Below are 288,358 nucleotides of genomic sequence, written 5' to 3'. Positions count from 1 at the left end.
AAAATCAGTGAAGGGAACAATTTTGGTCTCTCCTGCTCTTATGTCGCGATATAGATTGACGTGATGGCATCGATTGTTCATTAAAAATTGTACTATGAAGGCGTTTGAAACGACATCATTGAGATCAAAAAAAGGAAAGTATAACATCAAGCAGTTAACATTCGTCTCACTTAACCACGTTTGAATTGAATGTACCATTTTAACAAAGAGAGTTTATGCATATTGTAAAGTTTTTTTGTAAGTTGCTGAAATTTTGGGCATACATATAAAAGCAAAAAATAATTAAAATGAAATAAATAAATCTATAATAGAAGCTTAAAAAACGATATTTATAGTTATTGTAATAATACAAAAATACTGTTACGAACCTGTGATGCTGCTTCCCAGCATAGTTAGTTCCATAGGAGGTCCCAGAGCTTGGCGACAAACTTGGCCACCATTTCGCGACGAATTTGGAGACTTTGGTGCCAAAATAGATGATACCCGAAACATCGAGAATTTTCCCGATCCGTCCAGTAGGAACGGAGATACGCCTCGAACGTTCCTGATTGGTTGAGAGGCTTCTAGCCCTGCCTCCTAAGACCTATAAAAGGAGCTGCATCTGCAGGGGAATGGTGGTGAATTGAGTAGTCGAAGAGTAGTCTTAAGCGACAGAAAAGGGCCGTCGTGGACCAGTGGAGGCGAATAGTAGTCGAAATCGACGGAGTGAAGAGTAGTCGGAATCGACGATAAAGAACTGGCCTTCAAGAGATAAGCGTAGCAGCGACAGTCTGAAATAGAGTCCTGTATGCTGCACGTCTCGGCTGAAGATAATCGTCTTCTGTGCTGTATATAGTTGTCGTCTTTGTGCTGTCCTCTTTCTTTCCCCACAGAATATCTCCGAACTTGGAATCTCTAGGATTCCCTGTCGGTTGAAAGGATATACGTGGGAGTATTTATTAAGATAAAAGAAATACACATAAAAAGACAAAAAAATCAATATACACAAAAAAAGACATAAAATATCAATATACACATAAAAAGACATAAAATATCATCAATACACATAAGAAGTAACTATATACAATATTATAATGATGAGGGAGGTGTTCGGTGGGGAGTAGGAGTAGATGAAATCTATTGAAGGTAATATATTCTGGAGAAGACCTTGGCTGAGAAATGAAACGAAAATTTATACTGGGCTTGGATCTGGAGAAATCAATTCCTCGTTCTCTTGAAGGAACCGCACAAGATTTCTAATTTTAACCTTGGACATCTTGTTTCTCATAACGTTGGTCCACCAGATATTTTCTAGGTCGTGGATGGGTTTTTTGAGATGAAAAGACGTGGTGAGAGGGCAACTAGTGGCATAATGAAGGGGATCGCCTACTTCGCCGCAGCCACATTGATCAGATCCTTTAATATGGAATCTCTTGAAATATGAAGGGAAAGGGCCATGGCCAGTTGCAAAGATAATGTCAAGCCTATTCCAAGATGATGGGTTAAAGGACACCTTCGAGATGATTTGATGGATGTTTCTGCCAGTTGAGCCATTATCCCATTCTTCTTGCCATCGCTGTAGGCTCAATTCATTTACAATACTTTTCAGATGGCTTCTAGGAGCTGGGTATTGAACGGGCTCTTTGTGCTGTCCTGTGTGTCTTCGTGTAAATAAACTTCGTTGTTTCATTTTCTAGTGCCGCCTGCTGATTGAGTGTTCTCCACACCATATAACTCCCATCCAAACGAACCCCGGAATATTCGTAACAGTACTATAAAAGATTGTAACCATACCTCATCTGATAATAAAGAAAAATGTTTGTGTTATTGCACGGGGTGAGATGGCGCTGTAACGTTTGATATAAAACTATCGTATTTGACTAGAATGTATTTTCTAATATATGAATACGCCTTTCTTTTTTTAAAAATTATTTATAATTTTCATGAACAATTAAAATTATATAAATTGAATTACAATTTTCTAATTAAAAATTAAGTGGGAATGTGACATTTTTTCCGCAATGATTCCCGATAATTAATGAACAAATTTTACAAAATTTTTAAAATTCTCTCTTTGGCACTTCCAGTTTAATTAACATGCATTTTTTTCTAAAAAAATTGGAATTTATGAAAATTATTTTCTTTTTGCATAATTTTTAGCAGTATATTTCATTATTGTAATGAAATTATGTTTTCTGCGTTACATCAAATATTTAATATTGAAAATTTCTTATATTGATAAAAGTAAAACAAGATATAATCTGTTTAGTATTTAGTGAAATGCACTTGAGCAATTAGAAAGTAACGAAACGGAATCGCGAAATTAAAAAACAGCTCAACCGGACAGTTTCGTTATTAATACTTTTTTGCTATCATGAGACATGACTCTACTAAAATGTCTTAGTTATGGTGTAGAATTATTAAAATGGTGTTTCTTTAATATCTGCAACAACTTAAAAATATTTTATAGAAATATGAACTTCAAGTTACCTTTAAGGTATATGTACACACTTGAAACTTCGAAAATCGTTCAAAATATCGAATATTTTTTTAATGCTTAATAATGTTCTTTGATTCTTTAGCTTTCAAACGATACGAAGATGTTGTCAATATTCGAAATATTTCTCGAGTTATAATTATTTTTCTTGAGGTGCTTTCATTAAAAACTCTAGTTACGGTTTTTTTAAACTCATTTTATGAAGAATGATATTTTTCCACTATGTTGCTTCATTCAAACAGTCATAACTCGACAAGAAATGAACCAAATAAAGTTATTTATATATCAAAATAATCTCTATGAAATAGCGGATGTTTTGTGCTCCAATCAAAGTTATATTTATAGGAATAAATTTTTACTAGCTATTTAAACGTTAAAATGACAGAAAAAATCTCGCTTTTTCTATTCATCGTTGATGAAAAAATTGTTTAAAAAAAACTATATATTTTTATAACTTGATTGAGGCAGACAACGTGAAGACTCATATTAGGCATCATTCCCAACTAGAAATGTGTGTCTGTACAAATTAGAATTTAAGATATCATGTTTCAAAAAATAGGCTCATTAGCTCATTAAATATTATTTAATTAATTAATAAGGAGTGTAATATGTTTTTTTCTCACTGAAATGAGGTTAAACATATATTAATGACCTACTGTGAAAAAACTGGATTTTTAAAATTAAAATTTAAAAAAAATCTTCTAGTGTGTAAGTACACCTTAGAATGTTCAATATTGTAACAATATCCTTTACTATTTTCAATTGTCTATAGAGCCAAAATAAATGAAAGGGATTCAAAAATATTTCCATTCGGGTTTTTTTCTCTTTATTTCAAGACAGCAATTTCTGCAATTTATTTAAAAAAATTATATTGATGAAAATGTAGGTAACTGAGAAAATGATTGTCCTTCAAACCTTCTGCAGTGTCACACACTTCAGAAAAAATTTCTTATTTCAGCATATGGGATTTAACCCTTAATCGGGGACGTGCGGTCTGTTAGACCGCTAGCGATGAATTTTCGGTCACCCCTATTCTATTTTTAGCTCCATTGAATGGATTGACCCTGTAGCTTCCTGTTTTGTGACCTTCAATACATGTGCACTTTTTCAACTGATTTTAGCGGAGACTTTTTAAAATAATTCAGTTATTTCTTCGAGCGCGGTCTCTAAGACCGCACCTCCCTGTAAGTGTCCCAGTGATAAACAAGGCTTAACAGATGGCTCTAAAACTTGGATCCCTAAATATCATCCAGTTTACTGATCATATTATGAAGCAATGCTCCAGACACTTTTAAATGAAGCCAAAAGTCATTTTAGTGATAACGATAATTGTAAAGAAGAGTTTTTCGATAAAAGTTCGCATTCAACTGATTCTGATATGTATGTTCAAACATAATTAATTTTTCTAGTGATAATGTGTTTTGAAAAATTTATAAAATATATTAATATACCAAGAGATACATATATACAGAATTTATAGGTTGATTTTTATACTATTTCTAAACCTGTATATTTAAAATGCCCTAGAAAACCGTTCTCTGAATGTCACACAAGCTTATAAAAAAGAGCCATTTTTACCTATTGTCAATTTTTTTATTTTTCATATAATTGTTGATTTTTACATTATATTGTCTTCTATATACCTTCATATACTGCAAAAATAAAAATGATTTAAAAAGTAAAAAGCAATATGTTTTTTCAAGAATATTATTTATTGTAACATGTCATTTGAGAAGAAAATGTATGTTCCAAACGCATTTATTTCTTTCAAGGATAATATATTTTGAAAATTTCTGAAACATATCCATATATCCAGAAAAATATCTGCAAAATATATATTGGCAGCTTTTCTTTGTAATACATTCATTAGAAAATTAAATTTGAGTGTAAATGAAATGCGGTCTCGTAGACTGCACCTCCCCAGTTAAGTCCTAAAATTTCACCTCCCCAGTTAAGGGTTAAGGAGTAAAAAGATCATTACGTGCCTAAACCTAATACTCTTCGAATAGATAAATAAGTCTTCACAGATATTTAGAGTAAATAAAGTTTGTTTAGACATTTGCTAAAATTAAAACGAATCCATATAAAAAATATTTAAATATAAATATTACAATTAATTTTTTTTTGTTTCTGACATAGTGGTAATGTGAAATGTCGGTATAGTTTGAAAAAGATGATTACTTTCGGAATATCGTGTAGAGATGCCTAATCCACGGTTTTTTGAATAACAAATAATATTGCTATTGTTATTTTTAAATATGCGTTCCAAATATCTGTTATTTCAATCATATTATTAATTAAAAATCATTACTTAATATAAAATTTATTAATTGTAATTAATATTTAATTTACTAATTTAAGTAAGTGATTAAGTAAGTGATTGAATTAATTTATCTGTTTCAGCTTACTTCTTAAATTTGATTTTTTTATCTCAAAACTATTTATTTAATTTATTTATTAGAGTGAGCCATTTTCTGGAAAAGATGAGTTAAAAATATATGTCATTTCTTTAAAATGTTTACTTAAGTCCTATATTCTACCAATAGATGGCGCCAGCAGTAAACAGAGTACATGTAATCAAAGTCAATCATGTCACGAGCAATTAAAAAGGATCTGTATGGAATAGTTCATCATCAAATACGAATATCGGTCCCTCCCGTAAAATGATAGAGTGACTTCGCACTTTCCAGTGAAGCCTCGCACTTTCCGGGGAAATCACCGCTCCAACAAATTTCAGTGATATGCAATTCAATGATACGATACGATAATTCCAATAACCGGTCCCTTCACTTTTCAATCCAATCACAGATTTCTTTCGAGAGCTTCCATTGGACAGATCATATCAATTGTTACTTTCCAGTGAAGTCACCGCTCCGGCAAATTTCAGTGATATCGTATCGATTGTTACTTTCTATCGTGATCTAAAAAGTGTAATCGAAATATCATCAGTTAGATCGTATCAAGGATTTGAATCACACCCCTCTTTGAAAAGTATTGATCACTTGTATTTGTGACTTCTTGATATTGGTTACGTAATAACCGCTCTTAAAATATTCGTCATCCCTAATATCGTGTTGCTTTTTATCCTATCGTGTGATTGCTAATAATGATGTGTTTCTGAAGTTACACTAAACCGTGAACAGTATGCTTTACTTTGAAACTCTAATTACAAAAAAAAAAAAAATAAATAAATAAATAAACATGGTATCATATGCATTAAATTAAAAAAAAAACATTGACTATTGTTTATAAGAAAGAAATCAAGTAATGCTTTATTCTTTGCAATTCAAAGAAATTTAATTTAATTATAACAAGAAACACAACTCTCCGTGTTTATCGGGTAATTGTTTTTATTAGGTTTAAATGAAGATTAAAAAGAAACAGGTAAACAGCCTTTTCGAATTTCATTTGCATTTCTTTTCAGATAATCCTATTGATTTGTTTATTACTAATTAGTTTACAATTGTTTCGTTTTAATTATAATTTGGTTGTACAAATATTAAAATTTATTTATTGTGAGAATAGATGTTGACAGAAGATTAGTCTTTATTTTCAATTTTAATTACAATCTCTGTTTTAGTTCCGTTACTAAACAAACTAAATTTTCAAAAACTGTAAAAAGTAGAGCTCTATTCAAGTTTCAGATGCTTGTTTCTTGACAATACAAGGAAAAATCTCTTAATAAAGACCAAATAAACAATAAAAGTGAATGAACGGTGCTTAGGTTGTTGATATGATTAGTATCGCTTTTTATTATTTATTTCCATCAAACTCTTAAGTATTTTTGTTCCTTCATAATCGAAGTGTACTTAGAGAAGGTATCTTTATCATCAAAATATTTACCCTGAGATTATTGAGATTATTTACCCTGAATTTATTAGAATGTACCAGACAAAATGAAATAAAAAATAAAACATGTTACTAATCACCAATATAAAAATATAATTATAGTCTTTTTAATTAAAATTTAGATATTAATTGAGTAATACTCGATTCTTGGAAAGGATTTGAAAAATTTCTTTGCCGTTATATTCTGCAGGTAGATCCCATAGATTAGCGTTATAAATAATGATATGGCATTTCCGGGGTTCGTTTGGATAGTGGGAGTTATATGGTGTGGAGAACACTCAAACAGCAGGCGGCAGTAGAAAATGAAACAACGACGTTTATTTACACGAAGACACACAGGACAGCACAAAGACGACAACTATATACAGCACAGAAGACGATTATCTTCAGCCGAGGCGTGTAGCATACAACAGCAGCATACAACAGTATACACAGCAGGTCTACTCCGTTGCTGCTCCGCTAGTCCCTGGAAGACGAGTTCTTCGCCGACGCTTCCGACTCCAATGGTCCACGACCACTCTTCCCTGTCGCTTAAGACTACTCAATTCACCACTTGACTCACCACTGTCGCTTAAAACAACTCTTCGACTACCCCCTGGTTCACCACTGTTGGGTCACGACTACTCGGCAGCTGCGGTCCACTCCTTTTATAGGTCTCAGGAGCCGGGGCTAGAAGCCTCTCAACCAATCAGGAACGTTCGAGGCTTATCTCCGTTCCTACTGGACGGCTCAGGAAGATTCTCGATGTTTCGGGTATAATCTGTTTTGGCGCCAAAGTCGCCAAATTCGCCGCCAAGTCACCAAATGGTCGCCAAGTTTGTCACCAAGTTCTGGGACCTCCTATGGAACCGACTATGCTGGAAAGCCGCATCACAGATTCGTAACAATAATCATAGTATTGACAAGGGATTTTAAAACTCTGTCATGAAAAGATCTAGAATGCATACCTGTTTTTCCACAGTTTTCTAAAATATAATACCAACTTAAAATCGTTATTAAGCTACGTATAAGAAATATTCTTTGCAGAATTATATTTAATAATAAAGGTATCTTTTCTTCACAAAATTTCGCTTTTTGTCTATAAAATGTCTTTTAAAAAGCAAGTGTTGCTTGCCTCTGAAAAAAAAAAAAATTCGATTCGCCAAAAATGAAAAAAGAACCGCTATGGATTCGGTTTTCTAAAAAGTTGGCCACAATGTTTAAAATTTTGGGAATCGAAGGTGCAGATTTTATATGAGAAACAATATGGAATTGATTGACTGATCAGAAAAAGTTTACTCGTCAGCTTTCATTCTCTTCTCTTATCTCATCATTTGTTAACCCTTAACTGGGGACGTGTGGTCTGTGAGACCGCTAGCGATGAATTTTCTATCACCCCTATTCTATTTTTAGCTCCATTGAATGGAGTGACCCTGTAGCTTCCTGTTTTGTGACCTTCAATACAAGTGCACTTTTTCAACCGATTCCATCAGATGCTTTTTAAAATAATTCAGTTATTTCTTCGAGCGCTGTCTCTAAGACCGCATCTGCCTGTTAGTGTCCCAGTGATAAACAAGGCTTAGCAGATGGCGCTAAAACTTAGGTTCCGAAATATCATCCAGTTTACTTATCCTATTATGAAGCAGTGCTCCAGACACTTTTAAATGAAGCAAAAAGTCATTTTAGTGATAAGGATAACTGTACAAAAGTTTTTTTCGATGAAAGTTCGCATTCAACTGATTCTGATATACATGTTCAAACATAATCAATTTTTCTAGTGATAATGTATTTTGAAAAATTTATAAAATATATTAATATACCAAGAGATATATATACGGAATTTATAGGTTGATTTTTATACTATTTCTTAACCTGTATGTTTAAAATGCCCTAGAAAACCGTGCTATGAAAGTCACACAAGCCGATTAAAAAAGGGCCCATTTTACCCATTGTCATTTTTTTAGTTTTCATATAATTGTTGAATTTTTCATTATATTGTCTTCTATATACCTTCATATACTGTAAAAATAAATATGATTTAAAAAGTAAAAAGTAATATGCTTTTTCAAGAATGCTATTTATTGTAACATGTAATTTGGGAAGAAAACGTATTTTTCCAACGTATTTACTTTTTTCAATGACAATATATTTTGAAAAATTTCTAAAACATATCTATATATCAAGAAAAATATCTGCAAAATATATTGGCAGCTCTTCATACTAATACATTCATTAGAAAATTTAATTTGAGTGCAAATGAAATGTGGTCTCGTAGACCGCACCTCCCCAGTTAAGTCCTAAAATTTCACCTCCCCAGTTAAGGGTTAATAATTTCAATCGTTCATTCAGCTTTTAATATTTTCTTTTTGTTCTTCTCGTATGATCATCGAGTTTATGAAAAATATGCCTAATTATTTGTTAAATTTTGTATATCTTCAAATGAAATTATATTAGATAAATGAAAGTAAAACTTGATGTCATGTGATACCGAGAATGTAAACATTATTGAAAATAATCCCACAATACTTATCTTCTAATACCCTTTCCTCTATAATCCACTTATCCCAAAGGAGAAACCATCCAAACAAGATCAGACACAAGCCGCAAACAAGAAACGCACTAAGATAAATGATCCGAGATCCGGAGAAAAGCCTTTCGATCGTTAAACCTAATTTTGCCACTGTCTATGGATTGCTGGGTTTGAGAGAGATGGTAATATTCATCACTGGAATCGGAACAATTAAGGTGAAAGAGTTTCCTAATATAATTGATTTCTGGGTTGGATGCGGAAGAAAGAAATGGGAACAGGGGACGGAAGGACAACCAGCGAATGATCGACACTTGCTCATCTAATTCAATTAGATGTCTCAAACGGAGATGGATTCATGAATGAAAGGTTTAACTGTATGAGTAGTAAATAAATTTCGAACATGCAACTCGAATTAAAAGCAGAGGAAATCTGGCGCTAAAAGTGTGATAAGTAAGCATAAATGATCAGATATCCGGTCCATAAATTCTGTTTATGGAGATGAATATAATGTTCGCTGTATTTTCTTCTTTTTTTTACTGTTTAATAACATTTGATCTTTTTTATATTAAAAATTAGTTTATCTGTGGAAAGCAAATTTGTTTAGTTAAAATTAGTTTATATGGGTAGAACAAATTAGTTTAGTTAAAAATCAATTTATCTGTATTGAGAAAATTAGTTAAGTTAAAAATTAGTTTCTCTGTGTAGAACAAATTAGTTTAGTTAAAAATTAGTTTATCTGAGGTAGGTAAAGAATAAAGATCAGGTGCTCGGGTGATAAAGTTTGTTTAAGAAGTTAGATATTGCTACGAATCTGTAGTGTTGCTTCCCAGCATAGTTAGTTCCATCATAGGAAGGGCAATTTTACGGTCAGCTCTATTGGATGCTTTCCAAATGCCGGATCAGTGGAGATTCGTATTGGAGCAGCATCGAGTCGTGTATTGAGTGGCCAAACGTATAGTAGTGAGTCTGTTGTTGTGTACAGATAAAGCGAAAAGACAGTGGAGAATAGCAGACGTTTGGTGAGACTTTAATGAAAAGTGAATTCTCTCTTCCTGCTGACTTCTGCCTGCTATTGTGGTTGTTTAACTACCTATTAATTAATAATATGCTGCTGTTTATTGTAAGAGTTAATCTTGTATAAGCTCGGTTGTGTTTTGACCGTTTATCCGCCTTGAATAAACGTCATTATTTATGACAGAGCCTATTGACTCACTGTACACACATTGCAGCGAACCCTTTGATTTTACGGAATATTGTGGAGATTCTTCTGTAAAAGTACATACTTATTGATTTGCATTCTAAATAATTCTATAAAAATTCTATTTCACTTAAATTAATATCAATGTTTTCAGTTAATTCAGAACTAATTTAAAACGAACTCGTTGATTTCTTTTAATTAAAATTAAGACAAGTATTATAGCTGAGTAAACAAAGATAGTTTAAAATTTTCACACAACGCTGCCCCGAAATTGCCCCGAAAAACTAAGCCTGTATTAGGCTCACGAATATGACAGTTTTGTTATCTAATCGGGTTTTAACTCGTGTTTCTTCCATCTCAAAACTGAAAATTTTTTACAAAGTTTAGGCAGTTTTGATCCGAAATTAATACACAATAGAACAAATTGAAAACAGCTAGCTCAACAGATTTGAAATTTGGTCGCGATTTCCTTTAAAATAAAACAATTTCCACTTTTGTTACTATTAACTTTTTTTTCGAAATCGTGAAAAAGTATCCAAAAGAAGAAAAAAATAGTTTTCCTTTTGACTTTTTAACTTTTAGAAGCAAGATGATAAATTTAATATCCACCCCAAACTTGGCTTCATTTTCGGAAATTTAGAAAATATAATCTCAAATAAATATCATGACAGCAATCGATCGAATTCCTGTCAAACCACCCAATCTGATGAATTTATTATCGAAAAAAATGCATTAATTATATTAACATGAAGTTAAATATCAAAATTAAGGGACCACACAAATTAAAACGTACATACCTGAGATGCCAATGTTACAACAAAAAAATTACTTTTAATAAAGCGAAAATCTGAAAGTAAGTAATTAAAAAAGATAAGGAAAAAATTAAGTGATTAAAAGTCGAATATGTTGCTAATGAGCGGTGTTATTAGAAGGATCTTACCAAAGATAATGAAGGGTCCATCTGATGTTAACAAGTGTTTTAACTTAACGATGAAATTAAAAATATAAAGAATGGAATGGATAATTGGGGGGGGGAGAGAAGTGAGCTTGCCCTGCTGAGTAACAAAAGATTCTAATCAGCATTAATGAAGTTCAGCATGAAAAATTGTGTCATTCTTGGACTTCTAGAAAGAAAGATTTTAGAAGAAACCAAACAAAAGATTAAAAAACCAATAGAGAATACACATGTAAAATAAATTATTTGCTAAAACTTTTATTTCAGAATGCAGAACTTAGAAGAATTAAAAGGCCGAGACTTCTCAGAAGATTATAATTGTTATAAAACATTCATAGAACAGAAATCAATACTTATTTTTATCTGTAATAAACATAATTTCTCAGATGATTATAATTATTATGAAACATTTATAGAACCGAAACTAATATTTATTCTTATCTGTAATTACAGAACTTCTCAGAGGATTATAATTATTATGAAACATCCATAGAACCGAAATTGATACCTATTTTTATCTGTAATAAATAGAACTTCTCAGATGATTATAATAGTTATGAAACTTTCATAGAACGGAAACTAATACTTACTCTTATCTGTAATAAACCGAACTTCTCAGATGATTATAATTGTTATGAAACATTCATAGAACCGAAATCAATACCTATTCTAACTGTGGTAAACAGTGGATTCCGATATAATAATAAACTTCGTTTTTTCTTGAAATTTCTAGTTAGCTGCCCTATTTTCTTATAACAAAAATCATAGCTTTCTTGTTTTTTACTATGAAAGGATATTTTTAATAAATGAAATTTGTAATCTTCCTTTTAAAAGCGGAGTATTTCAATTATCAGCCACTAGAAACCCAAAATGTAAAAACTTGTTTCTCAGCGCTCAACAAATATCTTTTTAAGAAATTAAAGACCCACATAGATCTAACAGTAAACTCTCTATGCATGCATTTGTCAAATAATTTTAAAGTCTAGTTTAAGTTGAAATAATTTTAAATGAACTTTGTGAAACTATTTCAATCCTTTCATATTAACATCTCAAACATCAAAGCGCCATCTATAAATACAGCAGAAGATTAAATTCATTTCGAAGTTTAAAAGCAGATAAATCTTTGAACGGATTGCATGTGATGGTTAAATGTGGCCAAAGTTATATGAATGCCGGTTATTTCCGGGAATGCCGAGTATTTTCCTAAACAGCAACTTTTCTCATCTCCGATATCTGACAACTGGTCCGAGAATGTGTCAGCAGATGGATCTTGTAGCATTTGTTTATTTTTAGCTGGACTTTTTCAACTTTATACCACAGTGGCGATGATTTCAAGCAAGAGTTGATCTCATCAGCGTACGTTGAACGTGGAATGACGGCATAGGGATACCCTAATTACCTAGCTCTATGAAATATACTTTGCGACCTATTCTCACACCTACCAAATACACATATCAAATTTCATAAAAAATCTTTCGAGCTATTTCGGAGGAGAACGAACACAAACAGCGTGACACGAGAATTTTATATGTTAGATAATAAGACTTAAATAAATAATTCTTTCAAATTTTTATGCATTGGAAGAATTTATTAAAATGAAAGAAATCCATTCCATTTTTTAGGAGATAATATAACTCTAAAAATTTTTTCAGATAACAGATCAATATTGAGAATGCCGGCAGCCTGGCATAGGGGTAGTTCGCCTTCCCCGTGATCTGGGCGTCGAGTCCTAGTTTGGGTATGGTTGTTCTTCCATTGTTCTATCCATGAGGTATGTGAATGTGCCCTCCTGTAAAAAGGGGTTGTTCAAGCGAATGAGTGATGATACGTGAGTAGCAAAGTCGTACCCTTGGCAGTAGTTGGCGCTATTATAAAAACAAGAGACACTCCCCTCCGGCTTAAATCGCCGTCTTCGTAACAATGCAGGGTCGATGTTAGGCGTGTCTTGATGCATTTGACAAAAACTTGGAGCATCTGCTGCATTAGTATTGGTCGTACATTTGTAGCATGGAGACTAATATTAATATAATGATTTGATGAAGAAATCCTTGATGAAATTTTAAAAAATTGATGAAGTTATCGTTGACACCCAAATCCAATTTTCTGTTACACCTAGTATCCTTGAGAAGGTACGGCGTTCAATGCAGCGTCGATGTTAGGCGTGTCTTGATGCATTTGACAAAAACTTGGAGCATCTGCTGCATTAGTATTGGTCGTACATTTGTAGCATGGAGACTAATATTAATATAATGATTTGATGAAGAAATCCTTGATGAAATTTTAAAAAATTGATGAAGTTATCGTTGACACCCAAATCCAATTTTCTGTTACACCTAGTATCCTTGAGAAGGTACGGCGTTCAATGCAGCGTCGATGTTAGGCGTGTCTCGATGCATCTGACAAAAACTTGGAGCATCTACTGCATTAGTATTGGCCGTACATTTGTAGCATGGCGACTAATATTAATATAATGATTTGATGAAGAAATCCTTGATGAAATTTTAAAAAATTGATGAAGATATCGTTGACACAAAAATCCAATTTTCTGTTACACCTAGTATCCTTGAGAAGGTACGGCGTTCAATGCAGCGTCGATGTTAGGCGTGTCTCGATGCATCTGACAAAAACTTGGAGCATCTACTGCATTAGTATTGGCCGTACATTTGTAGCATGGCGACTAATATTAATATAATGATTTGATGAAGAAATCCTTGATGAAATTTTAAAAAATTGATGAAGATATCGTTGACACCCAAATCCAATTTTCTGTTACATCTGGTATCCTTGAGAATGTACGGCATTCAATGCAGCGTCGATGTTAGTCGTGTCTCAATGCAATGAGAAATGTACAAAGAAAGTACATGAAAATTTGCGAAAATTTTTAAGCTTACAAGAAATTGTTCGAAATTTTCTCTAGTTTTATTTTTATAGAAGGAGGGATAATTTATTATTTTTAAAACAAAATACTTAATTAATGTTTAAATTATATATTTTACATAGAAATTGCAACTAATGTGAAGATTAAATGTTAATGGATTGGTGAATAAATATAATGAATTCTTGACAAAGCAAGGGAAAAAAATGAAGAAGGAAAAGAAGTAGAATGGAACAAATGTAATTAAGCGCCAAGAAAGTGATATGTATGAAAGTGATCTCATGCAATAAGATAATAATAAAGTGTTAAGAAAGAAATATTAACGTAAATTCTTTTCATACTCAATTAATTTTTTAGCTCTCGATCAACATTCATATCGCTTTTTAGCTCTCGATCAACATTCATATCGCTTTTTAGCTCTCGATCAACATTCATATCGCTTTTTAAATTTCGATCAACCTTCATATCGCTTTTTAGCTCTCGATCAACATTCATATCGCTTTTTAGATCTCGATCACCATTCATGTCGCTTTTCAGCTCTCGATCAACATTCATATCGCTTTTTAGCTCTCGATCAACATTCATATCGCTTTTTAGCTCCCGATCAACATTCATATCGCTTTTTAGATCTCGATCATCGCTTTTAGTAGGAAACAGCTAACAGAAAATCCTCAATTGCTCTTTGTGCAAATTTTCGTTTCCTAAGGAAAAAAAAAAGAACTCACCAATTAAAATTAACTCACAAAGGACTTCCCACTCCAGCCATTGTAATCTTTCAATTAACGATTACGTCCAGAAACTATGGTTACGGTCAGTTTCTCTGTCCCTCTCTTTGTTCTTTGCCTAATTTACGGCTCACCCGGCCTTTGCAAAAAGGAACAACATTAAAAACATTCCCCGTCCCCTAGTTCGATCCACAGCCTCGAAAGTTTACGATATCAGCGGCGGCTTTACGAGTTTCGGCTTGTTTTATGATTCTTTGTTCGTTTAATTCACTGCGCACTTTACGATGCTTCAGGGACCCTTGGTCCACTTCGGTGGAACGGTCAAGAAGACCGTTCGGTGGAACGGTCAATAGAGTAGATTGCATGCAAATTCAAGATTAAAAGCTTCCTTTTGGAATCAAACGAAATTATCTATTATCATTTCCAGTACTTAAAATATAAAACAAACAATTCATTAAACGTGTGCAAATTTCGTAACTAAATATAATAAATTTAAAATATTTAAGAAAATGTAAGGCTATGTACCCAAATTTCTGTACCAATGTCATTTTTTTCATATGAAAAATTATGAATTAAGTCAGTGGTCAAATGTTCTCCCTAACATCCCTGCCGCCTCCAAATTTCGAGAGAAATCTGGAAAATATTGTTCCACTGTGTATTCGCTATGAGAAATAACCAAGACAAAATCCCACAGTCCAAAACATCGCACTGATTTTATCACTTTCTGTTTCATATGTAAACTGCCTACCTCAGCAGACATCTGTTTTGAGGTTTTCGGCTTTGAACTAGCGGAAATGGTCTCACGGAAACTTTCTCACATATTCTTTAATAATCTTCTCATGCCAGAGGACTCCTTGCACGACAATGGCGTACAAAAATTAGGAAATATTAACTTTTGATGAGAATTTAACCTTTTTTTAGCCAATGTCAGAGGACTCCTTGTACAACAATGGCGTACAAAAATGAGGAAATTTTAACTTTTGATGTGAATTTAGCCTTTTTTTGCCAATGTCAATGGATTCCTTGTACAACAATGGCGTACAAAAATTAGGAAATATTAACTTTTGATGTGAATTTAGCCTTTTTTTAGCCAATGTCAGAGGACTCCTTGTACAACAATGGCGTACAAAAATGAGGAAATTTTAACTTTTGATGTGAATTTAGCCTTTTTTTGCCAATGTCAATGGATTCCTTGTACAACAATGGCGTACAAAAATTAGGAAATATTAACTTTTGATGAGAATTTAACCTTTTTTTAGCCAATGTCAGAGGACTCCTTGTACAACAATGGCGTACAAAAATGAGGAAATTTTAACTTTTGATGTGAATTTAGCCTTTTTTTGCCAATGTCAATGGATTCCTTGTACAACAATGGCGTACAAAAATTAGGAAATATTAACTTTTGATGTGAATTTAGCCTTTTTTTAGCCAATGTCAGAGGACTCCTTGTACAACAATGGCGTACAAAAATGAGGAAATTTTAACTTTTGATGTGAATTTAGCCTTTTTTTGCCAATGTCAATGGATTCCTTGTACAACAATGGCGTACAAAAATTAGGAAATATTAACTTTTGATGAGAATTTAACCTTTTTTTAGCCAATGTCAGAGGACTCCTTGTACAACAATGGCGTACAAAAATGAGGAAATTTTAACTTTTGATGTGAATTTAGCCTTTTTTTGCCAATGTCAATGGATTCCTTGTACAACAATGGCGTACAAAAATTAGGAAATATTAACTTTTGATGTGAATTTAGCCTTTTTTTAGCCAATGTCAGAGGACTCCTTGTACAACAATGGCGTACAAAAATTAGTAAATATTAACTTTTGATGTGAATTTAACTTTTTTTCCTGAATCTATCGGCAACCCTTCACGAGTATTTTGGCGATTAATACCTGACCTGGGATTAATAGGTTCCGAAAATCGAATTTGCACTTCACATGCCTTTTTCTAAATCGTTTGGAGCGCAGATTGGTCACATGACTACACATGTAATCATAAAATTCCATACCTAATTTGATATATTTAAGCCATTAAGTTTTTGTGTTATCGCGTTTACATGTTTCTGAAAGTACAGAACCGACAGACAGTCAACCCGTTGTTGCTTTTGTCACAAAGGGGTCTCAATATAGATTGTTAAATCTATGCACCGAATTTTATCTAACTAACTCTCATAGTTATCGTATTAACTTATATACGAATACCTGGACAGACGGACTTCTTCATAACAGATTTTACTCAAAATTTGATAGAAATCTGAAAATTTGGTGTAAAGGCGTTTTTGAATTATCTTTGTCACAGGCAGATGGAAATTTTTGAAAAAAAGGAGATTTTGGAATTCAAGGAAGTCTAAAACGTGGGGATTCGTCAAAATATTGAGTCTGAATTTTTTGATGATTACTACACTTTCTCTGTATTAGGTATACAAGAAAGTGAAAAAAAAAACAACTCTAAAACTGTTGAATCACTGAGTATTTTCTTTGGGAAAAGAAACTCGATAATTTCCATAATCGACTTTTACTGCCTCTTCCTTCCATTTTCGATTGATGCTGTGATATAAAACCATAACACAGACCCACTACCTCAACAACTAAATCTATTTTATCAATTTTATTCGCCATTTTTCGTGTAAGGCGTATTGATAAGAATGCTAAATATTTGTTGTACAGGTATCATTTAAAACAGTATTTTTACTTGATGTGATTAAATTAGTGCTAAATATGGTTGGAGACCTGTTGTTTGTAACTATTATAGTGAATTTATAACTATAGTTACGCTATTAATATGGCTGGAGAACTGCTAGCTGCGGAATTCGGCTGGTTAATCCATCAAATATACTAAAGCTATTAATATGGCTGGCGATCTGTTGGCTGCCAAATCTATAAACTATACTAACGCTATTAATATGGTTGGCGACCTGCTGTTTGTAACTATTATAGTGAATTTATAACTATAGTTACGCTATTAGTATGGCTGGAGAACTGCTAGCTGCGGAATTCGGCTGGTTAATCCATCAACTATACTAACGCTATTAATATGGCTGGCGATCTGTTGGCTGCCAAATCTATGAACTATACTAACGCTATTAATATGGTTGGCTGCCAAATCTATGAACTATACTAACGCTATTAATATGGTTGGCGACCTGTTGGCTGTGGAATTCGGCTGGTTAATCTATCAACTATACTAACACTATTAATATGGTTGGCGACCTGTTGGCTGCCAAATCTATCAACTATACTAATGCTATTGTGGTGGTAACATTATAAGCCAGATAACAATTTCCGGAGAAGAGTGTACACTTTTGTCTAGTGGCTATGTTACTCGGCTATGAACCCTAAAGTTGCAAGTTTGAACCTCAACCTGCACATTGGTGACCTTGGTTCTGAACAACCGCATCCTTCATTCAGCTGTCGTGGCTCCATTTACCGGCAGCAACCACTCACACACACTCGCCGTCGCACGCCATAACACTTGGCGCGATATCAACGTTCGTCGCTCGCCATAACTGGCGCGATAAACTCTACCGACTCACTGTTGGGGGACTATTGTGGTGGTAACATTATAAGCCAGATAACAACTTCCGGAGAAGAGTGTACATTTTTGTCTAGTGGCTATGTTACTCGGCTATGAACCCTAACGTTGCGAGTTCGAACCTCAACCTGCACACTATTAATATGGGTGGCGACCTGTTGGCTACTAAATCTATAAACTATACTAACGCTATTAATATGGTTGGCGACCTGTTACTTGTCGATTACGGCTGGTTATTCTATCAATTATACTAAAGCTATTTATATTGTTGGCGACCGGTTAGTTGCCGACTGAAACTGGTTATTCCATCAATTGTACCAGAAGAGTGTGCTGCCTCATTGGAATTTAGTGAGCCGATGATCGAGATCAAATGTTACGTTGAATTTTCTACATTCTCGCCAGAATTCCCATATGTAAATTTTCGTGTTAGGGAGATAGATAAATGATAACGTTTATAGTTTAACCCCTAATGCAGTAAGAAATATTAACATTCTCAGCAAAATATTCCTACTTTACTTTTTTATTTTATTTGTCATCTAAATACAAATATACAGTTAAATGATTGCAAAGAACAAACGGGAGTTTTAAATGGCTGACAAATTAGAACAGCTGAAACCACTGAACAATAAAACTCAGAATTTTTAGAGATAATTCTTATTATTATAGTTAGTTGGAAAACATTGCTTTTGAGCGATTGTTTTCTGAATGAATATCAGAGAGGTAGTAATAGATTATCGCAGTAATGCTTCAGCATTCAACTTCACAGTGCATCAGTGATAATGACAATCATCGGAAATGATAATGAATTAATGAGTGAAAAGATGAGGAGACGATTTTTTCACTTATAATTCCAAATGGATTCTCTGCTAAAGAATATCTCAAACTAAATTTTACTTACCGATTCAAAATCTATTTTTCCAATTTAATACTTTAAAAAATAAAGTTTTTTCTCGCACATAAAACAAAAGGAAATTAATAACGAGCTATGAAGTAAAACTTGAATATTTTAGAAATTATTAATAACAGAAAAATGGAGCACAAATGTAATTGAAATCTGATGATATTAACATTGTAATTTCACAGATGTATGATAACCCAAAAAGTCATTTCATAGATATATTGATACAAATATGTCAATTTCTTGAGTTTATAAAAAATTATCTAGTGCTTTTACCCTAAAATAAAACACAAATCTTTTTGGAAAAAAAAGTCAGAAATATAAATGAGTGAGATTCGTAATGTAGTTTTATTTTACTTATATTTTTCCTACTTTTTTCTACATTTATTCCTACTTTTTTTTTTAATTTCTACATCGTTGTTTTTTGATTTTTTTGTTAAACAGTAATTTACTTTATAATTTTCGACTAATTAAAGAAATTTTAGAATGCTACGTCAGAACTTGAACGACGCTTAAAACTGAAGCAATGTGAGTTGCATAGACATGATATATGACATTCATAATACTAAAAGAAAACTTCATTCTGTGAGAAAGGAAACTGCAAATTCTTGCTTTACTTTAAGTGAAATTTAAATAACTGTCAATAATTTCAAACCAAATTTAAATTCCTATAAATAGAGGCCAATAAATACTTTTTTAAAATTTCGCTGATATCTTTCATATGCTTGAGCAGAACTAATAGAAAATAGTAAAAACAAGTACAATTTATATAAAGAAATCATATTTCCTAAATGCAATGAAAGGAGGGATATCTGAAATTTGAGATCTCTACAATATTTCTTAAAACTGTCCAAAAAAAAGTTGATATGAAAATTTCCAATCTCTAATTACAGTTGTAACAACTGTGAGAACACAAGTTGATTCTTCTGAAAAATTCAAAGTACTTCTTATAAAAAACAACCGTACTTTTATGTAAAATGTTTCCAAAGAAATCACGATATAAAAAATAAAATCACAACAACTAATGAAAGTTGTACCACTAGACTTTTATCAAGGCTGTGTTTCTCGAAACCTCTTTAACTAGAAAACCCATTTGAATTTATTTCCATTCAGCTCCAAGTTCATAAACTTCGTCTTCCATTTCAGACACAGCAGGGTTAGTATTCATTGAAGATTGATTTTTTCCCTCCTTGATGGGTGCCATTACTTCAGTCGTACTCCAGAACTCGAAAACGAGGGCGCCCCTAAAAAATTCTCTCTCTCTAATATTCATATCCAAATAGGTTCATAAAAGAAGTATTTTCGAACTGACCGAAATGATGGCAGAAAGCACTGAAGTCGAGGTTTTTACTACTCTGTGGTTTTATCCTTTCTCATTGGGGGATGTTTAAAAAGTTTTCAACTATTCTGAGAGTCGTTTGGGGTTTTGACGATGCTGTTCGAATTTGAATGACGTATCATTTCGAGAAACCTAAATGAGGAAAGTTTGCCGACGACATTATACGAGTTTTACTCTTTAGTTTATACATTGTGAGTTGAAAAAAAAAATCACAAGAAAAATGTGCAATATTGATATTAAAATATCGTTTTTAATCTTGCAATCTGGGTTCCATTTCAATAATGTATGTTACTGAAGTTACTTTGTTCTTTTACGGTGACAGTGGACTCTTTTAGACACTTTTGAGAAATATTCAGTTAGGGTTATGAAATTTTTTTTTGCATATGTATTAAATTATAAATACGTCAGATTTCTTTAAAAAGCATTTTAAAATAAAATATAATATTTTGTAAAAATTTAAAATATATATAATTTTAAAAAATTTAAAAAATTCCGGGCGACTAAATTTTAAATTTTTTTCTATTATTTCTTTCTTATTACCCAATATAAATTTATTTGGAACAAAACTACATGTTATTTTGTAATTCCAATTAAATGCTAATTTTTTAGAAATGTTTTTATGCACATTTGCTGACTTTACTAGGAATTTTGTTTTCTTGAACTAAAATTGACTTTCAACTAGCTAAAAAAAACTCCAAACATAAAATGCATACTTTATTTTCTTTTAATATTTAACCGGAATCTTTATTGTCAATTTCATTTAATGTCTTCAAAAATTAAGATACCTGGAACATTTCAAGTATATTTAAATGTAATTACAATATCATTTTGCGAAAAGTTATTAAGATGTACTTTTTCCCTCTTAACCCACCAAAATAGTTATTTCATTGAATAATGCATTTTATAACACGATTTTAGTTGAATATAAACATATGTTTTGGTGATGAAACGATAAAAATACAATTGCTTGTTTTCATCCATTTTTGCTTTTTTTCAAAGTCCACTGTCCCCTTAATTTTGCAAAATCTTGACTAAGCTTTATTTACTATAGCGATATATCCTGCTTTTGAAATCATGTTCGAGTTTATAGAATAACTTTTAAATTCAAGGAACTAAAAAAGAATATATGCTCCTTTACCGAGTATTGAAGTTTTAGAACTTATTTTATTGCTGTATAAAAATTCATAATAATAAATAACAATGTATAAGGCAAATTATTTGCTTAAAATGCCTCAATTTATTATTATTATCTATTTTTATTCATAATCCTAAGTTTTTAACGCTCTGGGCTACTGATTTTTTTGTTATTATTTCTCTGAAATTAATAGCGGTATTTAGTTGTATATATCATGTCTATGCAACTGGCATTGCTCAGTTTTAAACGCCGTTCAACTTTGATCACTAGTTTTTCCAATTTTTACATTTTAAACATTTGAATGCTGTAAATAACGTATTCTATACTTTCGAAACGCCCATTTTTTCGTTATTTTTTCTCAATTTATGCGAAAAATACTTAATCAAAGTAATGAACTCTTTTTAATGAAGAGATTTTTTAATGTTATAATTACTCTAAGCTTAAAATAAATGACATTTCAAAATGCCGAGGGAATTTTTACATAACAGAACGATCTACTGAACACAAAGAATATGTGGAATTAATCATTTCAAAATATATTTTGTTTGATTATGTGTATTATAACTTGTTCTCAATCTATTGGAAAGATATTTAATAAAAGTAACAAAATACGAAGCATTTTTAATGGAGGGATTTTTTAAAAGAATGATCTAAATGCACTAAGCCTAAAATAAATAACATTTCAAAACGTCGAAGAAGCTTTCTTATAGTATAACGATCTACTAAGCACAAAGAATATTTTGAATTAACAGTTTCAAAATATGTTTGGATTTGTATCTGTGTATTATAACTTGTTTTCAATCTATACGAAGGATACTTAATCAAAATAAAAAAAAATACAAAACCTTTTTAATGAAGGGATTTTTTTTTAAAAATTTCTGAATACACTAAGCCTAAAATAAATGATATTTCAAAACGCCGAAGAAGCTTTCTTGTAATATAATGATCTACTAACCACAAAGAATATTTTGAATTAACAGTTCCAAAATATGCTTGGCTTTGAATATGTGTATTATAACTTGTTCTCAATCTACGCGAAGGATATTTATTCAAAATAACAAAATACGAAACTTCTTTCAATGATAAAATTAAAAAAAAAAAAGAATGTTATGATACACTAAGCCTAAAATAAATGACACTTCAAAACGCCGAAGAAAACTTCACATAATAGAAACATCGACTAGGTACAAAAAATATGACGAATTTACAGTTTCAAAATATGTTTGGCTTTGAATATGAATATTATTTTATTATTATGAAACAAGCATTTTTAAAGATACCTAAAGGATAAGACAGAAAACAACTCAAGATAAATGTCAGGCGCATAAATAACAAATTGTTCCAAAGGTGCAAATCAGGCAACAATACCATCTGCTTTATTTCTAAAGATGAATAGGGATATTTTTCTCATTTACTATGTTTTGTCGCTTCGAATCTGCATTTATTTAATCACAGAATCTCAGAAAAGAGATAAAGAAAGGAAACTTAAGAAGAAACAGAAACAAAGCGGAAGAGATTCAGAAAGAATAACACTGGAAACCAAATATCTTTGTATTTTCGTCTTCAGAGAATTTTTTTGAAATAAAAATGTAATGAATACTTTTCACGCGTTTTCTGGTCCTATATTTTCCAGTGCTTTTTTTTTCTATTACTTTGTTTCTCTCTCTCTCTCTCTTTCGAACAGACGTCTGACATTTTGCTTACATCTGTTTCTACATCTTCTCGATTTGTTTTCTTTTAAAAATTGGAGTATTGCTAAAAGAAAAAAATTTTGTAATCAATTTGGCGCTATACCAACAAGGCGGATCACTAAAACTTGAAGCTACTGCATTCAGATTTCGATTGCTTCCTTTTTTGAAAAGGTTAGGCGCATATTTACTCTTTTGATTGGTGTTTTGAGAATGAAGTAGGTTTTTTACATCACGCGATATTCTTTTCAATGTAAATTGTATACCAAGTTTCAAACATTCTTCTAGGATATATGTTCTCTCAGAAACTGCTTTACCTTTCCACTTATAGTCCTGATCTTTCTCCCTACGATTACTATTTGTTATCGTCTATATTTGTACAACGATCATAACTATACTCCTAAATGACTATTTCTCCAGTTGTATGCATACCATTGTATTTTCCACTTTCCTCAGCTATCGGATTTCTTTGACACTGATATGCAAAAATTGATCTCATGTCTTGACACGTGTTTTATTTTCTGTGGTTCTAATTATGAGAAGCAACAAAAAAAAAATGCATTGTATCTGTTTCTATGAATGTTTCTAGACATTTATGTTCTGAGTCTCTTCTCCTCGATTTTTTTTTCTGGGTAAGTCAAATATTATTTCTTCAATTAAAGCATGAATACGTAAAATTATTGATATTACGTATCTAACAAGCATTACCACTTTACAAATAATTCAGATTTTTAAATTGCATTATTGCAGACTGGAAAATAGAGCTTAGATCATTTTTGTTTTTAAAGGTATTAATATCTTACTCGTTTTAAAATTTAGTTTTGTGGTGGCGGGAAACTTTTCTTGTGATGGTTGGGACGACGTCACTTTCGTTTCCTCACAAATTCTTTTCCGTTGGGCGCCAATGTGGTGGTATTTAGATTATTATGATCCATGCAGGAAGCAACAGGACGAATGTTTTTAGGAACATTTCTTTTAATAATCACATTCACACACTAAACAAGCACAAACACAAAGACAAGACATTCACGCGCGCGGCTTCACCGTTCAGCATCACAACTCATTCTCATTACAATCGCAATGCACTATGGGGTGACATATGGGAGGGCCTAATCAGGCATCGCCATCTAGTATCCAAAAGAGAAGATAAGAGTAATGCAACTGCTACAGTTTAGATAATAAAGCAAAACTAATTGAGAGAAATTCAAGGAATAATGATATGTAGCCTATTATTTATTTGAAAAGGATATTCTTTCAATGAACGAACTCCACGAATTATTTCCCCGTTTCTTTAAAACACGGAGCAAAAACTCATTTTTTAAATTAATCGATAATCTCATAACCGTTGCCTAGCGTTCCAAATGCAATAAATTTAACGAAAGTCATGATTGCTTACAGGTGAGAAAAGTATAATCAAATTTATTAATATCTTTCATGAATAAATTTTTATTCACAAATACATCGTCGCAGAAGACAATATTATTCCAATTTAATTATACCCAAGCGATTGTCACAAAAAAGTATAGAAAATGAATATTAACACCAGCAGTTGGCTGGAATTATGTTTTATTTATTTTTGCAGTCTTCTAGTTTTTATTATTTGGTATTAAATTTAAATATGAAAGTCCTATTTTGTCATGGACTGAACTTTTAAGTTAAATATCACTGAATTAAAGGAAATACCTTTAAAAGGACTACAGTACACTCCCGATTATCCGCGGAATTGGGTGGCGCGGCCGCCGCGGATAACAAAAATCGTGGATAATCCGAAAAAAGCTAAAAACGGGTATATCAAAAGAGAAAACAGTCATTCCAACTTTGAAAAATCGTTTTATGTACAATAAAACGTAAAATAAACAGCAGGAAATGGTTAACTAACGCTTACTATTTTAGTATATCACTCAAAACTAACATAAAATGCATTTTGTTAATGAAAACAGAAAAGTACTTAGTATTTACGAGAGGCGTCAAGGATACACAGAAAAATGAATACATATGTGCTGTTTTAATACTGTAATGTATTATGTAATTACAAAAGCATAACTGTAAAACTGCACCTTTTTGAAAAAATCAGTCAAAAAAAAAAAAAAAAAAAACTTTGTGCGGCAGGCGCGGATAATCGGGAGTCTACTGTACTTCTCTTATATAAATGTATTTCTAAATTAATCCAAATATATATTGGTGCTGTAAAAATATGCTGTGGAAAGTGAAGATCATTTCTTCCAAAACTATTATTTCATAAAAAAATTTTATATTATGTTTAAAATTCAAAAATAGTGAATACCTTTTTAATAATATCTTCTCTGGATATTTTTTTCTGGATATTTTTAATAAATTTTTTAATTTTATGCCCAATTTGTAACAATTAATTTATAATGTTATGGCGAAATTTAAACTTATCCAACAAAATATTCAATTACCAGCATTTTCCATGTTAAATTTTTTAATGAAGGCTTTCTTCGGACTTTAATATTGAAATAAGATTTTTTACTTCCGTATTTATATATGTTTTTTAATTTGCATGCCTTATAACTTGCTCAGATTTATTGAATTGAACACGTTTATACGTTTTATGAAAACAAAAGGTGAATTTATATATATGTATATATATATTCCACATTAATATTCAACAGCTTAAAAAATCAATAATCTGGCCAATCAAGCAGGTTGCCAAGGTAGTTCGTAACATAAAGCTTCTGCTTGGTTAGCTATGTAAAACAGCGAAGTTAACTTACGAATATAATCGGCGAAATTGAAACAGTTGTTGAAGTTGCGAGTTTTGTCAAAGTTCCATTTTGTGATAGCTCTTGAAACTCATACATAGAGACCAGTGTACGATATTTCATGAAGTCTCTAAACGTCATGAGCTTTCAGAGGAAATAAAAATTGGCAAAATAGGTGCAGAGATTGGAGCTGTAAGTCAGGTGGTGTCATTGTTCCCATATGGAATGCACAGCTAGGCAGTGTTTTGAGATTTTTTTTCGTAAAACAAAGGAATGACGGATCACAGGTGACTTTGATGAAGCTTCTTTATCAGGAGCTTTCAAATGAAATAAAAACATCGGACTAATAATTGGATTGAGAGACAGGTTTTCTTATTTCCCCAATTACTTTTATTACATGGATATATTCGAAAACTAATGTTATCATGTTCTAACGTTACATTTGTGATAGTCAATCGCTTTTTTAAAATCGATATTTAAGAAATTACTTTAAGAAAGATATCTGCTGAGATTATATAAATGTATATCCGACATGAAAATAAATAATCACTGAAATAAAATATAAATCATTTAATAATATGTAAAGGAAATAATCAATAAATAAAACTCAAATAAACATAATTATTTTCATACATACATACACATAAAATAACAGTTATTTTATAATTTTTCGCTAGCTGGTTTCTAATGAAATATGATGCGGTTTTTAAGGATCAAAAATCTCAAGAAAAAAAAAAAGAATAAACATTTCGGAAATCCTAAAAAGTCGGTTAAATATATAATTTTGGACACATTCTTGTCTTATCTAATGTTTTAGCTTTTAAAAGAGACAAAATAAAAGCAAATTTTCTTCCATGTCGACATGTACTTGCAGAAAATATTTATATTGCATATATTTATTTTATGAATGTACGGAAAATGCTCTTTTTAATAAACACAAAATTAGATACGTAATTTAATTTCTTACAATTCTGAACCAGTAATTTCATTTTCCAAATAGTTTAAGCTCCATATGATTAAATTTGAATCGAATCTGTCTTAATATTGGTCAAAACAACTCGGTCCTTTATATTACAGCTTCCTTTTTAAACAATAAGTTTCAGTTTTTGACATTCTTAATTTCATTTTATATGTGCTCATTTTATCGCATTTTGATAACCATTAATGCTCATAAAGTATTTTGGTTAATCTTAAATAGTAAGACTGCTAAATAAAATTTATTTTGTAACTTGACTTTAGCAATTAAACTAAAAGCGCCAAATGGACAAAATGATGACATTTTTATATAAGACATACAGTGCTACAGTTTTGAGAAAAGGAAGCATTATGAGTTTAAAACCACCATAAACTAACTCAAAAAGAATGCATACACTCAAAGAATTGTCCAATTCCTTGTCAAATTATTTCTAAATTCTATAAATATATGAAGCCATCTGCATAATTTTTCTATATAACTGCATTTTGGGCACCAAAAAAAGTTTCATATCTCTTTGGAGTATCTAAAGAGTATAAATTTCAATGAGAGTATTTACTTTTTCAATGAATATTTTCCTTTCCCATATTTATTAACTCAGAATCTGCATTCATTAAGTGACGGAATCCCGGAATAATAGAAAATATGAAAATTGCGGCAGCAAGAATAATAAAGTACAGCACCCAAAATAGAAAACAGAAAACTCAATGTTCAAAGGGCAATTGACAGAAAAATAACCGCCTTCACCCCCGTTATTCATTGGTTGATATTTTCCTGAAGATTCTTTTATCCGACTTTTCATTTTTTTTCTCTCTTTTCTTTTTTGCATGTAATTGCACACCATTTCTTTATCAGTTAGCAAGTTCCGGGCATAAACTCCATGCAACTTAAGAACCTGAGGGAAAATAAATAAATAATATAGAAAAACAGGGTCATTCATTTTAGATGTATGCATATATTTTGAGTATACGACCCACAGTTCTATGTTTTGGCGCAGTGTTTTAAAAATAAGTGATATTTTTCAATTCCGGGAATATCGTTTATCCAGAATATAAAAACAATATATTGTTACGAAATTTCCGGGGTTCGTTTGGATAGTGGAAGTTATATGGTGTGAAGAACGCTCAATCACCAGGCGGCAGTAGAAAATGAAACAACGACGTTTATTTACACGAAGACACACAGGACAGCACAAAGGCGACAACTATATACAGCACAGAAGACGATTATCTTCAACCGAGACGTGCAGCATACACAGCAGCATACAAGACAGCATAAACAGCAACATACAACAGATTCTACTGCAGACAGTAGAACACAGCTTAGTTCAGCACTCGCTTCACTCCGTCGCTGCTCCGCTTATCTCTGGAAAGCCAGTTCTTTACCGTCGGTTCCGACTACGACGACCCTGGCAGAAGCCTCTCAACCAATCACGAACGTTCGAGGCGTAACTCGGTTCCTACTGGCCGGATCGGAAAAATTCTTGATGTTTCGGGTATAATCTATTTTTCGCCAAAGTCGCCAAATTCGTCGCCAAGTCGCTAAATGGTCGCAAAGCTCCGGGACCTCCGACGCGACACACGGACTCCCTCCAGTATAGATGACTATAAAACATTCTTTCCGATGGTGGAACCAACTATGTTGGGAAGCAGCATTACAGATTCGTAACAATATTTAAGCATTGATTTTTCCTTAATAGTGTGGAAAAATATGAATCACAGATACCATGACAAGTTAATGACATATTTTATTTAAAAATTTATCAATAATCTGCATTTAAGCCTTTAGAAAATATTATAAAAAGTGAAATATAAGCACTACAATGAGATGAACGACTGGATGCTTTTTGACTTTGGTTATTTTTTATTTAATCATAAAAATACAGAGAATTTTTTTTAATATGAAAAAGCTGTTTTTTTAATGAAAAATAGTAATTTCTTTTGCAGTGAAATAAATAAAATTTCAAAAATTTGCCTGCTTGATTGTGAAAGCTATGCCATGAACTTTCTCATAGCAGCAATTTAAAACAGTCGAATTTGAAAAGAATTTTTAAAAATATTTCTAAAAAAAAGGAAACAAATGGAAAACTTTTCTTGCGTAGGATAAGTACATTTTATTTATATCAACCTTTATATCAAATAATCCTTATTTTATTTTGATTCATCCTCACTATTAGAGATAAAATGAAAAACTGATATCGTCAAATAAATAAGGAAACAAAACTAACGATGAATGCAGACTCACATTAAAAATACAAAGGGGTAAATTCACTACTGAAAAAAGCGAGAAACTTTCTTTTATGAAGAATATTTCCCTGTGTTGTAATATTTGTGCATTCCGAGAATTTGCTTTTGTTTATGATATAATTCCTAGTGGAATCAGAATAAAGAAAAATCTTCAGTGACAAGAAAAATAAGATGTAAGGGGAAAAAGGATAGGGAAAAAATAATACACGGAACAAAAATTCCTAAAAAATCATGTTTGCACCAATGCAAAAAAAAGCTATTTTCAAAGAACTCTTGATAAGACCAATAAGAGGATAGTTTTTTTGTGTTCTTTTTGGCAACATTTTTTACCATCTTAGGGCTTCTTTTATTACTTTCATCGTATGCATATTCTTCAGACTTGCTGTTTATAACTTTATCTTTTTCTCGTATCTTTCTCTTGGTATATTTCCTAGTGGAGGCTTTATATTACTACTAAAGTACTGGATGAGTTATGTGCTAGAAAAGCTACGCAAAATAAAAAAGGAAACTCGTTGCTGTTGTTTTCAGGATCCATGCGTTTCTTTTTTTTTATGACTTGATTAATGTTCATTTTTTGATGGAGTATTTCTTGCAATAAATCTCTGTTTTTATTCTTCTTTTTTCCTCTAAGATTATGGAACTTGAGTGTTGCGAAACTTGATGGAAAAAATATGCTTTTCACATTTTGAAATGGATTCCTATGATATTATTATTAATACCTTCTAATTATTATATAAGTTGTTCTTAGTTTTAAATGTTTCTATAAAGGAATATCTCGATTTAACCCTTAACTTTGGAGGTGAAATTTTAGGACTTAACTGGGGAGGTGCGGTCTACGAGACCGCATTTCATTTACACTCAAATTAAAATTTCTAATGAATGCATTAGTATGAAAAACTGCCAATATATTTTGCAGATATTTTTCTTGATATATAGATATGTTATAGAAATTTTCCAAAATATATTATCATTGAAAAAATTAAATGGGTTGGAACATACATTCTCTTCTCAAATTACATGTTACAATAAATTCTTGAAAAAGCATATTACTTTTTACTTTTTAAATCATATTTATTTTTGCAGTATGTGAAGGTATATAGAAGAAAATATAATGTAAAATTCAACAATTATATGAAAAATAAAAAATAATAATGGGTAAAATTGGCCCTTTTTTATCGGCATGTGTGACTTTCATAGCACGGTTTTCTAGGGCATTTTAAATATACATTTTAAGAACTAGTATAAAAATCAACCTGTAAATTCTGTATATATATATATCTTGGTATATTACTTTATTTTATAAATTTTACAAAATACATTATCGCTAGAAAAATTAATTATGTCTGAATATACATATCAAAAGCAGTTGAATGCGAACTTTCATCGAAAAACTCTTCTGTACAATGATCCTTACCACTAAAATCACTTTCTGCTTCATTTAAAAGTGTCTGGAGCATTGCTTCATAATAGGATCAGTAAACTGGATGATTTTCGGAGCCCACGTTTTAGCGCCATTTGCTAAACCTTGTTTGACACTAACAAGGAGTTGCGGTCTTCGATACCGCGCTCGAAGAAATAACTGAATTATTTTTTAAAACATCCGCTGAAATCGGTTGAAATAGTGCATGTGTATTGAAGGTCATAAAACAGGAAATTACAGGGGCAATCCATTCAAGTGAGCTAAAAATAGAATAGGAATGACCAAAAATCCATTGCTAGCGGTACCACAGACCGCACGTCCCCAGTTAAGGGTTAAATTATATGTATTATTGTAATCAATAAATGTAATTTTCTTTGAGAACTTGTGAAGTATTTTCCCCAGCCATTTATTTTTGTGTAAAAGTTTGAAGTCGAATGTTGCATTTTTTAAGATAAAAACAGAATAAATAGCTATTGTTTTCAAAAGATAATAAATGGCTATATCAAGCAATGCCTGGTGCTCATGTTTTGGAATCAAGTATGAATTGTTCAATCAAAAAATAGCTAATTATAATATCAAGCTTCAGCATTTAAGCAGGTATGAATGGATAATCAAGAAATGGATATGGATTGTAAACATTGGATATGGATTGTATGGATTCAAGTAAACATTGCCAATTGTGTGCAATAAAAATATCACCATTTTTTTATTGCGCACAACATTTAAAATCATTGATAATCTTAATATATATAAATTACGTGTCACGTTGTTTGTCCGCGATGGACTCTTAAACTACTTAACCGATTTTAATGAAATTTGCACACCGTGTGCAGTTTGATCTAACTTAAAAGATAGGATAGCCCTTTTTTTGAATTTTTAATTAGAATTTTAATTATTAATTAAAAACTAACATTCCCGTCAAAAAAATCTTTTCATTTTCCCCACCGCCAAATGAGTACGGCTTCAGTTTTTTTCCCAACAGTCATTAGGCTAGGCTTAAGATTTTTCGGCTGATTATTTGAAACGATTCTATTTATTTTCTTAATGTTTGATGCATTTAAAATGAAACATTGTTAATGAATCGATCTTTCAGATTCATTCTTAAGTACTTTTGAATTAAAATAAAACAGAATAAAGGAAATTAAAAATGTCTAATCTCCATAGCTTTACCCCAACTGGCGTAGCAAAAGTCACGCATTTGCGTTACTGTAATTGGCGATGAAAATTCACGCATGCGCATTGTGTTTTCTGATTGTTGACAACGGATTTTCAATGGATTTGGACTTAATTTAAATTATTTTTAGGTTAGTTGCGTGCTTTTTTAATTAAATTGTATTTATGTTAGTTATATATTTTTTGTACATGCTTATAGTTTTAAGTATATCGTTTTTTAAGTAATTTATTTTAACCTGTTTTCTACCGATTATTTTAAACGATTCGTTTTATTGTCTTAGTGTTTGATGCATTTAAATTTAAACGTAAGGCCCGGATAGCCTGGTTGGTAGAGCGTCGGATTCGCGTCCCTTTGGTTGCGAGTTCGAACCCCGCCGGCCAGAAGATTCCCCGCGTGCTTGGTGGCTGACGCGTGTTAAGTCTGTCGTGGTCACAAAGTCCTCCATGTCGAGAGTAATACCACTTTGGGTACTGGATCAGGGGTGATCGTTCTCTGATTCAGGTCTAAATTACGATCTGTGGTTGAGTGAATGAAATGCGTGAATGAAGTCAGCCCCGTAAGAAGGGTTGTGACATGTGTGTAGCTAAGTCGTTCTCTTGGCCCTAGATGGAGCTATCATAGAAACAAGATGCGCTCCCCCTCAGGCTTATCTCGGCTGTCTTCGAACAGCTGGCTTGTCTATGGCAAGTGCCATAAGAAACAACAACAAATTTAAAAATTTTTAATTAATCGTTCTGGTCATAATGAATCTGAGAATATTTTGTTGACAAATTCTTGAAATATTACATAAATTAGGAAAGATATTCTTTAGTGTCCATAAAGTTTAAACGCTCAGCGACTGTTTTCAGTAATCATATTACGAAAAAATACTTTGTTTCAGTAAAAAATATTATTATATTAATTTCAGATTAATCCTTTCCAATTTAATTTATAGTATAAATTCTACGGGAACTAACAGAAAATGAGAGAGATACATATCACGTTATGACTGAAGGCGTTTATAATATTATGAGAGAATTATATGATAATCAAAATTTGAAGTTTTAAAATATTTTGATGAAGAAGCTATTAAAGTAGAAATTGCATAAAATATTTAATTATTAAAATTTTAACGAACATTAAGATTGGCGAACCGGCTGGTCGCCAAAGGCAGCTAGTTGTTTTATAAGGAATATTTAAAGGACTTTCTGTTCTCGTATTTAGATCAAATATTTGATTAAAATTTTATAAAATGAAAGTACCATGATCTGCATTCATTATGCACATCTCTATACAAACACACATACGTAATATCGATATGTGCTTCGAAGTATTTCCGATGTAAAGGAAACGCAGTACGAAATTTCGCTCAAATCAAACATAACTTTGGAGTCTTCTTCTACACTTTACAAGCTGTTCAATAGTTCCAAGATAGTAAATGTTTTAATTTCCGGAAGTTCTGGAAAATACAAGAAATGTAAAATTACGAGAATATATTGTATTTTAACTAACATACATTCTGACTTCTACTGTTACTTCCGAACAAAACTGCTGTTAACATTTATAAAATTGTATCTTTATAAAAACACAAAAGCAAATTAAACTTTTTATGCAATTTTATTCCATTTTTTGGGTATTTTAATTCTTTCAAATTCAGATCTCTTCAAAATAAGCCTATAGTGTTTATAAGTATAGTTTGCCTAAAGTATAGTAATTATAAATGGAAATATATGTCTAAATATAAAATGGATCTAATAAAGTGCCCCCTCTGCAATTTATTACAATCTCGGTTTGCTGTAACTTTATCATTTAGCAATAAATTCAACTGTTAAAGGAACTTGGGAATAGAAGAAAAAAGTCAATATCACATGGGAAAGAAAGATTGAAGGCTTCCAGTGAAGATCTTGAAACGTTTTGTTTACCTGCGCAATCGTTGGATGTCAGCTCTTTTCATTTAGCTTTCTTCTGGACCATACTTTTTGCATGCTGTCTAGAAAACAACCTGTTTTCCTAAGATTCAAACTATAGCTTGCACAGCATCTGAAATTCTTAAAAACTAAAGTAACACTCCAAGCATTTTAGAATTCCATCGGCTTCTTTATTCTTTCAGCTTTACAACATATATTACATATATTGCCAGATTCCAAAAGGTTTACAATTAATCATCAGCTATTATGCAAAAAATAAACGAAATAATATTAATAAAATACGTTTATCAAAGAAAAAATCGTTTGCTTTTGCCTTTTAATAATATTTTAACTGAAATAAAACTAGTAGTAGTTATAAAATGTCTGAAAAGAAATCGTCTGTTAAATGTCTGTTAACAGATTTAGATTATGCTATTTACCGAACAATATTTATTTTATTCGGATAAAAATGCCGAATAATTTCATCATGCAGAATTTTAAAAAAATTCTTGATTATTTCACTTTTGGGGCTCCTTTTTAAGCATATATTATTCATAACATCACTTCACATAATATACCAAACTACCATTCTCTATATTATATTCTGTTTTCATATAAATTTCACAAAAGAGTATCATATGGGGAAATATATTAAAATACTTTTAAATGCATTTAGTAAATATTAATTTATAAGATAAACGAGATATGGCGATATGCTGGCTAGTGCAAAGAATTCGGCACTTCGGCGGTTCTTAAACCTCCGAACGTACCAATATTAATTTGATAACATGATAAGCTTCATTACATAAAAAAATGCTATATACAAAAAATTGTCCATTCCGATTCAATCTAACGTCTTTATAAAACATTTTTTCTCAGATGCTTTGTGTCTTTTAGATTGCCATCTGAGTTCATTTTCATTACTATGTTTGTTTTTTACAAATAGTGAAACCAACTTTTCACAGATTTATTCCGGTTTTTCTCCTTTAATTTTCCTAAAAGGACATTTGGGGATTGTTAGCTGAAGATTACGAAAATTTGAAAAATGATGATTAAAGAAATATCACGATTGAAGTTTAAGATAATTTGATGTAGCACATGTTTGTTTTCATGTTTCCACAAGAAAACAATTGTTTGCCATTCTAATAAAAGATGAAACATTGGGAAATAACATTTTTATTGCATTATATTTTGTTTTCATTTCTCAATTTAATTTTGGAATTGAATCATCATTTGATACAATTAATAGGTCAACTATTTCCTCTTTTGTCGGAATCTTTCTTACTCTATGAGTAAGAACAAGTCACTGAACCGAACTCTATGGGTGAACAGAAACAAGTTTCACCATTCTGTAACATTATACAATCATATGTATTGTTTTCCAATTTAATCATTAAAATGAAAAATAAATTTCCATCTATCTGAAAAAGTCTCTTCAAAAAATTATATCAGTATTATTAATTTAATACTGTTACATAAATTATATCTTATAAAATATTTTTAATTACTTTTAGATTAAATTAGATTAAAATTTAGATTAAAATTAAAATCTTGGAATTATTGTTGCATATCATGCAATACTTTTGGAATGGTATTTAGAAAATTTTAAAGTATCATGCAAATATTATGTAATATTCAGTAATTAATATTATGTAGTATTCACCAGCTCAGGAATATTATGTAATATTCCTGAACTGGTGAATTCTAGATATGAATTCACCAGCTGATGAATTCATATCTAGAATTCATATGGTGAACTAAATATGAATTCTAAGTTAAGGATTCATATCTAGCTCCTGAATGATATTTCATTATTTTTGCTTTTCAGATGAATTTATTTTTTGTTTTTATGATGGATTTTAGTTTTTCATATCCATAATATCATTTCATTCCTTTTATTCAATGTGTAAACCTGCAGTAATTATTAATATTTTCCTGTAATTTCTCTGTTTTATGCGTATCACAAAAATAACTAAAAAATCTTTAATATTATTTTTCTGGCATTGATTTTTTGAAATAAAAAATCATTTCGTCAAATGGTTAAATGTAATATCAAAGCAAAGACGCAAACAATAACTCTTCGAAACAGAAGTGTTAAACACGACCTGTAATAAAATAGGAGCTATAAATTAATGGAATGCTATAAAAGATTTTCTGTTTTACAAAAAATACGAAGTAACGTCTCAATTTCGCGGGGTCTCTTACAGAAAGCTATTAACCTTTTTTCGGTAATCTAGTCTGGAATTACTCTTATTCATCAGAAAAAGGCATTTCTTGCCGTTCTAAATAGAATAAAAGGCAATGAACCAAAGTCTACAATAGAGATCCTTAAATGATCAAATGTTGCAGAGGAATGGAAGATGTTGCGTTGTAACGAAGAGCTTTGAAGAAAAGACCAGACTAAAATTTATAGTAATCTTTTTTTTTCTTTTATCGTTTCCAATCGTATTTTCAGTCGCCCGCTGGACAAAATGGCTATAAATCTGGTAATTGAGTTTCTTCTGCGGACTTTTTAACTGTTTTTTTTTCATTGCCAGTAGAGTTAGTCTTGGCTATTGTCTCTAGAAACAAATTTCGCTTTCTTGACAGTTCTCTTAAGCAAATACAATAGAAAAAAAAGGATATTTTTTCCGCTGAACATCTCAGCAGTTATTTCATATTAATTAATGAATGTATACTGTAACATTCCCCGTTTCCCAGTACTGATAAGATATTTAAAGCCAGCTGCGTCATCGCTGTTACTTACTAAAGTCCTAAAGATAGCCAGATGGTGGATCTTTTCACCTGGGTTGTCTCGCATCTGTTCATTAGCGACTACAATGAAAGACCACATGTGGAATTCCTCGTCCAAGAGGTATTGATAGTACCCCAAAGAGAAAGGGGTGTCCAAATATCTGGATGCTAGATGTTTCTCTTTGTGAAAGGACCTTTCCACGACCCATTGACGCCACTGAGAGAACATATTGCCGAACCCCGATTGGCCGAAAGAGAGCACAAATGACCAATGTAAATTAAGAAGCGGAGATTGTTGCCGAAATAAATTGCATGTTTTTAGAGGAGAAAAGAAAGGAATTGCAGGAGACGGTTGGACTACGTCACGAGTTCGGAGTCTAAGAAATTACCCCTGAAGTGGTCGTGTTGACGTGATGGAGAACTGAGTTTCAAGAAAAACCTTCGACTTGGACTGTTGTATCTCCTACTACAGATGTAAATAACTATTTATTTAACCAAGGTTAGAACAAGTTGTTCTTTGTATATATAGGGCTGTAAAATAAAAAAATGTCTGGAAATTCTGCTTCGTTATTTGATCAGTCTAGATCAAAACATTACAATACAAACGATAATAGTAGTGCAAAACCATTCACTAATGCGATAAATCATATGATTTTTCAGTCATAACGATAGTGGTAGAAATGCTTTGCTGCCATAAATTCATAGTTAATTTCATGAATACTTTGGAACTGTTAGGAACCATGTAGAATAACTACCTTAAATAGTGTAAAATCTTTATTTAAAATATATATTGTGTTTCCTTATGTAGCTATATTTTCAAAAGTTAAGAAGAAGCACTACTTTTTGGTCCCTTTTAAGAAATTTAACAAGTGTCTATTAATGAAAATCTAAGTCGAAATTTAAAAGTAAAAATGATATACAATAATACATTACTAAAAAGATATATTGTCAATTATAACAAAAAAAGTCACTGTATATCTGATTTCATTAAATCTTCTTCTGCAATATGACAAAACAAAAAGAACATTCGCATAACAAAATTTTACTCTCATACGAATAAAAGAAACTTTTACAACTCTTATTGAAGTCTCTGTCTTTAAAATTAACAAGGATAGATATTCGATCTCTGATAGTACAACTTTTTTTAGCAGAAAAAGTTCAGAAATGTCATTTGGTATTCAAGAGACGTTGCACGCTTTATGTAAATATACTGCAACTGAGAGATATTAAGAGTCCATTGATGCCCAAAACATTTTTTTTATCTATGCCATAATTGCCAGATGATGTGTTTCTTTGCCTTTATTATTTTTGACATCTTTTATATTGCTCATATAGTTTCTGGTTTTTATATCGACCTGGAGTGTCTTTTACTTATTTTCCCTTACTAGAACAACAATGAATTTCTCCTTACTTATCAGAGGGAAGCTCACGTGTTGATCTTCTACTCGCCCGCCAAGCTAAAGATGAAATGTTCAAATATTTATGCAATACAACAATGTGCTTTTGGTGTACAATACGCACTATTGCTTGATTTCTTAAAGTGAGAAGCAAATAGTTTTAGTAATTTACTATATCGTTTGGATTTGTTATTCCAACTTTGCAAAATAACTTCTGCAAAGCATCAATTTATTTGTAAGTTTATTAAGCTTGTGCTTTTTAAACTTCAAAAAAGAGGCTTTAACAAAAGATTTATTCTTTCAATCTAAAAGTAGTAAGGAACCATTATTCGCGCCTGTGAAGTAATAAGATTTGAATTAAATTGATTGTTTATCATATTGAATAATACTACCTTTTTTTATGCATACCCTTACAGGGTAGGACCCCTTTGGTCTTACCCTGTAAAAGCATGCTCAATGCTTTTATAGGGTAAAAGCATTGAATAAGTTAATTACTTAAGCGCAGAATGGCATAGAAACTTTTAAACTTATAAGTAAGTCTGACATAATCACAATGGAAACTGACTATTCCGACTCTCCGGAACTCAAACAGAAAAATTTGAATGACCTCACCGCCGCAACAATAACACTGGCTGGCACTGTGGCTGAGTTCTAAGGGCCATTACCGGCCACGGTATAACCCTTCCCTAGGATAGTACTTCCCGCCATTTATGTGATGTGCCATCCTCACCTTTTCGTATACCCACAAGAGTGGCGAGAACCAACCACTATGCCGGAAGCTTTTCAGCCTCAATTGCAAGGCGCCCACTCTCGTGGGACCCTGACATAAGGTAGATTTAGAACTGAAATCGATTTTATTCTATGTTTATTTCGAAGTGTGGGTTTAGATTTAATAGATCAATGAAAAGTGAAAAACGATTGATGGCTCGCATTTGACGTATTAGCTTGTGATTCCATGCATAGTATTTAAAGTACTGAGAATTTATAATTTATTGATAAACTAAATTTCCTTGTCCCAAAATGAATTGACATTCAGATTCCTCATTTAAAAAAAACATTAATTAAATTTTTGTGTGAAAGTGATGTTGACTATAATTCAAAAGGGGACTTAAATTTTCAACAGATCATATTTTTAATTTTAAAACGTGACACAAAATAATTCTCATAATGATTTTAATATATGCCTTTGTAAAGTATCAAATCTGCTTTTTGTTTAAAAAGATTAATGCTAAAAGTGGCATCCTAACCGTAGTTCTTAATATCATTTTATTTTTTATTATCATTGAATTTTCTCCCTTAATTTAACAACCTTTAGAGAAGATTTGAGAATTTCTCATACCAGATCATTTATCTTAATTATAAATTTCAACTTATGTATATTATGTTAGCTATTCAGAGTATGATAATATTTAGACTTAATACATTGCATCGCTAATTCGGAAAAACATCTTCCATAATAAGCAAAAAAAAAACCTGTATTGCCCTTTTTGCAATTTTTCATTTCTTTGATGAAACATGAGATATTTTTCTCACCCGTTTCTTAAGTCCAAATAGGTATATTCATATCATGTGGGAAAATAAATCCCAGTTGTATTAACTTTAGAGACATCTCTCTCAAAACTGTACTTTGAATTCTTCTTGATCCAGGATAAAGCATGCGATGAAAGTTTCGGCAACAGGATTTATCTAAAGAGGACATTTCGAATCCTTTCGGATGTCTTTGAGATACCAATGATCATGTCGGATTCGATGATTCATTGCGTCACGTCGTTTGGAACAAAATCATTTTTTGAAATATAAATTCCTTTTCCTCCTTGAAATTTTTCGGCTGGGAAATGTGAGGGATGTTAACCTAAAGGTGAAGTAAATTTTTTGCATTGTTCGCTGCTTTTAAATAAAAGTTTTTGCTACAAAATTTTGAAATAAGTAGGAGGCATTAAAAAAAGTCTGAATTAATTGTTATAATAGATTTTTCAATAATTTATAACCTGACACTCAATAGTATTACCTAACAGGACGATTTGCCGGGGCCAGGATAGCCTGGTTGATAGAGCGTTGGACTCGCAACACTTGGGCTGTGATTTCCAACTACGCCAATCGAAGACTCTCCGTGTGTGTGTGTGGCGGCTAGTGTACGTATAAAATTGTCGGGGTCACTCCTCCATGTCGAGAGCAATACCACGGGAGGGAGTATTGGTTTAGAAGTAATCTTTCTCTGATTCAGGTCTAAATTACGATTTGTGAATGAGTGAATGTAGTTCATCCCGTAAAAAGAGTTGTAACGCTTGAATAGCTAAGTGTATTGTTGGCGCTACTGTAAAAACAAGAGACGCTCACTTGGCTTAAACAGATAACTTCCCACAGGCTGGTAAAGTGCCATAAGTCACAATACTTGATTTACCACATCCAGAATGAAATAAATGTGGAATTTCTTTTTATGTACTGAACATACCTGTTACAATGTGCATCTATTGATCTTTATCAAATAATAGGAATGAAAATAAACTGATTTCTTTGAAAAAGAGAGGAAAATATCTGCTGCATCGAAAGACTACTGTTTTTCCCCCCCAAGAATAGCCAGTCGTCTCATTCATCAAATGTGCATATCTTTAGTTCTCAATATCCACTAAAATTATCGCATCTCCTGTAAAGTAGATGCCGCTGAGAAAACTTCTTTTCCTCTTCAAAGCAATATCCATTCATTTGAGCTATCAATTGTGTTTCTCTTTAATTCCTTATAAGCATCAATATCACAACACATAATACAATTTTAATAACGAACTGTATTCTTTCTCTTGTTTCTGATACAAATCTTTTCACTGCAAGAATTTTAAGCATACGAATATAAAATATATTTCTTTACTTTGCAAATAACTTTACTTACACCTTCACTGCACACACAAGTATTATTCATCAGTGTATCTCATCTGGCTCCACCTCTCTAATTATAAAAGATCAATGAAACTTCATCTACCTAAAACAACTCTTTTCCTTAAAAGAAATATTTATAATTTGGGATAAAATGCTTTATATTTTGTTCCTTGTATCTATATAATTTCCGGGCTATTGCCAGATTTTCTCTCTTACAATTGATTTCATTCTTCCTTCCAGTTCATTCTAATGAGGTGGTCAATCATGTCCATTCGTAATGGACTTGGTGAAAAGTGACCACAATGGATGATAGATTGTACCATTTGGGCGGAGGAATACCTGGCTGGGTTCTCACTTCCATTCGTTGTGTACCTGGAATGTTTGCTAATTTTTTCTCCCAAATTTTATGATTTAACTGTCTGTGTATTTGAAGAACGGAGAGTAATACATCTTTTAAATTGGTTTGAAAATAATTGGTGAATTCGTGTCCATCTGATGGGCGTAATTAAAAGAATAGGCGAAAACACATAAAAATACGTTGGCTGATTAACAATAATTTAATCTGTTATTTCTTTTACATAGGTGCCAAGTAATATTAAATGCGTCTTGATTATTATCTCCATGTTTGTAAGCCTTAGAGAAAGGTTTCCTCAATTATTTTCACAGATTTTCCCAAAATTAGTTTTGAATGAATATTTAAAAAAAAGAGGGGGGGATGCATATTTTTACATGTAGACTGCTGCTACATAAATAAGATTTTATTGTTTCTTCAAACAATATTTTTCCTAGACCTTTCAAATGCCAATGTTTGGTTCTAAGAAACAGCCGTTAAATTTATTAATCAACATAGTAACATTTAATTATGATGATACTTTTACATTTTTAAACCCATTAGGTTTAATTCTATTTAGAGTATAAACAGATTAAAAATAAAGTTTATTTCTTCATCTGCATTTAAATTTCATTTTGCTATCTTTTTTGTCACATCATTCTAACTTTCAATCCAACTTGCCATCTTTATGGCAAACGAAACTGTTAACCTTTTCATAATCTTTAACCGATGTTAAAAAATGATAAAATTTAATGACATGAAAAAGATTACAGCATTTGTGGTCCAAATGGTATTTTTAAAGTTATTTATATTTTATAAGATATAATATTCTTCCATGAAATAATATAGAAATTGTGATGCGGGAATCGATTAAAAAATCTTACTTTGAATTATATTATGTCATATATACTTATTATCAAATCATAAATTACAGACATATTCTAAAATAAGCCACATTAAGCATCAAAACTAAACATTAATCAAATTAAATCGAGTTCAAAACGATCATCCATAAGAAGAAACTTTAAAATTAATATGCTATTTAAGTATACTATTCAGAAACCTTCCATTTTATAAAGAATGAATTTAAAAATATTGTTGCCTATCTGTAACACAGCCTTTCAGCCAAGTTGGTGTCGGGGTTTTTAGTTCTTTTGTTGGTAGAATTCTTCTTCATCCAATCTTCTTAAATTTTGATAAGATTTTTTTTTATTTGCTTATTTATTTATTTCGCTTAAAAAGCTCTTACTATCGATTTCCGAGTTATTTTTTTCATTTCTCTCTTACATTAAACTGCAAATTCACACAGAAATCAAAGGTGAAAGAACAGGAAAGAAAATGCCAAGATCCATTTCCAATTGTAACGAGTATCATCAATAAGATAACTCTCAAGCCTCAACTTCACGTTGACTCCCCCCCCTCCCCCGAGCAAAGTCACCGCTACGAAGGGGAATACGACGACCCGTACATTCCACCTTTCATTTCTCCTTCATATGCATCATGAAGACCGTGGCAGCTTGAAAATGTATTGGTTGTGAACTTCATACTCTTTTTTCCTAACCAGAAACCGTAATCTCTGGGGTGTGACGAAGTTAATGTGTCTGTGGTGGTGGGGTTCCGTCTATTCATTGAAAATCGAATTCCGTCTATTCATTGCCTTTCTTTATAAATTTTTTCTTTGGCTATATTGTTTTCCAGTAGATCCATGGTATACTTTTGTGGATAAAGAAAAGTATTTTCCGATCTTGACATCTTTCAATATAATGCTTCAAAAGTGTGAAAATGGATGCCTCGTAGAATGCCATAGGGGGTTCACTAGTTTTTTTTTAATAACTGCTGCCTATAGATTCATAAAAAATTGAGAAGATAATAACTTACAAATTTTAATTAAAAATTCATTTTTTTCCTGTCAAATGTAACTTGTCACTCACGCACTTTGAGTATTACAGACATAGAGAAACGTTGCTCAATATGAATCAGGAATGAATCAAAAATGAATCAGGAATGAATCAAAAATTACATAAAAAGAAACAGTGTACTAACATCATGCCAAGTTTTATAGTTTCCAAAACAGGAAAATAATCTTCTAGAAAGATCATCATAAATGACGTCTTAATGGACTTAACGCCAAAATATCTATTGCTTCTAAAATTTTCAATTTTGGCGCGAAATTCTAGTAATTTGTCGCCAAGATCGAGGCTTATACATTTGATATTCTTACAGCCATCCATCACAGTTAACTATAAAACTGTCTTCCTAACGATCCATATTACAACACCTGCAATTAACCTCTTTTTTTATGATAACTGTATTAATACTTGGAAACATTGCAAGACAATTTTACTCGTAGAGTGATTATATTTATTAAGAGTCATAACATAGAACATTTTTAATTTCGGTAAATTTGGTTATTACACAGTTGTCGCCTTCGCCATCCTAGCTTGGTGTGGAGAGGAGGGTGCCAGCTCAGGTGTCATCCTCGTCATCTGACCGCGGTTCAAAATGACGAGGTCTGTCCCAAAATAGCCCTATTGTTGCTTTAAACGGGACGTTAATATAACTAAACTAAACTAATCGTCATCCTAGCTGACACAACCAATTCATTTTCAATGCCGATGGTGGACCGGTGAACCATAGAAATCATCGATCTCATTGCATTTTGCTAATGTGTTTTGTCTGATAAAATTCCGATTTTAAGTTATTAATTTTGTGCGAGATAACCAAAATCTGCTTAAGGAATAAAAATTATCAAATTTGTAATATTTCTTTCAAATTTTGATGTAAAATCTTAAAACGAACGTCTTTATTTGTACGTCAGTGGGAGCATCGGTACTCAAACAGGGAATAGTCTAAATGGATAAAATCCATTGCGTGATTTCATTAAAAGGATAGGAAATTTGTTACCAAATTTCAACCGAATCTTTCAAAGAATTGACTGTCTATAGTCAGAGGAGGCCCCTCTGTGATGACATTTCAAAACGGAGCGAGCTAAAAGAATAAAATATCGCAAGTGGAATTTGACACAAATTTGCAGATTTCTATCTTATCTAGAAATGCAATAGTCAGAGAAAGTCTATCAGTTTGCCTGCCCCTGAAAATATTAACACGAACACTTAGATGCATCAAGCGAGATAAATGAAATTTGGTGCATATATTCATTCAAAGAAAAGCATTATTGAAACCCACTTTGAGCTTCACTATCAATCAAAGTACTGATCGTCTGTTGGTTCGCTACAAACATGACAGCCTAAAAAGAGAGTGGATTAGATTATTGAAACTGGTACGTGGTTTTAACATCAAATTTGCAAATTTTATCATTACTTTAAGGGAAAGGTTTGTAGAGAATCAGTTTACCTGCACCTGTGCTTCTGAAAAACTGAAATCGAAAGAGCTGTATGAACTAAATTTGGTTTTTATTTAGATCAATCTATAGAACAAATAGGAAAGTAAATTCGAAGGTTTAAAGACAGTTGCACTTTATATTTTCAGTTAACCAGTGTATAAATACGAAAATTTCAGAAGCAGCTCATTTTGAAATTTAATAGGTGGTCCTTGCACAAAAATTATCAAATTTTCAACTCACTTCAAACATTAAATCGAAGCATAAATTTGTATAAAGTTGTACCGAGATGGAAGAAATGACATCAATAACGAAATCAAATACTCTTCGCTTTACAGATTCGATACCAGTCAGGAATTTATAGTAAAAATACTGAAAATGAGAAAACTTTCTAATATATCCCTCTACGCTTCTTTTTGTGAAGAAGATATTCAAAGAAAAGGCATGTGTAATCTACAACCTATTTCGGCGGACTCAGGTCATTATTTTCAGAATGAAATGGATGTTTCTAAGGCGATATTCACAAAAAGGATTGTAAATAAAATAACTGCCAAGATGTAGACTGTTGTTTGAATTGCCATATTTAAAAAATTTCGAAATTAATTATTTTAAAAAGCAAAATAGTAAACAAATCCCGTCAGCGTTTTGCTATAACTGGCATAACTGTTAGAAATGTTGATTAGAAAAATAAAATTAAGAAGCTATTTAAGAAGGTTTTCCGTGATTAAAAAAAAATGTAAAATAAATATATTTCTAAACATTTTCTGGATATGCGCACATTATAATGAAATTATGCATTTCCTTTTATTGCAAACAAAGATTATTCATAACAGCAAAGCTTTAAAAAAAATATTATATTATTGTGCATCTAACAACATAAACAAAAGCAAACGATTACGGTGATGACGTCACACATGACGTATTTTGATCTAGAAGCTTCTTTTTCACTATTCAGTCAGCCATCTTGAATTTTTTAGCTTTCTGTGCTGATCAACTTTACGAGAGCTACATTTGCCTTGATAACACTTGTTGAAAAGTGACATTTTAACAATTTTTCATTCATATTATTGTATTATATCTTTTAACTGTTGATATTTCCTTTAAATATACTTTTTTTCAGATAGAAATTGAGATGGCGTTGAACTGGCTCCGTACGAAGCTGTAAGTTCGTTATTTCAAAATTCTTTAGCTTTTCTTATGAAATGTATATTGAATTCCTGAAATAAATTATGATTTTTCATTAATAAACACGTTTAGATTTTACTAGTTATTTCTATTCTTTTTTTATCATTTTATATTTTTATGTTCAATTCTGGCTTAAGATATATATTATTTTTGATTATTAATACAGAATATGCGTTAAACCGAATAAATAAAGCTTCTTTTAATAAGCTATATTTATGCATGAAAAGTCCTTTTACTCCCTAAAAATCTGAAATAAAACCGTTTAATGAAAATTTTGTGATAACGGTTAGATCCATGTTTCTTTTCAATCTGAACTCGCCAGATTAAACGTCGCCAAGGGAAAATGATATCATGTTTCACTGAGCAAAAGATGCCAAGTCGCCAATGCAAAACAACGAAATGATCAGCGATTTGGCATTTGTTGGCAATATAAAGATTTTTCCAAATAATTTATTTCAACTGAAACTTATTTTTGGTGTACGGCATTTTACTCCGTATGTGACGATATTCTTATATTTAATGTTTGGTTTTAATTTTTATTTCCGAGTTATTTTTATATTTAGTGCAAAGTAGTAGATTGAGATAAAAATTATATGTGCATTAATTCTACCAAAAATACAACGACTAAAAACAAAATTGCTATTAATGTTATTCAGTTGATGATAGGTGCGGTAAATCGTGTCAGCTGCAGAAAAAGCCCTCTCTCTTTGTTGAATGCAAGAAATGTTAAACTAACATTATTTTAGTGAAATCTAGTGAAATTCGACTATTGAATTTTGTTGTAAAAAAATGTATTGAAAGGAAAAGATAAAATTACTGTATAATATTCGACGGTACTTTTCCGTTAGCCGGGCGCAAACGAAAACTCGCCAAATAATGTAGAAATTCGCCAAATTTCTTACGCCAAGTTCGCGTTTGGTTCACAGTTGACGACTTTTACGCCAGGCTAACGGAAAAGTACCAATTCGAGATTTCAACTAAATAATTTCATGCTATTTTGTTTATGACCATTTGGAGTGCGAATTCACTCTGCTTATCTTAAATTTTCTAACCATAATTTAAATTAAAATGTGAACTCTAGTTTTATGTGATAAAACATATCTTCATTGCCTTGCAATAAACCTTTAAAATCTCAATAGACCATTTACGCATCCAAATTATATTTTAAGGAAAGAAAATAAAAGATGAAAAAATTACAATAAAATTAACAATAAGTGATAAAAATTGATAAAATTCAATGTAAGATATTTGGTTAAACTTGAAAACAATCTACTTCCGAGGTTAGGGCTTGAATTCTTTCAAGCATAAGTCTATAAAATTTGATATTATATGTAAGAAAAACCGTTAATATGTTCCCCATTATGGCTGTTGGTGAGGCAACCGTCAATTTGGCAAAAATTGCAAAGCTTGGCCATTCTAGAACAATTCCGATAGATCATGTTCATGAGAAAATAACCAAATTTAAAGTTTAATGTGGTTTAATGTTATTTGCTGTTGCAAAAGAAAAAAGTTATTACTTTTTAAATTCAATTATTGACTTTTATTGATGATTATAAGACTATTCAGCCTACAACTTCCACTTACTAGTCTAAATGGCAAAGTTGGGCCATTCCAAGAAGAATATCGATACTTTATGTTCATGAGAAAATAACCAAATTTTGATGATGATTATAAGACTAATCAGCCTACAGCTTTCTTTTTATGCCAAAATGATTTAGAGTAGGCCATCAACTAAAACACGGCAGATATTTGAAAATCAAGCAGAAATTAAAATTATTGATACTCGTGCTGCATAAATTTCTAGTCAGAGATTCATCGCCAAAAGAACCCCGCCAATCTTCTCATGTTAATAGTCTTTTTGGTAAATAATGTTTACCAATGGCATACGGTTAATAACACAAGTATACCAAAATACAATATTAATGTATCCTCCATTAATAATCCTACAAAATGTAAATACAGCAAATTATTTTTTGTTAGAATTAAAAACGACGTACGGCCGCCAAATTTGAATTTCTTCAAGTAATAATTCTTAATTTTTTTTTATTTACATTTATAAAAGTTAAGATTTAACGATGGTTCATTTTACCTGACGCTTTTATAAATTTGTCGACAAAACAGTACCGCGCTTGTAAAACTAATTTCAGTTTCAAATTTTGTTTCATATACACTATCTTTTTCTTTTGATCTTTTCAAAGTTAAGTTATTACTTGAAGCTTAAGCAATTTCATGCAATTAAGTTTTGAAGCAAAACTTAATTGCATGAAAACGGCATTTTTTTGGCACTTATTAATTAACGGTGAAAGATTGGCGATTTGTTGGCGATAATTTAGTTTGCGAAAGCAAATATCAAACAACCAATCAAACAATAATCCATTCCCCTGTTTTGTAATCCATTAATCCACTGAACTTTACTTAAATATACTGTTTCTTTCTTAGTAGACCCGATTTAGCCTTTTTTCTCCCTATTTATGTTTATTTTGATATTTGCTGAGTTGCAGGTAAGTAAAATTTCATTTTTCATCAACAAAAATCATGACAATATGAATTCTTAAAATACATATGAAATACATAATTTTAATGAGTAGCTGGAATCTTTATTTACAGTTTTAAAGTTATTCAGAATTTTCATTGATTTCTGTAGCTAAAATATTGAAGAAAATTTCAAGACAATCATCTAAAGACGGTACAATTAAAACACACATTTTTACAGTCTTTTCAATACAATAGTCTACCAATCCATGCTTCACAGAAGAAAAAAAAATCTTTATACAAAGAATTGGTTAAAATGGAATTTAACCCCCTTTTTCGCCAAATAACGTGCCAAAGTTTGCAATCTTTATCATACACTATGATTGGACATCTGCTCCCTTGCTTTTGAACATTTCGAAAGACTGTTGTTGACGATTTTTGAAAATTGCGCCAAGTAGGGGGTTAAACTCCGGTCGCACCCAAAGTATTTTTCATAAGTACACTGCATATTAATGATTGGTGTGTCTTCAAGCAATTCAGAATCTTGCCAACAATTAGAAACCTCGCCAAAAGGTGACATCTTAGGTATATTCAAGATACGGTAACAAATATTTTTCAGATTATCAATTTAAAATTGTTAGAATTATATTTGGGTAAACATCGATCCAAATATTCAGCCCTGGGTTTTAGTGTAGATTTGGGTGCCCCTTCGGTTGGCGACCAATTTCAGGGATGAAGCACTACTTCTGGTTTCCATAATGTTTTGTTTTCATTGATGTTACTGTTGGGTTATCGACCGAAAATCCCCTTGGCGTCAAAAAAATCGCCGAAAAATCAAGCGGCACCACGCAATTGTAAACTTTTACCCATCTCTGGCTAACAGACATTAATATTAAGGTATTTTTTTACACATTTTGTAATAACTGCAGACTGTAAGCTTTGAGAGAGATTTTGGAGAAATAATTTTATTACAATTTTTTCATTCTTGGCGAGAAACCGGACTCTAATCTAAAATCTGACCTAGCATCGTTTTCTCAGTTTTGAATTTCAATAGTCCATCTTACCAAATCCTTAATCTTCACAAAGGATTCAAGACGAATGCAATCTATTTCCCCTGAAACGACCTAAGTTAACGATTAATTGCCTTTAACAAACTTTAAATATCTTGAATTAAATCTTTGATTTCAACGTTACATATCACATACTTATTACAATCTAATACAAGATTAGTCGTTGAATTTAAAAGTAAATGCAAGTTTTACTACCTTGCTTGATTCCGTGGGTTGCTATATTGGCAAATAGATTCAGAAAAGAGAAAATGATAGATCTAGTTTCTCCCTATACTTACTTTAACTCTTATTCGCATAACTCTCTTTCATGGAGAAAGAATTTAATTTTTCTATTCCTTACCCATTTCTTGCTTTTAAATTATTTCTCGCCATGATCAATATCGTGTAAGTTATGATGTACGCTCAAACTAATTTTTTTATAAAGTTAGAAATCTTAAAAACAAATAAAAAGGTATAAATAAACGTGTAGAAATAGTTAAATTTAAAACAAACTGATATTAATTCAACAGAGATAATTAATGAAATTTCAGTAATATGCTTCAAATCATAATCTTTTTTTAAAGCAGCATCTGCTTTTCATATTTTGAAAACATAAGGCACTCGCGCTATCCGTGATTTTAAATTCCCAAAATGTGTCTTCATAATTTTGTAAACAAAGAAACGCTCATGAGAAAAATCAAGAGATATTTTACACCATTTGTCATGAAGAAATCGAATAGCTCTTTCAATATTTAAAAATAATGCATGTCATTCTTCTCGCCCCCCCCCTTTCAAAAGATTCAAAGGAAAAATAAATGTTGAACGATAAAAGGCATGACAAACTCAAAAAGAGTCAATCGATCAATCCTTTTTAAAATAATAAAGCTTTTATCACAGATAAATTTTAAGAGGTAGGAAAAAAATAACTACAAAAAGTAATTGCTGTCATAATAATAATATAAATTCAAGTCATTTGAAACAGCATAAAGACGTTGCAATGAATTCTACTTTCTCTAGAAATAAAAATGACATTTCGTAGCAACTATATATGTTTAAATTTAATTTTTTTTTGTCGCTTGAAATATGGAGTATCTCAGATTTCAGAATGTATAAAATGTTTTAAAAATAAAATATTCAAATCTATTGTTAAATTGTTTTATATTAGATGAGCTAAAAAACAATTTTCTGGTTCTCGCAAAGCCAGCAAAAACCGTGCCAGTTTTTTCAAAAAAGTCATAGATATCTTTGCGAGTTCGCAAATTGTACAGACTAAGTCTATGACAAAGGATACCGACGAGCTGTGATTGGTTTAAGCCTTGGCAATGTTTTGCACTCATAATAGTCTAGTTTTCGTTTATTTGGCTCAAACCTTCTACCTTTCATTAGTTTTATGAAAAATACGAGTGAATATCTACACGATCTAATTTTTATTAATATAATTGTTTTCTCTAAATATTACTAGTAATACTACTAATACTAATTATTATTAATAATAATAAATATTACTAATAATACTAGTAATTCAAGTAACTAATGTTGTTTATGCGCAGATGTATAAAAACTATATGAAAGCAATTACTAAATATATGATGCAGCAATTAAATGATTCTTAATTTTCATGATTTTCGTGCCTTTATTAGATAATTTATGCAGTCATTGAAGCTTGTTGCTGAACGTTTTTACTTTCCCATCAACTACATATGGGGAGATGATTACTTAATGCCCAAAACGTATAAATATGTAAGCTTTAATGGAATATGTGATTTCGTAACTAATTTTTTTAGTTATATCAAAATAATATTAAGAAGAAACACATACAAAAAATATTTTTAATAAATTGTAACATTGCCAAAAAGATGCCAAGGCTTAAACCAATCAGAGCACTTCGGTATCCTTTGCCATAGACTTAGTCTGTGCAATTTGTGAATTCGCGATATCTTTAACTTTGCTTGGCCACAAAGTTACAACAAACGATTTAAGTTTGGGAAGAAAGCAAAAATACCATTACCATATTTGGCAAACAGTTAGGACAAACGGGACATTATTCTAACTTCGGACCTTATGCTGTAGTTTTAAATTTAAAAAAAAATACGAAGGTATTATTTTATTTTATACAAGTATTTATTAAAAGATTCATAACCAATTTGCAATTTACGATATTATTGTATCCGACAATAGCACAAAATCTACGAAAAAAATTAGCAAACATCTCGTTTCAAAATTCTGAGTTGGTTTGCTTTTCTTTTATCTTTTCATAGATAAAAATACTGATATTGTCTCTTTCGAATGTTTTGCAGGTGCGGCTACCGATGCTTGCGGGAGCAAGCTGAAGAGGAGGGCGTCTACGTCCAGCCGTCGTTCGCGGACTTCGACAACAACCAGCACAAGTTTCGGATGGTAAGTAATATATATAACAGTTCATGATTTTAGAGTGTTGTATTCTATCTGGGCATTTGTCTTTTGTCACGTCTTTCTCTAATAGAAAGGAAAAGAATTCTGTCAGCATAAATGAATAGAAAGTAAATAAAACTTCAATATTCAATACTTTAAAGTCAAACAAATTCTATATTCATCTTTAAGATTAAAAAGAACTTGTATAAAAAGAGTCGCTTTTTCATTATGTGGTGACTTATTGCATAGTAGTTATTTTTGCTTAAATGAAGTTAAAATAAATATTACATATAAAATTCAAAAAAAAATTTTTGTTTCATGACGTGAAAGATAAAATTTCGTAATTGAAAAAGATTCTGAATTAAAGTAGCAGGTATAAAGTATAAAAATAAAAATTAAATAAAGAGCACAAGAGAAAGTATCAAATAAATCAAGCAAATGCTACGAAACCGTCGTTAATTTATTTGAAAATGTGTTAAAGGGCACGTTACAAAACAGTGAATCAGATCATATTAAAAACATCAATAAGATATTACAAAAGTATGAAATAATGTATGAAATCATTAAAAACTTCTTCACCAACTCTATTTATAAAAACAGATTCTATTAAAACAGGAGAAGCTTTCTGAAAAATGTTAACGCATTGGTGAGTTGACCTTCCGCATAAGTAATGAAGGTTTACGTTCTAAATTGAGCATGCAAAATTGTTTTGGAAGCAGGATTTTCGTTTAATGGCTCAAAATGAAATTGTATTCAAGACTAGGAGGATACTTGGTGCTGCTTGTTCTTTTAGTATCAAAGCAATAGGTGAGACTGGAGATTAAAAAGTGCTTTAGGAAAACGGTATTAATTAATGTTATTTCATAAAAACATGACAATCTTTCAAATGATTATGAAAAATAAAAAAGCGGCAGCGATGGTATTGCGTTTAGAAAAAAAAACGTTTTATATTAAGTTTAATTTTGATAAAAGCACCTGAACGGATTTGATGATTGAATAGATTGAACTTCTACGTAAGGATGAATATATTTTACGAAATGTCTATAAAATTAAATTTAAAAGAATTATTACTGAAAAATTGTATGAAAAAGGAATAGACAATATTATTGAGGGATTTTTTTTTTTTTAATTTCATGTCAGTGTTAAAATTATATTCGAGAGGTAATAGTTTGAAATACCTAGTCGAAAAAAACTAATAGCTTCCTAAATTTTCATGCATATTTCCATTTATTTTTGATTTCTGAATTATTAATGATTTATTAATTACTTTCTGAAAAGTAAAAACAGTGACACATTACACTCAAACTCATACTTCAAAGAAATGGGTCATATTAATCACGAGTTAGACATCGCAATAAAAGGTTTAGAATTGCTTTCTATTAAAACTATTACAAGATTCTTAAGCTTTTAACGGTTTTGGTCGAGACCCAATTCAGAATTGATTCTTTTCAGAATTGTCAGATTTTTGTTCGCAATCAATAAAGGGAACAGAATATTCTAGAAGTTATAGAACAAAATTAAATTTGCGCAATCATACGCACAGTGATATCAGTTGAGGATTTTCGTAAGAACCATGCTTGGTCCTAAAAAATATCGTGAATTTTGTAACCATTTCGATTTTTCTCTACATAGAACAGAGAACGTCAACAAGACATTGTACGTTTTTCAAAATAGTTAGTTTAAAAAACAGTTCAACACAAGAATTTCAACCTTAAAGCAAATATAATGGCTTGGTTATCTGAATCCTGATAAGAAAAAAAAAGCACACCATTCGTTTATAAAATTATATAACAGTAAAATATGTGGAAATAGATTAATAGGACTCCAATAAATTTTAATGTTGTAAAATTTCTGCAAATGTTTTTTTTAAAGTCCTTTTTCCAGATTCCTCTTGAGCAGTTTTCAGATGCATACTGATTGATCCAATAAATTTTATGTGCAATTTACCTCTATTTTAGTGAAATAATTATTACAATTTATATTATATTTTCTAGTAAAGATTCTACAGGTAAGTGGTTTTTTTTCTTTTAAATGTCTTCCGGTTAAAACTCAAAAAGGCAGTTAATTGATTAAATATTATTTTGCAGAACGGTAATACTATTGTTTAAACCTAAAATCTCCGGATACTCAGACTAATTGAAAAAAGTCTTTTTTTTCAAATTTTAATTTAAAAACTAAACAGGATATATAAAAACTATTTATCTTCGGATATGCGAATATTATTTTGATTCGACCATTGATTAAAGACTTTTTTTCTGATAAACCTTTTAGAGAATCTTTATTCTTAGGTTCATTTTCTTAATTATTTCAGTTAATTAGTTTTTCAAAATTTTCTAAAATTTAATAAAGAATGCAGAGAATTAGATATAAATTATTATGTTTTAATATTTGATTATTTTGAGAAAAGGAAACACATTTTTAGACGATGTTTCAAACAGTAATCAACTCTACAGAAAAGTAAAATCAATATGAACGATGAGTCCTATTTTTGAATTCTTTAAAATCCGAAATAAATTTACTATTGCTTATTTGCAAATTCTGAGAATAGATTTTTTTCAGTTTTTATGAATTTATTAAATGTTCTATACGGTATAAAACATTTGTTTGAGAATCGGTTTGCAAGTTAATGTAATGCTTTGTTTTATATCGTGTTTCTCTTATGTGAAAAAAGACAAGTTGCCAAATTGATAGTTTTTTTATAAGCTAAATTTTGTGTTGCCTTATATTGTAACAAATCAAAGGTTAAGAAGAGTTCGTATTAACCAAATTGAGAGACTAGACTCATTGTTTATGTTAAAGTGATATCTTATATAACGGCTGGGAATTCAGGCGTTTGATATATCGAGTACTGCAGTGGAAATGATGACAAATAAAAAGTCTCCAAAGATTGGGTCTGACAAAAGGAAAGGTATAATGCAAACACAATTTATTAAGAGGAAATAAAATTAAACACATGATGAAATATTTACAGATATGACGGGGAAAAACTATAAATACATAGACGGTCATTACAGGCCTGAGACCAGAACCGAACCACATTACAAACATAATGACACATATTTATATCATGTCTTAATTCTTATATTTGCATATTAGCTACCGTTATCTGGTTAAATAAATGTCAGATATGATACCGATTAGATAGTTATATGTTTAATGTCAAGTGAAGTGATTTACCCAAACTAATAAAGCACAACAGCAGGTTCAAAATACATTGCATCATTTTTCAGTAAAGTACGGGAGACAAAATTTGGAATCTAGAACCTTAATGCGGAAATTTCTTAACAGTTTACTATACGACATAAAGAAAAAAGAGCCATATCTCTACTTTTCAAGAACTCTCAGAACAGAAAAATGTAATACAATTAACATTAATTGGTTTGATGAGGCTATTTATGGAATTTGTCTTTAATATAAAAGTGTTTTATACTATTCATATACATAAATTGCACAAATGTTTTCAGTACTTTCATTTCTATTAATCATTTTGGTTATAAAGAAAATAAGATTATTACCACGTTGATTCAGATCTTAACATATTATTAAAATGTATCTAATTTTTCTGTAGATTCCGGAGCTGTACCCTGCGAAGGAGTTCCGCGTCTTCGATGCCGCCGAGGGTCGGTGGGTGAGGCACGTTCTCATTTAAAAAAATGTAAGCGCAGACGATTTATTCACCCTATATGTTTATGAGATAATTTTTAAATATAAACTTCGAGAAGGTTAGACCACATTTAATCCATCACCGACAAGAAAAACTGCATGTTAGCCGTTGTCACTGAAAAAATTTCATGTCATGAATCGTCATTTTCATTAGATTAGGAATAAAGTACTGCCGCCGCACTTGAATTACTAAATCAAATGACAGCCACATTTTGAAACACTGGCAATATCTATTGCATTTTTTGTTTGTTTGTTTAGAACGTTTTAAGATGTCTACCGTTCTCTATTGGTTGGCGAAAAGTTTGTGAATATAGCGACAGAAAATGTTTTGAAGTCGTATTCTTATTTCATATTGGAAAGGAATTTGAAATATTTTAAACACATATTTTATTGTTTGACAATGGACTCTAAAATCATCCGCAATTTCACGCATGCGTTAATAGGGGTTTAATTCGTCAAAATAAGGGCTAGAAGAAAGATGAAAGGAGAGGATGTTTGTATTTAACAATAAAATAAATTCGGATTACCCGCAGACTGAATTAAAATAATACGGTCAGAAACGAAAACGATATTCACATGAATATTAAAAAAAAAAGTGTTTAATAGGGCGAAATTCAAGGTCAAAGAATGACGAAGAATACCGGAAATGCGATTTATCTTTAAGCGGCTCTCCCCTTTATGAGATAGAATTGTCGAAAAGTGGTCGTCTTGTTATACTGAAACAAACACTGAAGACTGATCAGAAAATACATGGGAGATTGCTCAAGTGAATTCGGGACCAATAAATCATTAATATCTTGATATTTTCAGTGCTAATAAATCTAACCAGATTGTCATTAGAAAAAAAAATATGTTAATTAATACTATTTCAGAAATTTAATAACTTTCATTCTTGCGAATTTTATACTCCTCGGAAATAAAATTGTAATTCATTATTTAGAAAATCTAGTATTTATATTCTTTTAACCTAATTCCTGCATTTAAGTGTTAATGTAATTAGACTCGTGCAAGTTAAGAAATAATCATTTTTTTTTCTTCTTTAGGAGAAGTGTTAACCCCCGACGGGCAGCTTCATGCAAGAAACAACGATCAACAGGCCATAATTTTCACTTTGACTAATTTTAGAACATTTAAGCTAATTATATAGGACTTGTGTAGATATTAAGATTTTAGTTTGTAAGATTCTAAATTTTAATGCTGCAATCTTATTTGGCAATTTATATTAATATATATATAAATGTAGACATGCGATTGCTGCAATTCATTGGGCAATGGAAATCAAAATTTTAAAATATTCATTCTGTAGATTTAAGATTCCTAGATTTTTAAGTGTTAATAATTGTGTGTAACCTTAAGATTTTAATTTTATATACTTATTTCTACACTTTATTTAATTGTTATAAATGTGTTATTTTTTTAATGCTATAATTTCAAATTTTCTGACTTTATTTCTCATCTGCAGGCATTGTCTCCTCGCTCCACCCACTTCAGTCGCTTTATTTCACTTTTTCCACTTTCCGACAACAATGCATCTTCGCGTTTCCAGAATCCATTTTTCAATTCCATCTTTTTTTCGCTTTTCCAATTCATCCTCTTTTTAGTGTAGAATCCATTGTTGTCCTCTCCAGTTGAATTCTTTACTTTTCTCCTGGCCTCGTCTCCTTTGCTTCTTTTCTCCATTTTTGTATTGCTTCACTATGTTTCTCAGTCCATTCTGTTGTTTTTCTTTCAAATTCCTTCTTCATTTTCTTCTCTATATTTTTTCAGCATCTTTATCTCTGCTTTGCTGCTTCTTTCAATTCCTATTTCCCTAGTTTCGTTTCAAATTTGTTTTCCACCGACCAGCCCATCTTTCAGTCATATGAGCACCAATGACTGCACCGACTAACTATGTCTCATGATAGCTGCACCATTTGATCAATTTACCTTCAATGCACCAGCATATGAATGACCATCAATGATTGCACCATCTGATACAATTCCTCGTCCAGGAACCAGCATTAGCATTACCATCCATTATTGCACCAATTGAACGAGCATTTATTCAGCATATTCTTATAATACAGTCATGTCCATAAGTTAAGGATAGATTGACCTCTTGTAGCTGCGCCATCTGACCTATCTATCATGTACGAGCATTATGATTGACCACGCATGATTGTACCATCTGACCAGCCCATCTTCGAGCCATCAGCAAATGAGCACCAATGAATGACTGCACCAAATTACTATGTCCCAAGACTGACCTCTTGTACATGCGCTATTTAACCAACCCATTGCCCATGCACCAGATTATGAACCATCTGACCAATCCATCATCCCGGCACTAGCATTATAATTACCATCCAACTGAACAAGCTTGGAATCAGCTTAGTGTTATAATAATACAACTCAGAAATAAACCCACTACTCAAAAAAAAAAAAATACTCTGGAGAGAGAAGTAATTAAACTTTTATTATTATATCAGCGCGTATTCATTGCCCTTTTGATGATTTTGTAATTCTAAAATACGAAATCAGTTTTAGAATGGCATTATCACAGATTTAAAAAAAAATCGCTGTTTTGCAGTGGAGGCTTGGTATCTAAAACAGTATTCTTCCCTCTAATTGCTGAAATTAACTGAAAAAAAATTCATAATGAAAGAATAATAAGTAAGTTTAAAATGGAAACAACAATAATAAACAATCTGAAAAACAGTAACCAATTTACGAATAATTAAGCACTTAGATTCATTATGTTTTGTTATGAACTTTCTCAACATATGCTTATTCCATTATTATTTGGCAAGTAACCGCACTAAGAGACATGTAAGCAAAATGTATTTAAAATCAGAAGCATTTTGATCATAATTATTTTTTTTATAAAAACTCGGGTAAATACAAATTCTGTAATTTCATAAATCTATCCATAAAAAGATGTTATTTCTCCAAAATATTTAATCTATCAGCAAAGAAAGTAATAAGAAGCATTAATTACGATTGCAACATTCACTGAGCATCGAATCGTGTTGCTTTAATAAGATGAAATTTTAATTTAACGAATTTCTTTTCCACTTAATTCTCGGTAAATGTATACGACATTGTTTTCAATAACATTTTGAAAAATAATCAATAATAATAATATATAAAAAAAAACCAAGATGAGGTCTTAAATTTGATTCATTCAAAATCTTTGTTTTTCTTCTTTGAAGAGAAATAATTTTTTTCATGAATAGTTTTAGACTCACGAATTCGGGTTTCAATCTTTCGGAAATTTTTTGCTTTGAATAAAAATAAAGTTTTATAATGAATTTGTTCAAGAAAATAAAACTACAAAATAGCTTGGACAAAAAAATCAGAGAATGTATTAGATATTTCAAATAAATTATTTTCTTAAAATTGCCCTTTAATCGCAGGAATATAATCATCTAATTCCTGATACTTGCTTTTACAGTAATTTAAATTGCCTTTGTTTTCGATGATTTTAGCTAAGGAAATCGTAGGCCAATTTTAAGGCTTTAGGCATTAACTTTTTTTTGAAGAAATAATTTTGAGTAAGACATCAGAAAAAATCATCTTATCTTCCTTTTCTATAATATGAATTCGTTTTTCGAACACTGAGTGTAATCTGTTCAAAATCTTTTTAACCTAATAGATGTGAAGACCAGAAAACTGCATGTCAAATATATTAACGAAAGCTGGTTACAGTCTTCAGTTCAGTATTAGAGAACGCCAACTGACTGCTGTGATACCAAAATCGTCTTTCCTTTTGAAAACCCCTATATCTGAACTAAAAAAACCTTCATACATAAGAAAAAATTAATTTTCATATCATTCAATAGTCTTGTACCAACCAACCGCAAGCATACCAAGTCTCCTCTGCAGGGGTCAGGGAAGGGGGGACGAGGAACGACGGTAGCCCACCTCCACGCGGTGTTCCTCGGGCAACGTTCTGCCAGAGGGCAGTAACGGCGAAGAGGCTACTGATACAAAACGTCTTACACATATTCTTCTTTTCAATAATCTGAGCAGAAAAAGTTCACCAAATGACAGCAGAATTTCAGGAAAGAGGGGGCTTTAAACATTTATACAATATTCACTAAAAATTGTGAATGAGAATTTTATGTAGCGAAGCATTTCCTCTTTCCATGAAATTACATCGATTTTACACAATAAAACATCCCTTAAAATATATATAACTTATCAAAAAGACCCAAAATTAAAATCTTAAGAACGTGAGGCTACTACAACACTGTATTAATTTCAATGTGATGAAATAGACCGAATTTTCACAGTGGCGATTGATGCATCGAATCTACCCAATTAAATTCATTAACTGCGTGATTAGAAACAAATGCGCGTTTATTCAATCAATATTTCTAATGCAAAATAATGTTTGTTCGTTTTTTTTTATCCTTTTAAGGACATAAAATCATAAAATTATCAGCTACTGTATTATTAGCAACGTTTTTGGATGTATGTATGGGAGATATGGATTGCATTTAGAGAGAAAGAGAGAGAGAGAAAAGTGAGATGTCCAAATGCGGAAATAAGGGGGAAGGTTATGATTTTACCATAGCCATAAAATCTATTTTGAAATTGGGAACAATGATTGTTTAATGTTTCAGACTATGATTCTTTGATTAAAAAACTTTGATCGAAATTCATTAGATGCAAGAATTTATTTCATGATCTGTCTTTTTATGGTCTTATAAATCCTACCTTCTCCTTTAAAAGTCCAAATGCTTCACTGACGAGCAGTCAATTCGCCTTTGAGGATTCTTCTAATAAAGTCACTGTTATTCCCACTAGACATCATACATCCTATATAGTTGAAACAAGATGCATGTCTGAAAGAGCATTATTAAATATATATTTAAAAAAAGGAATTTATGTTATATTTCTATATATAGTATTACATATTCGGTATAAATTTAATGTAGATGATCAACAAATTATCAAAAAAGTAATGATTTGCGCAAATACTTTCTTTTATTTGATACTATGTTAATTCATTAAAGTTTGAAGATGTCAGCTATAAGTTTTTCCATTCTAAATAAAGTCATATGGGGTATAATATAAAATCTTAGTCTCAAACGTCTTATTCCAAGCCTTTTTGGTATTTTCTATTGTCCCCTAAATCTCACCAGAAAATTTACGTAATCATTTCCAAAGTCATATTCTAGAGCATTTCCTCCTCCTCTCCAATGACATTCAGCTTCCGTTCTCTGTTGAAATGAATTTCTCAAGCACATTGTGGTTTGCAAAAGTTGTTCAAAAGTGTTTCGTCTTCAATTACATAAAATCATCGAATTAGTAGTGGAAAAATGTGTTAAAAATATATATAATTTTGAAACTATTCTCGATGGTTTTATAGCTTTGTTATGTCAGTGAAAGACCCTTAATTATTTGATTGGTTATTTGGTGAGTAATTCAATTTGAACTGATTCCTGGGACTCGGCTTTATTAAGGAACACGGACATTTTAATACCTAATGATGGTCATTTGAATTAGTTTGATTTGGCGATGAATGCATGCTGGAGATGGAGAAATTAAGTACCATTATATTTATTAGTAAACATTTTAAACTATAAAAATTGTTAATGTATTGAAACGACCAGTTAAGTTTAGGTATCTAAAATTTCCAATTATATGTGTACCCTAAAGGTGAAGTAAATCTTTTACAATGTTCGCTGTTTTTAAATAAAAGTTTTTGCTACAAAATTTTGATATAAGCAGTAGGCACTAAAAAAGTCTGAATTTTTCAATAATTTATAACCTGAGACTCAATAGTATGATATTCAATAGTACTCAATAGCCTAATAGGACTGTTTGCCGGGATAAGGATAGCCTGGTTGATAGAGCGTTGGTCTCGTATCCCTTAGGTTGTGAGTTCGAACTACGCCAGCCGAAGACTCTCCGTATGTGTGTGGCGGATGGCGTACGTATAAATCCGTCTGGGACACAAAGAGGTGATTTTTCTCCGTTTCAGGTCTAATTTACGATCTGTGAATGAAGTTCACCCTGTGAAAAGGGTTGTGATGCGTGAATAGCTAATCGTATTCTTGGCCATAATTGGCTCTACCGTAAAACAAGAGATACTCCTCTATCTTAAACAGATAACTTTCCGCTGTCTTGTAAAGTACCATAAGTCACAACACATAATTTACCCCATCCAGAAATAAATAAATGTGAAATTTCTTTTTATGTATTGCATTGCAACTACCTGTTACAATGTGCATCTATTGATCTTTATCAAAGAATAGGCATGAAAATAAATCGATTTCTTTGATAAAGAGAGGAATATATCTGCTGCACCGAAAGAATACCCCCCCCCCCCAAGAATAGCCAGTCGCCTCATTCATCAAATGTGCATATCTTTAGTTCTCAATATCCACTAAAATCATCGCATCTCTTGTAAAGTAGATGCCACTGTGAAAAATTCTTTTCGTTTTCAAAGCAATATCCATTCATTTGAGCTATCAATTGGGTTTCTCTTTAATTCCTTATAAATATTAATATCACAACACATAATACACTTTTAATAATGAACTGTATTCTTTCTCTTGTTTCTGATACAAATCTTTTCACTGCAAGAATTTTACGTATACGAATATAAAATATATTTCTTTACTTTACAAATAACTTTACTTACACCTTCACTGCACACACAAGTCTTGCCTATAAGTGTATCTCATCTGGCTTCACCTCTCTATTAATATAAAATCGATGAAACTTCATCTACCTAAAACAACTCTTTTCCTTAAAAGAAATATTTATAATTTGGGATAAAATGTTTTATATTTTGTTCCTTGTATCTATATAATTTCCGGGCTATTGCCAAATTTTCTCTCTTGCAATTGATTTCATTCTTCCTTCCAGTTCATTCTAATGAGGTGGTCAATCATGTCCATTCGTAATGGACTTGGTGAAAATTGACCACAATGGATGATAGAATGTGCCATTTGGGCGGAGGAATACCTGGCTGGGTTCTCACTTCCATTTGTTGTGTCCCTGGAATGTTTGCTAATTTTTTTCTCTGAAATTTTGTGATTATTGGTTGGCGTATTTGAAGAACGGTGAATAATAAATTTTTTAAATGGGTTTGAAAATAATTGGTGAATTCGTGTCCATCTGCTGCGCGTCATTTGAGTTATCTCTGAAAACCTCTAAAAATACGTAGGAATCTGGCAGAATAACAATAATTTAATCTGTTATTTCTTTTACACAGGTGCCAAGTAATATTAAATGTGTCTTGATTATTATCTACAGTTTGTAAGAACAAGTCTCAGAGAAAAGTTTCTTCAATTATTTTCAGAGATTTTCCCAAAATTAGTTTTGAATGAATATTTAAAAAAAAGGGGGGGGATGCATATTTTTACAAGTAGACTGCTGCTACATAAATAAGATTTTATTGTTTTTTCAAACAATATTTTTCCTAGACCTTTCAAACGCCAATGTTTGCTTCTAAGAAACAGCCGTTAAATTCATTATGCAACAGAATAACATGAAATTAATAATTTTACATTTTTAAATCTATTAGGTTTAAAATCATTTAGAGTATAAACAGATTAAAAATAAAATTTATTTCTTCGTCTACATTTAAATTTCATTTTTTAAAGTCTGTCACATCATTGCAACCTTAAATCCAACTTGCCATCTTTATGGCAAACGAAACTGTTAACCTTTTCATAATCTTTAACCGATGTTAAAAAATGATAAAATTTAATGACATGAAAAAGATTAGAGCATTTGTGTTCCAAATAGTATTTTTAAATTTATTTATATTTTATATGATTATATTATTCCATGAAATAATATAGAAATTGTGATGCGGGAATCGATTAAAAAATCTTACTTTTAATTATATCATGTCATATATTCTTATTATCAAATCATAAATTACAGACATATTCTAAAATAAGCCACATAAAGCATCAAAACTAAACATTAATCAAATTAAATCGAGTTGAAAACGATCATCCATAAGAAGAAACTGTAAAATTAATATGCTATTTAAATATAATATGCAGAAACCTTACCAAATTATAAAGAATGAATTGAAAAATATTGTTGCCTAGCTGTAAACCAGCTTTTCATCCGAGTCGGTGTCGGGGTTCACAGTTCTTTTGTTGATAGAATTATGCTTCATCCAATCTTCCTAAATTTTGATAAGATTTTTTTTTTATTTGCTTATTTATTTATTTTGCTTAAAAAGCTCTTACTATCGATTTCAAATTTATTTTTTTCATTTCTCTCTTACATTAAACTGCCAATTCACAGAAAAATCAAAGGTGAAACAATAGGAAAGAAAATGTCAAGATCCATTTCCAATTGTAACGTTTATCATCAATAAGATAACTCTCAAGCTTCAACTTCACGTTGACCGCCTTTCCCCTTGCCCCAAGCAAAGTCACCGCTACGAAGGGGAATACGACGACGACCCGCACATTCCACCTGCATTTCTCCTTCTTATACATCATGAAGCCCGTGACAGCTTGAAAATGTATTATTTGTGAATTTTTATGCTCTTTTTTTCCTAACCAGAAACCGTAATCTCTGGGGTGCGACGAAGTTAATGCATCAGTGGTGGTGGGGTTTCGGCTCTTCATTGAAAATCGATGAAGGTCGCCTTTATTTATAAATTTTTCTTTGGCTATATTGTTTTCCAGTAGATCCATGGTATACTTTTGTGGATAAAAAAAGTATTTTCCGATCTTGACATCTTTCAATATAATGCTTCAAAAGTGTGAAAATGGAAGCCTCGTAGAATGCCAAAGGAGGTTCATTATATTTTTTTTATAACTGCTGCCTGTAGGTTCATAAAAAGTTGAGAAGATAATAACTTACAAATTTTAATTAAAAATACATTTTTTTTCCTGTCAAATGCTCCTTGTCATACACGCAATTTGAGTATTACAGATGTAGGGAAACGTTGCTCAAGATAAATCAGGAATGAATCAAAAATGAATCAGGTATGAATAAAAAATGAATCAAAATGAATCAGATATGAATAAAAAATGAAACATAATGAATCAGGTATGAATAAAAAAAGAATCAAAATGAATCAGATATGAATAAAAAAAGAATCAAAATGAATCAGGTATGAATAAAAAATGAATCAAAATGAATCAGGTATGAATAAAAAATGAATCAGATATGAATTAAAAAGGAATCAAAATGAATCAGGTATGAAGAAAAAAAGAATCAAAATGAATCAGATATGAAGAAAAAATGAATCAAAATGAATCAGGTATGAATAAAAAAAGAATCAAAATGAATCAGATATGAATAAAAAATGAATCAAAATGAATCAGGTATGAATAAAAAATGAATCAAAATGAATCAGGTATGAATAAAAAATTACATAAAAAGAAACAGTGTACTAACATCATGCCAAGTTTTATAGTTTCCAAAACAGGACAATAATCTTCTAGAAAGATCATCATAAATGACGTCTTAATGGACTTATCGCCAAATTACCTATTGATTCTAGAATTTTCAATTTTGGTGCGAAATTCTAGTAATTTGTCGCCAAGATCGAGGCTTATTCATTTGATATTCTTACAGCCATCCATCACAGTTAACTATAAAGCTGTCTTCCTAAAGATCCATATTACAACACTGTAATTAACCTCTTTTTTATGAAATTCTATTAATATCTGGAAACATTGCGGGATAATTTTACTTGTTGAATGACTGTATTTATTAAGAGTCAGAACATAGAGCCTTTTTAATTTTGGAAAATTTGGTTATTACACCGTCGTCGCCTTCGCCCTCCTAGCCTGGTGTGGCGTGTAGGGATTGCAATACCGGACCAAAATTTCAATACCGGTATTCTGTATTTTTTCGATCTTAATACCGGGATACCGGTTTTAATACCGGTATTAGAAATTTTAGAAAAACAGAAAAGAAAAGAAACAAGACACAGGTGTTTCTTTGTTTTATTTGCCAGTTTTATAAGAGAGTGTAAATATCACAAAAAATAATATGTCACTTATAAATTATAACAGTATATAAAGAATCATAAAAAAGTAAAGGAACAACTTATTTATTTCAATCACAAAAAAATTGTAAATATCACTATTCAGTCTGTGATACTGATACAAATTTTTGAAATGTGATCTTAAAAAACATAATGCATCCTTTGTACTGTCATTAAGCCTGAAAAGTAATTTTGTGCAAAAATTACTAGCTGTCGAAAACGCTCTTTTGGCATCTATGATAGTTAGTGGTAAATGCACGATATACTATTTCCAAGTATTTACCTCTAAATCCCTCATCTTCAAATAAATCGATTTCTTATCGGATGGTTTTGGATATAGCTGATTTCTGTATTGTATTTTGGTTCGTTAAAATTTTCTTATTTATTGCTAATTCTAATTTTTGTTCAAGAGACAATTCCTTTTCACTATCGGCATTAGTGTCATCATAATCTTCGATAACTGAACCGAATTCTTCTGAATGTGGATAGGTTTGTGGGTAAAAAACTTTTTTAGAAAATTTACTCTAAACTTGATCAGATTTGAATTGGTTAGTCTCTTTTCTTTTTTTTTCATTTTTAAAATCATTATAATTATCTAAATACCCTAAGACATTTTCTATTTCGGTATGCCTTTCTTCTGTGCGATTTTTCAATGTAATATATAATTCTTCAGATAGTAATGTGTGCTGTTCTTTCATGACTGCAACATGAAATTTATTGTTGCATTAGCTGTTAATAAATTAAAATCTCTCCGACATAATGCCTCTATAGTCAGTTTTATTGGAAGTAGATCTGATATAGTTCTGGATATTAAGTCGAATTCACTATCTGAAAAATTAATTTACAAGTTTAAGTCGATTATTACTTTTTGGATTGGATTTCTAAATTTCAAAAATCGTTCCATCATTAGGAGTAAACTGTTCCAATGTGTCCAAGAATCTATTATTAACATATATTCTGTTTTATTTTCAGTTAGTATATATTTTTGTAATATGGCATTTTTTGTAGGGGAAGGTTTAAATATCTAAACAATTTTTCGAACTTTATAAATTATAGGAAACAATTCTTGATGGGTTAATATTTAATCCACATTAGCAATATCTTCTTCAACAATTACATTGTCATTATCTTCATTGTCAATATCACTCTCACTCTTACTCTCTTCAAAATTCGAATCCGAAGTTTCTATATCCACAGTGTTTGTATTCTTCTGTTCTTTATTTTTTTGGTATAATACATCTATTACTCCTAACTGAATTCCATGAGCATAGCACAATTGCTGATTTCCACCAATACACTTTCCAACTTTTTTCATAACTGCTGCTCCAATAGTCGTTATGGATATAATATCTTCTTTCAGGGATAGTCCATGTTTCGCTAATTTAGATTTAAGCATTTAATTAAGCCGTTAATAAGCTAATTATATTCACCCGTTAGGAAGACATAAAAACAAAAACGTATACTATTTTGCTATGTTAGCGACCCTGAACATATAATGGAGACAATTTTAAAAATTTTTAGTAAATACCGAAAAACCGGTATTTAAACTTGTGAATACCGGTATTACAAAATTGTACAAATGCCTCAAAATACCGGTATTCGGTATCCCGGTATACCGGTATTGCAATCCCTAGTGGCGTGGTGTGGAGAGGAGGGTGCCAGCTCAGGTGTTGTCCACGTCATCTGACCGCGGTTCAAAATTATGAGGTCTGTCCCAAAATAGCCCTAGTGTTGCTTTAAACGGGACGTTAATATAACTAAACTAAACTAATCGTCATCCTAGCTGACACAACCGATTCATTTTCAATGCCGATGGTGGACCGGTGAACCATAGCTATTATCGATCTCATTGCATTTTGCAAATGTGTTTTGTCTGATAAAATTCCGATTTCAAGTTATTAATTTTGTGCGAGATAATCAAAATATGACTAACGGATAGCAATCATCAAGCTCAAAATTTTACTAAATTTGTAAAATTTCTTTCAAATTTTGATGTAAAATCTTAAAAAGAACGTCTTTATTTGTACGTCAGTGGGAGCATCGGTACTCAAACAGGGAACACTCTAAATGGATGAAATCTATTGCGTGATTTCATTAAAAGAAAAGGAAATTTGTTACCAAATTTCAACCGAATCTTTCAAAGAATTGACTGTCTATGGTCAAAGGAAGCCCCTCTGTGATGAAGACGTTTCAAAACGGAGCGAGCTAAAAGAAGGAAATGTGGTAAGTGGAATTTCACCTAAATTTGTAGATTTCTATCTTATCTAGAAATGCTATAGTCAGAGAAAGTCTGTCTGTTTGTCTGCCCCTGAAAATATAAACATGGCTACTCTTAGACGCATGAAGCCAGATGAATGAAATTTGGTGCATGGATTCATTCAAAGAATAGCATTATTGAAACCCACTTTGAGCTTCACTATCAATCAAAGTACTGATCGTCTGTTGGTTCGCTACAAACATGACAGCCTAAAAAAAGAGTGGATTAGATGATTGAAACTAGTGCGTGGTTTTAAAAACAAATTTGTAATTTTTATCATTACTTTAAGGGAAAGGTTTGTAAAGAATCAGTTTACCTGCACCTGTGCTTCAAAAAAACTGAAATTGGAAGAGCCGGATGGACTAAATTTGGTTTATAGTTAGATCAATCTATAGAGCAAATAGGAAAGTTAATTTGGAGATTTAAAAACAGTTGCACTTTATATTTTCAGTAAACCAGTCTATAAATGCGAAAATTTAAGAAACTGCTCATTTTGAAATTTAATAGGTGGTCCTTGCACAAAAATTATCAAATTTTCAACTCACTTCAAACATTAAATCGAAGCAAAAATTTGTATAAAGTAGTACCGAGACGGAAGAAATGATATCAATAACGAAATCAAATACTCTTCTCATTACAGATTCAAAACTTGTCAGGAATTTATAGTAAAAATACTGAAAATGAGAAAACTTTCTAATATATCCCTCTACGCTTCTTTTTGTGAAGAAGATATTCAAAGAAAAGGCATGTGTAATCTACAAACTATTTCGGCGGATTCAGGACAATATTTTCAGAATGAAATGGATGTTTCTACGGCGATAAACAAAATAAAAGTATGGTAAATAATATAATTGCCAAGATGTAGACTGTTGTTTGAACTGCCATATTTAAAAGATTTCGAAATCAATTATTTTAAACAACAACAAAAAATAGTAAAAAAATCCGGTCAACGTTTTGCTATAATTGGCATAACTGTTAGAAATGTTGATTAGAAAAATAAAATTAAGAAGATATTTACGTAGGTTTTCCGTGTTTAAAAAAAAAAAAAAATTAAAATAAATATATTTTAAGAATATTTTCTGGATATGCTCACATTAAAATAAAATTATGCGTTTCCTTTTATTACAAACAGAGATTGTTCATAACAGCAAAGCTTAAAAAAAAATATTATATTATTGTGCATCTAACAATATAAACAAAAGCAAATAATGACGGTGATGACGTCACACATGACGTAGTTTGATCTAGAAGCTTCTTTTTCACTATTCAGTCAGCCATCTTGAATTTTTTAGCTTTCTGTGCTGACCAACTTTACGAGAGCTACATTTGCATTGCTAAAACTTGTTGAAAAGTGACATTTTAACAATTTTCCATTCATATTATTGTATTATATCTGTGAACTGTTGATATTTCCTTTAAATATACTTTTTTTCAGATAGAAATTGAGATGGCGTTGAACTGGTTCCGTACGAAGCTGTAAGTTCGTTATTTCAAAATTCTTTAGCTTTTCTTATGAAATGTATATTGAATTCCTCAAATAAATTATGATTTTTCATTAATAAAACACGTTTAGATTTTACTAGTTATTTCTATTCTTCTTTTTTTTTTATCATTTTATATTTGTAAGTTCAATTCAGACTAAGGATATGTATCGTTTTTGATTATTAATACAGATTATGCGTTAAGACAAATAAACAAAAATTCTTTTATTAAGCCATATTTATGCATGAAAAGTCCTTTTACTCCCTAAAAATCTGAAATAAAACCGTTTAATGAAAATTTTGTGATAACGGTTAGATCTATGTTTCTTTTCAATCTGAACTCTCCAGATTAAACGTCGCCAAGGGAAAATGATATCATGTTTCACTGAGCAAAAGATGCCAAGTCGCCAATGCCAAACAACGAAATGATCAGCGATTTGGCATTTGTTGGCAATATAAAGATTTTTCCAAATAATTTATTTCAACTGAAACTTATTTTTGGTGTACGGCATTTTACTCCGCATATGACGATATTCTTATATTTAATGTTTGATTTTAATTTTTATTTCCGAGTTATTTTTATATTTAGTGCGAAGTAGTAGATTGAGATACAAATTATATGTGCATTAATTCTACCAAAAATACAACGACTAAAAACAAAATTGCTATTAATGTTAATCAGTTGATGATAGGTTGCGTTAAATCGTGTCAGCTGCAGAAAAAGCCCTCTCTCTTTGTTGAATGCAAGAAATGATAAACTAACATTATTTTAGTGAAATCTAGTGAAATTCGACTATTGAATTTTGTTGTAAAAAATGTATTGAAAAGAAAAGATAAAATTACTGTATAATATTCGACGGTACTTTTCCGTTAGCCGGGCGCAAAGGAAAACTCGCCAAATAATGTAGAAATGCGCCAAATTTCTTACGCCAAGTTCGCGTTTGGTTCACAGTTGACGACTTTTGCGCCAGGCTAACGGAAAAGTACCAATTCGAGATTTCAATTAAATAATTTCATGCTATTTTGTTTATGACCATTTGGAGTACGAATTCACTCTGCTTATCTTAAATTTTCTAACCATAATTTGATTTAAAATGTGAACTCTAGTTTTATGTGATAAAACATATCTTTATTGCCTTGCATTAAACCTCCAACAGACCATTTACGCATCCAAATTACATTTTAAGGAAAGAAAATGAAAGATGAAAAAATTACAGTAACAATAAATGATAAAAATTGATAAAATTCAATTTAAAATATTTAGTTAAACTTGGAAACAATCTACTTCCGAGATTAGGGCTTGAATTCTTTCAAGCATAAGTCTATAAAATTTGATATTAGATTTAAGAAAAACCGTTAATATGTTCATCATTATGGCTATTGGCGAAGCAACCGTCAATTTGGCAAAAACTGTAAAGTTTGGCCATTCAAAGAAGAATTTCGATACTTTATGTTCATGAGAAAATAACCAAATTTAAAGTTTAATGTGGTGTAATTTTCTTTGTTGTTGCAAAAGGAAAAAGTTATTACTTTTCAAATTGAATTATTGACTTTTATTGATAACTAGCCGCCTTTGGCGACCAGCCGGTTCGCCAATCTTAATGTTCCTTAAAATTTTAATAATTAAATATTTTATGCAATTCCAAATTTAATAGATTCTTCAGCAAAATATTTTAAAACTTCAAATTTTGATAGTCATATACTTCACTCATAATATTATAAAGGCATTCAGTCATAACGTGATATGTATCTCTCTCATTTTCTGTTACCCCTCGTAGAATGTATGCTTTAAATTAAAGTGTAAATGATTAATCTGCAATTAATATAATAATATTTTTTACTGAAACAAAGCATTTTTTTTAATAATATGATTACTGATAATAGATTCACTGAACGTTTAAACTTTATGGGCACTAAAGAATATCTTTCTTAATTTATTTAATATCTCAAGAATTTGTCAACAAAATTTTCTCAGATTCATCATGAACAGATCGATTCCTTAACAATGTTTCATTTTAAATGCATCAAACACTAAGAAAATAAAATGAATCGTTTAAAATAATCGGTCTAAAACAGGTTTAAAAAAACTACTTAAAAAACGATGTACTTAAAACTATAAGCATATACAAAAAAATATATAACTAACATAAATACAATTTAATTACAAAAGCATGCAACTAACCTAAAAATAATTTAAATCATTGAAAACAGGTTTAAAAAAAACTACTTAAAAAACGATGCACTTAAAACTATAAGCATATACAAAAAATATATAACTAACATAAATACAATTTACTTACAAAAGCATGTAACTAACCTAAAAATAATTTAAATCATCTGTTGAAAGTGGTTGTCTTGACAACAATCAGAACAATGCGCATGCGTGAATTTTCTTCGGAAACTTCTTTTCCCTTTCCAGCTGTGTTGCCATAGAAACCGGCGCACAGCTGTTTACACGTTTATGTTTATCTATTCAGATTTTATAACATCTAATCAGAGTAATGGTGAATATCAGTGTGTTCGTGTTCGTCAATAAATGTTAATTTTTTTAATAACATGATTAACGAAAACAGAGTCACTGAGCATTTAAACCTTATGGGAACTAAAAAATATCTTTCTTAATTTATGTAATATCTCAAGAATTTGTCGACCAACCGGTTCGCCAATCTTAATGTTCGTTAAAATTTTTATATTTAAATATTTTATGCAATTCCTACTTTAATAGCTTCTTCATCAAAATATTTTAAAACTTCAAATTTTGATAGTCTTATAATTCACTAATAATATTATAAAGGCCTTCAGTCATAACGTAATATGTATCTGTCTAATTTTCTGTTAGCACCCGTAGAATTTACGTTTTAAATTAAAGTGGAAAGAATTAATCTGCAATTAATATAATAATATTTTTTACTGAAAAAAGAATTTTTTTATAATCTGATTAATGAAAATAGAGTCACTCAGCGTTTAAACTTTATGGGCACTAAAGAATATCTTTTTCAATTTACGTATTATCTAAAGAATTTGTCAACAAAATTTTCTTAGATTCATCATGAGCAGATCGATTCATTAACAATGTTTACTTTTAAATGCATCAAACACTAAGAAAATGAAACGAATCGTTTAAAATAGACGATTTAAAACAGGTTTTAAAAAAACTACTTAAAAAACGATGCACTTAAAACTATAAGCATATAAAAAAATATATAACTAACATAAATGCATTTTAATTACAAAAACATGCAACGAACCTAAAAAAAATTTAAATCCAGTCTGCATCCGTTGATAATAATTCGTCAACACAATGCGGAATTCAGAACACAAAGCGCATGCGTGAATTTTCAACGCTAGTTACGTAACGCAAATACGTGATTTTTTTTCTACGCCAGTTGGGGTAACGCTATGCGGATTAGAAATTTTTAATTTCCTTTATTCTGTTTTATTTTAATTCAAAAGTACTTCAGAATGAATCTGAAGGATCGATTAATTAACAATGTTTAATTTTAAATGTATCAAACATTAAGAAAATAAACAGAATCGTTTGAAATAATCCGCCGAAAAATACTAACCCTAGCCTCATTACTGTTGGGAGAAAAATAAACCGGAAGCCTTACTCATTTGGCGGTGGCGAAAATGGAAGATTTTTTTGGCGGGAAAGTTAGTTTTTAATTAATAATTAAAATTCTAATTAAAATTTCAGAAAAAGGGACCCCAGGTGCACATTCCCGACCTCTAAGGTATACATGTACCAAATTTGATAGCTGTATGTCAAATGACCTGGCCTGTAGAGCGCCAACACACACACACACACATTGAGCTTTATTATAAGTATAGATTATAAGACTATTCAGCCTACAACTTCCTTTTAATAGCCTAAATGGATAAGAGTAGACCATCAAGTAAAACAAGGCAGATATTTAAAAATCAAGCAGAAATTAAAATTATTGATACTCGTGCTGCATAAATTTCTAGCCAGAGATTAATCGCCAAAAGAACCCCGCCAATCTTCGCATGTTTATAGTCTTTTTGGTAAATAATGTTTGCCAATGGCATACGGTTAATAACACAAGCATACCAAACTACAATAATAATGTATCCTGCAATAATAATCCTACAAAATGTAAATATAGCAAATTATTTTTTGTTAGAATTAAAAACGACGTACGGCCGCCAAATTTGAATTTCTTCAAGTAATAATTCTTAATTTTTTCTTATTTCACATTTATAAAAGTTAAGATTTAAAGATGAGTCATTTTAGCTGAAGCTTTTATAAATTTCTCGACAAAAAAATACAGGTGCCTGTAAAACTAATTTCAGTTTCAAATTTTGTTCCATATACAATATTCTTTTCTTTTAATCGCTACAAAATTAAGTTATTGATAATGAATAAGCAAAACTTAATTGCACGAAAACGGTATTTTTTGGCACTTATTAATTAACGGTGAAAGATTGGCGATTTGTTGGCGATAATTTAGTTTGCGAAAACAAATAACAAACAACCAACCAAACAACAATCCATTCCTCTGTTTTGTAATCCATTAATCCACTGAACTTTATTGACATATACTGTTTCTTTATTAGTAGATACGATTTAGCCTTTTTTCTTCCTATTTATGTTTATTTTGCTATTTGCAGAGATGCAGGTAAGTAAAATTTCATTTTTCATCAACAAAAATCCTGACAAGATGATTTCTTAAATTACATTTTAAATGCATAATTTTAATAGATAGCTGGAATCTTTATTTACAGTTTTAAAGCTATTCAGAATTTTCATCGATTTCTATAGCTAAAATATTGAAGAGAATTTCAAAACAATCATCTAAAGACGGTGTAATTCAAATATAAACTTTACATTCTTCTCAATAAAATAGTATACCAATCCATGCTTCACAGAAAAAAAAAATCTTCAAACAAAGTATTTTTTATAAGTACACTGCAGATTAATGATCGGTACATCTTCAAGCAAAATCTAGCCAACAATTCGAAAACTTACCATAAATTTACAGCTTGGGTATCTTCAAGATATGGTTACAAATATTCTTCAGATTTTCAATTTAAAATTGTTAGTATTATATTTGGATAAACATCGATCCAAATATTCAGCCCTGGGTTCAAGTGTAGATTTGGGTGCCCCTTCGATTGGCGACACATTTCAGTGATGAAGCACTACTTCTGGTTTCCATAATGTTTTGTTTTCATTGGTGTTACTGTTGGGTTATCGACCAAAAATCCCCTTCGCGTCAAAAAAATCGCCAAAAAAATCAAGGGGCACCACCCAATTGTAAACTTTTACCCACCTCTGGCCAACAGACATTAATATTAAGGTATTTTTTTACACATTTTGTAATAATTGCCGACTGTAAGCTTTGAGAGAGATTTTGGCGAATTAATTTTATTACAATTTTTTCATTCTTGGCGAGAAACCAGACTCTAATCTAAAATCTGACCTAGTATCGTTTTCTTAGTTTTGAATTTCAATAGTCTATCTTACCAAATCCTTAATCTTACCAAAGGATTCAAGACGAATGCAATCTATTTCCACTGAAACGACCTAATTTAACGATTAATTGCATTTAGCAAACTTTAAATATATTGAATTAAATTTTTAATTTCAACTTTACATATCACATACTTATTACAATCCAATACAAGATTAGTCGTTGAATTTAAAAGTAAATGCAAGTTTTACTACCTTGCTTGATTCCTTGGGTTGCTATATTGGCAAATAGATTTAGAAAAGAGAAAATTTTAGATCTAGCTTCTCCCTATACTTACTTTAACTCTTATTCGCATAACTGTCTTTCATGGAGAAAGAATTTGTTTTCCTATTCCTAACCCATTTCATGACTTTAAATTACTTCTCGCCATGATCAATATCGTGTAAGTTATGATGTATGCTTAATCTTATTTTTTTATAAAGTTAGAATTCTTAAAACTCAAATAAAAAGACCTAAATAAACGTGTAGAAATAGTTAAATTTAAAACAAACTAATATTAATTCAACAGAGGTAATTGGTGAAATTTCAGTAATATACTTCAAATCATAATCTTTTTTAAAAATAGCAGCTGATTTTCAGTCTTTGAAAACAGAAGGTGCTCGCGCTATCCGTGAATTTAAATTCTCCAAATGGGTCTTCATAATTTCGTAAACAAAGAAACGCTCATGAGAAAAATCAAGAGATATTTTACACTATTTTTCATGAAGAAATCGAATACCTCTTTCAATATTTAAAATTAATGCATGTCATTATTCCCCCCCCCCCCCTTTCGACAGACTCAAAGGAAAAATAAATGTTGAACGATAAAAGGCATGCCAAACTCAAAAAGAGTCAATCGATCAATACTTTTTAAAATAATAAAGCTTTTATCACAGATAAATTTTAAGAGGTAGGAGAAAAATAACTACAAAAAGTTAGTGCTGTCATAATAATAATGTAAATTCAAGTAATTTGAAACAGCATAAAGACGTTGCAATGAATTCTACTTTCTCTAAAAATAAAAATGACATTTCGTAGCAACTATATATGTTTAAATTTAATTTTTTTCTTGTCGCTTGAAATATGGAGTATCTCAGATTTCAGAATGTATAAAATGTTTCAAAAATAAAATATGTCAAACTATTCTATTATTTTGTTAAATTGTTTTATACTAGATAAGCTAAAGAACAACGTTTTTGTTCTCGCAAAGCCAGCAAAAACCGTGCCAATTTTTCCCAAAAAGTCATAGATATCCTTAATCTTGCTTGGCCACAAAGTTGCAGCAAACGATTTAAGTTTGGAAAGAAAACAGAAATGCCATTACCATATTTGGCAAACAGGACAAACGGGACATTATTCTAACGTCGGGTCTTATGCTATAGTTTTTAATTTAAAAAAATAACGAAGGTATTATTTTATTTTATATAAGAAATTAGTAAAAGATTCATAACCAATTTGCAACTTACGATATTATTGTATACGACAATAGCGCAAAATCTACGAAAACAAACAGGAAACATTTTATTTCAAAATTATCAGTTGATTTGCTTTTCTTTTATCTTTTCATAGATATCAGTACTGATATTGTCTTGTTCACATGTTTTGCAGGTGCGGCTACCGATGCTTGCGGGGGCAAGCCGATGAGGAGGGCGTCTACGTCCAGCCGTCGTTCGCGGACTTCGACAACAACCAGCACAAGTTTCGGGTGGTAAGTAATTACATATAATAGTTCATGATTTTAAGTGTTGTATTCTATCTGTGCATATGTCTTTAGTCACGTCTTTCTCTAATAGAAAGGAAAAGAATTCTGTCAGCATAAATGCATGGAAAATAAATAAAACTTCAGTATTCAATATTTTAAAGTCAAACAAATTGTATATTCATATTTAAGATATTAAAAAAAAAACTTTTATAAAAAGAATGGCTTTTTCATTATATGGTGATTTATTGTATAATATTATTTTTGGTTAAATTAAGTTAAAATAAATGATATTACATATAAAATTTGAAACAATTGTTTGTTTCATGACGTGAAAGATAAAATTTCGTAATTGAAAAAGATTCTGAATTAAAGTAGCAGGAATAAAGTAGAAAAATGAAAATAAATAGAGAGCACAAGAGAAAATATCAAATAAATCCCTCAAATGCAGCGAAACCTGTCGTTAATTTAATCAATAATGTGTTAAATGATATGGTACAAAACAGCAAATCAGATCATATTAAAAACATCAATAAGATATTACAAAAGTTTGAAATAATGCATGGAATCATTAAAAACTTCTTCACCAACTCTATTTATATAAAAAAAGATTCAATTCAAACAGGAGGAGCTTTCTGAAAAACGTGTAACACATTGTTGAGTTGACCTTCCGCATAAGTAATGAAGGTTTACGTTCTATATTGAGCATGCGAAATTGTTTTGGAAGCAGGATTTTTGTTTAATGGATCAAAATGAAATTGTATTCACGACTAGGAGGATACTTGGTGTTGCTTGTTCTTTTAGTATCAAAGCAATAGGTGAGACTGGAGATTAAAAAGTGCTTTAGGAAAACGGTATTAATTAATGTTATTTCATAAAAGCATGATAATCTTTCAAATGATTATGAAAAATAAAAAAGCGACAGCGATGGTATTGCGTTTAGAAAAAAAAACGTTTTATATTAAGTTTAAGTTTTATAAAAGCACGTGAACGGATTTGATGATTCAATAGTTTGAACTCCTACATAAGGATGAAAATATTTTACAAAATGTCTATAAAATTAAATTTAAAAGAATTATTACTGAAAAATTGTATGAAAATGGAATAGACAATATTATTGAGGGATTTCTTTTTTAAATTTCATGTCAGTGTTAAAATTATATTCGAGGGGTAATAGTTTGAAATACCTAGTCGAAAAAAACTAATAGCTTCATAAATTTTCATGCATATTTCCATTTATTTTTGATTTCGGAATTATTAATTATTTATTAATTACTTTCTGAAAAGTAAAAACAGTGACACATTACACTCAAACTCATACTTGAAAGAAATGGCTCATATTAATCACGAATTAGACATCGCAATAAAAGGTTTAGAATTGCTTTTTGCTAAAACTATTATAAGATTCTGGAGCTTTTAACGGTTTTGGTCGAGACCCAATTCAGAATTGATTCTTTTCACAATTGTCAGGTTTTTGTTCACAATCAATAAAGGGAACAGAATATTCTAGAAGTTATACTATAGAACAAAATGAATGTTGGTAACCAGATCGATTTTTCTCTACATAGAACAGAGAAAGTCAAAATTACTTGTTCGTTTTTCAGAAAAGTCAGTTGAGAAAACAGTTCAACACAAGAATTTCAACATTAAAACAAATATAATGGCTGGTTGTCTGAATCCTGATGAGAAAAAAAGCACACAATTCAGTTATGAAATTATATAACAGTAAAATATGTGCAAATATTAATACGACTCCAATAAATTTTAATGTTTTAAAATTTCTGCACATGTTTTCTTTTTAAAGTGTTTTTTCCAGATTCCTCTGGAGCAGATTTCAGATGCCGACTGATTTATCCATAAAATTTTATGTACAATTTAACTCTAGTTTAGTGAAATAATTATTACAATTTATATTATATTTTCTAGTAAAGATTCTACAGGTAAGTGTCTTTTTCTTTTAAATGTCTCCAAGTGCCATAAGAAACAACATATCCAATAATTGTATTATTAAATGAAAAAGCGGTTTTTTTTTGTTCAAATTTTTATTTCAAAAGAAAACTTAACGAGGTCTATAAAAAACTATTTATCTTCGGGATATGCGAATATTATTTTGATTCGACCATTGATTAAAGAATTTTTTCTGATGAAACTTTTAGAGAATCTTTATTCTTAGGTTCATTTCCTTAATTATTTCAGTTAATTAATTTTTCAAAATTTTCTAAAATCTAATAAAGATTGCAGAGAATGAGATATAAATTACTATCTTTTAATATTTAATTATCTTTAGAAAAGGAAAAAATTTTTAGACGATGTTTCAAACAGTTATCACCTCTACAGAGAGATAAAATCGTATATGAAAGATAAGTCCTATTTTTGCGTTCTTTAAAATCAAAAATAAATTTACTATTGATTATTTACAAATTCTGTGAATAGATTTTTTTTAGTTTCTATGAATGTATTAAGTCTTCTATACAATATAAAACATTTGTTTGAGAATCAGTTTGCAAGTTAATGTAATGCTTTGTTTTATATCGTGTTTCTCTTATGTGAAAAAAGACAAGTTGCCAAATTGATAGTTTTTTTAGAAGCTAAATTTTGTGTTGCCTTATATTGTAACAAATCAAAGGTTAAGAAGAGTTCGTATTAACCAAATTGGGAGACTAGACTCTTTGTTTACTATACGACATAAGGAAAAAAGAGCCATATCTCTACTTTTCACGAACTCTCATAACAGAAAAATGTAGTATAATTGACAGTAATTGGTTTGATGAAGCTATTTATGGAATTTGTCTTTAGCCCCTTAACTATTTTCTTTTCTTTACTATTTAATAAGATGACATCTTCTATTTTTGAAATATTTTCTTATTTTGATTCAAATGGAAATCCCTTGAATACTTGACTTTTCTATGTATTCGAAGTAATTTTAATATTGAATTATAATCGTTATGAAGAGTATATTTTTTGGTTACAACTATCGAAATTCGATAAATCGATGCACGTATGGCATTTGGGCAAAACATTTAAGCGGTTAATATAATAGTCTTTTATACTGTTCTTATATATAAATGTTTTCAGTATTTTTTTCTATTAATTATTTTGGTTATAAAGAAAGTAAGGTTATTGTTTCCTTGATTCAGAATTAAACATTTATTAAAATGTTTCTAATTTTTCTGTAGATTCCGGAGCTGTACCCTGCGAAGGAGTTCCGCGTCTTCGATGCCGCCGAGGGTCGGTGGGTGAGGCACGTTCTCATTTAAAAAAATGTAAGTGCACGCAATTTATTCACCTTATATGTTTATGAGATAATTATGAAGTATAAACTTTGAGAAGGTTAGACCACATTTAATCTATCACCGAACAAAGAAACTGCATGTTAGCCGTTGGCACGGAAAAAAATTCATGTCATGAATCGTCATTTTCGTTAGATTAGGAAGAAAATATTGCCGCCGCACTTGAATTATTGAATCAAATGACAGCCACATTTTGAAACACTGGTAATATTTGTTTAATTTTTTGTCAGTTTATTTAGAGCGTTTCAAGATGTCTGCCGTTCTCTAATGATTGGCGGCGACAGGAAGTACCATAACTCTGAACTCGTACTTTTATTTCACAACAGAACGGAATTTGAAATATTTTAAACAAATATTTTATTGTTTGACAATGGAATCTAAAATCCTCCACGGTTTTACGCATGCGTGAAGATGGGTTTAATTCGTCAAAATAAGGGTGTGAGAAAAGATGAAAGGAGGGTATGTTTGCATTTAACCATAAAATAAATTCGGATTACTCGCAGACTGAATTAAAATAATATGGTTAGAAACGAACACGATATTCACATGAATGTTAAAAAAAAAGTGTTTAATAGGGCGAAATTCAAGGTCAAAGAATGACGAAGAATACCGGAAATACGATTATCTTTCAGCGTCTCTCCCCTTAATGAGATAGAATCGTCGAAAAGTGGTCGTCTTATTATACTGAAACAAACACTGAAGTTGATTTTTTTTTTTTTTTTTGCTTAGATCAGAAAATACATGGGAGATTGCTCAAGTGAATTCGGGACCAATAAATCATTAATATCTTGATATTTTCAGTGTTAATAAAACCAACCAAGATCGTTATTAGACAAAAATATGTTAATTAATCCTATTTGAGAAATTTAATAACTTTCATTCTTGGGAATTTTATACTCCTCGGAAATAAAATTGTAATTCATTATTTAGAAAATCTAGTATTTATATTCTTTTAACCTAATTTTAGCATTTAAGTGTTAATGTAATTAGACTCGTGCAAGTTAAGAAATAATAATTTTTTTTCTTCTTTAGGAGAGGTGTTAACCCCCGATGGACAGCTTCATGCAAGAAACAACGATCAACAGGCCATAATTTTCACTTTGACTAATTTTAGAATATTTAAGCTAATTATATAGGACTTAAGTGTAGATATTAAGATTTTAGTTTGTAAGATTCTAAATTTTAGTGCTGCAATCTTATTTGGCAATTTATATTAATATATATATAAATGTAGACATGTAATTGCAGCAATTCATTTGGCAATGGAAATCAAAATTTTAAAATATTCATTCTGTAGATTTAAGATTCCTAGATTTTTAAGTGTTAATAATTATGTGTTACCTTAAGATTTTAATTTTATATACTTATTACTTCACTTTATTTAATTGCTATAAAAGTATTATTATTTTTCTTTTTAAAGCTATAATTTCAAATTTTCTGACCTTTTTTTTTCACCTACAGGCTTTGTCTCCTCCCTCCATCCATTTCAGTCGCTTCATTTGACTTTTTCCACTTTACGCCAACATGCCATCTTCGCGTTTCCAGAATCCATTTTTCCTTTCCATCTTGTTTCGTTTTTCCAATTCATCCTCTTTTTAGTGTAGAATCCATTGTTGTCCTCTCCAGTTGCACTCTTTATTTTTCTCCTGGCCTCGTCTCCTTTGCTTCTTGCCTCCATTTTTGTATTGCTTCACTCTGTTTCTCAGTACATTCTATTGTTTTCCTTGAAATTCCTTCTTCATTTTCTTCTCTATATTTTTTCAGCATCTGTCTGTCTCTGCTTTGCTGCTTCTTTCAATTCATATTTCCCTAGTTTCATTTCAAATTTGCTTTCCATCGACCAGCCCATCTTCCAGGCATATGAATACCACTGACTGCACCGACTAACTATGTCTCATGATAGCTGCACCATTTGATCAATTTACCTTCAATGCACCAGCATATGAATGACCATCAATGATTGCACCATCCGATACAATTCCTCATCCAGGAACCAGCATTAGCATTACCATCCATCATTGCACCATTTGAACGAGCATTTATTCAGCATATTCTTATAATACACTCATGTCCATAAGTTAAGGATAGATTGACCTCTTGTAGCTGCGCCATCTGACCTATCTATCATGTACGAGCATTATGATTGACCACGCATGATTGTACCATCTGACCAGCCCATCTTCGAGCCATCAGCAAATGAGCACTAATGACTGACTGCACCAGATTACTATGTCCCATGATTGACCTCTTGTACATGCGCTATCTAACCAACCTATTGTCCAGGCAACAGATTATGATCAGCGAAGCATGATTGTACCATCTGACCAATCCATCATCCCGGAACCAGCATTAGAATCACCATCCAGGATTGCACCAACTGAACGAGCTTCAATTCAGCTTAATGTTATAATATAATACAACCCGGAAATAAACCCACTACTCAAAAAAAAAAAAAAACTGGGGATAGAGGAGTAATTAAATTTTTATTTTTATTGCAACGCGTATTCACGACCATTTTGATGATTTTGTAATTCTAAAGTACGAAATCAGTTTCAGAATGGCATTATCACAGATTAAAAAAAATCGCTGTTTTGCAGAGGAGGCTTGGTATCTGAAACAGTATTCTTCTCATTAATTGCTGAAATTAACTAAAAATAAAATCATAATGAAAGAATAATAATAAGTAAGTGTAAAATAGAAACAACAATAATAAACAGTCTGAAAAACAGTAACCATTTACAAGTAATCAAGCACTTAGATTCATTATGTTTTGTTATGAACTTTATCTACATATTTTTTTTCCATTATTATTTTGCAAGTAACCGCACTAACAGACACGTTATCAAAATGTATTTAAAATCAGAAGCATTCTGATCATAATTATTTTTTTAATAAAAAAACCGAGTAAATACAAATTATGTAATTTCATAGACCTATACATAAAAATATGTTATTTCTCGAAAATATTTGAATCTATCTGCAAAGAAAGTAATAGGAAGCATTAATTACGATTAGAACATTCACTGAGCGTCGAATTGTGCTGCTTTATCAAGATAAAATTTTGGTTTAAAGAGTGTCTTTTCCTCTTAACTTTCTGTAGATGTATACGACATCGTTTTCAATAAAGTTTTGAAAAAGAATCAATAATAATAATAATAATAATAAACACAAGATGAGATCTTAAATTTGATTCATTCAAAATCTTTGTTTTTATTCTTTGAAGATAAATAATTTTTTTCAAGAATAATTTTAGACTCGCTAATTTCGGTTTCAAACCTTCGGACATTATTTGCTTTGAATAAAAATAAATTTTTATAATGAATTTGTTCAAGAAAATAAAACTACAAAGTAGCTTGGACAAGAAAACGCAGCATAGACTAGATATTTAGAATAAATGATTTTCTTATGGTTGCCCATTAAACGCAAGAATGTATTCATCTTTATTCTGATACTTGCTTTCACAATTATTAAAATTAACTTTGTTTTTCGATGATTTCAGCTGATGAAATCATATGCCGATTTTATTTTTGTAGACATAAGCTTTTCTAAAAAGAAAGAACTATGAATGAGACATCTAATAAATTATTAATAAATCTTACTTTACTGCACCATCGATTCGCCTTTTGAAAAGCGAGCATGATATACTTAAAAAATAATTTAAACAAATAGGTATGGAGACCAGACGACTGCATGAAAATATATTCTACAGTCAAATATATTAAACGAAATCTATTTACAATTTTGTGTTAGAGAACGCCATCTGTTGTGCGCCGTGACAATAAGTTTTTCTTTCCTTTTGAAAACATTTATATCTAAACGAAAAAAAAATCCTTAATACAGGAGATTATTTAAATGATCGCATCATTTAATATATTATATATGTATTAAACGAATGTATAATATGTATTAAACGAAATCTATTTACAATTTTGTGTTTTCAATTATCGCATCATTTAATATATTATATATGTATTAAACGAATGTATAATATGTATTAAACGAAATCTATTTACAATTTTGTGTTTTCAATTATCGCATCATTTAATACCCTTGTACCAACCAGCAACAAGCACACCATGTCTCCTCTGCAGGGGTCAGGGAAGGGGGGACGAGGAACGACGGTAGCCCACCTCCACGCGGTGTTCCTCGGGCAACGTTCTGCCAGAGGGCAGTAACGGCGAAGAGGCTACTCAGGTGCAAGATGTCTTACACATATTCTTCTTTTCAATAATATGAGTAGGAAAAAAATTCACCAAATGACAGCAGAATTTCAGGAAAGAAGGGGCTTTAAACATTTATCAAAGTCTTCAATATTCACTAAAAATTATGAATGAGAATTTTATGTACAGAAACATTTTCTCTTTCCATGAAATTACATCGATTTTATACAATAAAACCTCTCTTAAAATATATATAACTTATAAAAAAGACCTAAAATGAAAATCTTAAGAACGTAAGACTACTACAACATTGCTTCAATTTCAATGTGATAAAATAGACCGAATTTTCACAGTGGCGATTGATGCATCGAATCTACCCAATTATATTCATTAACTGAGTGTTTAGAATCAAATGCGCGTTTATTCAATCAGTATTTCTTATGTAAAATAAAGTTTGTTCGTTTTCTCATCCTTTTAAGGACATACAATCATAAAAATTATCAGCTACTGTATTATTAGCAACGTTTTTAGATGTATGTATGTGAGATTTTTCCCCATAGATTGTGGTTAGAGAGAAAGAGAGAGAGAAAAGAGAAAAGAGCGATGTCCAAATGCGGAAATAAGGGGGACGGTCATGATTTTACCATAGCCATAAAATCTATTTTGAAATTGGGAGTTTGGGAATTGGGAGAATTGGGAGTTTTAAAAGTCCAAAATACTTCATTGACAAGCAGTAAATTTTCCTTTGAGGATTCTTCTAATAAATTCACTGTTATTCCCACTAGACATCATACATCCTATATAGTTGAAACAAGATGCATGTGTAAAAGAGCATTATTTAATATATATTTTAAAAAAAGGAATTTATGTTATATTTCTATATAGAGTATTACATATTCGGTATAAATTTAATGTAGATGATCAACAAATTATCAAAAAAGTAATGATTTGCGCAAATACTTTCTTTTATTTGATACGATGTTAATTCATTAAAGTTTGAAGATATCAGCTATAATTTTTCCATTTTAAATAAAGTCATATGGGGTATAATATAAAATCTTAGTCTCAAACGTCTTATTCCAAGCCTTTTTGGTATTTTCTATTGTCCCCTAAATCCCACCAGAAAATTTACATAACCATTTCTAAAGTCATATTCTAGAGCATTCCCTCCTCCACCCCAATGATAGTCATCTTTCGTTCTCTATTGAAATGAATTGCTCAAGTACATTGTGGTTTGCGAAAGTTATTCAAAAGATTTTCGTCTTACATTCCATAAAATCATCGAATTAATGGTGGAAAAATGTGTTAAAAATATAAATAATTTTGAAACTATTCTCGATGGCTTTATAGCTTTGTTATGTCAGTGAAAGACCCTTAATTATTTGATTGGTTATTTGGTGAGTAATTCAATTTGAACTGATTCCTGGGACTCGGCTTCATTAAGGAATACGGAAAATTTGAAATACCTCATGATGGTCATTTGAATTAGTTTGATTTGGCGATGAATGTATGCTGGAGACAGAGAAATTAAGTACCATTATATTTATTAGTAAACATTTTAAACTATAAAAATTGTTAATGTATTGAAACGACCAGTTAAGTTTAGGTATCTAACATTTCCAATTATGTGTGTAACCTAAAGGTGAAGTAAATCTTTTACAATGTTCGCTGTTTTTAAATAAAAGTTTTTGCTAAAAAATTTTGATATAAGCAGTAGGCACTAAAAAAGTCTGAATTAATTGTTATGATAGATTTTTCAATAATTTATAACCCGAGACTCAATAGTATGATATTTAATAGTACTCAATAGCCTAATAGGACTGTTTGACGGGATAAGGATAGCCTGGTTGATAGAGCGTTGGTCTCGTATCCTTTAGGTTGTGAGTTCGAACTACGCCAGCCGAAGATTCTCCGTATGTGTGTGGCGGCTGGCGTGCGTATAAATCCGTCTGGGACACAAAGAGGTGATTTTTCTCCGATTCAGGTCTAAATTACGATCTGTGAATGAAGTTCACCCTGTGGAAAGGGTTGTGATGCGTGAATAGCTAATCGTATTCTTGGAAATAATTGACGCTACTGTAAAACAAGAGACACTCCTCTATCTTAAACAGATAACTTTCCGCAGGCTTGTAAAGTAACATAAGTCACAACACATAATTTACCCATCCAGAAAGAAATAAATGTGAAATTTCCTTTTATGTATTGCATTGCACCTACCTGTTACAATGTGTATCTATTGATCTTTATCAAAGAATAGGCATGAAAATAAATCGATTTCTTTGACAAAGAGAGGAAAATATCTGCTGCACCGAAAGAATACTCCCCCCCCCCAAGAATAGCCAGTCGTTTCATTCATCAAATGTGCATATCTTTAGTTCTAAATATCCACTAAAATCATCACATCTCCTGTAAAGTAGATGCCACTGTGAAAAATTCTTTTCGTTTTCAAAGCAATACACATTCATTTGAGCTATCAATTGTGTTTCTCTTTAATTCCTTATAAACATTAATATCACAACACATAATACACTTTTAATAATGAACTGTATTCTTTCTCTTGTTTCTGACACAAATCTTTTCACTGCAAGAATTTTACGTATACGAATATAAAATATATTTCTTTACTTTGCAAATAACTTTACTTACACCTTCACTGCACACACAAGTATTATTCATCAGTGTATCTCTTCTGGCTCCACCTCTCTATTAATATAAAATCGATGAAACTTTATCTACCTAAAACAACTCTTTTCCTTAAAAGAAATATTTATAATTTGGTATAAAATGTTTTATATTTTGTTCCTTCTATCTATATAATTTCCGGGCTATTGCCAAATTTTCTCTCTTGCAATTGGTTTCATTCTTCCTTCCAGTTCATTCTAATGAGGTGGTGAAAAATGTCCATTCGTAATGGACTTGGTGAAAATTGACCACAATGGATGATAGAATGTGACATTTGGGCGGAGGAATACCTGGCTGGGTTCTCACTTCCATTTGTTGTGTCCCTGGAATGTTTGCTAATTTTTTTCTCTGAAATTTTGTGATTATTGGTTGGCGTATTTGAAGAACGGTGAATAATAAATTTTTTAAATGGGTTTGAAAATAATTGGTGAATTCGTGTCCATCTGCTGGGCGTAATTAAAAGAATCGGTGGAAACATTTAAAAATACGCAGGATTCTGGCTGATTAACAATAATTGAATCTGTTATTTCTTTTACATAGGTGCCAAGTAATATTAAATGCTTCTTGATTATTATCTCCAGGTTTATAAGCACAAGTCTCAGAGAAAAGTTTCCTCCATTTTTTACATAAGTTTTCCAGCATTAGTTTTGAATGAATATTTTAAAAAAAAGGGGGTGGGATGCATATTTTTACAAGTAGACTGCTACTACATAAATAAGATTTTATTGTTTCTTCAAACAATATTTTTCCTAGACCTTTCAAATGCCAATGTTTGGTTCTAAGAAACAGCCATTAAATTTCCTAATCAACAAAGTAACATTTAATTATGATGATACTTTTACATTTTTAAATCCATTAGGTTTAAATCTATTTAGAGTATAAACAGATTAAAATTAAAGTTTATTTCTTCATCTGCATTTAAATTTCATTTTGCTATCTTTTTTGTCACATCATTCTAACTTTAAATCCAACTTACTATCTTTATGGCAAACGAAACATAATTTTTAACCGATGATAAAAGTGATGCAATTTAAGGAATCATGGAAAGGATAAGAGCATTTGTGTTTCAAATAGTATTTTTAAAGTTATTTGTATTTTATAAGATATAATATTCTTCCATGAAATAATATAGAAATTGTGATGCGGGAATCGATTAAAAAATCTTACTTTTAATTATATCATGTCATATATTCTTATTATCAAATCATAAATTACAGACATACTCTAAAATAAGCCACATTAAGCATCAAAACTAAACATTAATCAAATTAAATCAAGTTCAAAACGATCATTCATAAGAAGAAACTGTAAAATTAATATGCTATTTAAATATAATATGCAGAACCTTACCAAATTATAAAGAATGAATTGAAAAATATTGTTGCCTAGCTGTAATACAGCTTTTCATCCGAGTCGGTGTCGGGGTTCACAGTTCTTTTGTTGATAGAATTCTGCTTCATCCAATTTTGATAAGATTTTTTTTTATTTTCTTATTTATTTATTTTGTTTAAAAAGCTCTTACTATCGATTTCCGAATTATTTTTTTCATTTCTCTCTTCCATTAAACTGCCAATTCACAGAAAAATCAAAGGTGAAATAATAGGAAAGAAAATGCCAAGATCCATTTCCAATTGTAACGTATATCACCAATAAGATAACTCTCAAGCCTCACCTTCACGTTGACTCCCCCCCCCTTCCCCCGAGCAAAGTCACCACCGGGAATACGACGCCCCGCACATTCCACCTTTTATTTCTCCTTCTTATACATCATGAAGACCGTGACAGCTTAAAGATGTATTGGTTCTGAATTTCATACGCTTTTTTCTAACCAGAAACCGTAATATCTGGGGTGTGACGAAGTTAATGTATCTGTGGTGGTGGGGTTCCGTCTATTCATTGAAAATCGATGGAGGTTGCCTTTCTTTATAAATTTTTTCGTTGTCTATATTGTTTCCCAGTAGATCCATTCCATACTTTTGTGGATAAATAAAAGTATTTTCCGATCTTTGCACCTATCATTATAATGCTTCAGAAGTGTGAAAATTAATGCCTCGTAGAATGGCAAAGGAGGTTCAATAATTTTCTTTTTATAACTGCTGCCTGTAGGTTCATAAAAAGTTGAGAAGGTAATAACTTACAAATTTTAATTAAAAATACTTTTTTTCTGTCAAATGCTCCTTGTCACTCAAGCAATTTGAGTATTACAGACGTAGGGAAACGTTGCTCAAGATGAATCAGGAATGAATCAAAAATGAATCAAAATGAATCAGGTATGAATTAAAAATGAATCCAAATGAATCAGGTATGAATAAAAATTGAATCAAAATGAATCAGGTATGATTAAAAAATCAATGAGGTATGAATAAAAAATGAATGAGGTATGAATCAAAAATGAATCAGGTATGAATCAAAAATGAATCGGGTATGAATCAAAAATTACATAAAAAGAAACAGTGTGCTAACATCGTGCCATGTTTTATAATTTCCAAAACAGGACAATAATCTTCTAGAAAGATCATCATAAATGACGTCTTAATGGACTTATCGCCAAAATACCTATTGCTTCTAGAAATTTCAATTTTGGCGCAAAATTCTAGTAATTTGTCGCCAAGATTGTGGCTTATTCATTTGATATTCTTACAGCCATCCATCACAGTTAACTATAAAGCTGTCTTCCTAACGATCCATATTACAACACCTGTAATAAACCTCTTTTTTTATGAAGATTTTATTAATACTTGGAATCATTTCGAGATAATTTTACTTGTAGAAGGACCATATTTATTAAGAGTCATTTTTAAGAAGCGAACATTTTTAAGTTCGGAAAATTTGTTTATTGCACAGTTGTCGAATTCGCCATCCTAGCTTGGTGTGGAGAGGAGGGTGCCAGCTCTAGTGTCATCCTCGTCATCTGACCGCGGTTCAAAATTACGAAGTCTGTCCCAAAATAGCCCTATTGTTGCTTTAAACGGGACGTTAATATAACTAAACTAAACTAACCGTCATCCTAGCTGACACAACCGATTCATTTTCAATGCCGATGGTGGACCGGTGAACCATAGAAATTATCGATCTCATTGGATTTTGCAAATGTGTTTTGTCTGATAAAATTTCGATTTCAAGATGTTACTTTTGTGCGAGATAACCAAAATCTGACTAACGGATAAAAAATATCAAGCGTAATTTTTACTAAATTTGTAAAATTTCTTTCAAATTTTGATGTAAAATCTTAAAACGAACGTCTTTATTTGTACGTCTATGTCAGTGGCAGCATCGTTACTCAAAAAGGGAATAGTCTAAATGGATGAAATCTATTGCGTGATTTCATTAAAAGGATAGGAAATTTGTTACCAAATTTCAACCGAATCTTTCAAAGAATTGACTGTCTATAGTCAGAGGAGGATCCTCTGTGATGACATTTCAAAACGGAGCGAGCTAAAAGAATGAAATATGGTAAGTGGAATTTGACCCAAATATGTAGATTTCTATCTTATCTAGAAATGCAATAGTCAGAGAAAGTTTGTCTGTTTGTCTGCCCCTGAAAATATAAACATGGCTACTCTTAGACGCATGAAGCCAGATGAATGAAATTTGGAGCATGGATTCATTCAAAGAATAGCATTATTGAAACCCACTTTGAGCTTCACTATCAATCAAAGTACTGATCTCTGTTGGTTTGCTAGAAACATGACAGCCTAAAAAAATAGTGGATTAGATGATTGAAACTAGCGCGTGGTTTTAAAAACAAATTTGCAATTTTTATCATTACTTTAAGGGAAAGGTTTGTAGAGAATCAGTTTACCTGCACCTGTGCTTCTGAAAAACTGAAATCGGAAGAGCCGGATGGACTAAATTTGGTTTATAGTTAGATCAATCTATAGAGCAAATAGGAAAGTTAATTTGGATATTTAAAAACAGTTGCACTTTATATTTTCAGTAAACCAGTCTATAAATACGAAAATTTAAGAAACTGCACATTTTGAAATTTAATAGGTGGTCCTTGCACAAAAATTATCAAATTTTCAACTCACTTCAAACATTAAATCCAAGCAAAAATTTGTATAAAGTAGTACCGAGATGGAAGAAATGATATCAATAACGAAATCAAATACTCTTCTCTTTACAGATTCAAAACTTGTCAGGAATTTATAGTAAAAATACTGAAAATGAAAAAAGTTTCTAATATATTCCTCTACGCTTCTTTTTGTGAAGAAGATATTTAAAAAAAAAGCAGGTATAATCTACAACCTATTTCAGCGGATTCAGGACAATATTTACAGAATGAAATGGATGTTTCTATTGCGATATTCACAAAAAGTATTGTAAATAATATAACTGCCAAGATGTAGACTGTTGTTTGAACTGCAATATTTAAAAGATTTCGAAATTAATTATTTTAAACAACAAAATAGTAAACAAAGCCCGTCAGCTTTTTGATATAACTGGCATAACTGTTAGAAATATTGATTACAAAAATAAAATTAAGAAGCTATTTAAAAAGGTTTTCCGTGATTAAAAAAAAATGTAAAATAAATATATTTCTAAACATTTTCTGGATATACGCACATTATAATCAAATTATGCGTTTCCTTTTATTGCAAACAAAGATTATTTATAACAGCAAAGCTTTTAAAAAAATATAATATTATTGTGCATGTAACAACATTAACAAAAGCAAACAATTACGGTGATGACGTCACACATGACGTATTTTGATCTAGAAGCTTCTTTTTCACTTTTCAGTCAGCCATATTGAATTTTTTGGCTTTCTGTGCTGATCAACTTTACGAGAGCCACATTTGCTTTGATATAACTTGTTGAAAAGTGACATTTTAACAATTTTTCATTCATATTATTGTATTATATCTTTTAACTGTTGATATTTCCTTTAAATATACTTTTTTTCAGATAGAAATTGAGATGGCGTTGAACTGGTTGCGTACGAAGCTGTAAGTTCGTTATTTCAAAATTCTTTAGCTTTTCTTATGGAATGTATATTGAATTCCTCAAATAAATTACGATTTTTATTTAATAAAACTTACGTTTAGATTCTACTAGAAATTTTTAGTCTTCTTTTTTTTATCATTTTATATTTGTAAGTTCAATTCAGGCTTAAGATATGTATCGTTTTTGATTATTAATACAGATTATGCGTTAAGACAAATAAATAAAAATTCTTTTATTAAGCCATATTTATGCATGAAAAGTCTTTTTACTGCCTAAAAATCTGAAATAAAACCGTTTAATGAAAATTTTGTGATAACGGTTAGATCTATGTTTCTTTTAAATCTGAACTCGCCAGATTAAACGTCGCCAAGGGAAAAGGATATCATGTTTCACTGAGCAAAAGAAGCCAAGTCGCCAATGTCAAACAACGAAATGATCAGTGATTTGGCATTTGTTGGCAATATAAAAATTTTTCCAAATAATTTATTTCAACTGAATCTTAATTTTGGTGTACGGCATTTTACTCCGTATGTGACGATATTCTTATATTTAATGTTTGGTTTTAATTTTTATTTCCGAGTTATTTTTATATTTAGTTCAAAGTAGTAGATTGAGATAAAAATTATATGTGCATTAATTCTACCAAAAATACAACGACTAAAAAAAAAATTGCTATTAATGTTATTCAGTTAACCATAGATGCGATAAGTCGTGTCAGCTGCACAAAAAGCCATCTATCTTTGTTGAATAAAAGAAATGCTAAACTAACATTTTTTTAGTGAAATTCGACTATTGAATTTTGTTGTAAAAAAATGTATTGAAAGGAAAAAGATAAAATTACTGTATAAAATTCGACAGTACTTTTCTGTTAGTTGGGCGCAAGTGAAAAATCGTCAAATAATATAGAATTGCGCCAAATTTCTTACGCCAAGTTCGCGTTTGGTTCACAATTGACGACTTTTGCGCCCAATACCAATTCGATATTTCAACTAAATAATTTCATGCTATTTTGTTTATGACCATTTGGAGTACGAATTCACTCTGCTTATCTTAAATTTTCTAACCATAATTTGATTTAGAATTTGAACTCTACTTTTATGTGATAAAACATATCTTCTTTGCCTTGCAATAAACCTTTAAAATCTGCAATAGGCCATTTACGCATCCAAATTATATTTTAAGGAAAGAAAATAAAAGATGAAAAAATTACATTAACAATAAGTGATAAAAATTGATAACATTCAATGTAAGATATTTGGTTAAAATTGAAAACAATCTACTTTCGAGGTTAGGGCTTGAATTCTTTCAAGCATAAGTCTATAAAATTTGATATTATATGTAAGAAACACCGTTAATATGTTCCCCATTATGGCTGTTGGTGAGGCAACCGTCAATTTGGCAAAAATTGCAAAGCTTGGCCATTCCAAGAACAATTCCGATAGATCCTGTTCATGAGAAAATAACCAAATTTAAAGTTTAATGTGGTTTAATGTTATTTGCTGTTGCAAAAGAAAAATGTTATTACTTTTTAAATTCAATTATTGACTTTTATTGATAATTATAAGACTATACAGCCTACAACTTCCTTTTAATAGCCTAAATGGCTTAGAGTAGGTTATCAAGTAAAACACACGGCAAATATTTAAAAATCAAGCAGAAATTAAAATTATTGATACTCGTGCTGCATAAATTTCTAGCCAGAGATTCATCGCCAAAAGAACCCCGCCAATCTTTGCATGTTTATAGTCTTTTTGGTAAATAATGTTTACCAATGGCATACGGTTAATAATACAAGTATACCAAACTACAATATTAATGTATCCTCCATTAATAATCCTACAAAATGTAAATACAGCAATTCATTTAAACACAGTACGGCCGAAAAATTTGAATTTCTTCAAGTAATAACTCTTAATTTTTTCTTAATTCACATTTACAAAAGTTAAGATTTAATGATGGGTCATTTTAGTTGGCGCTTTTATTAATTTGTCGACAAGAAATTGCCGTGCCTGTTAAACTAATTTCAGTTTAAATTTTTTTTTTCATATAATATATCTTTTTCTTTTAATCGCTACAAAATTAAGTTATTGATAATGAATAAGCAAAACTTAATTGCATGAAAACGGTATTTTTTGGCACTTATTAATTCACGGTAAAAGATTGGCGATTTGTTGGCGATAATTTAGTTTGCGAAAACAAATAACAAACAGCCAACCAAACAACAATCCATTCCTCTGTTTTGTAATCCATTAATCCACTGAACTTTATTGACATATACTGTTTCTTTCTTAGAAGATCCAATATAGGTTTTTTTTCTTCCTATTTATGTTTATTTTGATATTTGCAGAGATGCAGGTAAGTAAAATTTCATTTTTCATCAACAAAAATCATGACAAGATGAATTCTTAAAATACATTTTAAATGCATTATTTTAATGAGTAGCTGGAATCTTTATTTACAGTTTTAATGTTATTCAGAATTTTCATTGATTTCTGTAGCTAAAATATTGAAGAAAATTTCAAGACAATCATCTAAATATGGTACAATTAAAATATATATTTTACAGTGTTCTCAATAAAATAGTCTACCAATCCATGCTTCACAGAAAAAAAAAATCATACAAACTATTGGTTAAACCGGAATTTAACTGCCTTTTTCGCCAAATAACGCGCCAAAGTTATCAATCTTTATCATGAACTATGATTGAACATCTGCTCCCTTGAGTTTGAACATTTCTCAAGACTGTTGTTGATGATTTTTGAAAATTGCTCCAAGTAGGGGGTTAAACTCCGGTCGCATCCAAAGTATTTTTTATAAGTACATTGCATATTAATGATTGGTGTGTCTTCAAGCAATTCAGAATCTTGCCAACAATTAGAAAACTCGCCAAATGGTGACATCTTGGGTATATTCAAGATACGATAACAAATATTTTTCAGATTATCAATTTAAAATTGTTAGCATTATATTTGGGTAAACACGGATCCAAATATTCAGCCCTGGGTTCTAGTGTAGATTTGGGTGCCCCTTCGGTTGGCGACCAATTTCAGGGATGAAGCACTACTTCTGGTGTCCATAATGTTTTGTTTTCATTGATGTTACTGTTGGGTTACCGACTAAAAATCCCCTTGGCGTCAAAAAAATCGCCAAAAAATCAAGGGGCACCCAATGGTAAACTTTTATCCAGCCCTGGCCTACAGACATTAATAATAAGACATTTTTTACACATTTTATAATAATTTTAGATTGTGATCTTTGAGAGAGATTTTCCCGAAATAATTTTATTACAATTTTTTCATTCTTGGCGAGAAACCGGACTCAAATCTAATATCTGAATTAGCATTTTTTTCTTAGTTTTGAATTTCAATAGTCTATCTTACCAAATCCTTAATCTTACCAAAGGATTCAAGACGAATGCAATCTATTTCCCCTGAAACGACCTAAGTTAACGTTTAATGGACTTTAACAAACTTTAAATATCTTGAATTAAATCTTTTATTTCAACGTTACATATCATATACTTATTACATTCCAATACAAAATTAGTCTTTGAATTTAAAAGTAAATGCAAGTTTTACTACCTTGCTTGATTCCTTGGGTTGCTATATTGGCAAATAGATTCAGAAAAGAGAAAATGATAGATCTAGTTTCTCCCTATACTTACTTTAACTCTTATTCGCATAACTCTCTTTCATGGAGAAAGAATTTAATTTTTCTATTCCTTACCCATTTCTTGCTTTTAAATTATTTCTCGCCATGATCAATATCGTGTAAGTTATGATGTATTTCAAACTAATTTTTTTATAAAGTTAGAAATCTTAAAAACAAATAAAAAGGTATAAATAAACTTGTAGAAATAGTTAAATTTAAAACAAACTGATATTAATTCAACAGAGATAATTGATGAAATTTCAGTAATATGCTTCAAATCATAATCTTTTTTTTTAAAGCAGCATCTGCTTTTCATACTTTGAAAACATAAGGCACTCGCGCTATCCATGATTTTAAATTCTCCAAATGGGTCTTCATAATTTCGTAAACAAAGAAACGCTCATGAGAAAAATCAAGAGATATTTTACACCATTTATCATGAAGAAATTGAATACCTCTTTCAATATTTAAAATTAATGCATGTCATTCTTCTCCCCCCCCTTTCGACAGACTCAAAGAAAAAATAAATGTTAAATAATAAAAGGCATGCCAAACTCAAAAAGAGTCAATCAATTAATCCTTTTTAAAATAATAAAGCTTTTATCACAGATAAATTTTAAGAGGTAGGAGAAAAATAACTATAAAAAGTTTTTGCTCTCATAATAATAATCTAAATTCAAGTAATTTGAAACATTATAAAGACGTTGCAATGAATTCTACTATCTCTAGAAATAAAAATGACATTTCGTAGCAACTAAATATGTTTAAATTTAATTTTTTTCTTGTCGCTTGAAATATGGAGTATCTCAGATTTCAGAATGCATAAAATGTTTCAAAAATAAAATATGTCAAACTATTCTATTAAATTGTTAAATTCTTTTATTCTAGATAAGCTAAAGAACAACGTTTTTGTTCTCGCAAAGCCAGCAAAAACTGTGCCAATTTTTCCCAAAAAGTCATAGATATCCTTAATCATGCTTGGCAACAAAGTTGCAGCAAACGATTTAAGTTTAGAAAGAAAACAGAAATGCCATTACCATATTTGGCAAACAGGACAAACGGGACATTATTCTAACGTCGGGTCTTATGCTATAGTTTTTAATTAAAAAAAATAACGAAGGTATTATTTTATTTTATACAAGTATTTATTAAAAGATTCATAACCAATTTGCAACTTACGATATTATTGTATACGACAATAGCGCAAAATCTACGAAAACAATCAGGAACCATTTTATTTCAAAATTATCAGTTGATTTGTTTTTCTTTTATCTTTTCATAGATATCAGTACTGATATTGTCTTGTTCACATGTTTTGCAGGTGCGGCTACCGATGCTTGCGGGAGCAAGCCGAGGAGGAGGGCGTCTACGTCCAGCCGTCGTTCGCGGACTTCGACAACAACCAGCACAAGTTTCGGGTGGTAAGTAATTACATATAATAGTTCATGATTTTAAGTGTTGTATTCTATCTGTGCATATCTCTTTAGTCACGTCTTTCACTAATAGAAAGGAAAAGAATTCTGTCAGCATAAATGCATGGAAAATAAATAAAACTTCAGTATTCAATATTTTAAAGTCAAACAAATTGTATATTCATATTTAAGATATTAAAAAAAAAACTTTTATAAAAAGAATGGCTTTTTCATTATATGGTGATTTATTGTATAATATTATTTTTGGTTAAATTAAGTTAAAATTAATGATATTACATATAAAATTCGAAACAATTGTTTGTTTCATGACGTGAAAGATAAAATTTCGTAATTGAAAAAACTTCTGAATTAAAGTAGCAGGAATAAAGTAGAAAAAGGAAAATAAATAGAGAGCACAAGAGAAAATATCAAATAAATCCCTCAAATGCAGCGAAACCTGTCGTTAATTTAATCAATAATGTGTTAAATGATATGGTACAAAACAGCAAATCAGATCATATTAAAAACATCAATAAGATATTACAAAAGTTTGAAATAATGCATGGAATCATTAAAAACTTCTTCACCAACTCTATTTATAAAAAAAAAGATTCAATTCAAACAGGAGGAGCTTTCTGAAAAACGTGTAACACATTGTTGAGCTGACCTTCCGCATAAGTAATGAAGGTTTACGTTCTATATTGAGCATGCGAAATTGTTTTGGAAGCAGGATTTTTGTTTAATGGATCAAAATGAAATTGTATTCACGACTAGGAGGATACTTGGTGTTGCTTGTTCTTTTAGTATCAAAGCAATAGGTGAGACTGGAGATTAAAAAGTGCTTTAGGAAAACGGTATTAATTAATGTTATTTCATAAAAACATGACAATCTTTCAAACGATTATGAAAAATAAAAAAGCGCCAGCGAAGGTATTGCGCTGAGAAAAAAAAACGTTTTATATTAATATTAATTTTGATAAAAGCACCTGAACGGATTTGATGATTGAATAGTTTGAATTCCTACATAAGGATGAAAATATTTTACAAATTGTCTATAAAAATATATTTAAAAGAATTATTACTGAAAAATTGGTTGAAAATGAAATAGGCAATATTATTGAGTGGATTTTTTTTAAATTTCATGTTAATATTAAATTTATATTCGAGAGATAATAGTTTCGAAATATGTAGTCGAAAAAAAACTAACAGTTTCCTAAATTTTCATGCATATTTCCATTTATTTTTGATTTCGGAATTATTAATTTTTTATTAATTACTTTCCGAAAAGTAGAAACAGTGACACATTACACTCAAACTCATACTTCAAAGAAATGGCTCATATTAGTCACGAGTTAGACATCGCAATAAAAGGTTTAGAATTGCTTTTTGCTAAAACTATTATAAGATTCTGGAGCTTTTAAGGGTTTTGGTCGAGACCCAATTCAGAATTGATTCTTTTCACAATTGCCAGGTTTTTGTTCACAATCAATAAAGGGAACAGAATATTCTAGAAGTTATACTATAGAACAAAATGAATGTTGGTAACCAGATCGATTTTTCTCTACATAGAACAGAGAAAGTCAAAATTCATTGACCGTTTTTCAAAATAGTTAGTTGAAAAAACAGTTCAACACAAGAATTTCAACATTAAAACAAATATAATGGCTTGGTTATCTGAATCCTGATGAGAAAAAAAGCGCACAATTCGTTTATAACATTATATAACAATAAAATGTGTGCAAATATTAATACGACTCCAATAAATTTTAATGTTGTAAAATTTCTGCACATGTTTCCTTTTTAAAGTCTTTTTTCCAGATTCCTCTGGAGCAGTTTTCAGATGCCGACTGATTGATCCATAAAATTTTATGTACAATCTACCTCTAGTTTCGTGAAATAATTATTACAATTTATATTATATTTTCTAGTAGAAATTCTACAGGTAAGTTTTATTTCCTTTTAATTGTCTCCCGGTTAAAACTCAAAAAGTCAGTTAATTGTTTAAATATTATTTTGCAGAACGGTAATAAACCTAACGGTTTAAACCTAAAATCTCCGGTTATTCAGACTAATTGAAAAAGGCTTTTTTTTTAAATTTTAATTTAAAAAGAAAACTAAACTATCTATAAAATCTATTATCTTCGGGATCTATAAAAACTATTTATCTTCGGGATATGCGAATGGTATTTTGATTCGAGCATTGATTAGACTTTTTTACTGATAAAACTTTTAGAGAATCTTTATTCTTAGGTTCATTTCCTTGATTATTTTATTTAATTGGTATTTCAAATTTTTCTAAAAATTTATAAAGAATGCAGAGAATGAGATATAAATTACTATCTTTTAATATTTAATTATCTTGAGAAAAGGAAACATTTTTAGACGATGTTTCAAATAGTAATCAACTCTACAGAAAAGTAAAATCAATATGAACGATGAGTCCTATTTTTGATTTCTTTAAAATCCAAAATAAATTTACTATTGATCATTTGCAAATTCTGTGAATAGAGTTTTTTTCAGTTTTTATGAATTTATTAAATGTTCTATACAATATAAAACATTTGTGAAGAATAGGTTTGTAAATTGATCTAATGCCTTGTTTTATAACGAGTTTCTCTTATGTGAAAAACGACAAGTTGGCCTGATGATGCCAAGTTGGCAGTTTTTTTAGAAGCTCAATTTTGTGTTGCCTTATATTGTAGCAAATCGCCGATTAAGAAGAGTTCGTATTAACCAAATTGAGAGACTAGACTCATTGTTTATGTTAAAGTGATATCTTATATAACGGCTGGGAATTCAGCCGTTTGATATATCGAGTACTGCAGTGGAAATGATGACAAATAAAAAGTCTCCAAAGATTGGGTCCGACAAAAGGAAAGATTGAATGTAAACACAATTTATTAAGAGGAAATATAATTAAACACATGATGAACTATTTACAGATATGATGGAGAAACTATAAATACATAGACGGTCATTACAGGCCTGAGAGCAGCATCAAACCACATTACAAATATAATGACACTTATTTATATCATGTCTTAATTCTTATATTTGCATATTAGCTACGGTTATCGGGTTAAATAAATGTCAGATACGATACCGATTAAATAGTTATATGTTTAATGTCAAGTGAAGTGATTTACTCAAACTAATGAAGAACAACAGCAGGTTCAAAATGCATTCCATTCTATTTCAATAAAGTACGGGAGACAAAAGAATTTGGAATTTAGAACCTTAATGCCGAAATTTCCTAACAGTTTACTATACGACATAAGGAAAAAAGAGCCATATCTCTACTTTTCCCGAACTCTCAGAACAGACAAATGTAGTATAATTAACATTAATTGGTTTGATGAAGCTATTTATGGAATTTATAATATTCATATACATAAATTGCACAGATTTTTTCCTTATTTTCTTTTTTATTAATGATTTTGTTTCTAAAGAAAGTAAGGTTATTGTTTGCTTGATTCAGGTCTAAACATTTAATAAAATGTTTCTAATTTTTGTAGATTCCGGAGCTGTACCCTGCGAAGGAGTTCCGCGTCTTCGATGCCGACGAGGGTCGGTGGGTGAGGCACGTTCTCATTTAAAAAAATGTAAGTGCACACGATTTTTTCACCCTATATGTTTATGAGATAATTTTTAAATAAAAACTTCAAGAGGGTTAGACCACATTTTAGTCTATCACCAGAAAGAGAAACTGCATGTTAGCCGTTTTCACGGAAATAATTTCGTGACATGAATCGTCATATTCATTAGATTAGGAAGAAAATATTGCCGCCGCACTTGAATTATTGAATCAAATGACAGCCACATTTTGAAACACTGGTAATATCTATTTCATTTTTTGTCAGTTTATTTAGAGCGTTTCAAGATGCCTGCCGTTCTCTAATGATTGGCGGCGACAGGAAGTACCATAACTCTGAAGGCGTACTTTTATTTCGCAACAGAATGGAATTTGAAATATTTTAAACACATATTTTATTGTTTGACAATGGACTCTAAAATCCTCCACGGTTTTATGCATGCGTTAGGATGGGCTTAATTCGTCAAAATAAGGGCTAGAAGAAAGATGAAAGGAGAGGATGTTTGTATTTAACAATAAAATAAATTCGGATTACCCGCAGACTGAATTAAAATAATACTGTCAAAAACGAACACGATATTCACATGAATATTAAAAAAAAAGTCTTTAATAGGGCGAAATTCAAGGTCAAAGAATGACGAGGAATACCGGAAATGCGATTTATCTTTAAGCGGCTCTCCCCTTAATGAGATAAAATTGTCGAAAAGTGGTCGTCTTATTACACTGAAACAAAGACTGAAGACTGATCAGAAAATACATGGGAGATTGCTCAAGTGAATTCGGGGCCAATAAATCATTAATATCCTGATATTTTCAGTGTTAATAAAACCAACCAAGATCGTTATTAGAAGAAAAAAATGTGTTAATTAATCCTATTTGAGAAATTTAATAACTTTCATTCTTGCGAATTTTATACTCTTCGGAAATAAAATTGTAATACATTATTTAGAAAATCTAGTATTTATATTCTTTTAACCTAATTCTTGCATTTAAGTACTAATGTAATTATACTCGTGCAAGTTAAAAAAATATCATTTTTTCTTCTTTAGGAGAGGTGTTAACCCCCGACGGACAGCTTCATGCAAGAAACAACGATCAACAGGCCATAATTTTCACTTTGACTAATTTTAGAATATTTAAGCTAATTATATAGGACTTAAGTGTAGATATTAGGATTTTAGTTTGTAAGATTCTAAATTTTAGTGCTGCAATCTTTTTTGGCAATTTATATTAATATATATATAAATGTACACATGTGATTGCAGCAATTCATTGGGCAATGGAAATCAAAATTTTAAAATATTCATTCTGTAGATTTAAGATTCCTAGATTTTTAAGTGTTAATAATTATGTGTAATCTTAAGATTTTAATTTTATATACTTATTTCTGCACTTTATTTAATTGTTATAAATGTGTTATTTTTTTAATGTTATAATTTCAAATTTTCTGACTTTATTTCTCACCTACAGGCATTGTCTCCTCGCTCCATCCATTTCAGTCGCTTCATTTTACTTTTTCCACTTTCCGCCAACAAGCCATCTTCGCTTTTCCAGAATCCATTTTTCCTTTCCATCTTGTTTCGTTTTTCCAATTCATCCTCTTTTTAGTGTAGAATCCATTGTTGTCCTCTCCAGTTGAATTCTTTATTTTTCTCCTGGCCTCGTTTCCTTTGCTTCTTTCCTCCATTTTTGTATTGCTTCACTCCATTTCTCAGTCCATTCTGTTGTTTTGTTTGAAATTCCTTCTTCATTTTATTCTCTATATTTTTTCAGCATCTTTCTCTCTGCTTTGCTGCTTCTTTCAATTCCTATTTCCCTAGTTTCGTTTCAAATTTGTTTTCCATCGACCAGCCCATCTTCCAGGCATATGAGCACCAATGACTGCACCGACTAACTATGTCTCATGATAGCTGCACCATTTGATCAATTTACCTTCAATGCACCAGCATATTAATGACTATCAATGATTGCACCATCTGATACAATTCCTCGTCCAGGAACCAGCATTAGCATTACCATCCATTATTGCACCAATTGAACGAGCATTTATTCAGCATATTCTTATAATACAGTCATGTCCATAAGTTAAGGATAGATTGACCTCTTGTAGCTGCGCCATCTGACCTATCTATCATGTACGAGCATTATGATTGACCACGCATGATTGTACCATCTGACCAGCCCATCTTCGAGCCATCAGCAAATGAGCACCAATGACTGACTGCACCAAATTACTATGTCCCAAGACTGACCTCTTGTACATGCGCTATTTTACCAACCCATTGTCCATGCACCAGATTATGAACCATCTGACCAATCCATCATCCCGACACTAGCATTATAATTACCATCCAACTGAACAAGCTTGAAATCAGCTTAGTGTTATAATAATACAACTCAGAAATAAACCCACTACTCAAAAAAAAAAAATACTGGGGATAGAGAAGTAATTAAACTTTTATTATTATATCAATGCGTATGCATTGCGATTTTGTTGATTTTGTAATTCTAAAATACGAAATCAGTTTTAGAATGGTATTATCACAGATTAAAAAAATATCGCTGTTTTGCAGAGGAGGCTTGGTATCCAAAACAGTATTCTTCACTTTAATTGCTGAAATTAACTAAAAATAAATTCATAATGAAAAATAATAAGTAAGTTTAAAATAGAAACAATAATAATAAACAATCTGAAAAATAGTAACCAATTTACGAATAATCAAGAACTTAGATTCATTATGTTTTGATATGAACTTTCTCAACATATGCTTATTCCATTATTATTTGGCAAGTAACCGCACTAAGAAACATGTAAGCAAAATGTATTTAAAATCAGAAGTTTTTTAATCATAATAATTTTTTTTAAATAAAACCAGGTAAATACAATTCTGTAATTTCATAGATCTATTCATAAAACATTGTTATTTCTCGAAAGTATTTGAATCTATCTGCAAAGAAAGTATTATGAAACATTAATTAAAAGTAAAACATTCACAGAGTAGCGAATTGTGTTGCTTTATCAAGATAAAATTTTGGTTGAAAGAATTTCTTTTCTTCTTTCTTTCTTTAGACATAATATTTTCTTAAAACATAGAACTTTGAATGAGACATCTGATAAATTATTAACAAATCTTCCTTTTCTGCACCATCGATTCGCCTTTTGAACAACTAGCATAATATACTTAAAAAATAATTTAAACAAATAGGTATGGTGACCAGACGACTGCATAAAAATATATTCTATAGTTAAATGTATTAAACGAAATCTATTTACAATTTTGTGTTTTCAACTATCGCATCATTTAATACCCTTGTGCCAACCAACAACAAGCACACCAAGTCTCCTCTGCAGGGGTCAGGGAAGGGGGGACGAGGAACGAAGGGTAGCCCACCTCCACGCGGTGTTCCTCGGGCAACGTTCTGCCAGAAAGCAGTAACGGCGAAGAGGCTACTCGGATGCAACAAGTCTTACACATATTCTTCTTTTCAATAATATGAGCTGAAAAAATTCACCAAATGACAGGAGACTTTCAGGAACGAAGGGGCTAACCTTATGTACCATTACCACATTACCACATGTGGACTTGATAAATGGCGATTGCAGTTTTTTTGTAAATTCAATTTAAACGAATGAAAGATTGGAAGATAGAAAAAGTTTTCCATATCCATTAAAATTTACACTTAATATTCAACTTTCAATGACAGGAAATTCCAAAATTTTCCTAAGAAAGCTTTCAAATCATTTTTTCCTAATCTACCATCTTTATCTAGGCCATTTCTGTTATTGGAAGTTGAATTCGAAAAGCAAAGGATTGAAAGGGTTGAGAGTGAGCGGCAATGAAAAAAAAAATCCTGTTTTTATGTTTCTGTCCTCTATCTGCAAGTGGCAAGGTTGCCAGACAGTTGTCTCATTTGATTAGGATAAACGAAAGTGCCATTAAAAAAATAAAATGAATTTGCTTTTGCAGCTGATCACTGTGGTTTGCTCAATCATGTGTCTATCAACTGTGATATCTAACCTGAAGATTGAAAGGAATGCATTTGCAGGTAGTCTAATATACCAACACTGTGCCATTTAGAAATGAGGCTTTGCAATATAAATTTAGGATAAATGGATTTCGTTAATGTCTCATTAAAAGTTAAAAATATGAATAACAGTCGTTTATGAATCGCGATAGGCGTATTCGATCAAGTTTTTTTTTGGATTTCCTTGTTCGATAACAATAATTGTTTTAAGATTTATAAACTTCTATAAGGTTTACTTTTATCGTTGTATTGTGATTGTAATAATCACGATTTTAAATTATTTCTGACTCAAACTGAGTTTTATTACTGATATACCTATTATTAAGTCTTCTTAAGATTCTTATTCAAATCACTTAACGAGTATTATTTGTGATATTTAAATTAAATACATCCTTAGAAATACCTAAGAAATATTCTAGAATAGGATTAAAATTAATTCAATGTGTGGATTTACTCTTTTGGATTAAATAAGTGGAATAAAATGAGGAGTATTAGCATTTTAAATCCAGGGAAGATGCAGATAATTATTATTTGCTTGAAGACTATTTCAATATGAAGAATAAGCTGTTTAAATATGCTTATATTCTTAAATAACAATTTTTATAGAATTTGCTTGTTAATGTAAATAAATAGGTGTAGGATAATATAGTTGAATGGGAAAAATTGTTTACAATTGACGTGCAATCTTCAAATGGTATAACTTCAAATAAAGCAAATTATTTATATGATCTCAATTAACTTTTAAAACAATAAAGTTGGGTATTATTTTAATGACTTTACACCCTTCCAATTTGCATTGAAATATTTTGTTTGCAAAATGTCCCATTCTTCACTTTAATGGAGCTTTTGCATGAGACTTAATTTTAATGAAATTGTAAAACTGGGATAAAATGCATTAAAATATGTTTAAATATAAATTTGCATTTAAATTCTTTACATAATGGTTCTGAAACAAGCAATTTTCTTTTAGAATTGAACGATTTCTATAAGGCGTTAAATTTAAAATAAATATTCTACTAGATATTACAAGACTGCTTCTTAGCTTTTCTAATTGCATATTTATAGCTTATTTATATAACAAATAAAATTCGTCGTTATAAAAGTTCTAAGTCAAATGTAAGCAGTAATAAGTATAATTTATAGCAGAAATAGTTCATATTTGTAGATCAAAATAAAATATCAAATATTCGAATAATGGAAATTAGCATTATTTTTAAGTCTATTAATACATTTTTCCCTCAAATAAATTTAGGTTAAACTTTTTGAAAAGTGTGAAATAAATTATCGTTTGAAGAATGGATATACTCTATATTATTCTTTTAAAGTTAAAAAATAAATAAATATATTATTCCTTCAAATATGAAGAATTTTATTTAAGGAAAAATATACTAATTAAAAATGTTTTGAAATTAAATTGCAAATAAGTTTAATGATTTTAAACAAGAGAAATGCAAAATGCTCTTGAAGTTTTAGTCTTAAAGCAAAGAATTATTCACACATTTCCAGGTAATTTATTCAAAGCAAAGAATCCTTCACGTAGAAATAATTTCACACATTTTTTGTTAAAACTGCAGCAAATTTGAGAACTTGTTGGAGAAAAATTTTATCTTTTTAAGCGTTACCGCATTTAAATCCCTCATGAAATGAGTTTTCTCTTATATAATGTATAATGTGCAAACTCTTCTACAGTGAATTTGTAATGTAATATGCATTTTTTCGTCTTTTAAACATGGCCCGTACCTTTGTGTTTCAGTGAAAATGAATTCAACTAAAATTCTACAAAAAGCGTTTCTCCGACATTCCGAAAGAAATTTCATTTATATGAACACTTGCTAATGGACAGAGTCAACCACCAACTCACATTTAACCTAAGAGTTAAAAAAAATAATAAAATAGGTTTTGAGAACTCTAGTTTTTCTTTACTATTTTGCACTTATGTTCAAGGAAAAATCATTAATGATTGGTGATTTTATTATGCTTACAGTTCTACAGTAATTACAGTTCAGCCATTAGCCTTTACAAAGAATTCCATAATCGATATTTACTAGACAGTCATACATACGACCAATTTCTTGAATACATTAGTTCTATTTAAAAGATTAAATTGACAATTTCTAATACGGGGCCCATGGGTTCATACACTTAAATTAAACAATCTTAGTTTTAAAAATGTAACAAGTATTACAAATTTACGCCATGAGCAATTCTAAAGAATTCCAGCACAAATAATATTTGCTAAGTAACTTTGATTATATTATATTATAATTTATTAAAATACTTGTTGGATTGATGAGTGACAAAGATACATCTTGCTACAAAGATGATAACTGAAAGTACAGTTCTACGAAGTGTAAATTTTGTTAAAAATGTTATTTGCAATATTTAAGATATTCTGTTCCATGGAATATATTCTAAAAACTATACAGTATTAGATTTGAAAGTAAAAAAAAAAAAAAATCAGCAATTAACATTGTTACTGAAATTGTCAGGTGAATGCATGATGAATGTAGAGCAACAAGTTGGATAATAGAAAACGGAATTTTATTTCTCGAATATTCCGGAAAATATGAAACATAAATAATCAGGTTGTTCAAAGACATAATCAGTTTGTTCAAAAAGCACATTAGAAACGAAAATCATATATACACAGCTAATCGTAATATTTCTAAGATTCTTCAAGTTACTAGTATGCTTTGAATACACATTTCCAGATTCTAAAGCTTGAACTACTTTTCGTATTTATATAGCATCTTCTTGAAGAATCCACTACGTTTCTTGATCCTTTTGTTTTCTAAGAGAAGGAAAGCCATAATTCTTGTATTTACCAGGACCTTCATTTCTTTCGTCAAATTCAGTGGCTCATTGTAAGGGAATCAATTAAGAATCCCTGTAATTCTATGTTTCTTACTATATGATTTATAAAGTGATGCATAAAGTTGGGAGCGTATCTTTTCCCTCTTCTAGTCCCCCACAGCTGGAGGGGACTATCGGACCCCCTCCAGCTGTGGGATAAATACAAAGGCGCTTTATCAGAAGATATCGTGAATAGGCTGGATGGCACTCAGATGTCTTAATCATTAACGAAGCTTTGGTATTGATTGGAGATAAAATGATTTCCATATCTGGAAAATGTCCCGCTAATTTCGGTCTACTCCACCCCCGCAGTGAAGAGGGGAATTATCAGTCGAAGTTGTGAAGGAGCTAAACTACGACACCGCGGTTTTAGAAGTGCAGGTCAAGCGTCAAGTCTACGAAACGATTCTGAACGGAGTAAATAGTGGGGAGGAGGTATTATTCTTTCTTCTTGTGCTGAATCTCCTGCCAGCCCAACTCCACAAGGATCGCAATATAGCTCTGACTGTAGCTTCCTCGGGAATGCTGCAACTTTGCTTAACAGTGGCGGGACTGCACATTCCGTTTTCAAATTGCCGCTTAATCTTGCAAGTGTTGATACCCCAACATGCAATGTCACCAAAAACAGCGGCCGGGGTGTCCTTTTAGTATAGTATCCTTTTAACAGTATGGGACGAGTGCACAATGGCGCACAAGCAGGTGTTAAACCGCAGCCTGCAGGACATCCGCAGCAACCAGGCGGTGATGGGCGGCATTGTCGTTTTGCTCGCAGGCGATTTTAGACTGACACTACCGACTGCTGATCAGACCGTCAGTTCTCATGCATACACATCAAAATTTCCACGATAACGAAGTCGCGGGTAATAACTAGCATTATATATAATAATATAATATATTAATAATATAAATATTTTATAAAGTAATAAATATATATATATATATAATACATTATACGTATATTGATATTATACATATAAAATAAATGCATATATATATATATGAAATAATAACTATCCATATCTTCCCATATGGAATGCACAGCAAGCCAGTGTTTTGAGATTTTTTTTTTTCATAAAACGAAGGAATGACGGATCACAGGTGACTTTGATGAAGCTTCTTTATCAGGAGCTTTCAAATGAAATAAAAACATCGGACTAATAATTGGATTGAGAGACAGGTTTTCTTATTTCCCCAATTACTTTTATTACATGGATATATTCGAAAACTAATGTTAGCATTTTCTAATGTTACATTTGTGATAGTTCATCGCTTTTTTAAAATCGATATTTAAGAAATTACTTTAAGAAAGATATCTGCTGAGATTATATAAATGTATATCCGACATGAAGATAAATAATCACTGAAATAAAATATAAATCATTTAATAATATGTAAAGGAAATAATAAATAAATAAAACTCAAATAAACATAATTACTTTCATACATACATACACAGAAAATAACAGTCATTTTATAATTTTTCGCTAGCTGGTTTCTAATGAAATATGATGCGGTTCTTAAGAATCCAAAATCTCAAGAAAAGAAAAAAAAGAATAAACATTTCGGAAATCTTAAAATGTCGGTTAAATATATAATTTTGGACACATTCTTGTCTTATCTAATGTTTTAGCTTTTAAAAGAGAAAAAATAAAAGCATATTTTCTTCCATGTCGACATATATTTGCAGAAAATATTTATACTGCATATATTTATTTTGTGAATGTACGGAAAATGCTTATTTTAATAAACACAAAACTAGATACGTAGTTTAATTTCTTACAATTCTGAGCCACTAATTTCATTTTCCAAATAGTTTAAGCTCCATGATTCAATTTGAATTGAAACTCTCTTAATATTGGTCAAAACAACTCGGTCCTTTATATTACAGCTTCCTTTTTAAACAATAAGTTTCAGTTTTTGACAGTCTTAATTTCATTTTATATGTACTCATTTTATCGCGTTTTGATAACCATTAATGCTAATAAAGTATTTTGGTTAATCTTAAATAGTAAGACTGCTAAATAAAATTTATTTTGTAACTTGACTTTAGCAATTAAACTAAAAGCGCCAAATGGACAAAATGATGACATTTTTATATAAGACATACAGTGCTACAGTTTTGAGAAAAAGAAGCATTATGAGTTTAAAACCACAATAAACTAGCTCAAAAAGAATATATACGCTCAAAGAATTGTCCAATTCCTTGTCAAATTATTTCTAAATTCTATAAATATATGAAGCCATCTGCTTAATTATTCTATATAACCGCATTTTGGGCACCAAAAAAAGTTTCATATCTCTTTGGAGTATCTAAAGAGTATAAATTTCAACTAGAGTATTTACTTTTTCAGTGAATATTTTCTTTTCCCATATTTCTTTACTCAGAATCTGCATTCATTAAGTGACGGAATCCTGGAATAATAGAAAATATGAAAATTGCGTCAGCAAGAATAATAAAGTACAACACTGGAAATAGAAAACGGAAAACTCAATGATCAAATGGTAATTGACAGAAAAAAAACCGCCTTCACCCCCGTTATTTATTAGCTGATATTTTCCTCAAGATTCTTTTATCCGACTTTTCATTTTTTTTCTTTCTTTTCTTTTTTGCATTCAATTGCACACCATTTCTTTATCAGTTAGCAAGTTCCGGGCATAAACTCCATGCAACTTAAGAACCTGAGGCAAAATAAATAAATAATATAGAAAAACAGGGTCATTCATTTTAGATGTATGCATATATTTTGAGTATACGACCCGCAGTTCTATTTTTTGGCGCAGTGTTTTAAAAATAAGTGATATTTTTCAATTCCGGGAATATCGTTTGTCTAGAATATAAAAACAATATATTGTTACGAAATTTTCTGGGTTCGTTTGGATAGTGTAAGTTATATGGTGTGGAAAACGCTCAATCAGCAGGCGGCAGTAGAAAATAAAACAACGACGTTTATTTACACGAAGACACACAGGGCAGCACAAAGGCGACAACTATATACAGCACAGAAGACGAATATCTTCAGCCGAGACGTGCAGCATACAAAACAGCATAAACAGCAGCATACAACAGATTCTACTGCAGACCGTAGCACACAGCTTAGTTCAGCACTAGCTTCACTCCGTCGCTGCTCCGCTTAGCTCTGGAAAGCCAGTTCTTTACCGTCAGGTCCGACTACGACGACCCTGGCAGAAGCCTCTCAACCAATCATGAACGTTCGAGGCGTAACTCGGTTCCTACTGGACGGATCGGGAAAGCTCTTGATGTTTCGGGTATAATCTATTTTGGCGCCAAAGTCACCAAAGTCGTCGCCAAGTCGACAAAGGGTCGCCAACTTTGTCGCCAAGCTTCGGGACCTCCGACGCGACACACGGACTCCGTCCAGTATAGATGACTATAAAACATTCTTTCCGATGGTGGAAGCAACATTACAGATTCGTAACAATATTTTAGCATTGATTTTTCCTTAATAGTGTGGAAAAATATGAATCTCAGACACCATGACAAGTTAATGCCATATTTGATTTAAAAATATATAGATAATCTGCATTTAAGCTGTAGTATTCTTTAGAAAATAATGTAAAAAGTGAAATATAAGCACTACAATGAGATGAACGACTGGATGCTTTTTGACTTTGGTTATTTTTTATTTGATCATAAAAACACAGAGAATTTTTTGTTAATATGAAAAGCTTTTTTTTTAATGAAAAATCGTAATTTCTTTTGCAGTGAAATAAATAAAATTTCACAAATTTGCCTGCTTGAATGTGAAAGCTATGCCATGAAGTTTCTCATAGCAGCAATTTAAAACAGTCGAATTTGAAAAGAATTTTTTGAAATATTTCTAAAAAAAGGAAACAAACGGAAAATGTTTCTTGCGTAGGATAAGTACATTATATTTATAAACCTTTATATCAAATAATCCTTATTTTATTTTAATTCATCCCCACTGTTAGAGATAAAATTAAAAACTGATAAGGAAACAAAATCAAAGATGAATGCAGACTGACATTAACAAAACAATGGGTAAATTCACTACTGAAAAAAAAAAGCGAGAAACTTTCTATTATGAAGAATATTTCCCTGTGTTGTAATATTTGTTCATTCCGAGAATTTGCATTTATTTATGATAGAATTCCTAGTGGAATCAGAATAAAAAATAATTTTCAGAGACAAGAAAAATAAGATGTAAGAGGAAAATGGACCGGGAAAAATAATACCCGGAACAAAAATTCCTAAAAAATCATGTTTGTACCAATGTAAAAAAAAAAGCTATTGTCAAAGAACTCTTGATAAGACCAATAAAATGATAGTTTTTTTGTGTTCTTTTTGGCAACATTTTTTACCATCTTAGGGTTTCTTTTATTACTTTCATCGTATGCATATTCTTCAGACTTGCTGTTTATAACTTTATCTTTTCTGGTATCTCTCTCTTGGTATATTTCCTAGTGGAGGCTTTATATTACTACTAAAGTACTGGATGAGTTATGTGCTAGAAAAGCTACGCAAAGTAAAAAAGGAAATTCGTGGCTGTTGTTTTCAGGATCCATGCGTTTCTTTTTTTTATGACTTGATTAATGTTCATTTTTTGATGGAGTATTTCTTGCAATAAATCTCTGTTTTTATTCTTCTTTTTTCCTCTAAGATTATGGAACTTGAGTGTTCCGAAACTTGATGAAAAAAATATGCTTTTCACATGTTGAAATGGATTCCTATGATATTATTATTATTACCTTCAAATTATTATATAAGTTGTTTTTAGTTTTAAATGTTTCTACAAAAGAATAACTCGATTTAACCCTTAACTGGGGAGGTGCGGTCTACGAGACCGCATTTCATTTACACTCAAATTAAAATTTCTAATGAATGCATTAGTATGAAAAACTGCCAATATATTTTGCAGATATTTTTCTTGATATATAGATATGTTATAGAAATTTTCCAAAATATATTATCATTGAAACAATTAAATGGGTTGGAACATACATTCTCTTCTGAAATGACATGTTACAATAAATTCTTGAAAAAGCATATTACTTTTTACTTTTTAAATCATATTTATTTTTGCAGTATGTGAAGGTATATAGAAGAAAATATAATGTAAAATTCAACAATTATATGAAAAATAAAAAATAAAAAATAATGGGTAAAATTGGCCCTTTTTTATCGGCTTGTGTGACTTTCATAGCACGGTTTTCTAGGGCATTTTAAATATACAGGTTAAGAACTAGTATAAAAATCAACCTGTAAATTCTGTATATATATATCTTGGTATATTACTTTATTTTATAAATTTTTCAAAATACATTATCGCTAGAAAAATTAATTATGTTTGAATATACATATCAAAATCAGTTGAATGCGAATTTTCATCGAAAAACTCTTCTGTACAATGATCCTTATCACTAAAATCACTTTCTGTTTCATTTAAAAGTGTCTGGAGCACTGCTTCATAATAGGATCAGTAAACTGGATGATTTTCGGAGCCCAGATTTTAGCGCCATATGCTAAGCCTTGTTTAACACTGGGACACTAACAAGGAGATGCGGTCTTAGAGACCGCGCTCGAAGAAATAACTGAATTATTTTCTAAAACATCTGCTGCAATCGGTTGAAATAGTGCACGTGTATTCAAGGTCATAAAACAGGAAGCTACAGGCTCAATGTATTCAATTGAACTAACAATAGAATAGGGGTGACAGAAAATCCATCGCTAGCGATCTCACAGACCGCACGTCCCCAGTTAAGGGTTAAATTATATGTATTATTGTAATCAATAAATGTAATTTTCTTTGAGAACTTGTGAAGTATTTTCCCCAGCCATTTATTTTTGTGTAAAAGTTTAAAGTCGAATGTTGCATTTTTTAAGATAAAAACAGAATAAATAGCTATTGTTTTCAAAACATAATAAATGGTTACATCAAGCAATGCCTGGTGCTCATGTTTTTGAAACAAGTAAGAATTGTTCAATCAAAAAATAGTTAATTATAATATCAAGCTTCAGCATTTAAGCAGGTATGAATGGATAATCAAGAAATGGATATGGATTGTAAACATTGGATATGGATTGTATGGATTCAAGTAAACATTGCAAATTGTGTGCAATAAAAATATCACCATTTTTTTATTGCTCACAACATTTAAAATCATTGATAATCTTAATATATATAAATTACGTGTCACGTGGTTTGTCCGCAATGGACTCCTAAACTACTTAACCGATTTTAATGAAATTTGCACACCGTGTGCAGTTTGATCTAACTTAAAAGATAGGATAGCCCTTTTTTTGAATTTTTAATTAGAATTTTAATTATTAATTAAAAACTAACTTTTCCGCCAAAAAAATCTTTTCATTTTCCCCACCGCCAAATGAGTACGGCTTCAGTTTTTTTTCTCAACCGTCATTAGGCTAGGCTTAAGATTTTTCGGCTGATTATTTGAAACGATTCTGTTTATTTTCGTAATGTTTGATGCATTTAAAATTAAACATTGTTAGTGAATCGATCTTTCAGATTCATTCTTAAGTACTTTTGAATTAAAATAAAACAGAATAAAGGAAGTTAAAAATGTCTAATCTCCATAGCTTTACCCCAACTGGCGTAGCAAAAGTCACGCATTTGAGTTAGTGTAATTGGCGATGAAAATTCACGCATGCGCATTGTGTTTTCTGATTGTTGACAACGGATTTTCAATGGATTCGGACTTAATTTAAATTATTTTTAGGTTAGTTGTGTGCTTTTTTAATTAAATTGTATTTATGTTAGTTATATATTTTTTGTATATGCTTATAGTTTTAAGTATATCGTTTTTTAAGTAATTTATTTTAACCTGTTTTCTACCGATTATTTTAAACGATTCGTTTTATTTTCTTAGTGTTTGATGCATTTAAATTTAAACATAAGGCCGGGATAGCCTGGTTGGTAGAGCGTCGGATTCGCCTCCCTTTGGCTGCGAGTTCGAACCCCGCCGGCCGAAGATTCCCCGCGTGCTTGGTGGCTGACGCGCGTTAAGTCTGTCGTGGTCACAAAGTCCTCCATGTCGAGAGTAATACCACTGGGGGTACTGGATCAGGGGTGATCGTTCTCTGATTCAGGTCTAAATTACGATCTGTGGTTGATTGAAGTCCGCCCCGTAAAAAGGGTTGTGACGTGTGTGTAGCTAAGTCGTTCTCTTGACCCTAGATGGAGCTACTATAGAAACAAGAGGCGCTCCCCCTCAGGCGTAACTCGGCTGTTTTCGAACAGCGGGCTTGTCCATGGCAAGTGCCATAAGAAACAACAACAAATTTAAAAATTGTTAATTAAGCGTTCTGGTCATAATGAATCTGAGAATATTTTGTTGACAAATTCTTGAAATATTACATAAATTAGGAAAGATATTCTTTAGTGCCCATAAAGTTTAAACGCTCAGTGACTGTTTTCAGTAATCATATTACAAAAAAATACTTTGTTTCAGTAAAAAATATTATTATATTAATTGCAGATTCATCCTTTCCACTTTAATTTATAGTATAAATTCTACGGAAACTAACAGAAAATGAGAGAGATACATATTACGTTATGACTGAAGGCGTTTATAATATTATGAGAGAATTATATGACTATCAAAATTTGAAGTTTTAAAATATTTTGATGAAGAAGCTATTAAAGTAGAAATTGCATAAAATATTTAATTATTAAAATTTTAACGAACATTAAGATTGGCGAACCGGCTGGTCGCCAAAGGCAGCTAGTTGTTTTATAAGGAATATTTAAAGGACTTTCTGTGCTCGTATTTAGATCAAATATTTGAATAAAATTTTATAAAATCAAAGTACCATCATCTGCATTCTTTATGCACATCTCTATGCAAACACACATACGTAATATCGATATGTGCTTCGAAGTATTTCCGATGTAAAGGAAACGCAGTACGAAATTTCGCTCAAATCAAACATAACTTTGGAGTCTTCTTCAACACTTTACAAGCTGTTCAATAGCCCCAAGATAGTAAATGTTTTAATTTCCGGAAGTTCTGGAAAATACAAGAAATGTAAAATTACGAGAATATATTGTATTTTAACTGACATACATTCTTACGTCTGCTGTCATTTCCGAACAGAACTGCTGTTAAAATTTATAAAATTGTATCTTTATAAAAACACAAAAGCAAATTAAACTTTTTATGCAATTTTATTCCATTTTTTGGGTATTTTATTTCTTTCAAATTCAAATCTCTTCAAACTAAGCCTAAAGTATAGTGTTTGGTGTAATTCTAAATATATTTTATATCAAAATGGAATATATATCTAAATATAAAATTGATCTAATAAAGTTCCCCCTCTGCAATTTATTACAATCTCGGTTTGCTGTAACTTTATCATTTAGCAATAAATTCAAATGTTAAAGGAACTTGGGAATAGAAGAAAAAAGTCAATATCACAGGGGAAAGAAAGATTGAAGGCTTCAAGTGAAGGTCTTGAAGGTTTTGTTTATCTGAGCAATCGTTGGATGTCAGCGCTTTTCATTTAGCTCTCTTCTGAATTATACTTTTTGCATGCTGTCTAGAAAACAACCTGTTTTCCTATGATTCAAACAATAGCTTGCACAGCATCTGAAATTCTTAAAAACTAAAGTAACACTCCAAGCATTTTAGAATTCCATCGGCTTCTTTATTCTTTCAGCTTTACAACATATATTACAAACCATTGCCAGATTCCAAAAGGTTTATAATGGATCATCAGCTATTATACAAAATAAAAACAAATAATATTATTAAAATACGTTTATCAAAGAAATAATCGTTTGCTTTTACATTTTAATAATATTTTAACCGAAATGAAAATAGCAGTAGTTATAAAATGTCTGAAAAGAAATCGTCTGTTAAATGTCTGTTAACAGATTTAGATTATGCTATTTACCGAACAATATTTATTTTATTCGGATAAAAATGCCGAATAATTTCATAATGCCGAATTTTAAAAAATTCTTGTAGGATTTTTATTTAATTATTTCACTTTTGGGGCTCCTTTTTATGCATATATTATTCATAACATCACTTCACATAATATACCAAACTATTATTCTCTATATTATATTCTGTTTTCATATAAATTTCACAAAAGAGTATCATATGGGGGAAATATATTACAATACTTTTTAATGCATTTAGTAAATATTAATTTATAAGATAAACGAGATATGGCGATATGCTGGCTAGTGCAAAGAATTCGGCACTTCGGCGGTTCTTAAACCTCCGAACGTACCAATATTAATTTGATAACATGATAAGCTTCATTACATAAAAAAATGCTATATACAAAAAACTGTCCATTCCGATTCAATCTAACGTCTTTATAAAACATTTTTTCTCAGATGCTTTGTGTCTTTTAGATTGCCATCTGAGTTCCTTTTCATTACTATGTTTGTTTTTTACAAATAGTGAAACCAACTTTTCACAGATTTATTCCGGTTTTTCTCCTTTAATTTTCCTAAAAGGAAATTTGGGGATTGTTAGCTGAAGACTACGAAAATTTGAAAAATGATGATTAAGAAAATATCACGATTGAAGTTTAAGATAATTTGATGTAGCACATGTTTGTTTTTATGTTTCCACAAGAAAACAATTGTTTGCCATTCTAATAAAAGATGAAACATTGGGAAATAACATTTTTATTGCATTATATTTTGTTTTCATTTCTCAATTTAATTTTGGAATTGAATCATCATTTGATACAATTAATAGGTCAACTATTTCCTCTTTTGTCGGAATCTTTCTTACTCTATGAGTAAGAACAAGTCACTGAACCGAACTCTATGGGTGAACAGAAACAAGTTTCACCATTCCGTGACATTATACAATCATATGTATTGTTTTCCAATTTAATCATAAAAATGAGAAATAATTTTCCATCTATCTGAAAATATCTCTTCAAAAAATTATATCAGTATTATTAAATTTAATACTGTTATATAAAGTATATCTTATAAAATATTTTAATTATTTTTAGATTAAACTTTGAAAAGCTAAAATCTTGGAATTTTTGTTGCATATTATGCAATACTTTTGGAATGGTATTTTGAAAATTTTAGAGTATCATGCAAATATTATGCAATATTCATTAATTAATATTATTTAGTATTCACCAACTCAGGAATATTATGTAATATTCTAAGTAAAGGATTCATATCTAGCTCCTGAATGACATTTCATTATTTTTGCTTTTCAGATGAATTTATTTTTTGTTTTTATGATGGATTTTAATTTTTCATATCCATAATATCATTTCATTCCTTTTATTCAATGTGTAAACCTGCAGTAATTATTAATATTTTCCTGTAATTTCTCTGTTTTATGCGTATCACAGAAATAACTAAAAAATCTTTAATATTATTTTTCGGACATTGATTTTTTGAAATAAAAAATCATTTCGTCAAATGGTTAAATGTAATATCAAAGCAACGACGCAAAAAATAACTCTTCGAAACAGAAGTGTTAAACACGACCTGTAATAAAATAGGAGCTATGAATTAATGGAAGGCTGTAAAAGATTTCCTGTTTTACAAAAAATACTAAGTAACGTCTCAATTTCGCGGGGTCTCTTACAGAAAGCTATTAACCTTTTTTCGGTAATCTAGTCTGGAATTACTCTTATTCATCAGAAAAAGGCATTTCTTGCCGTTCTAAATGGAATAAAAGGCAATGAGCCAAAGTCTACAATAGAGATCTTTAAATGATCAAATGTTGTAGAGGAATGGAAGATGTTGCGTTGTAACGAAGAGCTTTGAAGAGAAGACCAGACTGAAATTTATAGTAATCTTTTTTTTTTCGTTTCCAATCGTATTTTCAGTCGCCCGCTGGACAAAATGGCTATAAATCTGGTAATTGAGTTTCTTCTGCGAACTTTTTAACTGTTTTTTTTTCATTGCCAGTAGAGTTAGTCTTGGCTATTGTCTCTAGAAACAAATTTTGTTTTCTTGACATTTCTCTTAAGCAAATACAATAGAAAAAAAAGGATCTTTTTTCAGCTGAACATCTCGCGAGTTATTTCATATTAATTAATGAATGTATACTGTAACATTCCCCGTTTCCCAGTACTGAAAAGACATTTAAAGCCAGCTTTGTTGTCGCTGTTACTTACTAAAGTCCTAAAGATATCTAGATGGTGGATCTTTTCACCTGGGTGGTCTCGCTTCTGTTCATTAGCGACTACAATGAAAGACCACATGTGGAATTCCTCGTCCAAGAGGTATTGATAGTACCTCCAAAGAGAAAGGGGTGTCCAAACATCTGGATGCTGGATGTTTCTCTTTGGGAAAGGACCTTACCACGACCCACTGACGCCACTGAGAGAACATATTGCTGAACCCCGTTTGGCCGAAAGAGAGCTCAAATAATCAATGTAAATTAAGAGGCGGAGATTGTCGCCGAAATAAATTGCATGTTTTTAGAGGAGAGAAGAAACGTATTGCAGTGGACGGTTGGACTACGTCACGAGTTCGGAGTCTAAGAAACTACCCCTGGAGTGGTCGTATTGACGTGATGGAGAACTGAGTTTCAAGAAAAACCTTCGACTTGGACTGTTGTATCTCCTACTACTGATGTAAATAACTATTTATTTAACCAAGATTGGAACAAGTTGTTTTTTGTATATATAGGGCTGTAAAATAAAAAAAAAAATGTCTGGAAATTCTGCTTCGTTATTTGATCAGTCTAGATCAAAACATTACAATACAAACGAAAATAGTAGTGCAAAACCATTCACTAATGCGATAAATCATATGATTTTTCAGTAATAAAGATGGTGGAAGAAATGCTTTGCTGCCATAAATTCATAGTTAATTTCGTGAATACTTTGGAACTGTTAGGAACCATGCAGAATAACATCCATCCTTAAATAGTGTAAAATCTTTATTTAAAATATATATTTTGTTTTCTTATGTAGTTCTATTTTCAAAAATTAAGAAGAAATTGTGCTACTTTTTGGTCCCTTTTAAGAAATTTATAACAAGTGTCCATTAATGAAAATCTAAGTCGACTTTTAAAAGTAAAAATGACATACAATAATAAATCACTAAAAAGATATATTGTCAATTATAGCAAAAAAGTCACTGTATATCTTATTTCATTAAATTTTCGTCTGCAACATGACAAAACAAAAAGAACAAAATTTTACTCTCATACGGATAAAAGTAACTTTTACAACAGTTATTGAAGTCTCTGTCTTTAAAATTAACAAGGATAGATGTTCGATCTCTGATAGAACAACTTTTTTTAGCAGAAAAATTTCCGAAATGTCATTTGGTATTCAAGAGACGTTGCACGCTTTATGTAAATATACTGCAACTGAGAGATATTAAGAGTCCACTGATGCCAAAAACATTTTTTTTTATCTATGCCATAAGTGCCAGATGATGTGTTTCTTTTCCTTTATTATTTTTGACATCTTTTATTTTGCTCATATAGTTTCTGGTTTTTATCTCGGCCTGTAGTTTCTTTTACTTATTTTCCATTACTAGAACAACAATGGATTTCTCCTTACTTTTCACTGGAAAGCTCACGTGTTGATCTTCTACTCGCCACCAAGCTAAAGATGAAATGTTCAAATATTTATGCAATACAACAATGTGCTTTTGGTGTACAATACGCACTAGTGCTTGATTTCTTAAAATGAGAAGCAAATAGTTTTAGGAATTTACTATATCGTTTGGAGTTGTCTTTCCAACTTTGCAAAATAACTTCTGGAAAGCATCGATTGATTTGTAAGTTTATTAAACCTGTGCTTTTTAACTTCAAAAAAGAGGCTTTAACAAAAGATTTATTCTTTCAATCAAAAAGTAGTAAGGAACCATTAGTCGCGATTGTGAAGAAGTAAGATTTGATTGTTTTTCCTATTGAATAAGATTACCTTTTTTTGGTGCATATGTATGGTTACAGGGTAAAAGCATAGAGCATAACTTAATTACTTAAGCGCAGGATAGCATAGAAACTTTTAAACTTATAAGTAAGTGTGACATAATCACAATCCAAACTGGCTGGCGTACGTATAAACCTGTCGGGGTCACAAAATACTCTATGTCAAGAGCAATACCACGTGAGGGGCTATTGGCTTAGAAGTGATCTTTCTCTGATTCAGGTCAAAATTGCGATCTGTGTATGAGTGAATGTAGTTCACCTCGTAAAACGGATTGTAACACTTGAATAGCTAAGTGTATTCTTGGACCTAGTTGGCGTTACTGTATAAACAAGAGTCGCTCACTTGGCTTAAGCAGATAACTTCCCCAGGCTTGTAAAATGCCATAAGTCACAACATATAGTTTACCGCATCCAGAATGAAATAAATGTGGAATTTCTTTTTATGTATCACACCTACCTGTTACAATGTGCATCTATTGATCTTTATCAAAGAATAGGCATGAAAATAAACCGATTTCTTTGACAAAGAGAGGAAAATATCTGCTGCACCGAAAGAATACTCCCCCCCCCCCAAGAATAGCCAGTCGTTTCATTCATCAAATGTGCATATCTTTAGTTCTAAATATCCACTAAAATCATCACATCTCCTGTAAAGTAGATGCCACTGTGAAAAATTCTTTTCGTTTTCAAAGCAATACACATTCATTTGAGCTATCAATTGTGTTTCTCTTTAATTCCTTATAAACATTAATATCACAACACATAATACACTTTTAATAATGAACTGTATTCTTTCTCTTGTTTCTGACACAAATCTTTTCACTGCAAGAATTTTACGTATACGAATATAAAATATATTTCTTTACTTTGCAAATAACTTTACTTACACCTTCACTGCACACACAAGTATTATTCATCAGTGTATCTCTTCTGGCTCCACCTCTCTATTAATATAAAATCGATGAAACTTTATCTACCTAAAACAACTCTTTTCCTTAAAAGAAATATTTATAATTTGGTATAAAATGTTTTATATTTTGTTCCTTCTATCTATATAATTTCCGGGCTATTGCCAAATTTTCTCTCTTGCAATTGGTTTCATTCTTCCTTCCAGTTCATTCTAATGAGGTGGTCAACCATGACCACTCGTAATGAATTTGGAGAAGAATCACCACAATGGATGATAGAATGTGCCATTTGGGTGGAGGAATACCTGGCTGGGTTCTCACTTCCATTTGTTGTGTCCCTGGAATGTTTGCTAATTTCTTCTCCGAAATTTTATGATTTAGTGGTTGGTGTATTTGAAGAACGGAAAGTAAAATATCTTTTTAATTGGTTTGAAAATAATTGGTGGGCTCGTGTCCATCTGCTGGGCGTAATTTGAGGAATCGATGGAAACATCTAAAAATACCCAGGAATCTGGCTGATTAACAATAATTGAATCTGTTATTTCTTTTGTATATGTGCCAAGTAATATTAAGTGGGTATTAATTATTATCTCCTGTTTCTAAGAACAAGCCTCATAGAAAAGTTTCCTGGATAATTTTCACAGATTTTCCCCAACATAAGTTTTGAATAAATATTTTTTTTAAAAAAGGGAAAAAATGCATATCTTTACAAGTAGAGTATTGCTACATAAATAAGTTTGTATTGTTTCTTCAAACAATATTTTTCCTAGATCTTTCATATGGCAATGTTTGGTTCTAAGAAACAGCCGTCAAATTTACTAAGCAACAAAGTAACCTGTAATTCTGATGATAATTTTACATTTTTTAAATCTATTAGGTTTAAAGTCATTTAGAGTATAAATAGATTAAAAATAAACTTTATTTCTTCATCTGCATGTAAATTTCATTTTTTAAATCTTTTTGACACATCATTGTAACCTTAAATCCAACTTGCCATCTTTATGGCAAAAGAAACTGTTAACCTTTTCACAATCTTTCACCGATGTTAAAAATTGATAAAATTTAATGACTCATGAAAAAGATTAGAGCATTTGTGTTAAAATAGTATTTTTAAATTTATTTATATTTTATATGATATAATATTCTTCCATGAAATAATATAGAAATTGTGATGCGGGAATCGATTAAAAAATCTTGCTTTTAATTATACCATAACAGATATTCTTATTATCAAATCATAAATTACAGGCATACTCTAAAATAAACCACATAAAGCATCAAAACGGAACATTAATCAAATTAAATCGAGTTGAAAACGACCAATCATAAGAAGAAACTGTAAAATTAATATGTTATTTAAATATAATATGCAGGAACCTTACCAAATTATAAAGAATGAATTGAAAAATATTGTTGCCTAGCTGTAATACAGCTTTTCATCCGAGTTGGTGTCGGGGTTCACAGTTCTTCTGTTGATAGAATTCTGCTTCATCCAATCTTCTTAAATTTTGATAAGACCTTTTTTCATTTGCTTATTTATTTATTTTGCTTAAAAAGCTCTTACTATCGATTTCCGATTTCTTTTTTGCATTTCTCTCTTACATTAAACTGCAAATTCACACAAAAATCCAAGCTGAAACAATACGAAAGAAAATGTCAAGATTCATTTCCTATTGTAACGTGCATCATCAATTAGATAACTCTCAAGCCTCAACTTCACGTTGACTCCCCCCCCCCTTACCCCGAGAAAAGTCACCGCTACGAAGGGGAATACGATGACCTGCACATTCCACCTTTCATTTCTCCTTCTTATACATCATGAAGCCCGTGACAGCTTGAAAATGTATTGGTTGTGAATTTTCATACTCTTTTTTTCCTAACCAGAAACCGTAATCTCTGGGGTGTGACAAAGTTAATGCATCTGTGGTGGTGGGGTTTCGGCTCTTCATTGAAAATCGATGAAAGTCGCCTTTATTTATAAATTTTTTCGTTGGCTATATTGTTTCCCAGTAGATCCATGGTATACTTTTGTGGATAAAAAAAGTATTTTCCGATCTTGACATCTTTCAATATAATGCTTCGAAAGTGGAAAATGGATGCCTCGTAGAATGCCAAATGGGGTTCAATAATTTATTTTTTATAACTGCTGCCTGTAGGTTCATAAAAAGTTGAGAAGGTAATAACTTACAAATTTTAGTTAAAAATACTTTTTTTTCTCTATCAAATGCACCTTGTCACTCTGGGTATTACAGACGTAGGGAAATGTTGCTCAAGATGAATCAAAATGAATCAGGCATGAATCAAAAATGAATCAGGTATGAATCAAAAATTAATCAGGTATGAATTAAAAATGAATAAAAAATTAATCAGGTATGAATTAAAAATGAATCAAAATGAATCAGGTATGAATCAAAAATGAATCAAAATGAATCAGGTATGAATCAAAAATTACATAAAAAGAAACAGTGTGCAAACATCATGCCATGTTTTATAGTTTCCAAAGCAGGACAATAATCTTCTAGAAAGATCATCATAAATGACGTCTTAATGGACTTATCGCTAAAATACCTATTGCTTCTAGAATTTCCAATTTTGGCTCGAAATTCTAGTAATTTGTCGCTAAGATCGAGGCTTATTCATTCGATATTCTTACAGCGAGCCATCACAGTTAACTATAAAGCTGTCTTCCTAACAATCCATGTTACAACACTTGTAATTAACCTCTTTTTTTATGATAATTTTATTAATGCTTGGAAACATTGCGAGATAATTTTAATTGTTGAATGACTATATTTATTAAGAGTCAGAACATAGAACATTTTTAAGCTCGGAAAATTTGTTTATTGCACAGTTGTCGCCTTCGCCATCCTAGCTTGGTGTGGAGAGGAGGGTGCCAGCTCAGGTGTCGTCCTAGACATCTGACCGCGGTTCAAAATGACGAGGTCTGTCCCAAAATAGACCTAGTGTTGCTTTAAACGGGACGTTAATATAACTAAACTAAACTAATCGTCATCCTAGCTGACACAACCGATTCATTTTCAATGCCGATGGTGGACTGTTGAACCATAGAAATTATCGATCTCACTGGATTTTGCAAATGTGTTTTGTCTGATAAAATTCCAATATCAAGTTATTAATTTTGTGCGAGATAACCAAAGTCTGACTAACGGATAAAAATTATCAAGCGTAATTTTTATTAAATTTGTAAAATTTCTTTTAAATTTTGATGTAAAATCTTAAAAAGAACGTCTTTATTTGTACGTCTATGTCGGTTGGAGCATCGGTACTCAAACAGGGAGTAGTCTAAATGGATGAAATCTATTGCGTGATTTAATTAAAAGGATAGGAAATTTGTTACCGAATTTCAACCCAATTTTTCAAAGAATTGACTGTCTATGGTCAGAGAAGGCCTCACTATGATTACATTTCAAAATGAAGTGAGCTAAAAGAATGAAATATGGTAAGTGGAATTTGACCCAAATTTGTAGATTTCTATCTTATCTAGAAATGCAATAGTCAGAGAAAGTCTGTCTGTGTGTCTGTTCCTGACAATATAAACGTGATTACTCTTAGACGCATCAAGTCAAATGAATTTTGGTGCATGGATTCATTCAAAGAATAGCATTATTGAAACCCACTTTGAGCTTCACTATCAATCAAAATACTGATCGTCTGTTGGTTCTCTACAAACATGACAGACTAAAAAAAGAGTGGATTAGATGATTGAAACTGGTGCGTGGTTTTGAAAACAAATTTGCAATTTTTATCATTACTTTAAGGGAAAGGTTTGTAAAGGATGAGTTTACCTGCACCTGTGCTTCTGAAAAACTGAAATCGGAAGAGCGGGATGAACTAAATTTGGATTTAATTTATATCAATCTATGGAACAAATAGGAAGGAAAATTCGAAGGTTTAAAGACAGTTGCACTTTATATTTTTCGTTAACCAGTCTGTAAATACGAAAATTTAAGAAGATGCTCATTTTGTAATTTAGTAGGTGATCCTTGCATAAAAATTATCAAATTTTGGACTCACTTCAAACAATATACCCAAGTAAAAATTTGTATAAAAAAGTACCGAGATGGAAGAAATGATATCAATAACGAACTCAAATACTCTTCGCTTTACAGATTCGATACCAGTCAGGAATTTATAGTAAAAATACTGAAAATGAGAAAACTTTCTAATATATCCCTCTACGCTTCTTTTTGTGAAGAAGATATTCAAAGAAAAGGCATGTGTAATCTACAACCTATTTCGGAGGACTCAGGTCATTATTTTCAGAATAAAATGGATGTTTCTAAAACGATATTCACAAAAAGGATTGTAAACAAAATAACTGCCAAGATGTAGACTGTTGTTTGAATTGCCATATTTAAAAGATTTCGAAATTAATTATTTTAAACAGCAAAATAGTAAAGAAATCCCGTCAGTGTTTCGCTATAACTGGCGTAAATGTTGGAAATGTTGATTAGAAAGATAAAATTAAGAAGTTATTTACGAATGTTTTCTGCGATTGAAAAAAAATGTAAAATAAATATATTTTAAGAACATTTTCTGGATATGCGCACATTATAATGAAATTATGCGTTTCCTTTTATTGCAAACAAAGATTATTCATAACAGCAAAGCTTTTAAAAAAATATAATATTATTGTGCATGTAACAACATTAACAAAAGCAAACGATTACGGTGATGACGTCACACATGGCGTATTTTGATCTAGAAGCTTCTTTTTCACTATTCAGTCAGCCATATTGGATTTTTTGGCTTTCTGTGCTGATCAACTTTACGAGAGCTACATTTGCATTGATAAAACTTGTTGAAAAGTGACATTTTAACAATTTTTCATTCATATTATTATATTATATCTTTTAACTGTTGATATTTCCTTTAAATATACTTTTTTATAGAGTATCAGTTTACCTGCACCTGTGCTTCTGAAAAACGGAAATCGGAAGAGCTGGATGGACTAAATTTGGTTTTTAGTTAGATAAATCTATAGAACAAATAGGAAGGTAAATACGAATGTTACGAGCACCTTTGGCTAAAAAACTAATTTTAACTTTAATCATACTAGAGTTATAACTTGCTTTTACAACTCTAAAATCAGAATTAACTGCGCGCGAAACCAATGTATGTTTTTGTATATGGCAACTAAAAAAGCAAGCATTTTTAAAATTATATATAGCATGTAAATAGAATTGTATATAGTTAGAGAGATAATAAAATGGAGTCAGATTAATAACGAGTGGATTATTTCACATTACGATCCCACATCTTTGAATCTTATTAGCGGAGAAACGACTGAATGAAATGAAATTCAGGTAGAGTCTCAACATTGTGGTGAACCCGGACGTGATTGCTAAAAATACGGTACGTCTGTTTTTATTTGCAATAAGAATTAAGTAGTGAAATAAAAATGGAGATGTCCGTTAAGAAGCGAATACCTATTAGATCTAACTTTACGAAAACGTATAATGTTTTAATTGAAAGATTAAAGGTCGATGAACCTAAGGAAAAAGAAATTAAGGGAACTGGGACGTTCTCGACAGCGAAAACTGGCAATATTTCAGTATTAAACAAAGGAGATTTTTTCCAAATAAAAATTTTAACTAAATTAATATATTGTACAAGTTGAAAGAGTATAATGATGTAATTATAAAATAACTCAAAAATAATTATTTCTTAAAGTATTTTTATTTTCATAACATGTCGAAAATGAGTTGTGATACGGAAATGTTTACATACATATATACACATTGGTACGCTCGTATAACACATTTCTGTCTAAAATCATTCCAAAATTGTTATAATATGTAAACAAAAGTTCTATGATTGCAGTGAACTCATTTTCATTTTAATATATTCAAAAAATTATTTTTAAAAAAATATTTACTATCACATATCAGGAAAATCTCAAAAATACGTGATAATTTTTTATAGAAATATCACCTAAAATTAATATTACTGCTCAAAAATTTATAAAACAAGGTTTAACATATGCCTAATGGTTATATATATCATATTAGAAAATTTGATGTATGTGTAATGCAAGAAAGTTTTTCTAAGCGTACCTCAATTTGGAAAAAAGATGTTTTGAGAAATCAGCAAAAAACCTTATATTTACTTGTAAATTAAAATATTTTCATTATTAAAACTTTCCTGGCCCATACTCATCTTGCTGTAGCATTTCTTGAGCTTCAGATACCCTTTTTTTTATGTCTTTTAAGTGTTCTAGCTTCTTTACTAACTTTTTGGTGCATAATTTCAGCTTCTTTTTAATGCGTAAAATGTCGATTTTTTTCAAGGCCTCACATGTATTTCTTCCAGGTGCAATACCCAAGTGTTTAAGGACTTCAATTCAGCTAGAAACACCATCATTAAAACACAGCACAGCATCCATAACTCCTATCTTCAAAGTATTAATCCTTACAAATGTGTTTTTGGGAATTCTTTCCCATACACAATTGTTGAAACTCGCATTGGGATTTTGAGTTTGCCCACGGAGACATTTAGACAGAAGATTTTTGTCAGTTAACTCCCTGAAAACCTTCTTAATAGCCAGCAAAACAGATTCTGGAAGAGAATGCTTATGAACATACTTATCACCAGTTATTAAACTTCTGTTATATCCGCACCAACTGTCAGAGCCCAAAGGACACAAACCGTGTTGGGGCTTGGCATTGGTTGAAATCTTGTGGAAATATATTGCACAAATTGATTTGGACATTTCAGTCACTGACTTGGAAGCATTCCTTCTTATTGCTAGTGCATAATATTTCTGAATTAGCAGAATTTCTGCATCTGTAAGTCGACCACGTCCTGCAATTTTCTTTCCATCTGCTAACTTAGTTGATTTGAGCTTATTTTTTAAGGTTTTTAACCTTGCTCCCATTCTTTTCTGGACATGACCAATGCACTCCAATTTCTCGACCATTATTTCCTCCTCATACACTTTAGAATCACTAATTTTTTGGTATCCTTTAGAATCACCATCCCCTAGATATTTCACATAGCGAACATTTCTCGTAGAAACAGAACGCTGTTTCACTGCTATTCAATTTTCTTTTCGACGCACTTGCATTCAACAACTCGCAATCAGTAGGTATCACATTCTGTTTATTTTCAGAAAACTGATTAGGGTGTAATTTCCGCTTTCCAAACTGCTTACGTCTAGGCATCCTTATTACTTATGTTATTTGAAAAACAACTAGAAATATGAATGTAATTTGATGAAAACAATAAAGGCGAAGACACGTAAGAATATCAGAAACAAACGAAAGCCAAAACAAAAGAACAAGCACGATGTAAACAAAATAGAAGTTCACGCAGCTTATAAACTTCGAAGTTACTTTGTTGAGTAATTCGTATCCTTTATGGAAATGTTAAAATTAAAAACAAATTTTTAAAAACCCAAAATAATGGCATCTTTTTCGTTGTTATCAAATGCAGTCCCTTTAAAAAGGGGCGTGGCACCTTTGTTTACATTTTTTAAAATTTAATTTATGAGCTTTCTGTATTTCAAAACTTCACATGTTATACATTGCCGGAATCAGCACAATTTACTCTATTTTTTAGGGCTAAAATTGAAAAATCGATTTTTTGAAGGTAAAAACGTCCCAGTTCCCTTAAATCACTTTTCGGCAATTTGGAACGAATTTATTCGGATTTGGCCAAATTAGATAATGAAATATGTAGTTTTCTTCTGGAAAATTCGGATACCGAAAAGTATGAAGATGAGTATATGAAAATCGAAGAATACAGCACAAAAATGATTGATGCGAAAGTAAATGTGGACATATATTTGACTAAACTTTCTTACGCTGAAAAGGAAAGCGTTGGTTCTGTTTCTCCTAGAATTAAACGAAAACTTAAGTTACCTAAAATAGAACTCGTTAAATTTAACGGTGAAATTAAGAATTGGCTGGCTTTCTGGAGTCAATTTAAGCGTATTCATGATGATGATAAATTAGAAAATGAAGACAAATTTCAATATTTGATACAATGTATAAGTGAAGGAACTAGAGCTCGGGAAATTATAGACAGTTATCCTCCAACAAATGCGAATTATTGCAAGGCAATAGAAAGTTTAAAATCGCGTTTCGGAAAGGATGAGTTGCTTATTGAATACTACGTTCGTGAGCTACTAAAATTAGTTATAATAAATGTTTCAGAAGCTAAAAGGAAATTAAGCACGTCGCAAATTTATGATAAATTAGAAACTTACTTAAGAGCTCTTGAATCAATTGGTTTAACATCAGACAAGTATTCAGCAATGCTTTTCCCCCTGGTGGAATCCTGCATACCTGAAGATATTTTCAGGGTATGACTGCGTAATCCAATTATAATAGCAAATCATGACCCGGAAAGCAATGCTTATTCAGAAAAACTGAAAAACTTATTACTCTTTCTGAAAACAGAAATAGAAGGTGAGGAAAGAATTCGCTTAGCGAAATCAGGATTTGCACCTAAGGTGTGTAAGGAGAGGAATTCTGATTCTGTGGCTACTGCTGCAGATTTGTTTTCAGGAGGTACAGAAAAAAGAAAACATAATACCATCTGCGTTTTTTGTGAAAACCCTCACGAAAGCAAAGAATGTTACAATGCCAAAAAATTTGATTTTGAAAAGAAACAAAAGATTTTGAAAAATAAAAAATGCTGCTTCACTTGTTTAAAGCCTGGCCATAGGTCAAGAATTTGCAAGTCAAATGTACAGTGCCTGCTTTGTAATAAGAGGCATTGGACTTTGATGTGTCCAGAACTGCCAACAAACAAACCAAAAGTCAAAACACCTGAGGTGGAAGAGAATCTAAATGTCAATTTATCCAATCAGTGTGCTGCTGAAGAAGTTCTCCTTCAAACATTGCAAGTTAATATTAAAGCAGAAGGAAAAACACGCAGAGTACGAGCTCTTATTGACAGTGGTTCGCAGCGATCATACTTATTAGAGAAAACAATTAAAGAAATGAATCTGAGGCCCATTGAAGTTAAAAATATCATACATTCAGTATTTGGTGGATCTACGTTAGAAAAACAAGATCATGGACTATATGAAATAACCCTTCAGAATTTGAATACGGGATTCACTTACGATATGCAAGTCCTCGATCAACCAATTATATGCGGAAAAATACCTCGGATCCACAAAGGAAATTGGCAAAAGGAGTTGAAGAAAAAGAATATAATACTCTCTGATCAAGGCAAAGATTGTCCGGACATTGAATTGCTGATAGGGGCTGACTTTTGCGGACAGTTATTCTCAGGAAATATATATGCTCTGAAATGTGGATTAGTAGCATATGAAACAAAATTAGGCTGGCTGATCATGAGTAAAGTTTTTGGAGGAAAAGAGGAAAATACTTCCGCTGAACTGGTGACTTCAATGCTAATACAAAATAGCTCTACGCTGATCTTTGGAAATTAGAAACTTTAGGTATTATGGATCCAGTTGAAACTAAATCTAAAGAAGAAATGAAAAGAAACGCAATGGATCATTTTATGAAAACAGTGGATAGAGATGAAAAGGGCAGATACATAGTTAAGCTACCTTGGATAGAAGCAAAAGAAATTCTACAAGACAATAGATCCACAGCTGAACAACGTTGTATCCGTACTTCACAAAAGTTAAAAGGTGAAAAGAAATATGCAGAATATGAGGCTGTTTTTGAAGAATGGCTTGAGGAAAATATAATAGAGAAAGTGCCCAAAATGGAGGAAGGAAATCCAAGTTATTATTTGCCGCACCGAGGTGTTTTTAAGGAAAACTCATCAACCAAAGTACGTCCAGTGTTTGACGCTTCTTGTCGAGTTAAGAAAGTTCCGTCCTTAAATGACTGTCTGAAAAAGGGACCAAATTTAATAGAGCAAATTCCACCCATTTTAAGAAAATTCAGACAAAATAACATTGGGGTAATTTCTGATATTGAAAAAGCCTTTCTTCAAATCTCAATTGCAAAAGAGGATCAAGATGTTTTGCGATTTCTTTGGTGGAAAGATTACGAAACAAGAAAATTTGAGATACTTCGTCACCGCCGTCTTGTTTTTGGCCTCACTTGTAGTCCTTTCCTCTTGGCAGCGGTTTTGATGAATCATCTAGAGGAAAGTAAAGAGTGCTTTCCTGAAACCTCCGAAATATTGAAGAATTCCTTTTATGTAGATAACTGTGTGACATCCGTGCGCAATGAAGATGATCTTACCCGATTCATTCAAGAAGCAAAGCTGTTGCTTTCCAAGGCTGGTTTTGATCTTCGAGGTTGGGAATATACAAGGGACCTAAGTCGGGACGAGCCAACTGTTCCAACCTCAGTACTTGGACTGTTATGGAATACAAATGAAGATTTCCTTTTCTGTGATTTACAAAATACAGAATTTAATTTTGATGTTTGCAGTAAAAGAAATATTCTGTCAACGTCTCAAAAGATATTTGATCCACTTGGATTTTTATGTCCTGTGACAATATGTTTAAAACTCTTAGTGCAAAATATTTGGAAAAGAAACTTAGGGTGGGATGAAATTCTACCAGATGACATTCAGAAAAAATTCAAAACTTTGATTGTTGATTTGAAATTGCTGTCTGAAGTTAAGATCCCTAGGTGTGTAAAGATCAATGGCTGCACAGAAGGACTAAGTCTTCATACCTTTTGTGATGCCAGCAAAGTTGCATACAGTACTGTCGTATTTTTGAGAAATACCTTGGGAGAGGAAGTCAAAATATATTTTATAGAGGCAAAAAGTAGAGTAGCACCTTTAAAGGCTATTACAATACCTCGTCTAGAATTACTAGCATGCTGCATTGGAGCTAGGTTAACTTCAGATATTAAAAATTCTATGTCTTTGAGAGACGTACCTACTTTTTATTGGACAGATTCTTCTGTTGCTCTTTATTGGATTCAAAAAGAAGATCATTGGGGTACGTTCGTGAATAACAGAGTAGAAGAAATAAGAAGTCTTTCTTCAAAGGATGCTTGGAAGCATCTCCCAGGCACTTGCAATCCTGCTGATCTCCCTTCCCGTGGTTGTTCAATCCAAGGATTTTTGAAATCGAGATGGTGGGAGGGTCCACAGTGGTTGAAACTTCCAGAAGAAGAATGGCCAGCGACAGACTCTGAATACAATTTTGAAGAGGTTTTCCGGGAAAGGAAAAAGAGGGTCGTAACTTTGGTCAACTCTACAGATCTGAATAAATCCTGGTATTTGTACAAGTTCTCAAGATATTCTAAAATTGTGCGAATGATAGCATGGGTGATACGATTTGTACAAAATTGCCGAAATCCAATTAACAAGATGAAAGATCTTTTAACTGTTGCAGAACTAGATGCCGCCGAAAGAAAGGTGATACAAATCGCGCAACAAGAAACCTTTAATAACGAAGATGCAAGATCAAAACTTAAATCACTCTGTGTGTTTAATGATTCTGATGGACTAATTAGATTGAAAACTAAAATTACAAGACGAGATGATGAAGAAAATTTTAGATACCCTCTAGTATTGCCTTGTAAGCACCCATTAGTGGAGAGATTGATTTTCGAACATCATTTGATCTCTTCCCATGCTGGAGTTCAAGTTGTCCTAACAGATATCCGTCAAAAATTTTGGATTCTGCAGGGACGAAAAACTGTCCAGAAAGTGCTCTCAAGGTGTATAAGATGCAAAAGATATACGAGCAAGAAAATTGAATCAATTCCTGCGCCACTACCGGAAGATCGTGTACGGGAAGCCTTGATATTCGAAGTCACTGGAGTGGATTTAGCAGGGCCGCTTCATTTAAAGGATGGGAAAAAGGCCTGGATCTTGCTTTTTACTTGCGCTGTATATAGGGCCATTCATTTGGAATTAATACAGAGTCTTTCAACTAATGGATTCCTTCTAGGTTTTAGAAGATTCGTCGCAAGACGAGGGCGACCTAGGACTATATACAGCGATAACGGAACAAATTTTACGGGAACAAATAATTTGATGGGTTCTCTTGATTGGGACAAGATTGTCAATGACGCCTCCGTCTTAAGAATTCAGTGGAAATTTAACCCCCCAACAGCTGCTTGGTGGGGCGGATTTTTTGAGAGCATGATTAAGATGGTGAAGAAGCTTTTAAGAAGAGTTTTAGGAAAGGCATCGCTTCATTACGAAGAAATGTTCACCATTCTTTGTGACGTAGAAGCCAACATCAATTCTAGACCTCTGAATTATCTATCGGAAGATCCGAATGATTTAATTCCACTGACTCCCTCAATGTTCATTCAAGAGACTACAAAGGTAGGAGTTCCCGATGTGGATACTTTGGATAAAGTAAATATCTCCAAACGATATCAGTATCAACAAAAATTACGAGAGGACTTGAGGAAAAGATTTCGAAAAGAATATCTAAGCTTGTTAATCCAGAAGAAGCCAAAAGGAAAGGAATCTAGACAAGTGCAAGTGGGAGATATTGTTATAATTGAAAGTGATATCAAAAAGCGACTAGACTGGCCTTTGGGATTGGTAATCGAAGTGTTTCCTGGGAAAGATGGCTGCATCCGAGTAGTGAAGCTAAAAACAGCGAGTGGGAACTTGTGCTTCCAGTGCAACGTTTATACCCCTTGGAATTAGACCATGACGATCCTGTGGGTGCGAGAAAAAACGAACCGGTTGCTTCGTATGAAGAAATCGAAATCCCGAGCTCGGAAAATAACGACTATGAAACAAAAACTAGAAGTGGAAGAAGAGTGGTTAAACCTTCACGCTTTAAATAACTTTTGAACTTTATTATGTACTTTTCAAATATGTGCATTTCATGTTTTGATTTCTAAATATTTTGAATGCAATATTTTGTTAATTTTGATTTTGTAACCTCCTAATTTAAAAATCAAAAGGTGGGAGGATGTTACGAGCGCCTTTGGCTAAAAAACTAATTTTAACTTTAATCATACTAGAGTTATAACTTGCTTTTACAACTCTAAAATCAGAATTAACTGCGCGCGAAACCAATGTATGTTTTTGTATATGGCAACTAAAAAAGCAAGCATTTTTAAAATTATATATAGCATGTAAATAGAATTGTATATAGTTAGAGAGATAATAAAATGGAGTCAGATTAATAACGAGTGGATTATTTCACATTACGATCCCATATCTTTGAATCTTATTAGCGGAGAAACGACTGAATGAAATGAAATTCAGGTAGAGTCTCAACATACGAACAAAGAGTATATACGAAGGTTTAAAGACAGTTGCACTTTATATTTTCAGTAAACCAGTCTATAAATACGAAAATTTAAGAAGCAGCTCATTTTGAAATTTAGTAGGTGGTCCTTTCACAAAAATTATCAAATTTTCAACTAACTTCAAGCACTAAACCCAAGCAAAAATTTATATAAAGTAGTACCGAGATGGTAGAAATGATATCAATAACGAGATCAAATACTCTTCGCTTTACAGATTCGATACCAGGCAGGAATTTATAGTAAAAATACTGAAAATGAGAAAACTTTCTAATATATTCCTCTACTCTTTTTTTGTGAAGAAGATATTCAAAGAAAAGGGATGTATAATCCACAACCTATTTCGGCGGTCTCTGGACAATATTTTCAGAATGAAATGGATGTTTCTACGGCGATAAACAAACCAAAAGTATGGTAAATAATATAATTGCCAAGATGTAGACTGTTGTTTGAACTGCCATATTTAAAAAACTTCGAAATTAATTACTTTATGCAGCAACAAAAAATACTAAGCAAATCCCGTCAGCTCTTTGCTAAAACTGGAGTAACTGTTAGAAATGTTGATCAGAAAGATAAAATTAAGAAGTTATTTACGAATGTTTTCGGCGATTGAAAAAAATGTAAAATAAATATATTTTAAGAACATTTTCTGGATATGCGCACATTATAATGAAATTATGCGTTTCCTTTTATTGCAAACAAAGATTGTTCATAGCAGCAAAGCTTTAAAAAAATATTATATTATTGTGCATCTAACAACATAAACAAAAGCAAACGATTACGGTGATGACGTCACACATGACGTATTTTTATCTAGAAGCTTCTTTTTCACTATTCAGTCAGCCATATTGGATTTTTTGGCTTTCTGTGCTGACCAACTTTACGAGAGCTACATTTGCATTGATAAAACTTGTTGAAAAGTGATATTTTAACAATTTTTCATTCATATTATTATATTATATGTTTTAACTGTTGATATTTCCTTTAAATATACTTTTTTTCAGATAGAAATTGAGATGGCGTTGAACTGGCTCCGTATGAAGCTGTAAGTTCGTTATTTCAAAATTCTTTAGCTTTCCTTATGAAATGTATAATGAATTCCTCAAATAAATTACGATTTTTCATTAATAAAACACATTTAGATTTTACTAGTTATTTCTATTCTTTTTTTTTATCATTTTATATTTTTATGTTCAATTCAGGCTAAAGATATATATTATTTTTGATTATTAATACAGATTATGCGTTAAGACAAATAAATAAAAATTCTTTTATTAAGCCATATTTATGCATGAAAAGTCTTTTTACTGCCTAAAAATCTGAAATAAAACCGTTTAATGAAAATTTTGTGATAACGGTTAGATCTATGTTTCTTTTCAATCTGAACTCTCCAGATTAAACGTCGCCAAGGGAAAAGGATATCATCTTTCACTGAGCAACAGATGCCAAGTTGCCAATCTCAAACAACGAAATGATCAGCGATTTGGCATTTGTGGGCAATATAAAAATTTTTCCAAATAATTTAATTGAACTGAATCTTATTTTTGGTGTACGGCATTTTACTCCGTATGTGACGATATTCTTATATTTAATGTTTGGTTTTAATTTTTATTTCCGAGTTATTTTTATATTTAGTTCAAAGTAGTAGATTGAGATAAAAATTATATGTGCATTAATTCTACCAAAAATACAACGACTAAAAACAATATTGCTATTAATGTTATTCAGTTGACGATAGGTGCTATAAATCGTGTCAGATGCACAAAAAGCCCTCTATCTTTGTTGAATACAGGAAATGTTAAACTATCGCTATTTTAGTGAAATCTAGTGAAATTCGACATGAAAATCTTAAAAATAATTTAACTTAACTGATAGATATTATTCTTATTCATAGCCCAACCCAAGCATAATTGTTGTAAAAAAATGTATTGAAAGGAAAAAGATAAAATTACTGTATAAAATTGGACGGGACTTCCCGTTAGCCGGGCGCAAGCGAAAAATCGCCAATTAATGTAGAATTTCGCCAAATTTCTTACGCCAAGTTCGCGTTTGGTTCAGAATTGGCGACATTAGCGCCCGGCTAACGGAAAAGTACCAATTCGAGGTTTCAACTAAAAAATTTCATGCTACTTTGTTTATGGCCTTTTTGATTACGAAATCACTCTGCTTGTCTTTCATTTTTTAACCATAATTTGATTTAAAATGTGAACTCTGCTTTTATGTGATAAAACATATCTTTATTGCCTTGCAATAAACCTTTAAACTCTCCAACAGACCATTTACGCATCCAAATTATATTTTAAGGAAAGAAAATAAAAGGTGAAAAAATTACACTAACAATAAATGATAAAAATTGATAAAATCCAATGTAAGATATTTGGTTAAACTTGAAAACAATCTACTTCCGAGGTTAGGTCTTGAATTCTTTCAAGCATAAATCTATAAAATTTGATATTAGATTTAAGAAAAACCGTTAATATGTTCACCATTATGGCTGTTGGCGAAGCAACCGTCAATTTGGCAAAAATTGCAAAGCTTGACCATTCCAAGAACAATTCCGATAGATCATGTTCATGAGAAAATAACCAAATTTGAAGTTTAATGTGGTTTAATGTTATTTTCTGTTGCAAAAGGAAAAAGTTATTACTTTTCAAATTCAATTATTGACTTTTATTGATGATTATAGGACTATTCAGCCTACAACTTCCACTTACTAGTTTAAATGGCTTAGAGTAGGCTATCAAGTAAAACACACAAAAAATATTTAAAAATCAAGCAGAAATTAAAATTATTGATACTCGTGCTGCATAAATTTCTAGCCAGTGATTAATCGCCAAAAGAACCCCGCCAATTTTCGCATGTTTATAGTCTTTTTGGTAAATAATGTTTACCAATGGCGTACGGTTAATAACACAAGTATACCAAAATACAATAATAATGTATCCTCCATTAATAATCCTACAAAATGTAAATACAGCAAATTATTTTTTGTTAGAATTAAAAACGACGTACGGCCGCCAAATTTGAATTTCTTCAAGTAATAATTCTTAATTTTTTTTTTAATTTTATATTTATAAAAGTTAAGATTTAACTTTGGTTCATTTTACTTGACACTTTTATAAATTTGCCGACAAAGAAGTACCGTGCTTGTAAAACTAATTTCAGTTTCAAATTTTGTTTCATATACACTATCTTTTTCTTTTGATCTTTTCAAAATTAAGTTATTACTTGAAGCTTAAGCAATTTCATGCAATTAAGTTTTGAAGCAAAACGTAATTGCATGAAAACGGCATTTTTTTGGCTCTTATTAATTAACGGTGAAAGATTGGCGATTTGTTGGCGATAATTTAGTTTGCGAAAGCAAATATCAAACAATAATCCATTCCCCTGTTTTGTAATCCATTAATCCACTGAAATTTACTCAAATATACTGTTTCTTTCTTAGCAGATCCGATTTAGAATTTTTTCTTCATATTTATGTTTATTTTGATATTTGCAGAGATGCAGGTAAGTAAAATTTCATTTTTCATCAACAAAAATCATGACAAGATGAATTCTTAAAATACATTTTAAATGCATAATTTTAATAGTTAGCTGGAATCTTTATTTACAGTTTTAAAGCTATTCAAAATTTTCATCGATTTCTACAGCTAAAATATTGAAGAAAATTTCAAAACAATCATTTAAAGACGGTGTAATTAAAATATATATTTTACAGTCTTCTCAATAAAATAGTCTACCAATCCATGCTTCACAGAAAAAAAAATCTTCAATCAAAGTATTTTTTATAAGTACACAGCAGATTAATGATCGGTACATCTTCAAGCAAAATCTTGCCAACAAATCGAAAACTTACCATAAATTTACATCTTGGGTATATTCAAGATATGGTAACAAATATTTTTCAGATTATCAATTTAAAATTGTTAGTATTGTATTTGGGTAAACATCGATCCAAATATTCTGCCCTGGTTTCAAGTGTAGATTTGGGTGCCTTTTCGATTGGCCACCAATTTCAGCGATGAAGCACTGCATCTGGTTTCCATAATATTTTGTTTTCATTGGTGTTACTGGTATGTTACCGATCGAAAATCCCCTTGGCGTCAAAAAAATCGCCAAAAAATCACCCAATTGTAAACTTTTCCCCAGCTCTGGCCAACCGACATTAACATTAAGACATTTTTGACACATTTTGTAATAATTTTAGACTGTAAGCTTTGAGAGAGATTTTGGCGAATTAATTTTATTACAATTTTTTCATTCTTGGCGAGAAACCGGACTCAAATCTAATATCTGAATTAGCATTTTTTTCTTAGTTTTGAATTTCAATAGTCTATCTTACCAAATCCTTAATCTTACCAAAGGATTCAAGACGAATGCAATCTATTTCCCCTGAAACGACCTAAGTTAATTTTTAATGGACTTTAATATCTTGAATTAACTTAAATAACTTGAATTAAATCTTTGATTTCAACGTTACATATCACATACTTATTACAATCTAATACAAGATTACTCGTTGAATTTAAAAGTAAATGCAATTTTTACTACCTTGCTTGATTCCTTGGGTTGCTATATTGGCAAATAGATTCAGAAAAGAGAAAATGATAGATCTAGCTTCTCCCTATACTTACTTTAACTCTTATGCGCAAAACTCTCTTTCATGGAGAAAGAATTTAATTTTTCTATTCCTTACCCATTTCATGCTTTTAAATTATTTCTCGCCATGATCAATATCGTGTAAGTTATGATGTACGCTCAAACTAATTTTTGTTATAAAGTTAGAAATCTTAAAAACAAATAAAAAGGTATAAATAAACGTGTAGAAATAGTTAAATTTCAAACAAACTGATATTAATTAAACAGATATAATTGACGAAATTTTAGTAATATGCTTCAAATCATAATCTTTTTTTAAAGAAGCATCTGCTTTTCATTCTTTTAAAACATAAGGCACTCGCGCTATCCATGATTTTAAATTCTCAAAATTGGTCTTCATAATTTCGTAAACAAAGAAACGCTCATGAAAAAAATCAAGAGATATTTTACACCATTTATCATGAAGAAATCGAATACCTCTTTCAATATTTAAAATTAATGCATGTCATTCTTCTCGCCCCCCCCCTTTCGACAAATTCAAAGGAAAAATAAATGTTGAACGATAAAAGGCATGCCAAACTCAAAAAGAGTCAATCGATCAATCCTTTTTAAAATAATAAAGCTTTTATCACAGATAAATTTTAAGAGGTAGGAGAAAAATAAATATAAAAAGTTATTGCTGTCATAATAATAATCTAAATTCAAGTAATTTGAAACAGCATAAAGACGTTGCAATGAATTCTACTTTCTCTAGAAATAAAAATGACATTTCTTAGCAACAAAATATTTTTAAATTAAAAATTTTTTCTTGTCGCTTGAAATATGGAGTACCTCAGATTTCAGAATGTATAAAATGTTTTAAAAATAAAATATTTCAATCTGTTCTATTAAATTGTTAAATTGCTTTATATTAGATGATCAAAAGAACAATGTAGTGCCGGGATAACCTGGTTGGTAGAGCGTTGGAATCGTGTCCATTGGGTTGTGAGTTCGAACCCTGCCTTCCGAAGATTCCCTGCGTGCTTACAACTGGGGGTACTGGTTCATGGGTGATCGTTCTCTGATTTAGGTCTAAATTACGATCTGTGGATGAGTGAATAAAATCCGCCCCGTAAAAAGGGTTGTGGCTAAGGCGTTCTATTGGCCCTAGATGGCGCTACTATTGAAACAAGAGGCGCTCACCCTTAAACTTAAATCGGATGTCTTCGAACAGCGGGCTTGTTCATGGAAAATGCCATAAGAAATAACAACAAAAATGTTCTGGTTCTCGCAAAGCCAGCAAAAGCCGTGCCAGTTATTTGCAAAAAGTCATAGATCTACTTAATCTTGCTTGGCCACAAAGTTGCAACAGATGATTTAAGTTTGGACAGAGAGCAAAAATGCCATTACCATATTTGGCAAACAGTTAGGACAAACGGGGCATTATCCTAACTTCGGCCCTTATGCGGTAGATCTAAATTAAAAAAAAAAAAACGAAGATATTATTTTATTTTATACAAGAAGTTTTAAAAGATTCATAACTAATTTGCAATTTACGATATCGTTATATTCGACAATAGCGTAACATCTCCGAAAAAATAAGCAAACATCTTGTTTCCAAATTCTCAGTTGATTTGCTTTTCTTTTATCTTTTCATAGATATCAATACTGATATTGTCTCTTCCGAATGTTTTGCAGGTGCTGCTACCGACGCTTGTGGGAGCAAGCTGAGGAGGAAGGCGTCTACGTCCAGCCGTCGTTTGCGGACTTCGACAACAACCAACACAAGTTTCGGGTGGTAAGTAATTACATATAATAGTTCATGATTTTAGAGTGTTGTATTCTATCTGTGCATATGTCTTTAGTCACGTCTTTCTCTCATAGAACGGAAAAGAATGTTATCAGTATAAATGCATGGAAAATAAATAAAACTTCAGTATTCAATATTTTAAAGTCAAACAAATTCTATATTCATATTTAAGATATTAAAAAAAAACTTTTATAAAAAGAATGGCTTTTTCATTATGCGGTGATTTATTGTATAATATTATTTTTGGTTAAATTAAGTTAAAATTAATGATATTACATATAAAATTCGAAAGAATTGTTTGTTTCATGACGTGAAAGATAAAATTTCGTAATTGAAAAAGATTCTGAATTAAAGTAGCAGGAATAAAGTAGAAAAAGGAAAATAAATAGAGAGCACAAGAGAAAATATCAAATAAATCCTGCAAATGCAGCGAAACCTGTCGTTAATTTAATCAAGAATGTGTTAAATGATATGGTACAAAACAGCAAATCAGATCATATTAAAAACATCAATAAGATATTACAAAAGAAATAAATAATGTATGAAATCATTAAAAACTTCTTCACCAACTCTATTTATAAAAACAGATTCTATTAAAACAGGAGAAGCATTCTGAAAAATGTTAACGCATTGTTGAGTTGACCTTCCGCATAAGTAATGAAGGTTTACGTTCTAAATTGAGCATGCGAAATTGTTTTGGAAGCAGGATTTTCGTTTAATGGATCAAAATGAAATTGTATTCACGACTAGGAGGATACTTGGTGTACTTCTTTGATACTTCTTTTAGTATCAAAGCAATAGGTGAGACTGGAGATTCAAAAGTGCTTTAGGAAAACGGTATTAATTAATGTCATTTCATAAAAACATTACAATCTTTCAAATGATTATGAAAAATAAAAAAGCGGCAGCGATGGTATTGCGTTTAGAAAAAAAAACGTTTTATATTAAGATTAATTTTGATAAAAGCACCTGAACGGATTTGATGATTGAATAGTTTGAACTCCTACTTAAGGATGAAAATATTTTACAAAATGTTTATAAAATTAAATTCAAAAGAATTATTACTGAAAAATTGTATGAAAATGAAATAGGCAATATTATTGAGGGGATTTTTTTTTAAATTTCATGTCAGTGTTAAAATTATATTCGAGAGGTAATAGTTTCGAAATACCTAGTCGAAAAAAACTAATAGCTTCCTAAATTTTCATGCATATTTCCATTTATTTTTGATTTCTGAATTATTAATTATTTATTAATTACTTTCTGAAAAGTAAGAACAGTGACACATTATACACAAACTCATACTTCAAAGAAATGGGTCATATCAATCACGAGTTAGACATCGCAATAAAAGGTTTATAGTTGCTTTTTGCTAAAACTATTATAAGATTCTGGAGCTTTTAACGGTTTCGGTCGAGACTCAATTCAGAATTGATTCTTTTCACAATCAATAAAGAGAAATACACAATAAATAAAGAAAAAAATATTCTAAAAGTTATAGAACAAAATTAAATTTGCGCAATCATACGCACGGTAATATCAGTTGAAGATTTTCGTAAGAACCATGCTTGGTCCTAAAAAATATCGAAAAGATGGAAACCAGTTCGATTTTTCTCTACATAAAACGGAGAAAGGCAACAATCATTGGGCGTTTTTCAGAAAAGTTGGTTGAGAAAACAGTTCAACACAAGAATTTCAACCATAAAACAAATACAATGGCTTGGTTATCTGAATCCTGATAAGAAAAAAAAAAGCACACCATTCGTTTATAAAATTATATAACAGTAAAATATGTGCAAATATATTAATACGAGTCCAATAAATTTTAATGTTGTAAAATTTCTGCAAATGTTTTTTTTTTAAAGTTTTTTTTTTCAGATTCTTCTGGGGCAGTTTTTAGATGCCAACTGATTGATCCAATAAATTTTATGTGCAATTTACCTCTATTTTAGTGAAATAATTATTACAATTTATATTATATTTTCTAGTAAAGATTCTACAGGTAAGTGGGTTTTTTTCTTTTAAATGACTTCCGGTTAAAACTCAAAGAGGCAGTTAATTGATTAAATATTATTTTGCAGAACGGTAATACTATTGTTTAAAACTAAAATCTTTTTCTTTTCTTTCTTTTTAGGTCTTTTTTTTTTCAAATTTTAATTTAAAAATTAAACAAGATATATAAAAACTATTTATCTTCGGATATGCGAATATTATTTTGATTCGACCATTGATTAAAGACTTTTTTTCTGATAAAACCTTTTAGAGAATCTTTATTCTTAGGTTCATTTCCTTAATTATTTCAGTTAATTAGTTTTTCAAAATTTTATAAAATTTAATAAAGAATGCAGAGAATTAGATATAAATTATTATCTTTTAATATTTGATTATTTTGAGAAAAGGAAACACATTTTTAGACGATGTTTCAAACAGTAATCAACTCTACAGAAAAGTAAAATCAATATGAACGATGAGTCCTATTTTTGAGTTCTCTAAATCCAAATAAATTTACTATTGCTTATTTGCAAATTCTGTGAATAGAGTTTTTTTCAGTTTTTATGAATTTATTAAATGTTCTATACAATATAAAACATTTGTTGAGAATCGGTTTGTAAATTTATCTAATGCCTTGTTTTATAACGAGTTTCTCTTATGTGAAAAACGACAAGTTGGCCTGATGAAGCCAAGTTGGCAGTTTTTTTAGAAGCTCAATTTTGTGTTGCCTTATATTGTAGCAAATCGCCGATTAAGAAGAGTTCGTATTAACCAAATTGAGAGACTAGACTCATTGTTTATGTTAAAGAGATATCTTATATAACGGCTGGGAATTCAGCCGTTTAATATCTCGAGTACTGCAGTGGAAATGATGACAAATAAAAAGTCTCCAAAGATTGGGTCCGACAAAAAAAAGATTGAATGTAAACACAATTTATTAAGAGAAAATAAAATTAAACACATGATGAAATATTTACAGATATGACGGGGAAAAACTATAAATACATAGACGGTCATTACAGGCCTGAGACCAGCACCAAACCACATTACAAATATAATGACACGTATTTATATCATGTCTTAATTCTTATATTTGCATATTAGCTACCGTTATCTGGTTAAATAAATGTCAGATACGATACCGATTAGATAGTTATATGTTTAATGTCAAGTGAAGTGATTTACCCAAACTAATGAAGCACAAAATCAGGTTCAAAATGCATTGCATTCTATTTCAATAAAGTACGGGAGACAAAAGAATTTGGAATTTAGAACCTTAATGCCGAAATTTCCTAACAGTTTACTATACGACATAAGGAAAAAAGAGCCATATCTCTACTTTTCCCGAACTCTCAGAACAGACAAATGTAGTATAATTAACATTAATTGGTTTGATGAAGCTATTTATGGAATTTATAATATTCATATACATAAATTGCACAAATTTTTTCCTTATTTTCTTTTTTATTAATGATTTTGTTTATAAAGAAAGTAAGGTTATTGTTTCCTTGATTCAGGTCTAAACATTTATTAAAATGTTTCTAATTTTTGTAGATTCCGGAGCTGTACCCTGCGAAGGAGTTCCGCGTCTTCAACGCCTCCGAGGGTCGGTGGGTGAGGCACGTTCTCATTTCAAAAAATGTAAGTGCAAACGATTTTTTCACCCTATATGTTTATGAGATAATTTTTAAATAAAAACTTCAAGAGGGTTAGACCACATTTTAGTCTATCACCAGAAAGAGAAACTGCATGTTAGCCGTTGTCACGGAAAAAAATTCATGTCATGAATCGTCATTTTCATTAGATTAGGAGAAAATATTGCCGCCGCACTTGAATTATTGAATCAAAAGACAGCCACAATTTGAAACACTGGTAATATTTGTTTCAGTTTTTTTCAGTTTATTTAGAGCGTTTCAAGATGCCTGCCGTTCTCTAATGATTGGCGGCGACAGGAAGTACCATAACTCTGAAGTCGTACTTTTATTTCACAACAGAACGGAATTTGAAATATTTTAAACACATATTTTATTGTTTGACAATGGAATCTAAAATCCTCCACGGTTTTACGCATGCGTGAAGATGGGTTTCATTCTTCAAAATAAGGGTGAGAGGAAAGATGAAAGGAGGGTATGTTTGCATTTAACAATAAAATAAATTCGGATTACTCGCAGACTGAATTAAAATAATATGGTCAGAAATGAACACGATATTCACATGAATGTTAAAAAAAAGCGTTTAATAGGGCAAAATTCAAGGTCAAAGAATGACGAAGAATACCGGAAATACGATTATCTTTCAGCGTCTCTCCCCTTAATGAGATAGAATCGTCGAAAAGTGGTCGTCTTATTATACTGAAACAAACAGTGTAGATGATTTTTTTTTTTTTTTTTGCTTAGATCAGAAAATACATGGGAGATTGCTCAGGTGAATTCGTTGCCAATAAATCATTAATATCTTGATATTTTCAGAGCTAATAAAACCAACCAAGATTGTTATTAGAAAAAAAAATATGTTAATTAATCCTATTTTAGAAATTTAATAACTTTCATTCTTGCGAATTTTATACTCCTCGGAAATAAAATTGTAATTCATTATTTAGAAAATCTAGTATTTATATTCTTTTAACCTAATTCTTGCATTTAATTGTTAATGTAATTAGACTTGTGCAAGTTAAAAAATAATCATTTTTTTCTTCTTTAGGAGAGATGTTAACCCCCGACGGACAGCTTCATGCAAGAAAAAACGATCAACAGGCCATAACTTTCTCTTTGACTAATTTTAGAATATTTAAGCTAATTACATAGGACATAAGTCTAGATATTAAGATTTTAGTTTGTAAGATTCTAAATTTTAATGCTGCAATCTTTTTTGGCAATTTATATTAATATATATATAAATGTAGACATGTGATTGCAGCAACTCATTTGGCAATGAAAATCAAAATTTTAAAATATTCATTCTGTAGATTTAAGATTCCTAGATTTTTAAGTGTTAATAATTATGTGTAACCTTAAGATTTTAATTTGATATACAATATACTACAATTTATTTAATTGTTATAAATGTGTTATTTTTTTAATGCTATAATTTCAAATTTTTTGACTTTATTTCTCACCTACAGGCTTTGTCTCCTCGCTCCATCCATTTCAGTCGCTTCATTTTACTTTTTCCACTTTCCGCCAACAATCCATCTTCGCGTTTCCAGAATCCATTTTTAAATTCCATCTTGTTTCCACTTTTTCATTTCATCCTCTTTTTATTCCAGAAACCATTGTTGTCCTCTCCAGTTGAATTCTTTATTTTTCTCCTGGCCTCGTCTCCTTTGCTTCTTTCCTCCATTTTTGTATTGCTTCACTCCATTTCTCAGTCCATTCTGTTGTTTTCTTTCAAATTCCTTCTTCATTTTCTTCTCTATATTTTTTCATCTCCTCTCTAACTCTGCTTTGCTGCTTCTTTCAATTCATATTTACCTAGTTTCATTTCAAATTTGCTTTCCATCGACCAGCCCATCTTCCAGGCATATGAGCACCAATGACTGCACCGCTTGACTATGTCCCATTATATCTGCACCATCTGACCAACTTACCTTCAATGCACCAGCATATGAATGACCACCAATCATTGTGCCATTTGGCCAATCCATCGTCCAGGAACCAGCATTAGCATTACCATCCATTATTGCACCAATTGAACGAGCATTTATTCAGCATATTCTTATAATACACTCATGTCCATAAGTTAAGGATAGATTGACCTCTGGTAGCTGCGCCATCTGACCTATCTATCATGTACGAGCATTATGACCACGCATGATTGTACCACCTGACCAGCCCATCTTCGAGCCATCAGCAAATGAGCACTAATGACTGACTGCACCAAATTACTATGTCCCAAGACTGACCTCTTGTACATGCGCTATTTAACCAACCCATTGTCCATGCACCAGATTATGAACCATCTGACCAATCCATCATCCCGGCACTAGCATTATAATTACCATCCAACTAAACAAGCTTGAAATCAGCTTAGTGTTATAATAATACAACTCAGCAATAAACCCACTACTCAAAAAAAAAATACTGGGGATAGAGAAGTAATTAAACTTTTTTTATTATATCAACGCGTATTCATTGCCATTTTGTTGATTTTGTAATTCAAAAATACGAAATCAGTTTTAGAATGGTATTATAACAGATTTAAAAAAAAAAATCGCTGTTTTGCAGAGGAGGCTTGGTATCTAAAACAGTATTCTTCCCTTTAATTGCTGAAATTAACTAAAAATAAATTCATAATGAAAGAATCATAAGTAAGTTTAAAATAGAAACAGCAATAATAAACAATCTGAAAAACAGTAACCAATTTACGAATGATTAAGCACTTAGATTCATTATGTTTTGCTATGAACTTTCTCAACATATGCTTATTCCATTATAATTTGGCAAGTAACCGCACTAAGAGACATGTAAGCAAAATGTATTTAAAATCAGAAGATTTTTAATCATAATATTTTTTTTAAATTAAAAACCAGGTAAATACAAATTCTGTAATTTCATAGATCTATTCATAAAACATTATTATTTCTCGAAAATATTTGAATCTATGTGCAAAGAAAGTATTATGAAACATTAATTAAAAGTAAAACATTTACAGAGTAGCGAATTGTGTTGCTTTATCAAGATAAAATTTTGGTTTAAAGAATTTCTTTTCTTCTTTCTTTCTTTAGACATAAGCTTTTCTTAAAAGATAGAACTTTGAATGACACATCTGATAAATTATTAACAAATCTTCCTTTTCTGCACCATCGATTCGCCTTTTGAACAACGAGCATAATATACTTAAAAAATAATTTACACAAATAGGTATGGTGACCAGACGACTGCATAAAAATATATTCTATAGTTAAATGTATTAAACGAAATCTATTTACAATTTTGTGTTTTCAATTATCGCATCATTTAATACCCTTGTACCAACCAACAACAAGCACACTAAGTCTCCTCTGCAGGGGTCAGGGAAGGGGGGACGAGGAACGACGGTAGCCCACCTCCACGCGGTGTTCCTCGGGCAACGTTCTGCCAGAAGGCAGTAACGGCGAAGAGGCTACTCGAATGCAACAAGTCTTACACATATTCTTCTTTTCAATAATATGAGCTGTAAAAATTCACCAAATGACAGGAGACTTTCAGGAACGAAGGGGCTTACCTTCTGTACGATTACCACATGTGGACTTGATAAATGGCGATTGCAGTGTTTTTGTAAATTCAATTTAAACGAATGAAAGATTGGAATAGATAGAAAAAGGTTTCCATATCCATGAAAATTTACACTTAATATTCAACTTTCAATGACAGGAAATTCCAAATTTCCCTAAGAAAGCTTTCAAATCATTTTTTTTCTAATCTACCATCTCAATCTTGGCCATTTCTGTTATTGGAAGTTGAATTCGAAAAGCAAAGGATTGAAAGGGTTGAGAGAGAGCGGCAATGAAAAAAAAAATCCTGTTTTTATGTTTCTGTCCTCAGTGGCAAGGCGCCAGACAGTTGTCTCATTTGATTAGGATAAACGAAAGTGCCATTAAAAAAATAAAATGAATTTGCTTTTGCAGCTTATCACTGTGGTTTGCTTAATCATGTGTCTATCAACTGTGATATCTAACCTGAAGATTGAAAGGAATGCATTTGCAGGTAGTCTAATATACCAACACTGTACCATTTAGAAATGAGGCTTTGCAATATAAATTTAGGATAAATGGATTTCGTTAATGTCTCATTAAAAGTTAAAAATATGAATAACAGTCGTTTATGAATCGCGATAAGCGTATTCGATCAAGTTTTTTTTTTTTTTTGGATTTCCTTGTTCGAAAACAATAATTGTTTTAAGATTTATAAACTTCTATAAGGTTTACTTTTATCGTTGTATTGTGATTGTAATAATCACGATTTTAAATTATTTCTGACTCAAACTGAGTTTTATTACTGATATACCTATTATTAAGTCTTCTTAAGATTCTTATTCAAATCACTTAACGAGTATTATTTGTGATATTTAAATTAAATACATCCTTAGAAATACCTAAGAAATATTCTAGAATAGGATTAAAATTAATTCAATGTATGGATTTACTCTTTTGAATTAAATAAGTGGAACAAAATGAGGAGTATTAGCATTTTAAATCCAGGGAAAAGGCAGATAATTATTATTTGCTTGAAGACTATTTCAATATGAAGAATAAGCTGTTTAAATATGTTTATATTCTTAAATAACAATTTTTATACAATTTGCTTGTTAGTGTAAATAAATAGGTGTAGGATAATATAGTTGAATGGGAAAAATTGTTTACAATTGACATGCAATCTTCAAATGGTATAACGTTAAATAAAGCAAATTCTTTATTTGATCTTAAAGTGACCCAACTTATTTAAAACATGAAGTTGGGTATTATTTTAGTGCCTTTACACCCTTCGAATTCACATTGAGATATTTTGTTTGCAAAATATCCCATTCTTCACTTAAATGGAGCTTTTGCATGAGACTTAATTTTAATGAAATTGTAAAACTGGGATAAAACGCGTTAAAATATGTTTAAATATAAATTTGCATTTAAATTCTTTTATTTTAGATAAGGGTTCTGAAACAAGATATTTTCTTTTAGAATTGAACGATTTCTATAAGGTGTTAAATTATAAACAAATATTCTACTAGATATTCAAGACTGCTTCTTAGCTTTTCTATTTGTATGTTTACAGCTTATTTATATAACAGATGAAATTCATCGATATAATTCGAAAAGTTCTAACTCAAATGTAAGCAGTAATAAGTATAATTTATAGCAGAAATAGTTCATATTTGTAGATCAAAATAAAATATCAAATATTCGTATAATGGAAATTAGCATTATTTTTAAGTCTATTGATATATTTTTCCCTCAAATAAATTTAGGTTTATTTTTTTTCAAAAGTGCGAAATAAATTATCGTTTGAAGAACGGATATACTCACTATTATTCTTTTAAAATTACAAAAAAAAAATAGATTATTCCTTCAAATATCAAGAATTTTATTTAAGGAAAAAATATACTAACTAAAATTGTTTTGAAATTAATTTGCAAATAATTTTAATAATTTAAAACTAGAGAAATGCAAAATGCTCTTGAAGTTTTATTCTTAAAGCAAATAATTATTCACACATTTCCAGGCAATTTATTCAAAGAAAAGAATCCTTCACTTAGAAATAATTTCACACATTTTTTTGTTAAAACTCCATCAAATTTGAGAACTGGCTGGAGAAACATTTTATCCTTTTAAGCGTTACGGCATTTAAATCATCCAGGAAATGAGTTTTCTCTTATACAATTGTATCTCTGTACAATTTGCAATCTGCTCTGCAGAGAATTTGCAATGTAATATGCATATTTTTATCTTTTAAACATGGCTCGTATCTTTGTGTTTCAAAGAAAATGAATTCAACTAAAATTCTACAAAAAGCGTTTCTCCGCCATTCCGAAAGAAATTTCATTTATTTGAACAGTTGCTAATGGACAGAGTCAGCCACCAACTCACATTTAACCTAAGAGTCAAAAAAATAAAATAGGTTTTGAGAACTCTAGTTTCTGTTTACTATTTTCCACTTATGTTTAAGTCATTAATGATTGGTGATTTCCTTATACTTGCTTACAGTTCAATATATTTTGGCCATTAGCCTTTACAAAGAATTCCATTATCGATATTTACTAGACAGTCCTGCATACCACCAGTTTCTTCTACACATATTTAAAAGATTGAATTAGCAATTTCTAATACGGATCCCATTGGTTCATATACTTAAATTAAACAATCTTAGTTTTAAAAATATAACAAAAATTACAAATTTAAGCTACTAGCAATTTCAAAGAATTTCAGCTCAAATAATATTTGCTATGTAACTTTGATTATATTATATTATAATTTACTAAAATACTTGTCGGATTGATCAGTGACAAACATACATCTTGCACCAAAGACGATAACTGAGAGTACAATTCGATTCTACGAAGTATAAATTCTGTCAAAAATATAACTGGCAATATTTAAGGTATTCTGTTCCATGGAATATATTCTAAAAACTATACAGTATTGGATTTGAAAGTAAAAAAAAAAAAAAAATCAGCAATTAACATTGTTACTGAAATTGTCAGGTGAATGCATGATGAATGTAGAGCAACAAGTTGGATAATAGAAAACGGAATTTTATTTCTCGAATATTCCGGAAAATATGAAACATAAATAATCAGGTTGTTCAAAAAGCACATTAGAAACGAAAATCATATATACACAGCCAATCGTAATATTTCTAAGATTCTTCAAGTTACTAGCTTGCTTTGAATACACATTTCCAGATTCTAAAGCTTGAACTACTTTTCGTATTTATATAGCATCTTCTTGAAGAATCCTCTACGTTTCTTGATCCTTTTGTTTTTTAAGAGAAGGAAAGCCATAATTCTAGTATTTTCCAGGACTTTCATTTCTTTCGTCAAATTCAGAGGCTAATTGTAAGGGAATCAATTAAGAATCCCTGTAATTCTATGTTTCTTACTATATGATTTATAAAGTGATGTATAAAATTGGGAGCGTATTACTTCCCTCTTCTTTTCATAATGTCTAACTTAAGGACAAAAAAAAATTTAATCCTCATCATCAAGTAGGAAAGATACAAAAAAAAAAAAAAATAGCAAATAAAAATAATAAAAACGAAGAGAAAGAGAGTGATCATAAAAATCACAATTAGTAAGTAGTAAAGTTTTAAATAATGAGAATCATATAACAAAAATTCATATAGGTAATTAATAAATATAAATATCTATACTACTATTATAAATGTGAAAGTTTGTATGGATGGCGTTTCTTAGTCAATCACGTCAGAACGGCTGAACGGAATTGGATGAAATTTAGCACAGAGGTAGATTATAGTCTGGAATAGGACATAAGCTACTATTTATTCTGGTTAATTGTGTGGTTATTTTTTTATTAATCAAAAACTAACTTTCTCGCCAAAAACCTGAAGTCCAATCCCGCCAAAAATGAATACGGATTCAGGTGTTTTTTTTCTCCCTACGCTAATGAGATTAGGCTTAAAATGTTTTCGACCGAATATTTCAAACGATTCTATTTATTTTCTTAGTGTTTGATGCATTTAAAATGAAAAAGTGTTAATTAATTGATCTTTCGGATTCATTCTGAAGTACTTTTAAATTAAAATAAAACATTAATAAAGGAAATTGAAATTTTCTAAGTTGCATAGCGTTACCCCAACTGGCATTGAAAATTCACGCATGCGCAATCTTCTCTGATTGTTAACAACTGTGTCTTCATTTTAATTAAAAGTTTAAAAATTATGTGTATTATACTGTTGTAGCTATATCAATCTCGATCGATAAATAAAATAGACTCGACTATTTTATTATTAAAGAAACACGGAATTGATTTACTGTTTTATTTTATTTCAGGTATAATATGCATATAAATTGTTTTTAGGTTAATTGAGTGCTTTTGTAATTAAATGGTATTTATTTTAGCTATATATTTTTCGTATAAGCTTATAGTTGTAGGTGCATCATTTTTAGGTTAGTTTAAATTTTTTTATTTGTTATTATTTGATAGTTTTTCGAAATGCTCAGAAAACGCAAATCTAATCTTTCGAAGCGGAGTAATAAAGCTCGTGCTATGAAAGTAGCTAGAAGACCTGTTTGCAATTTTAGTGAGCACTTCTGGACTATCAGACCCCCTCCAGCTGTGGGATAAATACAAGGACGCTTTATCAGAAGATATCGTGCATAGGCTGGATGGCACTCACAATAACCTAAACATTGACGAAGCTTTGGTATTGATTGAGGATAAAATGATTTCCATATCTGGAAAATGTCCCGCTAGTAGCGCCAGGCATTTTGGAGAGCGTGTGTGGGCGAGTGGTTGCTATTGCTGCGTCAAATGAATCTGACGATTTTGGCTTGTTGTGGGTAGATGGCGCCACAGCAGCTGTACGAAGGTTCAAGCTTCATCGTCCAGTGTCACCAATGTAGCGTATTGTTCGGAATGAAGTTAGAACCTGTGACCTTATGGTTCGCAGTCCATTAACATGACCACGATACAAAAGCAAATGCTCGTGCAGTGTAGCTGTAAACTGGCTTAAGAGCTTTCACTACATGATTAAGTCGAAGAGATGATTTTTCCTTCAGGGAACAGTTGAAATCGTTTAAAATTGCGATATTTAAATTTTGATAACTTAGTCAATTTTGATCAAGAATCAGAAGAGTGAAATTTCTTTTTGTTAAACTTATTGGTATATAAAGAATAATTTATTTAACATGATAAATAGAATCGAGGTGTTAATTCGAGATCAGAATTTAGAATTCGTAATGCTTTCATTAGAACATTCAGTAGTGACTCAAACAACATTAAACATAATTCTTTACATCATTTAAATTTTTCCCAATAGAATTAAATATCTATTATTGAAGATTTATAAATTAGTCACTGGAACACGAACAGAAATTTAGTATATTCTATCACATTGCTTAGAAATCTTACTTCCTGAGACTTTCCACATAAAACTATTACAGATGTTATCCATACCCCGTTGCAGAAATTGGTGACGGCAGTGAATCCCATGAGATTCTCAATGAAAATATTTTAATTTCTTTCAATATCCAGTAAGCAAAATAAGAATTTATGAATCAAAACACTATAAATATACAAAGAAAGTATCAAAGTTCTAACTTAAACTGCTAAGAAATAGGCGTGCAGTGTGGTTTTAACTGTTACAGTCTAAGACTTATTGTATTATTTACCACTTTTGCAGCCGACGTCCTGGCCTAGGGGTACCGCGTCTTCCATGTGATCTAGGCGTTCCGGGTTCGAGTCCTGGTTCGGGCACGGTTGTTCTCTTCCTTGTGTTCTCTCTGTGAGCTGCGTGAATGGGCCCTTCTGTAAAAAGGGGTTGTGTGCTATCATCATTTGAGCTAGAAGTCATATTTCTGCCCTCGGGTTCTCAAGGGGGGTACCCTCAGAAGCTGCTGCACAAAATTTGACTTAAAATACTCACATGAAAAAAAATTTTGGTCTTGGTCTACCCCACGACGACCCACCGACTCGAAAGGGTGTAAGACCTTGAAGGTCACCGGGGAGAGAATCAGTATTTATTTATTAAAGGACTTACAGTCATCGCCAGAATATGAGCGGTAAATAAAGATATACATTATAGTTCATTTGACTAAAATAAAATAAAATATTTAAATTGATAAATTAGTTTAGTTTAGTTATATTAACGTCCCGTTGTAAAGCAACACTAGGGCTATTTTGGGACGGACCTCGTCATTTTAAACCGCGGTCTGATGACGAGGACGACACCTGAGCTGGCACCCCCCCCCTCTCCACACCACACCAGCGGGAGGACGTTTGGCATGACGGATTTAACGTGTAATAGACCCCCTTACACGACGGTTCTTCGGAGGAATCGGGTCTCGAACATGAAACCCTACGGTTCACAAGCCGAGACCTTAACACCAGGCCACCGCGGCCGAATTGATTAATTAGCAAGCCAATTCTGAGTTGAGGAGATTAAGTTGAAAAGTACCCACAGAAAGCAGTAACACACATAAGCACAAAAAAAAATTGCAATGTTCAAAGGGTTATATAATAGATCTAGCAGCACAGTAGAAACAGACATATATGCTATATCAGGCAATGTACCAATATCCGAATCATGTATCTATTCCATTATTTAAAGTGAAAAATAGGTGAATGGCACAAATACAAGGTGAAAATACAAAGCAGTTGTAGAATGACAAACACATGGGGAAAAAAAGCATTACTAAAAGTTAAACCAAGAATATGAGCAGAAACGTACAGTTTTTAATAGCTGTAATCCAACATAAAAAAAAACAATTATCAGCTATACCAGAATAATTACACAAATAAAGAATCAGTTAAAACAAGACAGTAAATAACCCAAAACACAGATCCGTGATCCTAGCCCCCTCTGAATTTCCTCACAACTATCCCTAGAGACTTCTCAAACCTTCCCGTTCATCCTAGGCGAAGGCTCGTTCCTTAGTACGCCAAGAAACCAGTGAGGTTTGGATTTGATATAGGGCAGTGAGGTGATAAAGACTAGTGTGAGTACATTCAAAAGCGAAGTGGTCTGCATTTTGCCGCCTTTGTAACATTTGGATTTTTGATCACGTAGTTTTTTCATCTTAATATATATAAATTACGTGTCACGTTGTTTGTCCGCGATGAACTCCTAAACTACTTAACCGATTTTAATCAAATTTGCACACCGTGTGCAGTTTGATCTAACTTAAAAGATAGGACAGCCCTTTTTTGAATTTTTAATTAGAATTTTAATTATTAATTAAAAACTAACTTTCCCGCCAAAAAAATCTTTTCATTTTCCCCACCGCCAAATGAGTACGGCTTCAGTTTTTTTTTCCAACAGTCATACGGCTACACTTAAGATTTTTCGGCTGATTATTTGAAACGATTCTATTTATTTTCTTAATGCTTGATGCATTTAAAATTAAACATTGTTAATGAATCGATCTTTCAGATTCATTCTTAAGTACTTTTGAATTAAAATAAAACAGAATAAAGGAAATTAAAAATTTCTAATCTGCATAGCGTTTCCCCAACTGGCGTAGAAAAACTCACGCATTTGCATTACTTTTCGAATCCGAATGTTCGAATTATTTATGATCCTATCCGAAAACGTTTTTCAGGAATAAGGTATCATTTTCCACAATTATTTTTTAATGCATACAACAAATTTGATACGTTACAAAGGATAACGTATCACGATCTCATGTTTGAATTTTGTATTACTGTGCACGGTGGCAATTCTCAGAAGCAAGATATTTTATTTGAAAATGATTAATTACAAACGTTTTAACGGATCACTGATTAATATACATTTTTTAATTATAAAGAAGTTTGGGAAAATACTTGGAGGTGCACACGGATAATTATTACTTTTCGTTTTGAATGAATTCCGATTCTTTATCTGACTGTTTACTAAGAAAAATGTTGTACAGCAATATCATTTGTTACCTTCATTGAATTTTCAATTAAATGATTTTATTTCTTTTGTTAAGGATATCGTAAAAAAGGTAAGTGAACGAGCCAATAATAAGTTCGTCTAATCGGATAATAAAAAAAATATTAACTCATTTGTATGCTAAATGAAATCTAAACTTTTTTTATATAAATTATTGAAGATATGATAATAAAAAATGGTTACAATAATCGTTTCAGTGTTTCATTTCTTTACTAATAAACTGCATGTACGTATCAAGTTATGTCAGCTATCATTCACTTCAGCTACAATGCTTATCATTATTTAATAAATGTTTCTGAAACTGATTTCATTTTGTAAATGAATTTTGAATTATTGCAACAGACAAATGTATCAATGACGGAATAAATCTCATGGCAACTTCATGTGTGGAATATAGAACTTTTTTTTTAATCTTTCCTTTAAGCTGAGGAAACCAGAATCTGTATCACTGAAGTGAGAGGATTTATTATACATCATAAAAGGTTTATACTAAGAAGGAAGGTATTAAGAAGGAACAAATTATTTGTTCATTATTTGACAGTCACAATTATCTGTTAGCTTCAAGCGATTTTAACAGATGGCGGTATCTGTTGACTGGATTGAGTAAGTATTCTAATAGATGGCGCTGCATTAAAAGTACCAACGTTTCACATAAGCTACAATTTAATGGCATAACCACCATGTGTTGCTGAGGCTAAAGTATAAGTTAAATTTATTTCGTAGTAAACGCAATACACTGAAATTCAATTGTTCTTACTTTTTCAATTTTTGGTATTAGCATAGCCGACCACGTGTTATTTAGACTGAAGTATAAATTGAATTCATATTATAGTAAAAGTAATACAGTGGAATTCTTCTTGCTTTTTAATTATTAGTGCTTCATTGTTCAACAATCTTTAATTAAAATGCATGTTTAAAACAATCATACTTATGACGAAGTGTTGAAACATTTCGATTGGCCATAAACATGCGCGTACAATTGTAAAATGATCCATCAGCACAAATATTTTCTGAACAATTACTAGATATTGGGAACGGTAAAATAGAACTGCAAACAAATACGCAATGCATTAAACTGCCAGACAATTTCTGTACTGTTCTTCAGAGAAAAAATGAATTGATTCAGAGTATTTTTCCGGATATACAGAGTAATTGCTTGAATCATAACTGGCTCAGTGATCGGGCTATTTTGGCAGCCAGAAATGTTGATGTTGGCGAAATTAACTTCCAAATACAACAGTTGTTACCAGGCGATCTGATGTCTTTTAAATCAATCGATACGTTGTTGATGAAAATGATAGTGTAAATTTTCCAATTGAATTTTTAAATTCACTAAATATACCTGGAATGCCACCACATAACCTTCGATTAAAGATTGGTTCACCTATTATTCTCCTGCGTAATTTGAATCCACCTCGATTATGCAACGGTACGCGTTTGGTCATCAAAAAAATCACCGAAAATATACTTGAAGCTACCATTTTAACTAGAAAGTTTATAGGAGAAGTGGTCCTGTTGCCACGTATTCCGATGATACCATCAGAATCTACGATACCCTTCAAAAGGTTACAGTTTCCAATTCGTTTAGCTTTTGCCATGTCTATAAATAAGTCTCAAGGCCAAACAATGTCCATTTGTGATTTAGATTTGGAAAATCCATGTTTTTCTCATGGGCAACTATATGTTGCATGTTCACGTGTAGGAAAACCGTCAAATCTATTTGTGTTAGCTAAAGACAGGTTAACCAAAAATATTGTTCACCGATTTATGCTATATTAAATTGAAATTAAAAGTATTTATAATTCAAAATAATACACATTATTGTCAAAGATTTAAAACTATCTGCCCTACCTACCTCATTTATAAGTTTAAGTGTTACGTGTTTTTTACTAACAACTTTGTAATGTACTCATTTGTTACAAACTTGAATACAAAAAATAAAGAAATTTAAATTCATTTTTTTTATTGATTTTTGCTCAATATCAACGGTAGTAGAAAATCTATCATGGAGGTCCCCATGTTTTTATACAAATGGCATCTGTGTAAAAAAGCATGGTGGTCCCCATGCCTGGTGTTCTCCTACTGTTTCCCTTGAATAGTTTACTACTATGTAATGTAACAAAAACCTTAGCCACACCAACGAGTGGCCGGGTCTGCTAGTTTCATTATATATTTTCAACATCTATCCCACAGACCGTCTTATTTTGTCGCCAATCTAATCCCAAAAAAAATCTTTTGCGCCAAGCTTTTAATTTATTAAAAGAGTGAGTAGTCTCGCCAAAGAAGCGCCCGATTGAATGTAATTATGAGAAACTTCTTAACCGGATTTTAGAAGAAGAATCTTAATTATTTTTTCCTTCTGCCAATAGGCAAAGAGAAAATGTTTCCCGTTAAAGATTCTGAATCATTTTCATTAAATAAATGACTTTTAAGCTAGGAAAAAACGTTTTGGGGCCACATTCATTGTGTGCTATTTTTGTCATTATATTAGAACGTATGATTTTATTTTTAGATAGAGCGGGGAATGAAGACGTTTAATGATTCTTTTATCTTCTTCTAAAGAATATTGAGGGTTGGATTGCTTTGATAATTTTGCATTGTCATTCATCAGAACATAATAAAAGTTCGAATACACATCATTCATGTTCAAAGCATATTATGCGAAATAGTTTCGTGAAGACACAAACCGATTTCTACTTATTAGATTCAGCATGCAACTCAAATGATGATGATGTCGTGTCCGCGTTACCACGGAAAGGGGGTGCAGTAGCTTCTGAGGGTAAAGACCCCTGAGCACCCGATTGCAGAAGTCTGACTTCTAGCTCATATGGAGATGAAACGCACATTCACTTGCACAACCCCTTTTTACAGGGAGGCACATTCACACACCTCACCGAAAGAACACAGATGAAGAACAACCATGCCGCACCGGGATTCGAACCCGGGACGTCCACATCACGGGGAAGATGCACTACCCCTAGGCAAGGACGCCAGCGTGCAACTGAAACGATATTAATAGCGAAAGACGTTATGAATTAATAACAAAAATAAAACAATTTTTATGAGTGCCCACTTTTATTAATAAATTGAAAAATAGATAAAATTTTATAATAAAAGAATCAAAGAAAGAAAAACACTTGAAGCACTCATTCAATGAATCACATTTTGTTTTTATTTTGAATGTAAGATTCAGAGTTCTTTTTACTTTTCCAGTTCCTCAGGATTGCAATTGTATCGTTTTCAGAGCTTTTATCTTTAAGATTTTAGCTTCTATTTCAAATTTTTTCATAAAATTAAAATCTGCTTTGGGAGGGTTTTTTTTTGTGAAAAATTTTGGTCCTTTAGTTTTTTTATATTATATAGGGTGGATAAAAATTATATTTTTAAAACTTTTTCCTATCAATTTCCGCAGAAATCAGAGAGTTTTCATACAATCTTTGATCTTATTTAATGCAACTTTATTACTGGAAATATATGCCTTATAGTGACTGTGTATAGTTGTGTATATGCCTTATAGTGACCTTAGCCTTATAGACTGTGTATATGCCTTATAGTGACTGTGTGAAAGTTATAGTGACTTTCTACTGAACAGCCCAGTTTTTAAATACAATATTTTTAATCTGCACAAACACAGCTACACTGCAAAATTTTTTTTAAAAAAAAAAGGAAAGTAAGTTAAAGTAAACAGTATGGTGGAAGGATTCCACTGTTTCCAACCGAAAGCATTCGGTACTAACGCAAGGGTTGCGCATAGAAAAAACCCGACCTCAGGATGCAGGTCACCCGTCTGTAAACGCTACAAGGGGCTTGTGTAAAATGCCACAAGGGGGCGCTCTCTGCTCAAGGGTAAAAAAGAGGTGCTACAGCATTAATTATTTATTAGGGTATAAAATGTCTACTTTTTTGAAGTATCCTGTATAACATCCGCATTAACAAAGTAAGAATCGTTGTTAGCAAAACTTAAAATAAAATTAAAGCGTGAAAATGTTTTAAGAGATAAATTTTAATCTATAAGAGAAAAAATGATTATTCAAAGTGCAGACTTTTTATGGTTAAAATAAATTTAAAAACGATTACAGATAAGTAATTTTAATTTTTGTATACTTAAGTTGGAGTTGGATTTTGGGTTTTAGTGGCACAAGGACCAAATCTGGCCATGCTGCAGTAAAACATATGGAAATATGTCATTTATATACTTAAAAGCCTTTTCTTAAAAATAAAAGAAATTAATATAAGTTCTTCTTTTTTATTTTTTGAATGTTTGACACTTTTACAAATTAAATATTTCCTAAAAATACGCATGCCACTTTTCGAAATCCACCATTCGTCTCATAGATAATCCTACTACGTAATATCTTTGCGCGTAAGCTGAATTGCCTTAAGACACGTTTCGTCTAAAAGTAGAAAAGCTATTTTTCTATATTTTGCTCTTATGCTCTTATAACTCTCACGAAGTAAAAGCTGTTTTCCACGGATAACGACCAAAACAGCTATACAAAATATTCAGAAAAAAAAAATGGCGAAACTAACTCAATTCCCGGGCATTCAACATTATTGTCCAGCAGGCAATCGTAAATAAGATGGGAAACAAAAATCTCCTATATAATTCAGTCCGATCTTTTCTACAAAACCTTTCATTGCAAAATAGACTGGCGAGGATAATTGAAATTTGTTTTATTTTTCTGAGCAGCATTTGGTGTTTTAGAGACCTCTGCTTGTGACATCGCTTCGTTCTTGCTGTTTCAGTTAGAACCATAAAAAAAATACTTTCTCTGTAGGAAAGTAGGACTGCCACAGTGGATCACCGAAGAAACGTTAATGGCTTTTTACAGGAGGTACTGTGGTAGTCATTATTTTGTTTTCTCCTAGGATAGAAAGACAAGTTTTATTCCCTTTTGCATTACTGTTATAACCTGACTTTTTATTTCGAAAATATTTTAAATAGATTTTTTTAATGCAATCTAAAAAGAGTTATTGATATTAAATCAACATTTATACGCTTTTATCGTTATCTTGTTTATTAATATCAAAAATGATCTGATAGTTTTCGTTAACTATTTACACCATTAATCTCATATGGTATTATAAATTGTATTGTATTGTGATATAATTGCTAATGTATATTGTTACAAACCTGTAATTTTGCTTCCCAGTACGACTAGTGTCATCGTTAGAAAGATAGGATGTACGATCTGTCCTGTGCGTGTTAAGCGTCAATGAACTCAGAGCTTGGTGACTAACTTGGTGACCATTTGGCAACTTAGCGATGAATGTGGCGACTTTGGCGACAAAATAGATCATACTGGAAAGTTCGAGAAGTTTCAAGATCCATCCAGTAGGAACCGAGATACACCCAGAGACGTCAGCTAAAGCGAGAAGTTCAGCCGTTGGGGAGACGGTAGAGCGAAGCTCCCAGGAACCCCTCTCCTGCTGGATTCTGTCTATCCGCTTCGTGTGCTGCTGTCTACTGAAGTGTGCTACTGTCGTCTACTGTGTTCGTCTCTGCTGTACATAGTTGTCGTCTTTGTGCTGTCCTGTCATCGTGTAAATAAAAGTCGTTATTTTTTTTTCTACTGTCGCCTGCTGATTGAGCGTTCTCCACACCATATCACTATTACTATCCAAACGAACCCGGAAATTTCGTAACAATATTGTATTCTATTTTAATTGTATTGTGACTTAGCTCAAGACCAATGGATTTTTTTTAAAACAAAGTTCTCACGTTAGATTTCTATACTTATTTTTTGTTTCTAATTATCTACGATAATTTTTATGATATAAAATATCATAAATAAGGTCATGATATCATAAAATCAATGCTTGAGTCATTTTAAAAGCCTCCATTGTAAAACACTTTATTCGTTTCTGACCTAGGATCTCAAAGCTTCGACAATTTTATTTATCGCCAATGTCTTACATGATTATTACATTCCAGTATTAAATTCGCCAAAATTTTTATTGTTTGTCGATCCGTATATTCTTTTTCAGGTGAAAGTGATACCTCAAGAAGGTAACAAACAGGATAAATAAAATTCTGTGATCGTTTTTGAAAATGAAATGGTACACTTTGAAGAAACTTTGATCGAAGTCACTAATTGAGAAGGCTTCAAATCCATTATCCATTTGAAAAAAACTAAATCCAAAACACTCCATTTTATACAGATACGTGAGAAAATTACTGAAAAGGAAATTCAACTGTCTTCCATTTGCATTTGAGTTTGAGAGGAGGGAATATATAACACGGAATATAGAATTTACATAAAAATTTTCCTTCTTATGCATTTTGGTCATATACTGGATAAATTTCGAACTTTTTAGTGACTTAAATATAAGGAAGCAACAGCGAAAGTTAAATCAGAAGACGATATATTTTTAAACTTTTTTTTTTCTGAACGTTTTGACAACTTTCGAACAATCGAAAAGAAGTTACTGACTTGGGACTATTGAAGAGCGCGCAAAATGTTGAAGAGAATTTTCAAACTGTTTGGAATTCGAATGTGCATTTTCTTTCGTCTGCTTTTAAAATACATTTTATTATTTAAAATATTTTTGTTTATTAAATGTACGCATTTAGAATTTCCAAGTAATAATCCCCGACAAATAACATGATGCAAAGATTTGAAACATGTATAAAAAAATTAAATACAAATGAATGAAATTAGTTATTTGATTATTAGATTTATATTATTTAGGTTATGACAACTTAGAGATAATGTATGGTTTAAATATCTAAAAAATATTGTTAAAATTATGAACAATAAGCTAATCGTTTCCATGTTCATTTGAATCATTTACATGAAATAATGGAAAAAATATTTAGAATTTATTAATCTATGTAACGAATTCAAATCTATAAATTAAACAGACTTTCTTAAAATGATATAGATTGATTTGAATAAAAATAAATATGAATTCGAATCAAGGATCCTTTGGTTCATTTTGCAATGAAAGAGAGCAAATTTAATTTACAAATTAGTCTTTATTTCTGATTTATAAATGTTAATTTAAATATAACAGTTTATGAAAAAAGAAAATATTTTCATTACTAAAACGAAAGTTACAAAAAGGAAGAGAGATTTCTTCACCGACATTTTTTAATAGGTAATATAAAATCATTTTTTTTTTCCAGTTTTCCTTAATACACTTGGATATTCAAACTCACCTTGAAGAGTATGGGGTGAAGTGGGAAATTATCAAAGATTATAGAAAACAATTTCCCCATCATAGACTTAAATATAGTTCTATGCAATTTGACTCAGTTTTGTGCTTCAAAACTGAACATCTTTGAAACTCTGCAAAGCCTGAAAAAAGGAAGGATTTGTAGCTGAGATGATGATGATGTAGTGTCTGCGTTGCCACGGAAAGAGGGTGTAGAAGTTTCTGAGGGTAAAGACCCCTGAGTACCCGAGTGCAGAAGTCTGACTTCTAGCTCATATGAAGATGACACTCACTTGCACAACCCCCTTTTTGCGGGAGGCTCTTTCACACACCTTATAGATAGAACACAGCATAAAGAACAGCCATTCCCGAACCGGGACGCCCAAATTATGGGAAAGAGGCGCAGCCCTTACGCCAGGATGTGGCTGAGATGGAATATAATATTAGAAATATAGTTGAAAGCTATGTTCGGAAGTATTAGGGAATCTTTATTTACTTGGATTTGCTTCCCATTTTTAAATTTCGATGCCTGAAAGTAATAGAAATTCAAATAAAAATTTTATGCAAGTTTACAGATTTTCTTTAATGTAAAATTTAAACAAAAGGGAACAATCTAAAAATATTCAAAGTCAAATGAAATTAAAAATAATAATTCAATGAAACTTCTACTTCTATCATTTTGTTCTTTGAATTATTCCTCGGTGTGTTTGTTTCTCATGTATTTTTATAATTCAAGAATTCTAAAAGAATTCAGTTATAAACACTAATACATAAATATATACACAAAACCATTTGCTTCTAAAAATCTCTAAATATTGCAGATATTCTCATCTGTAGAATATATAAATGTAGTGACGAACTACTGATGACGAGCGCCATCTGCTGGCCTATAGGTGCTGATGCTTGTTAGACAGAGTACAGAGCAGACGGGTCTCTGAACGAAAGACGCAACGTAGGTGAAGACGAGAGCTGTAAGACGATGAATGCAGCTGACGAAACGACGAATATTTCCATGCAATGACTGCGATATTAACATGTGAATTAATCCTGCGACGTATTCGACGAAATCTGTTTAATGTCCATTTCCTTTATATTAATGTAATTGTCCGCCCTAAATGTAATTAAATGGCCGTGATTCTAAAACAGTAGTGTTTCCTGAGTCCTACATAAATTAAAAGGCAATTTATTACAATATGTGATTTAACCGTTTCAAAAATTGCTGGAATTCCAAAGAATTCCATTACAACCAGTTATACTTCTCCTAAAGAATCTCAAATCGATTGTTTAATCAAAGCTCAAACTTTCATAAAATTGAAGAAAAGCTAAACGAATTTAATATTTACATTTTTTAGACTAAATAAACATAACTTAAATATGTTTCCTTTGTATACACTCATCTGTAAATATTTACTATGAGGAACTGCTTACTAAACATGTTTCATGTTTATGTTGATTACTGATATGCTTGAATTCACATTTATATAATAAAGTAAACATTGTGATGGTTGCAATTTTAAGTAACATCTTTAATTGCTACTAAAAGAATACCAGTTTCTATAATCATTATCCTTAAAAATAGTGACGTAAGGATTTTATATATTAATTTTGGCGCAAAATGAAATATTAGATGTTTAATCTTACTCAATATTTGTTTACTCAAAGTATAATCATATTTTGAGTAAATATTTTTCACCATTAAATCAAAAAGAAATTCATATTAAATCAACAAGCTTCGAACTTTGAGTTTCGTTAGGAACCCTTTTATTTTATAAAAATAAAGAATAATTAAATAAATAACGAACTTAATTCGTTAGGGACCATTTTATTTTATAAAAATAAAGAATAGTTAAATAAATAACGAACTTAATTATATTAATATCTAACTCGCCTATTTCCATTTCAGAAATTTCAATATTTTCAAAATTAAATAAGTAATATAAGAACTACAAAAATAATTACCTAAGATAGAAATATCGAAGTATTTTGTTGAGATTCTTAGAAATCAGACATGTAAAGCTGTTTAAAAATTGTACTTTCTGAAACTCTTTATCTTATTTTTGATTACCATATTCTTCTTACATCACCTTTTTTCAATTTTTTTTTCAGTCATAATGAATTTATCGCCAATTTCTATCGAGAAAAGTCTTTTGTGCTAGGCTTTTAAACTTATTAAAAGCCAAGAGTAGGTTTCTTCGCCATAGCCGGACGCGATTTAATGTAATTATTAGAAACTTCTTAACCGGATTTTAGATGGCGAGATTTAATTATTTTTTTCCTTCTACCAATATTCGATGGACAAAAACTTCAATTTACCAAGTGAATGTTTTTCGTTAGATTTGCATATTCTTTTTTAAAGCACTGTCATTACTTAAATGAATTTAAGATAAAAAAATTTGAGCTCTGCTCCTTATTTGTTATCTCTTACCGTAAAAGTAAAATGTATTTCTTTATTAAATCTAAAAAAGAGTTCTACGTGTTCAATGATTCGATTACCTTCTTTAAAATAATTTAGTATTGAATTCTCAGAAATTTCTACAATGCATTAATTAAAATATATTTTTTAATTTCAGCTGCAACTCATTTATTATGAATGATTAATCAGCAAAATAACTTTGCAAAAGATATTACCTTTCATCTACTTATTGAAATTGCTTTGCAATTAAAATGGAAGTCATTTATTGCAAATTTTGTTAAGAAATGGCAAAAGTCAAATAATTAAAAGAGCATACTTTTATCAGTATATTAGAAATGCAGAAAATAATTTTAGATTAAAAATATAAAAAAGAATCATAAAGGCTTAAGACACTTAGGGGTTATTTTGAACGAAAAAAATTTCAGTTTTTAAGGAATTTTTTTATAATGGATTTTATTTTATTTAAAATGGATTAGATTTATTTAGTTGTATTTTTATTGTTTTTACAGTCTTATACTACATAAATATGGATTATATTTTGGAAATTTTGATTTAAAAAAGTTATTTTGCGTTTCTAAATTAAAAAAAAATAATAAATAAATAAATAAAAACGCCCTTTTTGCGCTGATAGACTTAAGCGTGCTCTTTAATATTTTTTTTTTCCTTTAAAAACCTTTTTTTTTTCTTAAAATTTTATGATTCAGTGTTACTTTACAGATTTTAAGAAATAAATTTTTCTTCATTTTCCTAACAGATGGCGCCTTTATTTAATATAATTAGAAATATCTATACAAATAACGGTTGTTTTAATTATGCATGTATGTATGTTCAACATCTCTTCCTAAACAAAAAAGCCGAATTCATTCAAACTTTACGCACTGATTATTTGTGAAAAGAATATTGTAAACTTCTCGAAGTGGAAAATGCAATTCAATATTCCGTTAATTATAAATTAACTGAAATTGCCCAGGATTAACTTCGAAAAAATTATCCTAGCAGAAATATCTTGAAACATAGTAAAATTCAAAATGTTAATATTCTAATGTGCAATCCATATTTTTTAAAATTTACCATAACTTAATAAATAATAAATAGAAGCAGATATTAATAGGCCATAATTTAATAGGCGCCGGTGAGATTTTGAAACAGTCTTCTTTTATTTATAATAAATCTCGTTTATTTTCAAAATACTTTTGGTAGAAATTTTTCATTGACTTCAAAGGATTTCTGAGGTTTATTTAAAAAGATTAAAAAAGAATACTGCCATCAAATTATTCTGTCATCACTACCCACGTTTTTTGAGAATCTCACAGTAAGGTGGTTGGTTCTTGCTTATCTGATGGTACAGCCGGCCGCACTCCGATGGCGGAGCATTCTTCCAATTTTAAAGATTCTATAGTAGCAAGAGTGATTCAATAATATTGACCCATAAATTCTGCCTCTGTGATGTCAGAATGATTGCCATTTAATTTTCCTGGATGTTACCGCAAGGCGGAGATAGATTTTTTTTAAGTGAATTCCGTTTTCCATGTATTAAATAAGTAATATTTTAACTACAAATGAGTATATAACTTAGAATAATGTAGTAGTTAAAGATTCCGAAAGAAAATATTGGTCTATGAGTAAAGTTTAAGCGAAGTCAAGGAAAATAAATCGTTTGCGGAAAAACGAAATTGAGGTCCGATGACAACTGTGACTTCACATTGTATGAAATCTTATTAAAATATTACAAGTGGCTGACTCGGAAGTTCTTAACTAATTAAACGTTTGATTAATCGTCACAAAATTTTCATTAAAACCTTTCTTATACTTCAGCCTTTTTAAACAAAATTTGAAGCATTTATCTAATATTAATGCTTTATGGAGAAAGAAGTTTTTAACAAAATTTAAAGCACTTATGCAACAAATTTCAATGCCTTATGGAGAAAAATAGCTATTGTCTGTTTTTAAAAATCACTCATTTGTTATTCTCATTTTAATTTTTAATTTTTTCAATCCATAAAAAAGATTTTGAGGATTATAATGTTTTATACAAAAATAGTTTTTACCATAAAAATATAACACATTTAAGTATTTTAATACCGAGCAATAGATTTGTAAGCTAACACTTAAAAAATTAACTATTTACTAGTAGTTATATTCTGAGAATATTTATAACATATATTAACGTATTTCTTTCTGTATTATTCAATGAATTATAAAATTAGCTGATATTCAGATAATGTTGTTTCCCTTTAAATAAATTTTAAAAAATAGATGTAAATTTTATAATTAAAAGAAGGTTTTGGTAAAACAAATTTTGAAATTTTTTCGATGCAATTTAGTTTTTATCATTTTCCATGAATAATTATACATACTCATATCAACCTTTCAGAATAATAAAATACACCTTAATGAGAGAAAATAATATTTTTCAAAAGAAAAATCTTTAATTTATTCAAACAAAAAAAAAAAGAAATTATTACTAGGAATACATACTTTTAGAAAAAAAAATAATTTAAAGAGAAATAGAAATACATCATTTTATACCCTACTTACTTAATCTGAGAATTAAAAGTTCTTTCATTCCCTTTTTTTAAGAAATTCTTGATACTTGTAAAAATTTAACACTTTCTAGAAAATACGCACTTTTGGAAATTCTTCAACCAAATATAATCTTATTATGGTACAAAGAATTCCTTACACTTAAGCTACTTTGATTTAATATACACTTCACTAACAAATAGAAAAAAGTTCAAATTCTTTTATCAAGTATATCTACTTACAAAACTATCTGGAAGCAAAAGTTGCTTACTCAGTACAACAACCAAAATAACAACAATCTTTAGGAAGAAAAATCCCAAATATCAGCTATTTCAATTCCCAGATATGAGCTATTTTTTCCGGTAGATGACTATAAATAAGATGAGAAATAAAAAAATCAGTATACATTTCAGTCCGGTCTTTTCTCCAAAGCTCTTCATTACAAAGTAAACTACGAAGATAATTGTAATTCTTTTTATTTCTATGAAAAGCATTTGATCTTAGAAAGACCGCTGCTTATGACTTCGCATTGTTCCTGCAATTTTTATAGAACTACTGAAAAATGTATTTCTCTGCAAGAAGACCGTTAGAATAGATTTCAGAAGGAAAGTAGATAGTTTTTTGCTCTGTGTCTCTTTGATAATTCTTTTCTCGTAAAATTAGAAAACAATTCTTGTTGTTTTTTTACTTATAATTTGCCTTTTTATTTCAAAATTTGTTTTCGAGTTATTTCTTTTTTTTCCGTGCAATATAAAATAATTTTATGGATATCAAATTGATAATTTATCTTAATAACACAAAGTCTTACTACGGAAGTTACATCAGGAAATTTTTTCACGTATGTTCCTGATAAGCATAAATGAAAGAATTGGAAAAAAAGCCTTAATTACAGATGAATTTTTAATTTCAAAATCTATAAAAATGTTTTTGTAAAAATTTAAAACATTACATTACTATTTAAATTCTTTAACCAACATTCATAAAATAATTAAAAGTAAAATAGATTAGTCAGATTTTATTTATTTATTTAAAACACGACATTTTGATGTGTATACAAATCAAGACTTAAATTGGCCCATAATAATCAAGGTTATTATCTCTGACCCTCTGAGGATTTACAAATGTTTGTAAGTAAAAAAAAGAGTTTCTCCGGATATTACAATAATTAAAAAAAATCTGTATGAAAAGTAAAAGAATAAATCTGTAAAAAATTTTGTATCCCGTGGGAGAATATGACTAAACCAATGATTTACTAACTGCCCAATAAGTTCATTTATATTAGCATCCCGTAATAAAGCAACAATAGGACTATTTATGTACTGACTCCGTAATTTTGAACCACGGCCGAATGCCGAGGACGACACATGAGCAAATTTCCACAATTCCACGACTGGGAATTAGCTCCGATTGGTTAGCTCTGACGGATTTAATTTGCACCTGGTTTATTTATGCGACAGTTCATCAGTGGAATCGGGTTTCGAGCTCGGGTGAAACTCACCAATTCCGAAGTCGAGATCTTACCAGCAAGCCACAGCGACTTGCAAATTTCCGCAATGGAATTGAACCTAAACATTCTACAATGTGAAATTAAAGAAGAAATTTTTATGACAGAAATCCTACTTTCTTCCAGTTGTATTTAATTAGGGGAGGGGGGATGATACAAAGCATGGAATAAAGATTTGAAGTAAAATTTAGTCATTTTTTTTATTTGTTCATTTCAAACTGGTGTAGTTCTGATACTTTCAGACACTGAAATATAAGGAAGAGACATGGAAATATAAAATATAAGTTAAAGATGATGCATATTTAAGTTGTTACTTTTCCGTGATTTTCGAAAAATTCCGAATAGAAGGGAAAAAAACACTGTTTTGAGATTACGAGAGAATATACAAAATGCTGAATAGAATTTTCAAAATTGTATTTCAACTGCATGGAACTTGGAAACTTTTTATCGTGCCTGCTATGTCAACATTTGGAAATGCATGTCGGATATTACATGGGTCTGTGAGTACCGAGAGTTCATATGGAAAGTTGGCAGATTTCTTTTCTATTTTTATTCAAACATTTCATTCGACGTCTGCTGTATTTTTACTATTTAAAATATTTTCTTTTGCAAAGTGAATGGATTTCTCACAGACCCATCTTTCGAAAATTCAATATAACAAAAATATATTAGAACTACATAGAAAATTAAGTATAAATATTTATTACTTTTATATTCTTCGGGATAGTTGCATGAAAAAGGTGCTGTATTGTTTATCTGAAAATAAATTTTATTGTCAAAAGAAGCTGTTTAAGAGACAAATTATTTTTAAATTAAGAGACAATTGTTTTAACCATTTATAAAAAAATAAAAGAATCTTTTGGGATTTGCCATTCTATGACATGAAATGGATCAAACTTATTTAAATAAAAATAAATGGGAATTCGAGAATCTACTGATTCATTTTATATTAAAACAAGGAAACATTGTTGTAGAATTTAATCTTTATTGTCGATCATTTTGTAACCATTTCACTAATTTCTAAATTTGTTTTCGAATATTAGCATTTCATGGAAAAGAACACTCATTCTTCTTTCAATTCTTAAAACGATAGTCACGGGAAAAAAAATTGAGTCCTCACTTGGACTTTATCTTACATAATACAGAATTATCTTTTCAGTTACTCCCATTAGAGCTTACAAATCCGAAAACAAAAAAGAAAGATTGGTAATAAGAAGATAAAGCTACAAAAGTGGCAGTAAAATATACTGAAACGACCCGTTTTATTAAATGAATCTAACGCAATACGACAAGATTACTGATTCATTGTTACGTATAGGGATTGTAATACCGGGATACCGAATATCGGTATTTTGAGCCATTTGTACAATTTTGTAATACCGGTATTCACAAGTTTAAATACCGGTTTTTCGGTATTTTCTAGAAATTTTTAAAATTGTCTTCACTATATGTTCAGGGATCACCAACATAGCAAAATAGTATACGTTTTTGTTTTTATGTATCCCTAAAGATCGAAATTAATTAACTAATTAATGCCTTCATTAATTGCTTGAATCTAAATTAGAGAAACATGAATTATCCCTAAAAGAATAAATTGTATCCATAATGACTGATGGAGCAACAGTTATGAAAAAAGTTGGAAAGTTGATTGGTGCAAATCAGCAATTGTGCTATGCTCATGGAATTCAGTTAGGAGTAATAGATGTATTATACCAAAAAAATAAAGAACAGAAAAATCCAAATACTGTGGATATAGAAACTTCGGATTCCAACTTTGAAGAGAGTAAGAGTGAGAATGATATTGACAATGAAGATAATGACAATGTAAGTGTTGAAGAAGATATTGCTAATGAGGATGAAATATGAACCCATCAAAAATTGCTTCCTATCATTTATAAAGTTCGAAAAATTGTTAAGATATTTAAACGTTCCGCTATAAAAGATGACATATTACTAAAATACATACTAACTGAAAATAAAATAGAATATATGTTAATATTAGATTTTAAAACATGTTGGAACCGTTTACTCTTAACAGCACACATCACTATCTGAAGATTATATATTACATTGAAAAATCGCACAGAAGAAAGGCATATCGAAATAGAAAATGTCTTATGGTATTTACATAATTATAATGATTTTTAAAATTAAAATGAAAAAGAAGAAAAGAAAATAACCAATTCAAATCAGTTTATAGTAAATTTTCTTAACATTTTTTACCCACAAACCTATCCACATTCAAAAGAATTCGGTTCAGTTATGGAAGATTATGATGACATTCATGTCGATAATGAAAAGGAATTGTCTCTTGAGCAAAAATTAGAATTAGCAATAAATAAGAAAATTTCAACGAAACAAAATACAATACAGAAATCAGTTATATCCAAAACCATCCGATAAGAAATCGATTTATTTGAAGATGAGGGATTTAGAGGTAAATACTTGGAAAAAGTATATCGCGCATTGCTAACAGTACCACTAACTATCGTAGATGCCAAAACAGCGTTTTCGACAGCTGGTCATTTTTACTCAAAATTACTTTTCAGGCTTAATGACAGTACAATGGATTTATTATGTTTTTTTAAGATCACATTTCAAAAATTTGGATTAGTACCACAGACTGAATAGTGATATTTACAATTTTTTGTGATTTAAGTAAATAAGTTGTTCCTTTACGTTTTTTGTGATTCTTTATATACTGTTATAATTTATAAGTAATAAATTATTTTTGTGATATTTACCCTTTCTAATAAAACTTGCAAATAAAAAAAATAAACACCTGTGTTTTCTTTCTTTTTCTAAAATTTCTAATACCGGTATCCCGGTATTAAGATCTAAAAAATACCGAATACCGGTATTGAAATTTTGATCCGGTATTGCAATCCCTAGTTACGTAATGTAAAATATTGTTGCGAATCTGTAATGTTGCTTCCAGCATAGTTGGTTCCATCGTAGGAAAGACCATTTTACTATCAGCTGTACTGGATGCTGATCGGATGCCGGATCAGTAACCCCCGGACTTGGCGACAAACTTAGCGCCCATTTGGAAACTTGGCTACAAACTTAGCAACCATTTGGTGACAAAATGAATGATACTAAAATCTTCAAGAATATTGGCGATAGGCCCATTAGGAAGCGATTTAAGGTAAACTTTCCAGAACCGTTTCTGCCCTGTCTCGGAACTATAAAAAGCCGTGAGACCAAGCTGGAGGCAGTCTTTTGTGTTCAGCTCTGTTAACAGTTGAATGTGTTTTCTCCCTGAGTATTTCGAACTGCTTATCAATTGTTTTGATGCTTGCGTTCTACTGTTTGCTAGAAGTGCTGCTGTTTATTGCCTGTGCTTATTCTCCGCTGTGTTTTATAGTTTGTGTATTCCTGTCTACGTGTTAATAAATGTTGTCATTTACTATTGAAGCCTGTTAACTGTGCGTCTCCATACACCCACTATAGCGAATCCGTTCTCTTTACGGACTTAGTGGAGAAAAATCCGCAACAATATCAAATATGCATTTCAGATACATTATTTTAAATCAATTGCAACCGAAAATTCAGAAGGGATCTGTCATTTTTATTGAAAATTCACTCACCAAATTTCATATCTGAGTCATTATGCTTTTATACCTTCTTCATATTTAGCGAATACACAAAAGACATTCCATTATACGATTAAGTCCGAAATGAGTTATAGATCTTCAATTTTGGTTACAAATTTCATTCATCTAGATCTTTTTTTGATTATCGTATTCCCATGCACACGAACAGACAAATATGGAAGTAATTTTCGTCTTAATCTATTTCGTTTAGATTTGATACTTTAAACATTTGCGTAAAAATCACATGTCATACCACCAGTCTAGTTCAAAATGTCTTATTCCCAGACAAATTTACATATTTCCAAAAATTTTCTTTTTGTACTCTATGAAGTCTAAATGTGGATATTTGTCAAATCTTGATACCGAATTTTTTAATAATTACAAAATGTTCTATAAAACGAATAAAAAATCCGCTCCACATTCTAATTCCACAAAACTTCATCTATTTCATGAACTTTCTTATTCTGTTTTTTTTTCTCTCTCTGTCTAGCATCCATAATTTCCACCCAAAAAGAGAGCGTTTACTTGCCAAAGCCAGTCAAGAAAATTTATGACCTTTTGGTCGAAATATGATTGCCCAAATTAATATCTTGATTGCCAAAATATATTAACTGGTAAATTTAGGCAAAATAGAATTCTGGTTTCTATAATATCTATTTCAAGCAGCAAAAGTGTCAGTATTTCACGCTGCTTTTATGATTGGGCTATATTTTAAGTGGAATCAGTACTTGCAGAATCCATTTCAGATTCCTTAAATGGAAACAGATACAGTGATATGATCCATATTTTTTTATTGCAGAGAGTTACAAGAGGCAATACACCTTCAACATGCCATTTTTAGTCTTGATAGTGTACATAATATCCCTGGTAATGCCTCCTGATAGTGCACTTGCAATAAGTCGCTATTTTTTTATCAATATGGTTGTGGTGAAAGCTTATAAGCTAGTTAAGAATACCACTACCCAAGCAATTGCTTTTATATTGTGGTCATGTTACTGAACTGCAAAGCGCAAGGTCCCAGGTTCTATCATCGTTCAATCCAATCAGCCACATTGGTGACCTCGGACATGAATTTCAACCTTCGTATAGCTGTTGTGGTGCCATCTACCCACATCATACCAAAGTCGTCAGACTCACTTGATGCAGCAACCATTCACCCATACTCGCTCGCCATAACACTTGGCGCTACTCAAATGGGTACAGGCGTATTAGAATCAACAGCTAATACATCGCCACTCAACAGCCATATCGTTCGCCTCACCTCCGACTCACTGGAGGGAGAATCTGTAGTGAATAGCTTATAAGCCAGTTAACAACTACGCTACCCGAGCAATTGCTTTTGTATTGGGGTCATGTTACTGGGCTGCAAGCCACAAGGTCCCAGGTATCATCCTCGCTCAATCCAATCCACCACATTGGTGAACTCGTACGTGATCATTCAACCTTCGTACAGCTGTTGTGGCGCCATCTACCCACATCATACCAAAGTCGTCAGACTCACTTGATGCAGCAACCACTCACCCATACTCGCTCGCCATAACACTTGGCGCTACTCAAATGGGTACAGGCGTATTAGAATGAACAGCTAATACATCACCACTCAACAGACCTATCGTTCGTCTCACCTCCGGCCCACTGGAGGGAGAGTCTGTGGTGAAAGCTTATAAGCCAGTTAACAGCTATGCTACCTGAGCAATTGCTTTTGTATTGTGGTCATGTTACTGGGCTGAAAACCACAAGGTACCAGGTTCTATCCTCACTCATATCAATCTACCACATGGCCATCACAGTTACTTGATCTTACATCATTCGACTATGTGAAATATAACATTGTTATTGAGTTAAAAGATCATCTGAAGTCTTGTTTTAGACACAGAAGCCTTCAACAAATATTCATAGTGGCAGGTAGCGTAGCTGTTAACTGGCTTATAAGCTATTCACCACAGACTCTCCCTCCAGTGGGTCGGAGGTGAGACGAACGATATGGCTGTTGAGTGGCGATGTATTAGCTGTTGATTCTAATGCACCTGTAAAACAAGACTTCAGGTGATCTTTTAACTCAATAACAATGTTATATTTCACATGTGCTCAATCAGGCATGATACTTTACGCAGTGCAATAGAACACCGTGCTTGCAGAACGGAATGTATGATTAATTTAGTATGGCAGGGCTGTTTTCTCCGTTTGTTATTGCGAGAAGACGTTTTTGTTTGTTGATGCATACTACATCCCGTGCATCAACTCCTTTTATTCTATATTGTTTGGAGCCGTAGAATTTTCCATTTGATTTCCATTTCCATTTGATGCTCTAGAGCTTCCTGAAAAGCGAATATTAAATTTAATAACGATAAAGAATAATTTCATTGATTTATTTACTAACAGATTTGGCAACATAGTGCAGTACAACTTAGATATTAGTGCATTTAGTGAATTTCAATTATTAAAAACTAACTTTCCCGCCAAAAAATATTCATTTCCCCACCGCCAAATGAGTAAGGCTTCAGTTTTTTCCCCATGCTAATGAGGTTAGGCTTAACATTTTTCGACCGTGTTTCGTTGAGAACATAGAGCCTGCTTTAGACCCTTTTAAATAAGTCAATTTTAATTATAATAAACTTATATTTCTAGTTTTACTTTTTTTTATTAGAAATAAAATTACTTACTTTCTTGATGTTACAAGTAGGTTAGGAGTTTTAATTCGTTTTCTTTTAATAATAATATTCTTTTGCGTGTAACTTTCACATTTTTTTTCTCTTTTTTGAATAAAAGATTTTTAATAGTGCTCTTTTATTATCTTTTTTTTTCTAAATAATATTTTTGAATTTCTATACAACAATTTGAATCTGCATAATGCGAGTTTTTTTAAAAATTAATTTCTTATCATGTCTTTTTTCTCACCTTTGCCTAGTGAGCATTTATTATTTCATAGAATGCGTAGATATTACATATAATGCTTAAATAAATATTCAACTAATTTTCATATTTAATACTGATTAAAAATGGCAATTCATTCTATAGAGTACCAGCATTTCCTTCATAACCAATTTTTTTTCTTTTCAGTGATATTCTTTTCTAGTTATTTTTTCTGTTTCTTTTATCTTGTTACTTTTTTGTCGTAAGAAGTTTCTGTCATTAAGTAAATGAAGATTCTGATTTTCGAGACGCGTCAGTAATAGAAGATATTCTTAGAAAAGAACATTATCTGTGCTTTTCTAGCAATGTCACTGGTCACTACATTTTTTTTTTTTTGAATGAGCAGATACATCTAGCTTCAGTATTTTTTATCTTCTCATTTGTCTTTTCCTTTTTGCTTTTTCATCTCTTTGTTATATGATTTACTTCTGGATAAGTTAACTTATTTCAAAGAATTGTAGATTTATAGATGAAATACATGACTTTTTTGTCGAGAAAGCATTTTAAATCATTCTTTTTTCGGACAAAAGGAAAGCTTCCGTCTTTATACTAGAAGAACAAAATTATTATAATTGAAATAAGCCTTGTCTTCAGTTCTGATAAAATATGTTTCAGTTCCATGAAAAACAAATTTTCAAATTTTTTATTCATTGCGAAATAAAAATGCTACAATTTCAGTGTCTCATTAGAAAGTTGCTTTTTTCTCTGTAATTCCGTGAATACGAACCTACAACCTATATGTAACACTCAAAATAATACTTTTTTTTTTAATTTTCTAGAAATATGAAATTTTATTTCTCCTAGCCCTAATTCATTAGGGTGTTTTTTTTTTTCGCTCTTATCAAAACAAATACCCTCATCTCAGTTGGAAAAAAAAACGAATTCATAAAGTTTAAATTCATTTGATAATATTTTATTTCAGCCATTCTCATCATAATTTCGTTTATTTCAGTTTCATATGAAAGAACGCCAGAATTTAAAATAAATGAAATGAATATTTTTTTTTACTTTTTGATAATCTTTTGTATAATATTAAACCGTATAAAAGTCTTTTCAGCAAAGTTGCTTTTAAGAACCAAAATTTATATCAATGGAAAATTAATAAATATATTTATACTTTTCACACCTCAAGGTATTGAATTGTATAAGTTTTTCCTTCTGATAAATATGTCGCATCGGAATTCTCAGAAAAAAGAGATATTAAAAATTTAACTAGATGGGGATTTTATTTTTTATTTTTGAAGAAATAGAGAGATATTTTTAAGCAACTCGTGTATAAAAAAGTGTTCCTTTTACCTAAAGAATATGCTTATGAATTAGGAAAAATACGTAATTATTGAAATTACAATTCTAGTGTAAAATTGATAACCGAATGCGATTTTATATCCATACACTATGATTTATACTATATTCTATTGCATAAATCATCGTATTTCTATAAGCTGAGAAAATCTTTAACTTTTTTATATATTGAAAATAAATTGAAAATTTTGAAATTAATAGTTTAGTTTAGTTATATTAACGTTTCGTTTGAAGCAACACTAGGGCTATTTTGGGACGGATCTCGTAAATTTGAACCGCGGTCAGATGACGAGGACGACACCTGAGCTGGCACCCCCCTCTCCACACCACACCAGCTGGAGGACGTTTGGTCAGGAAGGATTTAATGTGCAACAGACACCCTTACACGACGGTTTTTCGGTGGAACCGGGTCTCGAACCTGAAACCCTCCGGTTTCCTTACCTTACCACCAGGCCACCGCCGCCTTTGAAGTTGATAGATGTACAATAAATCTTCCTGTTGATTTTACAAAAGAAAAAATTATATAAATATATATAAACTGAAAACAAATGTCTTGCATTTTTAGGGTTTATATATTTATGAAGTTTTATGCAATCGTAATTAATGCTTGAAAAGGAGGATTAAATATATTTTGCCCACGTATAAAACATAGTAATTTAATTCAAATTCTAAATGATTATAATTCTAAATAAAAAAATTTCTTATAATAAATTCTAATAAATAATCATTACTTTCAGTGCAATTATTTATAAAATATGACAAGGGAAATCTAACGACATAAAATTTAATTATTATTGTGACACCACTCAGAAATAGCCTTAACTATCATGGCAAGAAAGGGGTCTAATTTCAATTAAATTTTTAAAAAATTTATAATTAAAATTTTATAAAACATAGTAATTTAATTCAAATTCTAAATGATTGTAATTCTAAATAAAAAAAATTTCTTATAATAAATTCTAATAAATAATCATTACTTTCAGTGCAATTATTTATAAAATATGACAAGGGAAATCTAACGACATAAAATTTAATTATTATTGTGACACCACTCAGAAATAGCCTTAACTATCATGGCAAGAAAGGGGTCTAATTTCAATTAAATTTTAAAAAAATTTATAATTAAAATTTTATAAAACATAGTAATTTAATTCAAATTCTAAATGATTGTAATTCTAAATAAAAAAATTTCTTATAATAAATTCTAATAAATAATCATTACTTTCAGTGCAATTATTTATAAAATATGACAAGGGAAATCTAACGACATAAAATTTAATTATTATTGTGATACCACTCAGAAATAGCCTTAACTATCATGGCAAGAAAGGGGTCTAATTTCAATTAAATTTTTTTGGTATACTTGATGGTCATAATTTTATCCAAAAAGACATTTTACACATTGAATTGTCGCAGAGAATAAAGTCTTGTTATTTTAATAGCCTTACGCATAGATTTACCTAACGGAATCGAGTCCGTATCGTTGCACCCTTAAAAACTGAAATGAATGTGTAGTCTCTTTCAAATCGCGTTTGACTTTTCCTATAATATGACTTCACTTTTCGATTTTCATGTAAAGTGTACATATAATAATATTCCTTTTTTTTTTTTAACTTTCAATAAAGGGAAAAAAAATCATCCGATGAAATACTTAATGAAACAATGAAAACGGTTTGAATTTCATTTCTACATAAACATACAAATAAAATAAATTATACAACAATTTTTGAAATATGCCATTTATTTTCCTTCGAAATACAGGATAAAATCGGTGCGAGATTCAGAAATTGCTATATCTGAAAATAAATATTTAAGTGATGTAAAGTGATTTCCAATGATAGTTAACAGAAACTATCGCGAAAAAAAGCTCAATTAATTTTAAATTAAATAAAATTTCGAAAGAAAAAGAAAACCATTTTCTGATCAGCATATTCCCACTACTATCAATCTACAAGTATGTACCGGATTTGGTACTTCTTGTAAAAAGGCTGTATAAATCGCTTGAGCATGATGGTGTGTATGAACGTATGCGCATAAACACCAGAGATACACTTCTTCATTATTAATAAAATAAATAACAATTATACATAAATATTAAAAGCGAATTGAAGAAGAGAATGAAAATAGTGATACGATATTTGAACAACTATACTACACTTTAGCAGTAGCATAGTTTTTCAAAATATTTATCTGTAGTGGTAATATATGAGCCAGTTCAAAATATATAAAAACATGCTGTAGGCTAAGGGACAATGATAGATGGCGCTGTTACGCAAATGATTATATGCAGTTTAAATATTTAATTCGACTTGAAAGGTTGCTGATCTTGATAAACCGGTATTAAAATGTATATTGAACTGTGTTTTCTGTCGAATATAAGTATTTCCATCCTAGTAAATGAATGTAGTTGGGAAAACTTGGAATGTGTTATATTAAGAAACAATTTTAACAGTGTAACGACGACGTGATGGGTATTTCAACGGAGCACCTGGACTCGTAGGTCTTTAATCTCCGAAACCTTATAATAATTTTAATAATTTACTAGTATCTATGAGTTAAACATGAATATTTAATTGCCTGGGTATCTATTGGACTCTGTAAGGGAATATGGTTATTAAGATAAAGAAAAAATTTTAAAAAAAAGGATAAAATGCATAAAAATTTTATATTACTAATTATGATATATAACTGATTAATTTTAATTAGGTATCCATTACCTGCTGTAGGCACGCCTTTGTCGATTCTGTCCTGTCCGGTTAAGTAGTCAAAGGGTTAATGATCACGACTTTCCTTAATAGCCCTGATAAGGGCATGTACGGTCAATGATCATTAATTTTTACTCTTCCAGGAGGAGTGTTCTGGGTCTTCTCTTCTTCTTAGGATTTCTTGGGTTGTAGGTAGGTATATTTGCTATTGCAGGGTTGTTATGATTATCTATTGTATGGAAGAAATTTGTGGCTAATTTTTTAAAGTAATTGGCTATTGTTTGTAAATGGAGTTCTTTGAGGATTTGCTTATTTCTGATGTACCATTGTACTTGGGCTATTTGTCTGGCTATTTTGTTTTGGGTTGTTTCTAGTTTGTTGATATGTGATTTGGCTGCCGCCCCCCAAACTGGTGAAGCGTAGCTCATTAGCGGCCTAAGAAATGAATCCTAATACTCACAAATATACTATTTTTTTTTAAAAAAAAATTAAGGATCACAGAACACTGGATGATCACAATTCTGATCATAAAAATAAAAACAAATACTACGCAAAATAAAAAAAAAGAAACATCATTCCATAAAAAAAGAGTCAATTTGCACTCAAGATTTTGGAAGACTGGAACATTCCGATCTGAATATAACAGCACGTTTTGTTTTTACTTTGTTTCACTCGTATAGCACCAAATTGATCGCAACACACAACTCCAGTAGTAATACATTGATATCTACTGAAAAGGAAGCATATCGATAAGAAAACAGCAGAAATAGTTGTATGCAAAGAATAGCAGAAATATACATAAAAAAGGATAGGATAAAAAAAGCTACTAATAACATCAGGATATGCAAAAAATATCTAGAAGAAACCTTCTGAAGACTACGATTCAGAAGAATGTTTTTTTTTCTATGTCATTTCCATCTTTTTTCATTTCGTTTTTGATGCTTCCTTAGTTTCCTATCTTGCTGCACTCGAGAATCCATCATTAAATGAATCCGAATTCAGTGTGATGAAATGCTACAAAATAAAAAGTATTCTTCGAATGAAGTTTTTGTAAGCCTGATGAAATATAGTGGACGATCTCTATGATTATTATTGTTTTCTAAATGTAGTAGAGGTGTATTTTCAGCTGAAATAATTCATTTTTCTATTTATTTGATTCTGTTCTTATGCAATTTTCCCATAGTTTTCTAATTTATAAAAATTTAACGTACAGAATTTAAAATCTAATGCACATTTATGGGTAGCAATATTATGAAACTGTAGAATCATAATGTTTTCCCTGGTTATTTTATTAATTTAAATGCTTCGTTTGTCTTTTAATTTCTTCATTCTGTAAAGATATTTATTTCGATATTTTAGAGTCGCTATTTTGAAATCGTATTTATTTCCTTCTTAAAAGCATAGTTTCTTTTTATTTCTTTGTTTTTTTTATTCCTGTAAAACATAGAAAGACAGTAAAATTATATTCCTCATAAAAATTTACGTTATTTTTTAAACAAAAATCTTTGAAGAGATAATATAAATAGCATTTTGTTTAGAAAATTGCTAAACAAAGTCATTGATAGATACTTGCATATTACTATTAGCTCTTTATGTGAATATGTTTCTTTTCCTTCTTCAATTTCTGTATGGTCCACGGAATTCCTTCGCTATCACCATTGCAAAATACAAATTCAAGCATTACACGATGTTCCAGAAAAACATCCAGCGTTGCGAAACGTATTTTATTAAAAAAGAAAAACCCAAATCTTCTCCAATCCACTGGCCGCTGTTGTAATTCGACATATCTTCGAAACGTTTCGGCAATTTTAATTAGAAGCCCATATAAGAAAATATTCTGATTACATTTGAAAAGTTCTGAGAACACAAATCGATTCTTCACATAAATTTAAAGAATTTTGCATACTCTAAAATACCGTATTGCATTGCCAGATATATTTGGTGATTAATAGGGTGTCAAAAATTTCAAATAGATATTTTTGCTTATTGGTATTAATATCAGCAAAATATATTTTTCAAAATGTTCTTAAAACTTTCTCAGCAAAATATTTTTAAAGCATTCAAAGCCACGCTAATTTCACACGGCTTGTCCATCTGCTCAAATTGAATTTCTGATTTTTATACAATAAAAATACAATGTATTGAACAATATATTGAAACACTCATTTGCCAAATTAAAGTTTTTCACAATTAATTTTTACAATCAGGTAAAACTTTGTGAAAAATCTGTACCTCCATTTATATTACATAACAAAGAAGCAAAATTTAAAGAACAATACCTTTTGAAAAATCTTCACCATTGCTTCAATGTGAAGTTAAACTTTCATTGCAAGTACAATAAAATTTCAAAAAATATCATTAAATGAATTCCTTATACTTAAATGTGCTGAATGCATATAAATAAGTAGATACTTCATGTCTTGATAATCAACACTGGAAATATTAGTAACAACAGTGAAAACGTTTTGAATCTTGCTTCAATAATGAACTATATTGTTGTAAGATACTACCAAAATATGTTTTTAAAATTTATTAAAAAAAGAATTATATGGCAAAAAAGTTGGATTTAGTTTAGTTTAGTTATATTAACGTTCCGTTGTAAAGCAACACCAGGACTATTTTGGGACGGACCTCGTCATTTTGAACCGCGATCAGATGACGAAGACGACACCTGGTCTGGCACCCCCCTCTCCACACCACACCACACCAGTGGGAGGACGTTTGGCATGACGGATTTAACGTGCAACAGACCCCCTTACACGATGGTTCTTCGGTGGAATCGGGTCTCGAACCTGAAACCCTACGGCTCACAAGCCAAGACCTTACCACCAGGCCACCGAGGCAAAAAAGGTCGGAATTATTAAAAACAGATAATATTTTGAATTTTAGATGATTTAAAAAGCAATTTTTGCTTTAATAATTTCGAAAATTATCAGTGAAGAATACCACTTTAAAAAAAAAAATTGAATCCATTTTTTAATTTTGTGAAATCATTCTTTGAGGCACATTTCTTCTCTAAATATATACTTACCTGGATTAGTAGTACCAAATCTTACGATATGGCCAAGAGAACTCCACGTATAAACCTACATTTTTATTATTACTGGATTCAGAGCACGAGACCTTCGTTTAATGTTACGACATAAAAAGTTGAATCGTAATAACTAAACAAATATCTTGCAATAAATTTACTTCACTTTTATGTTTCTGAAAACATACATTATCGCAGAGAAAAAAAAATTCTAAAATAGTTCCCCTCTTCTTGAATTCATAATGTCTTGAATTTCATGTACGGCATGGTGAATTAATATTTCCTATATATATATATATATATATATATATATATATTGGTGAACTTTATACTGAGACACGCACCAGCATAGAAGCATTTTGGGCACCACTAAAAAAAGCACTTTGGTATTCAAATAACAATAAGTTCATAATTAAATATCTTCAGCTCAGAAAATTAATCAGAGGAAGCATTAAACGGTTTTAGTTTTTTTTTTTCATTTAACAGTCTTAAAAAAAGTTTTTCCACCATTCTAAGGCGTTATGGTGTCATTTGGGGTTTTTGACGATGCTGTTCGGATTCAAATGACGAATTATTTCTAGAACGCCTAAATGAGGAAACTTTACCGATGACGTTAAGGAAGTTTTTCCCTTCAGATTACAAAGAGCGATATGTCAGGAAAAATTTAATAAAGATAAATTTTAAAAAAAACTTTGGTATTAAAATTCAGGTTTTGCAGGGTATCCCTCTTATGTAGTATGTTCCCGCCTCTCTAATCCCTCATTCAGCATTTTGCATTCACCTCAAGCATACAGGGTGCTTATTTATAAATTTTTAATAACGGTATTCCTTTTTACCACATTAATTAAATTTAGTTTCTGAATCAAGAATCGTATTATTAAACCGGAAAAAATAATCAAAGAAAATTATAAAAATAAATGAGAAATAAAATAAGACGGAAACCAAAATAATAATACAAACCAGGATGATTTTAATTTCCGTTAACCGAAATTAATGTGTGTTTTTTTTCCAACAATAAAAAAAAAATATTATTACTCATTTAATATAATAAGTAAGAAAAATTATATGCAAATTAGTTCATAGAAAATATTTTTGTGAAGAAAAATCCAGTTGCAATTTCATTATTTTTTTTCTCACTATAAATCTATATAAGGTTTTTTCTTAGAATTTCTACCATGTTTTACTTTGAACCTTAATCTATATTTCACTTCGATATCTTTCGATTGTTAAAAGATAATGTCGTTATATGAACTTTTAATTTATCACATTTCATACCTGGTAATCAGATGAAATTTTTGAATTATTTTACAGGTTCATTTAAATTTATAAAATGCACGAGCACATACTCCTTATTTTATAAAGTAATATTGGTCGATTTCATTTTACGAGATTTTTCTCATATTTTTCTTCTATTTCATCGTTTAGACTTTTTTATTAATATAAAGTTGAAAGCCATTGTCATTATTGTTTTACACTTTAAACCATGGCCAATCCATGACCATCGTTCGGATCAGTGAAGTCTTCTATCCATGAAAAATCTTTTAGTGCAATTTTGAGATATGGTGGAGAAAACGGATATGGTCTTTGGAAACTTTGAAATTTTTCTAATTTCCATATAAAACTTCCCCGTATGAAACGTTTAAATCTAAAAACTGAAATAGTTATTAGTTGTGTTTCTAATGATCATTATTATATAATTATATGATGAATGATATTAGAATAAAATGTAAGACTCACTTTTTGTCTTTGCTGTCTCAGTTTTTCTGTTGTACAACAGTAAAATATGGCCTTTTTGTTTCTCACGATTGTGCTTTAAATGTTAAGAAGATCGCTCGCAGTGCTATCTTGTGTTATAAAATGTAACTAATTTAAACATTTGGATTCTTTTTTTAATACAAAATACTGAGAAGGCTGCTCGTTCCTATCTCCTATACTTTATTATTTAAAGTGTTTCAATCGTTTTCTGAGAACTCTGTGTCAACAATGCTATTGGTGATAAATTGGATTTTGAATTGTTGTTAAATTGATTTTATATCTACAATCTTATAGATAAATATTTATTTATATTCCATTCTGGAAAACACAATATAAAAATATACTTACCACATGAAAAATATAATTTTCCATTATAAATTGTCGTTTCACACCAATTGATTATATTGTCAATTTTGAAATTTGGTCTTCTTAGCCACTCTGAAGGCATATTCGACCGACTCTACAATTTTTGAGCAAAATATTAACATATTTTTGGCGTTACCACAACACAGCGGCGTCAAATGTAAGCTTAAAAATCCAGAAATTTATTTCAACATTTCTGTTAGATATAACAAATCAGTTCGAATAGTTCACAACGATAAGAAAGTGAATGATTATTTAGATAAATGAAAACAAATCCACGTATCATAGCAAAAGTATGCTCGTCATGGAAAAATTACATTTTGTGTTATGACGTGTTTATTTAATGACAATTATTATATTTGTACAATAATTATTTAATTATTATATTAAATATATATATTTATGACAATTTATATACTCATTTGCCGAAGTGTTCGAAGCAGTTAAGTGGTTAAAAGTCATGTTTCGGTTTTGTCTTCACCGAGCCTTATGAGACAAGGATTGTATGCGGTAAGTTTTATACAAAATATAGACCCACTGTTTGTTGTATTGCAATATAGATGACCCACACACTCAACATTAAGAGAGAATCCTCATAGCTAATGCCGAATAATACAAAAACTGCCTATGATATTAGTAAAGATAAAATGAATGATCTGATTGGTCAATTTATAGCTACAGGGTGTCCCAAAAATGACTGATGAATTCTGAATTTCAATAAAAAGAATTAAGACGGAAGGAGATAGAAATGTATCATTTGTGGCCTTAAACTTAGGAAATCAGGAAATTTGGTAAAATCCTAGATGGGCCCACCTCTTGGCGACTTATTTGAAATCTCGTCAAGTTGACAACTAATTGAATACTAATTGATTGACTAATATTTGTTATTATTATTTTTCAATTAAAAAACGATGTTTGACGGCCAGAAATAACAATAAATAAAATAAAATAAATATAACAAAAAATAAATATAATAAATAAATAAATAATAATAAAAATAAAATAAATAAAATAAAATAAAATAAATATAATAAATAAATAAATAATAATAAAATAAAATAATAAATAAGTAATAATAAAAATAAAATAAATAAATAAAATAAAATAAATATAATAAATAAATAAATAATAATAAAATAAAATAATAAATAAATAATAATAATAAATAAATAATAATAAAAATAAAATAAATAAATAAAATAAAATAAATAAATAAAATAAAATAAATATAATAAAAAATAAAATAATAAATAAATAATAATAATAAATAAATAATAATAAAAATAAAATAAATAAATAAAATAAAATAAATAAATAAAATAAATAAATAAAATAAAATAAATATAATAAAATAAAATAAAATAAGTAAAAAAAATTCCGTCTAGGCTGCCACATTGGCGACGTTATCGCCACTCGTTTGGCAATAATTCAAAAAGACGCCAAGAGGTGGGCTGTGCTAGGATCCACCCAGAAATTTTATTCCTTCAAATTGTAAATTCAGTTAAGATTGTAGATGGCGCTGCAGATGATCTGCAACAGATGTAGTTAAAATGAAATACTTGAGATTCCCATTCTGTACTTCATTTTTACATGAGACTGCACTGCGTTGTTGCTTCAAATTGGAGTTACATTAAAAACGTTGTTTCATTTTTTACAACAGTCCTCGCGGCATTTTTATACTGCTTTTTATTTTCCCAATTTTGCATTGCCATCTGTTGATGAAAATCTTAACTTAATTTTCATTTTGGTAATATTCCAAGAGCGTTTTTATATTGCTTTTGTTTTCTCTATTTTGCATCGCCACCTATCGGTGACATGGTTAACTTAATTTGCATTTTGATGGTGGTCCCGATTTTCCAAGTGTAAAGAAAAGCAATTTTAAAGCGATACATTTCTATCGCATTCCGTCTTTTTTTATTGATTTTTGAAAATTTATCAATCATTTTTGAAACCTCGATATATTGTGTGACCGCAGCGGAGCGATGGGGGTTCCGTTGATACAATGGCAGCCGGATGGGGGTCCTCAAACATAAGTAATAAATTGTCAAATGATTCAACTATGTTCAAAACATTTAAAATTTGCTATTTTAATTTCATGAAGATGATTATACAAATTCAAATGCATATATTCAAATTTTTAAATTCATAACATTTATTTTAAACATTATTTAGAATTTTCTTAGACATTTTTTCAAGCAGTTCAATATCGGTTTTAATACATTTTGGTGATTCGATGCACGAGGATAGAACCTGGGACCTTGTGGTTCGCAGTCCAGTAACTAAACCATTATACCAAAACAATCGTTCAGGAAGAAGAGTTGTTAACAGGCTTATATGCTATACACCACACAAAAAAAATTAGACCAAACTTTAAACTTTTAAAATTATGACCAAACTGAAAAGATCTTACGTTATGCCTCTCACGATAAAAATTCAATCTTCCTAAAAAAAATTGGAGTATCACATTTATTTGACACAAACAAGTAATGTGTTTCAGTAAGCCTACTTCTCTGCGAAAGCTGCCTCGTCAGGCATAAAATTTCAAATATACCATTATACGTTGCAATGCCAATCTAGCCAAAAGTGGACTTTATCGACATTTCCATCTTTATACATCTTCTGTTACGATTTGATTTGATTTCAGTCGAATAGATGCTTATTCATTTGCGCACAACTATACATGATTTGTTTCAGATGGCATTTTCCTTCACAGCGACTTCGGAGTGAATATTTATGGTCATTATTATTCAATGATGGTCATTCAGCTGTATATTGTTGGATAAATATTTGATAGTGATTTCATCTTAAGTAATTTAAAGCAGATATTTCAATATTTGGGCGGTGATTTCACCAATGAATATTCTAATGATGTGATTAAAGATTTTATCCTGAAATAATAGATACTATTTCACTCGAAAAGATAGCAAACAAGTGATGATATAGATGATTTTGAATAAAATATTTTAATTTACAGACGATCTTAACCGTATGAAATCATAAATTAAAATGTGTGAAAAGTTTGCTAATAAAATTTAAAATTCAATTGCAATAGTGCACGAACATTAAATATAAATCAGCGATAGTGGTCTTCCCAAAGCTTTCTCGCATATTCTCTTATAAAGGTGTTGTTCCAAAGAGCACCTTAACAAAGAACATCAGTGTACAATTTGTATGAAATCTTAACTCTGGCGTTTTTACTGAAATCACTAATTGAATTTAGCGTTGTTGTTTCTAATGGCTCTTGTCTAGACAAGCTCACTGACTTTAAGAAACCATTTGTGGTTTAAGCCAAGAGCACGTCTCCTGTTATTTCAGTAGCGCCATCTAGCGCCAAGAGAACGACTTAGCTACACACACATCACAACCCTTTTTACGGGGCGAACTTCATTCATGCATTTCATGCACTCATCCATAGATCGTAATTTAGACCTGAATCAGAGAACGATCACCCCTGATCTAGCACCCCCAGTGGTATTACTCTCGACATGGAGGGCATAATGACCATGGCAGCCACCACACACGAGAGAAGTGGGGTTCGAACTCGCAACCTAAGGTATGCGAATCCCACGCCCTACCAACCAGGCTATCCCTGCCAGAATTTTGCGTTGTTAACTGAATCTATCGTGTAATTCTTGGCGAGTGTTTTGGCGATCAAACCTTAACAATAATATCAGAAAATCATATACAAATCTGATATGTGTAATTCACTGCGTTTTTGAGTTATAGAGTTTACATCTTCTAAAAAGACAGACGGACAGACTGCCAATTCCTTTTAGATTTGGTTTCATATTTGGTAGATGCTCTACACTATAGATTTTAAATCTATGAATCTATTAAATCTATCCATCTAGTATTTTATTTTTGTATTTATCGTGTTGTATCTGAAATGCCGGGCAGATACACTTCCTCTGAATAGATTTTGTTCAAAATTTGATAGAAATCTATCAATTTGGTATAAGATACCTGGCGTATACCAAATTTCTAGCTGAAAGCGCTTTTGAGTTGTGTCGCAGACAAACATAATACCAAAAATGTATTTTCTAAACACAAGATGATCTAAAACATGAAGAGTCGCCAAAATACCGAGTTCGTATTTTTTGACGCTTACAATACTTTCTCCATACTTCGTAAACGAAAAGGTAAAAAGCAAATATCACAGAGCTCACGAGGCTCTTGCGTTCAATGCTTTTTCCAATTCTGTTTCCAAAACTTCAGAGCAGCTACCTGTTTTTCATAGTTCGGCATGGTGAGGAATTGAATTACCTAGAAATTTTCTTTTATCAGGAGAATCAAACTTTTAGAAAACTCACAATTTTGAAACAAGGATTTGGCATTAAAATCTATCAATAAGTCACCAAAAAAATGTCGCCAATTTAAAAATAACTCAACACTACTATGCACCATGGTATTCCAGAGTAAAAAAGTTCTGAGATGTTGAAAATGAATGACACGTACATAGGCACTGCGTAACTTCAGAACTTCCAATTTTTTAATTATGTAAATTTATTCACTTATTTCGCTTTATTTTTTTATTTAATACTTAAATTTATCAACTATATAATATAATTTTTCTTTATATACTGTTACGAATCTGCGATGCGACTTCCCAGCTTAGTTGGTTCCATAGGAGGTCCCAGAGCTTGGCGACAAACTTGACGACCATTTGGCGACTTGACGACGAATTTGGCGACTTTGACGCCAAAATAAATTATACCCGAAACATCGAGAATTTTTCCGATCCGTCTAGTAGGAACGGAGTTACGCCTCGAACGTTCCTGATTGGCTGACAGGCTTCTAGCCCCTCCTCCTGAGACCTATAAAAGGAAGCACCCGCAGCTGCCGAGCAGCGGTGAATTGAGGAGAAGTCGGAAGCGACAGAGCAGAGTAGAGTAGAGTAGAGTGAACCAGAGTCGTCGGGGTGAATTGAGTCGTGACTCAGCAGTGGTGAATTGAGTGGTGGACCAGTGGAGTCGAAGATTAGTCGGAAGCGACTTTGAAGAACTCGTCTTCCAGGGACTAGTGGAGCAGCGACGGAATACAGCTGCTGTGTATACTGTTGTATGCTGCATGTCTCGGCTGAAGATAATCGTCTTCTGTGCTATATATAGTTGTCGTCTTTGTCCTGTCTGTCTTCGTGTAAATAAACATCGTTGTTTTATTTTCTACTGCCGCCTGGTGATTGAGTGTTCTCCACACTATATAACTCTCACTATCCAAACGAACCCCGGAAATTCCGTAACAATACAATAAAACCTGAAATTTAAAGTAGAGGAAAACTTTACAGGAAAATTAAATTTCATATTCAAACTTTTTGCTAATCTAAATTTATATCTCTAGCATAAATTAAAAAAAAGAAGGTAATTTTCAGATATGTTTCTATTCCCTCCAGATTTGATTTCTTTCTATGCTCTTAACAAGTTATAGTCCTCTACTTTTCTCATTCATTGCATTTATGGATTTTTATACATTCAAACATTCATAATGTATTATGTATATTATCGTGTTCAAAGGCAGATAGTTTTTCATATATCTATAAAGGTGATTTTACAGAATGTGTGAAGATTCCTCAAACTCTCGAACATTCATAATGTATTGTGTACATTATCGCGTTCAAAGGCAGATAGTTGTTCATATATCTATAAAGGTGATTTTACAGAATGTGTGAAGATTCCTCAAACTCTCGAACATTCATAATGTATTGTGTACATTATCGCGTTCAAAGGCAGATAGTTATTCATATATCTATAAAGGTGATTTTACAGAATGTATGAAGATTCCTCAAACTCTCGAACATTCATAATGTATTGTGTACATTATCGCGTTCAAAGGCAGATAGTTGTTCATATATCTATAAAGGTGATTTTACAGAATGTGTGAAGATTCCTCAAACTCTCGAACATTCATAATGTATTGTGTACATTATCGCGTTCAAAGGCAGATAGTTATTCATGTATCTATAAAAGTGAGTTTACAGAATGTGTGAAGATTCCTCAAACTCTCGAACATTCATAATGTATTGTGTACATTATCGCGTTCAAAGGCAGATAGTTATTCATATATCTATAAAGGTGATTTTACAGAATGTGTGAAGATTCCTCAAACTCTCGAACATTCATAATGTATTGTGTACATTATCGCGTTCAAAGGCAGATAGTTGTTCATATATCTATAAAGGTGATTTTACAGAATGTGTGAAGATTCCTCAAACTCTCGAACATTCATAATGTATTGTGTACATTATCGCGTTCAAAGGCAGATAGTTATTCATATATCTATAAAGGTGATTTTACAGAATGTATGAAGATTCCTCAAACTCTCGAACATTCATAATGTATTGTGTACATTATCGCGTTCAAAGGCAGATAGTTATTCATGTATCTATAAAAGTGAGTTTACAGAATGTGTGAAGATTCCTCAAACTCTCGAACATTCATAATGTATTGTGTACATTATCGCGTTCAAAGGCAGATAGTTATTCATATATCTATAAAGGTGATTTTACAGAATGTGTGAAGATTCCTCAAACTCTCGAACATTCATAATGTATTGTGTACATTATCGCGTTCAAAGGCAGATAGTTATTCATGTATCTATAAAAGTGAGTTTACAGAATGTGTGAAGATTCCTCAAACTCTCGAACATTCATAATGTATTGTGTACATTATCGCGTTCAAAGGCAGATAGTTATTCATATATCTATAAAGGTGATTTTACAGAATGTGTGAAGATTCGTCAAACTCTCGAGGTAGAATTGACGTTTGCAATATTTTCCCTTCCCGTATTTTATATTACAAAAAGGAGATTAATTTTTAGCTTTGATAAAATGCATCGATCTCCGGTAGGTATTAAGGTAGAGAAAATATTTTAATAACAGTTTTTGAAAGATTTTAAATAATATCCTCCTATTTTCAAGTTTAATCTCCATAAAATTTGTTTCTTCAAAAAAGTTGTTTATGTGTTAATTAAATTAAACTCAACGTTCTCTGCACTTTTTCTTCCAAATAGTTTTTTTTTTTCTTTAAAAAAATTTTTTTTGTAAGAAAGACCGAAAAGGCAGAATTTTTCATACCGAACTGATTAGTTTTCTCTTATGCAATGTAAGACAAGCACACATGTGCTATGTTAAAAGCACTTATTAAATTCAGAGAACCTTAATTATCATCATAATGCTGCGAGTTAATAAAATTACTTATCTCAAATTAGTTCCGGAATATCCAGGTTTCTTTTTTTCTCATTTTTTTTTGTTGCTTCGTAATAATAAAGTCTTGAACTTATGATCTTAATAAAGTGGTGTACTTATTTGTGTTTTAATTTGAATGGTACCCCGTTTTTTTTTTTACTTCCAAACATACCAAGTACAAGAATAATCAAGATTAACTCAGTTAGAATTAATCAAGATTAACTAAATTACTGAAATTAAATAGATGGTACTACAATCTTTATTTTAAGTGTTTTCTATTTCATAATTTATGAATATATATATATATATATATATATATATATATATATATATATATATATATATAAAATTCAATTCCACTTCCACTACTAAATATGTAAAATCTCCAGGTGCTATTGTAGTGGTTGTATAGTGTGAAAACAATCAGAAGGCCTCAATAAAAAAACAAACGTTTAATGAACACGAAGACACTAATACAAAAACGACAAATATACAGTCGTGACGAATACAGGACAGCACACAGCGGTACACTACAACACACAGTAGTCCATAAATAGTAATCAATAGCAATAACAATCACAGCACACAAAGCGTGCAGACAGAAATCAGCAGGAGAGGGAATCTTCGTAGCTTCACTCTCCGGTCTCTCCAAACGGCTGGAATTCTCCACTGTCTTTTCGGTTTAGTTGTATCGAACTGCCGACACACTACTACACTACAAGCTACTTCTCACAGGACTCGAAGCTGCTTCCACAATAAACACCAGGACTCGGTACACAGCTCAGTTCAGCAATCGCTTGAGCTCCACACAACACTTGTTGTTTAGTTATCCTCTCGGCGACTCGATACTTGCCCACGACTCCGATTCTAGTTGACTGCAGCTTGAGACTACTGGCCTTTTATAACTTCCAGAAGAAGGGCCAAGAAGGTTCTGGACCAATCAGGCTTATCTGAGTTCCTATTTGCTGGATCACTAAAATTCTAAATTCTGGATTACTAAAATTTCCAGCAATATCTATTTTTTGCCAAAGTTACCAAATTTTTCGCCAAGTCTCCCAACTGTCGCCAAGTTTGTCGCCTAGCTCTGGGATCACTGCCTCGGCACCCGAGCAGTATCCAATACAGCTGATCATAAAATTGTATTTACAGTGATCGAACTAACCTTGCTGGGAAGCAATATTACAGATTTGTAACAACATGTATATATATATATATATATATATATATATATATATATATAACATGTTGTTACCTATTATATAATTCAAAACGTTACATCACTGTGAATTTTTATCTAAAAAAATGACCGTTTATAATATTTAAGATGTTAGTGTGCATATGATGTTTTAAAAAACATAGCTATTTCAGATGCATAAAATTTGGAGTTTGAACTTTTCACAAAATTATTAAACAGCAATAAAAGATAATTATTTATTTATTTTATTTGAAGTGATTACTTTTCATTGGAAACATAATATTTAAATGTTTAGAAATTAGTTGTTTGCCCATTATTGAAATGCATAACATTTTTATTAGATACCAATACACTATAATAATATAAGTCTTCTAATCAATTGTCACATTTGTTTTTAACATCTCAACAGCCATTCTCCCAGTACAAAAAGATCCTCGCTGTTTTTAATTAGCGGTGCGTGTCCAACATCTATTTACTGCTCGACCAGATAAATGGTTTAATGCGCAAACCTTCATTTCCATTTGACAGAGCTGATTGCATTATGTGCTAACAAGTGTTAACTTTCTCGCGCGATGTCAGATATTCTGCACAGTTCCAGTTCCGCCCCCCTCGTCCATTCCAGAGATCAGTTATCTCTGGAAACATGTCCCCCTAATCGTTCCGGTCCAGTGATGAGTGTCTCTTCCTTTCTTACCCCCTCCCCCCTCGGCAGATAATTAGGTTCGTTGGCCGGGAATGATATCTATCAACTAGAACATTTATTTTAACGCACTGCTTACAAGGGTTTATCTTTGATTTGATTTGTGCGGCCTTTCTTTTGGGCTAAGTTTATTATGAAGGGTATTCGGGCGGTTATGTTGAATGACTGTCAAACATTGTTTTCTTTTATCACGTCAAATGCTTTATGATGATGCAATTGTTTTCTATTAGGTAATTGGCCTTTTGTTACCAAAAGTTTGATATTAAACGAAAATGGCGCAAAGAAAGTAAATATTACGGAATAAATAAGAAAGGGTCTTATTTAATTTTAATCTATCAGCTATACTATTTAATTTCACTCATTGTTTACAATATTTATATTTGGGTTAAGTTTATAGCGGAGGGCGTTCAGGTGAATAATGGAGGGTTTTGTTGAACTGTTTTTAAATGTTCTTTATTGAATTACTGTGTTTGAATTAGATGATGTAATTGTTTTCCATTAGAAAATTGGCTTTTCAATTCCAAAAATTTTTAATTGAACAAAAATAATGCAAAGGAAATATTAATCTATACTTATATAAAGCTCAATGTGCGTATGTGTGTGTGTGTGTTGGCGCTCCACAGGCCAGACCGTTTAACCTACAGCTACCAAATTTGGTACATGTATACCTGGGAGGTCGGGAATGTACACATGGGGCCCCTTTTTTGAATTTTTAATTAGAATTTTAATTATTAATTAAAAACTAACTTTCCCGCCAAAAAAATCTTTTCATTCTCCCCACCGCCAAATGAGTAAGGCTTCAGTTTTTTCCCACGCTAATCAGGATAGGCTTAAGATTTTTCAGCCGATTATTTCAAACGATTCTATTTGTTTTCTTAATGTTTGATGCATTTAAAATTAAAGATTGTTAATGAATCGATCTGGTCATGATGAATCTGAGAAAATTTTGTTGACAAATTCTTGAAATATTACACAAATTAAGAAAGATATTCTTTAGTGCCCATAAAGTTTAAACGCGCAGTGACTCTGTTTTCAGTAATCATATTACAAAAAAATACTTTGTTTCAGTAAAAAATATTATTATATTAATTGCAGATTAATCCTTTCCACTTTAATTTAAAGTATAAATTCTACGGGGGCTGACAGAAAATGAGAGAAATACATATTACGTTATGACTGAAGGCCTTTATAATATTATGACTCTCAAAATTTGAAGTTTTAAAATATTTTGATGAAGAAGGTATTAAAGTAGGAATTGCATAAAATATTTAATTATTAAAATTTTAACGAACATTAAGATTGGCGAACCGGCTGGTTGCCAAGGCGGCTAGTTATGAATAAAATGAAAATATTTTTAAACATTTAATTTTTTTGTAAATTATATTCAGTCTTCTTCTTCTTATTTTTTTTTTTTTAATGTTTACTCAATGAGTTTCAAAAAGTGTCTGAAAATTCATTTCATATGATATATTTTTTTTTAATTCATAAGATAGTTTTTTATTTTCGGAATAGGTTGTGCTCTGTTTTAATTTAATTTAATAACTTTATAAAGTATGGAAATCCATTTATAAACACCTCATTTAATACTCAAAATCCTTTGATCGACTAAAAAAAAAACTTTTTTTTAAATTTAAAAGAGGAATATCTATTGAATCAAGCGATTGTTGAAGATCCGATAACCTGTATGATGGCTTTAATCAATTTTTAAGACAATTAATTAAACATTTATTTTTGTACCCATAAAAAACATAAAATAGAAATAAATCAAAAGTTGCTCCCGATACAAATTCTTAATCGTTCATTTTTAAACGTTTTTGTTAAATCATTAAATTCAGGTACCTTAAGCGAAAACTTTTTACCAGTTTTTAATAAACAACAATAAATTCTTGTTTCTGCTTTTAATTGTATTATACGTTATTTATTTAATCTCATTAATCATCTAATGAATGTTTTTTTTTGAATTTCCCATTTAAATTCTCGCATTTCATCCACAATGGATGGCATTAATGGTAGAGAAAAGGCATCCATCAGAATTATCTTGTCATAGCGAACTGGTGTTAATTCATTTCATGCTGTTTTGGTTTTAAAAGGTAGCTAATCCATAACAATATAGCCTTTAATTCCAATTGCAAACTTTATTATTCAATTTCATTGCTTTTTGAACCATCTTTTAAATGACACTTCGACAGCAGAACACAGAAAGCTGTAAAAACACTCAACTTTGGCGAAAAAAATTTATACAGTATCGATTAATCATGTCAATCATCTTTAATCAACTGCATCTTATAATAAAAGAAAGCTTCACTTTTAATCATATTATCAAGATAAAGTTTGTTAATTCCGATTAGTTAGCAAAGTTTGCAAAGTGTCGAATATTGGCGATTTCAGTTTGGTTGTTGAGGGTGAGGACTATGTCAAAGTTTTATTTTCTGATATCTCCCGATATTGCAAGGGTACCAATTGTCAGTTATGGCGTATCTAGAGAGTAATAGATTTCATATGAAATGGAAACTGTCGAATTTATAACAGCTTGGTGACAGCTCCATTAATACTCGAGTTGTAATGATTCTTCAAGAAAAAAATTGTGTCTTGACTAGGAAAATATTAAAAAAAAAAAAAAAAAACTGAAAAGTGAAACTAGGAGTCACTCAGTATTGAGTCGATTAGCGACTCCATCAGTTGAGTTGAGCGCAATGGGATAGGTGAGCGAATTCTTTCTCATCGCTGTGTGCTGTTTATTATTAATTAGTTGTTTGTGCACTGCTGGTTATTGAATGCATTGTTCTTGTGTACATTTCGACAGTTTTTATTGTTTGGCGGTCTTTCTGTGTTCAAAACGGCAGTATTTCCGAATAAAATATCGCTATGTATTATTGAGCCTTTTGGAGTGTTTCACTTGTGGCGAATTGAATTGAGCGAGGATAGAACGCGGGATCTTGTGGTTCGCAGTCCAATAATATGACCACGATACGAAAGCAATTGCTCGTGCAGCGTAGCTGTTAACTGGCTTATAAGCTATTCACTACAGACTCTCCCTCCAGTGAGTCGAACGATATGGCTGTTGAGTGGTGATATATAATTTATTAGCTGTTGAGTCTAATGTGCCTGTACCCATTTGAGTAGCGCCAAGCGTTATGGCGAGAGTGTGTGGGTGAGTGGTTGCTGATGCTGTTGCTGCGTCAAGTGAGTCTGACGACTTTGGGTTGCTGCGTCAAGTAAATCTGGCGACTTTGTTTTGCTGTGGGTAGATGGCGCCACACACCTTACACCCATACCGCCCAACACGTTGATTTCCAGACTTTCAATTTTCTGTAACAATATGAAAGTAAAAGTAGTTATATTTATACAGATAAATTTTCCGCTCCAATTCTGATTCCTACATAAAAATATTATTTCTGACTTTGGTGAATTTTTAATTTGCTCGCCAATTCTTTCATCTCAAATTCCGTGAATAGGGAAATATTTGCAACAACATTTACACCTGAATACATTGACAAATGAAATCACAATCTATTCCCTATTTTTTTTCTTCTCTATGAATGCACAATTCTCTTTTTGGCGTAAAATATTGTTACGAACCTGTGATGCGGCTTCCCAGCATAGCTGGTTCCATAGGAGGTCCCAGAGCTTGGCAACCATTTGGCAACTTGGTGACGAATTTGGTGACTTTGGCGCCAAAATAGTTTATACCAGAAACATCGAGAATTTTCCCCATCCGTCCAGTTGAACGGAGTTACGCCTCGAACGTTCCTGATTGGTTGAGAGGCGTCTAGCCCCGCCTCCTGAGACCTATAAAAGGAAGCAGCTGCAGCTGCCGGGCAGTCGTGACCCAGGAGTGGTGAGTCGAGTGGTGAACCAGTGGTGAATTGAGTAGTCGGAAGCGACAGAGAAGAGTGATCTGGATCGACGGTGGATTGAGTCGCGAACCAGTGGAGTCGAAGAGTAGGATGATAAGAACTGGCCTTCCAGACATAAGTGGAGCAGTGACGGAGTGAAGCTAGTGCAGAACCAAGTTGTGTGCTACTGTCTGTAGTAGAATCTGTTGTATGCTTCTGTTTATGCTGTTTTGTATGCTGCACTTCTCGGCTGAAGATAATCGTCTTCTGCGCTGTATATAGTTGCCGTCTTCGTGCTGTCCTGTGTGTCTTCGTGTAAAAAAACGACGTTGTTTTATTTTCTACTGCCGCCTGGTGATTGAGCGTTCTTCACACCATATAACCCCCACTATCCAAACGAACCCCGGAAATTTCGTAACAATATATTTTGGTGAACAAAAACTTCACAGCAAAATATAATAACTGCTCAAAATATGTTTAAACAGTATTTATTTCATCACTAAATTATTCATCATCAATAAAATATATAAAATATACCCTTTATCTATTCAGATTGCAAATAACACTATCGTTTGCTGTCTCCTGGTTATAGAAAGCAACATTTTCATGGTATTCCAAAAAGAAAGGATACTTAAATAAGATCCTACCTCCATTTCTTTAAAATGGCCGAGAGACACATAAAGTATTCAGTACGGCAACATGCATTCTCTGCAGCAATTCATCAGCTCAAATGCTAATCAGGTCAATAGACTTGCAAATTCAACGGTCCTCGGGCTTCTGTGGAATTTGAGTAACAAGGTATTGTTGTTAGGGAAATTTATAAAAAACAAGCATTTCTTATTTTATTTTTTCGTAAGAGAATTTATTTAACTCTAGGAAAGTTTCGATGCATGCAGACAGTAAAAGGAATCTTTTAGCAAACAAAATGGCTGACTGAATATCAAGTAGAGGGTTAAGGTTCGCATTTACGAGCTGCATTGGGTTGTTCATTTTGAATTTTTCTTTCAAATCCTTCTATTGTACCATGGGAGTGTTTCTTTTTCAGTGATTTAGGTAGGCATGTTGAGACTTTGTGATGCATAGATAAAATTACATTAATAATGCTGCAAATTGAAGAGAAACATTAAAATATAATAATATATCCTGGGTGAGGTCAGTAACTTAAAAAAGCATAAATAAAAAAACATCTAAGCAACTGCTTAATTTTTTTTTCACTTGTATAAAGTTAACAATTTTTTTTATAGAAAATTGAAAGATCAAACCAAATGTTGCAAATAATAAGGTGCAAATAGAAATTTTTGTTTCTAACGTAGTTAGGTTTTTTATATAGTTAATATTGAAGAATGCTTTGTGTAATGATATTCATTTTGCATGAAATTGCTCGTTGCATGGTTTATAGAATCTTCCTTTATTTTTAACCTTTTTTTCCCACTGATTTACATATTTTCGGTGAATGCAATTATTTTCCAAAAAATGCTGTAATACACAGTTAAAAGCCTGTTTTTTGAAAGCCCAAACAAATTTATCACTTTCAAACTTAAAGTCTTCAATATCTTTTATTATTCTTAATATAAATGTAATGGATTCTCCTGTCAACTTTCCATGAACAATTACCTCAATTATCAACATGAAAGGTGAAATGCCCGAGAACAAATATTCTAATTCGTATATTTAAAAAACAACAACAACTAAATCTTGTTTTTTCTAGTAATACTCTTAATCTAATAGCAGATATTTTTATTCTTATAATATTCTCAATTTCATCAGTTTCAGATGATTTTTGAAAATAGTTTTTTTATCTGGATACTATAAAACCGAAGGTGGCGTTTTAAATCAGAAATATATAATACAAACTTAAAGTCGCAAAGCACTGGATACAGATAGTAGAAATATATTTTGGTTTCTTAAAGATTATTGAAAAATCATGACGGACGTTGAATCTTCAACCTTCGTATAGCTGTTGTGGCGCCATCTACCCAGAGTAAACCAAAGTCGTCAGACTCACTTGACGCAACAACACAATGTCGTCAGACTCACTTGACGCAGCAACACAAAGTCGTCAGACTCACTTGACGCAACAACACAAAGTCGTCAGACTCACTTGACGCAGCAACACAAAGTCGTCAGACTCACTTGAAGCAGCAATAGCATCAGCAACAGCAAACACTCACCCACACACACCCGCCATAACGCTTGGCGCGATAATCACGTTTGTCGCTCGCCATAACTGGCGCGATAAAACTTCACCGACTCACTGGTGGGGGAGTATTGGGATGGTAACTTCATAAGCCCGATAACAACCCTTTGAAAGGAGTGTACACTTTTGTCTAGTGGTTTTCTTATTCGGCTATGAACCCTAACGTTGCGAGTTCGAACCTCCAACTTGCGCACCTTCATTAAGGTTGAAATTTTTATCACACGGTTTATATGCACTGTCTGTTTTTCAAGATTTTTTAACTTTGACTCTCACACTTTCGAAAAAAAGAAGTTTTTTTTTTGTATTTTACTAAAGTATAGTATAAAAATTGCGTTTTTGTGAAAAAAAGATTATATTTTATAAATGTATTATTTCGTAATCTTAAAGTTTTAGCATGTTTCATAATTAGGAATATAATTTATTTAATTCTTGTAATCGGTTTTTATGAAAAAATTCATAATTTTTCATGGTCGCGAGAAAATAAAAAAAGAAATCTCATTCATTGGAGAAATCCATTAAGGTAAAGAATCATAATCTCCGAATTTAGACGCTTTTCAACAATAATTAACTTTTTTTAAATTTTCTAAATATGATTTTTTTCCGTTGGGAATGTCACTATGTCATTTGCAATCTTGATTGATTTAGTAAAGTTAGCGGAAAAACTTAGTTGAATTTGATTATATTTTGCTGTCACGGAGAACGAAACAAATGATAAATGAATTAAATGTTCTCACTTTAAGAGACCAATAATGACTTATGGAATATCACAAATATGTTAATCAGGAAATATTCATTGCAGCCATTAAGTGAGGTACAATAAAAAAAAGAATACCGTCATAAAATGAAAATATCATTGGACACTTAAAAAAAAAAAGAAGAAGAAGAAAACTAACATAATTTAACCTGACAAAATTATTTGTGACTTAATACTGATGATCTATAAATGAATAGTAACAAGAAAAGTTTTGAATTGCTCCTTAAATAAATTACAATGATAAATGTAAAATTTATTGAGAATTCCCACACTAAATGAGGTCCAACAATTAATTTCTAAGCCTTTAGAAACAGTATATATTTCTAGTTGACAAAATACTGTTACGGAATTTCCGGGGTTCGTTTGGATAATGGAAGTTATATGGTGTGAAGAACGCTCAATCACCAGTCGGCAGTAGAAAATAAAACAACGACGTTTATTTACACGAAGACACACAGGACAACACCAAGACGACTACTATATGCAGCACAGAAAACGATTATCTTCAGCCGAGACGTGCAGCATACAACAGTATACAAAACAGCAGCATACAACAGACTCTACTGCAGACAGTAGAACACAGCTTAGTTCAGCACTCGCTTCACTCCGTCGCTGCTCCGCTTATCCCTGGAAGGCCAGTTCTTTACCGTCGTTTCCGACTACTCTCCGACTCCACTGGTCCACGACCCAATTCACCACTGGTTCACCACTACTCTGCTCTGCTCTGTCGCTTCTGACTTCTCCTCAATTTACCGCTACTCGGCAGCTGCGGATGCTTCCTTTTATAGGTCTCAGGAGGCGGGGCTAGAAGCCTCTCAGCCAATCAGGAACGTTCGAGGCGTATCTCCGTTCCTACTGGACGGGTCGGGAAAATTCTCGATGTTTCGGGTATAATCTAGTTAGGCGCCAAAGTCGCCAAGTCGGCAAATGGTCGCCAAGTTTGTCTCCAAGTTCTGGGACCTCCTATGGAGCCAGCTATGCTGGGAAGCAGCACCGCAGGTTCGTAACAATACTTTAAAAGGACGAAAGAATTATATTTCCCATTGTTTTAGTCAATGAATATGCTGCGGAAAAAATTGAGAAGTGTTTATTGTACTTTATTATTTCAATTTCTAATGAGCATTAATTACTATTCTCCATGGCGAATAGTACATCCGCCGAGAATATAGGTTATATTTGATTTCAGTTAAGCCATTGAGATATCATTTCATGACTCAGTGAAATTGTCAGATATTAAAACCGCGTTATTTTAATTGTCTGATTATATTCTTGTGTACAGGAAACTTTCCTGGAGGAGACAAATCCTATGACATTATTGTCTATCAATTTATAAAACTCGCCTCTAAATTCATCCTTTGAGAACTAATGTAAATGACTTTTTGATTATTTTTAACCGAAATGCAAATATTACTTCTTTTCCCAATTAAAATGTGGCTTCAATTTTTCAGTATAAAAGTACAAAAATTTCTTGGGAGTCATTGTGAGTTTTGACGAAATTCCAGGAACCTTTTTTATATATATATCTCCATTGCTTTGAGTTCTTCATAAACTACTGTTTCTAATTTACTAGTTGTCGCAATCATTTTCTCAACATTCAGTCTGTTTTGAAATTCAATTTTTAATACACTCAGTCAATTTTAATGATTCATAGGTTTTTATAACGACGCTTTTGTAAAAAAGGAAAGAAAAATTATAAATTCTCTACTGGAATAATATAAAAATCTTAAAAGTGTAGCACTTCGCAAATTAATAACAGAGACAGTAGATTAAAAGTTAATATTGATTTAAAACTTTCTTGGAATATCCTGTAGATGCTTTTTCTTCCTCCATCTATTTTGTCAATATCACACACACACACACACACACACACACACACACACACACACACACACACACACACACACACACACACACACACACACACACACACAAAGAACAGATGGCACTGCTTTAACCTTTTATAAAGGCTTTCCCAATTCAAACCATATTATAAGTTCTCCAATTAAAATAAAATTGTTTACATATTAGATTATACACATTATTATATAAACTATAAACTATCCTTGAATAATAGTATTTCAAAAAAAGAATCAACAGTGAAACTAATAATTTGGGCAGGATGTAAAGTCAAAAATTGTTATGAGCTGTAAAATAATTATTATGTGATATAAAATTAGTATCAGGATTAACTATATTAGTATCAGGAACGCTAGTTTGGAGTGTAATCTGACAAAATCCATGTCGAAAGTGGGAAACAATAATTCAAAAATATCAAAATTAATATTTTTAAAATAATATAAACTCAATCAATTAATAAAAAAGAAGAAGTTTGTGTGTGTACGTGCATGTTAAAGCATTTTAACGGTTTTAAAAATAGTTTTAAATTAATTAAAAATAATTAAAAATAAAAAGAATTTAGTCGTCTTCCTTATAACTGTATATTAGTAATATTATTGCGCAAATTTAATTCTAAATTGTGTTACAAAAAACAAATACTGAATTAATTAATTTAATTCATTCATTATGTACATTTTTCATCTATTTTTATTTAATTTTTAAATTATTGTTAAGCTTATTTTCCATGTATACATTTCACTACAATTCATATCATTTTCAAAATATTTCTGATTAGATTCTTCACCCATTATTGATACTAAAGTTGTTAAGACACGATTTATGTTTTCAAGGTGGTGTAGATTTTTAAAGTATATTTTTAATAACATTTCTGAAAGTTTTGTAATATGTACAATTAAGGTTTATGGACACAAGTTGCTGAACATATTCTACCAAGAGTTAGGACAGGAGTTCGAACATCTGTCTACTATTTTCTATGCGTGAATGTGGAATGAATGTTACAACAAACGACAAATCACTGGATAGTCTGCACGCGTTATTATATGGTATAAATATTGTTACAAACTTGTAAAGTTGCTTCCCTGCACGGTAAGTTGAATCACTGGAAAGACCGTTTACGATCAGCCCTGTGGGAGCTGATCGGGTGCCGCGTCAGTGCTTGCTTGGGCTTGGAGACAAACTTGGCGACCATTTGACGACGACCTTGGCGACAAAATAGATATTGCTGGAAACTTCGAGAATTTTAACGATTCATCCAATAGGAACTCAGATACGCCCAGAACCTTCTCGCCCCGTCTCCCGGGAACTATAAAAGGCCTGCAGTCTCAAGCCGAAATTAATCGGAATCGTAGTCATCAAAGGAATCGTAACCAGAGTTGGAGTCGTGAAACGAGTCGTCTAGAGGATAACGAAGTAACGGCGGAATAGTCCGAAGAACCAGCGTGTTGTGGACCCTAAACTATCGCTGTCTACCGAGTCCATATGTCTATGGTGGAAGCAGCATCGAGTCCTGTGAGGAGTAGCCAGTCGTGTTGTAGTGTGTCGGCAGCTAAAGTGAGGAGACAGTGGAGAATTACAGCCGCTTGGAGATACCGTAGAGTGAAGCTACGAAAAGTCCCTCTCCTGCTGAATTCTATCTGGCCGCTTTGTGTATTGTGGCTGTTATTACTACCGATTACGATTTGTGGGCTACTGTTTGTTGTAGTGTGCTGCTGTCTTGCCTGTTCTGTGCTCGTCACATTAGTATGTAGTTGTCTTCTGTGTACTCGTGTCCTTTGTGTAAATAAAAGTCATAGCTGTTTTTTTACTAAAAGATTATTTATTTCTGCATCCACCATCAAATCTTTAAAGAACGCCAGCGACGGAAGAAGTGATTCCATAACAATATCATATTTCTTTTCCGAATGATCATCATCCTAAAACAAAATTTAAAATACATTCTAAAATCATTTCTTATTAGAGATGGGATCAACTACCTTTAATGTCTTTCAATCAACTTAACGTCTTTGATGTTTAATATTTACCACCAATGAACCATTTTCCTCCGTTTAAAATATTGTTGCGAATCTGCGATGCGGCTTTCCAGCATAGTTGGTTCCATGGGAGGTCCCAGAGCTTGGCGACAAACTTGGCGACCATTAGGCGACTTGGCGATGAATTTGGTGACTTTGGCGCCAAAATAGATTATACCCGGAACATCGAGAATTTTCCCGATCCGTCGAGTAGAAACGTAGATACGCCTCGAACGTTCCTGATTGGTTGAGAGTCGTCTATCCCCGCCTCCTGAGCCCTATAAAAGGAAGCAGCCGCAGCTGCAGGGCAATCTTGACCCAGGAGCGGTGAGTCGAGTGGTGAACCAGCGGTGAATTGAGGAGAAGTCGGAAGCGACAGAGTAGAGTGAGCCAGAGTCGTCGTGGTGAATTGAGTCGTGACCCAGTAGTCGAGAGTCGTCGGGATCAACGGGGAAGAACGAGTCTTCCAGCGAGAGTGGTGAATTGAGTCGCGAACCAGTGGAGTCGGAGAGTAGTCGGAAACGACGATAAAGAACTGACTTCCAGAGATAAGCGGAGAAGCAACGGAGTGAAGCTAGTGCTGAACTAAGCTGTGTTCTACTGCCTGCAGTAGAGTCTTATTGTGTGCTGCTGTTTGCACGTCTCGCGGCTGAAGATAATTGTCTACTCTGTGCTGTATATAGTTGTCGTCTTTGTGCTGTCCTGTGTGTCTTCGTGTAAATAAACGTCGTTGTTTTTTTTACTACCGCCTGCTGATTGAGCGATCTCCACACCATATAACTCCCACTATCCAAACGAACCCGGAAATTTCGTAACAATATATTCGTCATTAGCGCATAAACAATGGAGAAACATTTATAATGTGAGCAAATTACTTTCTCGTTTATAAATAAATGCAGCACTCAATTGCTAGTTTTAATCATTTCCCTTTTCCATTTAAAGTCTGTCTTTTAAATGAGAAAAAAGAAAAAATATTTGAACGCTTTGTACAATGAATAGAGCAGTGTAAAGCTTCTAAAATAGTAAGTGTTGCAGCTCTATCAAAAATTAAAAAAACATATATATTCTAACGAAAGAGGATATTTAATTAAAAAATTTGGCAACCATCAATCTCGACTAGAAAAATGTTGCCACAAACAGCTAGTTAAACATATATTTCTAAAAGTCTGGCGAAACAAATATTTCGACGTCTTGCTGAACAAATCAATAATCAAGATTTCGTATAAAAACAACTCAGCTCTAATTTTTAATGTTCAGTATACTGCCAATTCACTTTCCTGTTAAGGTCATATTAAAAAAGGTTAAATAAAGAAAGTAGCAAACAGAAAAAAATAAATCCCTCATCTGCATTTCCACTCTCATTATAATCTCCCAGACCAGAAGGGTTCGGGTTCGTCTTTAAAGTCCCATTACTTAAATCAACACAAAGCCCTTAAAAATGTTCGCAGAACAGAACAAGTTGTTAAGGGGACCGACACTAATTGGGATTAGTTCCGGGGAGAGAGATTACTTCTGAGACGTTTTATTAATGGAAAGGACAGCGAGAGGATTGAAACTTTTTTTTTTCCGAAAGAGAAAAAAAAATGTTTCAAAAAAGTCTGGTTCTTAGATAAGAAGCCTGCTTTTTGATCATAAAAAATTAAGAAAGCGATCCTTTTTTTAATGAAAAATGTAGTTTTGTAAGAAGTTGACTTCTGTTAAGAAATAAAAATGCCAGGTGTATTTTTTTATGTAGTAGCGTGGTGTGAAAAAAAATTAAATAACAGAAGTGTCTTTACACACGTTCTGTCCAAATATTCCAAATATATCTATCATTTCTCTGGTCAATAAAAAAACTTATTTTTAATCTTAAATCTTTAAAAAATCTATTTTTTTAAGAAATTAAATACGTTTATATTCTATTTTTAAAATCTTATTTTTTAAGAAGTTAAATATGTTTATATCCTATTTTTAAAATCTTATTTTTTAAGAAATTAAATATGTTTATATTCTATTTTTGAAATCTTATATTTTAAGAAATTAAATATGTTTATATTCTATTTTTAAAATCTTATTTTTTAAGAAGTTAAATATGTTTATATCCTATTTTTAAAATCTTATTTTTTAAGAAATTAAATATGTTTATATTCTATTTTTGAAATCTTATATTTTAAGAAATTAAATATGTTTAAATTCTATTTTTAAAATATTATTTTTTAAGAAATTAAATATGTTTACAGTCTATTTTTAAAATCTTATTTTTTAAGAAATTAAATATGTTTATATTCTATTTTTGAAATCTTATATTTTAAGAAATTAAATATGTTTATATTCTATTTTTGAAATCTTATATTTTAAGAAATTAAATATGTTTATATTCTATTTTTAAAATATTATTTTTTAAGAAGTTAAATATGTTTATATTCTATTTTTAAAATCTTATTATTTACGAAATTAAATATGTTTATATTCTATTTTTGAAATCTTATTTATTAAGAAATTAAATATGTTTACATTCTATTTTTAAAATCTTATTTTTTAAGAAGTTAAATATGTTTATATTCTATTTTTAAAATCTTATTTTTTAAGAAGTTAAATATGTTTATATTCTATTTTTAAAATCTTATTTTTTAAGAAATTAAATATGTTTATATTCTATTTTTGAAATCTTATATTTTAAGAAATTAAATATGTTTATATTCTATTTTTGAAATCTTATATTTTAAGAAATTAAATATGTTTATATTCTATTTTTAAAATATTATTTTTTAAGAAATTAAATATGTTTACAGTCTATTTTTGAAATCTTATTTTTTAAGAAATTAAATATGTTTATATACTATTTTTGAAATCTTATTTATTAAGAAATTAAATATGTTTATATTCTATTTTTAAAATCTTATTTCTTAAGTTAAATATGTTTATATTCTATTTTTAAAATCTTATTTTTTAAGAAATTAAATATGTTTATATTCTATTTTTAAAATCTTATTTCTTAAGTTAAATATGTTTATATTCTATTTTTAAAATCTTATTTTTTAAGAAGTTAAATATGTTTATATTCTATTTTTAAAATCTTATTTTTTAAGAAATTAAATATGTTTATATTCTACTTTTTAAATCTTATTTATTAAGAAATTAAATATGTTTATATTCTATTTTTAAAATCTTATTTTTTAAGAAGTTAAATATGTTTATATTCTATTTTTAAAATCTTATTTTTTAAGAAGTTAAATATGTTTATATTCTATTTTTAAAATCTTATTTTTTAAGAAATTAAATATGTGTATATTCTATTTTTAAAATCTTATTTCTTAAGTTAAATATGTTTATATTCTATTTTTAAAATCTTATTTTTTAAGAAGTTAAATATGTTTATATTCTATTTTTAATATCTTATTTTTTAAGAAATTAAATATGTTTATATTCTATTTTTGAAATCTTATTTATTAAGAAATTAAATATGTTTATATTCTATTTTTAAAATCTTATTTTTTAAGAAGTTAAATAGTTTATATTCTATTTTTAAAATCTTATTTTTTAAGAAGTTAAATATGTTTATATTCTATTTTTAAAATCTTATTTTTTAAGAAATTAAATATCTGTATATTCTATTTTTAAAATCTTATTTCTTAAGTTAAATATGTTTATATTCTCTTTTTAAAATCTTATTTTTTAAGAAGTTAAATATGTTTATATTCTATTTTTAAAATCTTATTTTTTAAGAAATTAAATATGTTTATATTCTATTTTTGAAATCTTATTTTTTTAGAAATTAAATATGTTTATATTCTATTTTTAAAATCTTATCTTTTAAGAAATTAAATAAGTTTATATTCTATTTTTAAAATCTTATCTTTTAAGAAATTAAATAAGTTTTATATACTATTTTTAAAGTCTTATTTATTAAGAAATTAAATATGTTTATATTCTATTTTTAAAATCTTATTTATTAAGAAATTAAATATGTTTATATTCTATTTTTAAAATCTTATTTTTTAAGAAATTAAATATGTTTATATTCTATTTTTGAAATCCTATTTTTTAAGAAGTTAAACCAGTTTTACAGTCTATTTTTAAAATCTTTTTTCTTAAGAAACTAAATATGTTTATATTCTATTTTTAAAGTCTTATTTATTAAGAAATTAAATATGTTTATATTCTATTTTTAAAATCTTATTTTTTAAGAAATTAAATATGTTTATATTCTATTTTTAAAATCTTATTTTTTTAGAAATTAAATATGTTTATATTCTATTTTTGAAATCTTATTTATTAAGAAATTAAATATGTTTATATTCTATTTTTAAAATCTTATCTTTTAAGAAATTAAATAAGTTTTATATACTATTTTTAAAGTCTTATTTATTAAGAAATTAAATATGTTTATATTCTATTTTTAAAATTTAATTTTTTAAGAAGTTAAACCAGTTTTACAGTCTATTTTTAAAATCTTATTTATTAAGAAATAAAATATGTTTATATTCTATTTTTAAAATCTTATTTTTTAAGAAGTTAAACCAGTTTTACAGTCTATTTTTAAAATCTTATTTCTTAAGAAACTAAATAGGTTTATATTCTATTTTTAAAATCTTATTTATTAAGAAATTAAATATGTGTATATTCTATTTTTAAAATCTTATTTATTAAGAAATTAAATATGTTTATATTCTATTTTTAAAATCTTATTTCTTAAGAAACTAAATATGTTTATATTCTATTTTTCAAATCTTATTTATTAAGAAATTAAATATGTGTATATTCTATTTTTAAAATCTTATTTCTTAAGAAACTAAATAAGTTTATATTCTATTTTTAAAATCTTATTTATTAAGAAATTAAATATGTGTATATTCTATTTTTAAAATCTTATTTATTAAGAAATTAAATATGTTTATATTCTATTTTTAAAATCTTATTTATTAAGAAATTAAATATGTTTATATTCTATTTTTGAAATCCTATTTTTTAAGAAGTTAAACCAGTTTTACAGTCTATTTTTAAAATCTTATTTCTTAAGAAACTAAATATGTTTATATTCTATTTTTAAAGTCTTATTTATTAAGAAATTAAATATGTTTATATTCTATTTTTAAAATCTTATTTATTAAGAAATTAAATATGTTTATATTCTATTTTTAAAATCTTATTTTTTAAGAAATTAAATATGTTTATATTCTATTTTTAAAATCTTTTTTTTTTTATAAATTAAATATATTTATATTCTATTTTTAAAATCTTATTTATTAAGAAATTAAATATGTTTATATTCTATTTTTAAACTCTTATCTTTTAAGAAATTAAATAAGTTTTATATACTATTTTTAAAGTCTTATTTATTAAGAAATTAAATATGTTTATATTCTATTTTTAAAATTTAATTTTTTAAGAAGTTAAACCAGTTTTACAGTCTATTTTTAAAATCTTATTTATTAAGAAATAAAATATGTTTATATTCTATTTTTGAAATCTTATTTTTTAAGAAGTTAAACCAGTTTTACAGTCTATTTTTAAAATCTTATTTCTTAAGAAACTAAATAGGTTTATATTCTATTTTTAAAATCTTATTTATTAAGAAATTAAATATGTGTATATTCTATTTTTAAAATCTTATTTATTAAGAAATTAAATATGTTTATATTCTATTTTTAAAATCTTATTTATTAAGAAATTAAATATGTGTATATTCTATTTTTAAAATCTTATTTCTTAAGAAACTAAATATGTTTATATTCTATTTTTAAAATCTTATTTATTAAGAAATTAAATATGTGTATATTCTATTTTTAAAATCTTATTTCTTAAGAAACTAAATATGTTTATATTCTATTTTTAAAATCTTATTTATTAAGAAATTAAATATGTGTATATTCTATTTTTAAAATCTTATTTATTAAGAAATTAAATATGTGTATATTCTATTTTTAAAATCTTATTTCTTAAGAAACTAAATATGTTTATATTCTATTTTTAAAATCTTATTTATTAAGAAATTAAATATGTGTATATTCTATTTTTAAAATCTTATTTTTTAAGAAATTAAATAAGTTTTACAGTCTATTTTTCCAATCTTATTTCTTAAGAAACTAAATATGTTTATATTCTATTTTGAAAATCTCATTTCTTAAGAAATTAAATAAGTTTTATATTCTATTTTTAAAATCTTATTTTTTAAGAAATTAAAAATGTTTATATTCTATTTTTAAAATTTTGAAATATATTTAGATTTGTGTATTTGTCCTCCAAATATAATATTAAATTTCCATAAAGTTAAAATAGTTGTCGTTCTGTGGTTCCTGAGTCGAGTCCTATTTATATATATATATATACATACTGTTTGAAATTTCAGATGATTTGAAAAAATGAACAATCCTATATTCAGATGAATTGAATATAGGATTCAAATTGCAGAATAAGTTCTCCAAAATTCTTTTCCCAAGAGTTAATAAGTTTCTCCAAAATTGTTTTTTAAATTTCTTGTTACAATCTTTCCTACCTTTCGGTATATACTGCAGGATAGAAAGAGATAAATGAGGAATAATTAGATAATAAGATATTGTTTTAACAATTAATAGCTTTAAATTTTGTCTTTCCATTTTTTTATTTAAAACATTACTTTCTATTCTATAGTATTCAGATAAAAAAAAGCATTTGTAAATTTCATTTAAAAATAATTTATTATGAGATTGAGAATATTACAAGAGCATAAGAATTAAAATATGTATTTTTAGAATAACAGTATTACTTATAAGAACAGGATTTATTGTTATCACATCGACGAATTAGGATATTTATCTTTAAAAGTTGCCTCTGTTTTGTTGCAAAATTCCTCCAATTATTCAGAAAAGGATGAAAAAGAATCCATTACATTTATATTATAAACAAAGAAAGAAATGAGAGACTTCAAACTAGAAAGTAATAAATATGATAAATTTTTCAAAAAACTTGATTTTATCAGTGTACTCCAGCAATTTGTGGAAAATAATTCCTTTCATCGAAAATCTGGGAGTCAAAAAAACAGATCATAAAAAACAGAAATTGCTATAAATAAAACAATAAAAACATCAATCGAAATGAATAACTAGACCCAGTACTTCTTCGATATTCATTCATTAAAAACAAGCTATACTACAAATAGTAATTTTTTTTTATTCACATGATTTGGGAAAGTTGGCTATATCTTTCTATTTCCTATAAAAAATATTTTTTTCATTATAGTACCGCGAAAAAGAACTCATTTTTAGAAAGAAATTGTTTAGATAACTGATATTTATGCATTTTCAAGTAATTGATGTCATACAATAATATAAAGGGTGTTTATTTAGTCCCGGACCCATTTTGATGCTTAATAACTCATAAAATAATAAAGATAGATTAAAATTAATAACATAAATGGTTAAATAGACTCAAAAAGTTTCATGACCCTTGTCAATGAACTTTCACGTGTGCCCCCTTCGTCGCACGGAGAATATGAAGTCGATAGTGAATTTCACGCCAGGTAGCGGCAAGCATGTCGGCATCCACAAAGCCTATTGTGGTTGTAATTCTGGCTTTTAGGTCATCAATGTTCGACACTCTCCTCCTGAAAACGTTGGAGGATCTTTTTGGTAAATTCTGAAATTTCTCTGTGCTTGCACTATCGATTTCGTTTCTATGAACCACCATAAAATCTGTGCTTTCTCTTGTGGTATATGCATTCTCATTAATATCCGCTCGAATAAAACATCACATACAAAAGTACTACATAGAACAAACACATCAAAAGTAAACATAACATAGCAATAGTTGCCAAAAACAAAAGAGAGAAAAATACAATTTATAAGCAGACGATATTTAGAAAAGTACAGATATTTAGACTGGAAAATGAAATTATCTGAAATTAACCACACGAGCAGACGATATTTACAAAAGTAAAAATATTCAAACCTGAAAAGGAAAATATATGAGTTATTCCATCGATAAATGCCATAAGTTTGTTTATATCTTCATTATTTTATGAGTTATTAAACCTCAAAATGGGTCCGAGACTTTATAAACACCCTGTATATTATGACACTTTAATGTGGTTATGCAATTCTGAAACATTATTGATGTAATTTTATCTAAGAATTATAAGGTCTCGGCATGCCAACCCACATAACTGGAAAAGAAACACTCCCGTGATACAATAGCGCTTGTTTCATAGAAGAATTCAAAATAAACAACCCGATGCTGCTCGTAAATGCGAACCTTATCCCTCTACTTGATATTCAGTCTGCTCTTTTGTTTGCTAAAAGATTTCGTTTACTGTCTGCATGCATCGAAACTTTCCTCCAGTTAAATAAATTCTCTTACGAAAAAAATAAAATAAGAAATGCTTGCTTTTTATAAATTTCCCTAACAACAATACCTTGTTACACAAATTCCACAGAAGCCCGAGGACCGTTGAATTTGCAAGTCTATTGACCTGATTAGCATTTGAGCTGATGAATTGCTGCAGAGGATGGAAGATGCCGCTCTGAATACTTTATGTAGTATCTTCCGACCATGTTAAAGAAATGAAGGTAGGGTCTTATTTAAGTATACTCTTTTTTGGAATATCTTCAAAATGTCGCTTTCTGGAAGCAAGAGACAGCAAAGCAAAGTGTTATTCGCAATCTGAATAGGTATTGAATTTACTTTATTTATGGCAAATTATTTTAGTGATGTTATACTGTTTAAACATATTATTAATCAGTTATTATAAACTTTGTCGTGAAGCAATTGTCAATGATTATTTGCGGAAGTAACCAGTTTGCTTGTAGTTTATTTCTATTGTTGTTGCTCTAAAATTTCCCTGGCACTTATATAAAAGAAATGCAGCTTATTTCTAAATTATGGGAAATATTTTAATAAGCTGTCTACAAAATTTTGAATAAATTATTTAATAAACTTTTGAATTAAAATGCTTTTGTTTTATACTTCTTCTACTCCCCCCCCCTTCAAAAATCATATTTCTTCCAATTTTCAAAATACTTTTGGCTTTTAACTTTTATTTTATTTTTTGCAATCTGTTTGATACCAAATTTCAAAATTCTAAGCATATTTATTTAGTTTTTTTCCTTCAAAGAATTGATTACGAAGTAAGGAAAGCTGCCATGCCATCTATTCAATATGAAAATAAAAAAAAAATGTTAAAGACGTTTCTCATTCCAGGAACGAAGAACACATGATATAAGTTTAGTTTTACATTAATTTTTCGTTCTTGTTTTGGGTTAGTTTCTTTAGCGCCCCTTTGCAATAAATGGCTTGGAAGAACTTTTTCCTCTCACCGTTCCACGATCTCGAGAAGACATTATTTCGTTCCTTCACGGTAATGGAAGAACAATTGTTTCACTAATTACACTCCAGGAGCCCGTGTTGCTCCGGCCTTTAAGGTTGCATGAGAGTAATTTGGATCCAAAACCCGAGATGCCATTTAGACAGAGACTGAGAATTTAAAAGAGAGCAAGAGAGAGAGAGAGAGAAAAAACTTTAAAGGAAATTGTTGCATTCAAAGGAAGATCATCTAGAAATGGGTTATATTCAGTAGAAGATTGTTAGTTTTGTATTCATTTACCTAACTAATAATTGAATGCTAATTTAATGTTCATTTAACCCTTAACTGGGGACTGCGGTCTTTGAGACCACTGGCGATGGATTTTCGGTCACCCTTATTCTATTTTTAGCTCAATTGAATGGATTGACCGTGTAGCTTCCTGTTTTGTGACCTTCAATACACGTGCACTTTTTCAAGCGATTTCAGAGGATGCTTTTAAAAATAATTCAGTTATTTCTTAAGTGCGGTCTCTAAGACCGCACTTCCCTGTTAGTGTCCCAGTGATAAACAAGGATTAGCAGATGGCGCTAAAACTTGGACCCCAAAATATCATCCAATTTACTGATCCTATTATGAAGCAGTGCTCCAGACACTTTTAAATGAAGCAGAAAGTGATTTTAGTGATAAGGATAATTGCACAGAAGAGTTTTTCGATGAGAGTTCACATTCAACTGATTCTGATATGTATGTTCACATATAATTAATTTTTCTAGTGATAAAGTATTTTGATAAATTTATAAAATATATTAATATACCAAGATATATATATATATATATATATATATATATATATATATATATATATATATATATATATATATATATATATACAGAATTTATAGGTTGATTTTTATACTAGTTCTTAACCTGTATGTTTAAAATGCCCCAGAAAACCGTGCTATGAAAGTCACACAAGCCGATAAAAAAAAAAGGGCCAATTTTACCCATTGTCAATTTTTTTTATTTTTCATATAATTGTTGAATTTTACATTATATTGTCTTCTATATACCTTCATATACTGTAAAAATAAATATGAATTAAAAAGTAAAAAGTAATATGTTTTTTCAAGAATATTATTTATTGTATTATTTAATGTATTTATGTCATTTGAGAAGAAAATGTATGTTCCAACGCATTTACTTTTTTCAGTGATAATATATTTTGAAAAATTTCTAAAATATATCTATATATCAAGAAAATATCTGCAAATATATTAGCAGTTTTTCATACTAATACATTCATTAGAAAATTTAATTTGAGTATAAATGAAATGCGGTCTTTTAGACCGCACCTCCCCAGTTATGTCCTAAAATTTCACCTCCCCCGTTAAAGGGTTAACTTTATTCGCTAATGTTAATTTAGTGTTCCAGTTGAAATACCATATCTCTATCACTCATTTTTCTTTTCTTTTTTAATCTTAGTTTTCATCGGCCTGCAAGGACTTAAGAAGACTTTTACCTCAGCGAGCATTTCTAAGAGAAAAGAGTTCCAGCATTTCTAAGAGAAAAACTTTAATGCTTTTCTTGGTAAATTATGTTCAGATTTTTAATAGTTTACGCCAAAAATTTCAATGCTTGCTATCCAAGTATAATAGAAATATCGGGCGACTTTTTCTTTTCCTCGAATATATTTTTCGATTTTAATTTAATAGCTGTGTAAGCAATTTTTTTTTATATAAAACAAGTGCGAAGTATTGTAATAACAAGAAATTTTTTTCGATTGAATTTCAAGAAAGCTCTCGTCAATGCCCTACTTATACCAACAATTTTAAATTTAAATTCAAAAGTATGGTAAAGAAAAACACGCAAATTATTTTTAACAATAATAAATTTAACATTAAATCTGCCAGGCTGTTAACAAATACGATATTAAGCCATTAAAAATAAAAGAAAAGTAATAAATAATAAAGCATTAGCAATTAAAAATTAAAGAAACAAAAAATGCCACAGTTGTCTAGCTGTCAATTAACGAATATAAAAAATTCTAAGAATAATTTTTTGATTTTAAATTACATAATTTGATTTAAATTACATAAAAAAATTAATTGAAAATTTTAATAGTATTAAGATTGGAGAACCGGCTGGTCGACAAAGGCAGATAGTAATCAAGAAATCTCAATAACAAGTTTTGCATTTTCTGAACCTATCATACAAAGTTAACATTTTTGTCAATAAATAAGAGTTGATCCAATATTTATGATGATTTTGAAGATTTTTTCAAATAGATTTTATTTTATTATTATTGTGTTGTGACTTATGTCACTTTACAAGTCCGCTGATAGTTATCGCTATATCTGTCAGCAATTTAAACCGAGTGAGCGTCTCTTGTTTTTTCAGCAACACCAACCAGGGCCAAGAGTACGACTTAGCTACTTCATGCATTTCATTCGCTTGCACAACCTCTTTTTACAGGGGGACACATTCACACACCTCACAGATAGAACACAGAAGAACAACCATGCTCGAACCGGTACTCGAACCCTGACCACCTAAATTATGGGGTAAACGCACTATAATTATTATTAAAATTACATTTTGTTAATTAAAAAAAAATCTGGATCTAGATGTAGGACTTCAAATAAGAATGAAAAGAATATATTTTCAAATAATGGAAGAAGCATTAACGATTAAAAATATGTTGCTTTACAGCGAATGAATGCCCAATAGCAATTTGAAGGCTTTTTGAAACTTCAATTTCTTTCACTCGCACATTCCATTCCAAAAACTTCATGATTTATTGCACAGTGCAACGCATTTTTACGTCTTCTTTTCTAAAATAAATAAATAAATAAAACTCAAAGCCAAAAAATTTTCATGAATGTATGATCAGGCGTGCTTGATGGCCAGATTGTTTGTAAAGATTTTGTGAGTTTAGCATATGATCAAACTCATATTTTGGAGTGTATCTTAAATTAAAGAAATGTATTAGAAACATGTATAGCTTCCTAATGGGGAATAAATCTAATTAAATTAACTTTATAAATTAATGGACAAATAATTAATTAAAAATAACATATTGTTACAAATCTGTAATTTTGCTACCCGGAACGAATATTGTCATCGTGGGAAAAACCTTTGTAAGATCTGTCCTGTGCGTGCTGAGTGGGTGCCGCGTCAATGACCTGAGAGCTTGGCGATGAATTCGGCGAGTTTGGCGACTAAATGGATCATACTGGAAAGTTCGAGAAGTTTCACGATCCATCCATTAGGAACCGAGATACACCCAGAAACGCCCTGATTGGTCTGGGAAATTCTAGCCCCGCCTCCCGGAACTATAAAAGACAGGCACTCTGAAGTCTGGAGAAGTCGTGTGTGAGAGTCGGAGTCGCTGACAAGTAAGAAATTTGGAGAGGATTAGACAGTAAGCAAGCAAGCTGCTGAACTAGCGATTAAATGCGTTGCATTATAACGATTAATTGACGGTATTTGTAGAAAAAAAATTTTATAACAATATTTTCTGAAATATTTAGGGGTAATATTCAGCCATGTAAATGTGGACGTAAATTAATTGGATAAATAATGACTTATTATCCTCAGCTGTTATCCATATCTAAGCTACTTCAGGTATTAGTCCTGCATAGATATAATTATAAGTTAATGAATTCATTACTCCATATGATGAATAAAGCACATTTGTTGAAATTGCACATGATAGTCTAAAATTTGTTCTAATAAATTAAATATTTTTTTATATTTTCAATTTTAAAGGCATTCAAACTCAAAATGTGTCATGCATTGAATAATAATATTCATATTCTTATTTGCAGCTTTAATCACACCATTGTAAAACCATAAATTTATCGTTTTCTCCTTTAATACGAATTTTCTCGTAATGGCCTCGAGATTAAACTTTTTTAACAAAAACTTCCCACAAAATAATCCCTTCCAACGCATCTCTAAGATAAGTCACCACCTCTTAGCTTCTTTCCAGTATCTACTATGAGCAATGAGACGTTAAGTCTAAAATATTTCCTCGACTGTACATTAAAGATCAGGTTTCAACGAGGCGCTGCGCACAGTTAACAAGACAGACTGATCTGCCACTTGTAAGCATAGTCGAAGGGTCAGCCAAATAATCCTCCCTAATCCCCTTAATGCAACGTTTGGTGGCTCAAGACCCAGTGGTGAAAGATTTCACTATTTCCGATTTATCTCTGTCTGAAGGGTTTAGACGAATTCATTCATTTTTGGAGAGATTCTTATAAAAAAAATTTTTTATTATGGATCGTTTTCGTCAATAGGAAAAGACTTAATGGTTCGTAAATTAAGATCTGCTACTTATTTACTTAATTTTTATTTCTCACATTAATACTTGGCTAAATTTTAAAAGTCGTCGATTCTTTAGGAAATAGAAAGAAACTAGCTACTGGAAGTGTCTTTTCCTCAGCTTGTACATGCTCATTTGTTTGTAAATGTACATGTACTTTTCTTTAGGGTGCCATGAGCGCAGAATTTCTATTTATAGAAGACAACGCCCATTCTCACTGTGGGAACATCGTAAACGAATGCCTTCAATCTGAGGATATTACCAGTATAGAATGGCCAGTATTCTCTCCTGATTTAAATCCGATGGAGCATGTGTGGGACATGCTTGGCTGACGAATTGAAGCCCTTCAACCACCTGCTACGTGTGTACTAGAATTTCAGAGAACATTGATTGCTGAATGGAGTAATCTTCTCAATACAAACACGATAATTTGATACTCAGTGCACCTAGATATTGTACGGACTTTATTTAATCGTCTGGGAAACCTACGTCACACCAATAATGTAAATTTAAGTTTTTGTAAGGTACATATTTTTGTAATTGCTCCAAGGTGCAAAAATCCTAGTTTTAATGAATCATATCATACATGCATCATCTTTTTTATTATTTACCTTTTTTAATAATTTGTTTTTCTGAATAAGTCACGTTTGTTTTGTTTTTGACCCTTCATTTGCCAGATCATTATGCTTAATTTATAGGCATTGCATTAGACATTGCATATATAGACATTGCATTATTATTAATTTATAGGCATTGCATTAGACATTGCATATATACATTGCATTAGACATTGCATAAATACATTGCATTATTCTTAATTTATAGGCATTGCATTAGACATTGCATATATACATTGCATTAGACATTGCATAAATACATTGCATTATTCTTAATTTATAGGCATTGCATTAGACATTGCATATATAGACATTGCATTATGCTTAATTTATAGACATGAGTACAGACCTTGCTATCCTTTAAATGAAATGTTTGAATATTATCAGAAATGAGTGATTTTCATGGAGTGTTTTGAGTCTGAGAGATCATAGATCAAATAGTTTTATCGTTTGGTTTAAGCAGATAAAAGAATTTGTAGACTAAGCTAACGATGTAATTATCGTTTCCATTCAGTGCTATAAGAATGTTCTCAAAAATGTCTGAGCTCCAGCAAATCTAACATTATCTTAACAAAACAAATCTTATCTTCTCTTATCCTTATGACCTTCCTTTCATGTATTTCTCAGATTCATACTGTGAGCGATATGCCTAATAAGAAGTGGAAGAACTATGCCGTATGTAAATTGATACCAAGTAGTTCATTCCAAAGAAGGTGAACATATTGTTACGAAATTTCCGGGATTCGTTTGGATAGTGTGGGTTATATGGTGTGGAGAACACTCAATCAGCAGGCAGCAGTAGAAAGTAAAACAACGACGTTTATTTACACGAAGACACACAGGACAGCACAAAGACGACAACTATATACAGCACAGAAGACGATTATCTTCAGCCGAGACGTGCAGCATACAAAATAGCATAAACAGCAGCATACACTAGTACCTACTGCAAACAGTAGCGCACAGCTTAGTTCAGCACTAGCTTCACTCCGTCGCTGCTCCGCTTATCTCTGGAAGGCCAGTTCTTTACCGTCGATCTAGACTACTCTTCGACTCCACTGGTCCACCACTACTCGGCAGCTGCAGGACTGCTTCCTTTTATAGGCATCAGGAGGCGGGGCTAGAAGCCTCTCAACCAATCAGGAACGTTCGAGGCGTAGCTCAGTTCCTACTGGACGGATCGGGTAAATTCTCGATGTTTCGGGTATAATCTATTTTGGCACCAAAGTCTCCAAATTCGTCGCCAAGTCGCCAACTGATCGCCAAGCTCTGGGTCCTCCCATGGAACCAACTATGCTGGAAAGTCGCATCACACATTCGTAACAATATGTTGAATTTTCTCAAGCATGTAAATTTTGAATTGTCAGTGTCTTATACAATCTAATCCATTTACAGCCAATATTCCATGCAAGACTTACTTTTATATTTGAGCCAGCATGTCCCAGGATAAAAGAAATATATTGTAGTTCCGCGGATTTCCAATAGAAAGGCAGCGCAGAGAAAAAGAGCCGTTCTTATGATTTATTGTATTCACGCTTCTATATGTGTGTGTAAGGATTTAAATTGGATAATTATGGGGATAAATTATTTTTTCCAGTGTTTTTACACTATGAGATTCAGATAAGAATTTCTTTACACGTGTCGAATTAGGTAAGGGAACTATAGGGATCTTTTAAAACAATGTGCTTGGTTGGACAATTTTTGTCCCTTCACTCTGTGTTTGAACTCGTCGATATCAGAATTTTATAAAATTGTTGTTGATATATTTAAATAAAAAAGGTAAAATTGGATCAGGAAATATAAGAGCATTTCAGAATTAAATTAATATGGACAAAATTAAGTTAAAAATTAGGAAATTAATTAGGTTTAAATTAGATTTTAAAACATCATTATATACATGTAAATAACTTACATAAATCAAAGTATAATATATATATAAAGTAAAAAACGTATATAAATTATAATATATATAAATTAAAGTTATATATGCAAAGTATATCAATAACATTTTTATAGGATCTACTTTATGGATGGAGGAAGTGCCTGTCATTTTGTTTCGTTCAATGTTTTGAATATAACCTTTACACTGAAGAAACAATGGCCGACAGATTATTTCCAGGGCAACAGAATGCTTTTAATTTCTCCTCTTTATAACCAATCACTCGATAAATACATAAGGGCACAATGAAAAAGGTCTGGAGCGCCATCAACAGTCGACTATTACTTGGGGATCAGTTCGACGTGGTTTGATCATAAGTGAGGAACCCAAAAATTAATAAACATTACATTTTGTATACTGTTTTTTGATATAAAAATAGTGGTAAATAACAAACTATATTGAAAGAATCTCTATTATGTTCCCATTACATTTGATCACTAGACCTTTAATAATATATAATTTACCTAAAATGGCCTAATTGTTTGACAAAAAAATTTAATCATCTTGTCAAATTCTGATTTTTGGCAAATAATAGTAAAAATTCACATTTTTTATTCAAATTTATTTGAAGAAAATAGCAAAAATAGCAAAGTAAAAGTAGCTGGAAAGTCAGAAAAAATTTTTGGCCGGAAATATGAAGAATTTTTTTATTAATGATGCGGCATGCATATTTAATATTTGATAATTTGACTATACCTTTTAATTCGAAAATTTTATTTTACATTGATTACTATATAATATTCAATTGCATGAGCATCTGATTTGCAAACACAATCTAGTCTGCTTTCATCTATCGAATCATAATTTTACTGTTGGGCAAATTTAAGAAAAAAATTAATTGCATCAACTCCTCAGAACTTTTTGTGCCTTTATTTTTTTATATAAAGCATTTTTTAAATATTCATTATGTTATTGTACTTGATAAATATTATGTAGTACATATCTTAAAAACTAACTTCGTCTCAAATCGTCTAAAAAATTTCAGTTTATTTGATACTAGCCACCTTTGGCGACCAGCCGGTACACCAATCTTAATGTTCGTTAAAATCTTAATAATTAAATATTTTATGCAATTCCTACTTTAATAGCTTCTTCATCAAAATATTTTAAGACCTCAAATTTTGATAGTCATATAATTTACTCATAATATTATAAAGGCCTTCAGTCATAACGTAATATGTATGTCTCTAAGTTTCTGTTAGCTCCCGTAGAATTTATGCTTTAAATTAAAGTAGAAAGGTTGAATCTGCAATTAATACAATAGTATTTTTTACTGAAACAAAGCATTTTTTTATAATATGATTACTGAAAACAGAGTCACTGAGCGTTTAAACTTTATGGGCGCTAAAGAATATATATCTTAATTTATGTAATAGTTTAAGAATTTGTCAACAACATTTTCTCAGATTCATCATGAGCAGATCGATTCATTGACAATGTTTAATTTTAAATGCATCAAACACTAAGAAAATAAACAGAATCGTTAAAAATAATCGGTCAAAAACAGATTAAAATAAATTACTTAGAAAACGATATACTTAAAACTATAAGCATATACAAAAAATGTATAACTAACATAAATACAATTTAATTATGAAAGCACGCAAATAACTGAAAAATAATGCAAATGCGTGAATTTTTCTACGCCAATTGGTGTAAGGCTATACAGAACAGAAATTTGTAATTTCCTTTATTCTGTTTTATTTTAATTCCAAAGTACTTCAGAATGAATCTCAAATATCGATTAATTAATTAATAATGTTTAATTTTAAATGCATCAAACATTAAGAAAATAAACAGAATCGTTTGATATAATCGGCCGAAAAAGGTTAACCCTATCCTCTTTAGTGTGGGAAAAAAACCTGAAGCCTTACTCATTTGGCTGTGGGGGAAAATGAAGATTTTTTTGGCGGGAAAGTTAGTTTTTAATTGATAATTAAAATTATAATTAAAAATTCAAAAAAGGGACCCCAGGTGCACATTCCCGACCTCCAAGGTATACATGTACCAAATTTGGTAGCTGTAGGTCAAACGGTCTGGTCTGTAGAGCGCCAACACACACACACACATTGAGTTTTATTATAAGTATAGATGACTATGAGGGGGGGGGAGATCATGATCCTGTAGATCCATGATTACTGTAGGCGCAAATTAAAAGTATATATATTATAAAATATAAGCGGAAAAGAAAATATCATTTTGGAATTAATGATAAAGTATTTATTTATCACAATTTTAATATTAGCAAAAATACGCGATTGAAAATTTTGATGGATGTGTTTGAGTTTCATAACATTAAAAAAGCTACTGAAGTGAACATTATTCTTAAAAAGCTTTCTTGAAACCAACTAAACCAAACCAAACCTAACATTAAAAGCATCTTATTGTAAATTAAACTTGAAAAATTTATTAAAGGTAAATAAAAAAATCTGTATTGAAATCGATATCATCAGAGAGATAATTTTTTGAGTTTTAAGATAATGTAATTTTTTTTTTTTTTTTGGAAATTGATAGTTTTGGAACTTATCTATTTCCAGTAGCTAAATCATAGTGAATAAACATATTGATGGTTAAGCCTATTGCCACTGGATTTTTAAACTTTGTTTAATGTTTATTTCTTATTTTCTTTTACATCTTCTCACTGAATGAAGTGTTTGACACGTTGAGCAGCATTTATAATATAATAAATTTATTTAATTAGCGAAATATTAATTGAAGTACAGCTGTAAAAATACTGAATAAAACAGTCTGCTGAAACTTTCATATATCATTTGATTACATTTCAATGCTGCTATTCCGTAATAAGTAAAAAGAGTGACTTCCGTGATACGTACGTTCGTTTCATATATATGTATATGTATATATATATATATATATATATATATATATATATATATATATATATATATATATATATATATATATATATATATATATATATATATATATATATATATTGTTACGAAATTTCCGGGGTTAGTTTGTATAGTGGAAGTTATATGGTGTGAAGAACGCTCAATCACCAGGCGGCAGTAGAAAATAAAACAATGACGTTTATTTACACGAAGACACACAGGACAGCACAAAGACGACAACTATATACAACACAGAATACGATTATCTTCAGCCGAGAAGTGCAGCATACAACAGATTCTACTGCAAACAGTAGCACAGCTTAGTTCAGCACTAGCTTCACTCCGTCGCTGCTCCGCTTACTCTGGAAGACCAGTTCTTTACCGTCGGTTCCGACTACGACGACGACCCTGCCAGCCGCGGCCGCCTCCTTTTATAGGTATCAGGGGGCTGGGTTAGAAGCCTCTCAACCAATCAGGAACGTTCGAGGCGTATCTCGGTTCCTACTGGACGGATCGGGAAAATTCTCGATGTTTCGGGTATAATTTATTTTGGCGCCAAAGTCTGTCGCCAAGCTCCGGGACCTCCGACGCGACACACGGACTCCGTTCAGTATAGATGACCGTAAAACATTCTTTCCGATGGTGGAACCAACTATGCTGGGAAGCAGCATTACAGATATGTAACAATATATATATATATATATTCAAAATAATGCCTGTGGATAATGTTAATCAATATTCGCTCCATGTATGAACCATTTCAATATTTATACATTCGCGATTTTGATGTCCATAAAACATTGTAAATTCATATCTTTAATACAGCTACAAAGCAATTCAGATATTAGAAAAACCTCTCTTGTTATTAAAAAGTTTCATTTCCAAAAAAAGGCTTCGTTGTAACAGAAATCTTATTTTCCAGCAATTTCATCGTGCTTAAAACGAAAAACTGTTTCTGGAGCTGAAATAAATTGAATTTTACCCATGATAAAATGAGCTGAATTCGCAAAGCTGATATAGTCTCAAGAATAAAAAAAAGTAAATAAGTAATGTATTTTTTTTTTCTTTTTTGAAATTCAGAATGCTAGGCAAAAACAAATACACCGAATAAAATATGAAAGGGAAAAGCAATTTCGCTGCATTAAATGAGAATGAAATGTAATATCAAGTTTTGCCTTTACTTACCTGTTTGAAATATAAGAGTAAACAAAAAATTTCATTCGCAATTTAATCTTCTAGGTGAAAACATATACAAATACTCAAAGTTCTTGCAAGTTTATCCCATTTATTATTCTTTGCATTATTCTCCTATTATAAGTGGAAATTGCTTTCAGGCATTTTAGTCAAACGGATGTATTAAAAGAGACTCAAAATAAAATAAAAAACGAAACTCTGTTTCTCCATTCTCGTATGAGAGGTCGCTTATGTTCGAGATATTTTTATAAAAGTTCCAAACGTTAACTTCGACGTGCAGTCATGTGATTTGATATTCTTGTGCAGCTATTTATTTTTGAATGATTGTCTAGCAATCGAAATATTCCCCTGTGATTTATCTTGCATCAACTAAGATATTTGACAAGCAAATAACTTGTTTATTTTCTAATATGAAAGAATAACTTTTTTTTTAAAATTTTTCACATAATACAGAAATGAAAGAAAATTTGCTTTTGCTTTGAATAAGTAAATACTTTGCGTAAATAAGAATATTTGGATATAAACAAATTAGGACTTTCTGAAATGAAAAAGATAAAATACTATTTGTATACTGTATTACTGTTACTTTACTGTTATACTGTACACTGTTACTGTTTGTACTGTACTGTTTGTTACTGTTACTGTTACTGTACTGTACTGTTTGTTACTGTTACTGTTACTGTACTGTACTGTTATACTGTACATTGTTACTGTTACTGTTACTGTACTGTACTGTTTGTTACTGTTACTGTTACTGTACTGTACTGTTATACTGTACATTGTTACTGTTTGTACTGTACTGTTTGTTACTGTTACTGTTTGTACTGTACTGTTTGTTACTGTTACTGTTACTGTACTGTACTGTTTGTTACTGTTACTGTACTGTATACTGTTTACTGTTATACTGTATACTGTTATACTGTTATACTGTATACTGTTACTGTACTGTATACTGTTTACTGTTATACTGTATACTGTTTACTGTTATACTGTATACTGTTTACTGTTATACTGTATACTGTTATACTGTATACTGTTATACTGTATACTGTTACTGTACTGTATACTGTTTACTGTTATACTGTATACTGTTTACTGTTATACTGTATACTGTTTACTGTTATACTGTATACTGTTACTGTACTGTATACTGTTTACTGTTATACTGTATACTGTTACTGTACTGTATACTGTTACTGTACTGTATACTGTTACTGTACTGTATACTGTTTACTGTTATACTGTTTGTACTGTACTGTTTGTTACTGTTACTGTTTGTATTGTATTGTTTGTTACTGTTACTGTTTGTATTGTACTGTTTGTTACTGTTACTGTATTGTATACTGTTACTGTTACTGTATTGTATACTGTTACTGTTTGTATTGTATTGTTTGTTACTGTTACTGTTTGTATTGTACTGTTTGTTACTGTTACTGTATTGTATACTGTTACTGTTACTGTATTGTATACTGTTACTGTTTGTATTGTATTGTTTGTTACTGTTACTGTTTGTATTGTACTGTTTGTTACTGTTACTGTATTGTATACTGTTACTGTTACTGTATTGTATACTGTTACTGTTACTGTATTGTATACTGTTTACTGTTATGCTGTATTACTGTTACTGTATTGTATACTGTTTACTGTTATACTGTATTACTGTTACTGTATTGTATACTGTTTACTGTTTACTGTTATACTGTATTACTGTTACTGTACTGTATACTGTATTACTGTTACTGTACTGTATACTGTATTACTGTTACTGTACTGTATACTGTTTACTGTTATACTGTATTACTGTTACTTTACTGTATTTTGACAGTAAAGAAAGGATTTTTTTTTACTTTCTTGTAAACGTAGTATAAAGAAAATATAGTAGCATACATTTTTATATGTATACAAATGTTCTTCGAATATCATATACATACGCTAGTTCGCATGTTTTTACTATATTACAGATATATTTACATATTTAGTATATTGAGTACAGATTTATAAACTTATTATATTGTGTATCTGTTATAAACACATACAGTGCATTTCATATCTTACATATTTGAATAATTACGTATATAATACATATAATTTTATATATGAGTTTATATTCATAAATATGTTTAACATCGAAACGGAACATGTCACGTAGGTACTTTAGTATGGAACTCCCCGACACACACAAGAAGTAGAGCGAAACCAATTTATTAACTCGACTCAGAACCCAGTGACTGACAAATCTTCTGCTTTTATACTAGCAGGGAAAATTCCAGAATACTTTTCCGGAGACAGTAAGAAAAGTCCAGTTTGGTAAACTAAAGAAATGTCCAAAATCTCTCAGGAACATGAAATAAAGAGAAACATACAATCAATTAATTAAATATTTACACGAACTGAGAATCGCAGGATTCGAACTCACAATCCCTTGATTATGAGATCAGTTCTATGAACATTTGACTAGGGATTGCAATACCGGACCAAAATTTCAATACAGGAATTCGATATTTTTTAGATCTTAATACCGGGATACCGGTTTTAATACCGGTATTAGAAATTTTAGAAAAAGAAAGAAAACACAGGTGTTTCTTTTTTTTTATTTGCAAGTTTTATTAGAAAGGGTAAATATCACAAAAATAATTTATTACTTATAAATTATAACAGTATATAAAGAATAAAAAAAAAACGTAAAGGAACAACTTATTTATTTAAATCACAAAAAATTGTAAATATCACTATTCAGTCTGTGGTACTAATCCAAATTTTTGAAATGTGATCTTAAAAAAACATAATGCATCAATTGTACTGCCATTAAGCCTGAAAAGTAATTTTGTGCAAAAATGACCAGCTGTCGAAAACGCTGTTTTGGCATCTACGCTAGTTAGTGGTGCTGTTAGCAATGCGCGATATACTTTTTCCATGTCCTCTAAATCCCTCATCTTCAAATAAATCGATTTCTTATCGGATGGTTTTGGATATAACTGATTTCTGTATTGTATTTTGGTTCGTTGAAATTTTCTTATTTATTGCTAATTCTAATTTTTGTTCAAGAGACAATTCCTTTTCACTATCGACATGAGTGTCATCATAATCTTCCATAACTGAACCGAATTCTTTTGAATGTGGATAGGTTTGTGGGTAAAAATGTTAAGAAAATTTACTATAAACTGATTTGAATTGGTTATTTTTTTTTTCTTCTTTTTCATTTTCATTTTTAAAATCATTATAATTATGTAAATACCATAAGACATTTTCTATTTCGATATGCCTTTCTTCTGTGAGATTTTTCAATGTAATATAAAATCTTCAGATAGTGATGTGTGCTGTTAGGAGTAAACGGTTCCAACGTGTTTTAAAATCTAATATTAACATATATTCTATTTTATTTTCAGTTAGTATGTATTTTAGTAATATGTCATCTTTTATAGCGGAACGTTTAAATATCTTAACAATTTTTCGAACTTTATAAACTATAGGAAGCAATTTTTGATGGGTTAATATTTCGTCCTCATTAGCAATATCTTCTTCAACACTTACATTGTCATTATCTTCATTGTCAATATCACTCTCACTCTTACTCTCTTCAAAGTTGGAATCCGAAGTTTCTATATCCACAGTATTTGGATTTTTCTGTTCTTTATTTTTTTGGTATAATACATCTATTACTCCTAACTGAATTCCATGAGCATAGCACAATTGCTGATTTGCACTCATCAACTTTCCAACTTTTTTCATAACTGTTGCTCCATCAGTCATTATGGATACAATTTATTCTTTCAGAGATAATTCATGTTTCTCTAATTAAGATTCAAGCAATTAATGAAGGCATTAATTAGTTAATTAATTTCGATCTTTAGGGATACATAAAAACAAAAACGTATACTATTTTGCTATGTTGGTGATCCCTGAACATATAGTGAAGACAATTTTAAAAATTTCTAGAAAATACCGAAAAAGCGGTATTACAAAATTGTACAAATGGCTCAAAATACCGTTATTCGGTATTCCGGTATACCGGTATTGCAATCCCTACATTCGATCAAGAAGAGTCGAAGGAGTAGTTTCAATGCGGCAATATACATACGCTAGTTCGCATGTTTTTACTATATTACAGGTATATTTACATATTTAGTATATTGAATACATATTTATTATATTGTGCATCTGTTATAAATACATATAGTGCATTTCATATCTTACATATTTGAATACTTACGTATACAATACATATAATTTTATATATGAGTTTATATTAATAAATATATTTAACATCGAAAACAAAAAGTATTTTCCATTAGCAGGTGAAAGAATAGGAATCTAATCAATCAACTCCGCGAATTGTCTGAACATCCTAATTTAACGCTAAAACTGTTTACTCTTATGCTTTCATTAAACATCTTGTCGATAGCGGCGCTGCGAGTCGTTAACAAACGACCTCTGTTTGTCGATAAAGTTTCCAAATTAACTGCGCCACAAACGGAGGAAGCACGAAATAGTTATCTCTGACTAAGAGATCCTGCAATTGATATCAATTATTCATGGTTCAAAACGTTCAATAATTTGATTCTCACTCGCGGAAGTTTATTTAGGTAAATAAACGTGTTAGGCTTCCTTGTTTGGAGGGTTTCTCCTGAATGTCACGTCTTTCATGAACTTGGCGTTACTCTACTTTTGACAGTGATTGTAAAAGTATAATGATGGTTGCCAAAGAACGTGATTAAATAAAGAGAAGAATTTATAACTTTTCTTAATAAAAGCGTACAATAAACACTGTTTTCAATAAAATTGCTGTTATTTCCCTTAATTTTAATTAAGGAATTTTTGATTAATTTTGAACTTCAAAACCAATTATTTGACTGTAAATTTTTTTAAAAATCAGATATTTGTATTAAAAAAAGCCACATTAAATAAAATTTTTATCCATTTTAAAGAAGGATCTAGTTTTTATATAAATTTGGAGATAATAGAACTAAATAAGTCTAAGAACTAAAGCTATAATAAATCCGCTTAACTTAACATTTTAGGGAAAAATAAAAGAAGTTTTCTGTTTAAAGTTTTATTTACTGAAATATTTTACCATAAATTTTTTAACTTTACTTTTGCACCGGTAGTTACATTTCCTTACAGAGTAATCCCAGGGAATCCAAGAAAAAAATTTTAATTAATCGAAATATCATAATTAATTTAATTAAAAATTAAATATTTTTAATTTCTACTTTGAGTTTATATTACTACTTTCTATGTGGGTTATATCCTCCGTGTTCTTTAGAATACCATTAAAAAATAGTCATTTTAGGAAGATACAAGCCAGATTTAAATGGTACCGAGCGGGGATGCCGCCTCAAAAATTTTTTCTTCTGTCCTTGTGGTACTTTTAAGTACCGTCTGTAAATAAAGGGTTCAAGACTTTTAAAATTTAGAAAAAATATCAAGAATTTTAAGAGGTTTGCATATTTAAAAAAAAAATAAAGCCCACAGTAATTTTTATTGGATCAAGTATATATGTATTATAGAATTTTAGTTCCACCAGATGGCAGTCCACCAAGTGATCGTGATGTAAGGATTCTACTTATTAACGGTAAGATGAAAAATTAGAGAGGAGCCATGAATTTTTGATGTTGATTTGATCTGTCAGTGTAATTTCCTTCTTTGATTTGTCAATGTAATTGCATTATTGTTAGTGTAAATTCGGTCTTATTTCTCTTTCTTGTTCATTTTAAATGTGTTTTTTTTTCTCGTTCTTAAATGTTCAATACAAATCCACTGATTATAAATTTAAAAAATTCAATAATTAAATTCAGTGTTACTTATTAGCCTGCAATATTATACCACAATCCACATATATTTTCGATATCAAAAATTTTAAAATTATATATATATATATATATATATATATATATATATATATAATGATATTTTAAACCTTAATTTCAACTTAATTAATTTCCAAGATTTTATCTTAATTTAGCCCCTAGTAACTTCATTCTAAAAATTCTCTTATTTCGTGATCCAATTCCACTTTCTCTACTTAATTAATTCAAGAGAAGCTTTATAAAATTGCTGAATCGGCTAAACGCCGATACTTTCACGCGCTCGGCGTGAAGGGGTAAAAAATGTCCAGTAAGCACATTCTTTCTTAAAAGAGAACTGTGTTTCCCTTACATGTGATTGACATGCGTCAGAAATTCCTATCGGAATCTTAATAATATATAAGCACTGTGGAGAAATATTTTCCCTATCAACATCTAAGGCTATATAAGGTGAGGGATAATTTATTTCGCCCTTTTTCCCCACTTCGGCTTTTGTACTGCGCTGCGGCGGACGTCTTATCCGCGTCTCTGCTTGTAAATAATTATGCTTTCCCGATGGATTAAAAAGAATTTAAACAGATAAAAAGTCTCTTCACAGTCTTCAAACTGCATTCTGCTTCACATAAAATAATGCTTACATATTAAAGAGCCGATTGGATTCGAAAAGTGTTTACATATATATATTTATACATTACGAAAAAAATTAAACGAAATTGTGTCATTACGAAAAATTTACACACAATTTGCTAAATGAATCCATTTACAAAAGAGAAAAAACACATACACACACACAATTTCAAACTTTTATCTAAAGATTTTCAAAACCGGCTGGTAGAAAAATTCTTGTTCTATAAAAAATGATATTATTAAAATGAATTATAAATCTTGAGGATAATTGTGTTTTTGTAATTAAACAAAAAAGGAATCAAAGAACTCTGCAATAAGAATTATTTACAAGAATAGTATGATTAAATCTTGCAATGTGCAAACATTTCGTAGCTTATTAGGATCAGATTTTCATTACTAGCTCATTCTACAGTTTATTTTTCATCTTGTAGTATTAACGAAGTGGATTTATTTATTCCTTTATGTGGATTTTCTTTCGTTTCTGTTTAATTTCAAACGTAAAGATTATATAACATCAGATAATTGAAAAGAATTATGAAATGGGAATACAGTTTGATATAAGATTATAATTTCATTTATTTCAGAAACTCATTGGGAAAATGTGGAAAACTTGTTTTCTCGTTCCATAGATGGATTTTTCTGAGTATTAACAAATATTTCTGTTTTCTTTCATTTCTACTCAAACAATATTTTCATTCCAAGAATAAATAATAAAAGAAAAATTATTTTTAAGGGAAACTACTCGAAATATGTTGTTAACAACGCTATCTAACATAATCAGTTTATTAAAAATATAGAGACAACTAAATAAAAAATATAAATGTCAGTAATATTTTTATTCAATAAAAATTGGCAGCACTAAAGATAAAATATCTTTATTTATATAAAGAAACCCGTTTTCAGTGAATGAAATTATATTTCCAACTGCCCTTAAATATTTACTACATCTTTCATTATGCTTCATAGTACTTGCATGTAAAACTCGATAAAAATTTATTCGGATTTTCGAATTTCTTCTTCATTCAAACTATTTATTTTTTATTAAATTTATACAGATTAAAGTATTTCTGACAGTAAGTATTTATTTATGAAAAAATCAATGCATATACGTATTTTATTTTCATTTTTTAATACATTTTTCTTTTAATTTCACGAAAAGTAATTTAAATTTTTGGAAATAATTTTCTTAAAATAAAAGCACTTTTCATTACGCAATTTTGTAAGAAAAGTCATTTTATTCTAGGATAAAAATTCAATTATTTAAATCTAAAAAGCAATCGACATCCTCATGATATCTCTTATTGAACAAAAATATTTTTTTTTTAAATAAAGTTTACTTTTTCAAACTGATGTCTGATTTCAAAAGTTACAATTTATGAACTATTTGCACTGGCAACAGGCAAATGTAATAAAATTTCTCAGTTGCGTTTTGCTTTCTTCTGTTGATTTCTACGAAACGCAAGTATTTTTCGACTATTTTTCCTCTAATACATACCACATGTTCTGTGCATAAAGAAATTTTTGTATTATTAAAATAATTATGTTTGCATTGATTGCTCCATATCAATGAATTGTTCTTTTTAGTTGATTCTTTGAAATTTAAATATTTTAAGCTTGTCAATAAAAACTTTTAGTATCCTTTTAGCGAAAGCTTCATTATTATTTCATATTATGGCGATATTTTAAATTTATCCAAATATCATATTAAAATATTATGCACTTTCTTGGAAATTCAATATGAAAATTTCTTCTTTATAGCAAAGGAAGTTTTCTACGGAAGTTTAACAATTTCCGGAAAATTCCAAGAATTTCCATTGCATTGAAATTTAATGCTTTACAAACATTTTGTATACAAAAAACAGGAAATGAAATACTTGGTCACAGATTATTTATATCATAAAAAATAATTCTTTCCGGAATCTTGAATCAATATTGTTATGAATTTTGCAATAAATTTATAATAATGGCCATATCTCTTCAAATTTCTGAAGTTATTTTCGATTTTAAATAATATATCCATCTAGAACTATCAGAGAATGGATAATCTATTATGAATCTCTTTAGAATTAATTCAAAATAAATTTTTCTGAATTTGTTGTTAGAAACTTCTAAATGATTATTTGTCGAAAAAAATGTCCAATTTATGTAGAAGAAATCTGGAAGATAGTGAAATTTGAAACTTTTTTCAATTTGAAAAATAATATGCAAATTTCCTTTTGGAATGAATCAACAAACTTCCGAACATTTTGAAACTCCCAATTTTTTTATACAATATTATAATACATAAATAACAAGCATTAAATAGACTTATATAAATTAACTGATTTAATTATATGATTTTTTTAATAATTTAATTATTTGAAATAAAATTATATGAGTAAACTGCGGAATATAGTTTTTAAAGTCCCTCAAGTCCCCTTTTTAATGCCAAGAAATGGACGCATAAACACATAAACACAATGAAATGTTAGCATAGTTAATTTTGTAAAAATCCTAATAAAGCGAATAAGATTCCATCTTTATTAGATGAAAAATTACACATCAAATGCGCCAAAATAAAAATTGAATTTATGTGTGCATACGTCGAATGCACTTCACTTGTTAAATTCACACGAATGCAAGAAAGGGCAAATACAGTTTTTGTGATGTTGCAAGAATTTATGAAAAATACATATCGCCCGCGCCAAAATGAAAATTTGGATTGATATTGTGACGTCTCTTAAGAGCAATAATGGTCAACAATCTTTTAATGCAATATTTTTTAATATGTTAATTAACTGCACACATCGCATACACATATATAAAGGGGTTTCAGCATTTAAATTTGTTAACAGGAGGCCATATTCCTTGAAACACATCACAGACACCGTTTACCACACAGCACCATTTTCTCATCACTCCATCATGCCGTCATTCGTTCTGGTCTTTTCTAGAGTTCGTTCATAGAGGGCGCTAGTCAGTACAATATATTTACTTGTCGAACGCGTTGCTATTCATCGATATGTAATGTCTTATTTTCTTGAAGCTTAAAAAATTTGGAATGTTTTTTTATCATTTAGTTCTTCTCTTTTATTATTCTATTCCCAATCATGTCTGAAATATTGAGAAGCGACCTAAATTGAATTTCATGTTTACAAATATAAATTTTCCTATCAACTTTTAAATAAACATAAACCTATAAGTTCAACTACAAAGAAATTCCAAATGTTTTAATTTGGCAAGAATTATTTCATTCATACGTTCAATTTATGAATATTTTTTGAAAACGTCATGCAACTTGTATTTAAGATCATGATCTTGTATTTTAATATGATTTCTGGGAATAGCACTCTGTAAGTAGTCAAATGGTAATAATAATTTCCATTATTGCAGTATACCTTGAAGAATAGAATATTTACTAAATGTATTCTAAATAATTAATGATTTTTTAGTTTTCTACCTGGAAACCAATGACTTTAAACTAAAAATTCTTAATTATGAAGATAATCAATTTAAAATCCATTAATGTTATAAAGCTTTTTAAAGTCTCACATCACACTTGTATTACTTAGGACAATTTATAGTAAACCCCTTCAGATTTTTAGGCTGTAAAACTTTTCCACTCAAAAGTATACCATTTGGATTTCAAAGTTGTTATCTGACTTTCCAACACTTTTGAGAGTAGATAGTGATTTATGCAATAATTAGAGTGGTTCAAAAGTCATTATCAATCTTTGCAAGAGGTAATATGTAGTCAATTCATCATTTTTAATTACTCTTCAAACGCACGCTTTCCTTAATTATCAACAAAATAAGCGACGCATATATCGTTATCTTTAAAGTGAGAAAAAAGATGATTTGATGATTTAAAATAATGATATTTAAAAAAATTTCTGAACCCGCAGAATAGAATTTTTTTTCTTTAATCATCTTTCTCTAATCAGTGTGTTTCCCTTGTTTTATTTTATCATTACCTTTTTCTTACTGTCAGATGAACATATGTAGGTCACAAGGAAATGTTTCTTTCCTCCGATCATTTATTTAGTAATTTGTGATTCATCAAGTGCGGCGCTCGGACAGATTTGATGGTTAATTACCGTGAAAACGACATTGTTCAGTGTCGGGTTGAATTTTTAATATTTCTGAAATAAAAAAATAAGTATCGAATTTTACAGATAGCTTTAAGCGCTTGCCTGTTTAATTCTTTGTTTACCTTGATTTAGCATTTTGTTTCCATCCAAATTTGATTTAGCAAAATTGTGCTTCCATCCAAATGCGGTTACAGAATTTTCGGATAATGGATAATTTTATAGTGATTTTCAATTTCATATTCTCTAATATCTGTACCAAAATCATTAAAGATCTTAATCAATCATCTCTAGCAAAATAAGACATTATACAAAATCATTCTAGAGTTTTTTTTTCTTTCATCATTACTTAAAAGAGGTTAAATCTACAAATCTTGAAAAATGGATTAATTTTTTTAGGATAATATTTAGCTTGAAATTATTGGATATTGGCAAAATTTTCAACCGGAAATTGAGTCATGAATGAAAAAGTTTAGGAAGCAATTATTTAGGGTTATTTTTTTAACTAGTAGGCGGTGTTTTTTCTTTTACGTATCATTTCGTTAGCACTGCACATGTACTACAATAATGACACTAGCTTTCACCAAGTTACTAATTATCACCAAGCGGAATTACTAGCATCAGTTTTCGATAAGCACTTTATTGTCTCTAAATATTGGCGATGACATAATCCTAAACAAACATAGTAGCGAAATATTTTGGTCAGATCTTGGCGAACTCAAGCAGACTAGTACCAGGATTTAAAATATTTGCGCCAGTTGTCAGACCTTGGCGCGTTAGAACTGACGGAAAATTCTCCAAGAATTGGGAATGTTTTATTGAGCCCATTGAAGTAACTAAAATTAAAAGACACTTCGTGTATTTTAGAGTAATGATTATTGCACCATGTACCCCGCCATATCGTTTTACTCAAGCTGAAATGCATTAATTACACAATTTAAATGAATAACCATACTGAATAACATAATCAACGTTCCTAATCTATCTATGTCATCGTTTCTTAATTTAAAATTATCATCTCGATGCATTCAAAACCTCCAACAGAATCGTTAATTAATTTTCCTTTTGTTAAAAGACATCGACAATCCACATGTATTCATGGTTAAATATTCAAATTAGTCATATAAGAACTGAGAATTAAGTTTATCTTTTAATTGAATACACGAAATTAAAGTGAATGAAATTACCATGCATTAGCTAATTATTCAAATCTCCGAAGAATCATATTTGAGGAGTTGCCTGTAAATCCTTTTGGATTCAATCACCAAAAAAAATCAAAGCAACTCACGCAACAATCAAGACAAGACTAAATGCTAATTTAGTATATTGTTAATGAATCGAGACATATTATTTCTGGAAAACACATTGTTCTGAATCTATGAAATAATTTATGATGCTACTGTTGTGGAGAAAATGTGCAAGACTCGCAAATTATGGGAGGAATCACAATAATAGGAGAAGAGCAATTTAATTAGCGAGTTTTAAAAATCAAATTATATAATCCATGAAATTATTGGGATTATAGACATGAAAGTATAGAATATATTTTAATGACAAATATATATACTGAAAAAGAAAATGCATAACGTATCAAAGAACTTCTTTTAAAGTGGGCTTATATGATGAAATAAAAACCCCAAAATTGCTATTTATTTCGTTTTTTATAAACACAGTTTATCATACATGCGATTACACAGATGGCAGGGATCTGGTCACAGAAAAAAAATTATCTATTAAACTGTAAATTCAATTTTAATGTAAATAGACTTGTAATTTTTGTCATTTCCAACTATGTAACAAAGGATTGACTTCTGACTTTTTCTGCAAATGCAAAATATAAAATAATCACAATTTTTTAAAAAACAACAAATGTGTAGGAGTATCTACGAAAGCGATGTGTAAAAAAAATTGTGATGTAGTATTATTATATCACAGTATTAATTCTAGCAGGAATAATACATAACAGGAAAATAAAATATTTTTGTAAGGAAGATATGTGCTGATACTTTATATATGCTGAAGCTTTTAAGAAGATATATGCTGATACTTTATATATGCTGAAGCTTTTAGAAGATATATGCTGATACTTTATATATGCTGAAGCTTTTAAGAAGATATATGCTGATACTTTATATATGCTGAAGCTTTTAAGAAGATATATGCTGATTCTTTATATATGCTGAAGCTTTTAAGAAGATATATGCTGATACTTTATATATGCTGAAGCTTTTAAGAAGATATATGCTGATTCTTTATATATGCTGAAGCTTTTAAGAAGATATATGCTGATTCTTTATATATGCTGAAGCTTTTAAGAAGATATATGCTGATAATTTATATATGCTGAAGCTTTTAAGAAGATATATGCTGATACCTTATATATGCTGAAGCTTTTAAGAATATAGATTGATAATTTAATTCTAAATAAAGAAAAATAATGTGTATGCGAAATGAATATGTACAAATGCGATGTGCAAATAAAAATGTAATCTAGTATTAATTTCAGCCAGTATGATTAAATAAAAGAGGAAAATAAAACATTTTTTGTATAAAGCTTTGAAGAAGTTTTATGCAGATGCTTCGATTAGAAATAAAGAAAAAAAAAATGTGTATGTGTATATTTGGTGTTTTTTTTAATATATATTTATACAAACTTCTCCTTACATGAAACAAAGAAAGTAATTTTACGCATGTTTCTTGAGCCACTGCATGATTTTGGTTTCGATTTTCAGATTTTTCGAATATTTAAAACTTTTTAAAAACGTTTTTTCTTAGAATTACATTTTAGTTTTCAATATATTTCGTACTTCCTTAATATAGTTATAATGAGACCGTTATCAATTTTTCTCAAGTTTATCACAAGAGGGCGCTGTAATGTCTTCATCTGGACTGATCAAATAACTAAGCAGAATTTCCAAACAATACTTTATTTTACAGCCCTATATATACAAAAGAACAATTTGTTCTAATCTTGGTAAAATAAATAATTATTTACACCTGTAGTAGGAGATACAACAGTCGAAGTCGAAGGCTTTCTTGAAACTCAGTTGGTTCTAGGACTCCGAACTCGTGGGCGTAGTCCAACAGTCTCCTGCAATTCGTTTCTAATTTCCTCATAAAAAAAATCTCCGCGCTTTATTTCGGCTACAATCTCCGCCTCTTAATTTACATTGGTCATTTGAACTCTCTTTCGGCCAATCGGGGTTCAGCAATATGCTCTATCAGCGGCGCCAATGGGTTGTGGGAAGGTCCTTTCACAAAGATAAACATCTAGCATCCGGATGTTTGGACACCCCTTTCGCTTTGAAGGTACTATCAATACCTCTTGGATGAGGAGTTCCACATGTGGTCTTTCACTGTAGTCGCTAATGAACAGATGCGAGACCACCCAGGTGAAAAGATCCATCATCTGGCTATCTCGAGGAGTTTTGTAAGTAACAGCGACGACACAGCCGGCTGTAAATGTCTTATCAGTACTGGGAAACGGGGAATGTTACAGCGCTTATAGTATTGAATTCAAACTACTATAAACAGATGATAGCCTGTTAACTCCTTTTATAGAAGAGTATAGTATTTTTATTTCAAATAAATAATCGCATTCATTTGCAGCATTCTAATTCGTAAGTAAATGCAGGGAAAATTAACAATGAAATTCTATCTCTTCGCACATGAAACGAATGAAAATAAATAAAATATTACATTAAAATCTATATCAGATAACAGAAAGTGATGTTTGGCAATTATTAAAAAGCAAGCTTGTCAATACCATTTTTATAACTCTGCAGTATCCACTTATACGGAAGAAGGGCCGATCAAATCAAATTAAACACAAACCCACACAGAGAGACTCTGCCAAAACAAATATTCTTGTCTGTAGATACCATTCTGGGCGACCGAACCTAATTTGCCGCCTGGGCGGTGTACACTCGTCACTGGAAGGGAGCGATTAGAGGAACGTGTTCCAGCGATAATTGATCTTTGGGATGGAAGGGGAAAGCGGGGGTGTTCGTCTCACGCCGCGCGAGAAAGTTGGCACCTACTAAAACCTAATGCAATTAGCTTCGTCAAATTGAAATGAACGTTCGCGAGTTAAACCGTTAATCTGGTTGACCGGTAGACAGATGTCCTACACACGCAGCTAATTAAAAGGGGTGGTAATTTTGTTCTGGTGAGAGAATATTTGGTGAAAGAAAAGGTAAATACATCGTTCCGAGTTATGGATATAATGTTTTTGTTGTTCTTATGAGAAACATTTAAATACATATTATGATTTTTGTACTCTGCGTTTGCAAAGTCATAAATATTTATATCGAAACTTAATCATCACACTTCTACTGCTACTACTTGGCTACATCACACTTCTGTGGAAACCGAAGTCTTCTCCAGAACTATCGATCAGTGCTTTCGAAATTCACTTTGCCGTTAAAAAATATATTATAGAGAACATATGCAACACATTTCATGTTTATATTAACAATTAATTTACCTGCGTAGAATTTTAAGAAAACAGCCTTCTTTGTCTTCTGCATGAGTGATTTTATTATGGAAATATATTTCTCACCTGTTGTTTGAACTTAATGAATTCAAACAATTTTTTTTATCAAAAGGAACTTCTACTGTTAAAATTTTCACTACAATATCTTGAAAACTGAACTTTGCTCGGCAGTTTTTTTTCTTTTCTATAATTGTGTTTTTTCGAAGAAAATGTTTAGATACGAATCACATACAAATTCAATATGAATATTTTTCAATCTTATCTACATATGAACTGGTCATTTAAATAAAAAAAAATCATGAATTCCACTTAGTGTAACATGCTTCTTTTCTAAACAGTCTGCTATATTACAGTGTTCATTTTATAGTTCATCTATCATTACATATTTTTGAACTCTCACTCAGTTTTAGCATGGTAAAATCGGACCCTAGATGGCGCCATATGACATCATCAGCATGACAGCAGATAGAAAAAAGGCTCTAACATTAAGTTATAAAACATGCTTTTTTATGTGTGTTCAAAATCGCGTTTTTTCAGGAAGGGCATCTATACAGACAAACTTAGAAAGCAAAATATTAAAATTTGTTCCAAATCATTAGAGTTATTTCCGAGATGCACGAAATAAATAAATATATGTATATACACGAATCGTTCTTTTAAAGTCAAAAAATAATTTCCCTTAGTTTCACTTCCGAATACATTTATAAATTTAATCAATTATGCTACAGTGCCGTTTTCTAAGTACTGATTAGTTCCGGTATCGAATCTCATCATTTTGAATCTTGATAACATAACGAGGTTGGCATATCATTAAGTATCAAATATTCTTTTTCCTCCATGCAAGGAGAATTCCTCATATACCTAATCTCTTTTATTCTCAAAAGGACGACAGTGACCTTGCTGTAAGGTCTCGGCATCGGGAACAGCAGCTTGTGCAAGTTTAATGTTCGAACTCACAATATTAGGGTTCATAGCCGAGTAACAAAGACACTAGACAAAAGTGTACTCTCCCTTCTGGAGGTTGTTATCTGACTTTTGAAGTTACCACCACACTACTCCCCCACCAGTGAGTCGGTGGAGTTTATCGCGCCAGTTATGGCGAGAGACAAACGTTGTTATCGCTTCAATTGTTTTGGCGGGCGACGACGACGAGCGTGTGTGAGTAGTTGCTGCCGGTAGATGGAGCCACGGCAGCTGAACGAAGGATGCGGTTGTTTAGAACCAGGCCACCAATGTGCAGGTTGAGGTTCGAACTCGCAACGCTAGGGTTCCTCATACGTAACAAAGTAAGTCCCGAGTAGCAAAGCCACTAGACAAAAGTGTAATCTCCTTTCCGGAGGTTGTTATCTGGCTTATGAAGTTACCACCACAGGTTCCAAGTTTGAAATTCCCCATCACCTCCCGCCATAGTATAGTGTAAATTTAGAGACTGAGTTCCGCTGAGAAGTATCTCTGTCTGGCAATGGCTCAAAATTATGAGCTCCATAGCGTTTGTATGCACAATAGTTTTAAGTTGTTCTGAAAAGGGAGGCAAATTTAACCAAATTAATCTGAACTTAAACCACATATACAGAACTTATCATCAAGAGAAGCAGCATCACTCTTGTTATATCAAAGATATTTAAGCTTAAGATATGTATAAATTGAGGATCGACTGTAGATGTTAGCAGGATGGGTGCGATTTTCTTTTGCAGCAGTGTTTATGCATTTCATGATATAAGGTCCTTATTATGATCGTCGATTTTCAACGAGAAAAAAACCATCCATTGCTTTTGTATACACAATAGTATCAGTGTTGTTCTGAAAAGGCATGCAAATTTAACTAAAGTAATCTGAACTTGAACCACAAAAACAAATCTTACTACCAGGAGAAGTAGAGTCGTTGCTGTTACCCAAAAGATCCATAAACTGAGGATGGATTGCAGATGTTAGCAGAACGGATGCAATTTTCTTTTGTATCAGCGTTTATATATTTCCTCATATAGGTTTCTTATTTTGCTCAAAGTTTTAAAGGCGGAAAGAAATCTAGTATTTACCTAATTTTTCTTACAGTTTTACGGCGTATCAAAGCAAGAGAGTATAATTGCTTACTTTCAATATACATAACTGTTTCTCATGCGAGACTTGTGGGGAATTGCATATAAGCCAGTAACAGCGCTTCTGCCCGAACAGTTGTTTTGGCAAAATCGGTTAGTTACTAGACTGCTAACCTAAAGGTCCCATGTTCTATCCTCCCGCGTCTCTCACCGCTAAATTGGTGACCTCGGACGCTGAACCTTCAACCTTCGTACAGCTGTTGTGGCACCATCTACCCGCAACTAAAGTCGCCAGACTCACTTGGCGCAGCAAAGTCGTCAGACTCACGTGAAGCAGCAACCCTAAGTCGCCAGACACACTTGGTGCATCGGCACCCACAAACTCTCGCCATAACGGTTGGCGCTACTCAAATAAGGGTACGGCCCATTAAGACAACAGCTATTACTCAATACATCACCACTCAACGCCATATTGTTCGTCTCCCCTTCGACTCACTGTTTGGAGAGTACTGTGGTGAATTTCATATAAGCCAGTAACAGCGCTTCTGCCCGAACAGCTGTTTTGGCAAAATCGGTTAGTTACTGGACTGCTAACCCAAAGTCCCAGGTTCTATCCTCCCGCGTCTCTCATCGCTAAAGACTTAACTGCTTCCTCCATTAACCACATGTCTTTTATAGAATAGCTTTGTTTGGCTCTTATACCATTAAATGGAATAAACCAATTAATCAACATGCCTACTTCTCTCTGTTTCAAAAAATGGTATTCATATTTTACATCACCAATAAATAAGAAACTTTAACTGCTAACATATCTAAATTTTTTTTATTATATTCTTACAGAATGAAATGAAACCTGAGAAAAGTAGAATCTTCTGAGGAATGACATTTGGATTCCGTTTGGATATATATGAAAGTGTCATCTTTTCCTTTTCAAAAAGACTTCGCCTCACTTTATTTGAAACCAAATCATATTCATTCTTTGACGTATACATTTTTTTCTTTGCTTACACTTTTTGGGCTTATAAACACGTGCTATGAAGAGATATTTTTAAAGCAAATCTTATTTTTTGATCAAAAAGACATTGCTGCAATATGCTCGAGGATGGGAAACTTTCAGCATGCTGGTTGGTTCTTACCACCTTGATGGATACAGAAATGGTGATGATCTGTTTCCTTCTATCGACGATTTCACGTGCTTCCAGTGGGAAGGGTTGTACCGTGGCCTGTGATGACCCTTAGAACTCAACCATAGTTCTTGCTAGTGTTGCTGTCGCGGCAGTTTGGTCATTCAGATTTTTTTCATGTGCCTCCGGGTGGATGAGAGTGGCCGGTTCTGGTTATTACTAACCCTGTCGAAATAGAATAAATGAGAAAAAGGTCGTCTTGGAATGTTGTTCATTTTTTAAAAACTTTAGAATGCATTGTAGATTACTTTAAAAGACCTCATTTTCTATCAGGAGATGGAAATTGGATATTTAAATTAATGAATAACATCATTTTGTTCATAATTAAATGCATTAATTGTACAATTTTCAACTATTTTAATTCCATCCATATCATAGACTTGTATTTTCATCTGTCATAAGAACAACAAATGAATTTTCTACGATTTCAAGAAAAATTCTTCAGTCATATTTGCAATTGATATTTCTCCAGAAATAAATCTTGAGTGCAAATTCCAATTAATCTTCAAAACATAGAAGAAGCACATCGCCTCCATTTAGTTGAAAATAGGAAACATATCATGCATTTGCTCTTTATTCAAATGTAATCATTGTTGACATGTTACTCGAAGCCACTTAGGTGTTGATTCGCCAATGAATTGGAAACAACTCACACGCAACCATTAAGACTTTGGATACAAAATGCTAATTTAGAGAATTGTTAATTAGTAGAGACATACTAATTTTTGAAAAGACACTGCTGCGAATCGATAAAATAATTTATGATGCTCCTGCTAAGGAGAAAATATTCACGAAATAGAGATAACGATAAAAGCGAGAAGTTCATCTGTAACTTTTGAAGATTAAAATTACCTGCTGCACAACTTATTAACAGCATAGGCGTGGAAATACCAACATATTAGTTAAAAGTTATCTTTTGGGGAAAAGGAAATGCACGGTGTTTCAAAATTTAAAGACTAGTTATTTAATTTAAAATATATATAAAATAGGAAAAATAAAATGGAAACAAAAACCAAAATAATAAAATTAAATAAAATAGAAATAAAAAAAAATGAAAATAAAATTTAATGAAATAGAAACAAAAAATAAAATAATAAAATTTGATAACATAAAAAAAATGAAAAATACTATTTAATAAAGTAGAAATAAAAAATATATATTTAATAACATAGAAATAAAAAGAAAATAATAAAATTTAATAAAAATGAAAATAAAAATAAACAAAATAATAAAATAGACAGAAAATTTATAAATAAATAAAAAATAAAGAATAAAAAGTAATAAAAAAGAAACAATAAAATGGAATAAAGTAATAGGAAATAAAATAACAGCGATAATAGGAAATAATAAGGTAGAAATAAAATGTAATTCAAAAATACATTTTTTTCTTTTTATTGTTGAAAATAAGCTTCTCTGACTTCAATGCACTTCTTACAATGATTTAATAACTATTTTAATTATTATTACATTTTGTTTTTAGAAACTGTCAACAAAACACATGCCAAAGCTATTTGTGCAATTATAATATCTCAATTACTCTTTATCTTTCATTTTCATTTTTGGAAATACAGAGAAGTAGCAGAGATACTAAATCAACAATTAAAAAGTGAATGATTCAACACAAAAATGTTACTTTTTGTCAAAACTCTATTTGAAATAAATGAGCTGTGAAAGGTGGCAATATTACGCAAAAAATATCAATTGTTTCACTACTGATATTTTTGACAAACGCGATGAGTTGTGGAGACAAAGCATTTAGATAATACTTTCCACTAAGATGGAACGAATTCTTCATCGCTTTTACCCTTTATAGTAAGCATTTGTTTGATTTTAGATGGAACGTTGCTTGTCCTTTTGATTTCTGGCTATATTTAATTACTTTAATTAAATGAGTCTGTCAAATGTCTTTTATTACTATTTATATTTTATCTTTTACTGTATCTCACATTTCATTATTAAAACCATCAGCAAATTTTGCTATCTATTTTTTCAAGTTCTTCCTAGATGGCGCGTTAAGCTATGAAATTCAAACTATTGTAAGTAAATGATAGATTGATAATGAAAATTTATAAATAATAGAACCTTGCAATGACCGATTTAATATTTTTTTCAAGTTCTTCCTAGATGACGCTGTAAGGTATAGAATTAAAACTATTGTAAGTAAATGATAGATTGGTAATGAAAATTTATAAATAATAGAACCTTGCAATGACTGATTTAGTACTTTTTCAAGTTCATCCTAGATGGCGCTGTAAGGTAAAGAATTAAAGCTATTGTTAGTAACTGATAGATTGGTAATGAAAATTTAGAAACACTAGAATCTTGCAATGACTGATTTAGTACTTTTTTTAGTCAAATAATAAAAAATTATACATTCTAGGATTAACATTTACTTCATTTTTGAAAATACAGAGTATGGCAGAAATACTAAATCAGACGAGTATAAAGTGAATGATTCAATAAACTGATGTCACTTTTGTCAAAACCTACGTAAAATAATTGAGCTGTGGTAGGTGGCAATTTTATGTAATAAATTACCAATTTTTCAATCCTGATATTTTAGACAAACGCAAGGTGTTCTGGTAATCAGACATTTCAAAGCATTTAAATAATACTTATCATTAACTTTTCATGTTGAACAAATTCTTCATCGATGTTGCATGAGTATTTTGCATGATGTTAATGAGTATTTGCATGATTGGATTTAAATTTTCTAGTATTTTTGTTTTCTAGTTTTTCTTAATTGTATTAATTAAAACAGTCCTTTACTTTACCTTTTACCATAAGAGATTTTATTATTCATTTTTCTCAAGTTCTTTCTAGATGGCGCTTAAATTATAGAGTAAAATCTGTTGTAAGTAAATGATAAATTGATAATTAAAATTTGAATATAACAGAACTTTGTATTTTTATTTGGAAAAAAATAATTGAACTTAGTTTCAGAAATTCTAGCTTATAAATAAATGCGTGAAATATGGACTAAAAAACTGCATCTTTACAAACATGATACAAATGAAGAAAATTGTCTTTTTACGGACATGAAACAAATGAAGAAAATTGCATTTTTAAGAACATGAAACATATGAAGAAAATTCCATTTTTAAGAACATGAAATAAATGAAGTAAATTGCATCTTTACGAACATGATACAAATGAAGAAAACTGCATCTTTAAGAACATGATACAAATGAAAAAAAAATTGCATTCTTACAAACATGATACAAATGAAGAAAGTTGCATTTTTACGAACATGAAACAAATGAAGAAAATTGCATCTTTAAGAATATGATACAAATGAAGAAAATTGCATTTTTACGAACATGAAACAAATGAAGAAAATTCCATTTTTAAGAACATGAAATAAATGAAGTAAATTGCATCTTTACGAACATGATACAAATGAAGAAAACTGCATCTTTAAGAACATGATACAATGAAGAAAATTTCATTTTTACGAACATGATACAAATGAAGAAAAATGCATTTTTACGAACGTGAAACAAATGAAGAAAATTCCATTTTTAGAAACATGAAACAAATGAAGAAAATTGCATTTTTACGAACATGAAACAAATGAAGAAAATTCCATTTTTAAGAACATGAAATAAATGAAGATAATTGCATCTTTTCCAACATGATACAAATGAAGAAAACTGCATCTTTAAGAACATGATAGAAATGAAGAAAATTGCATTTTTACGAACATGATACAAATGAAGAAAAATGCATTTTTACGAACGTGAAACAAATCAAGAAAATTGCATTTTTACGAACATGAAACAAATGAAGAAAATTTTCACAAACATGAAACAAATGAAGAAAATTGCATTTTTACGAACATAAAACAAATGAAGAAAACTGCATCTTTAAGAACATGATACAAATGAAGAAAATTACATTTTTACGAACATGAAACAAATGAAGAAAATTGCATCTTTACAATCATGATACAAATGAAGAAAATTGCATTTTTACGAACATGAAATAAATGAAGATAATTGTATGTTTACGAGAATGAAACAAATGAAGTTAGATAAAATCTTATAACAAATAGATCATCAAAAGCCATTTTGACTAAGAAAATTATATATTGCACTTCAAAACCAAATTTTTTAATACCATTCTCATAATCTTCCATTACTCATGTATACCGAAGAAAAGTTGGACAGATTATATCAAATTCAAACCCACACAAATACAATACGCCGAAACGAATATTCTTGTCGTAAATATCAACCCAATTTACCCATGGACGGAGGCTAATCGTCACTGGACCGGATCGGAACGATTAGAGGAACCTGTTTCCCAGAGATAATTGATTTTTGGGATGGAAGAGGAGAACGGAGGTGTGCATGTCGAACCATGTGAGAAAGTTGGCACTTACTAAAACATAATGCAATTAGCTATGCCAAATTGCGATGAAGGTTTCCGAATTAAACAGTTCATCTGGTTGACTGGTGGGCAGATGTCTCATACACGATGCACGAGGGGGATTTTGTTGTACTGAATGAATATTTGGAGAGAGGAAAAGAGAATATGTTGCTAAGGTCATTGATACAACATTTGAGTTGTTGCTACTGGCGATAGGCGAGGATCGAACTCGCAACCTTTGGGTTCGTAGCCTAGTAACAAGACCACTAGACAAAAGAAATTTCTCATGTCTCATAGCTGTTATCTGGCTTATAAAGCGTCACCTCAGAGTTTATCTCTCTCTCATGTATAATATTTAAGTACATATTGCAGTTTTTGTACTCTGCATTTACACTGGGCACCGGCTAGGCAGTTTTGTTTAAGAAGACGGACAATTCAAATTCAAATATCTTGCATATACTATTTATTCTTACGTTGGGAAATCCTCCGCACTTTTACACATGCGCCATAAGATGGTTATTTCATCAAAATAGGAAAAGATGAATCAATGTGCAGATGTTTAGATGTTAACTTTTTAAGTAACAAAATAGTAAACCCCAATATTCATTTGAATTCAGAATAATAAATAATTAATTTCAAATTAAAGTAGAATAGTGTTTCGAAATGAAATTGGGAAAAATAACTGAAAAAACACACATTTAAAGGGAAGACGGTCAATTCTTAACAAAGAATTTATACCTCTTACTGTTTTGGGGAAATAAAATTTTCCTAAAGTGCCAATTTCGTAATAAGAAACAGATTATGTATGTGCTGTTCTTTAAATCTGGTGATGCAAGTTATTCACTCTTTCATTGAAATATCAAAGGAATTTGAAAAGTATGTTGCTGTTTCAAATGCAGTTTAAAGCACTAAAAAGCGTTCTTCAATTCAGGAGAATCTCAAAACGAATCAAATAGATAAAATGAATCTTATTACCGAGTTAGATAAGTTGAATTATGACAATATTTTTCTGTGGTATATATATAACGCACACACATTGGGGAAACATTAAAAGTAGATTGAAATTATTTTCAACGGTCCAAGAACTGATTTAAGGAATATTAGATTTTATTATAATTGAGACCGGATTTCTCTCTAACTCACTTTAATAATGCAGGAGGGAAACAATTAACTTCCGTATACATTATGTGAAAAAAAAAAACAGCAATAGTAAGTAAAGCAGCTCTACCTGGCGCAGAAAACGCAAATGACAGCAAAATGAATGAACAGATAATCACTAACAAGTATTTTAACTTAATAAAAATGCGACACTAAGTTGTTGTACTGTGTCAGATAAAACATCTTTTTGCGATTTTTAACTGAAACAACAAGAAAAGTATTTTGAATGAGCATCAAATACATAATAGAACAAAAATTACTATAACCCTTGTTATGAATATCTCGAAAAGAAAACTTCAATGACTGCATTGAAAGAAATAACTTGTATGAAATTACAAAAAAATCCAATTGTCTTTTCCAGTTTGGGTTTTCATCATTTAGTACAAAAGTTTGGATAACAGAATAGTGATTTCGAGACCGTTTTCGTCATTGGCTACATCAGTTCGGTGAAACAGTTTGTGTTTTTTTTGAAAATTTTAATACTTTCAAACAATACCATTTTATTAAAAGAAACTCTATAATGTAACATTATTTCGAAAATAGTTTATTTAATTTCTCATTGAACACGAACACTACTTTTCCGAATTGCCCGAAACTACTTTTTCGTTTTCAGTAATTTATGACCCCCTAGGTTATCAAATCCGAATGTTGCCAGCATGAAAAAAGTTTTTAAGAATGTTCTTTCACTTAAAAAAAAATTCATGGTTGAGACTCCATTTGTAATGCCTTCATTAATTTTTTACAGTTTCCAACAGCTCTCCGACTCTCTATATTTTTGCGATTTTCACCTATTGACGCGCGGTCTGTGAGACCGCCAGCGATGGATTTTCTGTTACCCCTATTCTATTTTTAGCTCAATTGAATGGATTGACCCTGTAGCTTTCTGTTTTATGACCTTGAATACACGTGCACTTTTTCAACCGATTTCAGCAGATGCTTTTAAAAATAATTCAGTTAGTTATTCGAGCGCGGTCTCTAAGACCGCATCTCCCTGTTAGTGCCCCAGTGATAAACAAGGCTTAGCAGATGGAGCTAAAACTTGGGGCCCGAAATATCATCCAGTTTACTGATACTATTATGAAGCAGCGCTCCAGACACTTTTAAATGAAGCAGAAAGTGATTTTAGTAATAAGGATAATTGTACAGAAGAGTTTTTCGATGAAAGTTCGCATTCAGTTGATTCTGATATGTATGTTCAAATATAATTAATTTTCTAATGATAATTTATTTTGAAAAATTTATAAAATATATTAATATACCATGATATATAATATACAGAATTTATAGATTGATTTTTATAGCAGTTCTTAATCTGTATGTTTAAAATGCCCTTGAAAACGTGCTATGAAAGTTACACAAGCCGATAAAAAAAGGGCCAATTTTACCCATTGTCATTTTTTTTTTCATATAATTGTTGAATTTTACATTATATTGTCTTCTATATACCTTTATATACTGTAAAAATAAATATGATTTAAAAAGTAAAAAGTAATATGCTTTTTCAAGAACATTATTTATTGTAACATGTCATTTGAGAATAAAATGCATGTTCCAACGCATTTACTTTTTTCAATGATAATATATTTTGGAAAATTTCTAAAACATATCTATATATCAAGAAAAATATCTGCAAAATATATGGACAGTTTTTCATACTAATACATTCATTAGAAAATTTAATTTGAGAGTAAATGAAATGCGGTCTCGTAGACCGCACACCTCCCCAGTTAAGTCCTAAATTTTCACCTCCCCAGTTAAGGGTTAAATGTCATTTGAGACCCCATGTTGTATGGTGATTCTTTATTCCCTTGATGGCTACTATCACCCCTCTGAATTTGTCGGTCGAATTCGGCAACACCCTGTAGAATAACTATTTTCTATTCTTAATACAGTTTTGTTAAGTTCATAGAACCGACAACTGCTCTTTATAATAATTATAATTTGATAATTTCGCTGTTACTCGTATATCTTTGAGCTAAAGCAATCTAAGAAATCATTATCAATCAATGAATGAAATATTTATTTTACAATCCGTCAGATGGCGCTATCTCCCAGTGATCATTACGAAATTAGTACATGCGAAATCTTTCTGACTAATTAATGTTTGCTAATTTTCATAAGGCTCTTTCATATCCAAATATGAGAATACATTTCTCAATGAGCTTAAAGATTAATTGATTCCTGTACTAACAAATCTGAAAAATTATATATTTTTTGAAAAAGACATTGTTGTCTTTAACCAATGTTTAGTCATTTTTTCATTTTATCTTATCCATTTTATATAGACAAAATCTTTCAACCATCTATTTCATTGAACAATAATTTAAGTTAAATGCATTTGTTTCTGAAGAAATATTTTTCTCTTTTAAGAAATTAATTTCACATCCAAGAGTATACTTTAAAACTAATTTCGCAACCAACCGACTAAAAAAAATCCCATTTTTTAAAAATAAGCTTCAGTAATATAGCCAATACTTGGTCTTTCCATCCATCAATGTGCTATTTCTTAACTTTTCAATCAAGACAAAATTATTCAACCTTCATTCATCCCAAACTACCCCTTTCCTACACAAAATGGGCTCATTTCGAAGGGTAGTAATCTTTTTTTTTCGTATATTTCCGAGCAACTGCCAAATCTTCTGCCTTCCAGTTGATTTCATATTTACTTCCAGCTCGTTCGGAATGAGGCGGCCAACCATGGAAACTTGTAATGGGTTTGGGATACACTGACCACAAAGGGAGAATGGAATGTGCCATTTGAGTGAAGGAACACCTGGCGATGTTCTCACCCTTCAAAGAACACACAATCCATGTTCTTTTTTTGTCTTCCAGGATTGTTGTTCGTTTTTTTTTTTTTTTTTTTTTTTTTTTTGCGAAGGCTTTTGTTAGTGGTTGGGGCAGTTGATGAATGGAGGTAATAAATCCTTTAAATTAGTTTGGAGATAGTCGGCGGGCTCGGGTCCATCTGCTGGACTTAATTTATCGAGTTGATGATATGGCGTGAAAATACTGAAAAAAAGTTTCTTTAGGGAAAAAATTATTGTGTGTGCTTAGCATTCGAAAGCGATGCTTTTTTTTTTTTTAATGGGGCCACGTTTGCTTAAATGAATTCAAAGTTCATGTGTTGTTTTGAATGCCATCCAAATGTGTAACGTGACGAAAGAGTTTCTGAAATATTAGAAATTCTATTAATAATCCGGTGGATAAAAATAGTGTTGTACTCAGTAATTTAATTTTTTTGATTGTATCTATAGAAATCATACTACATAATGTTTTTTTTTTATTTTTGTAATATTACTTTTTTACGTCTATTGATCAAATTTATCTGTAAACGTTCATGTGACGGAATTTTATTTTATAAAAATGCATTTATAAAATGTCTATACAGAAATTAGGAATTAATATAAACAGAATTTGGGATGCATTTATACTTAATTTTACTTTTGATGACTTTTTGATTACTTTTGATGGCATAGATTGAATGACATAATTAAATTACAATATAATTACTTCTCCAATCTAGGAATGCATAAAAAATCATAAGAATAACATTAATAATAGAAAAATTGAAAACGGAAAAAATATGCTCTGCTGTTGCTGATTATTGCCATAAAAAAACAAATAATACTTTCAAAAACGTTTGTTTAAAGATTATTATTATTATTTTTTAAATTGTGACGTTAAACCAGCCATGGTTTTTCATCGTCTAAATACATTGTGGATCATGTTTTACAACACTTCTCATTTTAGCTTTACTAAAGTAAAAATTAATTTAATAAAATTTATTCATTAACGATTTTCTTTAACCCTGATTTTTTGGATTTGTAACAGGGCCGCGGTGGCCTGGTGGTATGGTCTCGTCTTTGGGACCTGTAGGGCTCAAGTCTCACTTCCATGAAGAACCATCATGTGAACTGGCTCTGTATGCTCCTCAGAGGGGAGAGCTACCTCAAATTCCTTGCCAGGGATACCTCTCGCTGGAGAGTGGTATCCTGACTAATAAAACTCGTATAATTTTATTTATTTATTTATTTCATATCACAGAACATTCTGGTTACTTTTAATTAAAAAAGATTTTGTTCATTTTCAAATGATTCTGAATATTTTTACAGTCAATTTAATTAAATTTATTCAAGCAAGAAGCAGAAAAATTAAGGATTCCTAGGATTTAGACTCATATTTCCAACAATAATAGACAATGCTGCTTGGATTCCCCTTTAAATTTGGAAATATTCTTGTTCTTTATACATTTCCACCTTTTTTATTTTGAGAAGGTTTGCTCATTAAAAAGCGATGTCAAAGAAATGCAGATACTGTAATGTATACTGCTTTTTTGCAAAATTATATGTGGTAAATAAATCCTTGAAGTACAAAAAAGGAGATAGAGAAAAAAAATGAGAAATTTATTTTTCTTCAGTAGTTATCTGAATGAAAAATCTTTGTCCACAGAGTAAAAAAAAATTGCTTTACTTTTACTTTTTTACATCAGTAGGAATTATTTTACTTTTGACAACACATTTTAGAACCTTATTCGACTTTTGAAATCTCCTCTATCGATTTCTGAATTATTTTTATTACTGTCATGCATTAAAACATCAACCCACACAAAAACTAAAATTGAAACAATAAGGAAGAAAATGTTAAAAATTCAATACATAACACAACATATATCTCCAATAACATAGATCGGTGGTTTTCATCTTAAAGCCGCCATGGTTAAGTCACTATCATGAGAATAACACTGGGACATACCTTCCCAAACTCTTTTTCTCTGTGGTTGCACATAATAAAAGCAGTGACAGCTGGACAATGTATTGATTTTATTTTTATGAGAATTCTGACCAATTTTTTGAACCGAAATATTTGAGGCGTAAAAAGTTAACGTATTTTCTGCGATGCATTTCAGTTTAATCATGAAAATGACGATGAAGATTTTTTTAATCTATTTTGTTGTGTTATTCCAATGTACTAGCCATCACGGAGTAGAAAAAATCTTATCAACCACTGATGTCAAAAGTCAGAATTCCGTAGAATAAATATAAGAATATTACATGCATAAAACTATTTTTGTCTTAAATTCTATAAGATCTTGAAAATATAAATAGAAAAAATAATAATTATATAAATATTGCAAAACAATCAGCATAAAAGTTTTTGAAATTCGTCTAGAAGGCGTAAATGATCAGCCATCATAATACACCAACCGCCATAAAATCATATCAACCTTATTGTGATGAAAAGCTTCTAATCCAGATAACAGCTACGAAACACGGGCAATTGCTTTTACCTTGTGGTCTTGTTACTCGGCTGCGAACCACAAGGTCCCAGGTTAAATCCTCGCTCATAACAACTCGCTACATTGGGTAACAATCCGCCACATTGGTGACCTCGGACGGTGAACATTCAACCTTCGTACAGCTGTTGTGGCGACATCTACCTACAGCAACCACAAAGCCGTCAGATTCGCTTGACGCAGCAACTCAAAATTTCTCAGACTCACTTGACGCAACAGCATCAGCCACAGCAACCACTCACCCACACACGCTCGCCACTCAAATGGGTAAAGGCGCATTCATTTCAACAGCTAAACACATCACCACTCAACAGCCATATCGTTCCTCTCACTGGTGGGAGAATACTGTGTTGAAAAGCTTATAAGTCAGATAACAGCTAAGAAACACGGGCAATCACTTTTGTCTTGTGGTCTTGTTACTCTGCTGCGAACCACAAAGTCCCAGGTTCTACCCTCGCTCATAACAACCCGCTACATTGGGTAACATTCGCCACATTAAATGCCTCGTGTCATAATCTAGAAATTGCTAAATATTCGTACGGTTTGAATTTTTCTCGGATTAAATATGTCGCTTGTTCATGCAAGCATACAAATTTATCTTCCACTGCATAAATTTTATAGATAAATAAGAAATGAAGCAAATATAAAAATTTCAAAGTGAATTAACCCTACAATCATCGTGTAGCTATTTGGCTACGTTTTTTTAATTCCATGTATACGCTTCACATGACTATTTCGAAGAGCAACAATGAGTGATTGGAAATCCTTTTTGAAATGCTTTGTGATAAACATTTCCAGAAAAGATCGATTTATGTCAAGAGCGGAAGTAGAATCAGATTTAGACCGGAAACTTTGAAAAATGCCAAGGTGTTTGTTATTTGAATACTTCTACCATGATAAATACTATCAAAATAATTTATTTCCATTGTAAAAAATATATTGGTAAAAAGGGACATTTATTTTTATTGCAGAATTGTTATAATGTGATTTGTATCACTGGGATATTGTTTAATTCATAATTTATCTAGCGGGTACATTTTAATTGTTTTGTTAAAATTTCAGCAGATAAGAATAAACTAATTTTTTTTTAGTAATTTTTCTAAATTATATGCAGCTATTCTAAACATATGTATCTTTTCAGTAAAAGAAAATGAAAAATCTCGGATTCCACGATTAAATTCCATACTCAGATTCTTAGCTCTGATTGAAACTAATGTTCTCTAAAATTTAAATGACAAATGTTCTCCTAAATCTGATGAGTCATTTGAATCATTTCCTGCAATATTTAATTTACCCTGCATTCTAGAAGTTATTGAGCTGTTGATTATTTTTTATCGTATTAAATATCTTGTCTGCTCGCGCAAGCCTACAAATATATTTTCGCCGGCACAAATAAATTTCATGGAGTTATGATAAGCGAAGCAGAAGTACGAAACTTCTAAATGTCTTAAAATCATGATCAGATACTCATCTTGAAAAGAAGATAATATTCTCTATAAACATTTATGATGATATTTTATTAAATCTAAAAAGAAATCTGAGTCGTCATCATTTCTTTCTACCACTTTTAAAGAATAAATAATAAAAGGGTTATGGACAGATAAGAATGAAAAGTAGAAACTGAAATCTTGGTCTTTCTCGGTGCATTATCTTCAAATGGCAATCTGCCAGACAAACATCGCGATTAATTAGGGTGAAAGAAAATAATTCATTTTCAGGATAATAGTCATAAAAAAAATTAAATGTTCCATGCAATCATTCACTAAGACCCAGAATTTTCTGCTCACTCTTTTATTAAGAAAATAGTTCTAAATTGATTATAACTGGTTAAGTGAATATAAATACAACATACGCCCATAGAGAATATGCTTTTAAATTAGGACAATAATAACATCAGCCGTTATTACAATATTACGAAAATGTGATACATATTTTAGAAAAAAAATAGTATTCTTACTTTTCATTAAAAACTCATGTAAGACTTGAATATCATAATATATTCATCAATATTATAATATAAATATTGCATAGCTATAATTGTCAAAAAAAAAAACGAACATAAATATGACAAAGTATGAGTGATCTTTAGTGGTATTGGGGTTTTTATTCTGTAACACCCTACACCCTATTCAGAAAATGGCATCAAAAATGTCGTTTTTTTACAATGGAAGCATTAATTAAATTTTAAAGATTACAACGAACGTTCCACTAAAGTGTTGAAATGACTGATTAATTTTTTTTGAATAATAATATTTTGTCCCTAAATAATAACTCTTTCAAATTCCCATTCGACTTTAAAAACATTATTAATACAATAAGGGTGATTTAAAGTATGATACAGAAAAATAGAAACAATTTAATCTAAGCCTTTAAAATAACATTCCAAACATTTGATCTTCTCTTCCAGATCAGTTAGTGGAGATTAAATCCGATATTCTCTCTAAATAAATGTAGGCAATTGCAGCCAAAAAATATTCTCAAATAGGATTAAAAATATTCATTGAAAAGCTGTATTATTTTGAAATGAAATAAATGCCTTAAAATCAATGATAACAGGATTTTAAATTCCACTATCTATAATAGCAAAATATTATTGCAGCTCTCTTTACTTATCGTGTTTCAAAATTTAAGTTAATCATAACTTTGCATTAAAGTAATTTAAATATATCCCCCTGCAATTTCGATATAATCTGTTAGTATAAACAAATAACAGGGAAAGAACTGAATGCAAAAAACTATTTTGGAAATAAGATCTTTCTTTCTCTTACAGCATTAAATATTCAAAGACGATTTTGGTATTAGCTTTCGCTTACTTTTACAAAAATATGCTTTTAAAAATATTAGATTTGATCAATTTATTCTGAAAATGTAGGATCATAAAGCTCTCATTTTTTTTATTTTATTATTTTTTTTATATTAGATTTTGTAAGATAATAATGAGCAAGCAACAAGGATTGGTTATAAATTCAAAAATATTTTTATTTAACTGTTGTTCTAGAATTTATAAAAAGTTGTAATCGGCTGAATTAAATCTTTTTCTGGAAATATTTTTGTTATTTGATAGTTAAATAAAAGGGATTATTCTATAAAATATTTCAATTCTTATTCTAAATTTAACAACAGAAAATGATTTTGATCTAAAAGATATAAAAAGAGCTGGATTGCACTTGTTAATTCACTCATGGACAACTCTATGCATTCTTTTGAAGGATCACTGAATCTACCAATGATTTTGTATACATTAAAGAAAATGAAAAAGAAAGTATGAAGATGTTTCCATTCTGACATCAAGTATTATAGTCAAAGACGTTTCTTAAATTGTAAATAAGTTCACATCAATAAATTGTTTTTACTGTTTTGTACTTACAAAGTTCTTTTTTTTTTTTGAAAATTTGAGCAACCCAACAGAAGTCTAATTACTACAGTTTTTGTGTGTGGGGGGGGGAGCAATAGAAGGAAAAGATGACTGCTGCGCGAAAACTTCGGTAACATTTCTTAAGCAATAAGACAATATCACTGATATGCAAGAACAAGTCTGTTAAAACTGTAATTCGTTTGTCATTTTGTCAACTTATAATGATAATATTTCATACTAAAAAGGAAAAACAATCAAACAAACAAAAACAACAACAACAACTAAGAACAGTTAACCAAATTAATAGCAAAAGAAGTTTTTGATAGCTATAGAAAGGTTCAAGTGTCAAAAGCAGTTCAAAATTACCACCAGTCATTTTCTTTAGACCAGATATAATACTCAAAATGAATAAAAGTTAGGCAATTACGCTTAAAATTTTTTTTTCAAGATTTTGAGGATACTCTAATCTAAAGGTGTAAGCATTAAGGCTCAAAAATATGTTTAAAAATTCACTTGTGAATAAATACTTATCAAAGAAAGAGTCGTTTCCAACATTGCACAGAAATTGACAGAAAAAATATATAGTTGATTCACTAATTTAAATAATTTCTTATAAAATGATTTAGATCATAAAAGAAATGTAAAAGATTTCATACAATGTAATAGCCTCGCAAATCGCTTGAATAAAAATTATTTTTTTGTACACTTCTAACACAAATAACATCAAGAAGCTTATGTTTATATTTTTAGAAGAATGTGCATGTCAGTAATTTTAGTATCAGGGAAATTGTGTTTATTAATAAATTAGGATTTCTAAATACTTTAAGCAATATGCATGGAATCACAAACTACTACTTCAAATGTGAGACAACAAATTATATTTCACTTGAAATTAAGCAATTGAATTTAAACCTACTCTTCGAAATAAATAAAAAATAAAATCGATTTCATTTCTGAATCTACAGCACTTTCTTATGATAGGCGTACTTATCAGTTAAAATGTTTCCATGTTATCATGCATTTAATTAGTTAACATTACACCCAATGCCTTTATCTTATAACTATTCAGGAAAAAAGGACACAGTAATTCAATAGTAATAACAATCAATTAACTCAAAGATAAACAGTTAGGCACAAATGTTTTTTTTTATTTTTTCCTATACAAAGTATAAATAAAGTATAGTAATCGTCAAAAAATTCGAACTCCAGATTTTGACAAATCGACACATTTTTTGAGTTCGAAACCACATTTTTGGAAAATGTTCGTCTGTCTATCTGTGAGAAAGTCATATCACTGACTCACCGACAAGCCCGAAGGCACACGGATAAAGAAAACTGAATGACCGGACCGCCGCAACAGCAACATTGGCGGGAACTGTAGTTGAGTCCTAAGGACCATCACCGGACACGGTTCAACCCTTCCCGAAGGAAGTACGTCCCGTCATTGATGGGAGGAACCAGATCCCCGCCTATTTGTGCATCCTCCAGGCATCTCATCCTCCATTCGATGTGGCTTCCCCCCGGGGGTTTTGTCTGTGGCGAAGATAATTCAAGAATGCTTTGAGTTAGAGAGATAAAATTTGGTAAAAAGGCTTAAAACCAAATTTATAGATATCAATCAAATTTTGAGCAAATGCGTTCTAAAGGAAGTCTGTCTGTCCTGCTGTTCGAATATAAGTTAACACGATAATTACAAAACGGAGAGAGCTAGATAAATAAAATTCGGTACACAGATTTTACATCTTCAGTATAGACGCCTGCCATCTTTTGAGCAAAATCCATCAAGTGGTTGACAGTGTGTCGTTGTGTACTTTCAGATACATGAAATGGCGATAGCTCAAAAATGCAATAATTTAAATATATCATATTTGGGACGTGGTATTTTTTTACTTTAAGTGTTGTTTTATGTCAAATTTTCATTTCAATCGTTTGGGAAGAACGCGTCTGAAGCATACATTCGATTTTCGGATATTTTTGACACCTTGCTAGGGATTAATTGCGGAACAGTCTCAAAGAATCACATGATAGATTCAATAAAACTCCCCTAGTTTATTGAAATAATAAATCTTTTGATATAGCCTCTATTTTTAAGTTAAAATAGCCTCAATGCTTTTCAGAAGCTATTTTTCAAAGTTGAAGAGAACAACTCCCACCGGCTTAATAAATTCTTAAAATTGCTTACTTCTTATTTTAAAAAGTCAAGAACTGGAACATATTTATTGTACACCAAAAGCACATTGCTGTAATGCATAAATATTTGAGCGTTTCATCTTTAGCTTTGCGGTGAATAGAGGATCAAAACGTAAACCTTCCTCTGAAAAGTAAGTAGAGATTCATTGTTATTCTAGTAAGGGAAAATAATAGAAAGAGCCTAAACACCGCGATAAAAAACAGAAATAGTAATAGCTATATAAAAGAAATAAAAAATAATAAAAACAAACACATCATCTGGCACCAATGGATAAACACCAGCGCTTTTGGCATTAATGGGCTGTTAACATTTATACCTTGCGGGCTATTTACATAAAACGTGAAACGTCTGTTGAATACTAGAATCACATTTCCGAATCTTTTCTGCTGAAGGAGTTGTTCAATGAAAGGTCCAACATCTATCCTTGACATAATTGAAGATAGGGACTTGAATAACATTAATAAGGGTTTTATTTTATACAGATGACAATGTAATGAAATTAATTATACAGTACCCTTTTTATAATAATTGATTATATATCTTTTTTTTTCTTTTGACTGTTTGTGACGTATTATTGCATATTATTCTTACTTTTTAAGGTAAACTTAGATTTTGATTAATTGACACTTGCTATATATTTCTTGTTGTGACCAAAAAGTAGTGTAATTTCTTCTTAAATTTTAAAAACAAAACTAAAAAAGAAAACAAAACTTAAATTTTAAGTAAAGGTTTATGTTATTAATACTTTATATTATTTTTAAATAGTACCCGACATTCTAAGTTGGTTGTAGCGGTTTATTATGAGCGATAACAGAACTTGGGACCTTGTGGCTCGCAATCGAGTAACAAGAACACAATACAAAAGCAATTGCCTGTGTTTCGTAGCTGTTATCTGGCTTATAAGCTTTTCACCACAGTACTCTCCCTCCAGTGAGTCGGAGGTGAGACCAACGATATAGCTGTTGAGTGGTGATACATTTGCTGTTGAGTCTAATGTGCCTGTATCCATTTGAGCATTTGAATAGCGGCGAGCGTGTGTGGGTGAGTGGTTGTTGTTTAGTCAAGTGAGTCTGACGACTTTGTGTTGCTGAGTCAAGTGAGTCTGGCGACTTTCGTTGTTGTGGGTAGATGGCGCCACAACAGCTGTGCGAAGGTTGAAGGTTCATTGCCCGAGGTTACCAATGTAGCGGTTTATTATGTGCGAGGATAGAATCTGGGACCTTGTGGTTTGCAGCCGAGTAACAAGACCACAAGATAAAAGTAATTACTTATGTTTCGCAGTTGTTATATGGCTTATAAATTTTTTACCACATGGTCATGAAATTAACTATAAACTTGTAATTGTACAATATTTCTATCGCTATTTTTTATTAATGACAAAACTTATATCATGCATAATATTTGTAAATTGTTCCCCACCTCTATTTTCATTTCTAGATTCTTAATATGAATTGCCATTTGCTGTTTTCGTCATAAATTCTAATTGCCTGCGAGGAGTGGCGCGATAGTTCCTCTGACTGGTAATTTGTTACTCTCCATTTAACAGTATTAGTGAAACAGTTTTTCTTTAGGAGTATTGAAATTGCTCAGAAAAATACTTTAAACTGCACGCCAGTTAAGCAATTTTATAAAAGCTTATAGTGTGTTATACATATGATTTCTTTACTTTTTTTAGAAACCTTAAACAAAATATATATGTGAAAAATAAACTATATGTGAAAAATAAACTATATGTGAAAAATAAACTTCAGAAACCCTATTAGCAAACCATTTAGAACTAATATTAAAGGCATTTGGCGTTAAAGGCAATCTCATCATAAAACATTTTATTTCTTGTTCATTTCAAAATTCAGTCAAAAATATAAACAAAAATAAGCAAGTTCTCCTTAATATATATTTTTTTTTATTTTTCTGAGAGCTTTGAATAATTTTAATGAAATTCAAGACATCCTTTACTGAAAGCTGTAATTCTTTAATGACATACTTCAAATAAAACAAGGAAAGAAAAAGACCCGCTTATTTTTTCCTATTGTATCTGCTTAAGAAAACTGTCAAGAAAACGAAAGTTTGTTTTCTAGAGACAAAGGCTAAAAACTAAGTAGTATTAACAATAAAAAAAGCAGTTAAAAAGTTTGTAGAAGAAACTCAATTACCAGACTTATAGCCAGTCTGTCCGGCGGGCGATTGTAAATAAGATTAGAAACAAACAAACAACAAAAATAAACTATAAATTTCAGTCTGGCCTTTTCTTCAAAGCTCTTCATTACAAAGCAAACAATGAAGAAGCTAGAAAACATTTTCTATTTCTCTACTACATTTGATCATTTAAAGATCTATGCTGTAGCCTTTGCTTCATTGCCTTTTATTCTATTTAGAACTGCAAGAAATGCCTTTTTCTGAAGAATAAGAGGAATTTCAGACGAGATTACCGAAGAAAGGATAATAGCTTTCTGCAAAAGACACCACGAAATTGAAAAGTTACTTCGTTTTCTTGTAAAATAGGAAATTTTTTACTGTCTTTCCATGAACTTATAACCCTTATTTTATTACAGATTTCGCTTAATACTTCGATATCGAAGAGTTATTTTCTGCTTTGTTGCTTTGATATTACATTTATCCATTTTCCGGGACAAAAGTTTTAAAAAGTTCTCTAATGTCAGAAAAAAAATCTTACAGTCTTTTCAGCTATTCTTGTGATACACATAAAACAGAGAAATTACAGATAAATATTAATAATTACCGAATGTTTACACTCTGATTAAAATATTATGAATATTCAGTATGCATCATAAAAACTAAAAATAAATTCTTGTGAAAAGCAAAAATAATGAAATGTCATTCCGGAACTAGATACAAATCCTTAACTTGGAATATCTCTAACCAATTCAAGAATATCACATAATATTCGTATGATGCTGTAAAATTTTACAAATACCATTGCCAAATACCGTTCCAAAAAATTGCAAAATATGTAAACATATTTCAGATTATAAATACTAAAAAATAATATTATAAAATATTATATTAAGCAAAAAATATTATAAAATATACTTTACATATCAGTATTAATTTTAATAATACATATATAAATTTTTTGAGTCTACGTTAAAAATTTATTCTTCATTTTTATTATTATACTTAGAAATTGAAAAATAATGCATGTAGCATAGAGTTAGAAAGATTCCGAAAAAAAGAGGAATTAGTTGACTTATTAATTGGCTCAGATGATGATTCTTATTTCGACAATGATGAAAATAATTTTTAAGCGGAATCAGGGAGGTCAACTTTAAAGCTATTGACTTTAAATGGTGTAATATATTGCTACGAATCTGCAAAACCGTTTCCCTGTCATGTTAATCTTTTGATAAGAAAGACTTTTAAACATTTTGAATAAATGCAAAATCAAAGACTCTGACTTTGGCGGAAATTTTACTGACTTGGAAAACAAATTTATAACTTTGGAAACAAAATTGCAAGTTCCGAAAAATGTAAGAATTATGTTACTGCTTGTCTTAGGAAGCGAAATCTCGAGATTCTTCTAGAGAATTTCATGTGAAGACGGGCATTGTAGGAAAATTACATAAAGATCAGGAACACAAATGCTAATCTCTGTCTGGAGTTGTGTTCGTACAGTGAATTAATACGCCGAGTACAATTGATAATACTGTTATTGTTACCGAATTAGTAATTTTTCTTTCTGCTTGTGTTGAGATACAACCGCTGCTTTTTTTCCTACACGTGCTCTTTTTGTGCATTCTGATTGTATTTTTTTATTATTTGAGTTTCGTGTTTCCTCTAAAATTCGTGGAATAAATAGTTTTCTATTACCTAGCTAATTGGACCACATTCACCATACAATTTTCATAATAATATCATGTGTGAGGTGAGTGGATTATAAGATAGTTATATTTATCTTAACATTTACAGGATAACTTCCAAAACAGACTTACGATCTGGAAAGAAAACTGATGCCCAGTTGCCATTCCCAAATGCATTAATAATTCAATATAAGGAACAAGTGAGGGCAGTTGGTTATTCCAAAAGTAATAACAGAGAAAACAAAGATGTCATAAAAATATTACTTCCGAATATTTGATCTTTTATTAGATATAAGATAAGCATGTCAAACTCTTGATTTCTTATGAAAAGAACTACATCTTCTTGAACTTCAATCATTAATCTTCAAACCTTCTAGGAAAATCTAAGGAGGAAAACTGGAATAAATCCGCAAAATGCATGTTTAACCATTTATGAAACATAAACAAAACAAAAAAAAAAGCAATGAACGTGAACAAAGAGAACAAACTAAAAAGCATAAAGTGTTCGCTAAAGAAGTGGCTTATAAATATTTGAATTGAATTAGAACGAACCTTTTCTTGTAAACAACATTTTTTTATGTAACCGCGCTTGTCGTCTTATCGTCTTAAAACCCGGCCGAAGGCCCGTTTCCTTTACGGATATGGTCGTAAATCTGCCATCTGATCCATTATAAGACCACCCTCACTTATGGACATCGATCTGGAGCTTCCTAAAACTTGCCGGCAAAATGAAGAGACATCAAAGAACCCCTGAAAACCAAAAGAGAGAGCAAATAGTACCTGTGCCAAGACGCGCACAGGTCGTCGGAACGAGGCTTAACATTGTTACGTTCTATTAAGAGCTGTCGAATTAAAGAACTATTTGTTTTCTCTAGCATATCAGCATATATCGTTTTTCTTATAAATTAATTTTTATTAAATGCATTTAAAAATATTTTAATATATTTTCCCTGTATAATAATACCCTTTTATGATTCTTATAAGAATACAGAATATAATACAGAGGATGATAGTTTAAAAATATTATGTGATATAGTTTCGAGTATATTATGTGAAGGAATATTATATAAGGAATAATATATGTGTAAAAGATGAATCGAAAAATGAAATAATTTTAGTAAATAAAATAAAAAAAATTCAGTAAAAATTTTTTATTTATTTTTTTCCGACGTCGTGCAATCATTTTTTTTTCAACTGAATAAAAAGAATACATTTTAGTAGAAGGCTAAATGAAAAGCGCTGGCATCCAACTATAGTGTAGGTAAGCAACACTTAATAGACCTTCATTTGAAGGCCTAGACATTCGGTCACTTTTTTCTGTGTAATATTGACATTTTTTTTCTATTTCTAAGCTCCTTCAGCAGTTGAATTTGTCATTACACGTGCAAGTTACAGTAAAATAAGATTATAATGAATGGCAGAGGGCTCACAATATCATAATTATATTGTTACGAAATTTCCGGGGTTCATTTGGATAGTGGGGGTTATATGGTGTGGAGAACGCTCAATTAGCAGGTGGCAGTAGAAAATAAAACAACGACGTTTATTTACACGAAGACACACAGGACAACACAAAGACGACAACTATATACAGCACACAATTATCTTCAGCCGAGACGTGCAGCATACACAGTGGCATACAACAGTATACACAGCAGCTCTACTCCGTCGCTGCTCCGCTAGTCCCTGGAAGACGAGTTCTTCACCGACGCTTCCGACTACTCTTCGACTCCACTGGTCCACGACTCAACTCATCGTCCGTTCACCACTACTCGGGTTCACTCTACTCTGCTCTGCCGCTTCTGACTTCTCAATTCACCGCTCCGGTTCACGACTGCAAGGCACACAAGGACACAAGGAAAAAAATTTGGAGCGCCGGCGCCCGTATGGCGCCATCTCCGATCGACTAATACTTTCCGCAGGACGAAAGATGGTTTGCATAGGAGTGGGGAAAGGACTTGAATGAGGCTGGTGGCAAGGAACATCGGCTTAAGTACTATTGCTGAGGTGTAGGGGCGGGCGAATCAGGCGTCTTGATCTCGGCGGTGTGCGTGGTCTGCTAGGAGTTTAATCTTCGGCGATGAGAGCGTCTATGAATATTAGTAGTTTTTCTTGCTTGTTTTTAGCTTTTTTGCTAAGTCTGATGGCCTTTAGGATGTTGGGGAATTCAATCAGGAGTTCTCTAATCTCTTTAAGGTCGTTGAGGTGGTTTTTCAGATCTTTTAGGTCTTCTATTTCGCCTATTAAAGTGGCTTGGGGAGGCTGTGGTTTTCTGGGATTTGAACTTTGGGATGTGACTTCTTGGCTTTTTGGGAGGGTAGGATTGATGATTTGGCTATTACTTTTATTGATAACTTCAGCATATGATCTTCTGGGGTAGTTTGCAGTTTGGGTTTGGGCTCTAGGTATTGCAGGACATCCTTTCCAGGCTGCGAGGTGGCCGGTCGCATTGCAGTTAATGCAAACAGGGTTCTCTATTTTTTCTTTTATTTGGCAGTCACGGGTGGGGTGGTTTCCGTTACATTTGATGCATCTGGGTTTTATTCGGCAGTTTCTGGCAGAGTGGTGGAATCCGGAGCAGTTGTAGCAAATAGTGGCAGTATTTTTTGTCCTGCAAGGCTCTATTTTCACGGACAGGAAACAAAGGTGTTTAAGGTTGAAGATATTCGCGGCTGCTTCCTTCTAAAGGTCTCAGGAGGCGGGGCTAGACGCCTCTCAACCAATCAGGAACGTTCGAGGCGTATCTCCGTTCATTCTCGACGGATGGGGAAAATTCTCGATGTTTCGGGTATAATCTATTTTGGCGCCAAGGTCTCCAAATTCGTCGCCAAGCTCTGGGACCTCCTATGGAACCAGTTATGCTGGGAAGTCCCATCACAGGTTCGTAAAAATATTATATTCATATAAACTTAACCGAGCAATTACTTGAATAATACTTTAGGAATTTTCTTGAAAAGATCTCCTTTTCTAAAAAAGTAAAATATGCAAGGAATAAAATTAAAATTGCTTAAAAATGTGCTTTTTAAAATAAAGATGCAGTTTTATAACTTTTAACGACTGCTTTATTTTGAAATAACAGTAAAAATTAGAATGTATGTAAGTTAAAATACAATATATTCCCGTAACTTTACATTTCATGTATTTTAAAGAACTTAAAGAAACTAAAATCATTTACTATCTTGAGGCTACTGAGCTGCGTATAAAATGTTGCAGAAGACTCCAAAGTTATATTTGATTTGAGCGAGATTTCGTTCTACGTTTTCTTTTCTTTGGGAATACTTCGAAGCACATGTCGGATATCACATATGTGTACTTCTGTTTTATAAAATTTTATCTAAATATTTGATTTAACCTATGAGAAGATGATTTCTTATTATTTAAGCCAATGTTCTTTATAAAATACAGGAAGAAGAGAAAGTCCTTTAAATATAGAAATATTTTGAAATTAAAAAATATTTTTGAAATATATGATTTCGAATAATTCATAGTAACTCTATGAATAATGGAGAAATATTAATAAAATTTATTTAAAAAAAATTCTAAAATTATTTGTCGCTCTCGAGATTCGAACTGAAGACCAGCAAAATACAATGATACACTCTACCGATATAGCCACCAAGCCTCGTACCTCGAGAGCGGCTCAAGTGTCAAAGATTCTCATTACGACACGGCAATATATTTTAAGGAATGTGCAAATCTGGTTTGAAAGGCACAATGCTAAGAATAGGGATAGATTCTGCGCATGTGCATGAACTTGATCCTTAAAACTCTGATAAAATATTGATAAATTTTGACATTATAATATATTTTTGAAATATATGATATGCAATGATTCATAGTAAGTCTATGAATAATGGCGAAATATAGATAAAATTTATTTAACAAAAAGAAAAATTATAAAATTATTTGTCGCTCTCGAGATTCGAACTGAAGACCAGCAAAATACAACGACACACTCTACCGATTTAGCCACCAAGCCTCGTACCTCGAGAGCGGCTGAAGTGTCAAAGATTCTCATTACGACACGGCAATATATTTTAAGGAATGTGTAAATCTGGTTTGAAAGGCACAATGCTAAGAATAGGGATAGATTCTGCGCATGTGCATGAACTTGATCCTTAAAACTCTGATAAAATATTGATAAATTTTGACATTATAATAAATTTTTGAAATATATGATATGCAATGATTCATAGTAAGTCTATGAATAATGGCGAAATATAGATAAAATTTATTTGACAAAAAGAAAAATTATAAAATTATTTGTCGCTCTCGAGATTCGAACTGAAGACCAGCAAAATACAATGATACACTCTACCGATATAGCCACCAAGCCTCGTACCTCGAGAGCGGCAGAAGTGTCAAAGATTCTCATTACGACACGGCAATATATTTTAAGGAATGTGTAAATCTGGTTTGAAAGGCACAATGCTAAGAATAGGGATAGATTCTGCGCATGTGCATGAACTTGATCCTTAAAACTCTGATAAAATATTGATAAATTTTGACATTATAATATATTTTTTAACTATATGATATGCAATGATTCATAGTAAGTCTATGAATAATGGCGAAATATAGATAAAATTTATTTGACAAAAAGAAAAATTATAAAATTATTTGTCGCTCTCGAGATTCGAACTGAAGACCAGCAAAATACAATGATACACTCTACCGATATAGCCACCAAGCCTCGTACCTCGAGAGCGGCTGAAGTGTCAAAGATTCTCATTACGACTCGGCAATATATTTTAAGGAATGTGTAAATCTGTTTTGAAAGGCACAATGCTAAGAATAGGGATAGATTCTGCGCATGTGCATGAACTAGATCCTTAAAACTCTGATAAAATATTGATAAATTTTGACATTATAATATATTTTTGAAATATATGATATGCAATGATTCATAGTAAGTCTATGAATAATGGCGAAATATAGATAAAATTTATTTGACAAAAAGAAAAATTATAAAATTATTTGTCGCTCTCGAGATTCGAACTGAAGACCAGCAAAATACAATGATACACTCTACCGATATAGCCACCAAGCCTCGTACCTCGAGAGCGGCTCAAGTGTCAAAGATTCTCATTACGACACGGCAATATATTTTAAGGAATGTGCAAATCTGGTTTGAAAGGCACAATGCTAAGAATAGGGATAGATTCTGCGCATGTGCATGAACTTGATCCTTAAAACTCTGATAAAATATTGATAAATTTTGACATTATAATATATTTTTGAAATATATGATATGCAATGATTCATAGTAAGTCTATGAATAATGGCGAAATATAGATAAAATTTATTTGACAAAAAGAAAAATTATAAAATTATTTGTCGCTCTCGAGATTCGAACTGAAGACCAGCAAAATACAATGATACACTCTACCGATATAGCCACCAAGCCTCGTACCTCGAGAGCGGCTCAAGTGTCAAAGATTCTCATTACGACACGGCAATATATTTTAAGGAATGTGCAAATCTGGTTTGAAAGGCACAATGCTAAGAATAGGGATAGATTCTGCGCATGTGCATGAACTTGATCCTTAAAACTCTGATAAAATATTGATAAATTTTGACATTATAATATATTTTTGAAATATATGATATGCAATGATTCATAGTAAGTCTATGAATAATGGCGAAATATAGATAAAATTTATTTGACAAAAAGAAAAATTATAAAATTATTTGTCGCTCTCGAGATTCGAACTGAAGACCAGCAAAATACAATGAGACACTCTACCGATATAGCCACCAAGCCTCGTACCTCGAGAGCGGCTCAAGTGTCAAAGATTCTCATTACGACACGGCAATATATTTTAAGGAATTTGTAAATCTGGTTTGAAAGGCACAATGCTAAGAATAGGGATAGATTCTGCGCATGTGCATGAACTTGATCCTTAAAACTCTGATAAAATATTGATAAATTTTGACATTATAATATATTTTTGAAATATATGATATGCAATGATTCATAGTAAGTCTATGAATAATGGCGAAATATAGATAAAATTTATTTGACAAAAAGAAAAATTATAAAATTATTTGTCGCTCTCGAGATTCGAACTGAAGACCAGCAAAATACAATGATACACTCTACCGATATAGCCACCAAGCCTCGTACCTCGAGAGCGGCAGAAGTGTCAAAGATTCTCATTACGACACGGCAATATATTTTAAGGAATGTGTAAATCTGGTTTGAAAGGCACAATGCTAAGAATAGGGATAGATTCTGCGCATGTGCATGAACTTGATCCTTAAAACTCTGATAAAATATTGATAAATTTTGACATTATAATATATTTTTTAACTATATGATATGCAATGATTCATAGTAAGTCTATGAATAATGGCGAAATATAGATAAAATTTATTTGACAAAAAGAAAAATTATAAAATTATTTGTCGCTCTCGAGATTCGAACTGAAGACCAGCAAAATACAATGATACACTCTACCGATATAGCCACCAAGCCTCGTACCTCGAGAGCGGCTGAAGTGTCAAAGATTCTCATTACGACTCGGCAATATATTTTAAGGAATGTGTAAATCTGTTTTGAAAGGCACAATGCTAAGAATAGGGATAGATTCTGCGCATGTGCATGAACTAGATCCTTAAAACTCTGATAAAATATTGATAAATTTTGACATTATAATATATTTTTGAAATATATGATATGCAATGATTCATAGTAAGTCTATGAATAATGGCGAAATATAGATAAAATTTATTTGACAAAAAGAAAAATTATAAAATTATTTGTCGCTCTCGAGATTCGAACTGAAGACCAGCAAAATACAATGATACACTCTACCGATATAGCCACCAAGCCTCGTACCTCGAGAGCGGCTCAAGTGTCAAAGATTCTCATTACGACACGGCAATATATTTTAAGGAATGTGCAAATCTGGTTTGAAAGGCACAATGCTAAGAATAGGGATAGATTCTGCGCATGTGCATGAACTTGATCCTTAAAACTCTGATAAAATATTGATAAATTTTGACATTATAATATATTTTTGAAATATATGATATGCAATGATTCATAGTAAGTCTATGAATAATGGCGAAATATAGATAAAATTTATTTGACAAAAAGAAAAATTATAAAATTATTTGTCGCTCTCGAGATTCGAACTGAAGACCAGCAAAATACAATGATACACTCTACCGATATAGCCACCAAGCCTCGTACCTCGAGAGCGGCTCAAGTGTCAAAGATTCTCATTACGACACGGCAATATATTTTAAGGAATGTGCAAATCTGGTTTGAAAGGCACAATGCTAAGAATAGGGATAGATTCTGCGCATGTGCATGAACTTGATCCTTAAAACTCTGATAAAATATTGATAAATTTTGACATTATAATATATTTTTGAAATATATGATATGCAATGATTCATAGTAAGTCTATGAATAATGGCGAAATATAGATAAAATTTATTTGACAAAAAGAAAAATTATAAAATTATTTGTCGCTCTCGAGATTCGAACTGAAGACCAGCAAAATACAATGAGACACTCTACCGATATAGCCACCAAGCCTCGTACCTCGAGAGCGGCTCAAGTGTCAAAGATTCTCATTACGACACGGCAATATATTTTAAGGAATTTGTAAATCTGGTTTGAAAGGCACAATGCTAAGAATAGGGATAGATTCTGCGCATGTGCATGAACTTGATCCTTAAAACTCTGATAAAATATTGATAAATTTTGACATTATAATATATTTTTGAAATATATGATATGCAATGATTCATAGTAAGTCTATGAATAATGGCGAAATATAGATAAAATTTATTTGACAAAAAGAAAAATTATAAAATTATTTGTCGCTCTCGAGATTCGAACTGAAGACCAGCAAAATACAATGATACACTCTACCGATATAGCCACCAAGCCTCGTACCTCGAGAGCAACTCAAGTGTCAAAGATTCTCATTACGACACGGCAATACATTTTAAGGAATGTGTAAATCTGGTTTGAAAGGCACAATGCTAAGAATAGGGATAGATTCTCCGCATGTGCATGAACTTGATCCTTAAAACTCTGATAAAATATTGATAAATTTTGACATTATAATATATTTTTGAAATATATGATATGCAATGATTCATAGTAAGTCTATGAATAATGGCGAAATATAGATAAAATTTATTTGACAAAAAGAAAAATTATAAAATTATTTGTCGCTCTCGAGATTCGAACTGAAGACCAGCAAAATACAATGATACACTCTACCGATATAGCCACCAAGCCTCGTACCTCGAGAGCGGCTCAAGTGTCAAAGATTCTCATTACGACACGGCAATATATTTTAAGGAATTTGTAAATCTGGTTTGAAAGGCACAATGCTAAGAATAGGGATAGATTCTGCGCATGTGCATGAACTTGATCCTTAAAACTCTGATAAAATATTGATAAATTTTGACATTATAATATATTTTTGAAATATATGATATGCAATGATTCATAGTAAGTCTATGAATAATGGCGAAATATAGATAAAATTTATTTGACAAAAAGAAAAATTATAAAATTATTTGTCGCTCTCGAGATTCGAACTGAAGACCAGCAAAATACAATGATACACTCTACCGATATAGCCACCAAGCCTCGTACCTCGAGAGCGGCTCAAGTGTCAAAGATTCTCATTACGACACGGCAATATATTTTAAGGAATGTGTAAATCTGGTTTGAAAGGCACAATGCTAAGAATAGGGATAGATGCTGCGCATGTGCATGAACTTGATCCTTAAAACTCTGATAAAATATTGATAAATTTTGACATTATAATATAATTTTGAAATATATGATATGCAATGATTCATAGTAAGTCTATGAATAATGGCGAAATATAGATAAAATTTATTCAACAAAAAGAAAAATTATAAAATTATTTGTCGCTCTCGAGATTCGAACTGAAGACCAGCAAAATACAATGACAAACTCTACCGATATAGCCACCAAGCCTCGTACCTCGAGAGCGGCTGAAGTGTCAAAGATTCTCATTACGACACGGCAATATATTTTAAGGAATGTGTAAATCTGGTTTGAAAGGCACAATGCTAAGAATAGGGATAGATTCTGCACATGTGCATGAACTTGATCCTTAAAACTCTGATAAAATATTGATAAATTTTGACATTATAATATAATTTTGAAATATATGATATGCAATGATTAATAGTAAGTCTATGAATAATGGCGAAATATAGATAAAATTTATTTAACAAAAAGAAAAATTATAAAATTATTTGTCGCTCTCGAGATTCGAACTGAAGACCAGCAAAATACAATGATACACACTACCGATATAGCCACCAAGCCTCGTACCTCGAGAGCGGCTAAAGTGTCAAAGATTCTCATTACGACTCGGCAATATATTTTAAGGAATGTGTAAATCTGGTTTGAAAGGCACAATGCTAAGAATAGGGATAGATTCTACGCATGTGCATGAACTTGATCCTTAAATCTCTGATAAAATATTGATAAATTTTGACATTATAATATAATTTTGAAATATATGATATGCAATGATTCATAGTAAGTCTATGAATAATGGCGAAATATAGATAAAATTTATTTAACAAAAAGAAAAATTATAAAATTATTTGTCGCTCTCGAGATTCGAACTGAAGACCAGCAAAATACAATGACACACTCTACCGATATAGCCACCAAGCCTCGTACCTCGAGAGCGGCTCAAGTGTCAAAGATTCTCATTACGACACGTCAATATATTTTAAGGAATTTGTAAATCTGGTTTGAAAGGCACAATGCTAAGAATAGGGATAGATTCTGCGCATGTGCATGAACTTGATCCTTAAAACTCTGATAAAATATTGATAAATTTTGACATTATAATATATTTTTGAAATATATGATATGCAATGATTCATAGTAAGTCTATGAATAATGGCGAAATATAGATAAAATTTATTTGACAAAAAGAAAAATTTTAAAATTATTTGTCGCTCTCGAGATTCGAACTGAAGACCAGCAAAATACAATGATACACTCTACCGATATAGCCACCAAGCCTCGTACCTCGAGAGCAACTCAAGTGTCAAAGATTCTCATTACGACACGGCAATATATTTTAAGGAATTTGTAAATCTGGTTTGAAAGGCACAATGCTAAGAATAGGGATAGATTCTGCGCATGTGCATGAACTTGATCCTTAAAACTCTGATAAAATATTGATAAATTTTGACATTATAATATATTTTTGAAATATATGATATGCAATGATTCATAGTAAGTCTATGAATAATGGCGAAATATAGATAAAATTTATTTGACAAAAAGAAAAATTATAAAATTTTTTGTCGCTCTCGAGATTCGAACTGAAGACCAACAAAATACAATGATACACTCTACCGATATAGCCACCAAGCCTCGTACCTCGAGAGCGGCTCAAGTGTCAAAGATTCTCATTACGACACGGCAATATATTTTAAGGAATGTGTAAATCTGGTTTGAAAGGCACAATGCTAAGAATAGGGATAGATTCTGCGCATGTGCATGAACTTGATCCTTAAAACTCTGATAAAATATTGATAAATTTTGACATTATAATATAATTTTGAAATATATGATATGCAATGATTAATAGTAAGTCTATGAATAATGGCGAAATATAGATAAAATTTATTTAACAAAAAGAAAAATTATAAAATTATTTGTCGCTCTCGAGATTCGAACTGAAGACCAGCAAAATACAATGATACACACTACCGATATAGCCACCAAGCCTCGTACCTCGAGAGCGGCTGAAGTGTCAAAGATTCTCATTACGACTCGGCAATATATTTTAAGGAATGTGTAAATCTGGTTTGAAAGGCACAATGCTAAGAATAGGGATAGATTCTACGCATGTGCATGAACTTGATCCTTAAAACTCTGATAAAATATTGATAAATTTTGACATTATAATATAATTTTGAAATATATGATATGCAATGATTCATAGTAAGTCTATGAATAATGGCGAAATATAGATAAAATTTATTTAACAAAAAGAAAAATTATAAAATTATTTGTCGCTCTCGAGATTCGAACTGAAGACCAGCAAAATACAATGACACACTCTACCGATATAGCCACCAAGCCTCGTACCTCGAGAGCGGCTGAAGTGTCAAAGATTCTCATTACGACTCGGCAATATATTTTAAGGAATGTGTAAATCTGGTTTGAAAGGCACAATGCTAAGAATAGGGATAGATTCTACGCATGTGCATGAACTTGATCCTTAAAACTCTGATAAAATATTGATAAATTTTGACATTATAATATAATTTTGAAATATATGATATGCAATGATTCATAGTAAGTCTATGAATAATGGCGAAATATAGATAAAATTTATTCAACAAAAAGAAAAATTATAAAATTATTTGTCGCTCTCGAGATTCGAACTGAAGACCAGCAAAATACAATGACAAACTCTACCGATATAGCCACCAAGCCTCGTACCTCGAGAGCGGCTGAAGTGTCAAAGATTCTCATTACGACACGGCAATATATTTTAAGGAATGTGTAAATCTGGTTTGAAAGGCACAATGCTAAGAATAGGGATAGATTCTGCACATGTGCATGAACTTGATCCTTAAAACTCTGATAAAATATTGATAAATTTTGACATTATAATATAATTTTGAAATATATGATATGCAATGATTAATAGTAAGTCTATGAATAATGGCGAAATATAGATAAAATTTATTTAACAAAAAGAAAAATTATAAAATTATTTGTCGCTCTCGAGATTCGAACTGAAGACCAGCAAAATACAATGATACACACTACCGATATAGCCACCAAGCCTCGTACCTCGAGAGCGGCTAAAGTGTCAAAGATTCTCATTACGACTCGGCAATATATTTTAAGGAATGTGTAAATCTGGTTTGAAAGGCACAATGCTAAGAATAGAGATAGATTCTACGCATGTGCATGAACTTGATCCTTAAATCTCTGATAAAATATTGATAAATTTTGACATTATAATATAATTTTGAAATATATGATATGCAATGATTCATAGTAAGTCTATGAATAATGGCGAAATATAGATAAAATTTATTTAACAAAAAGAAAAATTATAAAATTATTTGTCGCTCTCGAGATTCGAACTGAAGACCAGCAAAATACAATGACACACTCTACCGATATAGCCACCAAGCCTCGTACCTCGAGAGCGGCTCAAGTGTCAAAGATTCTCATTACGACACGTCAATATATTTTAAGGAATTTGTAAATCTGGTTTGAAAGGCACAATGCTAAGAATAGGGATAGATTCTGCGCATGTGCATGAACTTGATCCTTAAAACTCTGATAAAATATTGATAAATTTTGACATTATAATATATTTTTGAAATATATGATATGCAATGATTCATAGTAAGTCTATGAATAATGGCGAAATATAGATAAAATTTATTTGACAAAAAGAAAAATTTTAAAATTATTTGTCGCTCTCGAGATTCGAACTGAAGACCAGCAAAATACAATGATACACTCTACCGATATAGCCACCAAGCCTCGTACCTCGAGAGCAACTCAAGTGTCAAAGATTCTCATTACGACACGGCAATATATTTTAAGGAATTTGTAAATCTGGTTTGAAAGGCACAATGCTAAGAATAGGGATAGATTCTGCGCATGTGCATGAACTTGATCCTTAAAACTCTGATAAAATATTGATAAATTTTGACATTATAATATATTTTTGAAATATATGATATGCAATGATTCATAGTAAGTCTATGAATAATGGCGAAATATAGATAAAATTTATTTGACAAAAAGAAAAATTATAAAATTTTTTGTCGCTCTCGAGATTCGAACTGAAGACCAACAAAATACAATGATACACTCTACCGATATAGCCACCAAGCCTCGTACCTCGAGAGCGGCTCAAGTGTCAAAGATTCTCATTACGACACGGCAATATATTTTAAGGAATGTGTAAATCTGGTTTGAAAGGCACAATGCTAAGAATAGGGATAGATTCTGCGCATGTGCATGAACTTGATCCTTAAAACTCTGATAAAATATTGATAAATTTTGACATTATAATATAATTTTGAAATATATGATATGCAATGATTAATAGTAAGTCTATGAATAATGGCGAAATATAGATAAAATTTATTTAACAAAAAGAAAAATTATAAAATTATTTGTCGCTCTCGAGATTCGAACTGAAGACCAGCAAAATACAATGATACACACTACCGATATAGCCACCAAGCCTCGTACCTCGAGAGCGGCTGAAGTGTCAAAGATTCTCATTACGACTCGGCAATATATTTTAAGGAATGTGTAAATCTGGTTTGAAAGGCACAATGCTAAGAATAGGGATAGATTCTACGCATGTGCATGAACTTGATCCTTAAAACTCTGATAAAATATTGATAAATTTTGACATTATAATATAATTTTGAAATATATGATATGCAATGATTCATAGTAAGTCTATGAATAATGGCGAAATATAGATAAAATTTATTTAACAAAAAGAAAAATTATAAAATTATTTGTCGCTCTCGAGATTCGAACTGAAGACCAGCAAAATACAATGACACACTCTACCGATATAGCCACCAAGCCTCGTACCTCGAGAGCGGCTGAAGTGTCAAAGATTCTCATTACGACTCGGCAATATATTTTAAGGAATGTGTAAATCTGGTTTGAAAGGCACAATGCTAAGAATAGGGATAGATTCTGCGCATGTACATGAACTTGATCCTTAAAACTCTGATAAAATATTGATAAATTTTGACATTATAATATAATTTTGAAATATATGATATGCAATGATTCATAGTAAGTCTATGAATAATGGCGAAATATAGATAAAATTTATTTAACAAAAAGAAAAATTATAAAATTATTTGTCGCTCTCGAGATTCGAACTGAAGACCAGCAAAATACAAAGATACACACTACCGATATAGCCACCAAGCCTCGTACCTCGAGAGCGGCTGAAGTGTCAAAGATTCTCATTACGACTCGGCAATATATTTTAAGGAATGTGTAAATCTGGTTTGAAAGGCACAATGCTAAGAATAGGGATAGATTCTGCGCATGTGCATGAACTGGATCCTTAAAACTCTGATAAAATATTGATAAATTTTGACATTATAATATAATTTTGAAATATATGATATGCAATGATTCATAGTAAGTCTATGAATAATGGCGAAATATAGATAAAATTTATTTAACAAAAAGAAAAATTATAAAATTATTTGTCGCTCTCGAGATTCGAACTGAAGACCATCAAAATACAATGACAAACTCTACCGATATAGCCACCAAGCCTCGTACCTCGAGAGCGGCTGAAGTGTCAAAGATTCTCATTACGACTCGGCAATATATTTTAATGAATGTGTAAATCTGGTTTGAAAGGCACAATGCTAAGAATAGGGATAGATTCTGCGCATGTGCATGAACTTGATCCTTAAAACTCTGATAAAATATTGATAAATTTTGACATTATAATATATTTTTGAAATATATGATATGCAATGATTCATAGTAAGTCTATGAATAATGGCGAAATATAGATAAAATTTATTTGACAAAAAGAAAAATTATAAAATTATTTGTCGCTCTCGAGATTCGAACTGAAGACCAGCAAAATACAATGAGACACTCTACCGATATAGCCACCAAGCCTCGTACCTCGAGAGCGGCTCAAGTGTCAAAGATTCTCATTACGACACGGCAATATATTTTAAGGAATTTGTAAATCTGGTTTGAAAGGCACAATGCTAAGAATAGGGATAGATTCTGCGCATGTGCATGAACTTGATCCTTAAAACTCTGATAAAATATTGATAAATTTTGACATTATAATATATTTTTGAAATATATGATATGCAATGATTCATAGTAAGTCTATGAATAATGGCGAAATATAGATAAAATTTATTTGACAAAAAGAAAAATTATAAAATTATTTGTCGCTCTCGAGATTCGAACTGAAGACCAGCAAAATACAATGATACACTCTACCGATATAGCCACCAAGCCTCGTACCTCGAGAGCGGCTGAAGTGTCAAAGATTCTCATTACGACTCGGCAATATATTTTAATGAATGTGTAAATCTGGTTTGAAAGGCACAATGCTAAGAATAGGGATAGATTCTGCGCATGTGCATGAACTTGATCCTTAAAACTCTGATAAAATATTGATAAATTTTGACATTATAATATATTTTTGAAATATATGATATGCAATGATTCATAGTAAGTCTATGAATAATGGCGAAATATAGATAAAATTTATTTGACAAAAAGAAAAATTATAAAATTATTTGTCGCTCTCGAGATTCGAACTGAAGACCAGCAAAATACAATGAGACACTCTACCGATATAGCCACCAAGCCTCGTACCTCGAGAGCGGCTCAAGTGTCAAAGATTCTCATTACGACACGGCAATATATTTTAAGGAATTTGTAAATCTGGTTTGAAAGGCACAATGCTAAGAATAGGGATAGATTCTGCGCATGTGCATGAACTTGATCCTTAAAACTCTGATAAAATATTGATAAATTTTGACATTATAATATATTTTTGAAATATATGATATGCAATGATTCATAGTAAGTCTATGAATAATGGCGAAATATAGATAAAATTTATTTGACAAAAAGAAAAATTATAAAATTATTTGTCGCTCTCGAGATTCGAACTGAAGACCAGCAAAATACAATGATACACTCTACCGATATAGCCACCAAGCCTCGTACCTCGAGAGCAACTCAAGTGTCAAAGATTCTCATTACGACACGGCAATACATTTTAAGGAATGTGTAAATCTGGTTTGAAAGGCACAATGCTAAGAATAGGGATAGATTCTCCGCATGTGCATGAACTTGATCCTTAAAACTCTGATAAAATATTGATAAATTTTGACATTATAATATATTTTTGAAATATATGATATGCAATGATTCATAGTAAGTCTATGAATAATGGCGAAATATAGATAAAATTTATTTGACAAAAAGAAAAATTATAAAATTATTTGTCGCTCTCGAGATTCGAACTGAAGACCAGCAAAATACAATGATACACTCTACCGATATAGCCACCAAGCCTCGTACCTCGAGAGCGGCTCAAGTGTCAAAGATTCTCATTACGACACGGCAATATATTTTAAGGAATTTGTAAATCTGGTTTGAAAGGCACAATGCTAAGAATAGGGATAGATTCTGCGCATGTGCATGAACTTGATCCTTAAAACTCTGATAAAATATTGATAAATTTTGACATTATAATATATTTTTGAAATATATGATATGCAATGATTCATAGTAAGTCTATGAATAATGGCGAAATATAGATAAAATTTATTTGACAAAAAGAAAAATTATAAAATTATTTGTCGCTCTCGAGATTCGAACTGAAGACCAGCAAAATACAATGATACACTCTACCGATATAGCCACCAAGCCTCGTACCTCGAGAGCGGCTCAAGTGTCAAAGATTCTCATTACGACACGGCAATATATTTTAAGGAATGTGTAAATCTGGTTTGAAAGGCACAATGCTAAGAATAGGGATAGATGCTGCGCATGTGCATGAACTTGATCCTTAAAACTCTGATAAAATATTGATAAATTTTGACATTATAATATAATTTTGAAATATATGATATGCAATGATTCATAGTAAGTCTATGAATAATGGCGAAATATAGATAAAATTTATTCAACAAAAAGAAAAATTATAAAATTATTTGTCGCTCTCGAGATTCGAACTGAAGACCAGCAAAATACAATGACAAACTCTACCGATATAGCCACCAAGCCTCGTACCTCGAGAGCGGCTGAAGTGTCAAAGATTCTCATTACGACACGGCAATATATTTTAAGGAATGTGTAAATCTGGTTTGAAAGGCACAATGCTAAGAATAGGGATAGATTCTGCACATGTGCATGAACTTGATCCTTAAAACTCTGATAAAATATTGATAAATTTTGACATTATAATATAATTTTAAAATATATGATATGCAATGATTAATAGTAAGTCTATGAATAATGGCGAAATATAGATAAAATTTATTTAACAAAAAGAAAAATTATAAAATTATTTGTCGCTCTCGAGATTCGAACTGAAGACCAGCAAAATACAATGATACACACTACCGATATAGCCACCAAGCCTCGTACCTCGAGAGCGGCTGAAGTGTCAAAGATTCTCATTACGACTCGGCAATATATTTTAAGGAATGTGTAAATCTGGTTTGAAAGGCACAATGCTAAGAATAGGGATAGATTGTACGCATGTGCATGAACTTGATCCTTAAATCTCTGATAAAATATTGATAAATTTTGACATTATAATATAATTTTGAAATATATGATATGCAATGATTCATAGTAAGTCTATGAATAATGGCGAAATATAGATAAAATTTATTTAACAAAAAGAAAAATTATAAAATTATTTGTCGCTCTCGAGATTCGAACTGAAGACCAGCAAAATACAATGACACACTCTACCGATATAGCCACCAAGCCTCGTACCTCGAGAGCGGCTGAAGTGTCAAAGATTCTCATTACGACTCGGCAATATATTTTAAGGAATTTGTAAATCTGGTTTGAAAGGCACAATGCTAAGAATAGGGATAGATTCTGCGCATGTGCATGAACTTGATCCTTAAAACTCTGATAAAATATTGATAAATTTTGACATTATAATATATTTTTGAAATATATGATATGCAATGATTCATAGTAAGTCTATGAATAATGGCGAAATATAGATAAAATTTATTTGACAAAAAGAAAAATTTTAAAATTATTTGTCGCTCTCGAGATTCGAACTGAAGACCAGCAAAATACAATGATACACTCTACCGATATAGCCACCAAGCCTCGTACCTCGAGAGCAACTCAAGTGTCAAAGATTCTCATTACGACACGGCAATATATTTTAAGGAATTTGTAAATCTGGTTTGAAAGGCACAATGCTAAGAATAGGGATAGATTCTGCGCATGTGCATGAACTTGATCCTTAAAACTCTGATAAAATATTGATAAATTTTGACATTATAATATATTTTTGAAATATATGATATGCAATGATTCATAGTAAGTCTATGAATAATGGCGAAATATAGATAAAATTTATTTGACAAAAAGAAAAATTATAAAATTATTTGTCGCTCTCGAGATTCGAACTGAAGACCAGCAAAATACAATGAGACACTCTACCGATATAGCCACCAAGCCTCGTACCTCGAGAGCGGCTCAAGTGTCAAAGATTCTCATTACGACACGGCAATATATTTTAAGGAATGTGTAAATCTGGTTTGAAAGGCACAATGCTAAGAATAGGGATAGATTCTGCGCATGTGCATGAACTTGATCCTTAAAACTCTGATAAAATATTGATAAATTTTGACATTATAATATAATTTTGAAATATATGATATGCAATGATTCATAGTAAGTCTATGAATAATGGCGAAATATAGATAAAATTTATTTGACAAAAAGAAAACTTATAAAATTATTTGTCGCTCTCGAGATTCGAACTGAAGACCAGCAAAATACAAAGACACACTCTACCGATATAGCCACCAAGCCTCGTACCTCGAGAGCGGCTCAAGTGTCAAAGATTCTCATTACGACACGGCAATATATTTTAAGGAATGTGTAAATCTGGTTTGAAAGGCACAATGCTAAGAATAGGGATAGATTCTGCGCATGTGCATGAACTTGATCCTTAAAACTCTGATAAAATATTGATAAATTTTGACATTATAATATAATTTTGAAATATATGATATGCAATGATTCATAGTAAGTCTATGAATAATGGCGAAATATAGATAAAATTTATTTAACAAAAAGAAAAATTATAAAATTATTTGTCGCTCTCGAGATTCGAACTGAAGACCAGCAAAATACAATGATACACACTACCGATATAGCCACCAAGCCTCGTACCTCGTGAGCGGCTGAAGTGTCAAAGATTCTCATTACGACTCGGCAATATATTTTAAGGAATGTGTAAATCTGGTTTGAAAGGCACAATGCTAAGAATAGGGATAGATTCTGCGCATGTGCATGAACTTGATCCTTAAAACTCTGATAAAATATTGATAAATTTTGACATTATAATATAATTTTGAAATATATGATATGCAATGATTCATAGTAAGTCTATGAATAATGGCGAAATATAGATAAAATTTATTTAACAAAAAGAAAAATTATAAAATTATTTGTCGCTCTCGAGATTCGAACTGAAGACCAGCAAAATACAATGATACACACTACCGATACAGCCACCAAGCCTCGTACCTCGAGAGCGGCTGAAGTGTCAAAGATTCTCATTACGACTCGGCAATATATTTTTAAGGAATGTGTAAATCTGGTTTGAAAGGCACAATGCTAAGAATAGGGATAGATTCTGCGCATGTGCATGAACTTGATCCTTAAAACTCTGATAAAATATTGATAAATTTTGACATTATAATATAATTTTGAAATATATGATATGCAATGATTCATAGTAAGTCTATGAATAATGGCGAAATATAGATAAAATTTATTTAACAAAAAGAAAAATTATAAAATTATTTGTCGCTCTCGAGATTCGAACTGAAGACCAGCAAAATACAATGATACACACTACCGATACAGCCACCAAGCCTCGTACCTCGAGAGCGGCTGAAGTGTCAAAGATTCTCATTACGACTCGGCAATATATTTTAAGGAATGTGTAAATCTGGTTTAAAAGGCACAATGCTAAGAATAGGGATAGATTCTGCGCATGTGCATGAACTTGATCCTTAAAACTCTGATAAAATATTGATAAATTTTGACATTATAATATAATTTTGAAATATATGATATGCAATGATTCATAGTAAAACTATGAATAATGGCGAAATATAGATAAAATTTATTTAACAAAAAGAAAAATTATAAAATTATTTGTCGCTCTCGAGATTCGAACTGAAGACCAGCAAAATACAATGACAAACTCTACCGATCTAGCCACCAAGCCTCGTACCTCGAGAGCGGCTCAAGTGTCAAAGATTCTCATTACGACTCGGCAATATATTTTAAGGAATGTGTAAATCTGGTTTGAAAGGCACAATGCTAAGAATAGGGATAGATTCTGCGCATGTGCATGAACTTGATCCTTAAAACTCTGATAAAATATTGATAAATTTTGACATTATAATATAATTTTGAAATATATGATATGCAATGATTCATAGTAAGTCTATGAATAATGGCGAAATATAGATAAAATTTATTTAACAAAAAGAAAAATTATAAAATTATATGTCGCTCTCGAGATTCGAACTGAAGACCAGCAAAATACAATGATACACTCTACCGATATAGCCACCAAGCCTCGTACCTCGAGAGCGGCTGAAGTGTCAAAGATTCTCATTACGACTCGGCAATATATTTTAAGGAATGTGTAAATCTGGTTTGAAATGCACAATGCTAAGAATAGGGATAGATTCTGCGCATGTGCATGAACTTGATCCTTAAAACTCTGATAAAATATTGATAAATTTTGACATTATAATATAATTTTGAAATATATGATATGCAATGATTCATAGTAAGTCTATGAATAATGGCGAAATATAGATAAAATTTATTTAACAAAAAGAAAAATTATAAAATTATTTGTCGCTCTCGAGATTCGAACTGAATACCAGCAAAATACAATGATACACACTACCGATATAGCCACCAAGCCTCGTACCTCGAGAGCGGCTGAAGTGTCAAAGATTCTCATTACGACTCGGCAATATATTTTAATGAATGTGTAAATCTGGTTTGAAAGGCACAATGCTAAGAATAGGGATAGATTCTGCGCATGTGCATGAACTTGATCCTTAAAACTCTGAAAAAATATTGATAAATTTTGACATTATAATATAATTTTAAAATATTTGATATGCAATGATTCATAGTAAGTCTATGAATAATGGCGAAATATAGATAAAATTTATTTAACAAAAAGAAAAATTATAAAATTATTTGTCGCTCTCGAGATTCGAACTGAAGACCAGCAAAATACAATGATACACACTACCGATATAGCCACCAAGCCTCGTACCTCGAGAGGGGCTGAAGTGTCAAACATTCTCATTACGACTCGGCAATATATTTTAATGAATGTGTAAATCTGGTTTGAAAGGCACAATGCTAAGAATAGGGATAGATTCTGCGCATGTGCATGAACTTGATCCTTAAAACTCTGATAAAATATTGATAAATTTTGACATTATAATATATTTTTGAAATATATGATATGCAATGATTCATAGTAAGTCTATGAATAATGGCGAAATATAGATAAAATTTATTTAACAAAAAGAAAAATTATAAAATTATTTGTCGCTCTCGAGATTCGAACTGAAGACCAGCAAAATACAATGACAAACTCTACCGATCTAGCCACCAAGCCTCGTACCTCGAGAGCGGCTCAAGTGTCAAAGATTCTCATTACGACTCGGCAATATATTTTAAGGAATGTGTAAATCTGGTTTGAAAGGCACAATGCTAAGAATAGGGATAGATTCTGCGCATGTGCATGAACTTGATCCTTAAAACTCTGATAAAATATTGATAAATTTTGACATTATAATATAATTTTGAAATATATGATATGCAATGATTCATAGTAAGTCTATGAATAATGGCGAAATATAGATAAAATTTATTTAACAAAAAGAAAAATTATAAAATTATATGTCGCTCTCGAGATTCGAACTGAAGACCAGCAAAATACAATGATACACTCTACCGATATAGCCACCAAGCCTCGTACCTCGAGAGCGGCTGAAGTGTCAAAGATTCTCATTACGACTCGGCAATATATTTTAAGGAATGTGTAAATCTGGTTTGAAAGGCACAATGCTAAGAATAGGGATAGATTCTGCGCATGTGCATGAACTTGATCCTTAAAACTCTGATAAAATATTGATAAATTTTGACATTATAATATAATTTTGAAATATATGATATGCAATGATTCATAGTAAGTCTATGAATAATGGCGAAATATAGATAAAATTTATTTAACAAAAAGAAAAATTATAAAATTATTTGTCGCTCTCGAGATTCGAACTGAAGACCAGCAAAATACAACGACACACTCTACCGATATAGCCACCAAGCCTCGTACCTCGAGAGCGGCTGAAGTGTCAAAGATTCTCATTACGACTCGGCAATATATTTTAAGGAATGTGTAAATCTGGTTTGAAAGGCACAATGCTAAGAATAGGGATAGATTCTGCGCATGTGCATGAACTTGATCCTTAAAACTCTGATAAAATATTGATAAATTTTGACATTATAATATAATTTTGAAATATATGATATGCAATGATTCATAGTAAGTCTATGAATAATGGCGAAATATAGATAAAATTTATTTAACAAAAAGAAAAATTATAAAATTATTTGTCGCTCTCGAGATTCGAACTGAAGACCAGCAAAATACAATGATACACACTACCGATATAGCCACCAAGCCTCGTACCTCGAGAGGGGCTGAAGTGTCAAAGATTCTCATTACGACTCGGCAATATATTTTAATGAATGTGTAAATCTGGTTTGAAAGGCACAATGCTAAGAATAGGGATAGATTCTGCGCATGTGCATGAACTTGATCCTTAAAACTCTGATAAAATATTGATAAATTTTGACATTATAATATATTTTTGAAATATATGATATGCAATGATTCATAGTAAGTCTATGAATAATGGCGAAATATAGATAAAATTTATTTAACAAAAAGAAAAATTATAAAATTATTTGTCGCTCTCGAGATTCGAACTGAAGACCAGCAAAATACAATGACACACTCTACCGATATAGCCACCAAGCCTCGTACCTCGAGAGCGGCTGAAGTGTCAAAGATTCTCATTACGACTCGGCAATATATTTTAAGGAATGTGTAAATCTGGTTTGAAAGGCACAATGCTAAGAATAGGGATAGATTCTGCGCATGTGCATGAACTTGATCCTTAAAACTCTGATAAAATATTGATAAATTTTGACATTATAATATATTTTTGAAATATATGATATGCAATGATTCATAGTAAGTCTATGAATAATGGCGAAATATAGATAAAATTTATTTGACAAAAAGAAAAATTATAAAATTATTTGTCGCTCTCGAGATTCGAACTGAAGACCAGCAAAATACAATGACACACTCTACCGATATAGCCACCAAGCCTCGTACCTCGAGAGCGGCTGAAGTGTCAAAGATTCTCATTACGACTCGGCAATATATTTTAATGAATGTGTAAATCTGGTTTGAAAGGCACAATGCTAAGAATAGGGATGGATTCTGCGCATGTGCATGAACTTGATCCTTAAAACTCTGAAAAAATATTGATAAATTTTGACATTATAATATATTTTTGAAATATATGATATGCAATGATTCATAGTAAGTCTATGAATAATGGCGAAATATAGATAAAATTTATTTAACAAAAAGAAAAATTATAAAATTATTTGTCGCTCTCGAGATTCGAACTGAAGACCAGCAAAATACAATGACACACTCTATCGATATAGCCACGAAGCCTCGTACCTCGAGAGCGGCTGAAGTGTCAAACATTCCCATTACGACTCGGCAATATATTTTAAGGAATGTGTAAATCTGATTTGAAAGGCACAATGCTAAGAATAGGGATAGATTCTGCGCATGTGCATGAACTTGATCCTTAAAACTCTGATAAAATATTGATAAATTTTGACATTATAATATATTTTGGAAATATATGATATGCAATGATTCATAGTAAGTCTATGAATAATGGCGAAATATAGATAAAATTTATTTAACAAAAAGAAAAATTATAAAATTATTTGTCGCTCTCGAGATTCGAACTGAAGACCAGCAAAATACAATGACACACTCTACCGATATAGCCACCAAGCCACGTACCTCGAGAGCGGCTGAAGTGTCAAAGATTCTCATTACGACTCGGCAATATATTTTAAGGAATGTGTAAATCTGGTTTGAAAGGCACAATGCTAAGAATAGGGATAGATTCTGCGCATGTACATGAACTTGATCCTTAAAACTCTGATAAAATATTGATAAATTTTGACATTATAATATATTTTTGAAATATATGATATGCAATGATTCATAGTAAGTCTATGAATAATGGCGAAATATAGATAAAATTTATTTGACAAAAAGAAAAATTATAAAATTATTTGTCGCTCTCGAGATTCGAACTGAAGACCAGCAAAATACAATGACACACTCTAGCGATCCAGCCACCAAGCCTCGTACCTCGAGAGCGGCTGAAGTGTCAAAGATTCTCATTACGACTCGGCAATATATTTTAAGGAATGTGTAAATCTGGTTTGAAAGGCACAATGCTAAGAATAGTGAAAGATTCTGCGCATGTGCATGAACTTGATCCTTAAAACTCTGATAAAATATTGATAAATTTTGACATTATAATATATTTTTGAAATATATGATAGGCAATGATTCATAATAAGTCTATGAATAATGGCGAAATATAGATAAAATTTATTTAACAAAAAGAAAAATTATAAAATTATTTGTCGCTCTCGAGATTCGAACTGAAGACCAGAAAAATACAATGACACACTCTACCGATATAGCCACCAAGCCTCGTACCTCGAGAGCGGCTGAAGTGTCAAAGATTCTCATTACGACTCGGCAATATATTTTAAGGAATGTGTAAATCTGGTTTGAAAGGCACAATGCTAAGAATAGGGATAGATTCTGCGCATGTGCATGAACTTGATCCTTAAAACTCTGATAAAATATTGATAAATTTTGACATTATAATATATTTTTGAAATATATGATATGCAATGATTCATAGTAAATCTATGAATAATGGCGAAATATAGATAAAATTTATTTAACAAAAAGAAAAATTATAAAATTATTTGTCGCTCTCGAGATTCGAACTGAAGACCAGCAAAATACAATGACACACTCTAGCGATCTAGCCACCAAGCCCCGTACCTCGAGAGCGGCAGAAGTGTCAAAGATTCTCATTACGACTCGGCAATATATTTTAAGGAATGTGTAAATCTGGTTTGAAAGGCACAATGCTAAGAATAGGGATAGATTCTGCGCATGTGCATGAACTTGATCCTTAAAACTCTGATAAAATATTGATAAATTTTGACATTATAATATATTTTTGAAATATATGATATGCAATGATTCATAATAAGTCTATGAATAATGGCGAAATATAGATAAAATTTATTTAACAAAAAGAAAAATTATAAAATTATTTGTCGCTCTCGAGATTCGAACTGAAGACCAGCAAAATACAATGACACACTCTACCGATCTAGCCACCAAGCCTCGTACCTCGAGAGCGGCTGAAGTGTCAAAGATTCTCATTACGACTCGGCAATATATTTTAAGGAATGTGTAAATCTGGTTTGAAAGGCACAATGCTAAGAATAGGGATAGATTCTGCGCATGTGCATGAACTTGATCCTTAAAACTCTGATAAAATATTGATAAATTTTGACATTATAATATATTTTTGAAATATATGATATGCAATGATTCATAGTAAGTCTATGAATAATAGCGAAATATAGATAAAATTTATTTGACAAAAAGAAAAATTATAAAATTATTTGTCGCTCTCGAGATTCGAACTGAAGACCAGCAAAATACAATGACACACTCTAGCGATCTAGCCACCAAGCCTCGTACCTCGAGAGCGGCTGAAGTGTCAAAGATTCTCATTA

The sequence above is a fragment of the Argiope bruennichi genome, chromosome 11 (assembly GCF_947563725.1).
Source record: "Argiope bruennichi chromosome 11, qqArgBrue1.1, whole genome shotgun sequence".
Lineage (NCBI taxonomy): Eukaryota > Metazoa > Arthropoda > Arachnida > Araneae > Araneidae > Argiope > Argiope bruennichi.
Note: the sequence above shows the minus strand (reverse complement) of the source record.